General features: G+C 46.8%; 2 protein-coding genes, 1 long non-coding RNA gene and 1 pseudogene across 4 annotated transcripts; all 4 read left to right on the top strand.

Annotated features, from left to right (window-relative positions):
• The first annotated feature begins 17,498 nt into the window (after positions 1-17,498).
• LOC149336783 (astacin-like metalloprotease toxin 5) lies at positions 17,499-30,703 on the top strand. The gene is made up of 6 exons (XM_089554771.1): positions 17,499-17,731; positions 19,426-19,496; positions 22,942-23,014; positions 26,213-26,327; positions 28,344-28,519; positions 29,777-30,703. Exons 1-6 carry the CDS (start codon positions 17,623-17,625, stop codon positions 29,998-30,000), a joined length of 768 nt encoding a protein of 255 aa, XP_089410897.1. The 5' UTR covers positions 17,499-17,622; the 3' UTR covers positions 30,001-30,703.
• Positions 30,704-40,700: 9,997 nt separating this feature from the next.
• LOC149336782 (astacin-like metalloprotease toxin 5) lies at positions 40,701-60,413 on the top strand. The gene is made up of 6 exons (XM_089553141.1): positions 40,701-41,094; positions 49,991-50,064; positions 51,678-51,750; positions 54,632-54,746; positions 56,465-56,640; positions 60,108-60,413. The coding sequence occupies exons 1-6, from the start codon at positions 40,986-40,988 to the stop codon at positions 60,332-60,334; spliced, it is 774 nt and encodes a 257-aa protein (XP_089409267.1). The 5' UTR covers positions 40,701-40,985; the 3' UTR covers positions 60,335-60,413.
• Positions 60,414-84,941: 24,528 nt separating this feature from the next.
• LOC149336780 (salivary peroxidase/catechol oxidase-like) lies at positions 84,942-219,734 on the top strand (annotated as a pseudogene). Its single transcript, XR_016284322.1, has 11 exons — positions 84,942-85,072; positions 117,420-117,649; positions 151,306-151,497; positions 170,156-170,317; positions 191,255-191,505; positions 194,783-194,874; positions 197,577-197,835; positions 198,911-199,188; positions 202,349-202,518; positions 211,431-211,545; positions 219,108-219,734. The product of XR_016284322.1 is annotated as a salivary peroxidase/catechol oxidase-like (transcript).
• Positions 179,997-182,668, top strand: LOC149336781 (uncharacterized). Its single transcript, XR_016284323.1, has 2 exons — positions 179,997-180,776; positions 181,854-182,668. It is a non-coding gene; the product is annotated as an uncharacterized LOC149336781 (long non-coding RNA).
• Positions 219,735-247,191: the final 27,457 nt, after the last annotated feature.

Raw genomic sequence — 247,191 nt, 5'->3', positions numbered from 1 at the left:
TGCAGGCCTGACTTGCTATCCCTTTCCTCCCACTCCTTTTTCCCCCTTTTTTTCCGTCTCCCTATTCTGTTTTGCACGTGTGAATGCTGCATATATATTCTGTTGCGAAAGCAATGAATCTAGTTGATAGTTTGCGCTCTTTCTGACTTCTTCTCCTTCCTTTGTATGTTTGTTTGTGTGCGCAACGCCATCCCAAGCTATGCACCAACTCGCCCAGCAAGAAGTTCTTCTACATGATGGGCAGCTGTGCACTGGCTGGGCACTGTCCCGATTCTATGGTAACGGTATCGGCACGAAAAACGCAAAAGCTCATTTCCTACAGCATACCTTGCCAAAAATGCTCACAATAGAACTCATTAATAAAATTAAACTGTTAGGTATCAACGATTCAACAATCCCTAACACTAAGTTTCGGTTTCCTTGCTGATGATTATGAGTTTTTTTGGCGCTAGGGCATCTGCGGCCAAAAAGGCCATGGAACAAGATATTTTTCTTGTACTGAAGGTGGGCGTCAAAGACCCATTTCCCAAGCATTTCACCCTGAATAAGCCGAGCACTAGGCCATGGGGAACGCTTGTGCCCATTGTATCACCGGTGGGTACCCGGCGGCACTGGGGATCGAATCAGGTACCTGCCGCATGTGAGGAGGATGCTCAGACCACTAGGCCACTGCTGCGGTCCTGTTCCGGATATATCTCGTACAACACTTTGCAGCTGACAACTTGGTTGCAGAAATGCGGCACTAGTGCATAGGCCTCCGGCGTACGTTGTGTACCTTGCACTGACGATGAAAAAGTTGAAGACGCAAATAATTAATTGCTTCGTGGGTTAGTGGACACCTCAATCGCGCTTTCAAACATCGCCTTCGCCAAAAGTAACCGAGCAGCCGCAACGGCGGCGGGAGCGGATTCGGTGCCGAGCGGTGGCGCTGCAGCCACCGGCTCTGACCGCTGCTCCCCGGCTGCGAGTGTATGACGTAAGCCTTCTCCGTCGCTCACTATGACAGTGCTCCGAAGTCGCGAAATCGTGGGCCCTCACATGCTACCCGTTCACTTCCTATCATCTAAGGCAGGTGAGCGAGCCTTACGCCGGCCAGTTTACACTCGCAGCCGAGGAGCAGCGTTCAGGCCCCGTGACTGCAGCGCCGCCGCAGCTTGGTGCCGAGCCCGCTCACGCCACCGTTCCGGCTGCTCGGTTACTTTTGGTAAAGGCGTTACGTGGCGGTGGCGTCCACCTGAAAAAAACTGCGCATCCGCGCAATATTTTGTGCTTAGCAATGCTACACCTCCAGAGATTTCTTTACAATAATAGTGAGGCTGGTGTGGAACATCTTCAGATACCGCTATGGACACACTGATGGCAATGGTCTAATCTTCCGATGTGTAGCAAAATCTTGCTATTAAGTTTGTCCTGCGCCCGTACCGAGCAGTTAAAGGGCAACTCCGGCGATTTTTCAGCCATTTTAAGTTAATGGCTGTTTTCTGTTCCTAAGACCCTCCTGTAATGTGTACGATACAAGGTTTTCGAAAGCAACCGTAAAATAATTTTTAAAAAGCAAAAAACGCAGAACTCGAAACCGAAACCGCAAAACCGAAACCGAAACCGGGGAGGTGTCTTCGTGCGGTATTGACTGTGACGTCACGAGCGGGTTCGCCGCGCTGTGAAGTCCCCGAAGATATCACAACTACCCCGAGCCGCGCTGTCGACATGACTGAAAGCGCGGAGGACAGCTTTTCCGAGACCAGCGAGTCTTTAGAAGAAGACTCATTCGACGATTTTGGACTGGACGAGTCGCCTTTTAGGTATGATCCACCGCCGTGCGAGCCAGCCGAGTCACACCACAGGCCGCGTCACCTGCAGCACGGAGACGGTCTGAACTCGGAGAAGTGATTACTTGAGTCATTTCTCGTGCATGCATTTGTGACAGAGTCGTCAGAACAAAAGTTAATGAGATGCTCCCGACGACAGCTGTTCGTGTGCCCAGTGCCGGCCGAGCCAGCCTGATGAAGGAATCTGCTGCCGGAACGTTGCCGCGGTGCACAACGTCCTTACAGGGGCATGCATCAACAACAGTCCTCTCTGCGAAGCTTTATCTCGACGGCGAGCTTTTGGAAGTGAGTTCACGCCAGCTACAGTTCTACAATCCAAAATACCGCTTCTTCTTGACGGCCGCGCTTCGTTCAGCTGGCCGCTGCGATAGACGGTTGTACTAGAATAACGTTGGCACAGAATATGCCTTCAAGCGCCAGTTGAACGAAGCCTTAGCGAGTCCAAAGCTCTCTTTGAAGTACACGCAGTCTTCATAGCAATCTGGCGCGAAATGTTCCGAGCACAAGCGGGAATGCTTCCTCGGAGACCAGTTTACACGGCGGACAGCTCTCACCAACTTGTCGCGAAGGTTCTTATCGCTAGGAAACCTACGCTATATTACGCCCGTTGTCACAGATCAAGGATTTGTGCACCCCACAGCAGAACAGAAGTTGCCGTGACCCATCACTCTGGCGTACACATCACATCAGGCACGTTGAGGTGGCGCGAAATTGCACAGGTGGTCAAAATAATTCCGGAGAGCTCCACTAAGGACCTCTTTCTTCCTTTCTTCTTTCACTCCTCCCTTACGTCGCGGTTCGGGTGTCCATTACTGCGTCATTTACTTTCCTCAAAACCAATTTTCAGTTTTCCCCTGCACTGCCAGCGCCAGCGCGCGCCCAACCAGCTTGACACGCCGCCCCGCCAGTGACGTCACAGAACAGGGTGGCCTGTAGAAGTTGCTCGATCAGTGGGTGCCGCTTGCATCGAGGAGCGCTTGTCTTCAAAATTCGCTTGCGGGAAAACTACGCCGGTTTCAGGTGCGAAATTTTACATGAGGCATCAGACTATCATAAAGAATACAGACTTAAAATTTCATTTCAATCGATGCATATCGAAAAATCGCCGGAGTTGCCCTTTAAGGCTGCCACAAAAAACCAATGGGGTGCACTGTTGACAATTAGTAGCAAAAAACTAGAAGGGTCCTAGGAGGCATCTGCGGATATCTTGATTGGTATGGCGCAATCTTGTGATGTGCAAAAAAACTGCGTTCAGAAACAAGGTCACGGTGAAGAAAATGCGCATGTCCAGTATTTCAGGGCATGCAATATCCAAAAATACTTAATGAAACATATTTTCTTAACCCCTGTTCAATGATAAACACAATTATCGCCGGACCCCTTAAATAAAAGAAATAATAGAAAATCTCGAAACCTCTGAAGCACTAGTATTGATTTAAATAATCCAAAGTCCACCGAGAGTATTAAACCTAATTTCCCTATCATTTTGTCCCAAACATTTTGAGCAGTCCATCGAGACGTCTGTGCTTCGTGTGGTCTGGACGGTAACAACTGTGGTTCCGTTACACAATCCAGGTAGGTAGAATTCCTCAATTAATTGACGCCTCATATCACTGATGAGCATTAAGGGCTAAATTTTAGAGCGCATCTTAGACACTGATATAGTTAACTTTCTTCAACCCAACTCCTCCCCTGCCACTCAACACGGCTTTTGCAAATCACTTTTACGTGAAACTCATTTGTTTACCGTCACGCAGAAATTTCAAACTATTCTTAAGCGTAGTTTGTGCGTGATCTGTATCTTTCTTGACTTCTTTGCGAACTTTGAGAAACTTCTTGTTTCCTACCTTATCAACCTTATGTTATCTACCTTATGTTTTCTACCTTCACTTATATGCTTAACATGGTAACACTGTTTTGTTTGCATTCGAACACAAGTTGTTGTAGCTAATAACGCTTATTCACCGTCGACTACTGTCCATTAGGGGTACACCAAAGGTGCGTACAAGGTCCCTTTTTCTCATATGTGTTAACAACCTCCCTTCCTGCATGTATTCTAATATTCATTTATTTGAGTTTGAGTTTTAGTTTATTTCAAACGAACATATTTGCATACATGTTTGAGGTGTATGGGTGTAAAACATACATGTTTGAGGTGTAGTTGATTTCCAGTTGACTGCTTAGTAGTTCACGAAATTATCAGCGCTAATGATGGTCACGACTTGAATAAAGAGGGTGATACAATTTGTCACTGCTGTATCACGTGATCAATGAAATTAAATGTCACCAATTCTGAAGCACTACGTCTCTCGCAAGTTCTGACCCATCCCACTTCTTTACTACCTCGACAGTATCGCTCTAGAACAGACGATATCACGCCACTATCTAGGTGCTCATACCACATGGTATCTAACATGGTTCTTTCATATTAATTTGGTAATTAACAACGTCAACTGCGACCTTGATTTCCTTCGCCATAACTTTTCTTCTGCCCTATCTCTCAGAAATTTCACTATAAATAACAAGTTCGCAGTAAGTTAGAATTTGTTGAGACCGTTTGAGACCCAGCATAGATAACCTAATAAGTGCCCAAAAATTAATAAAAATAATTCGGCTCACTTCATCTTTCAAAACTATAACTGCAACGCTAATACAACTTCTATAAACACGTTACAGTTAACATACTTTGCTTCGCGCAAGTGCACGCATCTTTTATTATTTGACATTATGATGTAACTAATAAAAACCTACTGCTCAGCGATCTTGTACCCCCTCCTTCATCTCAGGTTAGTATTCCTTTCTCTAAAACAAAATGCTTCCGATTATTGCATTCCATAAACAGCAGAGGACTTGAACCACCTTTCCGGACCTACAGCTTCCATCACTGATCATCAGCGCTTTGGTTCTACTCTAACTAAAATTGTATAATTAGATTTTAACGACCCTGTACGCATGCTCTTGGTACTTAACCACGCCTTTTTTCAATGCCTACAGCTTTCTGGGTAAAATAAATGCATAAATTTAATGCTAAATTTTTCTTACAAAAGTTTCCGCTGTTCTAGGTCACCCTGTAGATAAATAGCCATAAACTCGCGTATCATCACACATGCTCAGAGCGTCAGGCGTCATTCCCAACGAAATTACAGTAAAGCTGCCTCATATGACTGAAAGTGGTGAATAACATTTTTTTTTCTTCTTAGAAGCTTCTTTATAACGAAGCAACATGCTTTTCTGTGCAAGAAATGGTATTGAGAGTGCAGATTATTCTATGTAATCAGCTGTGTCGAACTAAGAAGGTCGCAGTTGGCCGAAAGGCTAATGTCATGAAATCGGTGCATCTAGCACCGTCTCAAAAGCACTTTAAGCACAAGGAAGTTATTGGCATTAAATTTGTTCATGGGGCACAGCATAAGACACTAGATTCTACTCGAACGGGCCGTAATCCATTCTGCGCGCACTGCTTCTCTAATGTCACATGCAGGGCGTTTCCCTGCTATCTCCCGGTCCGCTCTCCTCTCCCCGATGTGCCTTTCGATGTGCCCTCTCCCTTTTGCCGCTCTCCTAGCAGAAATAAGAAGGTCGAGGCGGCGTAGTTAAGGGTTTGGGGCGTTTTTCTTTTGCCATTTATACTGAACGCTGTGAAAAAAAGCACCGCACTCTATATAGAACAAAAGACAAACTAAAGACAGAATGTTAAGTCTTCACAGGACAAGGTTTCTTTCCGCGATGTAGCCGAGCATTTTGGGCACCCCTGCAGCTCCAAGATTTCTAGGGAGGAGTGAGGACAATAGTCTTCCTCTTTTCCGAAGATTCGGAACTTCAGATGGGCTCAATTGCCAAGTTACAAAAAGTACTGTTTGGGACCCGAAGGCTTTTGGCCAAGGCTGTAGACGAATAACCCAATACAGTAACCTCCATAAAGTTTCAATGAATCATCCAAATGGATTCTGATCATTACGCATTCTGTTCCAGACCTTGTGGTGATAATCGGAGAACGTCCGTTCCACGTCAGGTCAATAACACGGATGCAAAATATTATCTGTTTGCTGAATTCGTAATAGTCTAACAAACAGTCGCTCAGGTATCGAGGTCGGCCTGAAATAGCTACGTGCATCCCGGACAGCGGGAGTGTTCAAGCTAAATGTTCTGATAAGGTGTGCGACGATTTACAATACCGGGTCTTTCAGCAAACACTTTCAAAAATTTAAAAGAAAAAAGGCTTTTTGGGATAAAAATATAGCTTTTGGGACCTAGTATTACCAGTGCTGGCGGACACCAGGAAACCGGTGAATTGTCTTGAGTAGTAAGCTATTTAGGTAATTTTAATCATTAGCGTATTAACTAGAAGAGTTAGACACCCATTTGCAATTAGAGATTTTTAGCCGGTCGTTAGTAATACCCTTATCAGCTTCTAGAATTTCGAAAACGCGATTACAATGGCCGCTGTGGCTCGACAAAATTTTGCTGCTTCGTGTCAAAATACATGCGGTTTCGGAAGCATGACGACACTGCGACGCCTTCAGAGAACGTAACTAGTCAATAAAGCCAAACTTTTTTTAGCCACAGCGCCAAGGGTAATCGTATTTTCGAAATTCTAAAAACTGATACAGTACTCACAAACGACCGAGCTACAAACCTCTAATTGCAAATAGGCGCCTAACTCTAAAAGTTAAAAAGTTAATCATTAAAAATTAGTTAGCCAGCTTACTACTTAAGATGATTCGCCGGTTTCCTGGCGTCCGCCAACACTGGTAATACTATGCCGCAAAAGCCATATTTTTACTCCAAAAAGCCTCTCTAGGTAAATTTTTGAAAGTGTTCGCTGAAACACAAGGTATATGTTATACTGTAAATGTAATGTGGGATATCTGGAGTGAAAACGTCGCCTAAGTAGCTTATTTGTCAGTTTACTTGGCAGCACAAAATTAATGCTGGTGAAAGGGCAGCCCCTCTCCACTAACCAACCTTCCAACAAGACCTGTCTTCGTATTGTTTAAGACAAATACAAGTTATCTTGCCGAAACGTTGGTTCGCGGACTGACGCTTCCCTCCCGCCCTTGCTGTCAAGAATTCCTTCTTCCCTGCCTTCTCTCTGCCGATGGCTCGTTACTTAGACGAGTTTATCCATAAGCATCTAAGAAAGGCTCTGTAGGCTCATTGTTGTGCTTTCGTGGGCTGTGGGCACGTCTGGCGACGCTATTAGTTCGCTAGTAGTATTAGTTGAAGAAGACGACGATGTTCAATGCACAGCGTGTGAGTGTGTTGCTGTTTAACACGAGTCGTGATTGGCTGCAACGATAGTCATGTGCTCTCGTGCAGTGGCCAGCGAAGCCGATCTGTTGGCCGCGCCGTGGTTTCGAATGCCAGTCGCGGCAATTTTTATTAATCGGAAGCAATTCTAGGCTATGTCGGCGGGGTGGTGTCCCCAAAACGTGTCCCTAAAACTTGTCCGCAAAATATGTCCACAAAATGTGTCCACAAAATGTGTCCGCAAAACGTGTCCGCGGCAGTTGTGACGTCCTCGGAAGAGGTAGCGTCAAACGAGTGGTTGTAATCGAAAGAGAATGCTGTTTGAAATGCTGCTGTTTGAAAAGGGTGCTGTTAGAAAAGGATGCGCTTTGAAAATAAAGTTAGAAATGAATTGAAATGTATTTGATGAGTGTTAATTAATCGAACAAAAAGTTTCATTGACATCGATTGATTAGTTGATTGATTATCAGCAAAAACTATTCGATGGAGAATGGGCTGGACGGGGATAAAGTAAGTGGACGGCAAAGCAAGCTCATCGCCATATTTGAAAAACCAAAATGATGGATTCAGATAAAAGAAGGTATAATCAGAGTAAGTAAATCGACCTTTAATTAAAGCGTAAGTAAATTACGCTAAATCAGTAGTTAAATTAACAAACAAAAAGCGAATGATACAGAGAGGCAAAGAGAAGCGACGAGTGCCGTGGGGTCCTCAGTGCTGTCGCATTCTCCCAATGCGGGTTGCCGCAGTGATATTTATCTATTTATTTATTTATTTATTTATTTACTTACTTATTGTTTGGCTTGATTACACCGATGATGGCAACACTGCTGAACCCACGAACAGGCGCTTCAGAGCTGCGCTCTAAAATCTTTTGTCAAAAAAGCCTGCCGGCTCTCATTACAAAGTATAGAATGATGTTTCAGCGCATTTCAGGACAGAAAGAATTTTCTAGGCTGACCGCCTCTCGCAGAAACACCCCCGTCGCCACGTGTCGGCGTTCGTATTGAAGATAAAAGTGGCTTGCTACGGTACACACTGCAAGCAGGGCAAAAAGGAACGGAGACCGGAACAATACCACTTGTCATAAGTGAGGAATCACTGAGTACACATACACTGTCAACAGCTGCAGGCGGAAACGAGCTTTGGCCCAGGCAGTGAACGAGACACTTTTGTTTGCTTTCTCTACATCTCTGCCTCAAATCATGCGTACTTCTTGAACCGATTGCTACAGGATATGAAACAATAGCACGACGGTTCCGACCGGCGTTGCTTTTCAAGAGAAATTTAAAATCCCAAGAAGCGCAGGGCGCCATAACCATTTGTTTTCTTGTCATAAAAGGTGTACTAAGGAGGAATCTGAACTCGTCTTTTTACCGCTGGAACTCCATCTACACGTTCCGAGCATTCTTAGGAACTTCGAATTTTTGTCATGCGCGGCCGATTTCCCTAATTTAAATAGGATTAAACGTCCCGGTTCCCGCCATTTTTTTTGAACTCACCGCTGACGGTAGGAGGAGTCAACCAACCTTTCAGCCAGTCCCGTGGCAGCTTGCCGCTCTGCCATCGGCGGAGTGATACGTAGTGATCTGCGGAGAGTCCACGCGTATTTTTATTTCCGTGGGCCTAATTTGCGGCTATGTAGTCTCTGACTGGTTCGATTTATTCACGGAAACCTAAAAAAAAATGAACGCGAAAGCGAAGCCGCCACGCGACTGCCTGAAAGGCACTCCACGCGTTAGTTGACTCATTCTACCTTCAGCGGTGAGTTCAAGAAATGCGGGAGCCGGGACGTTTAATCCGGTTTAAATTAGGGAAATAGTCCGCACACGGCAATAATTCGAAGTTTCTAAGAATTCTCGGAACGTGTACAGTTGCCGTCAGAAGTAAACGGAAGTGGCAATGTTAACGAAAAAATCTAATCATTATGCCCCCACCCCACACACACACACAAATTCATGCATCCTTGAATGCATATGCGCAGCCTAATGGTGATTGTGCGAATTGCACTGTGAACCAAAGGAAATTTGCAAAAAATCCTGACATTGCAGAAAAAAATGTTAAGAAACATTGAAAACGTCCCCAGAAGTCACCCTTCCCACCTTTTGTTCTCGAAATATTGTATAATGAAAATAGACAGCCTATACTCGCACGGCTTGTGTTCACGTTATAGGATTGAAATAAAAAACAACACTCACTGTCTATTACGGTTGGCATCTCTTTGTAAAAGGACACTAGCTTATGAATATAGAAGCACACAGCCTTGGTTAGTAAAAACGTGCAGGACAGATTATGGACGACAAATGATAAACAGAATGCTACCACACTTGTTAAATATCTGTTACAGAAACGGTATCACTCCCGAGCTAACTTCAAAAAGAGAACTGAAATTACTGTTCACAGACAACAATCCGTTCATATGATGGTGTATTTCTCGCATTCTGCATATGTACGCTGTACCCTTCCTTGAGCGACGCTTTTCTGTTCATGCGCATTGTTTTTCTTCGTCTCTTTCCTTTACTTATGTAACGTTCTTGCTTTTTCGGGCTTTTTCCGGCATGTACTTTCGCTTATCACCGTTGTCTCATACAGTTCAATTAGAATTGTTTTGTTTATTTTCCTTGTACAAGCCGATCTGAATTTGTAAACAAAACATTTCTGTATTTTGATTTGTGCTGTTCTTATGCCGCTCTGCCATTATTTTATTTTATTTTTTTTCTTCGCCTCTCTTTTTTTGTTTCCTGAATTTTTTGTACTCTGGGGAGCTGGGAACTAGTCAAGCTGAATTTTCAGCTTTTTTTCCCGCACTCCCTCACTTCATGAGTGAAATAAAGAATTTATTATTAACCAACAAACATGGACCATTATGCTTTATATTTAAGGAAATTAAATTTTTTCGACCAAGTCGCCTTCCATTTACCTTCGACGGCGAGTGTACATCGAGTTCCCACGTTAAAAAGAGGAGTTCAGATTCCTGTTTAGTGCACCTTTAACGTATTAACGGCTCAATGCCTACGTAACCCCCCCCCCCCCCCCCCCCCCCCCCACGCCATACTTATGAATGGCTACGCTACTTCCTGCCAACGCATATGTAGTTCTCCTTGTCGAGGACCCTGGAGAGTTTTTGCAGAAAGGCGTCGAGTCCGACGGATGCCTCCCAAATGCCCTCCATTGTCTCCAGCATTTAAGATTCACAAACAATTGTGTACCTAATTAAAACCTTAACCACACATCAGGGATGACACAAGCAGCAACACCGCGCTAAAGGCTCTCGCCTCACCGCACTTTAGGTCGACAAAGTGTCCACCTGAATTTTTTCCACCCATGAAACCTCAGGGGAGCATTCAAAAACTAGAAAGTGCTGCACAGAATCGTACTTGTTTTCTCATTCTTATAACTTTAGTTCTTTCCGCTCGGAGGTTCTCGCAGATCCCTTAGTAGCACTGGATAAAGAGGAATATTAGTCGGTTTCCTGACTGCCTAGGGTATGTTATACGTGTAATCACTTTACAAAATAGTAACCAGACGTATCGTCTTTTAGACACTATTTTTCCAAATAAAACGTACAGTCGAGTTTCAACATTGGATTCGCCAATGTTATTTTGGCCGAAGTATTACCAAGCATGAGAAGACGGCGCCTCATGGACTGAGCAGCCCTAACGAATAATCCTGAAAGACCATCGTCCAGAACGTCGCATACAGGTGATAAAGAGGATGGCATACGTGCAGAGCAACGCGACACGGTAACAGCATGCGTGAAGTTCCGCATATTATTTTCGGAATACAGGCGGAACGGCATTCCACATACACCTATGTGAATAACTATTCCGCATACGACAGTATTTGTCTGAAATGTTTTACTCGTATTATATTGATCAGAATCAGAATTTTTTATTAGTCACTAATATGATCAATATACATTGATATACAGAAGGAGGTCCGTCATGTGTTTTTCGAGGTCCCAAAGTCGATGACTGAAAGGGAACCTCCTGCTCATAATAACATTGGGTTAAGTAAAGAATGCGCAACATTTTAAGAATGAAAGATGATACCGAATTAAGGCACGATACATATATTTGTAGACAAAGAACACAAAATCCGAAGAAAAATAAACAAAAACAAGAAAAAATAAAAAAGAAAGAAACGAAAAGGATCTAATGGTCAACTGTCTTCTATCCAGAATTGTTTTAAGGTCAGTTTTTAATTAAATACTGAACGCTAGTTTTTAATGTTCACAGGTAAAGTGTTCCACTATGAAATCGATGAATTCTTAACTGTCTAAGTGCCATAGTTAGTACGAACATTTGGTAGGAGGAAATTGTTGTTAGAAGCAAACCGGGTAGTGTTGAAGTTGGTGAGTGTGGAAGATAAAAAGTCAACTGTTGGTAATTGGTTGTTGATTATTCTTATTATATTTAGGCGAGCGTAACACTAAATTAAATTGAACTTTTTTAAAACAGTTCATTTAAGTTTCGGTTACCGGGTGCAACCAATGTGGCACGTGGTTATGAGTGTATGGAAATGTTGGCCCGGGAATGGACGATCTTTTGAATGCTCTATCTGCTGTCGCATAATCCAATGGAGCCCAGGAATAGGCGGGCTTTTTGGATTGGAGGTGGAGAGGTGCAGGTCGCGAACGGTCGAGCTATTGTTGCTACTTTTCTCCGGGTGAAGTCAAAAAGTCTATGAGTTATTTCCTTTTCGCACAAATATTATTCCGCACTATTTTGTTGCTGCGCAATAATATCGTAGTCAAAATGAAACGATAAATTAAAGTTTAAGTAATGAGAGTATCTGAGCAAAAAAGAAAGCTTGCCAAAAGGATTTTTAGACGACTAAATCTGCACTGACCCCAGTGAAATCCTACAGAAGGTAACTATATATGCGCTTCAAATAGTGTAGAATTGGTTAATTTGACAGGCATAAGGCGAAAAGAAAGTCTAACCAATGCTGTGCGGACACTACTGCCATAGAGTGCGGCAAAGAAACCCCTTTGCACAAAAAGCACACTGCAGATGTGAATACTTCATGCTCTCGGATGCCTGAACCTTTTCAAGCGACATTTTTGACCGCTATTACCAGCTTTCTGCCTTTTACAAATAAATTGCAGTGAAAAGGCACCAGGTTGCATGCACCAGATAGCACAAGGTAGCATGCCGGGTAAAATCTAAAAACAACAAAACTAAGCTAATGCTTCAGCTCTCAAAGTGGTAGACACGTGGGCTTCTTGGTTCATGATACGAAGAAATACGTAGGGAGATCAATACAAGGGCAGACCTGATACATTCACACAGTGCTAACTTCCAATAAGGGTTGAGTGCACATAAGAAAGTGTTTTTAAGTTGAGGTATCATAGTCTGACCATTGGTGCAGGAACGGGACAAAGTAGCAAAAAATATAACCCACATGTACGAGTTCCTTTAATAAAAGTAACAAGAAGGGTTGCTTTCGCAATATCTTCCCATTCGGCCTTAGAGATTTCACGTGTCAACCAATTTGACTTAATTTTGACATAATACATTTCATTATCAGCGCTATACACCCAAAATCGCGGCAGTGCACTGAGTGACAATTAGCCCCCATACTCTGCACGTCGCAACCATGTTTTCGCAGCCTACCATTCAGATGTTTATTTCTAGAACATGGTCTCTGTGCAGAATACGTGCGGTAATGGTCTGTCAGCACGCTGCCGCGATTTTCATGTATAGCGCGGCTAAGAATTTTTTTTTGTTTGCTTTAGAATTAACTAAAACCTGTTGACACGTGAAATGATCGAGGCCGAATGGATCGCACTTCTGAGAAAATATTCTGTAAACAACGCTTCTTGGCGCATTTACGGCGCATTTACGAAAGTAACTCGCAATCTGGGAGAATGTTTTTGCTACCTGGTCTCGTTCCTACACTGATGGTCAGACTGTGATAGTTTGGCATACAAACCTTCTTCTTATATGCTCAATAAACCACTGTTGGAAGTTCACGTTGCGAGCGTGTATCCTGCGTTTCCCTGTCTTAGTCGCGCTCCGTAATTCGTTGTCATTGCTGCCTGCGGAAAATCTATACCTTTTTAAAAAGAGGTTGAAGAGGGCTTCGTCATTTTGTTCAGCTGCTTCTGCTCGTCAAACAGGGAAAGTTCCTTTCACTGCATTTATTTCCTCTCTGGGCGGATGAATGTTGCAGAGTCGACTGGTACCAAACAAAGTATGCATGTACATTGTTGCGAAAGCAACACTACGCGAGTCGCCGAGCCATTTCGCGGAGCTGAGGAAAGGCCATACTGCGCATGCGCGAGGAGCAGTGACGTCACACGGCGCACAGCTGGGGCGCCGCCGCCGTCGCTGCGCGGGTGACTGAGAGGTGCCGCCGCCGCGCTCGCCAGTTGCGCATGCGCAGTAGCGGCGCACAGCTAGCGTGCCGGGGCCACCGCCGCTGCCGCGTGCTCTCCATCGCCTCTCTCTCTCTCTCCTCGTTGCTTTCGCAATCGTCCAGCTTTAATTAGAGCTAAACCACTGCCAATTTTTTCGGCATACCTTCAATACCTTTCAGTTGGAACATTCTGCGCCCATTATCTGGAAACAAGCTGTGTGTCACTTATTCCTGAAATGTCCTGAAAAGCAGACTCGGGATATTTGCGGTATTTGGATTGGTTTCTGGTTTATGCTCAAATAAGACAAATTAAGTCAATCGAGGCTGAATGTCGCTGCTCGCAGTTCACCTGCTACGAAAGGCGGTAATGCAGCGTCACATTGACTCACCCTAATAGTAACATTTCTTATGGGTGTTAACAGCAGTGTGCGGCCACTAAATATTACGGTTGACTCTAGATCACCTAAGAATGAAGGAGTGTGGACTTTCCGTAGATGGACCGTTAAAAGCAACACAGAAGTGCACTGCTGCCGTCGTTTTTCATTCGCAACTGCAACACCCACTGCATCCGTCCCTGCTTCCTGCATTCTTACGCAGGAACATGTTTGTCTCACACGTTTGAGATCCCGAGCTTCTATTGCAGGTGAAAAACATCCGCCCGACCTCCTATTGCAAACAAAACCACGCTATCTAATCCAGCATTTGTTCTTTGTTAACGTAATCTGCTACTGAAACTGGCCGAACCTGGAAATCGCCTTTCTCATGGCACGCCTCTTTACTCAGAGGGCGTGATTAGTGTCTTGCACCAGCTTACGTGTGGCAGCTCAGTAAAAAAAAAAAATAGTTACCTCATCGCATGCCTGCTATAGTAATGATGTTATAGCACTTTTCCGTACTAACTACATATACTGTGCATTTTTAAAGCGTAAGCTCTACTTCGCCCGGCCAAAGCTGCAAACGCCGGGCCCATCGCTGAAGCCTGAGCTTAAATAAATAAACAAATACTGCCGCGACTGGAATTCGAATCCGCTGCGCCGCAAACACATCAGCTTCGCTGGCCACTACTTGACAGGACTATGGTATCGCTGAATTTCTTTTTTCCAAAATCGTATTTACAATACGAGGTTATGAGTGTACAGAAGGAGCTATATACAGATTGTTTACAAATATCTCAGCTAGAGGCTACACTCCACAAGCTTGACAGAAGACAACACAACTAAAATGGCGGCAATGATAGACACCGAATCAACACCAGTCCGTTGGAAAGTCGCGTTCATCATAACTGTCGTTGAGCTGGATCATCGGCTGAAATGACTCCTGGGGGAAAACAAGAGGTTCAACGTTGCGGTCTAGCATGCCCGTTTTCCACAGGCTATGAAGTCCAATGAGAAAAAACATGTCATAGGGTTCGTAAACAGGTCGAGTAGGCTCAAGGTAACGAACACTGTAGGAATTTAAAACGAGGGCCTTCTTTAGCGCCCTTTGCAGCACATCCCAAAACAAGATCGCATCTTTGCAGTTTATGAAGCAGTGTTGAATGGTTTGTGTTGAACACATCATGGCCCATGGTGCCTGAGTACACAGAACGATACAATGGCGGTGGAAAGAGCATCGCTATCAAATCCCTGTGCAGACTCTTACGCGAAACAGGAAATAAGTACTCGTTAGAAGATCGAACTGTCAAAAACAAACCTCAGAGATGCGCAAACTTCCTGCATGAACCCTAATGAAGAGGGGCAATCAGTAAAATTTGAAGAAAGCTCTAAGTTTGGAAACAGGGTCATGAAATTAAAATGCAAGGATGTTCTAATAATTGAATCTGAACAGTCACGAAAAAAAGAAGAAACAGGCAATTAACTGCCTGACATACAGGTGAACTAAGCCCAATCCTCATGTACAAACAAGCCTGAAAATATTATCACGTCGCATCGGCTCGAAAGTGGACGCCCAAATAAAAGTCGCAAATATTCGATGAAAACGTTTGGTGTAAAGTCTAGCGCAGTGCAAGACCTGGAGTGCATAATAAATTTCGTTGCCAAATAGGTGTTGCAGGCCTGAGAACTACCAAAAACCGAAAGGCGATGTGGGACAAAGCTATGAGCGTAACGCTCAATGGCCGGGAATCTCTCCTTCCAGTATTATGCCCTTGACTTAATTGCATGCAGTGGAACGCCAAGATGTTTGGGGGGCACACACAGCCTTTCTATTCCGGCCTAACGGAGGGGCGTTGAGCCCCAAGAACCAAATCACAGGCCCGAACTTTTAGCGCGATTCATCTGAGCGCCAGAGATGATGCGGAATTCATTTGTTGTAGATACAGTCATGTAAATGCTGCGCTTTTCGATGCGCTTGTCGCTGCAGCCGTTCACGCCTCGTGTTAAACTGCTACACGCTCTCAGGCTGTGCATTGCACAACGCCGTCTACACCAACTTTCACCTACGAAGCGAACAGATCAGATCAGCTTAACCTCGAGCAGAGCTTAACCTGAGGCTAATATCGTCGCCAGACTTGCCGACGACCGGGAAAAGCAAAACCATGAGCCAGACAGGCTAAACGCATGCTTTGCACATCTACTCGGTCTAACTACGTTGAAACCCTACCATATTTTGTAACTTCCACGATGTGGTAACTGTGACATCAACTTATTTGTTTTTTACTCATGTACTTATTTGCGTGCGTCATATGAGTCCGCAAAACACGTCGTTGGCCTAGTTCGTGCATAGCATTAAGAAATTAAGCCAGCGAAAAAGACGCACGCAGGAGAACGATCTTCCTCTTATTCTCAGTTTTCCTCTGTGCGTCTTTTCGGCTGGTTTAATTTCTTGATGTCATATTGTGACAAAGACGAAGCTGGCAGTGGCGCGGGACGGAGCGCCCGCGCTAGGCCAGCGGCCGTTAAATCATCTCATAGCCATGGTTCACCACGTCACATTCTTCGGCTGGCCGCCGCGTAACATTTGGTGTGAGGTGCTGGTCACGGAGCTTCGGCGTCCTGGGCCTGCCGTGGACGTCGGCCGTGAGTACCTGGTCAGTGCCGCACGGCCGTGCCCCAGCCCGCCCGACCTGAACCGACCTCGACACTCACCCCAGCCCCGTCCCCCGCCCGGACCACACTACACGACGACCCAAGACCCGACGGACCAAAGACCCGACGGACCAAAGACCCTACCGACCCAAGACCCCACTGACCCAAACGTGAAGACACCGTCCCCCTGCCTCTGCCGTTCGGTGCGTCCAGAGACCTCGGCCGTCAGCTCCTGGCACCCTACGGCCCGGATGCTTCGTGGACCGGGACTCATTCTCTCATCTTTCTCATCGTGGCGGCCAGCACTGCACCATCTTCTACATATTGTTCGATCCTTCACTCAAGACCATCGCCATTTCGCCGTCTGTTCGTCACCGATCGGGACGATCGCTCGGAGGCCCCGGGTAGTGTGACGAAGACGAAGCTGGCAGTGGCGCGGGACGGAGCGCCCGCGCTAGGCCAGCGGCCATTAAATCATCTCATAGCCATGGTTCACCACGTCACATTCTTCGGCTCGCCGCCGCGTAACAATATGATTACTTATTTGGTACCCTCAGCACGGCTGTGTCAACTTGCGATTAAAGAGGCGATCTGCGGATTTGTGCAAGAAAATGGAAGACCGCTTGCCAGACACTTCCTTTACCTTCAGCCTTCCTTCGAAACAACCACACTCGGGCTGTCTGAAATAAACTTTGAACTTGGCCTCTGTGCACGGCGTTTACAGAGCATTGAAAAACGAGGGTTAAAGTTACGTTTTGAAGCGTCACAGCAATACAATGACATCCGTCTTGCGCAACTTACTCTTCTATGAGGACAATCAGTTTATCGTTTCTTTGCAAACAAGCTATGATTCGTCCGACAGATAAAGCGTCCGGTTACGGATAGGGTCCAGAAGGTCATAGTACGTTTCACCACAAAAACAATAGAAGAGTGGTTGCTTTTTTGAGCATGGAAATATCCGGTAAGCGCTATAACAATAGTATCTGGTACGGCCTTAAGTAAACCACTCATTTTGTTTGCAGTGGGTATGTCACAGACAGGTGCGGATATAACGCGGCAGTCGATGCAGCCCCGTCTAGAACGGCAACGATCTCGACAGTCATTTGTCGTTATAGTGTGGTTGTGCTCAACAAAGAGAGTATAGGAAAAGCGACATGATATTTCCAGCTGGGCCCATCCTTCTGTCACTATGTCTCGCGTCATCGTTATGGGACGCTACGACCATGGCCTTACCGTTGCAGCCAGCCCTCTGGCCAAACCCTGGTAACACCATCTGCGCTGACGAACGTTTTTTTTTTTTTGCGAATTTCGCTACCGGAAAGCTATATTGAAAGCAATTGTTCCAAAATGTACTTTTTCTCCTGCTGGTGAGCAGACTTCACAGCCATTATGTCTTCAAGCGTGGTTCTTAACGACTTAAAAAATTTTCCTATAATTCGGCGATGTCAGCATCATACAGTCGCATCATACATCATACGCCGCTGATATTCTTGACCTTAATTTTCTTCCTGAAATCGCCTTAGTCCAATAACTTCTCCAAACGTGGTATCAATTCGCACGTGGAGCGCAATGCAGAATAGGGCATGCCAAAGTAGCAATTCTAGGGCTGTCCTTTCAAACTGTTTTTCATTGCTTTCTTTTTCGCTTGTTCTTAAAGTACTGTTCAAGTGATTCAGGTAAGTATACCAGAAGCGCGCTCTAGTATCTTTCATGTAATAAAGCAGCGCTTCCAGGACACTTCTGCATACAGCACGTATGCAGTGCTGTCTCGCTACAATGTCGCGGGTACTCGCACTGGGAGGACGTAAGTGTACAAATTGTTTTTCTGTGTTATTGCACCCATAAAACTCAAAATCTTACTTGTCTCGGAGAGCGATCACTGCAGTCTCCGGGCTAGAAAATTGGGCTCTTTTAGTATAACCGTGGTGCCGACGTAGGAAGCCTTGCTGTCCTTTATACTGCGGTTGGCGCACTGTGAACCCCGCGGATTGGTCAAATTGATTATGGACGCTCAAGGGACATGTCTTCAGCGCATAAAAAAGCAGGAGATAGAGAGAGGAGCAGATAATTTACAGTACGAATGCAGTACCTGTGTAGCGTGAGTTCCTGGTTGTGGTCTGCATTCATTTGATGAGAAGCATTCATTGGGTTGTAGTGTACGTTGCCCGCATTTCAATTTTTTATGCATTTTTGAACTTTTTCATCCCCTCTAGCGGACAACTGCAGAGCGACTTAGCCTTTAGAGTTTGTATGCGACTCCCTTGCAGCTCACTTTGTAGGCAGAAAAGCACTCTTTAATCGTAGAGAAGCGAATAATCTGCAGTGCAGCTAACACTTATAATCCAATCCAAAGAGTGAATTACCACGGAACAGTGTAGAAATAGTGTGTAACGGATCATCTTCCTAGTTTCTTTCATTTATATTTTTTCTGCTCTTTGTGTGCTCTGACATGTGACGTTACAAATATAAACTGTCTATCAGGTTGTAATGATTCATCCTGCTGATGCACACACGCTTAGCACTGTTGCATTTATATTGCAGACATTCACGTTATTTGTTACTTTTATTGTGCAATTTTGCCTGTGTCTATCGATATCGTTGTATTAACCCACTCCCCTCAGTAATGTTTTCACTTTGGACTTATCAATAACAAAATAAATTACAAAAAAAAGCGGAAGGGGCCTATTTTTCACCATAGGTACATATCCTGTACTTGTACATAGTCTATATTGCCGCCTCTTATCTTTCTATCACTCCCCACTTTCTTTACCTCTCCCTGTCCTTGTATTCCCGATTGCTGCAGCTCAGGTGCTTGAGGTTTCGATGGAATATGCCGCGGCTAGCAACATCTTTCCCTGCTATCGTTATTTTATTTATAAATGGCCACTCACAACAACTATTTTTCACAACACGCGGGCTAGATTTGCTAACCTATTTCGTGTTTTGTTATTACGCAGCAAACCTCGCACCAGAAGGCATGGAGTTCTTCGAAGGTGATATGCTCTTTCCGGGAAACCACTCAGAAGATGTGAGCTCCTTCTTTACAGCTTGTTATTACGCTTGTCCAGGGCCACGCTGTCGATGCTGGCTGGAGGCAGAGCATTGGCTATGCTTATTTCAAGCGAAGCGGGGGCTATAATGTGAGCAATGCGGCAGCATACAAATTTCACCCGTGAACAAAATGAACCGCGACTTCAGGCCTTTGTTAGAGTGATAAATAGGGCGACCTTCCTCCGCTAGGAAGCGGGAGTTACAGACGCTCAAGTATTGCAGCCCGACGCCGCGTTTACAGTGTATCTCACTATAACAAAACGCTTTATAACGAAATACTCATATAACGAAGGAATACTCATTCACCTAGGAACCTCCCATAGAAGCCCCATGGACTAGATATCTCGCGTTTACTAAGTAAAATTTTCCTACAACGAGACATAACGTATCTCCTGTCAACCCCGCTGTCCATTTCGCTCTGGGTGCTATGTTAATTTGCAAAGCTTAATTTGCAAACCGCCGCAGTGGCTGAGTGTGTTATGGTGTTCGGCTGCTTACCTGAAAGACACCGGTTCGATTCTGGCCGCGGCGGTAGCATTTCGATGGAGGCGAAATTCTAGAGGCCCGTGTACTGTGCGATGTCAGCGCACGTTAAAGAACCCCAGGTGGTCGAAATTTCCGTAGCCCTTCACTACGGCGTCCTTCATAGCCTGAGTCGCATTGGGACGTTAAACACCACAAACCAAACCAATTTGCAAAGGTGCCTAAAACATCCATACCAATTCAGTGATACAAATCACAGTTCTCTCATTTCCAACATTTTTACACACGGCCCACTCTGAGCGCGCTCTGCTTGTTTCTCTACTGCCATATGTACTTAGTTCAGTTTCCACTTTAGGAATATTTTCCCATGGTGAAAACCGTTTCCCTGTGCGCTTGATGTGCCTGATGATATCGACGTACTGCTGGTCTCCCTTGGCCAAGCGGTGGGAGACGAGAGCGTGAGACATTGCGCGTTGACCAGAAGATGGCCATCATCACAGCCACCTGGCGTACGCAATCCCCACGAGACACTTCTGTCATACGCAGTATTCCTGTGAGCCGTGTGTACGTGAGCTGTGCGGCAAAGCCAACAAAAACTGGTAATAGCGAGGAAATCACCGTTGCGCCCTTTTTTACAGCGGCCTGTATCGGATGCAGCACCTATGAAACGTAGCTAAATATTCTGAATAGTCCCCACCTTATACCCTCTCCGACACTATTCCTCCAGAGGCCGTTTTCTAGGCTCTGGAACATGTGCAGCTTGCGGTAAATTCGGGTGCGCGTGGGCAAGGCTGACTTTACGCTTATTCTGCCGATGGTTGATGTTTGGTGCGTGTGTTGCAGGCTCCTACAACACACATCGGTGTCGTACTAAACGTCGGCTACATTGTCCTCGGTATACACCTTGCCAGAAAATTCCGCTCATATGCGACACTTGCAACTAAGGTCTCCTAATACCAGACAAGCAACGTCTATAATGAAGAAATAACTGGGCCCCTTCAACCTCGTTATAACGAACAAAAAATTTAGTAGTAAACTTGAAGCTGCACAGATGACTATCGGAGAACTGCGCACCATCGAACATTGATCCGGCATCTACTCTGCTATCCTTCCCTCTTTTGTTGCTTTGGAACATCTGTTTCGTACATGGGATATGCGATGTCATGTTGCCTGCGAAGCCATGAGCCCAACTGGCGCAGTTTGGGTCGCTGAGGAAGCCAAATAGATGAAGTCTGTGCCGGGCAAGGAGTAGGTTGGTTTGGGTTCTTCGGGAATTCCCTATTGTTGTGCGGTGAAATGTGGACGCGGCAGAGAGAGCAAACTGCAGTCCTTTCGTATATGTTCAAAGTGTTCGTTTACCTGTTACTGGTAGAACTCTGAGTCGCTGCCAATCACCGGGCTTCGGCAGGGGATTGAGGGAGCCCGTTCATTTATGCCGTGGGCCGGGTGAAGAACCAGCTCATTTCCCTCAATCCCCTCGTGGCCCGAAGCCCAGCAAAGGGTGACTCTGACTAGAGAAATATTGTCCAGTGAATCCGTCAGAGTGATGAACAGCTCTAGGCTTATCCGGTCATTCTGGATGTCCGCGATAAAACACTGGTGCAGGTGAGGACGTCCTCTTTGACCTCTATATATGTCCGTATTGCCTGCCTTTGGTAAAGTAATGGTACTGGAGAGGTCTCTCTAGCTTCAGACCTCATCTCACATTCTGCTCCGGTATGCGCGCCTACAGTACGAGGGGGCACCCAAAAGAAACCGGACTAAATTTTTTGGTCGGCAAAGCTTCTGTGGTACCGCGTTTTGCCACTAGGAGCGCATAGAACGAACATTCCAGAGTCAGTAAGCCGAGTGCGGTCGTTGAAGGAGGTCATACTAGTTTAGGCAGAGTTTTAGAGTGACGACTGTTTTGTGTGAGCGTCGTTTTTGCAATGGCTTATTTTCGTGAACAGCGTGCGCCGGTGAAATTCTGATTTTTGCTATGAAAAAGTTGAATGGAAACTCTTGAAATATTAAGAACGACGTACAAGGACGATGCTGGGGGACAACTCAAGTGTTCCTGAATCGAATCCTGAATCAAAGCAACAATCATGCCAATGGAAAACTTCAAATTCACCTCGCCTCAAGAAAGCTCGTCAGGTGAAACCAAACCTCAAAACAATGCTGATTTGTTTTTTCGACGTGAGAGGAGTCGTCCATTGAGAATTTGTTCCGCAGGGTCAGACAGTTAGCCAGGCTTTCTACTTGGATGTTTTGAAAAGATTGGGCAACAGTGCGCGGTGGAAGCGGCCAGATTTGTGGCGGTCGGGTGACTGGTTCTTCATACATGGCAATGACCCTGCTCACACAGCCCTGTCTCTACGACAATTTTGGATCAAAAATAGCATGACCCCTATTCCTCAACCCTCATACTCTCTCGACCTTGTCCCGTGCTACTTTCTTTGTTTCCTAGAATGAAAAAATAGGTGAATGGACAGCGTTTCGCTGATGTTGCTGAGGTGAAGAGAAAACGACGGAGGCACTGTCAAGCATCGCAAAAGATGAATTTAAACAATGTTTTGAAAAATGGAATGAAAGATTCGACAAGCGTATCATTGCAAGTGGAGAATACATTGAAGGAGATTGAAGGTCTTTGCTTAAAATGTGAACAAATAAGTTCAAACAAAAATAAGTCCGGTTTCTTTTGGGTACCCCCTCGTATGTGCCCCAGATGCGGCTACCATCTTAGTTTTCAAATTTCACTGCGCTCCCCTGAATTTAATTTCAATTCTTTGTGTTCGACTCCATATGATGGCAATGAACTTTATGCTTATGCCCCTCCTATCCCCACTCATACAATATCCTTAGCAGGGCTGTAGTAAATACCTCCTTTATTACATAAGTTACTAGAAAACATCGCTGAAGCAGTTTCTGTCTTACGGGCTATACATACGCATGTGCAGCGGGCAGTGGTACCTGGCGATTACAAGCTGTGGCCCCAAGGGATCATCCCTGTCGTCATCCATCCCAATCTTGGTGAGTGAACTCAATCCCACTGACTTAGGAACACTGAAAAGCGGCTGGCAAGGTAAATCTCGGGAAGTGGCGGGAACACTGTGACTGACTGTGACAAAATGAATAGCTTAGTGCGCTGTTTTTGGCAAGAACATGTACAAGAGTTCGTAACAAACGATAAGTTATATTGATTTCACCAGTCCGAATTCCATTCAGAAGGTTCACATTTTTAGTAGATACGTGTCTGGAAAAAACTATACATTTGTTGCCCTTCGCATTGTGTTTACAGCACGAAGAAACCAAATAAACAGCAAAATAAAACGAGTTTTCATTTGGAAATTCAATTAAATTTGTGTACTGGCACGCAGTTTATTTATAAGTGGTGTGTGTGTGTGGGAGGGGGGATATATTTACGGCTTAACTTCATTGACATAACTGCTTACCTGAATGGTTCAACTGCGTTACACGTTTTAAATCGAATACAGGCCATTGAGCCTATTCTAGCTTCTACCCAATCTTTTCATCAGTAACCCTTCCGTTCTTTACTCTTATTTGCGTTGTCGATTGCTTCTTTTGTTCTAATAATCTCACATGGCTGCTCTGCCTGCTTATACGCTTGAATTTTTATGGTCTGGTGATGCAATAAACTTGCTTCCAAATAAAAAATTATGAATACCATTGGAAGCAGTACGTAGTGGGCTTCATCACAATACAGCTGTAAAAAGTACCGCGCGATCCGCATGAGCGAATGAATAACCTTCACATGCTGCACAAAGCAAGCAGGAACACCTAAGATAAACAGCGAAAGAGTAAGTGCGCAATCTGACTCTTATGTGTTTAACAACGCACAAAAACACAAAAAGTACACAAAACGAAAACAAAATGAACAAAGGTCGAGCGGTAGCCTCACTCCGCGCTAACCAATGTTAACAGAACTTGTCTTTGCATGTGCGGTCAATTTGGGTGAAGTGTGAATTGTGCCTACCTTTCGAGGAGAACGAGAGGGGGTGTAGTGGATCGCAGGAAGGCCACAAGGAAAGATGGAAAGAGGGAAAGAGGATAGAACGATGGATTTCATTTTATATGCTTCCAGAAGAAAGAAGAAGAAAAAGAGAAGGAAGGAAGTGGGCAAGCAAAACTTGCTTAGCAGAAGGCTGTGAGCCGAAGGTGAAAGTAGATAAAAATAAAAAAAAGGATCAAAGGAACGAGCAAGCGGTGATATGAAGTTCGTGCAAGGCAGGTGCAGGGTGTTTTTGTTTCGTTGTGTTAATTTTACCCTACCTCCTCTGGCGAGGTGCAGAACGGTAATAATGGATTACGTAAGCGATTAAATATACGTGAGAGATTATAAGTTTCCTTTAGAGACGTTTACCCTTGTTAATTGCGATGTTTAAATATGGGCATTTTTTTACTCGCGCATTGAAGCCTGACTGGAAAATCACGAATGCCTTTCTGTATTTTCTATCGCAGATTTAAAACCTGATTGAAAAATTATTAGTTTAAGTTCATCGCCTCGAAGTTCTGACCATGTTCACTGAATGAATGAATAAAGACTTTATTGCAAGGAAGGATGGCTCTCAGCCCATGGTGGGAAATTAGGAGGGATTGGGGTGTATGAGCAGAGGCAATTTCTAACAGGTCGCTTTCATAGCCGTCAGAGCTGCGCGTCGTAATTCAGTCGTCTTCACACTACCCGAAGCAGGCTGCCCTCACTACTGTATGCTGCGTTGACATGTTGCTCTCCGGAGCTTGATCGTATCTGGTCTACTAGGGTGACCCCGTCGTCATGTCGTACGTACTGAATTTTGTGTCTTCCTCGAGAGAAAGATGGGCAGGCACTTATCAGATGCTGTATATCTGTTCTACAGTGTTTTTGGCAGTGGGTGCATCTGTTATGCATAGGTGCGTTGTGTCTGGCAAGTGACCATTTTTGAGGTATGTACGGGGTGTACGCTGTATTTGCAATAACTTTGTTTAAGACGATATTTTGTGGCCGAGTGAGGTGACCGTGTTTAATAAACTGTTCCGAAACTGTCTTTGGTAGCTTCTGTGCTATGTCAGTACGGCGTCCATTCGTTCTCACGCTCATGGATTGTCCTCTTTCGCCTACACATTGTTTTGACAAGAGGAGCATTGTGGCCTGTAGATAACATTAGACGACGCGCAGTTAAAGCTAGTTTTTACGTAAGAGATAAAGTCGTTGTAGCTTGCCGTGCTTCTAACAGTACTATCAATCTGGAGGTCTTACATGCTGCAGGTCTTACATCTGGGTCGAGGGCATGAGCTTACTGTCGGCGGTGGTCCATTATCGCTCATACCGTCTAGCACGATATCTCTCAGGATCGTGTGGCGATTGTAAGTCACCCTTGGTGCCTAGGGGAATATTTTCTTGCGACACTCATTGCTCGTTAGGATATAGTGGTAATTCCACGAAATTTGTTAATGTTAGTAAGGGCATTGAATATCTTGTTAATTTCCCAAGACAGCAATTCACTAAAAGACTGCATCTGACAGACATCACAAGAGTAGTTAGCAAGATTAAAAGATACTGTTTCCATTAGTGACGACAATAGAGTCTACTATGTAAAAAAAATGGCAGTCGATTTGGGTAATTAGGCCAAGTGCGGATATGTGCGCTAGCATGATGTCACTTGTCGGTTAGAGCTACGACCTGCAAGGTGGTACCAGGCTGCCATCTAACCACCCCAACTTATTCTGCCGTTTAGCTACTGCACAAGCCTCATACGAACCACGTTCTCTTCCTAACCGCTGCTGCTCATTCCGCTTGGCTCGGGGCTCTTAAGGGCGGTGTCTCCTAATTAGCGCCCCGTGTTCTCGCCTTGTTGCCACCGGCTACACGTCGGCAAGTAAGCCACCCGGTGGGCAGGTGAGAAGTGGTGCAAGGTCACAAGGCAGGTGCTGTGGCAGGTGTTGCCATCGGGGGGACTTGGGTTGCTTTGGTTTGGCCTCTTCCCGAGCAGTATCTTGCTATTAAGTGGGCTGCAGCCTCACACGGTGGGCAGGTAGTCTACCACTCGGCGGGCAGGTGAGCAGCCTGTCACAAAAGGGGCTTCATACAAATAAACAAACAGACAAGTACGCAAAGCTCAAATGCAGGAAATGGTCACTGTACAAAATACAGCAGAGTTTCTTGAAGCCATGCCTTCACGACATCCCGTCTCAAAGCCATGAGAAACATACACTCGTCTTTTCTTGCAGCTTACGGGATGCCGATAATCAGGCAGGCGGCGGCTTCAATCCAGGCGGCGACCTGCCTGCGCTTCGTTAGCCGCACAACGCAGCGAGACTACGTCCACATCTTTCCGGGAAAAGGGTAAGCGCCAGCCCCGAACGCCGTAGGCCCTCGGCTCGGCGTCATACACTGCCAACGCATTCAGCACTCGGCTTGGACGCCGACTCAGCTCTAATGGCCAGAGTGTGTAGCAGAACATTACTCTGGAACTAGATCCCCCCTTCCAAAAATGTTTTAGACAGAGTGTTAGACAGAGGTAGAGTGTTTATAAACTTCTGTCTATGAAGTCTACAGGTTGTCTATAGACAAATCCTAGAAAACAGTCTATAGGCAATACAAATACCATAGACTGTCTATAGAGGTATATGACCATACACTTTTAATAGACTTTCGTCTATAGACATTCTATTGACTATGAATAGACAAAAAGCAATATCTATAGGAAGTCAATAGAGTCAATAAGAAGTCTATAGACTGTCTATAAACCTGTTTTCAATTACACATTGCGGGCCAGCAACGTATAATTGAAAATAGGTACACGCAAAGGAGTGCACATATACGTTGCTTACTCGAACTGTGGGCGTGGGAATCTCGTAAGGATCCTCGAACTGTCCTGCTCCGAACAACATTTATTCTGTCGGAATCTATGAAACGTGGAAGCCCAGTAATGTCCCTCTGTCGAAAAAGAAGACAGGACGGAGAAAGTGGGATGATGTCGTATATTTTTTAATCGCTTTTGGTACCTCAAAAAGGTCTTCGAAATGCGTGATTTCAGGCAGCCTGAAGTAGTTGCACCTGAACAAAAACTGCAGTATGGGCATCGATGGGATCCTTAAGCAGTATTCAAAAAGGAGCGTTTGCGTTCGTTGTTGAAGGTAATGGTTTCACGAATCTCCTCAGACCAGAATTTTCTTTCGAAGCGACGTTATCGGGAATCGAAGATTTACCCTTCGCCCCTTTGCACTTTTCCTTCTTTCCTCGTAACACGGTAAAAAATCAGGACCTCCAGTGTAATGAAGTGGCTTACATTTTAAGCTTTGTTTATTTTCCCCGCTTTATTTTGTCGTTATTTTGTACTGTGGCGCCGTACTTTCTGCGTTATATTCATACGACGCTTGAAGGTGACTAACAAATAGCACATTCGATACATATACACGTAAACGCGCTACACGACAAAAGCGCGAGGTTTAAAAGGTCGAATGGAAGAAGAGCAAGCGAGCGATTCAATGTTCTTATTCTTCTTTCTCGGCTATGAATAGCAGTTCAATATTCAGCATAGCTTTTCTGACAACACTAGCAAGAAGTGGGCGAGACTCTCTGTGATGTTAAAAAACTGTTGTTTTTTAAAGGTCACAGGAGGAATATTTCACACCTTTAGTCCCTTCGCGCACAGCGCGCACGACACAGGATAGCATAACGTCGAATGGTCCAGCAAAGGGTAACAATGCACACAAACCCTTTCACCTTCCATTCCAAAAATATTCTTTTATTGAAGACTACCACTGGAGCCGGAGGTGAAAGACTGGGGCAGCGACTAGAGAGTTGTGTGCATTTCCTTTTGCTGGTCATCTTTATCGTGCCGTACCAGAAAACGGACATTTATCAGGAATTCGCGATGTGTTGGCCGAGTAAATGAAAAGCGTATAAAACAAGAAATGCCTTTATCGGTAGCATACGGTCGGTATATCTGTATGTTCCAGTTGACATCCAAAAAACCTCCCGTCACCTTACCGCCTGCCCACCACTCCTCTTTTCGCCTTTTGTTTGCCATGACGAGCGAAGTTTGTACTGGCCTTTTCAAATCTTGAATAAACGCCGTACAAAATACCGACTTTCTATTGACATTTTTTGACGGAAGCTTTTCGCTTGTCGACTGTACGTGAATACTATGTGGAACTGAAACAGAAGACAAGTGCCCTTTGTTAAATTACTCAGGTCCCAGTTTGATGTTGCCGGTAAATACACCCCTTTTCACTTATTGAATTGTTCGTCTTCTCCTTTACGGCGGCGGCTTGAGCAACGATGTATTGTTATATGCAAAATGCTGCACATGTGTGCCATAGATTAGAAGCATGCTTGCTCTCAATTCACGTGCAGGTGCTACTCGGCCGTCGGTCGCCAAGGTAGCCAGCAGCTGCTCTCTCTGGGCACCGGCTGCCTGAACAAAGGAACCGTGGTGCACGAGCTCCTGCACGCGGCGGGATTCTACCACGAGCACTCGCGCTCGGACAGAGACCAGTACATTGTAGTCTTCAGGCAGAACGTGGTGCCAGGTATGGAGCCGCACATGCAGCATTACGATCCTTAAAGCATTACGATCCTAACACGGATGGGCGATGCCCACACTGTGGGGAGACCTGTGATATCTTCCACATGGTGTGGGCATGTACTCAAAATCCCCACCTCCCCCCTTCCCCTACCCCTTCCAGAGAGGCATGGGAGACTGCCCTTCTCAACTGCTCCTCGCTTGAGTCCCAAAGGGCTCTGGTGAAACGGGCTAGAGACGGGGCATTGTCATGCGGTGTCCCGGACTAGGGACGCCGACCATGTAGCGTGGCCACTCTGTGGCTGCCAAACTCTATTTCAGAAATTAAAAGTTTTCACCACCACCACCACATGCAGCAAGAGGCGGTGACGGCTGTTAGAACTGGGCGGCTTTTTTTAACGAATTTGAACATGCTTTCACTGTTTGGCGCCTTTTGTTGTCTGAGGAAAATACTTGTAAAGCCGTGTCATTTGCTACAATAACGAGCTTGACGGAGCTCTGAACCATCCGCATAGTGTAGTAAGTTTTTACATGCCCTTCCTATTGTTCTTATTGCGTACACGTCTGTACATAACATCCTCCTCTTTTATCCTCCTCTGCCGTCTCGTTCTCCGTTATATCATCGTATCATTATCTCCACTGCAGGAAGGTAAATGGAGCATTGTTTAAATGGAGCTTTGTTCTGATTAACCTGTCTGTTCCACGTTAAGGAGGACATTGTTCTGACTAACCTTTCTCCATGCGCGTGTACGCTAGTAAGGCGTAATAATGCATTCGTACGGAAATGTAACTTCTTACAAATCGCATACAGAACTACTCCTTGGGGATGCCATTTAGACCGAGTTGTAAAAGACCTAATGTCCTTTATGAATGATGGTGGTGACAATTCGAACAAAACGAGATGAGAAAAGCGTGGCAATCGTAATAACCTAAAAATACAATACAGTAAACAATACAACAGTAAAAATATCGCATAATATGGCTACAATTCATGAAAAAACCCAAGGAGTACATAGGGACGCAACACACCCTCAAAAAAAACCTTAGCGCAGAACTCGGGCGCTCTGCTTCAGAAAGAATAACATTTTTGAAGTGCATCTTGTTCCGTTCCGTTGAACTGCCTTTAGCCAAGAGTAGCGAGGATGACCAACAAAAAGCAGAAGTGCATTGAAAAAGGAAAATTCCGAATAGCTGTCAGCTCTAGCGTATATGTCAGCAGGATGTCCAGAAGGTGACTTTAGGCGGCCGTACCATTTCGATGCAGGGTACGCCTTCAACTTCGACAAGATGCAGCCGTGGCAGCACCGTCTGCTGACCCCGTTCGACAGAGACTCGATCATGCTGTACGGCTCGTACGCGGGAAGCAGGGCTCCCGGACTCTACACCATGCTGGCCAAGGACGGCAGTCGCCTCAAGGAAGTCCCGGACAAACCGGGCCTCAGTGACAGCGACGCCCGTCGCATCCGCATCCTCTACCGGTGTCCGTGACGATGCTTCACTACAGGGACATGCCGCATTCTACTCTTGTTGTTCCTATGAATTAGGAAACTGCTCGCTGATGGCTAACAGTATTCGCTTTTGTTGCGCGTGAAGTTTTTCAAGCTGATCAGCGAGATGTCTAATCCCTGCTTCAGTAATAATAGGCGGTACTCTGTCAGAATTATTTTTGCTTTCAACCTCCAGCCACTTTCTCATCTGTCGGACCTGCACGTGACATCGGGACTGGCGCAGCCTGCAAGACTTATGTTTACCTGGATTCGGTATGAAAGCCCGTGCTTACTTGCTTATAACGGTCAAATCAATAAATCGGAAAAACTGTTTACGAAGTAAAGTTCCCGACCTCTACTGAAGAAGGAGTGTAAGGATTAATGTTTTCGCATTTTAAAGTAGTTTCTTTTTTTAATAAAAAACAATATTTTATGCGGAAACGGCAGTAGCAAGTTTTCTTGCTGTATCCTCCCCAGCATCCCGTTCTGATGGCAAATAAGGCTATAATGTGGCCGAGTCGGTTTCGTGCGAGGTCCATTTCGTAACTATTATTCATGACATGGATGAAGTGACCAAATTTTACCTCTTTTTTGTCGTCATTCCTGCCACCCATACTTTATCACCGCGGAGTGCAATTCCAGAGGCATTCCGTCATGCCCATATCTCCTCTTACTTTCAATAAATGAATCTTTCTCACTTTCCATCTTTTCCGCTGCTCTCACCTTCTTTTTTCTGCTCTAGTCCTCTTCCAGTGTTGCTGTTTCGAGTGCGGTACATGCTTCCCATGGTATCTTTTACTTCACGCAGTGTCGCGGACGACACGGCTGGTCCAGCTATGTAGGACCCCAAAAAAGTCCCTTGTTCGCACGAACATATCTGAAGCATGGATAATAGGTATATGTCTATCACATTGGCTGCGTTTGTTGGCTAGCAATGCCTACCAAGGTTATCTTTGAAATTCATTACCAACGCAGCAGAACAGTGTCAAAATTTTGATTTGGTTTTAATTTCGTGCTCACGACGAAAAGGTGAACCTAAGGAAGGCTCTGGGAAACTGGCAGGACCATTTGCGGCAGCTGTCACTAAAAACTGCTCTTGAAGGTTATGTAGTCTACTTGCGAAAGGAATTTCCAATAGTTATACATTCTTCTAGGCAGAAAAGCCGGCTTCAATTAGGCATCATCAAAATTTAGTAATAAATTTGCCGCCATATTTCTTTCGCTCGAAACGTTTTCCTCAATCCTAAGAAGAATCCGAAGCGGCTTTCGGTCAGCAATTTTCTCAGTTTAAAAACTGCTGCGCACAGTAGTATCATACTGCCTCACCGTCTAATAAATATAGATTAATATGGATATCAGACCAGCAATTCCCTCAGTTTAAAAACTGCTGCGCACAGTAGTATCATACTGCCTAACCATCCTAATAAATATAGTTTATTATCGTTATCAGACTGTCTCACGAGGAAGCATCTCTCAATCCGCAAGTCGATCTGTCTATTAAATGAAAACTTTTTCATACTGTCTTATATTGGGGCCGCCAGCACAAACAGTAGGCTGTATAGTATCATGCAACGCGAAGACGTATTATGAAAGTTGCCCACTGCGCTTGCTATGAAAACCTTAAGCGTACACCAAAAAAGAGTGCTACGACAGAACTATTCAAGAAAGGCATCTTTAGATCCCTCAGTGGCGACGCACGCAACATGTGTCTAGCAACAGCAAACTCCTGCAGAGGAAGGAGGGGCGAAAGAGGACAAAACCTTACTAAACATAAAAAGGCCGGAAAGTAAGCTACAGGCCAAAGAAACAACATAAATAATAATTTAGCTATTAGCTTTTAGAGTTTTAGATTCTCCATGCAAGACACCGCAGTTAAGAGGACTCCCGCATTGAAGGTGGTGGTGGTGAAAAGCATTTATTACAAGTTACACATAGAGAGGTAGTTTGGGAGGTGGCCCCTAGTGCACCACCAACCCTCACAATACTAGGGGGGGGTGCCTATTCCGGGACCCCATTTGACTCTACCGCCGCTCGGGCACGCCGGACCATGGCCTGTTGGGCCGGAAGGTCGTGGCAGCCGAGCAGGGCCGCCTCCCAGTCCTCTCGGGTTGGGTTGGGGTGAGGGAAGGATTTTTCTGGCATGCCCACACCATATGGTAGGTGTCAGCCACCTCCGTACAGTACGGGCAGAGGCCAAAAAAGGAGGGGTCGAAGTGTTTCATGACTGCCGGGCACAGCAATGTATTTGTAAAAAGTCTTATAAAAGACGCTCACCTGCTTTTCCAAGCCCCTTGAGGGGGGTCGGGTACTTGCGTTGAGAGTCTTGGTAGTGATTGACTATATCTTCAAATTTTAAAAGGGGTTCGTTGTCCAGATCCGAATCGGTAAGGTCATCGCCAGGGGCCCGGGAAGTGAGTGCGCGGGCTGCTGCGTCTGCAGCCTCGTTACCTGGTTGGTCTTGGTGGCCCGGAGTCCAGACTAAGTAGCGGAGCGTAGGATCTCTGTCCCGTGCCGCGTTGCGAAGTATTCGATAAGCTGTGAGGGAGACCCAACCCAGCTCGGGCAGCTCCGGGATCATTTTAAGGTTAGCATGTTCTTATGAAACTTGTAGTGCATTTTGAAGCGAAAAGCTACACTAGTCAAGCCGTGAGCCGGCGTATGTCGGAGCACGAGTGACGTCACTCACGGCGCAGGCTACTCCGCATGTGCGCCGCCGCTTCTCCTCCCGCCACCGTTTGACCTGTCGCCGCAGCCGTGCGCATTTGAAACGAGCGGTATACATATAAGGCGCGCTTGCCCATAGAACAGGCGCACGTTGCCGCGCGCTATGCGTCATCGTTTGACGCTCGGCGCAAGCGCGTGTTTATCGCGGATCACCGCAGCTCTTCGCTTCGATATATTCAGGTTTACCTTAGCTAAGGCCCAGCCAATTATTTTTCTGCCGTTTCTAATTACTTCACCAAGTTTGGCAGCCATGCAACATGTCATTCCTGCGCAAATCAATCTTAAAGTTGACGGTTGCCGTGGCCTAAGTGAGATTATTTCTACCTTCTCCATGCTGGATTAACAAAATTCTGAGGCATGCATTAGGACACCTCAGGCATTTTGAAGCGAAAAGCTTCGCTACGAGGGTCAGAAGCGAGCTTCGCGTACGCCGTGAAAACGAATAGCGAGTTCTGCGCATGCGCGAAATCGAGTGACGTCACCAACCGCCGCCACGAAACCGCCGCCACGTCACTACTTAAAAAGAAACTGTGTCGAGGCTGGGAATCGAACCAGGGCCTTTGGCATTTGAAGCGGAGACGCTACCACTCCGCCACCAAGGCTCAGGGTTTGAGCATGAGTACAAAAAATATGAAAAATTCAAAAATACCTAATAAGGATAAAATAAATCAACAGAATGAAAACAAACTATAAAAATAAGCACAGAAAAATGAAAGAAATAAAATATCAGAAAAAAAATAAATAAAAGGCAGATAGTGTGCCAGGAAAAACTCATATTATTTATTTATTATTTTATTTATTACATACTGTTGGCCTCTCTTTGAGGCCGTAACAGGATTGGGTGCACATATGCATGAAAAAGTACACAATAAAAGACTGCAGAGAAGGAACATTTCACTCTCATAGAAAGAAACAAGGTAAATGACACATGGTGACAATGTTAACCGTTTTGAAAGTGGTTTGCTACCTTCGACACGAATGCTTCAGGAGTGAGCTGGCTTACAATTTCAGAAGGCAACATATTCCACTCACGGATTACATGCGGGAAGTATGAAAATTTGAATGCATCACTGTGGTATCTATATTCAGATAGATGTTTTTCATGTTTTGTTCTTGTGACACGTGTATTAGGCGTAAGCAGGTATCTAGTTTTATCAAGTTTTGTGTCGTTATTCAAGAGGAGGAACAAGAACTTAAGCCGCAACAGTCTAGCTCGTGTGTGAATTGTAGATAGGCCGGCTTTTTGTAAAAGCAGTGAGGGAGAGTCATGGCGACTGTATTTGTTATAAATGAAGCGGACAGCTTTTCGCTGAACACTTTCTAATCTATCAATATATTGTTTAGTGTAGGGCAACCAGGCAATAATACTGTATTCTACAACTGAGCGGACAAGTGAAATGTAGGCTAACTGTTTTGTTTCAGGTGAAGCAAGTCGAAGGGAACGTCTTATGGTATAAAGCGCGGAATGTGCCTTTGTGGCAATGTGTGTCACGTGCTTGTTCCACCGTAGATCGGAGCTAATAATCACACCAAGATACTTGAATTGCTCTACTTTTGTAAGGGACTTCTGTTCAATTCCATAAGTGAAGTTTAATGGTTGTTTCTTTCTTGTGACGGTCATGCAGACGGTTTTCTCCAGGTTGAGGGCCATCTGCCAGTTGTCGCACCATTCCGATATGTACAGCAGGGATTTGTTTAGCAGTATTTGGTCGGCAGAGCTATTGATTTCTTTGTACATCACACAATCATCCGCAAACATACGTACTGTTGCATCAATATTCTTGCACAGATCATTAATAAAGAGAAGGAAAAGAATTGGGGCGAGCACTGACCCTTGTGGCACGCCAGATAATACTGCTGCTAAATCAGACTGGCTGTTTTCAAAACAGACAAACTGATGTCGATCAGTTAAGTAGGCTTTTATCCAATTAGTTATTGATCCGTTTCCAAGAAAGTGAACTAGCTTGTAGTGAAGTTTAGAATGAGATACCCGGTCGAATGCTTTTGAGAAATCAAGGAATACCATATCTATTTGCCCCCCTTTGTCTATTGTCATAGCTAGGTCGTGGACAGTTTCTACTAATTGCGTTGTCGTGGACAAACCTTTTTGGAAGCCATGTTGATTGGGAATAAGTAAATTGTGGTTTTCTACAAACGTTGTAATGTGCTTCAAAATTAAATGTTCTAATATTTTACAAGCCGTACATGTAAGAGAAATAGGGCGATAGTTGGAAGCATTTGCTGGGTCTCCTGATTTATGTACCGGAATTACCTTGGCTATTTTCCACATTTCTGGGAGTTCTGCATTTTCTATTGATTTCTTGTATAAAATAAGCAAATACTTGGAAATCCATTCAGCGTAACGTTTCAGAAATGCGTTCGGTATATTGTCTGGGCCTGCTGATTTTTTCGTGTCAGAACTGAAAAGTAGGGCAAATATTCCTTCTTCAGTTAGTGTTATTTCCTCTAGTGTATTTCTGCTGTCGCTAATATGGGATTCTATCGTATGGGTGGTGCCATCATCCAGCGTAAACACAGATTTAAAGTAATTGTTAAAGGAAGTGGCTGTGATTGGTGCTACATTCGGATCAGGTATACTCTTTCTAGTCTTTGAGTTCAAGTACCGCCAGAATTTATGAGGAGCCGTCTTAATAAAGTTAGAAAGAGTGACGTTAATATACTTCTGCTTGGCCGCTTTCACAGCTTGTTTGAGTGCTCGTGAATGGATGCCGATTTTCGTAGCGTTACTTGACAAGTACAGTCTGCGTTTCAGCTTTTTTAGGCGTGCAATTTTGCGCTTCAGATGTATGATTCCTCTGGTTATCCATGGGTTTGTTCAGTGCACTGGCTTGGCTTTCTGTGGGATATACTTAGATACGCAATCTTGTATAATAGTTACGAAAGTCAGCCATAACTGGTTGACAGACATTGAGGGATCTTGGGAACTAACGCAGAAATTTGAGTATGACAGTTCCAATTGATCAAGAATGCTGACATCATCCGCGGCTGACCAGTCAAGAATCCATGTTTTCTGCCTTTAAAAAGAAGTCGATATGCTTAACGGGAGGACACATAATGTAGCCTTGTGATCTGATAGACCATCTACTACCTCGCTTGAATAGTTTGCAAATTGAACTATATCGCTAATAAACATAAGATCAAGAGTGCTAGTACTTTCCTTTGTAACGCGCGTTGGGTCGCGGATTACTTGCATGAGACCGAAGTTAAAAGAGATGTCAAGCAGTGCTTCGGTGGACACCCGAACCACGCCGTAAGGGAAGGAAAATGAAAAGCAAATTGGTTTTAAGGAAAGACCCGCCGCGGTGGCTCAGTGGTAAGGCGCTCGTCTACCGAGCCGGAGTACCCGGGTTCGAACCCGACCGCGGCGGCCGCGTTTCGATGGAGGCGAAACGCAAGAGGCGCCCGTGTGCTGTGCGATATCAGTGCACGTTAAAGATCCCCAGGTGGTCGAAATTATTCCGGAGACCTCCACTACGGCACCTCTTTCTTCTTTCACTCCCACTTTCCTCCCTTCCCTTACGGCGCGGCTCAGGTGTCCACTGAGATATGTGAGACAGTTACTGCGCCATTTCCTTTCCTCAAAAACCAATTTACAATTTACAATTTTAAGGAAAGGAAACAGAGCCTGTCTCTGTCATATCTCGGTGAATGCCCGAACCGCGCCGTAAAGGGCCTTAAGGAAAATGAAATGAAATGAAAATTGGTTTTAAGGAAAGGAAATGCCTGTCTCATATCTTCATTGGTGTACACCCGAAAGGAATGGACACCGCAGTACATGTCTCTAAATCAACCTTCTAAGACAGCACCGTATTCACTACACGCGCGTCTCCTCCTCCGCCTCGGTACAGGCAGTGTGTGGACGGCCGAACGCCTCCACCGTTATCGTGGTGGTCCCAGTGCATTGTGCGCGAAGTGCGACAGCCATGACGTCAAACCAAGCGTAACTGAACCTTTTCACTTGTATATCCAGGCTTAACCACAGCTAAGCCACTGCCAATTTTTTTATGAAATGCTTATCGCTTTCAGTCGCTACTTCAGTCATTCCACACTGGTTCTAGAGTTTCTCTGCCAATGTTTGAGACGTCAGCATTGCGTCACGCGAAACATAGTGCGTGGCCACGAACTGAGTTTCGGATTCGGTATCGTCTTCTTTCCTTTTGTAAAATGCTTCAACTCCGTATTTGGAAAATGGGGTAACTAGCAAATCAAAATGTTCGAAAACCTCCGTAAGTTGCGGTGCAAGAGCTGGAACACTTGGAAGGTCAATAAAAATGCCTCTACCTTAGAGAGTTTTTAACACGGCACGGCAGTGCTGAAACATGCAGTGCGGCAAATTACTACAGAACTTTCTCGCAGAAAATGTAAAAATTAACAGATTAATGGCTGCGTGGTAATCGTGTTCACGCTATATATTTCTATGAAATAAAATATTCACGTACACAGTTTGCATCAAGGCCAAAATAGCAGAAATTAAATTATTTCTAGATTATTAGCGGTGCTCGAAAGTGTACGGAAGGCATCTGTCGTAACCGCAGGGGTTCACTGATTTGGAAATGTCAATAATAATTGCATTTCGGAATGTTTCGAAACTGCTTTCAGGGCCGTTAAACTGGAATGTAACATCAGAACACTGAACGCTCTACAGCTGCGTGGCAAATGTCGCAGAGAGAGATTGCAACAAACTGGTACCAAAAATTAATTGTAGGCCCTGAATCATTCACAATATCATTCAAGAAGCATGATGAAAAAAGCTCACACGGCGGTTATCATTGTGCAATGCGAGGTTCAGCGACAACTACTTCCGGTTGTGAATATATATCATTATTTATTCATTATTATATGTCTTCCTCTCCGATAGAGTGTGGTTCTCGTCCCTATTATGATGTCCGTGACGGCAATGTGTGCGGACAACTCAGCATGATGAGTTTCCATGAAGTACTGCGGTGGCATCATGCTGTGGCGTCGTGCATTACGTCACTGTATGCAGACTAATCAGTGTGGCGCGGTATAACGCTGACTTTGTAGAACCGAGACACATGCACTTAAAAGGCAGCTGCGTCACTTTTTGAGGATTCCACACTATTCAAGAATTCAAACTTATATCGGCTTCAGGTAAACCATACTAAGTCCTTGCGCCAGCGTTTAATACGGTGACATAATCATGAAAAACACTAGGACAGCAGAAGACGAAAACAAACACAAAGAACAGAAATGAATACCACGGGCGCTGTTTCTGTTCTGTTTCTGTTCGTCTTCTGGTGCGCTACAGTGTTTTTCAAGGCTATGAACCAACAAGCCCACAAAGCCCCACTAGTACAGTAATCGCCAAATAAATTATACTTCTCCTCACAGCATTAGAGGGATGCAAAGAAGTTCGGTGACGTCTCGCCTTAGACGGAGAGATATCAAATTTTTGCTGCCTTCTTCCACACCTGACCGTGTGTCGTCGGACGCCACCCAACAACGCTCCGCAAGCACTGCATTCGATGGAGCTGGATTTCTTTTTTTTAGATATACTGTTGTCTCGGAGGAGAGACATACCAGGAGTAGGTACATACATTAGAAAAAACAAATAACATGGGTAGCATATAAATAGGTAACACAAAAGTATTAAAAACAGATCAACAGGTCAAATTGTCAGGCAACTGAACAACGAACTCTTCAATTGGCAATAAGCGAAGTGAGCCGTCCAATCCATTCCAAATTTCAACAGTTAGAGGGAAAAAATAAAATTTTATTCTATTTAAATTAAATTTAATTTAAGTTAATTTGTCCTTCAAAGAGAAAGTCTGAGCTGTAAACCTACCGGTAGTGTAGGTGACGTCATTATGCGGCCCCAACCCGGCGTTGTGCACAGCGAAGAAGCCTGAATGTCGCCGCTGTTTCAACCGGCGATCACGTCATCATTTCAAATGCTAGTCCAAAAGACTTCGCATGATTTACCTGCAAGTTTTACTGGTAAGACTGCTAAAACTTCCTATACAGTTGCCCAGGAACTTTTCAGGTTGCGCTTGAATAGCTGTCGCTGTAAAAATGGGAAAAGTGCGTGATATGCAGTGAAAAGATCTCCGATCAATCGTTTACTTTCAAATGCCAAAAACAAGGCCAGATAGTCAGTTCCCCAAAAGTCAAAGTTCTCGTTCGTATTAACTATGCATTGACTCCGCGCATGACTCCGCAAAAGACGCACTTGTAGCTGAGAAAACTGCATTTAAAAACTTTCCCATCACTTTACCCAAACTCGAAAAGGATTTCATTATCACAGTTTTGAAGTGAATACTGGCGTAGCCTGGCCTCATATATCCATCCGCGGGTACATTATTGGGAGCATGACTATACTAGTTCGAAAATCAGCCGCTTATAGAATGTTTGGCTATTTTGCAACTTGTAAATTAAGCAAGGCTTCTGGCTCGAGCTAGTTGGTGCATTTCTCATGACTACGGAGACAAAGTAAAACGCGCACACACCACACGAATGAACTGAAGAGCAACAAGTGTGTCTATGCCGTGTGAGTTCGGCTACTGGTTACCTTATCACTCTAGTAATGAGATAACTATTTCAGCGAGCAGAAGAAAAATATTGGATAGATTCGCGAAGGAACTGAAACTGTGTACGGTAAAGCCACTAGGGCAAGCCATTTTCATATTTCTCTTCTAGTATGCGTTCACGAGAAACGCGAACAATTCCTTGTAAGAAATCGCAATACTGATCATGCCCACTGTAGGCGCCTGTAGTTAATCATGCAGATGTGTTTAAGCCGCTGCAGCATGCAAGGACAAATTTGTCTTTAGCTATGAAGTTTCTAAGAAAGCTGCATAGCTTTCCTTTGTAGCCATATGGCTACGCTCGGGTGGATACCAATCAGTAATTACTACCTTATTACAAATTTACTCCACCTTGGAGGATTCCCCTGAACATTGACCAGCACTGTTCTCACTTCGAGTTATTGATCAGTTCGCTCTTGCCCTACCATGAGCTTCTCGTCCTGGTTAGTTCAGTTGGTAGAGCGACTTCTCCGGTCAAGTGATGGCTCCGGGTTCGAACCCCAGACCACCAGGGCAAATTTTTCTTTAACTATGAAGTTTCTGACACACCTGTATAGCCGTATGGCTGCGCTCGGGTGGATGCCAGCCGGTAGCTACTCCCTTATTCCATGCAAGGAAAGAAACTGTCTCGTTCTAACAGAAGCTCAGCACAGGTAATGTCATTAAATGCTGGCCTTTCTATTTTTCCTGGGAGGCAAAATACTCCAAATCTCGAAGTCCCTGCATGCAAGCACATTTAACCTAGATCCGAAGAGAACCTTCTGCAAACAAGAGCGTTTGGTTTGGTTTGGTTTATTGGGATTTAACGTCCCAAAGCAACTCAGTCTATGAGGGACGCCGTAATGAAGGGCTCCGGAAATTTCGACCCCCTGGGGTTCTTTAACGTGCACTGACATCCCACAGTACACGGGCCTCTAGAATTTCGCCTTCCTCGAAATTCAGCCCCCGCAGCCGGGATTGAACCCGCGTCTTTCGGGTCAGCAGCCGAGAGCCGTAACCACTGAGCCACCGCGGCGGGGCAAAACAAGAGCGTAGTTGCAATGATTGCAGCATTAGAGAACTACAGGCAGTTCTCTGGACACGAACACGATAAGGCCCATAACAAGTATTTTTGAAGTGCCATTACGTTTCACCGGATATTTTTTTTTTTTTTTACTGTTGGACCGTTGCCTCCTGTCATGAAAACCACAGAAAGCAAACTTTTCGCGCGAGTATCACTTTTATCTCACTCCGTAGTAAAAAGGAAGTATAAGGTCAACGTTCACGACACTTCATACAATTCCACCAACGCAGCATATCCCTGCCCTTGCGATACCGATTCGTGACGACAAGTCCTGGGTTTCCGCCCACATCGATAAGCTTATCTCTCGCAGCACGCGTCACCGGCTCCCATTGTAATATTGTCCCAGCCACAAAAACCTGACGGCGGAAGAGGTAGTTTCGCTCGCAAGATAAAAAAAAAACCTGGTCGTATAGACACACACTCCACTGAAGTTCATAGCAAGTGTGATGTGGCGCGTGTAGCAGAGACATCCGAGGAAGTATACGTGGACTTGCTGGCCTCGGCAAACTCGCATCTATCTAATCGCGCTGCTCGAAGTTCATTGTGCGGTGTGCAGCAACGGAACCCGACTGGAAATCTCACGCCGACGGACGACTCATATGTGACTACAGCGTTGACTGTGTGCTTGGGAGCATGCGTTCCACACCGACTCTGCGAGTTCTAGTGTTGTTGCTGTCATCCTCTCTACGGACGGCGCTGACAGCACCCGTGACACAACGAGTGGCGAAGTGGCCGCATCCGGGTATGAGCATGTATATCACGTACTAAGACCAGTGCTCTTTGATTATATCGGTTGTGAAATTCCGTTTGAAAACCCGGTTACTTACCGGGGCCCCCTAGTGGAGATTAACAAAGGGTAGCACCTTCTATCGGTGTTGCCGACATCTAGTCGTGACGCTCTGAGCCCCTGCTTCATGCAGCCCTGAGCAGTTTGTTTGAATGCCGCAGGTGGCACGACAGTCTGTTAACCTCCAAAGACCACAACATTTTGATGCGCGGGTTCGGCGGCGAGTTTCGCAAGCGTTATAGACAAGGATCTCTGACTCAGCGTAGGGTAGGAGACATCGATACCTACTCTTCTGCTCCCACGTGGCAAGAATGACTACCACTGACGCAGGGTCCTCTAGAGGCCTAGTGCTGTGTTGTTAGTATCTCATGCACACCGGCTCTCAACAGCGAGAAAGACAATGCCTTTCTCTACGAGCGATGTGCAACGCAAGTGGGTGATGGGGTTCTTTTCACCCTGTTTCTGAAGTGCATTTTGGCGCAGCTACTTGCGGCCATATTCATCGGATGATGAGGAACGCTCGCATTCTCATCGTCACTACTGCGAATTGAATACTAGCTACTTTCTCCTGACATTTAGTTAAGTTACCGCCCTTTGTCGAGGATCTAAGTGGTATTCGTCGCGCTATGCAGAATGCGTCGTTTTTGCCTAACCCGATATCTCCCCGATCGCATGTTATCATTCTCAGCGCGCCTTTTGTTTTCATGCTGTGATCACAGGCGTTTTGTTAATCTAAGTGCACAGAAGTTTTCGTTACCAGTGGTTCGCGGACGAGGACCGTCCTTGCTAGCCCTCGCACGAAAGGAAGAAAATATTTTTCTTCAACGGCAAATAATTCTGCTGTTTGCGAATTTCAGGAAAATGTTGACATTCCTACAATAATAATAACTCCAACCACTCATTTGCGGTGATCCAGCCGCGGTGGCTCAGTGGTTATGTTGTTCGGCTGCTGACCCGAACGACGCTGGATCTATCCGAGCTGCGGCGGTCGCCTTTCGATGGTGAAGGAATGCCAGAGGCCCGTGTACTGTGCGATTTCAGTGCATGTTAAAGAACCCCAGGTGGTCTAAATTGTCCGGAGCCCTTCACTACGGCGTCCATCATAGCCTGAGTCGCTTTGGGACGTCAAGCGTTATAAAGCCAATCATTTGCGGTCTTATAAAACGCTGGGAAAGAAGGAAAAAAATCAATTTGACGGAGTAACTGGCTCTTGTATTGCTGGCAGTGATATGTGTTTTCCATGTCGCTAATGAATGTGTACTCAAGGTTTACTGAGCATATGCACGTGTTGAATTTCATACAAAAGCAAAAGGGTAAACATGCCCCTTGTAGGAGAGGTGAGGGACTCGATCCCCAGTGCCACCGAGTACCCACCGTTTTTCAATAGATACAAGCTTCTTCGGGCTTGAGCTCCGCTAGGTGCATAGAAAGTGAGTCGTTGACCCCTGCCCTCTACCGGTATGTGTGGACGGAAACAGCTAGTGCCATAGATCTCTTTGGCTGAGCTGCCCTTCTGGGATTAAAGGTTATCATCACCATCAGAAAAGAAAGAAATGGAACCAAAATAAAGCGAGATAATTACGAAAACAGGGCAACGACTCAATGAGTAATATTTTGCAAATAATGGCATGTATCTATTTAAGAAGAGAAACAAAGATAGGGTCAGCGATACCTTTGTTCCACATTATCACTGCCACGCACAAACTATGGCTAAAGAGGAATTGTCAGGCTGGGTTCTCTGGGACATTCCGGTTTTTTGGAGTATTTTTTTTTTGTTTACCTGAACACCAAGCTCCATCTTTCATTTAAATGTTTTATTTTGCGGCTAATAATACTGTAATTGCTTACAGCAGACAGTTTTATACACAGCCAATCATTAGAAGGTCCCTGAAAAGCGTGAGCTTGGCTATTAAATGCTTCCATTATGTAGAGTACAGGCCACAGAGCATTAATGCCACGTACGAGACCTCAAAAGCGAGCTGAATATTTAAAATTTATTTTTAGAAATTCCCGCTTTCGCATCTCGCGGTGACTAGCGATGCCTTCCTCTCGCGCAAAACTTGGCATATGATGTGATGTCGTGTAAGTCACGTTAGCAGCCAGGGTTATCATTGGTTCGCGTGCCAACTCCTTCAGAAGTCACGCAGCTAAACTCTTTGAGAAGTCATGCAGCTACCATGGGCGCGACGACCCCGGAGGCTCAGGAAGCTCCTCTTCCTTCCCCTTAACACCCCCCCCCCCCCAATCCGGGGAATTCCCTTCGCGTCGGCGGCTGGCGGAGGGGTCGACTGGGTGGGGCCAGATGAGGAGCACCGACGTTTCAGCGTGCTAAAAAATGCCAGAAGAGAGGAAAATGTGGAAAGACGTGGAAATTCAATTTTTGACTGCATATAACTCAGCTTCCACAAAACATATTAAAAAGTTTCTTGCTGGAGGTTATTTGTAAAGCGGCGTCCTTTAACATCCTAGGCATATCCCAACTTTATCCCGAGCCCCTTTTGAGAGATCCTTTTCAAAAACTGTATTTGGGCTTTTCTTTTTCTCAGAAGGGGGGGGGGGGGGCAGATAGAGTTTAAAGACTGGAAGAGACAGAATTCAAGAAACATTAGGTTCCACATCATCTTTTATGTGGTTTCCTACGGCCTGAAGTTCGTGAGAAAGACCCTTCAGGCCTTGCGGTCGCTTTAATAGTCCGCTACCACGGCAACTGCTAAATAAGGTCAAAGCAATAAATTTTATCCCTGCTGGCAAGATTATTGGTTTATTAGGGTTTAACGTCCCTAAGCAACTCAGGCTATGAGGGACGCCGTAGTGAAGGGCTCCGGAAATTTAGACTGACATCGCACAGCACTGGCAAGATTAAAAAAATATTGCGTAGCTCTTCGCAGAATCCTTAGCGCCGTAGAATACTGCGCGCCTATCGCTAGTCATCATCATCAGCCTAAACATGCCCTGGAATGCGAAGGCCACTCACTTGTTTACTGAGGTAAACAACAACAATAACATTTCCCTCCAATTAATACTTACTGCGCCAGCTCCTGCAAACTTAACCCTGAGATGGGAACCGCCGGGACACCGTGCAGGCTTTCGTAAGCATTGCGGAGTTTTAGAATACGGGCGGTTACCGTATTGCTTTGGCGAATAGGGGAAAAGCGGAGTCCGAGTGTGCATGCGTAGAATTCAAACACGTACCCCGTCCGGATGTCTTTGGGTCAGCTGGCGAAACTAATCGAACACCGGCGAGATAAAATGGGCCCCTAACGCCAGATAGAGTCTGACACCATGACAGAGTCCTTCAAAGCAGAGGCCGTTACCCTCACCACCAATTCGCCATTGCCGGTTTCCTGTATACTACGTTCGCGGCAACTCACTGGCGTACGAAGCTTTTGATTTGTCTCAAGGCGTCCGCGCCACTATATTCTCGCGATTTTTAAGATTGCTTGAGGGTTGGCACAGCTGCTAGGCTTTGCGAGTAAACTTTGGTTGCCATGGAGATATACGTCAGAAAGCGCGTTATGTTCAAACATGTTTATAATGCCTAATATATATATATATATATATTGAGCATTATAAACATGTAATGAACAAAGGCTTCGTGAAGCAGCGTTCTTTAACATCCTAGGCATATCGCAACTTTATCCCGGGCCCCTTTCAGAGAACCTTTTCACAAACTGTATTTGGGCTTCAAAGCCTTTGTTCATTACTCACCCCCCGGATATAAGTTTTTCCACTATAGCAGCTTAACGAATCAAGATTCACCTCCCTCCCCTTCCTGACAGGCATCCCCCCTCTCACACCACTTTCCTTCCCCCACCCGGGGCCTTCCTCCTCGGAGCAAAGGCCCTATTTAATCCCTGCCAATGATGAACGCTTTGCCCAGACGAAGACAGGTCCCCCCTTCCTTGTTCATTTTGTGATCACCTGTAAGCAGAAGATCAAACAGCCGTCGCCGTAGCTCAGCGGTAAAGCACCGGACGCGTAATTCAGAGGTCGTGGGTTGGGATGCATCCGGCGGCATGTGGTTGTTTTTTCTTCTGCTTTTCTAATGAATTAACTTCAAGCGATAACATATTCAGTAATATTCTAAATTGATCAACCCACCCCAATAAATATCAACACAAAATAAATAAATTAAAAATCCCCTCTGTCCCTTGGTTTCTGTGGCTGTTGGCTTCTCTCTCTCATATATATATATTGTGAGGCAGGAGACAGAGCGCAGGATGGAGCGAGCTTTAATGGCACCCGCAAGTATGGCGACCAACCCTTCGAAGAAGAAGATGATCGATGATGATGGATATGTACAGATGAAGACGAAGGTCGCATGTTGTGCTTACACTTTCTCCCCTCGCGTACGAAAGCGACCGGCCCGGGCGCAGATTTGAGCACAGTAGGGCGACGGGCAAAGGGTTTGAGGCGGGAGACATGAACAATCTCGGCACCTCGGCAACGACGATCATTAACAGGATGAACAGGGGCAACGCGATAGTTCACCGGGGACGTTTGTTCGAGTACAGTATACGGACCAATATAACGGCTCAAAAATTTTTCACACAATCCCGGGGTACGCACTGGAGTCCACAGCAGTACCTCATCACCAGGGTGAAAAAATATGGCACGGTGGGAGAGATCATAGGTGTTTTTACGGGAGGCTTGGGAGGCGTCGGTATTCAGGCGGGCAATGGCACGGCAGTAGGTAAGACGAGAAGTAAACTGTTCGTGAGAGAGTCTGGAAGAGGTTGAGGGGGCGGAGAAGAAAGACGCTTCGAGGGTGAAGGTAGGTTGACGTCCATACACAAGGAAGAATGGGGAGAAGTTGGTGGTTCTTTGCAAGGCACTATTGTATGAAAAGGTAACGAAGGGAAGCATGGTGTCCCAGTTGGTGTGGTCGGGCTGGATGTAGGTGGCTAGCATATCGGACAGCGTGCGATGAAAGCGCTCTGTCAGCCCATTGGTCTGAGGGTGATAAGCTGAAGAGGTTTTGTGCACGGTTCTGGAGGCGTGAAGAACTTCGGCAAGGATGCTGGAGAGGAAGGACTTGCCGCGGTCACTAATAAGGACACGAGGAGCTCCATGGCGCAGAAGGATGGCGTTCAGGAAGAAGTGGGCGATCTCTGAAGCAGAGCCGGAAGGAACAGGGGCCGTTTCAGCGTATCTAGTTAAGTGGTCGATGGCTGTGACGATCCAACGGTTGCCCGTTGGTGTTAATGGTAAGGGACCGTAGAGGTCAATCCCAACGACTTCAAAAGGGGAGAAAGGACAGGGGAGAGGCTGTAGAAGGCCCGCAGGGGCAGACGTGCTCCGTTTACGACGTTGGCAAGAGATGCAAGACGCAATATATTTTCCAACAGCGGTTGAGAGGCCAGGCCAAAAGAAACGGCGCTTGATGCGGTCATAAGTTTTCTGAAAGCCTAAGTGGCCAGCCGGGAGGTCATCATGAAAGGCCTGCAAAACTTCTCGGCGAAGAGAACGGGGTACGACAGGCACCCATGAGTCACCGAAGGGGCTGTAATTGTGCCAAAGAAGGATGTTGTCGACTAGCTTGAAAGAGTTAAGTTGGCGACGTAGGCGGGCATTCGGTGGCCGCGTAGCACCGCTCAGACGGTCGATAAGAGTCCGGCAGTAAGGGTCGGCCCGCTGCGCTGAGGCGAGATCGCCAAGACTGGGAGCTGGCATCAAGTCAATGGGTGCGGCGGTCAAGGTTGAAATAGCCGTCGAAGGGGTAGTTTGGCAGTTTGAGGATGCGGAGGACACGGGTTGCGGATGCGGAGGTTGGGTTTGGGCGAGGGGACAACGAGATAGCGCATCGGCGTCCTGGTGTTTCTTGCCCGATTTATAGGTGACGGTAAAGTCATATTCCTGGAGACGGAGAATCCAGCGGCCGAGGCGGCCAGACAAGTTTTTCTGCGAGGACAACCAGCACAGGGCATGATGGTCAGTGACAACTGTGAACTGGCGGCCGTACAAATAAGGGCGAAATTTCTGAATGGCCCAGACAACAGCGAGGCACTCTTGCTCAGTTATCGTGTAGTTCTGCTCCGCTGCAGTCAGTGTACGACTGGCGTAGGCGATGACTTGCTCGCACGAAGAGTGCTGCCGCTGCAGAAGAACTGCACCAATGCCGTGTCCACTGGCGTCCGTGTGTAAAATCGTTGGAGCATTGTCGTCGAAATGTGCCAGTATCGGATCAGATGTGAGAGCCTTCTTTAAGGTAGTAAAAGCGACCTCACAGGTCTCAGACCTAACAAACGGCTGGTCAGCGCAGAGGAGCTTATGCAAAGGGGCCGCAATAGAGGCAAAGTTGCGTATGAAGCGCCGGAAGTATGACGCTAGCCCCAGAAAACTGCGCAGGTCTTTGACGCGCGATGGGCGAGGAAAATGCAAAACTGCAGCCACTTTGTCGGGATCAGGCTTTACACCCTTCTGGCTAACGACGTGACCGAGTACCTTGATAGAAGTGGAAGCAAAGCAACATTTCTTGGTGTTTAACTGTAGGCCGGCCTCAGAAAGTGCGCTTAATACTTCATCGAGACAAACAAGGTGTCCAGAAAAAGTCGAAGAAAAAATGACTATGTCGTCGAGGTAGCATAGGCACGTTTTCCACTTCAGGCCTCGGAGAACGGTGTCGATCATGCGCTCGAACGTGGCCGGAGCATTGCATAGGCCGAACGGCATAACGTTGAATTCGTATAATCCGTCGGGAGTGGCGAAAGCAGTTTTTTCCTTGTCGGCCTCATGCATTGGTATTTGCCAGTATCCGGATCTTAGGTCGAGACTAGACAAAAATTGTGCACCTTGGAGACAGTCGAGGGCGTCATCAATCCGAGGCAGCGGATAAACATCTTTTCTAGTGATCTTGTTAAGGGAGCGATAGTCAACACAAAAGCGTACTGAGCCATCCTTCTTTTGAACCAGCACAACAGGCGAAGACCAAGGACTCGAAGAAGGGCGTATGATGTGGCGCTTGAGCATGTCGGCTACGTTATCTTGAATAACCTTGCGCTCACTAGAAGACACACGATACGGGCGACGGCGAATGATGCCCGAACCATCTGTGTAGATGCGATGCTTAGCTGCGGTGGTTTGGCTCAAGGTTGTTGCCTGGGTATCGAAGGAAGCGGCATGCTTGGTCAAGACGGCAAGCAATTCATCTTTTTGAGTCGGGGTGAGACCGGGGCTGATAGCAGCTGAAATAGATGCAGAGGCAGGGGTCGAAAGAGCGAAGCTCGATGGGGCAGAGGAAAGAACGGCCACAGGTTGAGTGGTATCCACAGAAGCGATGGCTGTGCCTTGACGCAGAAGAATGGGTTCCGGCGTAGTGTTGAAGGCAGTCAGTAGTGAAGACCCATTGGTGAAGCGGAGCAGGGACGCGACGAGAAAGATGCCGCTTGAGAGAAGACGGGGGCTTGGTGTGACGAAAACGTCCCCAGCGTTGACGTGGGCAGAAGCAACAGAGAGGACATCTTCGCAGCCGGGGTAAAGTACATGATCAGCGGTGGTAACCAGATGATGAGAAGGCAGGACAGAAACGGCTGAAAGGTCGGATGCAGAAGCCTGTAGAGTAGGGGGACAGCAGGTAATTACAGCTTGCGCAGAGTGGAGGAAGTCCCAGCCGAGGATGAGGGGATAAGCACAGGAGGGAAGCACAGCAAATACTATGTAGTGCAGGATGCCGTCGATAGTGACTCGTGCCGTACACAATCCGGAAGGACGCATTGATTCATCATTGGCAGCACGGAGAGAAGGACCACAGTAAGGGGTGCGCACCTTTCGAAGACGAGAACATAAATCAGAACTAATTACAGAAATGGCGGCGCCCGTATCGATCAATGCTTCTGCTACAGTGCCTTCAATGTCAACGGTTAACATGTTCGATGGCTGTGCAGGAGGAATTGAGAGGGCGGCGTGCGGTGCAGTTTATATATATATATATATATATATGACATAATACGTTGCCTTTATTATTTGTTACCGGGTTTTATTTATGCTGTGATAATGAAAGTTTAAACAAAATTATACTTCACCTATTTTCAACTTAGCGTTTAACTTTACCGCCAAAATGACTCTGCCCCTATGCAGATGCGGTCATCGCTGCCGGCCCCCTATTCTAAGGCTCTCGCGAGCCCCGGCATCACCACCATAAGCCGCGCGAATTGGGAGAAGCTAAGTTTGAGTCCTCTATTCTAAATATCGTTATTACATCCTATTAGCTTGCGCTGTTTTTCAGCATTACCATTTGTGTAAACGACAATCAATATTTTCGCTCTGTAATAGCTTAAAACCAATAAAGAAGAAAACGTCTGAGGCGAACATGCGCGAACGGGATTAACTTACCCTGCCCTTTTATGCGGTTCTATTTCTCGGTGCATACTTCAAGTCGTTTTGTAAACCTTCTTTTTTTGTTTTTAAATTCGAGCATTTACCACAAGGCATAAGTTGTCCCTGATAATATGTTATACATAGTCGCGGAGCCTATTCCAACTTAGGAACTTCAGCAGGCTCCGCGCACCTTTACGTGAAATACGTTCAAGAAGCCACTTCCAACTACCGAAAAATGTGGTTAGTTTTGAATATTGTCGAGTGCTTTACTATTGTTGAATACCAGGTTGTAGCACTGGGCGCGTAAAGGAATGGATTCCATGAAGCTGCAAAGGCGGGAAATGATGGCAGAAGGTCGGGTGGATGGAGGCCATTAAGAAGTTTGCAGGAAAAAGTTGGCCGCAGCTGGCAACAGGTCCGGGTTGGTTTGAAGAGATATGGGAGAACTTTTGGTCCTATAGTGAACGTAGCTAGGCTGAAGAAGATTATGGCCGGTCATGTTGCCCGACTGCCTTTCTCTCTCGTGTCTGCGCAGGCAACCAGGCCTTGGAGTCAGCAGGGCTTTTCGAAGGAGACATCTTCCTGCCGCCCAGAAATGACTCCGATGACGTAAGCTGAGCTTTTTTTACCCAGCAAAACGCTTTCTTTGACCTACTTAGTCCCAGCGAGAGCTGTCGCGGTGTTGTTGGCTCTCCACTAGGCCTGTATGTCGTTATCGTTAATGGTCGTGAAGTAGCCAAACAAACGTTCGGTCTCGCGCTGCTGTGAAAGCAAGTTTGCTTTAAAAAATCCCTATGTTGTCGCTTACTTCATAGTCAAATACAAAGTACCAATTAGTAACCAACAAAGCGCCATTAAGCTGCCTGAGATGGCGGTACTTCATTTCAGTGAATTCATTTTTAAGCTCTGGTAACGACGTTATCTACAAAACAATAGCCTGATCAGGCTATACCAGGATACATAGATGCATCCTGGTATGCAGCAAAGTTGCCAAGGATGATAGAAAAATAATTTCACTTCAATACTTTCAACGCTTCTTTCAGAACACTTGAAGATAACGAAGATTGTGCAACCTTACCTGCAAGCAAATATGTATATATGGCAAGGAGGTTGCTTGCCCTTTAAAAGGCGCTTTATTAACATGTAGGAAATACCACGATATGCACAACCAAGCTGCGATGACGTCTACACCATTTTTCATGCGGGTCTCTGAGGCAAGGTTAAAGCGCCAATCTCTTCCAGAAGATGATCATGGAGTCCTTTTCGGTCTTCGTGTTTCTGGTTTGATTCGAGCAGCGTGGAAAAGCAGGTTCCTATTACAAATCCCATTTTCTTAGCAATAAAAGCATGCTGTGCTTCCCGACGAACAGTAGCTCTTTTAAGACCGCACAGACGTTAACTACCTGAACGGGGCATGCGCAATGCAAGCTGTGTTCCTTGATTATGTAATGGTAACTAAATTATTAACCCTCTTGCATCGCACGCTGATGCTTATGTACAGTAAGCCAAAGGTAAATGTGCATGCGGTGGCCTACGGGCAGCGGACCATAGACTTAACTCTAGGACATGGCGACTGAAAATAGCTCTTGATGCCTGTGCCTATAAGACTGCGAAGGCACCAAGAATACCAAAGCATGCGCGTATTCTACTTTTGCACGGCAACGAAGACAGCGTCTAGAAGTCGCATTCTACGAGGACCCATTGTCCGTTTTTCATTACGGTTTCACTGGGTCCTCTAGCCTTGGTCACCGCTTTTAGATGACTTTGGAGCGGCTTTCAAGCGTCCCGTGGGAAGCGACCAGAGCACTGTCTGGTTGGCGACCGGATCCCAACATCGGCTAAAATCGCAGTCAGTGGTGGACCGGAGCGTGCGGCGTGATAGGCCGCACGTCTGTGATTGGTCTCTGGCTGACCGCTTGCCACTTTCGTATGATGCTGCCGTCACGCTGACGTCACGCCAAATGGGAAGGAAAATGGGTGATGGATCCTTACACAATACGGCCCCAGGATTCAACGCCGGACTAGCTTACGTCCTAGGCACGCTAAAAGGCTTTAGACTGCAAGAACTATTCACATCACTGCCTGAATTGCTCAGGGCGCCAGGGGCATCGCAAGAGCCTCGTCACACGGCTTAGGCGCCGTTGTAGAGGCTTTAGCAATACGGCCTGCAAACTTTTAAGACGTACTGCATGTATTCGCGACGCTATTTTTCTTGTTCCCAGCGCACTGTTGTGACACAGAGGTTTCTGCTGTGGCCTGGTGGAATCGTACCTTTCGTCGTCGAATCCAGCCTTGGTGAGTGAAGCACTTCACGCGACTGCGCTGTGCTAAGACCGGGCAAAGTACTGGCTGTCTCACATGACGCAGTAAGACATTTATTCTAGTTCATGAGTAGCATTCACTTCTGAGACGTGATAGCCGTGCTTTGCTGTCGATGCTTTATGACCGCAACTTGGCAGTTCTCACATGAAACGGCAGAGAAAAATTGAAAAATATGATAAAAATTTTGCCTCACAGTTGCGCAGCTGCTACCATGAACACATGTGCTAGTCGATGTGCGAGGGACTAAGCTACTTTCTTTTTTTATTATTTGATGCCTTAAAGGCCCCAGTTATGGGGCATCACATGAGGCATGAGCGTGGAAGTTAAACAACAATGGTCTTAACAGCGTTCTTAAAATGGATGGCATTGATATGATGCACGGAGTACTGTGGTAGATCATTCCAGCCCCGGGATGACGTCACGACAAAAAAAAAGATCGAGAATGAGCGGTAGTTCCTGCGGTGGAGGCGTAGACTGTCTTATGTTGACTAATACAGCTGAGGAGGCGATAAGCAGCTGGCATGACTGATTATGCTGGACATCAATGGTAAAACATATGAAAAAGGCACAATCGAGAAATCTCCCGTCGCGTTTCAAGACTGGGTAAGTTCGCTTCAGATTTAAAGCAGACACACTAGCGTAGTCTGAATAATAAGAATAAATAAAGCAGAAAGTACGCTTAGTATGAACAATAAGAATAAATAAAGCGGAAAGCACGCTTTCGTATTTTTTCTAAGGTTAAAGAGAGGTTAGACTGGTGAGGATCCCATATTGCAGAAGCGTATTCTAGTTTAGGGCGGACAAAAGTTAGGTATGCCAAAGATTTGGTTCATGCAGCGGCAAATCGTAGATTTCGACGTATAAAACCGAGAATACGATTTGCCTCGTTAACGATGTTCATGATATGAGATGATGATGTTAGCTTTTGCGTTACAGTAATACCCACAGAAAGAAATGGACGACACTTCCGAACCAAAAACAACGTATTTCGAAGGTCTGTGCATCTTACGACGACGGAACGATATCAGACATGTTTTGTCAATATTAAGAAACATTAACCATTGTTTGCACCAAGTTTCGATTCAGTTAAGATCTTGTTGAAGAATATCAACGTCAGTACAGTTAGAGATTGGACGGTAAATTGCACAATCGTCAGCAAACATGCGGGTGGTAGAGGAAATATTGCACTCACTTTCACATGAGAGAGTGCAGTGCAAGACTATGGCGGAGGGATGCAGGCCTACAGCGCAATACCGTACCGTCTCATTAACGAGTGGGCAATAGCTAATCTACGAGTTCTGCCTTCGACACACCAATAAGCCTCGCGACCTTTATGTTCCAACACACCACCTCCATGGGCTCAATAGTGAAGCTCAGATTCGGCAGCTTCGATAGAGCATCTATAGCTAGCTACCTGCATTTTATCACTTAAGGGCCTTTTGAACACAGAGAAAAGGATGTCTTTCAAATCTCGTCTGAAGCAGTGCAATTAGGGCAGGAGAAATCGAAGCGACAATTGTATATGTACAGAAGCGATGGAGTGATGAAAGTGTTCATTTGATTGGCCCGAGGGCATTTACTTCTGCCGCTGTTAAGCAAGTGTTTGGTGTATTTCTTGACCTGCAGTGACCTCTGGCAAATCAAATACCAGTTCGATGTACAGTAGTGCACTGAGTTGGTCAAGCCGGTCGCCAGCAACGCCATTTTTCCAGCCTGCAACCCTGCAGTCAGGATAACATCGGCACTATGTTTGTTTGTTTTTTTTTAATGGAAGCTTTCTTACGAGAACAGGTGATATACACAAGCACTGTTTGGACCGATTGCTACAAAGCTAGTGGCCGGTCCAATACGAAAATTACTTGCAGCCACAGAAAATTAGTTCAGCCACAGAGCGCGGAAGACTAAGGAGTTAAATCATGATGTGCACAATAGTGCAGGTTACTTGAGAGCATATTCTTCAGCCAGTTAGAGGGCATATGCCTATATAGGAGGCATAACGTCTTCAGCCAGTCACTGAGAGGTGACGTGATTTGAAGAATTCAGGGGTGAACGGAGTAAGGCATAGAGGAGGTGCGTGCCGTACAAGTAAGTGGTGGCGGAGATAGCACTGGACATCAGTAATGCACACATACCACGTGACAGGAGCTTGGAGTTCATAGTGAAAGCCTCTGATCTGGACTTCTGATCTGGACGAACTGAAGGAAGCAGGGAGCAGTGCGATCCATATTAAGGCGAAAGCCTTTAATGCCTCATCGTTGTCGACAGAAGTTTGTCAGCAGAAGGTTGCCAGCAGAGGTGTCACGCTTTTTCTAGTCAGACCAGAAAAAAAAAAAGAAACATTGTGTACGATGGAATTCGAACCACCATCCTTCCATTCCGCAGCTGAGCGTGCTAATTGCTACGCTACTTCCTGCCAACGCATATACAGTTCTCCTTGTCTAGGACACTGGAGAGAGTTTGCAGAAAAGCGTCGAATCAAACGGATGCCTCCCAAACGCCCTCCAGTGTCTTCAGCATTTAAGATTCACAAACAATTGTGTGCTTAATTAACATCTTCACCACACATCAGTGGCACAAGCAGCAACACCGCGGTAAAGGCTTTTGCCTCCCCGCACTTTAGGTCAACGAAGTGCCCCCTGAATTTTTTTTAACAGCCGAAAATACTCAGCGTAAATATACCCATATAAAGAAGGACAAATAATCCCTCGGTAACTGTAACTCGGGTTAAAAAACATGCCGAAATTTTCGGGTCGTTTCGGAGACACCATTGCGGCGTATTTGTGAAATGTCGTCGCATGTAGCAACCACCTTCTACGCGAGTGGTGAATGTTCATCCAACAACACTCTTTCGCAGGCCAGTACACCGCTCTACTCCGGGAAGCAATGGCCGAGATAGAAGCCAAGAGCTGCTTGCGTTTCGTGATGCGTACCACGCAGCGGAACTACGTCACCATCTTCCGAGGATCCGGGTAAACTGCGTTGGTACTCACGGACCGGAGCCTTCAACGCTTAGCGGCTGACGTAGCCGGGGCTTGCGTGCCGTCCTCTTAAGCTTACCGAGTACTGCTTGTGACATCAATATGGCATGTGCACGTGTTCATTGTCAATCGACACTTTCGCTGCTCAGGTTTTTGGAGGGAAACGAATAAGTGCTTTGCACGCAACGTCCCTCCCATAGAAATTTTTAGACGGTCTATAGACTGTCCATAGACTTCTGTCTATAAAGGCTATAGAATCTCTATAGACAAATCCTAGAGAACAGTCAGTGTCCCTAGACTTCTGTCTATAAAGTCTATAGCCTCTCTATAGGCATATCCTAGAGAACAGTCTATAGGCAATACAAACGCTATACATAGTCTGTAGACAATCTATAGATTTATGACCATACACTTTTAATAGACTTTTTTTCTATAGAGAGTCTATAGACTATGAATAGACCAAAAGAAATATCCATAGGAGGGCAGTAGAGCCTGTAAGAAGTCCATGGACTGTCTATAGACCATTTTTATGAGGGCTGGCGCCATGATGGTGATCCAGGCACAGCTATTCACAGAGCACGTCAGACCAGGGTGCGATATTATCATTATACAAAGCCGCAATCTTTCGCCACGCTTCTAACTTTCAACATGATGGTCATTATGGTACTGATGCAAACCATCTGCGCGCAGAAGGAAGAGAAGGAAAGAGCGAAGTGATAAAGGTAGTATGGGGATTTATGCTACACCCCAGCATCACAGGTAATCGGTAATTGGAGATGTGCTGGCAATGGCTGGTCCTACGAAATGCCATAGTGAAACCATTCATTTCCAATATTGGGCAGATTACCTGTGCTAAGAGAACTTCTTGCTGGGCTAGTTGGTAATTCATTGTAAAGTTATGGCGCCAAAAACCACACACAAGACAAGAGAACGGGACATGGGCAGTAGCACCTCTTGCATGTGTCACACAGCAGAATCGTGGCATCTCAAAAGTGGACACGTGGAATGGCCCTTTTTCTAACTTTGTAATCACATACATTCCGGTAGGCACTGATAGATGCCTGCACTGAGACCAATTTCTTGAAGCGTTTTTTACAGTGTGTGCAAAAATTAAACACGTGGGTTTGGATACTGTTGTTCTTGTCGCTTATGCTAACCTACAGCAAATATTTATGCGTTTCAAAAAACTAGATGTTCTGAATGCTACGAAGCAATAGTACAGTAAAGACCGCATATTCATGCCGAACATGCTGCCTTCACATGTTGCTACCGTTACTGATGCGGATAAATTTTATAACCTATTGGATGCCACGACCTCTGCTTACATTTCTTGGGTGCATTTTTAACTTACTAGTATATTAGGTTTCTGTGTTGTATTTCTCTTATCGATTATTCTAGTTTTATTTTCATGCCGTTGTTTCTGAGACATTGCATAACTTGTGTTAACGTTACTGTCTGCTGCTCTGTTCATGTTTTTGTTCTTCCCTTTTACGCTTCAATGTTTAATTTTATGTTTTTGTATTTTTCTTGCAATGACTCATATGCTGTTTTGTAGTAGTCTCTTGAAGTTGTGGTTTATTTGTTTACTTTTGATTACATGCCTGTACCTCCCCCCCCCCTTATGTAATACCCTCGAACTGAGGGCCCTTAGGGGTATTTTGTATAAATAAATAAAGTTGAGAATGCGCTGCTGCTCACTCCGTTCGCAGATGCTACTCGGCCATCGGCCACCAGGGGGGCCCACAGCCGGTCTCCCTGGGCCACGGTTGCATCTACAAGGGGACCATGGTGCACGAACTTCTGCACGCCGTCGGCTTCTACCACGAGCACTCGCGCTCCGACAGGGACAACTACATCCAAGTATTCACTCAAAACGCCAAGGAAGGTACGGCCCGCATTTCGCTGGATGCATAAGCTACCAGGTCTTTCGCCATTATCTCAATTGCAGAAGTGACAGCGGTACTCGTCAACTTTTTCTACCCGGTCCCCACAAGTGTATCTCTTTTCTGTCCCACCCTAGCACAGGCGGCAAGACCACTTCTTGTCTCGCATCATACGCACAGCAGAACATATTTGCTTACTACGTCTGTAACCTGCAAATACTAACGAGCGAAGTCAAAGCGTACAGCATATGTGACTCTTCCAAAGAAAGGCAGCAGATCTCCTGCTAGCTCTCTCAAGAACATCATTGTCATCATCAGTCCGACTACGCCCACCGCAGGACGAAGACCTGTCCCATTGCCCTCCAGTTAACGGAGTCGTGCGCCGGCGGCACCCACGTTACCCCACTGGCTTCCCGTCCACATCGCGCACATGACTAACACCCCTCATCCCATCACCCCACCCCCCCCCCCCCTCCCCGCTGCGCTTGCCGTAGCTTGGAATTCACTCCTTCACCCTAACTGACTATCCGTTACCTCATCGCATTACATGCCATGCCGATGTCCTTTCCGCTCGTTGGTTGCGACTGGGATATCTGCGTACCTTTCAGGCACAATTTATTATTTCGGTTCAAAACATATTTTTTGCGCCTAAATAGTCATGTCCAGACCGCAAGAAAGCAAATTCGTTTGTTTTGCAAGAAAACACGTGGATGAATAAATTTTACCAGCATTTATAAAATTTCTTACCAACTGTTTAAATGGTTGAAAGCTGCATTATTAAAATACCATGATTTCTATGATTATCAAACTAGGGATTGTGGAAGCGTTTTATTTTTTAAGCACTATAAATTGAGAAAAAAAAGCTGGTATATTTCACGATAGAGTCGATTAAGAGGAAATAGGAAGCATGTCGATCCGTATGCGGCCGCCTGCTATTCGGTGCTTTAAGAATGGAAGAAAGCAGGGCAAAAGGCACAAACATACGGATGATTATTAAAGATGCAGTCAATTAAAAATCAATGAATTCCGTTTCATCACAAAACGCACTTTCTGTGTTTTGCGTGTAACGCCATTTACTTCTCATTTAATGCATCTTTCGTAGTGAAGAGTCATGCCTAAATAGACCACGATAAGTTGCTTTCTCATTATATGGTGTCTATACTCTCACGATAGAATCCAGTCAAGTTATTAGTCCAATTATAATGTCATAACAAGCGTCCTTAGTCATTCCTTTCGACTCGCACTGCGAGTCGTTCTGAAAGAACACCAGCTGGCGACAACGAAATTTCGCGAGATCGAGATGTTTGTGCGAGGGAACAAATTTACTGTAGTGATGCCTCGGTTGCAAGTCGCCTATTGTTGATACCAGCTTACGGAGCGTGCAAGTCTCCTCATACCTGCGCACACTTAAGAAGATCAAATCGCAGGACTTTGCCAGAAACAAAAAAATTTTTCTTCCGTGCACCCGCGTCCCGCAAACGCTTCTTGCGGTCTATGAAAGGCACCAAGAGGCGTTCCTAGAGCCTTGTAGCCATCCCCTTCCCGTTTAGAAGCAGATTCCTGACATGTTGATCTTATGGTGCATTTCCCGTAGGCGCTTGTTTTTATGACTTATTTCGTAGTTTATTTCATGACAAATAAATTGAAACGATTCTGCGGACAATTCCATGCAATTATTGTTCTCAGTAAAAATTGATTCCTCGGCTCTTCCTGGGTAGGTGAACGTTTCTTTGGTGGAAAAAACAAGAACAATAACATTTATGTCTGAAAAAGTTTAATTCGAAAAATTTTCCTTCCACACGGTTTAAGCTAGTGACGTCCACACTGATAAGAACCGGTTGACGCCGTTTTGAAGTGCACGGTGGTTTAACAGAGTTTCTGGAATCGCCATGAATTTCTTGGGGCCGATGCATGCAGTTTACTTGAAGAATCTGCCCATTATGGCGATACCTGTACTCTCTACTCAATTTACAGCTTCAGATTTCAATGTGGATAAAACAATGACCTTGAATGCTTCACAAGGTCAAACCGAACTTAACTGAACCGAACTGGTATGGCCCATGCTATGGCAGTATGAACATGCGATCATGGCTATGACCACTGGGTACTTGACCTTTCACCTTCAGTTTCACGTTGACGGTGACCTTTTAATTGAGACATTGAGCACCATATCGACAATGACCTTCAATGCCTCACAAGGTCAAACCGAACTTAATTGCGTGGTGGTATGGCCCAAGCAATGGTATTATGACTACGTGACCATATGACTGTGGTCATTGGGCCATTGACCTTGACCTTTGACCTTGACCCCTGAGATTTGATTTTAGATAGTGGAGACCATGCTTAACAGTGCTCTGGCTCGCATAACTAGGTTCAAGCCACGTTGAATCCCAGCCATTTTTTTAAGACGAAAGCCTCTAATGGCTCGTACTGTTGCCCGTCCATTAACAAAGCGTGTCACACGCGTTTAACTCGGGAACTGAAAGAGATACACGGAAACCAATGGCTGCTTCAGATAGAGAAGGAAACAGTGAACCTAGAAGCCAAGTGTGATGACTGTAGAGTATTTAGTTAATTAATTATAGGCAAAATGACGAAATTGCGTCGAAATAGCGCGGACGTCGATATAGCCTCGGGAACAATGTGACGTCACATCCACCGGAAGTCGTCATGGCATAGTGAAAATTGTCACAGAATGGTCGGGAAAACGTCAGATTTGTGTCAAACAAGATGAAAAAATGTGTAATTAAGCGTAATTACACTTAAGATCCCCGAAAGATGTATTATTTGTTTATTGATATAGCCACAGGAACGGTGTTACGTCACATCCACCGGAAGTCGTCACGGCATAGTGTCCTCGGCTTTTGCCTCTCAACGCTCTAGTTGCCAAAGTGTCCTCGCAATTTTTTTTTATTTTCTAGCTTTTAAGAGATCAATTTTTGGTGAGAGTGACCTCTTTGTCGTCAGAATGCCCTAGTGCAGGGGTTCTAACTTTTTTGCTTGGAGGAACCCCAAGAGCCTTCAATAAGTTCCAGGGAACCCCCCCCCCCCCCCAGCTTTCACTTACCAGCAATGTTGTCGAGTGCATTTTTGCAAAGGGAAAGTTGCAGAGGTTAAATGTTTATTGCACAGATTAATACAAAAACTAATGGGATGTGTGATGGGTGGTACTGCTTCCCTTTTAATAGCAAGTCAAAGCGTGGCTCAGTAGCACTCAGAGCCAGTCTCATATCAGCTGCCGGGTCAGGGCCGGTGAGGGTTCTTGCGGAACACAAGAAGACAGCCCGCGGAACCCCTGTGTTCCGCGGAACCCAGTTTGAGAACCCCTGCCCTAGTGTATCGGAAGCCAACTTCACTTCATCCACAGTGTGCCTCTGAGGCTCAGTAGCTGGGCCCGAAGATTTTCATTCCATTTTAACCATTTGTTTTCGCCGCCATTCATCAGACTCCAATGTTTTCTTGGGCGCAGAAAGCAGGAAGCAGTTTGACAAGCTGGAACCGTGGCAGAACCGGCTGATCTCCCCCTTCGACAAGCACTCCGTCATGCTGTACGGTTCTCACGCGTTCGCCAATGCGCCGGGCCTGGTCACCATGTTGGGCAACGACGGCAGCATGCTTACGGAGGTGTACGACAAGCCGGGACTCAGTGACAGCGACGCCCACCGGATTAACGTGCTCTACAAGTGCAAACGATGACGTCTGATACATTAGTTTCGCTTCAGCGCTCTTTATTATAAACCGCTTAATGGGTACCAATACAAGGAAACTTCCAGGAGCCATGAGTTCTTGACGGTTCTGTGATCGGTAAAACAATTGCAACTACAAAGGAACAGTGAATTTTCTGAAATAAGGCTACATTGAGCGCATTCGACTTCGTCACTTTTTCTCTGCCTTATTCTCCAGTATACCCCCCTCCACCCCCCGTCCACAAAAAAAAAAAGTTCTGAATTTTTTTTTTCCTCAGCTTTGATCTCAAATCGCTGTTGTGACATGGTTGGACAAGTGCGCCCTTACAAGTGTCCTTACAGGCAGCGGAGAAACCTGCTTAACCAAGTAACTGTGCTACTTAAGCGGGTAATGATGTTGAACAGCACTATGCAGTTAGGTGACTTTTGGCCACGAGATGGAAGCTCCCAGTCTGGAGAGGCGTGTAAGGTATAGCGGGACGATACCTGGAAGCGCTCAACCGCGCTACATCAAGCAGTACACCACCGCACCAGGCTTTCCGTGGCTTGTACACTTTGTTAACTCTCACCTCTGATTTACCACACCACACCCATCCTTATCAATCCGTGAAGCTCGCATTCTTCGCCGATTAGTTTAATCTCCCACGTACACCAGCCAAACTTTATCTGTACCGGTACACTTCCACACCTCAGTGCCCAAACTGCCCACACAAATATGCAGACATAGAACACTGCCTTACACAGTGCCACGCAGCCTTCCGGTCCCCCGCTTATCCTTCCCCCCCCCCCCCCCCCCCCCCCACCGTGGCCCATCTGGCTTGCCTCCCGGGACCTGAACCTGCAACGCGCCCTCGTCACCTTGGCCCAGGACCTATTGAACGCCTAACACAAAGGCTGTTATAATAAAACTGTAACACGACCACCACCACCACCACCTTTCAGAAAATTACTCCTACTCATTTGACGATTTTCGCGAAATAGACATAGACGCCACGTTGCGGCAGCGCCGCGCACTAGTCTAAGAAGGATCATCAGCACGCGGAAGCATTAGTTCGCTCCTCTGCGAGTGCACGCTTTCTTAACATAGTTTTCCTGCAAAAAAAGTAGCGGTTTTCGCGACAAACGTTAGACTTTGCGGCCGCGCCACGGTTCCGTCTACGGAGGACCAGCTCTAGAAATTCGCGCTGCGTAGTGGTCGTGCTGCGTCGAAGTACTTTCGGATGTGGTCCACGGAACGTCATGGCAAAAAGAAAGCTCGGCAGCAATGCTGCGCACTTTTCTGTACCTCAACATGATGGAAAACGTGGGATGCATCATTCCATTGCTTAAACATTGCTATCAGCCTGAAGAAAAGGCAGCCTTGGGTGCAGAAAGACCGGACTGGCAAGCCGCCCTTGCAAAAAAAATGTTTTAGACAGTCTATAGAGTGTCTATAGACGAATGCTGGAGAAGTATATAGGCAATAAAAATGCCTTAGGCAGTGTATAGAAAATCTATAGATTTATGGCCATACACTTTTAGTAGACTTTTGTCTATAGACAGTCTATAGAGTATGAATAGAGAAAAAGCAATATCTATAGGAAGTCAATAGAGTCAATAAGAAGTCTATAGAAATTCTATAGACCATTTTTATAAGCGGTTAAAGCGCCGATCGCCGTGTGTTCTGCCCATTTTCAGGGGGGCGACTTGCTTCCGCCAGCTAAGGACTTGGTGCCATTATAGCTTTAATAGCCATTATAGCCATTTAGATTTAATTGAAATACTATGGTTATAATCGTGACTGGTCGCCGCAACTGCTTCCTCGATTAAACCTTGATGCTCGCACAATTGCACTTCGTCGTAACTCGAGCTGCAATTAAAGTGCCGACATTTTGTTGTTTTTTTTCCTTTTTTGCATTTTATACTTTCGTATTGATGTTCGTTCACTCTAAACACTTCTGGTTCACACTCCGCAAAATAAAACCTCAAAGCGGAGAGACCGCGCCGTTGCGCCTAGATTCGATGGTATCGAGTTCAAGTCGCAACGTACAGATGTGAGCAGGCTTAATTCGGAGCGCTCTAGCGGTCCCCTGCGCAACAAACGCAGAAAGAGAGAGAGAAATAACTGTTATTCGCACCAGTCAAAAATGACGAAGGAAAAGGCTTTAGTTTAAACCCCCATTCATTCCCCTAACGTCGGCCAGAAGAAATTTCACATGGGGCTCTGCATTTCACGGCTAGTGCTCGCGCTGAAAGAAGCTGCGTAGAAATAAAAGTAAGCAACGTGCCCATTGCCCTTAACACAGCATTTGCGCTCTGCACTTTGACCCGCAGCGCAGTGCTCCCGCGCTCTAAACAAGTTCCCTTCTCAATGTGCACAGAAGGACGTTGCCCGCTCGTTTCAAGTGACGGCCACACGCTAATGCCAGTGGGATCCAGCTTGCTGAATTGAAACCCAAGTGCGCGACGTTCGAAAACAAAACCATCGCGAAATATTTTCTTACAGAGGTATGCCGTTATCAGAATCAGAATCAGTCTTTATTTGTTTATACATTTCACAAGTACAGCCTATCATGCAGAAGGTGGTCCCGAAGTCAGAGACTGTAATGGGACCTCCTGCAATGATTTCAATGTTATGCAATGATTTCGCAAAACCCTGCTTACCTAAACAACGCAGCACTAAACAAGAGACGTGCTCGCAGCTTTTTTACTCCTGCCGTGTAGGAACACTAAGAGCCTCCGATCCTGACATCGCTTAATGCATACTGAAGGCGCGCAACGATCTCCAGTTTGTCATCGGTTCTGTGTTTTACATAGAAGAATGGAAAGTGTTTGCCTAAAACTAGGTACTCACCCCTTCAATGAAAAAAAAAAAAACGTGACTCAATCATGCTGTCAAGGAAACTTCCTTATGCGCCCAGATTGATCACAGACGGAGTCCTCTTTATGATTGCCATCTTGACTCAACTGTGGTGCCGCCTATAGTTCGTGAAAATCGCCAGTAGCACGCCAGGTGCGATGTGCATGTCAAGGATACAGACATTTTTAGGTAAAAACAGAGCTTAAAAAATTAAATTCTGCTTAACTTTTATCGTTTTTCTTCTTCGGTTTAAACCGAAAAGCCCTACCCCTGCGCATAATGCGCGCCTATAGAATGAAACTTCCTAGAGCACAGGTTATGGCACTGCCGCACAAATTATATCTCTGCTGACGTCCTTAGCCCTTGCATTAACCTTCTCTTTCTCTTTCACATCTCCGTCTCCTTTCTTCCGATGGGCTCCCAACTAGAACCATTTGATGATGATGATGATGTCCTCTGGCAAACCTCACCGCATTTTACCTCCTCCTCCTCTTTCTATCTCTCCTCTCTCTCTCTGGTCGAGCACTTTTGGCTCCATTGAAGATAATAGATAAACTTCTTAGTTCAGGAGGATTTTCGTCCTCAACTTTCAAGGCAGGTGTACCAAAAGGGGTCCACTAAGTGGTGGAAAAGGTAGCCACGTAGCAAGAAGACCTGTGACCAAGGCTGTACTATCAGGGACAGAAGTGGTATACTCCACGCGGCGGGAGCCGGAGCAACGGAAAACTGCGTTGCAACGCCACCTACAGGCGGCATCTGGAATCGAGACAGCCAATGTGTGGCCTTTATTACCAGCAGGCATGTCGCTTGGCTCGTTTCAATGTTTCGTGCTTTAGCTCGCCAAAATGCCGCAGTTTTTCATTTCTCCGGCTCCCACCGCGTGGAGTATACCACTTTTGTCCCGATAGTACGTATTTTACTCTATACTCCACACGGTAATTAACCACCTGGCACCTATGCCCAAACAATATGACGCCTCACACACGATAGAGCCTTAGGTCTCCTAAATCAATAAAAGCCTGATACCAGACTAAGGTGGAACCGCGGCGAGCATCAATCGATCTCGTCAGTGGTCCTACCTCCGACGAGCTTATCTTCTCTATATATACCGCGTATTACGCATGACCGAACTGTTGCCCCTAATAAAAGTGGGGTGTCTTTTTTCGCAGGTCTTTTTTTCTCCCCATAAAACTATCTTATTTGATGCATTAATTAAAACTATCTGCGTTGTTTTTAATGATCAGGTTACTAAACGGGCATCCGAATGAACAATAAGACACGGCCTTAGTTTTTTTCTATCTGGGCCTAACTGCAAACAGCAGCCATTCACTCCAGAGAAATTAGAAATGAATACTGTCACTAAATTAACCCAAATTGAGAACAAGCTGCCCATCTCCCTCATTAGCTGGTATTAATGTCGATTGATCTAAGAAACCCGCATCCGTGCTGAGCAATTGCGCGTAGGTGCGAGGAAAGTACCAGCAACACTTTTTCAATAAAATGTGGAAAAAATAGCAAGAAATTTGAAGACCACACAAAATTACGCGAAAAAAACTATTTAAACGTACGATCTAAGTCGGGCATGCTAAGGCAGTGTCTTAGCAGTCCGAGGCTTCTGCGATAAATAAACTTGTCCAAAACTATACTGTGTCTCCTTTTTTCCTTTGTGATAAGGAAGCAATTCCTTATTTCCATCCACACAAAAGCAGCCATACGGCAAAGGAAAGCTATACAGCTTCCCCAGAAACTTAATAGTTAAAGAAAAAAGATGGCAGTGGCTTAGCTTGGCTATGCCAGGATATACGTTGCGAAAGCGAGCGCAACGACGAGGCAAGCGGTGTGACGTCATACCAAACGGCTGCGGCGGCTCCGCGGCGAGGCGCGCATTGTGACGTCATGCCAGATGGTATAGGGTTGCGCGAATAGTACGTTTTGCGCACCGAATCGAAGAAGAATAGCGTAGCTTTGCTACAGAATCGAATACGATTAGTTTAACTAAAAACCGAGTCAAATACGAATCGAATAGTGCGAGAACCGAATCGAATACGAAACGAATATATTTCTCCAATATTCGCTGGTTGTGCAAGTATTCAATCAGTAATTGTGAGAAACAGCGAAGCGCTGCTATCGCAGTTATAGCTGCATCTGTTAAAAGTCTCAACGCTCATCTCCATTTGGGGAGTCGCAACACGAAGTCAATGCATTAACTTCATTGCGGTCATGTCATATGCATAGGAAAAGTTATTTCGCTCTTGATGACGGAAGATAAGAAGCTAGCGCGAGATCAGTGCATGAGACGGGCGAGAGCAACATATGCAGCACGGCCTCCGAGGTCAGGCATAAGGGCCGGTTTTGCTGAACCTTCCTGGGCCCTGCCCGGTCCTCCAATCCCTGAGGCCCTGTATGAGGATAACGAACAACATACGCGAATGGGTCCGCAACGCGGTGCTGAACCTTCTATGCTTCGCATACCGCTCACGGCAGCATGGTGCACGGCGTATATGGTCCCTATTTTTGAAATAGTCATGGGAGAAAAATACGGCGGGCCTTATTTGAACTTCGCGCCAGTTATTCGTAAAGTACTCGAAAACTTGAAGACATATTCAATTTGTTTCGTAGCGTTTTCAGAAAGCACAATTTTATTCGTTCGAATAATCGACTAGGAGGATATTGTATTCGGTATCGAAAATTTTAAAAGATATTCACACCTCTATTAAATTATGAGGCTACAATATTTTGCGGCCTACACAGCATCGGTATCGCAGCGTCTGAAGTTTGTGGTACAAAGAGTGCCAGACGAAATAATGCGTTCTGACGTGCAAGGAGCGCTTTGCGAAGTATTTTGCGAGACTGAAAGTTGCCCTATGCTGAAATACGTTCAGCTTAAAGTATTTCACATTGGTGACAATGAGGTTTCGGAGGGAGGTTTTGTAAAAGCGTGCTCAGGTTTGCTCGATTCAATAGTTCAATCAAGTTGCATTCCACTGTGTGCCATCATCACTTTCACACATGAACATTCGCCTGTAAAAATGTCATAAGCACCTTTCCTACCCCGCGTCTCCTAGTTCGCGGTCATTCATAAACTATAACGCGTACGATGCTGTCCAAATGCGCAGTCCTCGTTCTCAGGACGCGCTGCGCCAGGCTTATTACGAAAGCATGACCGCATAAGAATAAAATCCAGTCACCCACGAGAGCCCAAACCGAGTACAAACTCTCGATGTTTGGTTTCCTATTTCACATTCTGTAATTCAGCTCTCGAGTTGAACTCTGCCGTGAGAACGGGGTGAGGGGGGAACCGTTCGCTTCTTCCCTACAAATCCTTTCCCTCTGCCCGGCGGACCCTCCCCCGCGGGATCTAGAGAACCTCAAGACCTGGGAGGACTGGGAGACCCTGCTGCGCTCGGAGGACCCGGCCGTGCAGACCATCGCTGCCAGTGCTATCGACCTTAGGAACATAAACACTTGAGTGCAGTGATGAGGGGACCCAGGGACCTGCGTGGCCCGAATTCCTTCGTTATAATAAAGTTTTCCTATCTGTCTGTGTGTGCGTGCGTGGGGAGGGCGGGGGGTGTTGACTTAGTTGCCAGCCAACAGGTTATTCAATAGCACGCAGCCCTATGGTATCGCCGTTCAAAATCACGAGTTAGCTCCATGAGGAAACATACGCAGCCACATGAAAACACAGTAGATCCCGCGCCTTACCATCACCACTTCATGGGTCAGCGAGGGACACATGAGCGTGAAAAGCATGCATTTCGTCGTGAGAAAAGTCGGAAATATGGCCTTTTACACATAACGCCAAAAAGTCAGAGCGATTAAACAGCTGATGCACCCTTCCGTTCAGCCGCCTCTTTGAGCGTCGTCATTGCATGGAGGCTTTTATGCTGCACCAGTGGTTCGGCGCTCCGCTCCAGGTGAACTGGCTTCACACCAGGTATGTCCAAGCGAACGCATTACCTGAGAGCTAGCCTGCTGTGCGCAGCAGCTCGGTGCGCCCTAACTGCTACTACACCCACAACGGCGTGCCGGGTGACGCTGTACTGGTACGGTTGCTCGCTGAAGACCTACTTTATTTTTTGTGGAACTTCCACCACATTTGACCTTTGACCATCAATACTCTTCTCATACGGCTAACTCGAAGCTCCTCTGAACTTCGTTGACCTAAAGAGTGCAAGGGAGTTTGGCCGCAGAGTTGTTACTGTGTCACGTGGCCTGCTGCGAGCTTCTCAGACGATCCGCCAGGGGCCAATTTGGCGCTGTTCATTAAGTACAAGGAAAAAAATAACATTCAAAACGCCTAAAATGTTTTCTATACTCATTCTCTCTCACAAAAGGGAATCACCTTCTTTAAAAAAAGTATGTTCGCAAAAACCACCGAGCATGTTCTGGATAGCATATGCGCTGGACACCATGGGCCCCGTTGGGCAATGCCCGTGCTATGGATTGCGATTTTGAGAGTTATCCACACTGATGGAGGCTACGTGGGCTTTGCGAATGCGTCGGAGGAATGCTACAAGGCAACACGGGCTACACGTGTCACCGAACAAAACAAACAAAAAAGACGCAGTCAAGGCAAGCCGTCAGGCACCTTGTTTGAGAGTATAGTGCAATCGCTAGAATTAAATACAGCTAATCAAGCTGGAATGTTTCATTTATGTGATAAAAGAGCTGATGAAATTACTAATGAAGAAAAATTATTGGTGTTAAAGGTTATTTACTTACTCGAAAGTAAAGCACATTGGAAACGAGAGTGCTCAACTCACCCTTCGAGGGAGATTTCGCTAGGAACTTCTTTAAACTTCCTTCCTCTGCGGACCCACATGTGACTCGACACGCATCTTCCTGCAGTTAAAGACTACCTTGGCTGAAAGGAGTTGGATAAGTTCAGCCGTGCCCAACTGACAGGGGTACAAAACTGATAATCATCGGTCAGGTCCTGCGTTTCTCATCGAAGCAGATGCAAGCAACGCTAGTAAACTCTCAGAGGGTAGTCAAAAGGTCAAGTGTTGTTTGTCACCTTCAAAATTAAGCGGATATGCTTTGCATTAGTTACGGTTGGTATCTGCACAAAGCCTCAGAATATAAACGAGTGGACAAGCAGGTCAAGTGATAGCTTTCTAAATGATTGCTTTCTTATTTAAGGGAGTCAACCGATAATTATTGATTGCGAGTGTTCATACTATTAGTAGTAAGTATTAATTGCTTATTACTACTGTTATCGCTGAAGGCACGCTCGCAACCTCTTGAAGGTACAGGTTGTGTTGCTGCGATTTATGCATCGAAACACATTTTCGAAGGTCTGCTGCGACATTCCGTGGCAAGTGCCACCACATCGCAAGCCGTTTGGCGTGCTCTACTGGCATCAGCGTCGAATGGAAATGGGAGTGACTTTCAGAAAGAGTGAAAAGCTCGCGTTGGCTACCATGTTTGCAACAGCACTATGCGATGCAATGTAAATACTGATGTTGATGCTTCTAATCTACGACCGGTAGTAATAAAATTAAGGGGGAATTTTGGCTCTCTAAAGCGCTGCGAAAGCCTTTCCTGGCGCACTGTTTTGCATTGACTGCGAGACTCTTTGTGCTGTACTAATGTTTTATTTGACTACACACTTTGACTACACATTACAACTACACACTTTGACTGCCGACTTTGACTGCTTCTTTAGCCCGACTCTCTCTCTCTGCTTCGATGAGTTCGGTTGTATCCACGGCTCTGTTCGCAGTAATGGGGTTAGTAATGTGGTTACGAACGGACGCCTTATGCCCCCTGTCGGAGCGGAAGGCAACTATTTTATTTGTTGTCCTCTGTTCTAAAAGAGGGCGTCAGGCATCTGTGGGTGACCTCATTACTGGAATCCGCACACTCTGACGTCATAACTATTTCGACCAACCGAAACGCGTGACACCTCTGCTGACAACCTTCTGTCGACAACGATGGGGCATTAAAGGCTTTCGCCTTAATAGAGGTTCGTACAATGAGAGGAGCGTAAATTGCTGGGCTAGTTGGTTCATAATGTCAGGGTGGAACCAGCAGAACACAGACGCAGGACAAGAAAAAGGAGGTACACACACCACACCGCTGGACTTGCAACTGATTTATTTCCAAGAAAACCACCACATTTAAATGTTTCCCTGCGCAACCGCACACTCTGGACGATGGGAACAACTGTATTAAGATAAAAGAAAGTTATATATATATATATATATATATATATATATATATATATATAACAAGACGAGAGCGTGAAATTCTTGACGCGTTTATAATCAGGAAAAACAAATAGAAGTGTGTCAGCAATCCCTCGGTTTTTATCACGAATAAAGAATATAACTTTCTTTTATTTTAATACAGTTGTTCCCATCGCCCACAGTGTGCGCTTGCGCAGGGAAACATTTAAATGTGGTGGTTTTCTTGGAAATAAATCAGCTGCAAGTCCAGCGGTGTGGTGTGTGTACCTCCTTTTTCTTGTCCTGCGTCTGTGTTCCGCTGGTTCCACCCGTACAATTAGAGCTATCGCCGTGTGCGTACTTTGTCTTCATGCACACTATTTACGAATACACCTATATGAGAGTGAAAAGGGAGTAAACTGACGTCTAGCGCCCACCCTGTTATTAAAGGGAGTGCGCTTCAAGCCAGTTTACTCTATTTCTACGCATTTCAGTTTATAGCGTACTCTGCAAAGACACCGGCAGAGAGATAATTCCTTTCTCATAGATTGCTTATGTTTCACCGGCGAACGTTCTGGTGAATGCAAAGTGCGAGGAAACAACCTGGCGCCTCCTGCTGTGGAAATAGTGCGGAAGGGTTCGAGAAAATTGCGAGGACACTTTGGCTACTAAAGTGTTGGAAGGCATAAGCCGAGGACACTATGCCTTGACGACTTCCGGTGGATGTGACGCCATACCGTTCCCTTGGCTATCGATACCTAAATTGTACATCTTTCGGGGATCTTAAGTGTTTATTACGCTTAATTACACATTTCTTCATCCAGTTTGACCCAAATACGACGTTTTTCCGACCATTCTGTGACAATTTTCACTGTGCCGTGAGAACTTTCGGTGGATGTAACGTCACACCGTTCCCGTGGCTATATCGACGTCCGCGCTAATTCGACGCAATTTCGACATTTTCGCCTATGATTAATTAACTAATTAATCTACACACATCAAACTTGGCTTCTGGGTTCATTTTTTCCTCCTCTATCTGAAGCAACCATTGCTTTTCTGCTAACTTTTTTAATTCCTGAGTTAAACTCGTTTGACACGATTTGCTAAGGACGGCAGTATGAGGCTTTCGCCCTATATGTTTGTTCTTTTCGTTTCTTTATACCTTCCACTAGGCTGATGTGTGCACGTGGCGCTAAACCCCTGAAGTAAACGCGTCACAGGCCACTCATCGAAGAAAAGTACGCAGGGCACGTGCCTTGTGCGCCTGACGCGTGCAGTTTGGCCCTTCATGTTAAGCGCTTCTTCGCGTGTCAAGAACGCAGAACGTGATATGCGCACTTACGCGCAGAATTCTTTTTTGCACACATAAAGACGACACAATAAGACCAGGGAGACAGGACGGAGAGCAAACTTTCAACTGTTTTAATCAGGAAAAGTACATGATATTTATACCAAAAAATGGATAATCACAGATAGCACGTGCAAGCCAAAAACCCGGAAAAAGCACGAAGGAAGGGTACAGGTGACTCACCTCATATCTAGTTTATCTAGAAAGGCAATATCTTTGTCATACAATGTCACAGATCGTGTACTAATACATGTACTACCGCCTTTCCTAATATGATAGGCCACAGCCAGTTCTCGCGCAAGCATGTCAGTGCTCCTGCACAGTATGCTAGTGCCTTGAAGCCTTGCATTACGGATAGCTTTTTTGATTTCTGTTTTTTGTCATTTTCATCTCCACACATTGATGTGTGCCGGCAGGTGTAAACCGGTACCGTTCCTCAAGGACAAATTGTGTTCCCTTAGGCGCTCACTAACACATCGGCCTGACTGCCCAATGTACACCTTCCCAAACTTCAACGAAATTTTTCACACTTCACAAACTGGTTCACATGTTTAATTTTGCAGTCTGAATTGTTGCTACTATCCTGCGAAACTAGACGACGCAGTGAGGAGAGTTTCCTTGGGTCCGAAAAAAAACCACGGGTACCTTAAACTTGTTAGCGACGCGCTTGAGGTTATGGGCCACTTTATGCTGATAGGGGATGACTACAGGTTTCACTCTCTTTTGTGGAACTGCGACCATTGAATTGTTCCTTTTCCTTTCTCGTTTAATCATCTTGAGCAGAGCTTCGGCAACTGAACTCACTACTATCAAGGGATAACCTGCCTGCTTTAGCTCCGTGACCTGATCGTGAAAACTTTCCTGCGCCATGTGACAACAAGACTTTCTTAGGGTTGACTCAAGGGTCAAGGCACACCAAAGCGATAGCCCGTTTAACCGTTTTTGATTGCTTGAAATCAAAAGGCAATAATTTCTTCTGTGCACGCGGTTGGTGTTTCTAGCAAAAGCCTTCGTCCCTAAGGGTTATTTTCAAGTCTAAAAATTGCAAATAGCTGTCATTGGCGAGTTCAAAAGTAAAATCCAATCTTTTGGCGAGTCGTCTAAAATTAGTACGAATGTCCTCCACTATTTGCGGATATATCAAAGGTGAGCGTTTCTTGTTTGGTATAAATATAATGTACTTAAAACAGTTGAAAGTTGTGCTCCGTCCTGTCTCCCTTGTCTTATTGTGTCGTCTGTGTGCACAAAAAAGAATTCTGAAAATGAACCAACCCGCCGCGGTGGCTCAGTGGTAAGGCGCTCGTCTACCGAGCCGGAGTACCCGGGTTCGAACCCGACCGCGGCGGCCGCGTTTCGATGGAGGCGAAACGCAAGAGGCGCCCGTGTGCTGTGCGATGTCAGTGCATGTTAAAGATTCCCAGGTGGTCGAAGTTATTCCGGAGACCTCCACTACGGCACCTCTTTCTCTCTTTCTTCTTTCACTCCTGCCTTCCTCCCTTCCCTTACGGCGCGGTTCAGGTGTCCACGGAGATATGTCAGACAGATGCTGCGCCATTTCCTTTCCTCAAAAACCAATTTACCAATTTTTTAAATGAACCAACTAGCCCCACAACGCATATTACTGGACTTACTCGCAGTTTCAAACATACCCCGAGTCCTCGCGGTGCGTATATCGCTTAGTCTAGCTCTTCATGTCAAGCTTGCTGCAGGCTTTCAGTATGCCGCGTAGCTTCGATCAGGAACCTACTAACATCCTTTTGAAGGTTACCTATACTAAAGGACAACTTTCGTTGCCATCCCTCGTAAAGGCCCACCAAGTCCCCAGCCTTAGTTGAATACTGTGCTCGTCTGTTTATCTGTTTATATACATGCTGTTAGGGCTTTTTTGCGAACGCCTGGAGTCTAACAAAAAAAAAAAACTTGAATAAGCTTTATTTCACTCCGCCAGGGTAGCACGGGCACTAGACTATAACATGAACCTGTATCCTCCGTAACGACACCACCAGTTTCGCCCAAAAAGCAGGGGTAACGACAACAAAGCCTGCCTTTGTGCGCTTTTCTTTGGGGACATAGGATGAGACTGCCGGTTGGATGTCTGCTGCTGTTACTTTACCGAGGCAAAGGGGCTCGTTTAAGCCAGCTGTAGGCGCCATGACATGCCTTTCTGTGGTTATTTGTGGCGCAGTATTTTTCTCTGTAAACAAAAGTTGCTTGCATTGTCTTACTTTCGCTTACATTCCCTCCACGCTTTCCAAAGCACAGCAAGCTGGCCACGCCAGCTGTTTACAAGTCCGTTACCGTTGCATGGCCGAACGTCAAGCTCACTACCTTAACCAACCATGAGGGGAGGAGGGGGGGGAGCAGCATCTCCGGTTGCCTGCAGACACGTGTAAACTTTCGGTCGCTTTTTGAGCGGGCAGAAGATTGCCGCGAACGTTTAGTAACATGGTTTTAAATCACTCCAGCCACTGCAGAACAGACACACGTGATGAAACGTGCAGCATGCTTCGGTGGCGCTCGTGTACACCGTTGCCATAGTGCCAGCTTTGCATATTTTCGCGGACACGCGTCTCGGCCGGCAGCTCAAAACAAAAAGTGGACGCGTCTGCAATCCACGCAAATAGTTGCAGGCAGTACTCCACAAGCTAAAGTCCGACCAACAAGAGGCGTAGGAATACTGTGTTGCTGCGCCAACGTCCGCATTGGTTAACCGAACGATCCACATCTTGAAACTATGGTAGGGGATGTGCAAACAACTTCGAATGCCACGTCGCTGAGTCAATGCGATCGAAGAGGACAAATTTTCTGGGCTGTCATCCTGATGAACTACTTCGTTCTGCGCATTCGCCATATTCGGTTTTCTGCCCTTCGTGCTTTGTCATGTGCTGCACGGTACCAGAGAGGTAGCTTCCTACACGTCCAGGAAAAAACGTCCAGCATAAAAACGACAGCTCGAGGAATTCCGCTCTCAGGTCTGCACTGAACTCAGAAACCCACACGAAGACCGCGCTTATACACGAATGCGTACAGTACCTTGAAGAACTCCGGGTCTTCCCTTTGTTAAAGCAAGATGGGAGCTGGGGCATGTGCGAAGTTTTGTTTTTCAGTGTTAATTTTCTGTACGCTGTCGGGTCGTATCAGGTGTGACGACAACGTTGCGGAGCTTACCCTAACGGTGAAGCAAGTGGACGACGCATACCAAGCGGCTTCTGCGGGCACGGCCCGAACTAGCGAGTACCTGAGTGAGTTGCCTTAGCGCACTTTGTGCGTACTTCACCCCTTTGTTCCGCACAAATGACAGACAACCGAAGCATCATCCTAGACCCCGCTTTCAGCTCTGTTCGTTATAACTTGTCTCAAAACCATCGCGAACTGTAAAAACTCAGAGCGAAAGATGTGAATGAAACAGTAAAAAGAGTAATTACTCGTTGGCATGCACAGAGGAAAGCTGTGGAGCTTTCTCACAAGCTTCAAAGCTCAAGACACATTCAGCCTGGTCCGGAGCTCGAACTCTGGATTTCCGAGGCAGTACTCCACATGAACAGCAAAGCATGATCACTGAGTTGGACAGGCAGAGCAGAACGGCGGGGCAAAAATTAGCATGCAGAAAACCAAAGTAATATTCAACAGTCTTGAAAGAGAACAGCAGTTCGCAATTGGTAGCCAGGTGCTGGAAGTAGTAAGAGAATATGTCTGTTTAGGGCAGGCAGTGACAGCTGATCCGGATCATGAGAGGGAAATAACTAGAAGAATAGGAATGGAGTGGAGCGCATATGGCAGGTTCTCTCAGATCATGAAGGGCAGTTTACCAATATCCCCCAAGAGAAAGGTGCACAACAGCGGTATCTTACCGGTACTCACGTATGGGGCAGAAACGTGGAGGCTAGCAAAGAGGGTTGAGCTTAAGTTAAAGAGCAACTGGAGCACTTTTTGGGAATTTCGCGATATTCACGAATTCAAATCTATATAGGCTATAAGTGAAGCATGCCAAGTGTTTTTGCACTAGCATTTAAAATAGTGACGTAATCGACGATTGAATTTTGCGCTTCTCCTCAATGCACTGGAGGAGTGCAGGAAAATTCAGCGTGACGTCACGGAAGGTATGATTTCAAATTACCGCTGTCGTCAGCCACACCCCACCTGGACTCTTTTGAAGCTGCCAAACTCTCGGCAGGGGTCGCCTTCGGTGGCGTGGGTTTTTTTTTCCTTCAAAGCAGGCGTTTGTGCGTTGGAAATGTACCGATACCTTCGATGACGTCATCATGCGCCCCCCCCCTCCCCCCACACTTGTCGTTGTGCGCTGCGGAGAAGCTTGAAGGGCGTCCGGATTTTAATCGGCGATTTCTTCACTATTTCAAGTGCTAGCCCAAAAAGACTTCGCATGCTTTACCTGCAAGTTTCACACATTCGACCCTCTTAAGCTCGTTGATTTCTAAAACCTACGCAGTTTCCCTTTAAGGACAACGTTGCGAGCTATGGAAAGAAAAATGATAGGTGTAACTTTAAGAGATCGTGGGTGAGGGAACAAACGTGGGTTAATGACATCCTAGTCGAAATCAAGGGGAAGACGTGGGCTTGGGCAGGGCATGTAATGCGAAGGCAAGATAACCGCTGGTCCTTAACGGGAAACTGCATAGGTTTTAGAAATCGACGAGCTTAAAAGGGTCGAATGTGTGGTCTTCGAAAAACGTAGCGCGAAAAAAAAGACACAGGTAAGGTGAAGACAGGACACGAGCGTCTTCACCTTACCTGTGTCTTGTTTTTCGCGCTGCGTTTTTCGAAGATGCAATTGCTCCGACTAGCCCAGTTTAGCTTACTCGAATGTGTGAAACTTGCAGGTCAAGCATGCCAAGTCTTTTGGGGCTAGCACTTGAAATAGTGAAGTAATCGCCGATTAAACTCCGGACGCCCTTCAAGCTTCTCCGCAGCGCACAACGCAAAGTGGGGGGCGCTTGATGACGTCATCGAAGGTATCGGTACATTTCCAACGCACAAACGCCTGCTTTGAAGGAAAAAAAAAACAACGCCACCAAATGTGAACCCTGCCGAAAGTTGTTTGGCAGCGTCTAACGAGTCAGGGCAGGGTGTCGCTGCCGACGGCGGTAATTTGAATTCATACCTTCCGTGACGTCACGTTGAGTTTCGCTGCACTCCTCCGGTGCATTGAGAAAAAGCAAAAAATTATATCGTGAATTACATGACTATTTTAAATGCTAGAGCAAAAACACATGGTATGCTTTACCTGCAGCCTATATAGATTTGAAACCTTGAATATCGCGAAATTCTCAAAAACGTGCTGCAGTTGCCTTTTAAGGGTAACGGAGTGCATTACAAGAGAAGGCAAGCGTAGCAGGGGGCGGCAGAAAGTAAGGTGGGCGGGTGAGATTAAGAAGGTTGCGGGGATACGGTGGCCGCAACTGGTGAAGGACAGGGTTAATTGAAGAGACATGGGAGAGGCCTTTGCCCTGCAGTGGGCGTAGTCAGGCCGATGATGATGATTATGATGACTCCACCAACTAAGCCAACAAGGACGGCGGCTGTAGGGCGATGCCGAATCAGTAAACAACTCGATGCAGGAACGATATGTCAGTTTTCATTCTTTCATAGCAATGGCTGCTGTAGAGTTGATGCGTATGAGCATAATTACTCATGTGGTTAAAACGTAGCTCACTTTGAGATAGTCCCATAAAAGACTATGATCTATTCCAGAAAGAAAACACACTCAGCAGAAGAAGCTTCTGCTATTATCTTCCAAGTATCACTCAGGTTGCCGTTATTCAATATCACCATCAGCAAAAGCCCAAGTATACCCCCACTTCAGGTGACGGGAACCTTCCGAATTCCTCCAATTTACCCTACCCTGTTCCAGCTGCAGCCAAATTATCCCTGCAAACTTTCTAATCTCATCCGTCCACCCATCTCTGCAGCCTCCTGCTACGCACGCCTTCTCATGGAGCGCACTCAGTTGCCTGCTGAGGGACCACCGGTCAACTTTATTTCGCATTACATGCCCTGCCCATGCCATTTAATCATTTTATCATCACTAAATCGCGATTTTCATTCGTAACCCACTCTGCTCATTCCGTGTCTCGTTTCATTGCACCCTCCAGAAGATACGTATACTTCTGGAAAAAGTTTCACGATGGCATCGTCTGTCGTAAGCGCAATTTTTGTGTATTCAACGAAAAACACATGAAGTGGTGGTTCAGGGAACTCCATAGAATGCGCCATTTTTAGCCAAGCAATCAAGGTGTGTGGGAACAGTTCATTGCAAAATGGGATACAAAAGTGAGGGGTGGAGGTGCGGAGGCAGTGCGTGGTTGGGCGCAAAATGGAGCCTACTCAACCTATAAAAGTTCGAGAAACAATATAAAATATAAATTTCATTGCACGTTCTACTTTGTACTACTTGCCAGCTCAGAACTGAGCTGCGGTAGTGACATCGCAGCCAGTATCTACTGTTGCTTTTACTTTGACAAGGACCTCCAAGCTGCATCGAAAGTATGGAATATCAGCGAATCGGAAAACATGGCACAGTTGGCACTTTCAGATGCAACTGTTGGCCCAGGTAGTTAGGTACAGTCATGGACAAAATTTTGCGGGATGCAGATTTGAGAAAAAGAATTATTTCTGCGTTGTCTAACTAGACAGGCAGATTGTATTTTTGTAGCAGATAGAGCACGCATGTCGCCGTATGTTCATATGCATTTCAGTTATGTACTCTGCCTGACCTCGGAGCAATAAATTTTTTCCCACGAATTTGCATCCTGCAAACTTTTGTCCATGGCTGTACAAGCGATAAATTAAAGCCACAAATGTACACCGTGGTTCTGAAACTCGTATTCTTTGTGATTGGCTTCTACCATTAATGACAGATGTAAACAGTCTCCGTAGCAATGATTTAATGTGAGACTGCATCTCCTGGGTCCTGTGGATGATATGTATTGGCAAATCGGGAATTCATTTCTCAATACAAGTTAATATTGCGACAAAACCGGAGGGCTCAGCATTGGCATCCTTGGCACAAACTGGCAGACTGTTCTGAAGCTGGCTTAGCCCGTTCCCCGTTATCTGAAGATTCTCGACACGTTCTTTTGTTATGCACATGGACGATTAGAAGAATAGCGAGGAACTTTTCATATCCGCTGATGCAAAGAAAAAAGAAAAGGAAAAAGAGAAAAAGAAAATAGAGTACCTAGTTATGGCCTGAAATGGCGGACACAAACATTGTGCAAAACCACACTCGCAAGCATCATGTTGTCGGTATGCAAGGCACTGGCTGACAGGCTTCAGGGGTGAAAATATTTGAGGCCATTGTTCTAAAATTGCCCTCTCCATAAGTGGGCGATTATCAAGCCCGTTGGGCACCGGCTCTCACCTCGGAAAAGCGCAGCATGTACGCTAATTAGATACTCGATCACCTTGTCATGATAAAATTCCCCACTAGCAAGGCAGGTGGACGTACCAATAATGAAATCAACACCGAACCACAGAAAACAGAGCAATCTTCACGCTGATTCACGTCGAGGTGGGTGAGGCGAAAGACAGGTGCTTTGTTCAGGGTCCAGCGAAGGATGTCAGGCAGAGATACACGATGTCACCAATGCTGTTCACAGCACAGCCTGTTTAAACGAGGTGATCCGAGGCCTCAATTGGGAACAGTTGGGGATAAGAGATAATGGAGGACACCTTAGTAATCTACTATTCGCTTATGACATTGCCTTGCTAAGTCACTGAAGAGATTAGCTCCAAAGTATTACCGATGAGCTAGATAGGCAGAGCAGAACAGTGGGGCTAAAAACTTACATGCAGAAAATCAAAGTAATGTTCAGCAATTGCTAGCGAGGGGCTGGTAGTGGTAAAGGAATACGTTTACTTAGTGAGTGAGTGAATGAAAAACTTTTATTGCATCAAAAGAGAGCGTAGGAGCCCAAAGGCCTTACAGACTAAGTGACATGCCTATTCCGGGACGTCATTGGACGAAACCGCTGCCGGTGCCTTTGCGAGCAATGATTTTTGGGCCTTGAGGTCGGAGCGGCCGAGCAGAACCGCCTCCCAGTCCTCTCTTGTGGGGTGGGAGTTGGGGGTAAGGGCTGATTGTAGCTGGCAGGCCCACACCATGTGGTAGATGTAAGATATTTCCCCACAGTGCTGGCACAGCCCGGTGACCGTGGGGTCAAGTGTCTAAAGACTGCCTGGCGTAATAAAGCGTTCTGTAAGCGCCTCAGCATTCGCACGACCGCCTTGCCCAGACCGTTCGCAGTGGGTGGGTAGCGGCGGTGCTTGTCGCTTCAATATTCTACAATTTCTCTAAAGCGCAGCAAGGTTGCGGATGCTCTGGTGTCTGCCATGGCAGGTAGTGACCGCAGATCCGAATCACGAGAGCGAAATTACTAGAAGAATAAGAATGGGGTGGAGAGCATATGGCAGGTTCTATCATATCATGAATGGCTGATTATGTACAAATATCCCTCAAGAGTATAGTATACAACAGCTGTATCTTACAGGGACTCACCTATGTGAATAAATGTGGAGGATAATGAAAATGGTTCAACTGAAAATGAGGACAACGTGGCGAGCTATGGAAAGGGGAAGGATGCGTGTAATGTCAAGGGACAGGACGAGGGCAGAGTGGGTCGGATGTGGCTTAATGACCTCCTAGTTGAAATCAAGAGGAAGAAATGGGCTTGGGTAGGGCATGTAATGCGAAGGCAAGATAACCGCTGGTCCTTAAGGGTAACGGAGTGGATTCCAAGAGAAGGGTAGCGTATAGCAGGGGGCGGCAGAAAGTTAGGTGGGCGGATGAGATTAAGAAGTCTGCGGGGTTAGGGTGGCCGCAGCTAGAAAGGACAGGGTTAATTGGAGAGATTTATTTTTTGCGCACCGCAAAAATTTTTGTCATCTTTGTCATGAGTGTCGGACTCATAAACGTCGCTAGTCCTATGCGGCACGTAATCGACACAAATAAAAATTAACAACGACTACCGCTTCTCCTCTACCCTCTACCCAATTAAAATTCGTGAGGAAACCCCCTATGGAATCTATTCTTGCTTTTATGCTGTAGATAAGCTTATCTACCTGCATTTTCCATATGTCGAATTATCAATATATCAGACAATTTCGCGAACGCGTTCGAGTTGAATACGAGGTCTGTTAGAAAAGTATCCGACTTTATTTTTTTTTTGTGAACACCTGATGGATATGAGACAAGCGCGCTTGCATCAGGCGACCTTGAACCTTCATGCGCATGCATGAATTTTTTCCCGCCTGCCGATAGCGTCAGTCGCTGGGAAGGAGCGTTTGAGTGAGGCAGTGTGCAGTGCTCTCGTCGGTTTTTTATTGCAAGGAAAATGGCGGAGTGAAAGGAGCAGCGCTACTGCAACAAATTTTGCCATAAACTTGGCGACAGCCGAGTGGAAACCATTCGAAATATTCAGACGGCTTTCGGTGAAGATGCTATGAGCAGCAAGATGGCCGCACATCGGTGGAGAACGAGCCACGCTCCAATCGGCCATCAACATGCCAAAATGACCAGGTCATTGCCGAACTGAACGCTATGGTGATGCGGGACTGTCGCGTGACTATCCGAGAAATTGAGGAAGAGGTGGACATGAGCAATTTCTCCGCACATTCCATTATCACCGAAGATTTGGCCATGGAGAGAGTTGCGGCGAAATTCGTGCCGAAGCTGCTCACGGTGGAGCAAAAGCAGCTTCGTGTTGAAGTCTCAAAGGACATGCTGGATTCCGCAAACAGTGACCCCGACTTCATCAACATCATAATCACTAGTGACGAGTCTTGGGTGTACAGGTACGACCCGGAAACCAGATCCCAGTCGTCAGAGTGGAAGCATTCCACGTCACCAAGACTTAAAGGGCAACTCCGGCGATTTTTCGATGTGCATCTATTGAAATGAAGTTTGAAGTCTGTATTCTTTATGATAGTCTGATGCCTCATGTAAAATTTCGCACCTGAAACCGGCGTAGTTTTTCCGCAAGCGAATTTCGAAGACAAGCGCTCCTAGACGCGAGCGGCACCCACTGATCGAGCAACTTCTACAGGCCACCCTGTTCTGTGACGTCACTGGCGGGGCGGCGTGTCAAGCTGGTTGGGCGCGCGCTGGCGCTGGCAGTGCAGGGGAAAATTGAAAATTGGTTTTGAGGAAAGTAAATGACGCAGTAATGGACACCCGAAGCGGGACGTAAGGGAGGAGTGAAAGAAGAAAGAGGTCCGTAGTGGAGCTCTCCGGAATTATTTCGACCACCTGTGCAATTTCGCGCCATCTCAACGTGCCTGATGTGATGCGTACGCCAGAGTGATGGGTCATGGCAACTTCTGTTGTGCTGTGGGGTGCACAAATTCTTGATCTGTGACAACGGGCGTGATCTAGCGTAGGTTTCCTAGCGATAAGAACCTTCGCGACAAGTTGGTGAGAGCTGTCCGCCGTGTAAACTGGCCTCCGAGGAAGCATTCCCGCTTGTGCTCAGAACATTTCGCGCCAGATTGCTATGAAGACAGCGTGTACTTCAAAGAGAGCTTTGGACTCGCTAAGGCTTCGTTCAACTGGCGCTTGAAGGCATATTCTATGCCAACGTTATTCTAGTACAACCGTCTATCGCAGCGGCCAGCTGAACGAAGCGGGGCCGTCAGCGGTATGTTGGATTGTAGAACTGGCGTGGACTCACTTCCAAAAGCTCGCCGTCGAGATAAAGCTTCGCAGAGTGATGCATGCCCTGCAAGGACGTTGTGCATCGCGGCAACGTTCCGGCAGCAGATTCTTTCATCAGGCTGGGTCGGCCGGCACTGGCCACACGAACAGCTGTCGGCGGGAGCATCTCATTAACTTTTGTTCTGACGACTCTATCACAAATGCATGCACGAGAAATGACTCAAGTAATCACTTCTCCGAGTTCAGACCGTCTCCGTGCTGCAGGTGACGCGGCCTGTGGTGTGACTCGGCTGGCTCGCGCGGCGGTGGACCATACCTAAAAGGCGGCTCGTCCAGTCCAAAATCGTCGAATCAGTCGTCTTCTAAAGACTCACTGCTCTCGGAAAAGCTGTCCTCCGCGCTTTCAGTCATGTCGACAGCGCGGCTCAGGGTAGTTGTGATATCTTCGGGGACTTCACAGCGCGGCGAACCCGCTCGTGACGTCAAAGTCAATACCGCACGAAGGTGCCTCCCCGGTTTCGGTTTTGCGGTTTCGGTTTCGAGTTTTGCATTTTTTGCTGTTTAAAAAATATTTTACGGTTGCTTTTGAAAACCTTGTATTGTACACGTTAGAGGAGGTTCTTAGGAACACAAAACAGCCATTAACTTAAAATGGCTGAAAAATCGCCGGAGTTGCCCTTTAAGAAGGCCCGCCAATTGCGCAGCAATGTGAAAGTGATGCTGACTGCTTTCTTTGACACCCTCTGTGTGGCAGACCACGAGTACGCACTCTACAGGGTCAAACAATGACCAAAGAGTACTACAGGGATGTCCTCCGTTGCCTACGTGATGCTGTGCGGCGCAAGAACCCGGAGCTGAGGTCAACAGGAAATTGGCGCACCCATCGCGCCAATGCTCCTGCACATTCCTCGCACTCGAATCAGATTTTTTGGTGAAAAACCAGACTTCTGCAGTTCAACAGACTCCTTACTGTCCTGATATGGCCCCTGCGATTTCTGGCTGGTTCCCAAAATCAAAAGGCCATTGAAAGGAGCGCGATTTCAGACAAGGAAGAACATTATGGCTGCAACGACAGCTGAGCTAAACTCCATTCCGAAAAGGGCCTTCTCGGAATACTTCCCAAAATGGCAGCACCGCTGGGAGAAGTGTGTGGAGTCCCAAGTAGACTACTTTAAAGATGACTAGGTTTGCAACGCTCCAGTTATGCAAGTTTTTTTTCAACGGCCAAAGGTCGGATACTTTTCTAACAGACCTCGTATATCCGCGTTCGACTATCCGGAAGTGAATATGCGTCAGCAGCTGTCGTTGAATACCGCGTTCCGCAGTGGCAACTATCCTATGCGTTTTCTTCTTTTTCAAAACGTCATCGAATACAAATAGAGCAGCTAAAATCCGAATCTCGAGTACGAATCGAATATTTCCGCTTCTTGTGCGAATATTCGTTGAAAAGGAAAAGTTCACACACACAACTTCGCAGGTTCAGCTGGCTGCCTTTCTCACGTTCATTTGTTTTCAGTCATTAACAGAATTAATTTTTCGTTAAGCCTTTCCGCGTCACCTAATCTCGGTGGCCACGTCTGAGCGTAAGAAACGCCGACACCCGAATAGACCGTGGCGCCAAGCTGAACCCTGCATTCCGCGCAGACCGACCGCGGCAGCCTACTGCGCGGCATCGACGTGGGCCCCGTTTATGAAACAGGCGTCGAAGGAAACTATAGCGTTGTTTACTTCGCGCCGTTTACTCGAAAACTGGTCGAGAACTTGAGAGCGTATTAGATTCGTTGTTAACGTGCACTATTAAGCATGAAATGCTTTTAGCCCCCGTTGTCGGCAGTGTGGTGACGTCACGCCGAGACCGAGAGCCATCATCCGGGCACTCAAATCCACTCATCCGGGCACTGAAATCCCGTCATCCGGGCACTGAAATCCAGTCACCCGGGCACTGAAATCCACTCATCCGGGCTCTGAAACGAGAACATCCGGGCACCGTACGAGACTTAACGAGATTTAACGAACGAGACTCTCTAAGCCCTCCTACGCGACCCGCATGCAAGCGCCGGTTGGTCTCCAAACGAGACAAAAAATAACTGCTGCCAGTGCCTTCTCAATGTTTATCAAGATATCAGTGGAGCTGTGGGTTTGATAATGCACGGAATTATAATTTCCGATTTCTAATAACGCGTGCAAAAAGCACATAAATGCCACGTTACACTTCGTTGTCATACGTGATCTCTTAGGGGCTTCGCGCATCGAAGCAAAGCCGCGCAGGCGCACAGGGGCCCGGGGGAGAAGCGCTGCGTTCAAAGGGCAAGGCATCGCGCCGAACGGGTGGTGGCGTTCCTCCCTTCCTTTACGGTGCGGTTCGGGTGTCCACCGAGATGGCAGAGAATTACTGCGCCATTTCCTTTCCTCAAAAAACCTTGCGGTCAAATGGCAAGGCATCGCGCTGAACGGGTGGTGGCGTTCCTCCCTTCCTGTACGGTGCGGTTCGGGTGTCCACCGAGATGACATTAGGCCCGTAAACATTTCATGCTTACTCTACTCTCGTTTACGGGAGAGGCAGAGATTTTTTTATTGCTTCCGCGAATCGAGTAGGAACGTATTCGGTTAGCTATTCAAAGTTTCGAGTATCCACACACCCGTACCTTTTACCATAGGCCACTTTCAGCCTTAGTTCAAAATATGTTAGTCCTAACTGTTCAAATTATTAACATATTCAAGTACGGCTTCTTCGCTAATACAATACATGAGTCGAATGATTTGCCTGAAGAGACTATCAGGGACCCCTTCATATTTATCTCAAGTTTTAAATTAGTGCTGTTTGTGTGAGTTCGACAACTGTTTTTTTGTATTCTTCAGGAGCATATCATACCAGTTCCTTGCTGCGGTGTGATTGAAAGATGCCAACATCATGTTAAACACTTGCATACGTCGTTTTTTTTATTATTCTTCGTCTTTCGCTACTGAATTCATATTGTCATCTATGCTCTCATATTGTTTCTTCCCCTCCACCCATAACAATGCCGAAACGGCGCTGTGGGCATGTAAATAAATAAGTATGAAGTTTGCTACTAAGACTAATAGTGGGGCGCTCTAGCACCCTTGGAAGACCTTAGCCTGAGAGTGGTGAGCAGCGGAGTTTCTCTCACTTTCCAGAGATGTGGAACGCTGACTATGTAAAACAAGCCACACCCACTGCAAAGCCCATAGGATCAAACACTGTGGCCTATATGCTTATTGAGAAAGGCTGCACATGGTGGAGCATATAGCAGCCAAAGTTTCAGTTTGGTCAAATGTTTAGGGGAATCCCCGAAGGTGGAGTAGATTTGTAATAAGGGAGTAATTACTCGTTGACATCCACCCAAGCGCAACCCGGACCACGGCGAATTTTTCTTTAACTGCGAAGTTTCTGAGAAAGCTGTATAGCTTTCCTTTGTAGCCGTATGGCTGCGCTTGGGTGGATGTCAATGAGTAATTACTCCCTTATTACAAAGCTTCAGTTTTTGTGATGCCACCTCCGTTTTACCCGTGTATTCACACAGCTCAAGATTGGTCAGTAAGTTAAGCTCTTCGCTGTCCTTTGCAGCGATGCCGGCGGATGCACCTCGCTACGCTCCAGCGCTTCGCCACCAGCGGAACCGGCCAGCACACCCGGACTCCGTGCTTATGGACAGGGCGCAGACCTTGGACGAGGAGGCGCTGACGCTGCTCATGAAATGGTCAGTGCGCCACGCTGCCACTCTTTTCCACCCCTTCGCCCACTTTATTACTCGCTTATTGTATGAGAGCTGGCCTCCTTCATGAAGGATTGTCGGTATTTCTGTTCACACGTGTTGTTGCTATCGGTGTCTTGCTATGAGTATGCGCGTGGAGTGTGTGCCGGCAAAGCCGGCTGCATTGCCCTGGCCTCTGAGCGCTTAATCTCGGAGGCAAAGCTAACTTAGTTTTGTACAATGTCGTAGGAGGGCGCTAGTAGACCTTTTAGTTGCGAGAATAAACACAAGAGCACGCTAGGTGCTTGATGGCGTGGAGAAGGGAGGACGGAGAGGAAGGACGGAAGAGCGTAAGGTTTACGGCGTATATTGCGTAGGGGTACAGTGCCTAGATTCCTTCCTCCATGCGTAGGGCCCACGTGCCTAAGCGTGACGGTATGTGGAGGATGTTATTGTTCCATCTCGCGTTCGTCTCCTACTCGTGAAAGACATGAGAGCGCAAAATCGCAACACGGACGAGTAAGGGAACATGACGAGCGCTGCTTTTCTGTAGCCGGTCATCCTGTTCTCTTACTCGTCCGTATTGCCGTTTTGCGCCCTCATGTATTTCAAGAATACGCACCAACAAGCCCAGCTGCAAGCACGTCGCCTACTCTTCGCGACCTGGCCTAAATCTCGCCAGGCCCTTAAAAAAGGTCAAAAAAGGAACTTATGCTACTCTATCTTTGGCTGCCACCCGAAGCTTCCTTGGACGCTTGTTGGATGCTTCCGTGACACTGTCAATCCATGTTAGCTTGTGTCTTCTCGTTGGCCCTTGCCTTCCATCACTGAGGCCTGAATGAATCCAAATTAATCCCGCTCTCTCATTATGTGGTCTAGGTATTGGAGCTGCTGCGTACAAAATGGGCAAGAGAACAGTGTTGTGATTTGTGCGTAATAGGGTGACATTTTTGAAAATACCTGCCTCTGGAATAAGGGTATCTTATTTATTATTCTACGGTTCAAATCGAAAGCTCGCATTGCCAGAAAAATGAAGTCTACTATTCACAGTACTCGATAATTTAAGCTTAAAATGTCGCAGCTCTCTATATCCAGGACGACTTCCACCACTTGCGTGAAGAAAGACCATGCCACTACAAGAAATACCCCTGTATAAAGCCGCTATAAATTTGTAAAAGCATTGCAACCGCACTCCTCACTACGGTCGCATCCTGCCCACGTTTTCGTCTTTTTGTTTATTTTTACCGGCAACGGGGATCCTTGGTGGCGCCTGCAGGGGTCTACCTGAGGCTATTTCCGTTCGTTTCTCGCAATGGTTCCACTTAGGAACGATTTTTCAGAAATGAGTTCTAATACAGCTGTATTGGGAAAATTATGTCAAATGACTGCAAATACTGTGTAAATTTTACTGTTAACTGAGCTAACCCGTAAAACTGCGTAAAAGCTTGGGAAAGCCATTAGTGACGCCCTGGCAGATTTTCCGCTATGAGCACCCGGTCAAGTCCACAACTGGTTAATCTCATTCACGTGCAACACTATTTCGGTTTAGGAGGAAGCTGACGTGACGAGTGCTGACAATGTGTGAAGATCCGAAGTGTCGTGCCCTTCGCATGACTTTCGCTCTGCCTGCGTGAGTCCCTGGGGCATAGCAAATTTAGAACCACAACGAAAGAACGAGTTCTCAGGGTCATTCGAGCGCTTTTGGAGCGATGGCGCCTCCGGACTTGAATGGACAGCTTAACATTACAATAACGTTGCAATTTGTAATGTTCTTTGTAGTTGTGAATTGAACATTAAGACAACATTTTGAGCACAATGTTCCCCATACGACGTATGAAGTTCTTGTTAATATTAAACATTATCTTAATAATCTAACATAACATGTAACATGTCTACAACTTACGTAACAATTTTTGAAAATTATTCTAATGTTCGGTGCCACCTGCGCTGCTAAGCTTACGATAGAGGCTGCAAACGAGGGAATGCCTTCACAAGATCGAATATTTCGTTTGCAGTACGCAAGAAGAATCATCGTTGGCTTTAGTGCAGGACGTTCTGGCTGCGAGCAAGTAAGCCTATAGAGCGTGTACAGTGGTCGATGGTTGCGTCTGGTCTGTAAGTAACGGCCTGTATGAAAAAAAATATATATTCCTGACAGCACTTTTTTCAGTCAGTCCTAAAAAGTTGTTACCACGGCGCGGAGCCATTTTCGAATCACAGCAGGCTAAACTGATTTTCAGCTTGATTATGCACGTTGAATCAAAGAATAACCGCGCTCTCGGCAGCATTTCGTTCGAAATCTGTCGCAAACCCACTTGGCATTGAAGCTATCTTGGATGTCCTGGGGACGTGTGGGACGTTCTGCGGACGTCCATTGAAAGCCAAGTGAAGTCTCAGTGCCCGTTGGGAAATGTCTTCTTCAATGAGATCGTACTTCGTCGTGTCGACTGAATATGTTTCCCTGCGGCTTTCTGTAAATAGGTCCCGATGAGTATTCGATATCGATCTAGTGATAAAGTCACGAACAAATAGAATACATTGTCTTTCGCCTGTATACTACGGAGGTCTTCTTGCGGTCTGCAAACTGCTTGCGTGAGCCGGACGTCCATTGTTTGCGATTATAAAACATCGTTAAAAGGTAACTGAGGGCAATTAGTAATTGGCTTCTACAGATGGATTACTGCGTTCTAACGACAAAAATACTACTTTGACTGAAAATGGAGCTTTGATGAGCTAGAAATGCCAAAGAAATAATTTTACCTGATGTTCGATGGAGGCGAAACTCTAGAGGCCCGTGTGCTGTGCGATGTCAGTGCACGTTAATGAACCCCAGGTGGTCAAAATTTCCGGATCCCTTCACTACGGCGTCCATCATAGCCTGAGTCGCTTAGGGATGTTAAACCCCCATAAACCAAATCAAACAAAAACTTAACTTAGGCTTCAGCTATGCAGGGTGCTGCGAAAGGATGACACCACTGGGAATGTTTATTAACTTTCGGTGGAGGTGCAGGATGTGTATTGCGTATATGCCACTACGCTAGAGTTAACGCCACGCGTAAGCTTTAGTCATTGCCTGTTTCTCGGAGTATTGGAGGAGTAGGGCTTAACAACAATTCGTGTGGCGTGATGGCGGGGATGTGCGCGCACGAATGAGCGGTTACCATCATGGTCAAGAACGGTCACAACGCGCTGCACTTGTCACACCAGAAGAATGCCTTATCTATAACAACATACCAAAGTGTTCCGACAAATTAGCGCGCCGCTCAGCACCCGCTGTCTCCCCTTCTTGGACTTATCTTATTTTTTAATGGGTTTTATTTTTAAAATGCTTTTTTTGCTTGCAGTGACTAGTTCTCTCGGCCATAGAAAATCAATGAGCTGCGTTAAGCAGATCAAATTCCCGCGGTAATTTCTGGATGTTCAGCGCCATGCGGAACCTGGCGGCTACCGTTTGAACTAAAAGTGTTTGTGCAGTTTATTTTGGGCTTGGTATCGATCATTCTGGGAACTGTGATATCAGGTGCGCTAATACAATACAATTATCAGCATGAAGTCCAATATAAGACTCAACGTTAAAGGATAAGTCGTCATAAACATTAAGAAATAGACAAATGTTACAGTAGCTTGATGGACACGCGTAGACAGCTTAATAGGAGACATGGGAGGAGCAGCAGTCGGTCAGCTCCTGACGGTAAGAACGACACTCGCTCACCCAAATGGACATGCAGCCATTGAAGTTTAGGCGCGATGTCTTTGATTGCAGGCGACGACAAGGAAGTGCCTAGTGGAAAGAGGGTGTGATAGGCAAATAAGGCCACAATATCTGTGGATCTCGCGAAGGATACCGAGCTGGGATTTACAAGAAAAACCTCGTCGAAAGAGAGAGATACCCAATACACTTCACTGAAGAAAACAGTTTAAGTATTTGAAATGCATGCCCAAGCCATAATTGTACGGCCAAGGCTAGTTAGGCCTCCAGCTGAGCCGAGGACAGCGAGGCACTAAAGGAAGTGTGTCGCTCAGCAACATGCTCTTCAGCCTTGATGTGAACGATGCAGATAGGATGAAAGGAGTGAATGGGTGTCAATAAGTCGCAGCCGGGTAATATACACCACGTTCTATATTTTTTAACAAGCTATCTTATCCACAGGGTCAATTGGAGAGACATGGGAGAGGCCTTTGCCCTGCATTGGGCGTAATCAGGCTGAGGACGATGATGATGATAGCGTTACCGAGTGCCTGTGGTCCTGTTTTCATATCAGTTCACAGACACGGACACTGCTAATTTATTTTGTTTTATTTTATCTTCGTAATTTTTTCATCTATTTTAAGCTTACTTAGCTGTCTTAGCTCACCACTAGACACAGAAATTACACCTTTAATAAAGTCCACCAAACGTGTCTCGATGGCCTGGGGGCAACCTGTCTGACTCGTGACCCATGCATCCCGGGTTCGATTCCCAACTCGCCCCAGCTCTTTCCAGTGGTCGAAAGTGTCTTTCCGAAGTTCACGCGCGTTTCTTTCAGCGCAGTTAATTTAGAATTACATTCTTACATATGATAACTACGTTTAAGTCATGCTGCCACCTTACAATCGGCCAATGGGAACTTCATTTTCACACTGTAAGATTTACCGCCGAACGTAATGTCGTTCTTACAACCTCGTGGTTGCCGCCGAACGTGCAATCTAAAGCTAGCGCCTTAACAGTGCCTAGAAGCCGAATAAAAAAGTGACGACGGCATGCGTTGTTTTCGGTCAGATTTACGATTCACTAACTAGCCCAATTGCAGACAGTTAGGAAGGAACTAAACGAGTATTTGGTGAACAATTTGGGATCAATGACAAAATAAAGCAGCTGTTATGTTTCTGAACCTGCTAACAGGTGTGGCCCGTTGAAGACTGTTTATGTTCTGCTGTCTTCGTTTGGCTCTTGTCGCGTAAAAAAGGGTTTTCCAGCCGGTAGGTCGCGATCGTCATCATCATCATCAGCCTGACTACGCCCACTGCAGGGCAAAGGCCTCTCCCATGTCTCTCCAATTAACCCAGTCCTTAGCCAGCTGTGGCCACCGTCTCCCCGCAAACCTCTTAACCTTATTCGCCCTCCTAAGCTTCTGCCGCCTTATGCTACGCTTGCCTTCCCTCGGAATCCATCTGTTAACTTCCTTTAACATTACATATCCTGCCCATTTCTATCTTGTTCTTTTTCTTTTATCTTAGCTAGGATACCATTAGCTGACGTGCGTTTCCTAACCAACTCTGATTGCTTCCTTTCTCTTTGTGTCGCATCTGTCATTTTACATTCAACTGCTCGCTGCGCTGTCCTCCATTTCATTACCAAGAATTGTCTTTAGCACCATGTTTCTGCCCCATTTTCGTTTTGAGGGATATATGTTAGCTGCATTACACGACCTGAGAGTAACTGCCAAAATTCACACCACCGCGTTCTTATTCTCCTAGCTCTTTCAAGCTCGTGGTCTCGGCTCTGCAGTCAAGTAGGAGTGTCCCTTTGCCGCTGCCAATGTTTCTCCGACTTTCGCGAATTGTTGTTGCGTTCGCTGTCTCTTGAATATTACTGCTCCCTTTCTGCTTTGAGTGCTTAAGTCATTGAGAGCGAGCAACAGTTCCTCCGCTTAGTTACTTGGGTCGCCATATATGTAGAGGCTCGACTTTACGGTTTTTATGTTTTCTTTAATTTAGCGTTGTGATTACTTCAGAACGCAATTCTGGCTTTTTTTTTACGACAATGGTGATTACCCATGGAATAATTACCGGTTTTAGTGGGTGATATATGTGGCACCCGTGTGCGTTCGAAACTCGCGCATAGTTTATCTTGGATTCAAGACAAGTTGACCTGCCTGCAATTAACGCATAAAAATTGCGAGGACACTTTGGCAACTAAAGTGTTGAGAGTGGAAAGCCAAGGACGCTATGCCGTGATGACTTCCGTTGGATGTGACGTCATACTGTTCCCGTGGCTATATCGATGCCCGAATTATACATCTTTCGGGGATTTTAAGTGTTGATTACGCTTAATTACACATTTTCCCATTTAATTCGACACAAATTCGACGTTTTTCCTACCATTCCATGACAATTTTCACTATATCGTGACGACTTCCGGTGGATGTGACGTCACACCGTTCCCATGGGTATATCGACGCCCGCTCTATTTCGGCACCATTTCGACATTTTTTACTATAGATACTTAACTAATTAATGTACAGTCATCAAACTTGGCTTCTAGGTTCGTCTTTTACTCCTCTTTCTGAAGCAGCCATTTGTTTTACATCCCCTTTTTAGTTCCCGAGTTAACACGAGTTAAACGCTGTCAAAGGTGTGACACCCTCTGCTAACGGACCACAGTAAGAGCCATTAGAGGCTTTCGCCTTAAAAACCGTGTCTGGAGATAAGGTTCCTATATGGAACGCTACCGCAGTGAGAAAACAGCGTAGAAGTTGAGCGATCTGACCGTATAACAAAAGCGTAAATAGAAGTCGAGAAGCTAGTTCGCGCATAAAGAAAATAATCAAGAAAAAGCAAAAGCAGCCCAACGATCCACAGACACGCACGCTTTCCTCGTTAAGGCAGTTGGAACGGTGCTTTTCTTTTTATCATCGACTTCGCGTAGGAATAACTTTTTATGTGCTTCTGAAAAATGCAACCGTATTTCTGCCTTGCGACTCGATGCTCACTCATCCATTCATGGACCGAACTGTGAAAGGAGAAAACGCTTCACAGGAAAAAAAAGATGCCCAGGCTTAGTTTGGTTAAGCCAAGAATCCGTTGCATATTGCGCGCTCTTTTTGCGCGAGGTATTGCTTGGCGGCACTCGATTTTCTCAGCAGCTTTTCCTCCGTGACGTCACGCGCCGACGCAGCGCCCCTAGCGGGAGGAGCGGGAGTCGGGTGGTGGCTGCGGCCGCGCGCGACCGCGCGAGTTGGGGCCCAGCTTTTCCTCTGGCTGTCGTGACGTCACGTCACGTGGTTTGGTGACTGCCCGGCCGCGCCCAAGGGCTGAACTGTGTGATTGCAATATGCAACGCATAAAAGACAACGGATTGAAAAGGAGGAAGAAGTCCCCACAGCGGCAATCCAGAAGCAGTCAGTGGTCATCGACGAGCGTACTTACCATGAAATGATAACTGCACATGGTAACCACCATGGTAGCGATGGAAGTCCCGTTAAGCCGTCGGGGAAGCCAGAACCCTGCACTTTTGAAGAAGCCTGTGCATGGCTTTGAGTTGGCGGATGGCATGTGCGGCTAATAACTCGGACACTCAAGCTCCGCGTTAAGGGTTAATTTCCGTATATGCAGAAGGTCATTCTCTACTTCACATTCATAGATCCCTGGTAGTCCTCATACCTATCCTGGCGCAGTGGTGCAGCGGTTAAGCGATGCGCCACTGCCCTGCGTTGGGAGGTGCTCCCAGCCGTGGGCCTTGTGCGACGCAGGTTGCTCATCCCGAGCGACCAGTAATTAATTTAACTGCCACCTGCAACGGTGGACAGTTTGCTCGCTATCCGGTGGGCAGGTTGTGATGACGTCGCGAGGTCACGTGACCTAGGTTGCCCACCTGCCTCCTAGGTTGCTCTCTGGGGACCACCTGCCAGAGCCATGCCCGTGAATTTTCGCTCACAGCGCGGGCACCAAATTTTCAGGGGAAATGGGCCGTTAGAGTTATCGCGTTAAAACGCTGTAGATGTCTTTAGATGCCGTGAAAACCCCGTCTTAAGTAACAGCCCTAATAGCATGATGACAGTCTGTGAGAGCAATGCGCTATATGCGCTATAGTGGTGGCGTGGCTCTCAGTTGCGCTGCACTTGTTGTACTGTGATATCCAGCTATTACGAATTGAGGTGAAAAGTTTTGAACGCCCTCAAGGCTGCAAATTATCGACATGCTTCTGAACGAATCAGCGCAAAAAACACAACGGACAAGAAAAAGGCGGAACACGACGGACAGGAGCGTTTTTTGCGCTGATTCGTTCAGAAGCATGCCCTACCAACTAGCCCAACAACAAGTGTTGCTCAAATTATCGACGTATGATGTAAACCTCGTGCTGGCAACGTGTATCTCCCTACGGTGCTATACGTACTTGTTCCGTAATTCCAGAGGCTTAATGCCTGTTACGGCGAATACAGGTACCGCTTGCACATTCCAGAGCGTAAGCTTACTACGGTGGGCATTTTTCCTTGACAAACGGAAAGCGGCGAAGAGAAACACAAACGCCATATCAATGCTCCTATTAGCTTTTCATTTAATTCCTTTTAGTCTCTGGTTTTCCATTAAGCGCTCATTGCAAATACAGAAATTCAGGGCATGAATTCGAAAACCGAAGAAGTTCCGCGACCGGCGTAGCCGAGACATTAAGCACCGACTACTGCGCTTTCTGAAGAATGCCGAGCTTTTCTAAGTGTTCTCAGGTGCATCAAGAAGATAACGGTATCCCTGGAGCGACAAATTCGAACGAAGAAGAGTTAAGGAAAAAATAACTCAATGGGCAAGTTGCCATGCCATACACGTATTGTGTTCAAGTTCCTGATGCTCGAAGAGAATCTGCTCGCAGTCCCCGAAAAATTCCGAGAGCCGTCAAACAAGGATTCCACTTTGAGCGACTGTCCGCAACACGCATACACAACTACCCTACTCTCACAGAAGGAAAATAAAAGGAGAAAACTATAGCGGCTACGACCTGCGATGACAGCACATGGCTTTCAGGAACCTTCGTGCAGGCGCTTGAAATCGTTAATAAACATCGCAGCGCCGGTACGCTTGATTAAGTAGGCTCTTGAGGAACAGTTCAAGGTGGCTTTGTGGGGCTGCCTTCGGGAACGTCGGGTAAGTTGCGTAGAAAAATAAAGGTGATTCTTGGTGTACAGGCTTGGTCGAAAGTCTCCGGGAAACACTGTTTTGCTTTCAGCCGCTTAGTCGGGCCCTTAAGGCGCTCCTAAAGATTAAAAGGCACGGAAATTTGAGAGCAAGGGTTCTGGCCCTTCGACCTGAAAAGATGTAGAGGTGCAGTAGTACCATAGGCCCCCCACTACGTTGCTGAAAAGCGGATCATGTGTTCCCGGTGACTTGTGACGAAGAGTGCACAACTGTTGCTGTTTGTAAAATAAATTGGTTTTTGAATAAAGTAAAATGGCGCAGTATCTGTCTCACATATCTCGGCGGACGCCTGAACCGCGCCGTAAGGGAAGGGAGGGAGGTAGGAGTGAAAGAAGAAAGAGAGAAAGAGGTGCCGTAGTGGACATCTCCGGAATAATTTAGACCACCTGGGGCTCTTTAACGTGCACTGACATCGCACAGCACACGGGCGCATCTTGCGTTTCGCCTCCATCGAAACGCGGCCGCCTCGGTCGGGTTCGAACCGGGTACTCCGGCTCGGTAGACGGGTGCCTTACCACTGAGCCACCGCGGCGGGTTTGCTGTTTGTAGAGAGGAAGCGAAGAAGTGGGAATGAACGAAGAAACAGAAAGAGGGACCGTAATGAAGAAAATTGTATTTGAGGAAAGGAAATTACGCAGCAACTGTGAATCCACGTTCAGGGACGAAGATGAAGAAGGAACGCCCAGCGAAACCGAGAGGCGCAAGACTGACTTTGCAATTCGACTGAGCGAGTTCCACTCGGCCAGCTGTAGCTATCGCGTCACTCCAGGTTTAACCGTAGCTAAACCACAGCCAATTTTTTTTTTGTTTGATGTTCACGAGGCAGTGTCAAAGACCCTCTTTTTCCAAGCATCTCAAACCCGAGGAGCCGAGCACTAGAAAACAGGAAAGCTGGCTCCAACTGGAAAACCGGTGCCTACCCGGCTTCAGTACGCGGATCTAACCCCCTACCTTCCGCATACCAGGCGGAGGCTTAATCGCAACAAAAAAATAACAAAGCCAGGAAAGCAGGAAGGGCAAACAAACAAATTCAGCTGAGGCACTTAATACTGCTACGTGTGGGAATTCGAAAGCAGTACTGTCCTCGAGTGCACTGACACCCGCCCGCACACGTACCACCTATGCACACACACGTGCCTGTGGGACCACACGGAACGCTTCCTTATAGAAATGGTCTATAGACAATTTGTAGACTTCTTATAGACTCCATTGCCGTCCTATAGATATTTCTTTTTTTGGCTGTTTATAGTCTATAGACTGTCTATAGGCAAAAGTCTACTAAAGTGTATGGCCATTAAGTCCATTGATTGTCTATGGACTTTCTATAATATTTGTATTGTCTATATACTGTTCTATAGGACTTGTCTATATAGAGTCTATAGATTTTATAGACAGAAGTCTATGGACGGTCTATAGACTTTCTAAAAATTTCTTTAAGGGCTGTACGACGAACGGTTGAATTACAATTCTGATAGAAACCATGGGAAAGCATACAATTCAAGGTGCACACGTGTCGGTTTGAATCCTTATCGCGAGCTAGCCTTCAACTGGACTAGCACGTGTAAGCTATATGCAGCGAGAAATAGTATGACACCACCTGATACGAATGTTGTCGGGAAAATGGCGCCGCATGGATATCGGCCAGGGGCTAGCATGTATATCCGAATGATGTGTATAGGACTGTGTGAAGTGGCGGTGCTTGGCTTGCTGCGTGAGTCATACGGGCGCTTGATGACGTCACGCTATCTGTCTTGCCACCGCTGGTATCTTCTTTACCATCTGCGAATACCCGCACCCAGAGGCATATTATATTCAGAGAGCAGGGTCAGAATGTGTAAGCGATACTTCAGTTCTTTTGTATACGCTGCAGAAAAGATGTTCATTTCAAAGTTTTTGCGATAAAGATGTGATGCGAGTCTTTTTTTCTATTTTTTCTTGTTTACCTTGCACGGTGTGCGCCTGCGCTGGTCTGAGCGTATTTAAGCTGTATGTGCGTCCCTAAATAAACAGTTGTCAGTCAGCGCTTTTTCGTCCTTCTTCTCTTTGTGCTTCTTTTCTTTGGCCGTGTGTCGTTGGGCTGGAGAACTATGAGTTTAAATCAAGAATACCAACTAGCCCAAGAACTAACTCTATTGAGCCACACAAACAAGGCCGCCGCGGTGGCTCAGTGGTTATGGCGCTCGGCTGCTGACCCGAAAGACGCGGGTTCGATCCCGGCTGCGGCGGCTGAATTTCTTTGGAGGAGAAGTTCTAAAGGCCCGTGTACTGTGCGATGTCAGTGCACGTTAAAGAACCCCAGGTGGTGGAAATTTCCGGAGCCATTCATTACGGCGTCTCTCATAGCCTGAGCCGCTTTGGGATGTTAAACCCCATAAACCTAAACCTAACCTTAACCACACAAACACGCTCGCGCCGCAGATTTTCTCGTAATAGGACTAGTAATTATCTCGCATTAAAATTATAGAATGAAAAGAAATAAAGGAAACAATTGATGCTCCCGTATAAAAGACATTTTATTTTTCTCTCTTGCCTAAATTGCCAGCTGTAGCCAGAACTGGGCTGAAAGGCGCCACTGATTCGTGCTATTTTGATTTCGACTCGCTAGCATGGGCGCTTGCTTTCGCTTCTCTGCCAGAGTAGACGGCGGCATCCCGTCATTATTTATTGCTACTCCGCAGCGAAAACATCACCTCATTAACTGCCGTCCGTAGTCAGCCTCGAGGGTAGGCAGCTGGTGTTTTTGACGCTCGCTGCCAAACTGGGCGTAATTTCTTTCTAACTTATAGAGCCGACTTGCTATCTCATGCATTTCTGACGAACTCGCAACAACAATTGCACGCCGAGCCTAATCGGGGGTAAAAAAAATCGTGTCACGCCCTACAAGTGGGGTCGTTTCTAAATACCATTTTTCTTCTACACTCAGTTCTCAATTGATCCATCGTTGCGCACTACGTGCAAACGTGAAAACGCCAACAGCGTTCGTACACTACATACCCAACGAAAGACGTTGGCAAGAGTCCATGATCCGTAAGGAAAACAGCTATAATAATTACCCCTCGGAAGAAATGAGCGATATTCGAAATTATGCTGGTTGCGTAATTCTTCTTCTTATCTCTCTCGTGACTTTAGACGGCAGTTCGTCGGGAAAAACAACGACGACCGAGCTTTGGTTTTTTAGCTCTTCAACAACCCCTTATCTGGGTTTTTCTTGCGCTGAATACCGAAAACACCCCTTTTTCCGTGAATCGCCAATTCGTTTGTGTCCGTCTTGTGGTGGCACGTTGTGCGTGTCAAGTGCACTCGAAGCGACAGACCCGGAGTTGTTCTCTTTTTTTTTTTTTGTCTCCATTAAAGCGACGCCGAGGGTAAGCTTCGTTTGGCTTGCTTCGGTTGTTTACCGCGTTCTAATCGCAAGGAGGTTATCTTGAATGAAAGTGTCGCTTTCGTGAGCTAGAAAGTATTTTAAAAAATGATGAACACGTAGTAGCCCCACCGGCTGTTTTCTCAAGGAAACTGCCGTCGCCTCAAGACATATCCTTCTTTTTTTTTTTTAAGGCGAAAGCCTTTAATGCCCCATCGTTGTCGACAGAAGGTTGTCAGCAGGGGCGTCACGCTTTTCGGTTGGTCGAAATGGTTATGATGTAAGAGTGCGCGGATTCGTAGTAATGTGGTCACCCACGGATGCCTGGCGCCCCCTTTTGGAGCAGACGACAAGTGATAACATAGTTGTCGTCCGCTCCGCCGGGGGGCGTAAGACGTAAGTGGGTGACCACATTACATAGCTCATTACTGCGAACAGAGCCATGGATACAACCGAACCCATCGAAGCAGAGTGAGAGTTGTGCTAAAGAAGCAGTCAAAGTGTGTAGTTGTAGTGTGTTGTCAAATAAAGCACTAGTACAGCACAAACAGTCTCGCAGTCAATGCCAAACAGTGCGCCAGGAAAGGCTTTCGTCTTGCAGCACTTTGAAGAGCCATGTGCCCCCTGGATTTTTTCTTCTTCTTCTTCTTCACCAGAAACTTCTACACCGCCATTCCATTCTAAGAGGCGAACGCAGGCGAACGCGGAGTATTATTCGGTCTTTTGTGAAGGCTGGCAGTAATTCTGCAAAAAAAATAATAATAACAACAGCAGGAGAGTTTGAATAGCACGGCGGAAAAGAGAAAAAATGTTCCATTTTTAAATTAATATTTCCAGCAATGATTGCGTCTTTTTCAGTTAACAAGCATATGTTTACTAGAAATAAATATTCAATAAATTTTTGCAGAACAACATTAAGAAATTTGGACTGGACTCACCTCAGCGTCCCATTAACTTTACTACGGCGTCCAGTGGATCAAGGGGGGGACACGGAAGGCCATGGACGCCCTCTCTGGAAGTTAATTGTATTCGTGTTTTAGTGCGAAACTCTACTCAATGCGGTCCCAACCAAGAATCTTATGTGAAGCCTCGCAATAATTCGGGTAATCTCGTCTTAGTTCGAAGGAGAGTTAAGCAAAAGAGCAGCCAATGGGAGTGTGACCTTGACCAAACCTAGCATAGCAGCAGTAGCAGCAGCAGCAGCAACAGCCCATGCAGAAATAAAATAAATACTGCCTCGACTGGGTTCCGAACCCGCGGCGACGCTAACATAGCTTCGCTGGCCACTGCACGAGGGCACTAGGCTACAGCTGCATTTTTTTACTTTCATGGTATTTATTCTACATGGTTATGTACAGAAAGGATATATATACACACATATATATGTGTGTGTGTATACACACACAAAAAAAAACTATTTACAGAGCACCTAGCTATGCGCTACGTGACACAAACTTGACAGAAACATAACAGAACTAGAAGGCCGGCAAGCATGTACAGCGCATCAGGAGAGGAAACCAATTCGGTAAAAAGTCCAATTTTTTGTAAATGTCTGTTACCTGCAGCAACATTCGGCTAAAATGAATTCTGGGCGAAGCAACAGGTTCAAAGTTGCCGTCTTGCATGCGCGTTTTCCAAAGACTATGAAATAAGCTGTCGTATAATGTAATATTTAAAATGGAATTTTAAATATAATTTACCAGCAAAAAAAAACATACGTATACACAACAGAGAACTGCACACTACACGGGCTGGTATGGGCTGTTTTTCCCTGTTTTATGTGCGTCTTTTTTTGGCTGGCAATAACCATTTTCGACATGGTCTACCAACCGGCGCACCATTCAGCCTTGTTTCTTTATGAGAGCCAGGAATCGACACACAACCTTGTATTCCAAAGACGACGCAACGACTTTGTCACGAACTTGATGAGTTCACGGATCGTTCTTCGCCTACTGGCACCATTTAACTACCGGTCAAGAACGGTTTAACCACGCCAGCGAACGGGCCCGTTAATGCAGCAGAACTTCAAAACGCATCGCTGCAGCATGCGTAAACAGGCGCCTCTCCTTCTCCATGCTCTTGAGATCTTCCTCACAGGCCACTCAGGATGACACGACCGTCCGGCATTATGATTGCCTAGTGGGAGAGCGCCGGATCTTTCGCTTCAGGTCTACAGGGTCAGTCACACTTATAGAGAGCACGGCTCCGCGTGGCCACGTACTACCTGCGGAGTGTCATTGCACCTAACCCGTTCATGAATCACTGCAGAGTGTCGCACAAGAAGAGGGACCTCGACGTGGTGCTTCGTGTCATCTGCTCCTTTGCACGGGTTTGCGACCAGCTTGGTCGCAATGGTGCTATGCGTGTGCGCAGCCGCGCGTAGCCGTGTTCCCTCTAAGTTTGATTGACCCTGTACATCGGCGGTGACGTCGTTCATGGTTCCTCCCAATGAAATCCTCAAATATAGCTGCCGACGTGCAACGGTTATCGCATGCGGTCTGACTTTGCCCCCGAGTTGCGCCGCTGACGTGGAGCCGCATGTTGTCGGTCCACTCGGAGGATGACTCACGCGCCCGTCACACCGCCCCAGCCAGCGGAGAAATGGAAATGGTCTCACTCGCGGGTACTCGCGGCCACACCGGCGGCGGTTGTGAGTCACCGCGCTCTTACCTTACGCTCTTCCCCTTCCCCCCCTTCCCGGTTTGTCTTCTTCCTCCTCACTTCACGCTCAGCGCCCCTTCTCTCGCTGCTTGCTCCCCCTTGAAACAAACGCCCGTAGCTTTACGACGAGGTCGGCTGTCCAGTCTAGCCGCGCTTATTGCAACTTGGTTGAGAAATGCGCCGTCTCCTTCTCGTGACACGCAATCGCTCGGACTGCATCGGAACATTGACTGTTGAGAAATCGTTTCCTACTGATGCAATAACAAGTGCGAGTAGCAACCGGTTTCGTTATGCCAGTAACAGGGGGAAAAAAAAAAAAGCTACAGAGCGGCGATCGTCCAAAGCCCGGTTTATTGGAGAGGTTTCCTCTTGAACATTTTCCGCTCGGGCTCTTCATCACTCTTCATCGCTTCCTTCTGGAAGAATACAATGGCGGAATGCGTTGTCGCAAGCAGCCTTCCGTTTTAATTACGAGGTTCAACATTACAGCCATAAGACCAGTTGTTACATCATAAAGCGCAACAACGCATGTCGACCTCCCGGCAGCTTATTCCCTGCTCTACACCCTCCCATCTCTCCAGCCCTACTCGATTGATTTTCGGCATTATATCCCCTTGTTACTCGAATAATGATAGCCGTGCGCAGACATCGTTTGATCGTCATTGAATCGGAATGGACAGACTATGCCTATTCGAACTTCTCAGACGTTGAAACAATGTCACTGATTTCTGCTCCTGGTTTGGTTTGGCTTGGTTTATGCGAGTTTAACGTTCCAAAGCGACTCGGTCTATGAGGGACACCGTAGTGAAGGGCTTCGGAAATTTCGACCACCTGGGCTTCTTTAACGTGCACTGACATCGCACAGTACACGGGCCTCTTGAATTTCGCCCCCATAGAAATTCAACCGCCACGGCCGGATTCCAATTCGCGTCTTTCGGGTCAGCAGCCGAGCGCCTTACCCACTGAGCCACCGTGGCGCCTGATTTCTGCTGACTGTAAATACAACAAATATGCATCCGTCGGCTCATATCGGCCGGCCGTGTTAACTTAATGAATCAGAACAAAGCTGCTGCCAGGAGCCACGGAAGCTCAGATTACGTGTAGATTGAGGTTGTACAATGGGGTTTATGAAGCACCTGAATTCTACTCTTGCCCACGACCAGTGAATGTTAAGATAGTAAGATGATGATCATCATCACGGTGAGAAAGTATAGCAGGAAGAGTAAAACATCCTTGAAGCCAGTACTAGGGCCTACTTGCACCGCTAGAATCCGCTGATGATCTGCAGAGTCAAAATGAAGCCTAGCATTTCAGCAGGAAGGCGGATAGTGTGGAAAAGCGAAAGAGAGATTGTCAGTATTACATGAGTGTATTATGTGCTCAAATTTCCCTGGTCTCCGGACCATTGTGGCAGTGAGCTCATTCACGTGACCCATTGGTGCAGAATGTTGGGGGGGGGGGGGGGGGGGGGGAATGCCCGCTGGTTTAACATGGAAAAAATGCGCCACACTAGAGCACAGCCTTTCAGCTCCTCATCTACTAACAGCACATGTCGGCGAGTATAGCTTTTGAGAGGGTGAGAGTGATGACTTAGCTCTATAAGGGAGATTGTGGAGTTGGTGTACAGCAACTCGAATTCTAAAGCAGCAGAGTAGGTCTTCCTTGGTATACAGCCGCTGCAGTGGCTCAGTGGTTATGGCACTCGGCTGCTGACCCGAAAGACGCGGGTTCGACCCCGGCCGCGGCGGTCGCATTCTGATGGAGGCGAAATTCCAGAGGCTCATGTACTGTGCGATTTTAGTGCACGTTAAAGAACCCCAGGTGGTTTAAATTTCCGGACCCCTCAACTACGGCGTTCCTCACCGCCTGAGTCGCTATTGACGTTAAATCCCCATAAACCAAACCAAGCCTTTCTTGGTAAGCAAAATGAGTGAAAAGCAGCACATAGGAGCCATGCGCTGTAGATTGCAATTCTTACAGCCTTTTAGAGTGTTTTATCCTTTCAGCAAACGCGCCGGTAAAAACGAAAGGCAAAAAACGAGTCTTGCGTTCAAGGCCAGTCTAGTACGTGAAGGTCAGCCGGTGCTGGATTCCTTGCCATTCGGAGACTGCCCACCGAAGAGCTCGAGGGCGTCGTATGATACTAGCTTTCAGAAAACGGTGGTAGAACTATCTGGAAAGCGAAATAGCTTGCGTAACGAATTAATGTCTTTCGGTACATAGCCTCCGCAAGGAGCATTTTTTCTTCGAAGCGCAAGCCGCGCACCACTGCCTCATACTAATAGGAGCTGCCTAATCGGTACTGCAGTGAGAACCGCTTCCCTATTCTGACCATTTTCTCGACCGCAAGTAATATACATGTATAACTGTTGTGTGAAGTACGTATACGCTAAATAATTGCCAGTAAATTTGGAACCTTAGCCTCAGCTACAATCCACGTCCAAAATATTAATTGTGCTCTCATTTACTTCTGAAAGCAATTACATCCAGCTACTTCTGAGAGCAGTTACATTCAAATTCTACTAAATTAATGTAGTATCCCGAGGTTCTACGGTTCACAAGTTCCTAATGAATCTACTTGAGCAGAAAGGAAAAGCCAGCTGTATTACGCTACAAATATACTCCAAAATAGAGAACGAGCTTCATTACCCACTACCCCCTTCTCGTATTCAAGGACCGCTTCGAGCCTAGGAAGATTTCAGTGTTCGTAACCAGCTTAGCCGCCGCGGTGGCGCAGTGGTTATATTGTGCGGCTACTGACCCGAAAAATGCGGATTCGATTCTTGCCGGGGCGGCCGCATTTCGACGGAGGCGAAATGCCAGAGGCCCGTGTTACTGTGCGATGTCAGTGAACGTTAAAGAACCCCATGTGGTCGAAACTATCCACAGTCCTACACTACGGCGTCCCTCATAGCCTAAGTGGCTTTGGGACGTCAAACCCCAAAATGCTAGAGGCCCGTGTTACTGTGCGATGTCAGTGCACGTTTAAAAACTCCAGGTGGTCGAAACTATCCGGAGCCCTCCACAACGGCGTCCCTTATAGCCTAAGTCGCTTTGGGACATCAAACCTCACAAACCAAAACCAAACCGATCATAACCAGCCTCGGTGTAGGCTAAAGGACTGCTCCTCGGCTCGCAATGAGTTTTTCCATTAAGGCGGAAACTTGGGCTAGTTTGAAAGCGTTTGGAATCATATTTGCTAGCGCTTAGTGAACACACGGGACCAGAACACAAATACACAGGACAGACGCTAGACTTCAACTGTCGTTTATTCGAAAAATAATCAATATAAGACATCTCAAAAATGCCGAACTCACACACGCGCAGTAGCAACGCCACACTTCAGGAACAACATTTCATTTTTTGATAGATTGACAGACGGCACGCTGACGCGCTTAAAGACGAAAAAGACGAAAAAGGGCGAGAAGGAAGACAGACACAGCGGACTATAACCGTCTGTCGCGTCTGTCGACGGCCAAGAAAGTTCAGCCACCTGCATTCCTCCCATGAAGGAACGGGAAGTGGTTGTACGAAAGGCGCTGCATCACAGCACACGTCTTTAGCGTTGTGTCTATTACATCGGACGTTCTTCAGCCGATTGTCCGCGACAGACATGATACGGCGCAGCGCTCATCACTGGCTGGGCAGCACGATTAAGGACTCCCTGGCGTCCCGTCCCAGTTATTATCGTGGCAAACCCAGGAAGCCTGGACAAACGCTGCTAATTTGTGAAGAATGCTGTCACGTGCCGTGTTACGCTGAACACTCAAAATCAGCGCGGTATATATCCGGTACGGATTTTTTATGGTCGTCGGGGATAGTTGGTGTGAACTCAGGAATGATTGTATAACTCAGATTTTGCAGCAAGGAGGAATATTTAGCCATGATAATTATCATCGTCGCGCAGAATCTATCGGGACGCTCTAGTTTTCGCAGTACTATAAATTTAAAATATCCCCATTGAGTTACGCTGTTTGCTATTGGTGGCCAACAGATGTAGCTACTTGCATGTGTTCCGGAAAGCTGGTCATGGTTGTCGAGGTGGATCTCAGTCTCCGCAGATGTGTACTCTGTTGAGAGAATCCTTTGTCCTAGGCTGACTATAGAGGAAGCATTCGGATGCGGGGTAACGGAATGCTTTTGCAGGTTTCGTTGTCCACACCCTCACGGGTTCGCTCGACCTCGAGGTGTATATGGCGTTAACCTTTTAAACGAGTCAATGACGATAGAGTTATCGAGTTGAGTTGAATGCTGGCACAAGACCAGGCTTGCTTTTGTGCTTCTGAAGATTCCGCATATTCTACTGACCCACCTTTCACGATGGCAGCGTCAGAACCGCACGTTGAACGTGATGTTGCCTTGCATTATAGGGCGCCGTCTGCACGTATCGTAATTCATGCAAAGGTTGCGGCCGGGCCAGAACCAGATATATTTATGGTTTCTCAGAAGCTGACTTGTGTCCCCTATGTTTACTCGAGAGCAAATGACGTAAGTCAACACTCACCGAAACCAAGAAGCACAGAGCATGTTTACTTTTTTTTTAATTTGTGGTGTTCACCAATGAGAGATTAATAGATGAATTATTTTTTAAAGATAATTAATTAGAAAGCAGAAGAAAAAAACAACCACATTCCGCATGGGTGGAATCCGATCGCACGACCACCGAATTACACCTCCGGTACTCCACCAACCGAGCCACGGCGATGGCTGTCCTGTCTTCTGCTTTCGGGGATATTTATGTGTAGCGTAACCATAGAGTTTCTTACTATTACCTAGAGGGAAAGCTGGCAGCCCGTCTATGGGAGTTTGCATGGCGACCCCTCGAGACCACTTCAGCCACCATGGGCGCTCAAAGCATCATGGGGCGGTGAGCTACTTGTTGCGGAACTGCAACTTTTAGCCAAAAAATAATAGAAAAATAAAGCTGTTTGATAACTACAAACGTCCTAACATTCAATATGTGGTCTAATGATTGCAACAAATGAGCAGAAAAGCATTTAAGTGCAAAGTTTGCCCAAAATAAGAGACGACTCGCTCTCCTATTGGCGAAGTAGTGAACACTACAAAAACTAATATTTCGTACTTAACAGGCGCACTTTTAAAAGTAAATATGTTTTCAAAAAAGATGTTGTTGCTTAGATACTATAAGAGGTTTTTTAATGGCATTTCGGAAAAGTGAAACCTTTTATTGGCGTCGTGTGTCGTCGCGTTTTCACTACTATGGTTTGTACACTCTGCATTCGCGCGAAAGTCGTCTGCGCACACACGAACAGCGTTTTCGGAATGAAAAATCTTAGTAGTGCCACTCCGTGTTCCCAAAAAACTACGACTGTGCCGCAACAAGTAGCTCACCGCCCCATGATGCTTTGCGCGTCCATGGTGGCTGAAGTGCAGCGCCGCCAGCTTTCCCTCTAGGTAATAGTAAGAAACTCTATGAGCGTAACAGAACCTTGAGAGTGTTCACCAGCGCCACCCTCGTCCGTAGCGGCGGACGTAGTACGTCCTGTACTACCGCGAGTGCCACGTAGGAACGTGGTCGAACGGTGAAGGTAAAAGCTGTGTGAGAACCCTCTTTGATTCAGTCTTTGGCATCAAGGCTGCCAGACTCGAGGTCCTCGTTAGCTATTAAGCAGACAAGGAAAGGGAAACGAGGGGCTCGTTACGACGTTCTTGACGGAAGCCAACAGACACCGAAGCCAAGGAGCATTGGGGCGTTTACATTTTCTTTAAAGGGCCACTGACCAGGGTCCGGACATTTTTGAAAAACAAGCCCACTGCATAGATGAGGCATCGAAGATAACCTCTGCAAAATACTAGAGCCATGCGCGCCCCGAAAAGCTGCGAAAATTCAAATCAAAGCCCGTTCGTTCTTTCCTTCCTTCAAAAACGGGCCCGGCCCACTACTCTGCACCCCGCTGACGTCAAGGGGGGCTACTTTCGCTAAAGGCACTCCATTGGTGCATCGTTCTGACTGACGGGAGAAGGTTGGGCGTAGCCTTGGCGTCGCGTCGTCTGCACAACGCTTTCCGCAGCGCCTTCTGTTCTGGCTCATGCCTACAAACCCGCATGAAGGAACAAAAAAAAAAAAAACTGCGGAGGGAGCGTGCGGCGACAGCCTTGAACCCTAGCCATAAAAAGTAAAAAAATAGTAAAACTGAGGGAGTTGGTTCGCCCCCCCCCCCCCCGCCGTGATCACGTCACGAGACGCTCTGCGTGCGCGCTCCCTTCTCAGTTTCTTTTCTTCTATGCGAGCCCCCCAAAACAAGGTTTTAATTAGTAGTGCAGCAGAGCCTTTCCCTCGCTCGCCCACATGACCGCTCCGCACACACACCCCTTATCTTTCGTGCATCTTGCGTACGCCTTGACTCAATGAATGACATATGCTTTGGAGCGGAGAAAAGACACAAACACACAGAACACAAACACGCATGGAGAAAAGCAAACGGGCGGTTGCCGGGTCCGCGCTTCGCCGTGTGTTTCGAACACAACCGACTTCCGCCCCTCCGCTCGTGAAACGGTGGGGAGGCCTAAAAGAAAATGAAAAGGTGGCTCGTTAACTGGGAATGACAAACAGATGTATGAAAGGATGCGCTCGCTAACAAGTCTAGGTGGTCGAGCCGATCGCGCCTCTCGATCGTTCAGTGTGCGGAGAAAATGCAAAAACCAAGAAAAGAATTCTATTGAAGGCGGGGCCATGACGTCGCCCTGTGACGCACTCCGCAGACACCACGCCTCCGGCTTACACCGGAGAACGAAGGGGTGATTTTGCCTTGCCGAGCCTACTCGACGAGGAGCGGGAGAGAAGAATTTCGAGGAGGGAATGGAAGGAGAGGAGGCTCGCTCAAACAGAGGTAGAGAGTGTCTGCTGCGCTGGGGTGGGCACAGGCCCTTTAATATGTGGTGTTCATCAGTGACAGATTAATAGATTAATTATTTATTAAACATAATTAGAAACCAGAAGAAAAAACAACCTTATCCCACCGGTGAGATCGTAACGAGCTCCTCTTTTTCCTTTCCTTGCTTATTCAAGAATGTTACGTCTCACTGCAGCCTGGTATGAGCGCACTGGGGCCAAATACGCGACTTCTGCAACGCATAATCTCAGCTGGAAAGTCCCCTCTCATCATTCTAGTTTAGGTATCACGATTGGCGTCACAGGGCATTTGATGCAATGGAGGAGCTTGTAGTTGTGTTTTAGTTCGTCATCAGAACTTCCAAACAGCTAAACAGAAACAATACAGCGCCAGAGAGGAAGTCTGTTGTCCTGTGCTATCTTTTGCATGCTCAGTAAAAAAAAAAAAGAAACTCAGATGAGAGATGCGTAACAAGACACTGGCAGGAGACCTCTTATATCACCAGAACTTCGTAATCTTCTTTCAGAGTCAAGTCCCGAGTTAGAAATGCCCGAGAAGGAAGCTATTTACAGTGAATAGCAAACGCGATGTGGACTGTTAGACAGGTTTATCAAATGGAGAAAGTGACTACAGGCGAAGACTTCTGCGCCACGCAGTGCGACCAATCTGCAGCGCAAGCCGTATCGCGCCTCACACCAGTGTCCACTGGTTGAGCGCCATCATACACGGGTACGAATCGTGAGTATCCATAAGTTGGTATACAATCAAATCTAAAGGAGTTTATTTATTTATTTATTTATTTATTTATTTATTTATTTATTTATTTATTTATTTATTTATTTATTCATTCATTTTCAAATACTGCAGGCAGCAGTGCTGCCCAAGCAGGAAAGGGTTGCAGTAAGCAAATTTGAAAAGAACGCTCAAAAGTATTAAATTTAGTACATTCAGCAGTCAAAGCAGGCAAGCAGTTATTGACAACAAATTAGGAAGCAACGATCACGGGGATATTGCGCACCACTTCAATGACTACTTTCACAGTGTGTTTTCAAATTCCGGTGCTTATACATCCTTGTTTACCTCTGTGATGTAAATTTTATTTCATACCCTGGCGTAGTTTCAATGCTACTGAATTTAAAAACTAAATCATGATGTGGTCCCGACAACCATCCTAACGTGTTCCTGAAGCGATATGCTGAATATGTTGCAAAGTTTCTAGTTATTATATTTCGTATTTCATTACTTCATGGACGCCTACCGAGCGACTGGAAGATAGCCAGGGTTGTGCCAATACACAAGAAAGGTGACCGTGCATTATTACAAAATTACCGTCCAATATCGCTTACGTCATCATGTTGCAAACTAATCGAACATATTATTGCCAACCAGATTAAGGAATTTTTAGATGCGCACGCAGTCCTCTCTAATTTCCAGCACGGGTTTAGAAAAGGATACTCAACAATTACACAACTAGTGACAGTTATACATTCACTCGCTTCATGTCTTGATCAGAACGGCCAGATTGATGCAATATTTCTTGACTTCAGCAAAGCTTTCAACAGAGTTCCCCATGACAAACTGATATTAAAACTCAGACGCATTGGCCTCCCGGAAATTTTGATGATATGGATATCAAATTATTTAACCAATCGCTACCAATTTGTCGCAGTTAATGAGCAACAATCAGGTTGCCTTCCAGTCGGCTCTGGCGTGCCCCAAGGAAGTGTGCTGGGGCCATTATTATCTTAATTGTATATTAATGACATTACCACTGAACTTGACCCGAATGTGCAAATCAGGTTGTTTACAGATGATTGTGTGCTCTTTCATGAAATAACTTCAATTGACGACCAAATTCATCTTAACTCCTCTCTTGCTAAGAGTTTTGAATGGTGTGAAACGTGGGACATGAAACTTAACACTGATAAGACCGTCTTTCTTCGCTTCTCTCGCAAAAAAGCTCCGCTTTCTTTTAACTACAGGCTAGGTTCGTCGCCTTTGCTGGAAGAGACTAAATATAAGTATTTGGGTGTCACACTTACTAACACTTTATCATCGAATTTACATATCGATAACATCTGCTCTTCCGCACTTCGCAAACTATGCTTCTTAAGACATAAGCTTAAAACTTCTCCCCCTAGCGTAAAATTACTTGCTTACAATTCACTAATTATACCAAAACTCGAATACGCATGCGTTGTCTGGGACCCATTTATTAAACACAATATCACCCGCCTAGAAAAGGTACAGAGAAAAGCTGTAAGGTTTATTTATTCTAAATTTTCCCCGTATGACTCACCCTCTGAAATAATGCAGGTTAATGGTATTCAATGCCTTGCAGAACGAAGAAAAAATTTACGTTTGGAGTTTCTTTACTTGCTTTGGAAACAAGAATTAGGTATTAACCCGGCCCCATATCTGTCGCTTTCAACGTCGAGGTATACACGCCACCATCATCCTAATTCTCTGACGCCGTATTTTGCACGAACAGATTTATTCAAGTTTTCATTTTTTCCTCGCACAGTAACGGACTGGAATGATTCTTTATTGTCTTTCGCCACACTTTGATGTTTACTAACTTTGTTATTATTGCTTTGTTTGCCATTTTACCCACCTTGCTTGGACCTGTATAAGGTTTGCAGTATTGAATAAAGAAAGAAAGAAAGAAAGAGAGAAAGAAAGAAAGAAAGAAAGAAAGAAAGAGAGAAAGAAAGAAATAAATAAATAAAGAAAGAAAGAAAGAAAGAAAGAAAGGAAGAAAGAAAGAAAGAAAGAAAGAAAGAAAGAAAGAAAGAAAGAAAGAAAGAAAGAAAGAAAGAAAGAAAGAAAGAAAGAAAGAAAGAAAGAAAGAAAGAAAGAAAGAAAGAAAGAAAGAAAGAAAGAAAGAAAGAAAGAAAGAAAGAAAGAAAGAAAGAAAGAAAGAAAGAAACAGAAATGGCAAAATCAAAGTACGAGAAAAAGAGAGTTATCCTGGCGCTGTTCCGGCACCCGAACTGCCTCGTACAGCGGCATTTTTAATAATTAATAAACGAGCCGCTATAGCAAGTAGTAGTAGTACAAAACTTCATTCCGCAAAATGGGACGGGGTTAGGGGTTCGGGTCTTGAGCTGCGCGTGGTGCGGAGAGATAGCCACCCTCTACCACTCCACATGGGGCTGTCGGGCGAGCCCGATAGAGCCCCAAGTTACAAACCCGTCAGTCGAGTAGTGGGAGGAGCTTCTGTCCAGCACCGACCCGCAAGATCAGCTTGCGCTGGTTGAGCGGGCCGAGGAGGCAGCAAGAACCAATGGGAATCCGCTATAAAAAAAAAAAAAAAACTTCATCGTTGCAAAATTATATGCCGAGCAATTCCTCTGCCTGCCGCATCGGGGGCAGTTGTTCAAACGTTTGAGCCCACCCTATACAGGCACGCCAAGCAGGAAATCGGTATGAGCTGATGAAAAAGGCGGGATGATTGGCCGGCAGGGCAATGGACGAGGCAGAGTTTTAAACCGTCATAAGCGTATGGGGTCAGTTTGGGCTATCCATACTGATCATTCCATACATTCTGCCGTTTTATCGGATTCTTCACTTCCTATAGTCATCTGATATGACGCCTTCCTTAGCCGCGAGGACTATGCAAGCTGGTTGCATCCGGGACATCACACAATTCGCAGCTCGTCACTCGTCTGAGAACGCGTCTTCGGCCGACAGTTGACCGGTCGTCAATAGCCGAAGCCGCCCGAGAAACGACCATGAAAGTTTCTTTTTTTGGGGCCATCCAAGATGGCGAAGTATAGACGCGCTGACCCACAAAGCGTGCACTCAGTTCTGACCGCGGCGAATACGTTTGTCGGCCCCAGTTCTTTTATAGAACCCCCCGAGTCAACACGCCGAGCTCTCCTCCGAGCGGCGGGAAGCAATTTTCGCGCCTTTCTGCAAACACGACAGGCGTGTCGAAAGGCAAAGGCGCCTTTGCTTGTTCCACAGCGCGGCTAAACCCGGAACAGATTTCGGAGGCCATCAGTTCGTTCGGCAGCGAGGCTTCCTTCCGTGTTTACCAGGCAGAACCATTTCCGTGTTATAGCTTGCCAACACACACAGTCGCGCACATCGAAGATGCGTTCCTAAAAGAGAGAACCATGGCTTCCAGCTGCCGAGTTTTCAGCGTTGTCCTGGTAAAAACAGTAAAAAAGCTCGCAGGACTGTCACTCTTTCTGCGGAGCGAAGAAGCGACAATGGCAGTTCTTCCGTACACAGCTTCTCTCCAAGCACGTACAGCTTTACATATTTGCAGTACCGCGATTGTAGTATTGCACGTCTTTTTGTGCATGTACTTTGAATGTCTGCCATTGCTTGTGTGAATATCTTCTATCTGGACCTTTCACTAGCCGAGCTGGCTATGGGTCCAATCAAGTTTTGGTGTATTGGTTTCACAAAATAAAATGATGATGGTGAAAAAAAAGTGCCCGCTAGAAGGCTCAGCTAAATTACACCACCCTACAAGCGCCCACCTCTTACAAAATTTTTTTAGACAGTCTATAGACTTCTGTCTATAAGGTCTATAGACTCTCTACAGACAAATCCTATAGAGCAGTCTATAGGCAATACAAATGCTATACACAGTCTATAGACAATCTATAGATTTATGACCACACACTTTTAGTAGGCTTTTATCTATAGACAGGCTATAGACTATGAATAGACAAAAAATAAATATGTATAGACAGGCAATACAGTCCATAAGAAGTTTATAGACTATCTATAGACCATTTTTATAATTGACTCGAAGACTAAGTTCAATTACATCAACCTACAAGGCACTTACAAAAACTCCGAAGGGGCCATCAAGTAAATACTCTGCTACCACTACAAAATACCCGAGCTCTACCGAGAGATGCTAGAACGCGTACTTGGTACGCCAAGCGGCGTCGACTTGCCCCATATCACACCGCGCGCCGAGGCCGGCATTTTTCGAAGGCCTAACAGCGGGGGGACTCGCAGGCGGCAGTCCGCGACCACCAAGGTTCGCTAGAGAGCCTGCATGTCCCGCCCTCGCTGGAGTCCGCGCGCAGGGCAAGGACTTTCCATTTCTCGCGCGCGAAACACTCGCACGCGCAGCGCGTTCCGCGGCAACGCGCCAAGTCGAGATGGCCGCCACGAAAGAAGAGAAAGCCGTAGAGCTTCTAAGTATTACCTAGAGGGAAAGCTGGCGCCGCCGTCTATGCGAGTTTCATGAAGACCACTTAGGAATAAAAACATACCAATGCCTTTGCAATTGTGGCTGTGAACGAGAATGGTGACCACATCATCTCGGCAACAATCAAAACGAAATCCTCTGAGACGGCAGAAGAGGCGGCTATAGCCCTCGCCCTAGCGCATACCCAAGAGAGCATCATCCTCAGCGATTCCAAAATGGGTATCAATAATTTCGCAAAAGGGCGAATTACAAACACCTCCCTTAGGATCCTTAACGCAACCAAATTCTCACCAAATTATTCGGAATTGATATGGGTCCCAGCCCATTCGGGGAATCCGGGGAACGAGGCAGCCCACAATAAAGCCCGAGGTTTCGTCGACCGGGCAGTGGATGAGTCTGGCTCCCTGAATTTCACGAAGGACTCACCAATCATTGTAAACTAGAGAGGAGAATTTTCCCCCCTCCAGACAAAAGCCTGACTAAAGAACTAGAGGTTACGTGGCGTCGTCTACAGACGAGATCGATACGCACCCCTTAACTCCTCGCGCACATTTATCCAGATCTTTACAACCCAAACTGTAAACACTGTGGCCAGCGAGCCACCTCTGATCACATCCTGTGGGACTGCAAAATAGAGCCACCTCCGGGTGATCTAGTTACCGCTCCTTCTCTCGAGCGGTGGGAGACCGTGCTGGCTAGCTCTGACCCCAGAACGCAAGTTTTGGCGGTGGAGTGGGCTGACAAAGTCGTCGAAGGCTATGTACTCTCGGCCACTTAACGCGACCTCTTACCAAGCTCTTTCCGGTGAATAAAATGTTTTACAATCAGTAAATCATCCACCACGGGAATGCCGGGAATACAAGGTTTCGTGTTTGGCTTGGCTAGTGTTTGGCCGAACGCGTGGATTGTACAGTAAGGTCCAGTGTTAAAGGGAACATGCGATCGCTAGGCCTCCGCGCGTGGTGGAACGCTGCCGCCGAGAGCTTGTGGGCATTATCGACCCAACGTGCATGTACAGTAAACATGGTGTAGTTATATAGTTGAGGATTCGACGAAAACCCGTCCGGCGAGGGTAATTCAGCATATTGAAGAAGAAGAAGCCACAAAGCTTTTGTGGCTTTGTACGCAACACCTTAACTTCATAAGCAACAGCCCATCTCGTTTCATTTCCGTTGTGAACAAGGCACCCGTAGCGGTGCCGAAACGTCAATGTTTTTATGTTTTGTATGTTTTTATTTTCCTCTGTGACATCGCCGAGTGCCGTTTTCTTCAATATGCAAAGTAAACATGGTGGCTGGTCTTCCCGTGCATGCTCCTGATGCCGCCCATTCTCGCCGCATCTGGGCAGCACGGCTTGATGAAATGCGAAGGCCACGCCATCGCATGTTCCCTTTAACACTGGACCGTACTGTGCGTCGAAATTGGTAGCTTCGCCGCGATGCGGTCCTCTGTGCGCAGATTAAGTTATATCGATACGGCGTTTAGCACTTCTTCAGTAGATTTAACGCAAGTGCAAGTTCGGTGTTAGGCTGGTATAAATATTTTCACGGCATTTCTTCGAGGTATGACTCGTGAAGAGTCGTATTATTACGGATAAATTCACAGTTTAAGGCGAAAGCCTTTAATGGCTCATACTGTCGTCCGTTAACAAAGTGTGTTACACGCTTTTAACTCGGGAAACAAAAAAGATAGAAGAAAACCAATGCCTGCTTCAGATAGAGGAGGAAAAAATTAACCTAGAAACCATGTTTGATGACCGTAGGTTAATTAATTAATTAATTATAGGCTAAAATGTATAAATTGCATCGAAATAACGCGGACTTCGATATAGCCGCCACGGTGTGACGTCACATCCACTCGAAATCGCCACGGCATAGTGAAAATTTTCACAGAATGGTCGGGAAAACGTCGGATTTGTGTCAAATTAGATAGAAAAATGTGTAATTTATAGTAATTAACACTTAAAGTTCCCGAAAGATGTATAATTTGGGTGTCGTTATAACCACGGAAACGGGTGTGACGTCCCACCCAACGGAAGTCGTCACGGCACAGCGTCCTCGGCTTTCGCCTCTCAACACTTTAGTTGCCAAAGTGTCCTCGCAATTTTTATGCCTAAAAATAGCGAATTCAAGTAATAAACCTCATCCTCCCGGCATACTGCGCCTCTCTATGGTGGATGAAGTTTACCGCCGCCAAAGCTTTCCCTCTCGCAATATTAAGAAACTCTATGGAGAAAGCTGCTGGGCCTATCCGTCACATACGGCGTAGTCCGCTCGCCCGGCCCCGCTGATAAGTGGGCCGGCGCCAGCACTGAGCCGAGTGAGCGTGTCTACCGCCGGCGGCGTTGGCGCAGCGGCTAAAGCATCGCTCCCTGCGTTGCAGTAATCCTGACATAACTGGTTAGCGCGGGCGTTCACCGCCCAGTTGTGTTGCGTCGAGCAAGGTCGCTGCTGAGAACGGCCTTCCCTCCTCCTTTCCTATGCCACTTTGGGAGAGGAGGACATCATCTGGTTGCCAAGACCGCGCTTGTGGTGAAGGAGTTTACCTACCCACTTCGTACGGCGATCCGGTCCCTTTGCTAGCTAGGCCACCGCTGAGGTACGGGATGGGCGATTCTTTTAGGCGGGCTTTTGTCGAGCCAGCCTTGAGCGAAGCAGTTACACCGGTTTACTCATTCCTACTGTCCTGCTCTCTTGGTTTTACGCTACTACTACTACTACTACTACTGCTACTACTGCTACTACTACTACTACTACTACTACTACTACTACTACTACTACTACTACTACTACTATTGCTTCTGCTGCTACTGTTGCCACTGCACAAGCTCCTAATACTAATACTGCTACTCAAAAGAGGTGTTTGAAATATGATAATTGGAGAAGAGCTTCTTGTTGCTTGGCACGCCGCCTATTTTGGTAGCGGGGTGGTTAGCTACTAAATCACCAGGCAGGTTTAGTTTTCCGTTGTAGTAGCGCCTGTAGTGTCTCCCCTCTTGTTCTGTGTTCTCTGTCTAAGTTTGCGCTGTTGTTCCACCATGAATTCACACCAACTAGCCCAAACGTCTGTTCTGCTTAGTTCTCCGTTGCTTCCTGGAGTAGTTTCGAGTTCGAGCCAGAAGTAATGCAGCACGTTGCGGAGTACTCACGCTTGAGGACATCGAAGTTAAGCGCTTCCAACCAGTGCTAGAAGTATTTTTTCCGGCGGCCACACTGGTGGTGGTGAAAACATTTATTAGGAAGGGACAGGAGGTATGTTTGGATCAGCCCGTAAGGGACCGATCCTTACTCGGGATCACACGACCGCGTGGGGACCTTAACCTCCGGTACAGGGCACCGTGCCGAAGCAGAATTACGCTATAATAAAGGAGTAATTACTCATTGGTATCCACCCAAGTGCAGCCATGTGGCTATAAAGGAAAGCTATACAGATTTCTCAAAAATTTCGCAGTTAAAGAAAAATTCGTCCTGGTTCGGGTTCGAACCCGGCACTACCACTTCACCGGAGCAGTCGCTCTACCGACTGAGCTAACCGGGACGACAAGCCGGGGCGAGAGAGAATTGATTAATAACTCGAAGACGGAGCTGTGTTGGTCAAATGTTTAGGGGAGCTTTCCTTTGTAGCAGCATGGGTGCGCTTGGGTGGATTCCAATGAGTAATTACTCCCTCGTAACAAATGTACTCCACCTTGTGGGATTCCCCTAAACATTGAAAAAGGTTGGGCGAGTTCGTACATATTCACCATTCACAAAAGCGCTGAAAACACGGACAAAAGGGGAGAATAGACAAAACAAGCGCTGAACTCAACTGAAATTTATTACGGGAAGGGAAGTGTATATATACATCATCGTAAAAAAAAAAAAAACACACGCGGAACGGGCATACAAGGCGTGAACAAATGCGCACGTGTCCAACAACAAAAACAACACTCTAGCCAGAGGAAGATAACACTGGACGCGTCCTAAATCGCGGCATCAGTCAAGATGGCCACTCTTGATGTAATCAAGTTCATTCTGTGACACCACTACAGAAGGCCGACTGACGCAAGTGTTTCCAGAATTATGCATGTGGGAGCCTGTCACATGCATGCCAACTTGGCGTTGTGCGCTGCTGCGGAGAAGCTTGAAGGGCGTGACGATTTTAATCTGTAATTTCGTCACCATTTCAAATGCTAGCCCAAAAAGACTTCGCATGCTTTACCTACAAGTTTGACAGATTATACTCTTTTAAGCTCGTCGATTTCTAAAACGTATACAGTTGCCCTTTCTATTAAGAGGTTCTTGAAGAAGAAGTTAAGACGTTCTCTTAAGCTTGTTGTGGTTGCCGCTTCACTTATCGTTTGCTCTTCAACCACTGAATCACGGCGTACCAGCGATAGAACTTTCCACAAACATTGACGGGAGCAGCGCGGCTGCTACACTTCCGATGGTATAACGTGAGCGCGAAAATTCTCTTGCACTTATGGAGCGCGCTGGAAAACAATTTTGTCACAGCTCGCGTGCTCTATTTCACTTTGGTGCACCTGTATTCAGGCGAAAGCCTTTAGTTGCTCATACGTACTGTCGTCTGTTAACAAAGTGTGTCACACGCGTTTAACTCGGGAACTGAAAACGATAGAAGAAAACAAATGGTTGCTTCAGACAGAGGAGAAAAAAAATGAACCTTGAAGCCAAGTTTCATCACTGTAGAATAATTAGGTAATTAATTGAAGGCAAGAATGTTAAAGTTGCATCGAAATAGCGCGGACGTCGATGTAGCTACGGGGACGGTGGGACGTCACATCCACCGGAAGTAGTCACGGCATAGTGGAAATTGTCACAGAATGGTCGGTAAAACGTCGGATTTGTGTCAAATTGTATGGAGAAATGTGTGATTAAGTGTAATTAACATTCAAAATCCCCGAAAGATGCACAGACAGAGAGACAGAGAGAGAGAGAGAGAGGGAAAGGCAGGGATGGAAAGATGTACAGTCTTTGACAAAAGTGACCAGGCTGCATGGTCTGCTTCTCATTCGTATAACAGAGCCCTCACGGCTTCCCTAAAGATGAAAAAGTTCTTTGAAGGTGAGAACAGGGGTTCTACATACCATACAGAGATTTAGAGCTTGAGGGCTGGCATAATAACTTTAATATACAACTATGAAGAAAAACGCGCAGCCTGGTTACTTTTGACAAAGGCGGTACAATTTGGGTACGGATATAGCCGCGGGAACGGTATGACGTCATATCCACCGGAAGTAGTCACGGCATAGTGTCCTCGGCTTTCGCCTCTCAACACTTTAGTTGCCAAAGTGTCCACGCAATTTTTTTGGCTTCCGAGTGAAACAATTTTTTTGTTTTTCACTTGCGATAGTGGTAAACGAGACAGCTTGAAAAGATAATCCGTGCCCTTCCTCTTCACCGACTGCAGGAACAACGCAACGCTGGTCGAGGTGCAGCGGGCAGTCTCCAAGCTGGACCTGAACGAGTTGGAGCCCATAGCGACGCGCAAGGAGCTCTGCGGCCGTCTCTACCCGTCCAAGTGCGATCCGGCCCACCCGTACCGCTCCCTGGACGGATCCTGCAACAACCTGGCCAACCCCAGCTGGGGAAAGGCGCTCAGCTGCCACTCACGCATAGCGCCGGCCGTCTACGGAGATGGTGAGGACGCCAGCCAGCGGTGCGGCCCATAGTGCGTGGCGTATAGAGAGTTTTAGCGAACCGTTGCTGTATATCGGAACCAGCTGTCGCCAAACGCGCATGCGCTATCGGTGGCTGGCGTTAGCTGTAGCCTCGTACGCTGTAAGATAGATAAAAGCGGCGTTTACATGACGGGTTTGAGTCGAGGAGTTGAGTTCAAAACCGGTTACTGGGTTCATGTAAACACGGCAGAGTTGGGTCCGTGAGTCGAGGGACCGAGTCCAGTCAACTCCGCGGCAGGGGGTAGGTTGACTCGCTCGATCCCAACAGCAGATGGCATGTAAACCGGATCGAGTCGAAGTTCGGGTTAACGAAAGGGGAGATGAAAAACGCAAACTTGTCTTTCGCTTGAGCCGTCGCGCCTCCAAGACAGCGGTGCCGTGCCGCAATCTTGGAGGCTGCCACTGCCCTCTCCCGCTGCGCTGTTCGAAGCGTCGCTGCAGTTGAACCGGTCTCAACTCGCTAAAACCGAGTTCATGCAAACATGCAGTGGTCGAGTTGGGATGACCTTACACAACTCGATCCCCTGACTCGGCTCGCCGCTGTCGGGTTCATGTAAATGAGGCTACAGAGAGGGGGGAAAGGCAGGGATGTTAACCAGAAAGGTTTCCGGTTGGCTACCCTGCACTCCGGAGGGAATGAGGGGATTAAAGATGTAAGAGAGAAGGAAGGGGAAACACAGTCATAATCTGTCTATCAAGGCAGTCTCTCGCAAGAAACAAAACAGTGCCCTGTAAGCCCTGATGGCAGCCGACTGTTGTGGCCCCCGACCGAGCATCTTGGCCTCTGTGAAAGGGCGGGACTGTACGCTGTAACGGAAGGGTACACTCTGTTACGCATGAAATTAGGGCAGCTCCATGTATAATACTTGCTCGCTACAGGTCAGGGGCGGATTCGAGGGCCCCTCTTGGATGAGCTGGTTTAGAAGGGGGGGGGGGGCTTATATGAATCATGTATTTCTCTCCTGGACTTTTTTCATTGCGCAATTGGGTTCGGAATGCTTTTCCAATGTAAAATTTCTCGCTTACGAGACTGGAGAGGGGGGGGCAGCTAAAATCCGCCCCTTCTGCTTGTTAACGACTTGGTTTTGACGCTTCTTTACACTCTGTTTGATGGTTTCCCTTCTCTGAATACTGTCGCTTTGAAACTGAACTGACAGCTGTATAGGAGAGATCACAGGGCCAACAGCAGGGCCACAGGTAGCAGATGCGCAGCAATTTCTTAACAAAAGCGAAAACAGAGCATAAAGGGAACCGCAAATGGTAGCGCGATCACTGTTTGTCGCACCAGAAAAAGCGGCCATGGAAAGAAATAAACTATGTCAAACAACAAAAGCATGCCCTTATGTGCAACTGGATTGTTCAGGTCTAGTACACACCGTCCACAAGAGGTAGCGTCGTCTAAGGATGCCAGTTAAGTGGTTCAACCTGCATTCCCGTATTAGGTAAAATCTAGTAAATTTTCACTAATGGCGCCTTGCGATAAAAAAATATCGCAGTGCAGTTGTCATGCGAAAGAAATTAGCAATATAAAATAGCGCATGCACCAAATGAAATTTGCGAGAATTTCTCCTAGCAACGCATTTTAAGTTATCAAGGACAAAGTGTTGTGAACTATTCTGAAATTAATATATATGTAAGATATAATTAATATATATGTTATATGTAACGGGCAAGATTAAAAAATCGGCGGAGAAGGCAGCAAGTTATCGCCACACAACTTCTGCGACGCAAGGTGGAGAATATTACACAACCGTCTGCCCTCGGGCTCAAGAAGCCGTGGATATAAAAATCCGCCAGCTTTCGCCACCTCCGCACAGAATGCGAGTCGTGGAAAAGCGATAAATGAATCCTGGCACAGAAAGTTTCTGAGTCTAGCCCAGAAGGTAAACTTTCGAAACGCGGAGAGTTGCTCAACCGCTGTCGCAACACCTTTAAACGCTCCTTCATCAGCTTCGGTGGGTGGTACTCGGAGGAAAGATTTAGCTCTCAAGTGTTCTGTCTCTCCGTTTCGATTATGCGCTGTCCAAGCAGCTTTTTTCCTCCTACTGAAAACATGCATTACTGGATGCGGTTACAGGGATTCCTGGACAATCTAATGACTGTGCATCCGCGGTCGCGCCGAAGCCACAGTCATTGCCATTTTCCGATCGCGAAGTAATTCTTCTTCTTCAAGGTGCGCACAACCCTTCGCACAAGGTCGCAAGGGTCGCACAACTCTTCGCGCCACGACCATTGCCATCTCGATTCCGTTCGAGACCTTGGCCGAGAGCCAAGTGGCTCAAGACCACGTTCCGCAAAGTGCACCTTCAATGTCCCGGAGAGACGGCAAAGGTTGAAAAAGATCCGTATCATTCAAACGGAGGGGGGGGGGGGAACGGTGGAGAGAGGGACACATGTCTTTGAGGAGCACGCCGTAATAGCACACAGCAGAATTCCAAACATACGCGACTCTCAAAGGAGGCGCGTGAAAGGATGATAACGGCTCAAAGAAGGACGGGCGAGGAGGAGTAAACAACCGTGGGAAGGGGGAGAGGGAAGGGGGAGAGGGAAGGGGGGATAGTGGTCCTGGCGGGCGGAGTTCAGAGAGTGGACGTGTGGCGACTCTGTGCCACTGCACTCGACCAGCGAGTGGTAGGTGGGTACGTGCCTGACAAGGTCACCCCGTGTTGCATGTTAGCTGTGTGTGGCGGCCTTGGTGTCCTGTTAGCTCTCCATTACTTCGGTTAAGAGAGGGACCTGCGCAATTAACGGTATTTAAGTTAGCGAAACTAGACTGTCCCTGGGTTTATAACCATAGCGCGACGAACGGAAGGTAGAACAAAGGAAGTCGCAGGGACAAAGCGCTGTGTTGTGTCCCTGTGTGTTGCTTTCTTGTGTGTCGCGTTCGTCGCGCTATGGTTATGTAATACCGTCAACAACTCGCTCGACAACTTGCCTTACCCTGGGTTCACTTCTGATTGCGAGCGCTGACCGTGCTTGTGTCGGGCTGATTTTATGAAGGGCAGGTGAGGAATGTCCAGCGGTTGTTTTGTCTCAGCTTCTAGAAACAACATGTTTCTATACGGCAAAGGTGTCTGGAATGGGAGGTGCCAACTGTTTGGCTTCAGTAAGAGTGTTACGGCTTTTAAATGCCATTGAAACGAACTGTGCTCTCGAACGCCCTGATAGGACGAGAGAACCCAGCGGCCACGCAGATGCTTCCTTCTACAAAGCGCGAAATATTCAAAGTTACGGTCTTGGTTTTTAATTGCAGACTTATTTTTTAGCTACTCTTGGTGAGCTGAAAGGAGACAGGGGATTAATTTCATCGACTGCCCAGCAAGAAGCATTCTAATTAGTTGCAAAGGCGCTCTCTATTCCCAATTGTTCTTATTGTTCCAGCTTGCCCGCCTTGCGTTAGTCAGCGATGCAGTAGAAAAGTTTGAAGTTGCCAACGAATGAATCCCTTTTCTTAGCTACTACCCGTATTTCTTTTATCTGTTTTCTTTTTATGCTCCCAGCTTTCACCCTACATCCGGTGTATTGTGTGCCCTCCGCAGACACCAGCCGCCATAGCTGTTAGCCGCGGGGGGTTTTTACCCTTTTTGGTCAAAAAAAAAGGCTAACGACCCTCGTTCTTGTGCACGTGCCTTTCCGTCCATTTGCCCATGCTACTGCTGTACTCTCCACCGCCCATCATAGCGTGAGAACGACCGTACAAGGCTTTAAGAACGGCAGGTCGCTGCAACGCGTGACGGGACATCAAAGAAAAAGAAAGCATGATAATAACAGTAGAGTAGGGGTTGCAGACGCCGGCAGCTCATCCTCCATCGCCGGATGCTCCTGGTCGAGAGTGCAAGGCATAGTACACGGTGGAGAGAGAGAGAGGGGGGGAAAGGAGGAGAGGAGACAAGCATCGGTCAGAGCGGGCACGCGGCCAGGTCACGCACGGCCGCGTCCTTCCGTTCTCCCCAGAGGGCGCCCGCGGCGAGAGGTGTCCCCCGGTGGCCCGGTGGCCGGTGAGAGTCGGCGGCGGCCACAGGGTCGATCGAGGCGTCCCTTCCTTCTCACTCTCTTCTGCCCCGCGTTCCTCAGGTCGCAGAGGAGGACTCCTGCACGCAAGGCTCATACGCAAAACTATTCGTCCCAGTCACGTATACACCACCCCCTGCGCGAATTTACCGTGTCCAATGCTACTGAAGTCCCTTTCTTCGGTGTTGTTGTTGTTCACCTCGTAGAATGGCGCATACTCACAAAGGGGGATCGGCCAAGAAGAGGGGTGCATAGAGAGTTTTTGTGATTGTTCCGGTGTTGTGTTCCGCTTTTTTTTTTCGACTTCCGTCGCTTCGTCTTCCGCAGCTCCCATTCTTTTCCTCTCGATCTTCGTACGTTCTCTCCTCTTTTTTTGCCGTCGTCACTGAGTCCCTTTAAATCGACATATCGCATCTTTATGAAGTGACAAACCGCATTGCTTCTTCCGTACTTATCATATCGTTTGTCTTTATCTTGCTTTTGTGCTTTTTTCCCCAGTTCTCCCAGTCCTTGTCCAAGCCTCTTTTTCTCTTCCAGCACTTTTTATTTGAGCACTCCTTCGTTATGACTACGAGATGGCTGGAAGTTGAGAAGAGTAGTCAAACTAGAAAGAAAGAAGAAAACAGAATTGACGGGAACGCGAATCTTCATGACCGTTGTTTTTTTTTTATTGTTTCCTCGTTCTCCCTCTGGAAACGCCTCCCTCTCATTATGTGATGCAACGAAGACGCAGCCGTGAGCAGAACGGCACGGCAGTGATTATCATTTAGGCGTAAGCGACTGCTACCACCATCAGCCAAAAAGAGAAATGCTGGCAAAATGTTCGTTGTACAGATACCGCGCTTAATGAATACTGAGAATACAAGAATAAGACAAAGAACGGAAGTCTTGTGTTCTTAGTATCCATCAGGTGTGGCATCTGCACAATGAACCACCAATTAGTCCTCGTTATTGCCCTGTTAGACATGGTCACTTACCACTGTGGTGTCACTTACCAATTATTTGTCTAAGCTAAAAACAGCTTTCTATTATCATTCGCGAAAGTCATTTATGAAGGCTTCAGTTTGAACGGAAAAGAATGTCGTCATATCAAGGGCATGGGCGCGATAACAACAACAAAACAAAACACCACTACTTGCTCTTTCAGGGTAATGCGCAGAACTCAGCGAAAGCTGTTTGTCGCTGCTGTTGCTGTTGTTTATATTGGTTTCCTTCGGGCAACGCAACAGACATGGGAGTGACCATTCTGCCGCCTGGCGACGCGTTATCGCCCTGCAGAAATATTCTCTCGCCAAATGAGACTTCCCGCATGTGACATTTCACGTTACATATCACGTGATTAAGCCGGATGGGCCGGTGCTGTCCGGTGCTAAAATATTCTAGAGAAACCTCTCGATTGTAAGGATCAAAAGAGCCCCATCATATAGGCATATCTCGATGTTCGAGTTTAAGGAAATCCAACCACAACGTTCTTCCGGCTAAGCGTGTTCGCTCACTCGGAGATTTCATTTCACCACATTTATTTACTCTCAGTAACGCTCGGTGTTACAAAGCGGAGTGGGTGAATAACCAAAATATATTTGTAGTAGACATTAATTAAGATGGTTATACAGAGCAGACATGAAGGTGTCGGGTGCATGGACACGACGGAGGCAGGAAGGTGGTTGCAGTCCATGCTAGTCTTTGGAACAAGTGGATCGGAATAAAGATGAGTCCTGCAGCTTGCAATGCCAACTTTGAAACAGTGGTACATGCGGGACAAAAAGCACATAGGAACGAGAAAAAGCGATTGTTTTAGGTATTCATTGGTGAAATGTATTTTCTGAAAAAGACGTAAACGAGAAATACGGCGACGTAAGAAAAGATTAGGAAGGTTCAGTGCGTTCTTCATAAGCGTTACACTGATTGGAAGTGAGTAACTAGAAAGTATAAAACGAGCAGAGCGGTTTTTGATGGATTGCGGGGGGGGGGGGGGGGGTTCTAGATAGAGTAGGCATAATACCGCTTCAGGCGGACAACAAACTAATATAGAAGTAGTTTTATGGACACATTAGCTAGGAAAAAGTCACGTCGAAGAAGACCACGCGTTCGGTTACCATTATCTATCTAATCTATCTAATACACCCTCTACCTACTGCATTAATGGCATCACTCTTGAAACTGTGTCGTCTTATAAATATCTGGGTGTTCACGTCTCTTCTAACCTGTCTTGGAAAACTCATGTTGACTACATTACAAATAACGCCAACCGCATGCTTGGATACCTTCGCAGAAATTTTTCATGTGCACCGAGTTCATTAAAACTATTACTTTACAAAACATTGGTCCGCTCTAAATTGGAATATGCTTCATCGTTGTGGAACCCTGGGGTCGAATCTCTCATTTCTGACTTAGAATCAATTCAAAACCGCGGTTGTCGTTTCATCCTTTCCAGCTATCATCGCACTAGTAGTGTAACTGCCATGAAAGCTCACCTTTCTTTACAGCTTCTTTCCCATCGCAGGTCAATAGCTTCATTATGTACTTTTCACAAAATTTATCATAATCCTCATCTTAAAGAGAAGTTATTAAAAAGACCACCCTATATTTCAACACGCATTGATCACCGCCACAAAGTTTGGATCCCTCCGTGTCGCACAAGATGTTTTCATGATTCATTCATACCCAGAACTTGTGTCAGCTGGAATCACCTTCCCCACAATATTGCTGTAATTACTGATCCTGCTGCATTTCGTAACACTGTTATTAATTTTATATAAGTATGTGTCCACAACTTTGTTAATTTATTAGCTGCTGTTTTCGTTTGTGTTTTGTTTTGTAAATGCTGCCTTTTGTTAATTCTGTTATTGATTTTATACCAGTGTTTGCTGTAACTATATTCAATATTTCTAGCTGCTGTTTTGTTTTTTGGTACTTGCATGTATTCCCACTCCCCTCTGTAACGCCTAACGGCGCTGAGGGTAAATAAATAAATAAATTAATTAATTGAAGCGAATATTTGTAGTGTTTGTTAATTCATCCTTCAAAGCTGCCGGCATGCCGCTTTATCGCTTTGTTTGTGATGCAAGACGCGGCCAGATTGAGATCGATTGTTCGCTTCCAGGCGGAGCCGTTTCTACGTTGTTCCGGAATGTTCTAGTAACTTTGCACGCTTTGCCCCGAAAGTTCGCTATCAGCTTTAAAAGGAGCACGGTCGAGAGCGGCGGGCATTCTGTTCGACGACCGCCGAGCTCACCTGTTGCTACGCCGCCGCCGAGTCATTCAGTCATTTGAGCGCGCAAGTCAGCCCATCTAAAGAGTTTTGTTTAGAAGCCATTCTCGCTGTTTTCCTGCTCGCCGGACTGCAGTCATTATTATGTGACAATATGTTAAATGTGCGTTTTCCATGCTAGGTTGGCGCTGATATATACGCTCAGATACTTACAATCGGAGACAGAAGTTAAAGGAGAGTTATTTAGGAAATACGTGCATCAAGACAGGTTAAGCATACGCGTCATTCTCGTTGTTTTGAATTTACCAGCATTTAGTTTCATAAACAGGTGTGACACTAAGTAGATATGTTATCGAGATCAGATTGAAGAGTGACTGTATCGCGAGGGTTAGGTATTTGTCTGTATAATATACAATCATCAGAGTGTAGTCTAATTTGTGGCTCAATGGACTCAGAGAGGCCGTTAATATAAATTAGAAAAAGCAGAGGACCTAGTATGGAGCCTTGAGGAACCCCGGATATTACAGGACACACAGGTGAGTCACAGTCATTAATTGTAACCTACTGGGTGCGGTCTTCCAAAGAACACTCACTCCTATTCATAAGGTTAGTATTGAGGTTTAGTTCGCTAAGCTTGAAAAGTAGTGGTTGGTGTGACACAGTGTCAAATGCCTTCGCAAAATCGATAACAGTGCTATCCACGAATGATGAATAATCCAGAATTGCAAAAAAAAAACTTTGGTAAAAGCAGGCAGTTGAGTTTCGCATGAATGGTGCATGAGAAAACTGTTCTGAATATAATTCAGCAGAGTAGTAATTTGGGCTTGTTGGTAGTTCATGATGGCATCAAGGTAGGCTCGAACGTGAGCTGTTTGGAGCCGCTAAGATCGCTCAGAACGATCTATGCATCAGCACGCCCTCAGTGCACATGACTCCCAAAGAACATCGATTTTTGTTATCATAATGTGTATAATATTAACTATTTTGAACCATGTATGCCTTCACCACCTTCTGCACACTCGCCTCAGGGTTTAATAACAGCAAGTTTGGGAGACAAGAGGTTTAGCGCATGCGCGGCCGCCCCGCTAGGTTCCCTTCCCGCACTTCAATAAAGCAGTTGTTGAAAGTTAGCGCTTGTCCCGTCCACGTCTCCACTTTGTCTTTGGTTTTTTTTTGCGCTCTAACTTCCTCATCATGTTCTTAATAGGTGTGAAGAAACAGATTCAAGATGAGACTGATAAGCTAAGCTTGCTCATCATCATCAACCTGACTACGCCCACTGCAAGGCCTCTCCCATGTCTCTCCAATTAACCTGTCTTTGGCAGCTGCGGCTACCCTATCCCAGCAAATTTCTTAATCTCATCCGGCCACCTAATTAAATTCTGCCGCCCCCTGCTACGCTTGCCTTCTCTTGGAATCCACTCCGTTACCCTTAAGGACCAGCGGTTATCCTGCCTTCGCATTGCATCCCCTGCTCAAGCCCATTTCTTCCTCTTGATTTCGTCTAGGATGTCATTAACCCGCGTTTGTTCCCTCACCCACTTTGCCCGCTTCCAGTCTCTTAAGGTTACACCTCTCATTTTTCTTGTTTCTCTGTCACCTTGCTCCCTCACTGTCCAATTTCTTGCAACGACGAAACATGCGCTTTTTCTTAACGGGAGTTTTAAGGATAGGTTAGACCACGGCGACCGTCTCTTGCCAGATATTCATCGCCGCAGAGGAATACATGTATACTTATCGATGAGCGTCGTGTATACGTGACGAGCGCGCCGTGACGAGTGTCACTTATAACATATCCCTGTCACACGGCCAGTTTCAACGGCAATCGAGTCGAGAGCCTTCGAGATTCTCAATTACTATCGAACTTGAAGGAGTTGCGTTGCAGCTACACGGTAAATCTCAATGGCCACTGAAATGGTTCTCGTGTTTTACGCCAAGCTTGTGTGGCGCCACAATCGCTACTTTATATTTTGCGCAAATGACCGAAATAGTTTTATGAACTAAGCTTTTAAATGCACTTTTTTGGGGCTATGGGAGGGTTTCAGTTATTATTTAAGGCCATTTGCGTTTGTCTTGAAAGACGCTTCCTTTTGTACGATTTTCTTTCTCTGTTTTGTAACGCTCTGGCCACACTGCTGGCGTTACCGCCTTTGCGATGGAGAGTGTAAAATTACTGCGCTTTGAACGAGACCGGTACAAATTCTAAATTATGGTGCAGACTAATAGTTTACTGCTTGCATTAAAGTTTGAGAGAATAATGCTTGTTCATGTTTATGTATCGTGCACGAAACTGCGCGTTGGCGGAGCTCGAAGCAGCGCTAGCAACCTTGGGCAACGCTCGAAGGCCCTCAAAATCTCGATATAGTTCCGCGTTGCTCCGTTTACTCGATAGACTATTGACTCGATGGCCATTCAAACTGCCCCTGTAGCAGCGCTGAATGGACTTTGAGTCGATAGACTATCGGTTCGAGGCCCTTCGAAACGCCCGTGTGACAGGGGCATTAAACTGTGCACTAGGTTAAGCTACTCTGCCTTATGACGCGGCAGCAGCTCAATTAAGGGTTAATCAAGCAGGTTAATTAAGGAGTGCGCCTCGACAAGCTGGAGGTAAACCACCTTTCCGTGGCCCTTCAGGGAACCTGTTGGTTAAGCCGAGGAGACACACTAGCCATTATCCTGCGCGTCCACTCACAGGTCGACTAAGAGAGGGCGCAGGTATAAGAGACGGCTCTTATCCTCCTCTCTGACTGGTAACAAAGTAACAAAGGGTCAGTTGCGGAAGCAATCAAACGGACATTGCTGTTTCCTAAGAAAAAAAAAATGAATGGTGGTTTAGCATTGCTAAGCAGGAAATACTGTGCGAAAGCAGAGTTTTCTGCTGGTCGACACCACCGCCACGTACCCGACAGCGCGATTGAGGTGTCCACTGACCCAGGGAGCCAGTTAGGCGCGTCTTCAGTTTTTGCATCGTCCATGCCGATTTACTGAATGTGCGCCGGAGGCCTATGTTCCAGTGCCGTGTTTCTGACACAACGTTGTCCACTGGGCCAACGCATGGAGAGCATATCTTTCTGTCACTACCGCCACATAGCTCAAAGCGCAAGTATTAGTTTACTAGTAGTACTAGTTGATGAAGAAAACAGTGTGCAATGCACAGCGCAGGAGTGTGCTGCTGTTTAACACGTGTCGTGTTCGGTTGCGGATTTAGCCTGCAGAGATGCGATGTTTTGTGTATGTACAGCCTTTGTCAAAAGTAACCAGGCTGCATGGTTTGCTTCTAGCACGTATAGTGGAGCCCTTACAGCCTCCCTGAAGCTGAAATGGTCGTTAAAGGTAACGACTGGGGGTCTTCTTACCTTCCAACACCTTTCGATCTTTAGGAAAGCCACAAGGGCTCCACTATACAAGCTAGAAGCAAACCATGCAGCCTGGTTACTTTTGACAAAGACTGTACATAAGCTATCTACAAACATTAAGAAAACAGTGGCATATCAACACACATAAGCAACGAAGCACAAGAAAAAGAATAAAATCGCAGCACATAGCTAATACGTCATTTATTACATCACTGTAACAAATACCATGCCTGAAAAAAAAAATGCGATTTTACCTGCTGCTCTCGTGCAGTGTCCAGCGAAGCTCATCCGTTCGCGCCGCCATGGGTTCTAATCCAAGTCGCGGCAATATATATTTCATTTATTTATTTATTTACGGTTTGGCAAGGTCACCCTCAAGGTCGAGCTCCACACAAACCAGTCAACTGGTTTGACCTCTTCAAGTAGTGCCTTCGCATTAAAACAGCGCCTTTATATTACACTGCGCCGAGAAGATTAATCCCCTTCCTCTCATTTCAACTCATCGACATCACCTTATGTTCCAGGAACCAAGGAGCAAGCGTTGTTTTTGCCTTTCTTATCGCAACATTCAAACTGCTGGGCTTTCATCCCGCTTGATGTATGCATTTCAGTTTTGTGTGGGAACACAATGCATGAACTCTGAGTGTTTCTATGCGGAATCTACTTCAAACCTACCGCAATGTAGCATCGAGAGCAAGAGTACAGGCGACACCACAGCCAACTCTCATCCTGTATCTAATATAGATTTGTCTGTTGACCCGAAAGACGCGGTTTCGAACCCGGCCGCGGCGGCCGAATTTCGATGGAGGCGAAATTCTAGAGGCCCGTGTACTTGGCGATGTCAGTGCACGTTAAAGAACCCCAGGTGGTTGTAATTTCCGGAGCCCTTCACTACGGCGTCCCTCATAGCCTGAGTCGCTTTGGGACGTTAAACCCCATAAACCAAACCAGACACCTGTATTGTTTATTTATTTATTTAAATACCCTTAAAGGCCCTCTTTCGAGGGTACTAAATAGGGGAGGGGGCAATAGAATGGAAACTTGCAATGTGACATGAAAAAAACACGCAATAAAACACAAATTATTATACGCAAGCATGCAAATAAAGTTCAAATTCGAACAAGAAATATACCGAGTGCAATAACAACAACTGGTGAATTACTAAATCTAAATACATAGATGATGATGAAATAACTTATTTGCACCCGTCAAGGAATCAGAGGGCGATGAAGACCTGAGTCTTGACCGCCGTCATCTTCCTCCCCTTTCAGCAGGCTGGGATCCCTTGGGATTCAGCGGTGTCCAGGGCCAGACGGATGACTTCTTTTTGTTCTTGTTTCTGGCTGGCCATTAAAGCCTCCCAGGACTCCATATTCCTGTCTGGTTCGTTGTGGCTAGGGCATGTCCACAGCATGTGAATCATGTCTGCTATTTCATTACACTGTTTACCCCTCGGGTCTTGGATCGCCGGATGCCATCTGCTTAGTGCGAGTGGGTTCGGAAAAACTCCCGCCTGTAACTTTCTCCATATGACCTCTTCCTTTTTGTTGTTGTTATGATGCGCATGTTACTCTATGTATTTACTGAGACGCTACCTGGAGCATGCAAGGGTCTCAGTAAATACATAGAGTAACAAGCGCATCCCCTTAAGAAAAAATCTAATGACTTTCTTTAGAAAGTCTAGTGACTTTTGACATTAGGATCTTATGCCTTTCTCATGACTTTCTGGTGATTTTCCTAATGAATTCCTAATGGCTTTCTAAAACGAATTGGCCACCGTGGTTCTAGTGTGTTCTTAATGTATGCTTTTCTGATGTTTTTTTCTTGACTCTCTCATGTGCTACCTGCCGTTGCAAAACCCGATCCAGTTATGGTGATCAGTTATGCAAAACAACAGACAAAACAAAAAAGTAGAGCAAAAACAAAAAAGAAAAAATAAATAAAAAAAAACTGCCGCCGCGCAGGGGTTCGAACCCCCGACCATATACACATTATCTTCCCACGCTAACCACTACACCACGCCACCAGACTTTTCTTTTCTTTATTGCATGGAAGCACTTCCGTAGAAATGAGGAAAACTTCAATCAGACTGGTTCGCGTCTCAAGTTACCGGGCTGCTTAATAGGAGCCCGCCATAGCCCTAACTCAACACTGCATCCCCATCAAAACATCAAAATTCAGGGAGGCACACACATGCATCTAGGCACGGCAGCCAGCTTGGAGGTTCTTTGCGTGCAGCATATACACTCCTCACCAAAGCATACCACGCCGCCAGACGTTAACTAGTCAACTTATGTGGCCTGATATGTGGAGCCACAGTTGTTTCCTGTTCTTTCCATTCCGTGTAGATGTAGCACCAGCATCTTACATGCACGCACGGGAAAACAACGTTGTTCAGAAGGACCTTTCAGGCCTCTTGCGGGTGCCAACGTATTCCAAGCCTTGACATACAGCGCATTGGCCGTATCAAGCCGCTTGGCAAACTACAAGTCTCGGAACGACAGCTGTCCGCTTTACTGTCTTAGCGCTCCTAATCCTTGGCACAGACCACAGCGTTGTGTAAAACTGCACTCCGGGGCACAAATTACTGGAATAATGCGCTAGGTAGTTTCAAAACTTGCGAGCATGTTAGCGACACACATCTTTCTAATCCATCCAAATGTTTGAATAATGTAAACACACATGATGAGGTGACTGAAGATCGAGAGACTGCGCTGTCTTCTTTTTTATCTTGTGCACTGGTACATCGCATGCTTGTCACGGGTTCTTTTCTTATTGCGTTCCTTTCTGCACTGTTCGGAGTTGTATTGAGAACAGCGCGCTTACGCTTGCAACGTGACGCACTATAAGGAGCCTGCGACTGAGCGAGCCTTTGATATTACGTTGTTCGTTGCTGTATCAGTGCCTTCGAGCCTATATTTTACACTTTGCAGACAAAAAGAAAAGTTCTTCCTTTCACTCCTGCTGGTAGCACGTTTTTTGGTCACTCATATTAGCGCCACCGCGCGATACGTTCATCGCATTGAATAACGATCAGAGGTAACGACGACTAATCTGGACACTAAAGAACACAAAAAAATCCAATTTTCCGTGGAATGTTTCAATAGCTAGCTGTCGAGAAGCATACTGTTTTTTTTTTTTTTCAAGAAAATCTTCACTGGTAAACAACCTCTCTCTTTTCAGGCTGTCGACACTGTCATAAAAGCGTAAATTATAGCCCCCCCCCCCCCCCCCCCCCCCCGCCTCCTCCCCCCAAGTGCCTCCGGCGCTTGTTGCATTTATTTCTTGCATGCCTTTGTGCGTACCACACAGGCAATGTCATGAGAGAAATTCGTGTGAAATAACATCTAATATGTTGTGCTATATTTCTACATGGGGGTTAACGACGAGAAAACTCACTTGAGTGGCTGATGGCCAATGACATAAGGAAATCTTCTGTATTAACGCCAAAGAGTCTCTGCTGAGTTTTCATTGTCGAAAGACATGAATACCTGCCTTCGCGGTGACTTTCTAATGTGTCACAACGAATGCATGAACATGACACCAGAAACTCAACGCTCATTTTTGTAAGGGATATGGGATGGCAAAGGATGGCACTGCTAGAACTGTCGATGTCGTTAGATGGTACCCAAAGCGGAGATCAGTTCTTGAAATTTAGATGCGTTAAATTCGGTAGCGATATTGGATGGTAAGCGGTTCCATTCGATGATCGTGAGTAGTATAAATGATTTTGTTCACACCAAATCAACTGCAGAAGCAAGCTAAGCTGTCTCGGTATCTTTCATCCGCAATCTTTCTCTCCTCCTCCTCTCCGAGCCTTATTCTTTTCTTTTCCCTGACATCAGGAATCACGTGCAAGGTGTGTCCCTTAGACCGACCCGACCTCTTCACCTGCCTATCATTATGTCTTCTGTCCGTGTCCCTCTCACCTCCGCAACACTCCCAGCCAGCTTGCATGCACTGCACTCGCTCACAAACCGGCTCGGTCAGGCCAGACCGGGCAGGCGGCTCCGGTCCCCGCCGCAGCGGGCATTCCGTGGCGTCGCCGGACGGGCTCGAAGCGCGGGGCAGTCACTGACCCAGAAACCGAGACCTTGCGTGCCCGTCGGGAACAGGTGTGGGAAGGGAAACACTGCCGGCTTGAAAGGGGTGAGCGCCGGGTCGGAATCTGAAGCTCGTGAATCTGACCTCGCGAAAGAGGCCCAAGATTTCAAGCGCCAACTTTCAGGCGGTGTCAAATTCACGCCACGCATTGCTGCCGAAAGTGGACAGCGTGTGAAAGCAGGGGTTCCGTCTCGACCACACAAGGTATCCAGTGAAGACAGTTCTACACTGTCTACTTATCCCTCAAGAGAAAAGGATACAACAGCTGTAACTTACCCGTACTCATCTAAAAGACAGAAACATGGAGGCTAACGAAGAGGGTTCAGCTTCAGTTAAGGACAACGCGGCGAGGTACGGAAAGAAAAATGATAGGTGTAACGTTAAGAGACTGCAAGCGGGCGGTGTGGGTGAGGGAACAAACGCAGGTTAATAACATCCTAGTCGAAATCAAGTAGAAAAAATGATCTTGGACAGGGCATGTAATGCGAAGGCAAGATAATCGTTGGTTCTTAAGGGTAACGGAGTGGATTCCAAGAGAAGGCAAGCGTAGCAGGGGGCGGCAGAAAGTTATGTGGGCGGATGAGATTAAGAAACTTGCGAGAATACGGTGGCCGCAGCTGGCAAAGGACAGGGTTAATTGGAGATACATGGGAGAGGCATTTTCCCTGCAGTGGGAGTAGTCAGGCTGATTATGATGATGATGATGACGACTTATTCCAAAGTTTTCAAACGGCAATAGAGACCCAGTATGCGATTGACTGGGATCAAGGAGGTTGAGGAATGATGTACTTAGCGTTCGTGCTAATTACCCAGACGCCACACTTAATTTTCCGTCGAAAAAGGAGAACCGGCGAGGTCCAAGGGGGAATCTCGAGTTGCTCGAGCTGCCCAAACAACCTCGGTCAGCAGATGACCTGTCGTCGCGAAACATTTTGGAGACGAAGAAATTCCACGAAAACAGCCCTACAATAGACGGAACAACATTTTGTTAGAGGCTGCAGCCACGTATGTGAGTTGTTCATTGCCGCATTTACGGGGTCCTCGTCCACTTCTAAGCACACTGTGCATAAAATTAAAATACCCGTCCCTATTGAAGCTTTCTGAGTATTCCTTTCCCTACTGCCGCCGCGGTGGCTCAGTGGTTATGGTGCTCGGCTGCTGACCCGAAAGACGCGGGTTCGATCCCGGCCGCGGCGGTGGAGTTTCGATGGAGGCGAAATACTAGAGGCCCATGTACTGTGCGATGTCATCGCACGTCAAGGAACCCCACAAGGCCGAAATTTCCGGAACCCTTCACTACGGCGTCCCTCATAGCCTGAGTCGCTTTGGGATGTGAAACCCTCATAAACCCATAAGCTTTCCCTTCTGCATTCTGATTCCTCCTGTTCCAACTGTTCATGCTCCCAGTGGCAAACTAAAATATCTTATCTACCTCTCATCCTATTGCGTCCTGATCTGCACTTCCCTTCAACTCCTTAGAATCGACGAAAAAAAAAGCGGCCTAGAAGGGAAGCAAAGGCAACTTAGGCCTCGAAACCCCCGTAAGTCCCTAAGTTAGCACGCGACACTCCTCTCGCCACAAAACGAAAGTTTTTTCCCCAGGACCCGTTGTCTATTCTTCGAGACAAAGCGCAAGCATTTGGAGCTTACTGATCCCGAAACACAATTTTCATTGAGCAACCATGATAGCTCGCAAGTATCAGGTAACGAGTGCGCTGAAGTCATGAACTCATATTTTACCTAACTATGTACTCATGGACCAGCATCCGACGTTCCCTTCCATCCCAGTTTTAATTTTCCTCAAATGCAGCCTGTACCAATCACACTCGAAGGCATAGCCAAATTAACAGACAACCTTAAGATTTATAGCATTCCCGACCCTGTTAATATATCCTCAAAAGAATGAAAAAACACCAAACTGATTTCAAGTTATCTTTTACAGAAAATTTTCGCCACAAACTCAACTCCTAATGACTGCAAAATTAGCACCGTTATCCCTGCACACAAAGCTAGTAGTCGTTCTGATCCTTCGAATTATGTACCTATTTCCTTGATGTGTATCTCCTGCAAACTCCTCGAGCATGTACTACACTCTCTAATTGCATCACATCTTGATAACAACTCCTTGTTTTCGAACCAGCGTGGTTTCCTTCGAGGCCTTTCATGCGAAACCCAGCTATTAGAATTCACAGCAGATCTTCACCTTAATCTTGACTCGGGCTTTCGAAGCAGATATTATTTACCTTGTCTTTTCCAAAGCGTCTGATCCCGTTCCCCACCGCTGCCTCATGGCGAAACTTTCGAGTCTTCGTCCTGACCCACTGATTTTATTTGGACCGAGTACTTTCTCTTTAGCCGCAATTCCGCGGCAGCTCCCGTAATTTCGGCTGTTCCTCAAGGCTCGATGCTTGACCCCCTTATTTTTATTCTTTTTTTCTGGGGGGGGGGGGGAGGGGGGGGGGAGGGGGGGGGAGGGGATATTTATCACCGACCTTCCTTGCAACATATCATTGTCAATTCGCTTATTTGCAGATGACTGTATTTTGTATCGACTCATATCATCTATGGCAGCGATCAAACCCACGTTGAAAATGACCCGAACAAAATAACAAACTGTTGCGTCCAATGGTTGATTGCATTAAATGTTTTCAAACGCAAATTCAGGATAGTGTTCCAATAACGTTATAACCTAAATTATCACTATTCTTTACGTTGAATCGCCTTAACACAACTAGAGTCATACCGCATGATCGGGGCATAACCTAAACGTAGTTGCTGAAAGTTTGAAATCACTCAACCGACTGAGATTGATTGATTGATCAAAAACATCTTTATTTGTTCAGTATTCTCAAAACGTGTGGGTGGGCTGCCTAGTCCGGTAGTCCATTGGCTGCTGCTGCTGCGCTGGCCCTCCCCACCAGCCAGTGCTGACGGTCAGGATCATCGCTGAGCAGAATAGCCTCCCACTGCTCCTCCGAGGGGTTGGGAATGGGGTCAGCTAAGGGATTGAATTGGCATGCCCACCCCATATGGTAGAGGTTAGCTACCTCTCTACAGTGTGGGCACTGCGGAGAGTATAGTGTAGGGTACCACTGGTGTAATTTAGCTGGTGTTGGGTATGTGTTGGTTTGTAGTCTCCTAAGGGTGTTCTCTTCTAACCGACTGAGAAGATTGCTAACCGTGTCTCCTCCTCCTATTCACAAACTCGCTTACAAAATGTTCCTTTGCACAAAACTGGAATATGGCTCACCCTTTCGGAAATTGCACCAGACTTACCTTAAGGAGCATTATAATCAGTGAAAAGTCATGCAGCCCGATTTATAACATGATGTCCGCGCTCATATCTGCGCTAGGTTCCCAATCCAAAGGCTGTGTGTTCGAATCGTGGTATTTTCATGTGTGTCTATTTCCTTTGTTGTTATTATGTATGGCATGTGCTCTCGGACTATTTCTCTCTAAATTGCTCTGGAAATCACACTTCGTTTGCATTTTGCTCTTTAAACGACTAACTGTTGCACCCTTTTCTTACGGGACTAACAGTAAACCCTTTCCGGGTAGTCCGAAGTAGACCAACTGTCAGATCCTTTGCAATTAGTCCTGAAAAACAGTAATGATTATGGCACACCTTTCCTGATTGGAATTTTATTGCGGACTTTATGGAAAACTATGTTGGCTGTGCAATCGTTATAAATATCTTCCAATATTTTCACGTAACACCCTTCTACACCCTGATTCCGCAATGGCTGCATGACTGCTGAGGTTTCTACTGAGTCGAATGCTTTCTCGTAATCAATGAACGCTATACGAGTATATAGGGGCTGGTTATATTCTGCGCATTTCTCTATCACCTGCCTCTCTCAGTAACATTCTGATTGCAATTTCTAGTGTATAGATTTGTGTAAGAGTCTTCGGCTACTTCAACTATCTTATCCATATTGCTAATGACATTGCCCTCTTTTTCTCATATCGCATACATCTGGTTTTATGCCTAGTTTTCTCTTCACTGCTTTTAGGCTACCTCACTCACTCGACCGCTCTCTTATAAATATGAAACACAGCCAGCAAACTGTTTATATGTCGGTCCGCGTGCCCACGAGATCCACCACAAGACAAAGGCCTTGCTGACTGTTTGTCCACTCGTGCCCTGTAATTGTATTACACTCGCCTCCAATCACAATTAGTGCACTAGCTCTCAGGCCCCCTGTCCTATTCGCGAAAGTGCCTATGAACCAGCCCTGCGTGCGTATAACCCCACGGCTCATGCCCATAAGGATAGCACGATGTCATTGGTCAGGATGTGAACAAGGCTGTGTTCGGGTGTGAACAAGACTGTGCTTGACAAAGCAAATACAACTGAGAATAACACGTTAATACAACAAAACATAATGCAATAAAATAAAATGACAAACGATACATCACAATACAACGTTGGTCAATGATGAATGGCGAAAGGCGGTAGCAACAACAACAGGCGGTAACAACAACAACAAGAAAAAGCATAACTGTAACTGGGTGAAGTTACAAATGGGCAGTATCTTTTATTCAGTACAGTGATTAATTAATGCCTGTCGAAATTTGGTAGCGTCGCGCTCATTAACAATGTAGTCGGGTAGCCATGCCTGCCAGGATAACACGCTGTCATTGGTCAGGATGTCAACAAGGTTGTGTTCGGGTGTGAACACAACTGTGCATGAATGGAAACAGAGTTGTGTTCAAATGTGAACCAGGCTGTGAGCGGATGTGAACAAGGCTTTGTTCTGCAAGCCTAGTGCTCCTCCTCGGCCTGCAGAACTATTGTTGTAAAAAAACGTTTTCTTTATCTAAAACGCAGCCTTGGAGGGAATGTGTCAGCCATTCTAGCAGGAGCACCGCAACGTTTCAGATCCTGGCTTTGGCTCTTAGTCTGTAAGACAATCAAGTGTTTGCATGTACTTGGGGTTCTTGCGGTCCGTGATGTTACTTAACCGGCTAAGGTCGCCCCTCTCAGTCGGCGTTTTTAATTGAGCGTTCTCGCAGAGTAAAAATGCAACGCCCCTACTTTCATGGCTCTGCAGAGTCCTCAGTGCGAATTATCAGGCAACGCCAAGCAACCGGACATGCTTGGCGGTGTCTCCAAGGTCTCAAAATTGCAACACCGGATGCAGAGACACTGGGCGTCAGGAAAATCAACTGTAGAGACATGACTGAACATTTCCGGACCAAAAGCACTGCTGGCTACAGGGAATTAGGGTTGATAAGAACGTACCAAGACCTCCCTTTTTGCTTAGTGATTGTCATTCACTACCGTTGTTACCCTTGAAATGCGACTTAGAAGACCACTATTGCGCTCGGAGATGTCTCGCATATTCACTCGGAAACCCGTTTTTCTCAGACAATTACAGGTGGCGCAACATGCTAAGTTGCTGGAAAAAGAACTTCATGTCGCTGCGAGATAGAGGCAGCAGAATGAGCACTATCGCGCAAGGTACAGAAACGCACAATGTCTGAATCCTCCTCCTCTCGCTGTTAACTCCAAAGCGGTGCTTTAGACGCGACACTGCATCGTGGGGCGCTGCTGTCACTCTCTCCTAATCACCGCTATCAAAGCCATCGCGCATCAAAGAAGAAAGTAAACACAAGGCTGACAATGGGGCTGACTTTGTAGAGAACGGGCGAGGAGGGGAGGTGATAGCCAAACTCTTGTAAAGTGAGGGGCGCGTACCACGGACAAGGCCCTCATCCCCGCCCCTCCGCTCTCGTCTCGTGCCAACTACGCGCCGAAGTGGCGGCTTTCGCGGCGAGGACACCGCGCATTAAGAAAGCACGGTGAGCCCCGGCTTGGCACAGCGCCCGCCACGACCCGGATCAGATGCGGCCGCGGCGGCGCCGCGCTGTACAACCGAGGACGTCCAGACAACGTCCAGGCGACGGCGACGACGGCACGCAGTCGTGCGAAGGAGGCACGGAGATTGAGCTGGCCACAATCAGGGAGCCCTGGGCTGTCGGGAACTTGTGGGAGTACACCTCGTGCGCGTATATGAGCGTGCAACCGACCCCGCCCTGAACATCGTCTACGCTCGCGGCCCGTTCATGGACAACGGTCAAGGGCAAGCCGCGGCCGTGCGTAAAAGTTGTCCCCCTACCCCTGAAAACTTCTCCCGCCAACTTTGCCTTAGAGCATTCCTGCTAAGTTTGAGCGGGATGTGAAAAAAAAAGCCTGCGAAGAGCGTGTTGACTTTTCGCGAACCGTTTTGCAAAGACGAGGTCCTCCTCAGGGCTGGTGCGAAGCGGCCTCAAGAAAAGTACAGGATCTTTTAAGTTCAGTGCGGTAACCAGTTGGCGTAGTCTACGAGAACTTGTTTTGTTTAGTATCAATGGAGCATCAAAAAAATGGTTTTTGGGAGCCTACAGACCAGAAAGTAAGGGATAACACATTAAACACGCAACACTTTCTTTCCACAATCCTCACAAGACACTATATTTGTTCTCATTTGTACTTTTCCCGGCTTTCTTACGCTGTGGCGCGTGCTTGAACCTTCTTTGGTGTTGTTGGCTCTTGCCTAATGCTGTCAGACTGTCAGGGTTAAGCGTATTGGTGCTTGTAGTGTGTAGTTATCTGCTTTATTCTTGCGCGCTACGGTCTGTATGTCTCGAAGAGAACCGGTGAGTTCTTTGCAGGCCTCAGACAGCATGGGAACATGGTTGCTCTGAACCCACACTAGCATACTTAACATGCACATCACACAGTTATCAATGTTCTTATTCGATGCACTTTTTCACAGGCACGTAATCAAAGGGGGCCTGACCCCCACTCTCTTTTTTTCACTTGGCAGTACAGCCAACTGCCAGCACCCGCCCTTCGCTAGATAGAAGAAATTACCTTGGGCCCCTCCCGACAAAAATTTCTGGCTATGTGCCTGGTTTTTCATATCAGCAGTTTCACTCTTCTAAAGTTTCTTTTCCCACATATCCTCAGCACCTCGCTGCCAGCCTTGATCGACATAATGCACACGCGTTCCAGAAAACTGCTTGGCCGACAGCGAAGGAAGAGAGAAAGTTTTCCAGCGATCTCAACCTACATTTACTAAGTACAACACTGACAATCCCCGCCCAACGCACACGAGTATTATCGTACATTCTTAGACACTCTTTTCGATCCACCTATTGACTCCCTATCACAAAGTAGTCCTGCGGTACGCACTTTTCGGTAGCACAAAAAGCGCAATCCCGACTCCGCGGCCTTCCGAGCGCTGCGTCTGCATTAAGAGTTACTCGCACTGTTGTACTCTGCACCACGATTGTAATGGGCGATTATTTGTTTTATCAAATGCCGCGCGCTCGCCGTCGTGCGTCATGCAACAGACGATTTAACGATATGGGCTGGTACACTTTCTCCTGAAGTCACCGTATCAACGGGTAACTGCGTCGGCAGTCAGAGCCCGATCGCGGTCTCCAACAGCTTCGTTACGCAACAAAGAATCGCGTGAGCTACCTCTGTGCTTTTGGCCACCTGATGGCGGCAAACCTGCACTTCTGCTTGCATTCAGACGGCAGTAAATACCGCTAACTTTGAAATTTTAAATTTATTTCCTTTCTTTACAACAGAAAGAGGGAGCCGGAGCAAAAGGCCAATTGGCCGGAAGAGGTTCCGGCACCTGAAGCAGGGGCCGCGGTGCGCAGCACATACCATAGATATACAAGCATTATTACATTACGGCTACAAAATACAAAGAATTGGTGACATTATGTACACAAAAAGAGATGGAGAAGCACTGTATTAGAAAGTACGCTTCGAATTTAATATACGCTTCTAATTTCGTGCATTTCGTATATTAGACGTGAGCACAGGTTGGTCAAATGTTTAGGGGAATCCCCCAAGGTGGAGTACATTTGTAATAAGGAAGTAATTACTCATTGTCATCCACCGAAGAGCTGCCATATGGGTACAAAGGAAAGGTATACAGCTCTCTCAGAAATTTCGCAGTTATAGAAAAATACGTCCTATTCCGGGGTTCAAACCCGTAACCACCGCTTCACCAGGGCAGTCATCCTACCTACTGGGCTAACCGGGACGGCAAGGTTATGGTAGGGCGAGAGCGAATTGAATTGAATTTGAATTTTCTATAACAATAATTTTCTATAATTGAATTTTTATGTGACTACGAAGTTTCTGAGAAAGCTGATAAAGCTTGTACGAAATCTTGCCTGCATCTTCAAGACCATGCCGTCTTGACTTCTGTTGTGCAATCTGGATTCTCGTTCCAGCAAACCATAATACAAACTTCAAAAATGCCTACTCTATGTGTTCATTCTCCCCTTGCTAGTTATAGTGATATTAAATTATATTAACTTTAATGGACATAACTTTGGACCAATATATTTACCAATGAGGTGTAGTTTCATCAAAAAAGCGCTTTAGCGGCCTTGAGGAAGTTGCAGAATGTTTTCATTACCTTTGCTTCTGTCCGGCTTCTTTTTCGCAGTCATATATTTGCCAAGAAAGACAAAGCTCTACCTCAGTACAATCTTTTCTCTCTCACCGCGCCCCTGCTTAGATTTTTTTTTTCCAGATATTTGACTGCATAAAATTGAAGGCTGAGCTTCTATGTTTCGTTTCTTTTTCTTTTCGTTTTAGCGCAAAGGAATAATAGGAGGTTCTCGCGGGCAATGAAGGCACAAGCAACACTTCGGTTCGCATGGACCGAAAGTTATAGTCAGAGGCAGATGTAAGGAGCAACATGGGAATATAAGTGTGATATCGAAATCAAACAAGCCAACTCACCAAACTCTGAAATTTCACTATGCGCTAGTCCACTGCAAATACACCCAAATGTGTTCGTACGCGGTTGCCACAATATGGACAACAAGCCACTGTTGAAGCAGAAGGCATTCCCAAAGTGGAAGCCACTATTAGTTTAACACGGTGGTTATCTGGAATGTAATTAAGCAGTGAGCCAAGCTCGTGAACGAAGCTCTGTGTATACCGACCGATCACATCTCCGAGATCCCGGACTCACTCGGAAGAGATTACTATTACGCGTACAGCGTGCTCCTTTATCACTGGTGTTAGCCGTGCACAAGAGAACTTCCTGAAAGAGAGTGACCATACATCATGTGTGCTTAGCCTTTCCGATAGTAGCGGTCAAAGGTCAGTGTTGTTTTTAGCAGCGGAAAATAGTATGTCTCTACCGACTCGTCGCAGGAAGTACTTTTCTTTTCTTTTTACATGATATTGATTGCCGGCCGTGAAGCGATGTAGTATGTGTATTTCTGCTCACGAACAGTGGCTGACGTTAGTCGGTACTTTAAAATAGATTCTTGAGCAAGCTTAAATAACTTGACCCTTTCTGTATCGTAACAGACCCAAGCATTTCTTGGAGTCTTGGAATAAAATTAGGTTATAAGGCAGTGAGAATCGATGTACTTTATGGCTATATGCGAATGTCTCATGATAACAGGTGGATAGCTAAGGTATTTAAATACTTGTGCAGAAAGAGCGTTGACTCACAATGGAGGAAAAGAACAAGGAAACTAACCAGTAAGTATGCCGGACACGAGGACGGAGAAAGAAAGAGCATTAAAGCACACGTTAAAAACGCGGAAGGTAAATATTGGATTAATTCAATGGAAAAGGAGCAAACTATAAAACAACATAGAAATGGGAAAAGACAAATCTGGAAGGAATCATTCTAGGATAACTCTAAAGGCTGCGCCGTACTCTTTGAAGCTAGAAAAAGAAATTTAACCAAGAAGTGACAACTGCGAAATGGGAAAAACAACTGAACATCTTATACTAGAATGTGACAGTATCCATCCGGGTGCTTATGGAGGCACTCTCTCCCTGAAGTCCTAGAGTTCAGACATAATAAAGATCACGTAAATGAATCTGTGGTAGGAGTCATTCATTCAGCGATTGGAAGATTGGTGGCTCAAAAGCGATGCGGTGATGTAAGGTTACAAGTTCAGGGTTAAAAGTTGTATTTAAAGTGAAATCGCGAATTTATAGATATACCGTTAGGTTTAACGGATCCGCTAAAGAAATATAAATAAAAAAAGAGCTGAGCATGTGGCTAGTGAAACTACCACCCAATTCAAGGCGATGCTCTAACTTCCGTCCGATCGTCCGTACATCCATCCATCAGGCAGGATTGAGCGTCATTATTTTTATGTCATTTTTTATGTCCATGAGCACGGCAGTTTTACGTTATGAGTTTCTACGACGCCAGAACGCAGTTTTATCATCATCATCACCACCACCACCATCATCATCATCCTTCCACTTACATCCACTGTAGGACCAGTCCCATCACAATGTCCTTGAATTGACCTTGTCCTGCGGCAACTGCGAAGCCATTCACTAATGAGAACTTCATTGACATATCCGCTGTTGTTAATATACAAAATGAGTTACACGCGTTCTTCGTTTCTAGAAGTTTCGGTCCCTCTTACAGCTGTCGAAATAGTGTTAATGTAGCCCACCTTCCCCGCAGATTTTGAAACCATTGGTATATGAAAACAATTCCCGCTACATCACTTAACCCACGTGATTAAAACTACTTGCCCTGCGAGCAGGCATGGACAGCCCTGCTCAGCCGCGTTTGTAGTTCCTGACCTTGAAATATCTTGGGCTGGACACCTGCAAAGAGTCCTGTCGTCCACTTAGGCTCAATCACTGGCCATCGCAAAGTCGCTTAAACGTCTTTCTTCAAACCACACAGGCTCGTCATTCTGTCTGACTCCAAGTCTGCACTAGAGCGCCTGCAGTGCGACACTCCCTACCTTAAATTTTGCCTCTGGGCTCTCACCTGTCTCAGGAAGCTACAGACGAAAGGAATTGCAGTTTTCTTCCATTGGCTACCATCTTACATTGGAGTCGCTGGTAGCACGGCGGCAAACCTTCTCGCTTAAGAAACCCGGTTTTATCAACCTTCAGTGGCTGTCCCAGGGGATGAGAACTTCGCTAGGCAGCTTCTGGTGCAGCATTTTTTTTCACTTCGACCACCTCTGCACATCATTTGCGTTACGCAAGCTTTGTCGCGTGTCAGGGCTACTCTCTTGTAACGACAGCGCCCGCACTCTGCGATGCACCAGTACGGATGCACACGATTCACCGCGCAACCTCACCTATGCCCGTACACTGTGGTGTTGTGGGTAATGCGAACCATTTCGTCTTAGCGTGCCCGCGTTTTTGTTCCGAGCGTGAACCACGCCTAGAAAACCTGAGGATAGTGAACTTTCCCTTGGACGACGTCTCTCGCATCGTGTACCGTGCGGGTTCCCGAACTGAGCGGCAGTCAACGTCACGATCACTCTTGAAGTTTTTTAGAGGACTCATGGCCTTATGGAACAATGGTATAAATGCAATCACTTAAATAAGGACTCAGACGGAGAAATTGACGACAAGGCACTGTGAGGCTAATCCCTCCAGTACATTTACAATACCACCACCACCACCAGAGCAGTAGAAGAACAATTTGCGTCGAGATTGATTCTGCGTCAAAATGGTTCCTCCAAACATGTCAATAGTGTCGAGGCCCGTTTGGCCTTGTGTAGCGCAGATAGAACCACGGCCTCTGTTGTTGTTGTTGTTGTTAGTGGCTATTCATCGTTAAGAAAAATAAAAACCAAAAATAAGTATGGAAGGAACAGATGTTACTAGCCGCGGCATCTGTCATCGAAACCCGAAGCACCTGAGCTGCGGCTTGCGGGAATAAAATGAGACGGAGAGGACAGGGAGAAGGAAAGAAAAGGGGAAGAAATAGAAAGAAAGGATAGGGGTAGGGCGGCAATATACACTATGTACAAATACAGGGAATTAAAATAGAAATAGCCGGCCTCTGCCTAGGTGCCAGCATTTGCCGCAAGCCTTTGCTCTTCGAACCAACATGCGCAAGAGTCGCCTGTTTTCACCGGGCTGATGCCAAATGACGTATTTTATAGACCTTTCCATCGGGCGAGAGATATATATGCCCAAACACGTACCGTCTGTGCTGTAGCAAACCGGTTCCGCTGCCGCTTCCACCATAGAGTTTCTTACTATTACCTAGAGGGAAAGCTGGCGGCGCTGCACTTCAGCCACCGTGGACGCCCAAAGCATCATGGGGCGGTGAGCTACTTGTTGCGGAACAGTCGTAGTTTTTCGGGAACACAGAGTGCCACTACTAAGATGTTTCATTCCGAAAACGCTGTTCGTGTGTGCGCAGACGACTTTCGCGCGAACGCAGTGTGCAAAACCCATAGTAGTGAAAACGCGACGACACACGACGCCAATAAAAGGTTTTACTTTTCTAAAATGCCATTAAAAAACATCTTATAGTGTTTAAGGAACAACATTTTTTTTAAAACATATTTACTTTTAAAAGCGCGCCTGTTAATTACTAAATATTAGTTTTATAGTGTTCTTTACTTGGCCAATAGGAGAGCGAGTCGTCTCTTATTTTGGGCAAATTTTGCACTTAATTGCTTTTCTGCTCGTTTGTTGCAATCATTAGACCAGATATTGAATGTTTGTACGTTTGTAGTTATCAAACAGCCTTATTTTTGTATTATTTTTTGGCCAAAAGTTGCAGTTCCGCAACAAGTAGCTCACCGCCCCATGATGCTTTGAGCGCCCATGGTGGCTGAAGTGGTCTCGAGGGGTCGCCATGCAAACTCCCATAGACGGGCTGCCAGCTTTCCCTCTAGGTAATAGTAAGAAACTCTATGGCTTCCACTGTGCTGACGTCACGTGCACACAAAAACCCAGTGGTGAGCAATATGGCGACGCCCACGCAGCCCATACTGGAAAGATCGAAACAAAGCACGTAGAGCATGCGTCAGTCCTTTTTCTCACGGAAGTATTAATCAAGGAGTTCCACAAGACTCAGTTATTCGGCCCCGCTTTTTTTTACATATATTAATGGCATATTGTCTTATTTAAATCAAAACACGTCAATTTTTAATTCACATACCTTGCTGTCCATCCATTATGCTTTCATACACTTCCATATGAACTATTGCGTCACGTAAGAGGATAGGACGTATAGAACTTACCGTTGTAGATGTATTTCTATGCAAAGTAATTTCTTAGAAACATCACTCTTCCTTCTTTTTATCGCCTTGTTTCCACTCACTCGCTACCCATCCCACTTAAAGAGTGCAAAATTTTCAGTTCTTGGTTTTGCTTTTTAAAGTAATCAATAAATATATGTGTTCTGATTTGTCCTTTGAAAATATTATTCCTGGCAATAATATGGAGCATTTTGCTTTGTCGAACAATTTATTATTGCCAAAAGCATGGACTAATAACGGCAAGCAAGCACTTTCTTCTTTACCATCTCGACTTGAGGTAACTTACACTCTTCATTGAAATCACCATTGCTGTTGTATGTTCAAGAAAATGTTGAAAGAGCATATGTTTGAATCCTTAGATATTGAATATAGTTTTGTCCTTATCCACTGTATACCACAACCTGCTACTGTACATTTTTGCCTTTTGTCGCTTGTTTACTCTTCTTCTGTGTTTGTTTTTTTGTTTTTTTTTCTTTGCACTTCCAATCCTCGAGCATATACATTGGCACATTATACTCTGTCCATTTAGTTCTAGGAGGCAGTGTTCGCAGTTTAGATTTTCGGGGCTCCTACTCTATACACCTTTTCCTTTTATTAGTGCTCTGAAATTAAACATAAAAAGAAACAGAACGGAAATAGAGAGGGTGCCCGGACCAGCATATGGGAGAGGAGGAATAACCGCGAACTTGACAGGACTGACGAACGAGAAGAAGACAGGACGAGCGGTCCTGTCCTCTTAAAGACAAAACATATTTTAAAGGAAAAACAGAGATGTGAAAAATCATAAAATACAGAGCAAGAAACGAGCCTGAAGTCCAAGTCGCCGAGGCGTTGTTCCATGATGCGAACAAAAATTAAAAACAAGGAAACAATGAAAAGAGTGCTGCGAAGACAGTAGACGTCAGACAAGGCGGGTGGTTAAAAAAATACGTCCGGAAGGCAGCAGCTGAAAATTCCAAAAGCGAAAAACATAACAGAGCGGCAATATAACAGATGCAGAACGAGAAGGAAAAAAAGAAAACACTCGGTACAGAATGTTTGTGCAGAGAAAGCAAAAAGGCAACTGTAGTAAGCAGTGCAGCAGAACATATAGGAAGACTGCAGTGAGAGAGTGACATAGCGCTGAAAAGGGGAAAGGGGATAGGCATGAAACAAACAAATCGTAATCAAGAGACGCATTCAGACGCCACAGGAAAGAGAGGAGATGCTGCAAGTAAGTGAGATCGAGGAGAGAGCAAAATCAATGGAGTACGTTAAAATGGCGAGAAGGGAATACAGAAGTAAACCAAAATAGTGACACAAAATGAAAATTAAATAAAAAGAAAACGGTGGAGCAGACTGTTAATGACTTAGTGTTCTTATGCAAGGATAATTGCCGCAACGAAGGAATAGTATGCCTAACACCCTGTAACCACGCAATGTACAGTGAATACGAACTAAAAATAAATTTAAACACACAAATAAATCAAGGCGAGTGCACCTACGGCGTCGCCGGTATATCGATATGTCCGCAGGCACTTCCATCGCGGTCCAAATCTCTCGCGGCGAGCCCTCTTTCTCTCTCTCTCTCTCTCTCTCTGCGTCACACCTCGAGGTCACAGTCGTCTCGCAGTGCAGATCCCCGGCTGATACTGCGACCATGTTAGCAGAGTTGCAGAGCACAGAGGCAACAGGGCTTCCGCGTCTGCCGAGCCCGTATCGTTCATCTAATCTGCGCTCATCTCAGAAATCTCGCCAGCGGTCAGGTCGCCGTCAAAACCGCCAAGACAGAAATAAGCGCCGATAAACGAACTAGTGAATGTCGGAAAAAGAACCTGCGCCAAAAAGGGAAAAGCAATGCCGTCCTCTGTGCCGTAATGCGGCGAAGGAGACCCTTACTTGAAGGCTTCCGCGAGGCAAGGTGAACGCGCCCTTAAGCGAAAAGAAGTTAAGAAAGTCAGCGGCGGCTTCTCTTTCTACTTATCTATTTTTTTTTTTTTCACTTTTTGTCCTTGTCTCCCTTTTGGATCGAATCGGGGACTCGTTGACGCCGCATTTGCGCGGTCAGGGTTGATCCATCGAGGTACGTGTACGGTTCGCGAAAGGACGTGTCGGCTCGGGGTCGATCGCGAGAACACTACTTTATGTGGGTCGCCACGCGGAGGTGAGCCAGTTACGAACTCGAGACGACCTTTGACGGGCAACGAGCTCTTTATTGCGGCATCGGCACTGTTGTCTCACTTATGAGGGGAATGCTGTCAGTGTGTGCGTGTGCAGTTCTTTCGGTGTCACGTCTATGCGGTTCCCCCTTCCACTGAAACAGCCTTCGAAGGAAGGCTAGCAATCTGACGACAAGCGAGCTTATTCATGTCCTAAGTAGAACACAGCTGGGTAGAGCTGGAGGACGCCGACCCACACAAGGCTGCTGGAAGCAGCTTGCGACTCATTCCTATCTCCGTACGATGCTACTAACATGGTGGTCGGCGATTTTATCAAAGCATTCGTGACGAGCTGCATCAATGAACAGAGGGGAACGTTGAATAACAAAAAGTTATAGGATAGCTTCAGCAGACGCAGTCGAAGATTACGGAACATTAGCGCCACCACATCAATGAAACGAAGTGAACCAGATTTTGATTACTATACCACGCGTTGAACTTGGGTCATCGCCACTGTTTCTCACTTTTGAGGGGAATGCTGTCAGTGTGTGTGTGTGCAACCCTTTCGGTGTCACGCCTTTACGAATCCCCCTTGCACTAGAACAGCCTTCGAACGAAGGCTAGCATTCTGACAACGAGCGAGCTTATTTATGTCCTATTTACAACACAACTGGGCAGAGCTGGAGGACGCCCGCACACGCAAGGCTGATGCAATCGGCTTGCGACGGTGCCCTCTCTCCGCACGATGCTGGTGACATGACATTGCCATCGGTGATTTTATCACAGCATTGGTTACGAGCGGTATCAATGAAACCAGGGAAAGCTTGAATAAAAAACAAAGAGCATTACTCCAGCAAACATTGTCTGCGATTCCGAAACGTTAGCGCTACCATATGAATGAAACGAAGTGGACCAAATTTTGATCACTTACAGGCGCCGACTGTATAATACGGTTTATACACCGCGCACCCTGTGCGCACTATCTGAACTACTAAGCACACAGCGCGGGCGGGCGTAATGGTAATTATTTGCTAACCACAACGAAGACATAAAAGACGAGCAAAGCTATGTTCGACCAAGCCTTTCTTTGTCCCACTTCACTTTGTGGCATACAGGGGCGAGTGGGGAGGGGGGGGGGGTTATTTAACGGCGTCGCCTCATAGGAGCAGACGCCCCACTCCTCATCCTACGCGAGAGCAGCTGTCGTCTCATAACAAGGTCAAATGATGTCACCACACAGTAAGGTCACATGACCCACTGTCGTCAGCCACATGGCAATTACGGGGTTAAACACATTCCCTCATCTGCATCTTCTTTAGACTCACAGTTGATGCTCAAGCTCGTGTCACATGGCGCAGACAACCCTAAGGCGCAGACATGGCGCAGACAAGCAATAAGATAACATATTTTCCAGTACCTGAAGCCGCAATGGAGGCTTGCACAAGGGCAGCTGAATCTGAAACCGCAAAACAGCCGTTCCTTCCCGTAACGACATGATTCGAGCAGGCGCTAGGCGATATATTCTCTCACCTGCGCGCATACGTGGCGCAGTACATCAGCACAATTAATACCATGCAAGAATTTCATTTTGTATGGGCTCCAACGTTACGTCAAAGACGATGCAAAGCAAAGCAGAAAGATGGCCACTGAAGGCCGAAGATGCGTGGACTTGAAGTAGAGAGTTGGGTACGCAATGCGCAGCCGCGGCAGTTCATTGCGTACTCAACTCTTTACTTCCACCGATCTTCGGCATGGCAGTTGGCAGCTTGCACTAGGTGACCAGAATTTAAACCGCAGTGCAAGGTCTGCTTTCGATGTATGAGCTAAAAACAAACATAGGAGTAACCTTGACATGCACCGTAGAAACCTGTCTTGCTACCTGCACAGACGAGGCCTCATGTGCCGCTCATTGCGTAAATTGCCACACAGGTGGATTAGGCTAATCTCCCATGAAATCATTAATTTTGCTTTATGATCGTAGTAATGCACTTAGTGAAGCAATCGTAGTAATACAGAGGTGCAGGCCAACATCACAACGGACCTTACTGGAAGGTTCAAGACTCTTCTTTTAAGTCTACACCCTAAGCAGAAAGGTGTAAAAAGGGGGTAATCTGTGCTCTGGCACACTCTTTTATGAAAGGGAGTTAGAGGACAGATTACTCCCTTTTAAATCCCACACAGGCGTATTCGTGTTTATAGTGTAGTAGGGTGGGTGAGGGAACAAACGCGGGTTACTGACATCCTAGTCGAAATCAAGAGGAAGAAGTGGGCTTGGGCAGGGCATGGAATGCGAAGGCAGGATAACCGCTGGTCCTTAAGGGTAACGGAGTGGATTCCAAGAGAAGGCAAACGTAGCAGGGGACGGCAGAAAGTTAGGTGGGCGGATGAGATCAAGAAATTAGCAGGGATACGGTGGCCGCAACTGGCAAAGGACCCTGTTAATTGGAGAGACGTGGGAGAGGCCTTTGCCCTGCAGTGGGCGTAGTCAGGCTGATGATGATGATGATACGCCATGAGACGTTGTTGCGTTCTTCTGACGGCACACAAGGTCGCATCAGAGAGCATGGAGCGCACTCATAAGGGAACAACTGTTGGACCTGAGGCTGCGATTTTTTTTTTCTTTACATTCACGGGAACACCCAGACTTAAGGAATATATTCGGATTAACGCTAAAAAACCAAGCTGTTGCTTCAGTCTGACGAGAATATGCTTCGTCTGGGGATGTCCCTTCACATATTAACGCGCGAGCTTTAAGGCGCCAGTTACGCAGAAAATCCGGCGTCGGCGTTGTGAGCGAAACATCACGGGCATGGCGCTGGCAGGTGGTCCCCATGCCACCTAGGTCATGTGACCTTGTGGCGTTACCACAACCTGCCCACCTGTGGCAGCACCTGCCATCGCAGGGCAGTGGCGCATCGCTTAACCGCTGCACCACTGAGCCAGCGGGAGTATGAGGACTCCCATTAAACTATGAATGAAAAGAAGATGGTTTGGTTTGGTTTATGTTGTTTGCCGTCTCAAAGCGACTCAGGCTATGAGAGACGCCGTAGTGGAGGGCTCCGGAAATTTCGATCACCTGGGGTTCTTTAACGTGCACTGACATCGCACGGTACACGGGCCTCTAGAGAATGCCCTTCTGCATATATGGGAATTAACCCATTACTCTATAGCGTCATACCCTTAACGCGGAGCTTAAGTTTCCCCAGTTTTCTAACTTAAAGATGCTAGATCCACATACTTTTCTGATGGTTCATGCTGCTAGACTGATTAGGCAAAACAGAAAATATATTTTTTTTACAAGATTTCTTTCCTTTTTTTTTACTTAAAGAGACCCTGAAGGCAACTATCTCTAGTTAATGTTCTAAGTAGAAATGAGTCATCTGACTCGTTCTGGTTATATTTGTACGGCAGCAATATATATATTTCATTCATAACTGAGTGGTCTGTGTCGTGAGAATGCCATTGCCCATCAATACAGGAGAACTTCACTTAATCCTCAGTGTCCCTTTAAGTGACTGGCTGGCGGATTGTCTTAGTGCCGGACAAGCCCCATACTGCTCATGAAGTGCCATTTTTAACATGCAATCCAGTACTGGGTGTATGTTTATAGCTTCACCTAATAGATGTCTAAAGCGTTTACTTCAGCCCTATTTCCTACATGCATTTTTTTTACCACTCCTTATCATTCAACGACCCTCTGCGCTGAGCCCGAGAGACGGTATTCCTGCCGCCCGTTACATTCCACTCGTATACAATGACAACGCAGGTGTGTCTTCCCCAAGGACGCTGTCTCTGTCCGGCCGCCCGCTGCCCAACGCGCGCCAGGTGTCCAACGCGCTTTGGGACCTCCGCGAACAACACCCCAGCGCCACCTACTCGCGGCAGCTCACGCATCTGGTCATGGCCTTCGGTCAGCTCATCGACCACGACTTGGCCCTGACGCCCGACGCCAGAGGGGGTGAGTATCGACGGGCGCCTGCCCCCGCTTAATGGATTGCGCGTGGCAAGACTCCAGTCATGCGCGCGTTGCTTGTCTGGTTACGTGGCTTGCCAGCGCTTCCGGTCTGGTGAGACACGTGCAAAATTGCAGCAGGTACACAACCGTACAGACGTGCCAGGCAGTGATGCCAGGCTTCGGCGTTTTGTTTATATTGGATGCGGGAGCCTGACAGGGTTTCTCGAAGGTCTGTTTTCCCATTAGAATGAGGAGGAGCCCAGAAGGAGGGCGAGAAGGGAGGTGGGTAAGGGTAGAGGGATGACAGCAGCACGCTTGGAGGGAGACCAGCCCTGAGAAAGAGAGTCGTCGGCTCGTGCTGGCAGTGAATGAAAACCGACACCGGAGAGGTATAGGGCGCGACGCATATACTTCGGGACTGCGAGCCGTTTGTTCGGCTCTGTTTTCCACTGAGCTTTGGCTCTCGGGTCTCCTGACCCTGAATATAAACGAGGAGCCGCCCCAGATCGTTCCTTTCTTCGTTGTTTTTCTTTGACCTCGGTTTCGTTCGACCTCGTGTGCAGCCCGACAGGTGTTTAGTTCCTGCATTGAGTTTGTCATGGAGAGCTTTAAGTTCGAATTGATCGATGGGCAGCATTTGTACATCTTTATTCACGTTCCGCTGGAAAGTCAGCGTTGCTGCATTTCAAATGTAAATATCATTGGCAACGCGGCAGTTGTAGCGAGGAAACGCTGGTCTGCACTAATGGCGTGTAGAACGTTAAACGGTTTACCACGGGTGGGCAGTTAGGTACAATGTATGAAATAAAAAAGAAGGAGGACCCTGAGAGCCGGATTTAGCAAAATTCAATGGCAGGAAACTGTCAAGATGATAAAAATATCGTTCCAAAGCAGAAAGAACTGAAATTCTTCGTTAAATTATTTATGTCAGTGACGTTGTCATTAACAACTATTTCGCCTGCGCATGTGCTGGAATTGGCGGATATGTAGCAACCGAACCTGACGCCAGGTAGGACTTAATCAGAATTGGAGGGCTCCTCGAACTGAGGGAGTGGGCCGACGTTGCTCCACTCTGGAACGCCTGGTGCGGAGCCTTTTGCCGAATCGTTAATTTTTTTACGGGCCGCATTTACGTTAATGCCTTATACTTTCCCCCTGGAGATCCTCCCGACGTTTGTTTAATTGCAGTAGTGTTCAGCGCATTCATGGTACCACTAACGCTTTCAATAACTCATTTCTGCCAACTGTTATATCCGAATGGAATGTACTTCCTGAGGGTATTGTCAATGAAATCAACCCAGTAAAATTTAAACACTTATTGATCGCTCATTTTTCTCCTCAATTCCTGTACAAAGCCTTTTTATTCGCTTATTTGTGGTCTTGTTAATTTCAATGCGTTTACTGTGTTTACTTGTGCTTGCCATATATATTTGTGGTCTACCTTTGTGACCCGTTATTACCATTTGTAACCCCCCCCCCTTCTTATGTAATGCCTCATTGGGTCCTTTAAGGGAAAATAAATGATGATGATGATGATGAGAACTGTTCGAGAATTCCAGTTCGGCGATCACATTTATTTAGGAAAATTGGGTTCCTGGTAAATTGAGCTCGCTGCATCGTCGTAATAGCATCAAACCTGTTTGCAAATACAGGTAAATGTTTAAAATCAAAATCGGCTTTTAAGCTGGGCCTCCATGCTAATGCACGCTGTGGTCATACCGGTACATTGAAGCAATTTTATGGAATTCATTAGAGATTTCTTGCATAACACTTCACGCCATGAAGGCCGCAGTAATGGCTGAACATGCATATAAATGCAAGTATGTTTTGCATAAACATTCAATTATGAACCGGATCAAGAAAACGCAACAACTCAAGGATGAGCACGTCGCCACGAATGCTTCAAATAACGGCAAAACGCGCTGTTTGACACCAGGCAAAAGACAGGCCGGCAGCTTATGGGGGAAGAGGAGCGAGCTGAAGGCCGTGAAGCTGTGCGGTCGCCCTCAAGAGCTGGATGCGATCCAGCATTTGGTCGTGCTTGATGAATCGATATTTGTCGCCTTAAGTGTCGGGCGTGAAATCTCCTCACGTTTCTCAGCGTACCGATATTCATGCGCCTCACAACGCCTCCTGGTTTGTTATGGATGCCGTGGCGGAGTCGCTCCGGTTCGTAAAAGATTTATTTCAAGAAAAGGAGCGGCATAAAAATTCAGCCGGTGTTCGCTGTGCTGAGACCTGCTTATGCAGATATGCAGACTGGAGAAATCTTGCGCAAAACTGTAAAACAAAAAATTAAGTACGCTCACTCTAGGCTATGCAGGCCGTGAAACCCATCGAGAACAAAAGTGAACACTGGCGGTCGTTTTTTTTTTTTTACGTACATATTGTTACGTGGCGGCCAGCCAAAGATCGAGGCACGATGAACGATGAACAAGAGCTGATCTAATGGCCGCTGACCTAGCATGTGCGCTCCGTCCCCCACCACTGCCAGCTTCGTCTTCTTCGTCACAATATCTCTGGTCCTTTTTATGTATTTTTAATCGGTTACTTCACAGGTGTGCTGTTCAGGTGACCACCCACTGTAAGCGGCAGTTCTGTAGTGCCTTTGCTGAAAACTACTGATAACCCAAGTGGTCAAATTATTCCGGAGCCCTCCACTACGACCCGCCGCGGTGGCTCAGTGGTTAAGACGCTCGTCTACTAAGCCGGAGTACTCGGATTTGAACCCGACTGCGGCGGCCGCCTTTCGATGGACGCGGAACGCCAAAGGCGCCCGTGTGCTGTGCGATGTCAGTGCACGTTAAAGATCCCCCGTGGTCGAAATTATTCCGGAGACCTCCCCTACAATACTTCTTTCTCTATTCCTTCTTTTACTCCCGCCTTTATTCTTTCCCTTACGGCGCGGTTGCGGTGTCCACCAAGATATGTGAGACAGTTACTGCGTCATTTCATTTCCACAAAAACCAATTTCCAAACCCCTACTCAGTCCATCACGGAGCGTTCGTGTTTGTTTGGAAGCGCTTGGTCCTGCCAGATGCGGTGATAAACACAAAAATCATGCGCTTTTGTAACCTCCGAGAGTATCATAACACTACTTCTCAGAATGAGTATTGGCATACCTTACACGTGTAAAACACAGCAGGCACTTCCAAAAAGGATTACTTGAGTAATTTTTTGCCCACCTGGGCCAGACAAAATCGACAGCTTATTACAAATGAACATTGTAATAAGAGAGTGATTATTTATGGACATCCACCTGGCAAAGAGTAATAACTCCTTTATTACAAATGTACTTCACCTTAAAGGATTTCCCTAAACATCGAACCAAAATGAACATAGGATGAATATGACCGCCGCGGTGGCTCAGTGGTTACGGCGCTCGGCTGCTGGCCCGAAAGACGCGGGTTCGATCCCAGCGGCGGCGGCCGAATTTCGATGAGGGCGACGTTCTAGAGGCCCGTGTGCTGTGCGATGTCAGTGCACGTTAAAGAACCCCAGGTGGTGGAAATTTCCGGAGCCCTTCACTACGGCGTCCCTCATAGCCTGAGTGTACGTTAAACCCCAATAAACCAAACCATAGGATGAATATAGGTTTTGAGCAGAGGAAATACCCACTAACTATGTCAGTTCTGTGTGGACACCCGAACCACGCCGTCGTGGAAGAGATGGAGGAGGAAATGAAGGAAGGAGAGAGAGGAAAAGGTGCTGGGGTGGAGGGGTTCGAGATAATGTCGACTGCCTGGGATCCTTAACGTGTTCTGAATTTCGCCTCCACTGAAAGCCGGACCCCGCAGTCGTGACTGAGCCCGCTTTCTCGGCGAGCCCCCCCACCCAACCTCTGAGTCACCGCCGCGGGCGAGTCATTTTGTGGCAGAAACTTAACTTGGCTGCACGTTTTTGCGGAAGTGAGCATTATCGCATAGTTGAAACACGAAGCCGTTTAATACTGCTTACAAGCATTGAAGTCTTATTTAACATCAAAGTTTAAAACTGACGGTAGCATCGGGGCATCGTAGCAGGCACAAACCAATCTGTGGAACTCAAAACTCCGGAAGCCAACACGGAAAGGGTGAGGTGGACACCAAGAACGCATTTCGGCATTTAATTCTCTCCCACTTTCATCCTTCCTACCCCACGGTGGTGGTGAAAAACATTTATCGTCTATTAAATGTACACAGCAAGGTGATTGGGGTAGGGCCCTATTGGCCCTTTCCTCTCGTAATACTAGCTGGAGCCCCTATTCCGGGACACCATTGGCAAGCAACGCCGCCCGCATCCGTCGAACCAAGGCCTTTTGGGCCTTGAGGTCCTGACAGCCGAACAGGGTCGCCTCCCAGTCCTCTCTGGTGGGGTTGGGGTTGGGGGGGGGGGGGGGGGGGGGGAGGATAGGTGGGTTTGAGTGACACGCCCAAACCATGTGGAAGGTGTCAGCCACCGAACTGGCACGCGCCATCTAAGGATGTATTGAAATGTTTAAGCACCGCCGGGCACAGTATAGTGTTAGTAAGAATTTTGATGAGGAGGCGCTCGTCAGCGCGATCCAGACCCTTACAAAGGGCCGGGTAGCGCCGGTGCTCCTCCTTGTAGCAATCGGTGCTGGGTTTGAATGTAAGGGCCAGATTGTCTGATTGGGAGTAGGCGTCCAAGGACAGGGAGATAGCCCGGGGAGAGAGCGCGCAGGCGGCCTGATCGGCCTGTTCGTTTCCCTGGAGTCCCTGGTGACCGGGGGCCCAAATCAGGTTGCTTGGAGTTGGATCTTCGCATCGACAGCTATATTCCAGTATGCACCAGGCAAGAGTGGGAGCCCAGCCTACTCGTAGTTCCGACAGGCCCCTCGCGAGTCGGTGATGATGTGTTTTGACTTGGGATTCGTGAGAGCCAGAGCAATGGCAATCTCCTCCGCGTGTGTTGCGTTGTAGGCTTTGAAAGTGAGCCCGTTAACTGTGTTTGTGTTGTGTACGACTGCGGCCGTGTACCACCCCCCGTGGTGTGGGCCGGCAACGTCCACGTAATACACGTGTTCTTGGTTACCATAGTATCGCGCCAACGCTTCCGCGCGCGTCTGGCGACGGAGCGATGACGACGGCTGCTGCGCAACACTGTACAATGACCAGATGGTGCCCGTCGTGTGAGAAATCGCCAGTTGTCTCAGAGAGCCTCTTTCGTTCATCGAGTCTCACGGTGTGACCATCGGCTGGCCAGTTTACGCCGCAAGAGGCGCTTCCGACTTCACTCCATTCAAACTGTGCACCAGATGTCGCTAAAACGCGCATTACATTGGAAATTGGTCGATAACAGGTGGCCAGCTAAGGTTTTTAAATATTTATACAGAAAGAGCGTTGACTCACAGTGGCGGAAAACAACTAGAAAACTAACCAGTAAGTATGCCGGTCATGAGGACGGAGAAAGAAAGAGCACAAAACGACAGGTTAAAAACGCAGAACTTAAAAATTGGATGAATTCAATGGAAAAGAAGCATAGTGTAGAACTGTATCGATTCTGGAAAAGGCAGATCAGGAAAGAATTTTTCTATGATAACTCAAGAGGCAGTGCCCTACTTTTCGAAGCTAGGTCAGGGTGTCCTAGAACGCGCAGCTACAAAAAGAAATTTAACGAAGAAGATGACACATGTGCAGTGTGTGGTAGATCTGTGGAAACAATTGAACACCTCATAATCAAATGTGATGGTATCCATCCGGATGTCGATGCCGGCGCAGTCACTCTTTCTGAGGCCCTAGGGTTTAAAGATAACAATGGTCATGTAAATAAATCTGCAGTGGAAGTTAGCAAAACGCGATCCAGGATTGGTGGCTGAAAAGCAGAGATGTGGCATAAGGTTAGAATTGTAGGAAACCGTAGGTAAAGATGATGGCGAATCTTAATGAGAATTGCCAACACAGTAAACAAAAAAATAATAAAGAAAGAAAAGCTGAGCATGGTGGCAATTGCCACCACCCCGTTTCAAAGGGGGCGCTCCTATCCATCCATCCATCCATCCATCCATCCATCCATCCATTGCCCTGCCTGGGGCCTTACGCTGATTTCGTGAAGCTCTGTCAACTAGCCCGATCATCTGTCATAGAAGCGTCGCATCCTTTCACGTTCGCCACATCACATCAAGTAAAGAGAGCGGTTTCACAAGTCCCTAGTGCTAGAGCTACATCATTTTTCTGCTCCCCGGCTGAAACGTGGCCGATAAGCAGCGCACGTGTAATGTTTTAGGGTTTCGACATGTTTTCCGTATAGCTTCCACACGACTCTCATACGATATGTACAACATAACACTGCCGCTTGCATACCGACTTTTTCGCGTGTGCCGTCCGTTTATACCTGTAGATCTACACTGCATATTCCATATGGCTGCCGCATGGGACATGCGCATTACGGACGCATCGTTTCATAGAACATGATGATGATTGCAATGTCCTCATGCTTAATGGCACATTACACTAAGCAACAGCTCCCCTTCTTTCTCCTTTTCTCTGCGAGCTTGAGAGTTCCTCTACGCCCCATACTCGAGTTCGTACGATTAAGCTAACGCCTACGGCGAACAAAGTGCAATTGGGGGGGGGGGGGGGGGGGGGGGGGGACTTTTGCTCATGATAGTACCTCACTGTGCCACAGTCGCCAAACCTGATCCTTCTTTAGTGCATGGGGGCGGCTCGCAGGTAAAACGAGACGCTTTCGGCTCGCAATCGAAAAATCATTTGGCACTGGCTCGAACGACCATGCACGCCCGACGCAGCAGACGTCGGCTCGCATCACACTGCCTCGCCTGTCGTCGTCCGAAAGAGCGTGCCGAAAGGGTGACGCTTCTCCTCTCTCACTTTCCTCTCTCTTTGTCTTAATGCCGCTCTTCCCGCTAAATCACGTGATGCGTTTTATGCCCCCAGGGAAGGACAGAGTTCGTCTGCTCCGTTCAAGGTTAAACGTGAGAGTTTTTCGCAATACCCCATCATCATCTTTTCTCTCTCGCTCGCTTTTTACTTTGTTTCTGCCCCTCCGGGGAGATTGTACCCGGGTTCAGTGTGTTCGTAAAGAGAGACAATACTTTGAAACTTTGAATTGAGAAGGGTCAATTCGACGTAACCGATCAATTTCTTTAACCACTTAATCCATGTTTTTTCTCCACAATATGCGAGGCTCTGTTTCTATTATCATATTCCGATAGCTGCGCAGGAACTTTCTATGCTGGTAACGCAGTTGCTGTGGTATGCGAAACATTTCATTCATTCATTCATTCATTCATTGATACCGACAGCCTATGCAGGCTAGTACAGGAGTGCTAAAATTTGAAATAAATGCGCGTTCAAAAGGGGTACGTTTCAACAACTATTAAAATCCGACAAAACACAAGCAAATACACTGGACACGAAAAAAAAAAGAAAATCAATTGATAAAAAAATGTGCGACAATTGATTCCTGAGAGACAGCTCAGATTAGTTCCCCTTTTTTTTACGTTCTCGTCGGTGCGTAGAGCAGTCATCGTAGCCGACCATGCTTGGTGTAACAAGTAGAGTTGAGTTAACGTCGTGTCTCCGGAAACGGATGGTGAACTTTCGAGCAACGAGTACCAACAAGATGTCGTCAGTAATTCTTTGACGAACATTGTTCCTACTTCGAGTTATTGATCAATTCGCTCTCACCCTATCATAAGCCTTCTGTCCCAGTTAGCTCAGTTGGTAGACCGACTGCTCCGGTGATGCGGTGGTCCCGGGTACGAACCCCGGAGCAGGATGAATTTTAAGGCGGAAGCCTTTAATGTCTCATCGTTGTAAGCAGCAGTTGTCGACAGAAAATGTCACGCTTTTCAATTGGTGGAAACGGTCGTGACGTCACAGTGCGCGAATTTCAAACGGGGCCAATTGTACTTTGGCTAGTAACCATGCGACCATTTGAAGGGATCGTATAGTGATGCTCCAAGTAAGTGGGACTGAGCTTAGTTAATTGCTTAATTACCCAATTAGCCTAATTAGCTTTACTAGTCAGGCCATATAAATAAAAAAATCTCTGCCTCTCCCGTAACCGAGAGTAGAGTAAGCATGAAATGTTTACGGGCCTAATGTCATCTCGATGGACACCCGAACCGCACCGTACAGGAAGGGAGGAACGCCACCACCCGTTCAGCGCGATGCCTTGCCATTTGGTTTTTTGAGGAAAGGAAATGGCGCAGTAATTCTCTGCCATCTCGGTGGACACCCGAACCGCACCGTAAAGCAAGGGAGGAACGCCACCACCCGTTCGGCGCGATGCCTTGCCCTTTGAACGCAGCGCTTCTCCCCCGGGCCCCTGTGCACCTGCGCAGCTTTGCTTCGATGCGCGAAGCCCCTAAGAGATCACGTACGACAACGAAGTGTACGTGGCATTTATGTGCTTTTTGCAGGCGTTATTAGAAATCGGAAATTATAATTCCGTGCATTATCAAACGCACAGCGCGACTGATATCTTGATAAACATTGAGAAGGCACTGGCAGCAGTTATTTTTTGTGACTCGTTTGGAGACCAACCGTTGCTTGCATGCCGGTCGCGTAGGAGAGCTTAGAGAGTCTCGTTAAATCTCGTTAAGTCTCGTACGGTGCCCGGATGTTCTCGTTTCAGAGCCCGGATGACTGGAATTCAGTGCCCGGATGACTCGATTTCAGTGCCCGGATGACTCGATTTCAGTGCCCGGATGACTCGATTTCAGTGCCCGGATGACTCCATTTCAGTGCCCGGATGACTCGATTTCAGTGCCCGGATGACTCGATTTCAGTGCCCAGATGAGTGGATTTCAGTGCCCGGATGAGTGGATTTCAGTGCCCGGATGATGGCTCTCGGTCTCGGCGTGACGTCACCACACTGCCGACAACGGGGGCTAAAAGCATTTCATGCTTAATAACACCGATTAAGAAATTGGTCGAACTCAGGAATCGAACCCCGGTCTTCGGCGTGAGAGACGAGCATACTATCCACTCCGCCATGCCAGCTCGATGGTTTGGAATGAACAAAGGCGCGTCTAGTGAATACGGCGTCATCACTCACTCTCATACTCCTCTATTCCCTTCCGGCGAGGTTTAGGTGTCCACCGACAAATGAGAGACAGATACATTTCCTTTCCTCAAAAACCAATTTACCGACGAGCGAGGCGTAGAACCGAATGGGCGATGGCGTTCTATGGACTCCTTGGCAGCGTTCCAAGACGCTGTCGCGTTCCACTCTTAGGGGCGAAGCTTAACATCTTAACCACACATCAGTGACCACACTTTAGGTCAAAAAAGTGCCCCCCTGAATTTTGTGAGACAGTTACTGCGTAATTTCCTTTCTTCAAATACAATTTTCATTTTCTTCATTACGGCTCCTCTTTATCTATCTTCTTTCACTCCCACTTCCTCCCTTCCTCTACGGTGCGGTTCAGGTGTCCACCGAGATGACAGAGAATTACTGCGCCATTTCCTTTCCTCAAAAGGCGTTGCGTTCAAAGGGCAAGGCATCGCGCCAAACGGGTGGTGGCGTTCCGTGGACTCCCTGGCAGCGCTACAACGCGCTGTCGCGTTCCACTCTAAAGGCGAAGCTTAAGCGTCATTAATTAGCAGTTAATTAGTATTCAGACATTAATCAGTAATTAACCATTAATTAGTGATTTGTCATCACTTAGTAATTAGTACTCAATTATATGTGACGCCACCAGTGCCACAGAAACAGCGAAGGAGGTGCGGAAAACGCTTCCGGCTCTACCCACTTTAGACAGTCAAAGTGCCCGCTGAATTTTTTTCTTTAAGTTTCTCTTCTGTTCTTTAAGTTTCTGAGAAAGAGAAAGCTCTATAGCTTTTCTTTGAAGCCGTATGGCTGCGCTTGGGTGGATACCAATAAGTAATTACACACTTATTATAACTCTTTGGTCAGTGATCCAGCTCGATGCGCTAAGCCCATAAGGGTGTCCGAAAGTAAGTGGTGTGACTATTGGCATACCTTTCTTCGTCACTGGCTCGACCACGAAATAGAGAAACGTGGAGAAAGAAAACTACAATGCATATTAAGCTAAATATGCGTGATTTCAGCACTCAGTGGCATTTAACTTTTAGGCGCCGAAAGTCGCCAAAAGAAACGGCTTTATCTGACCTCTCAAGAAAAGAAATGGTCGCATAAAACCATTCTTTTAGACCATTCTCCTAGAAAATAGTAAGCCAGAAAAAAAGTAGCCACCGGAATTTGAAATTCCCTCGCGGTAACATGATTGTTACCAGACCTGCGCGAACACGAGGTACATGCAAACAGCTTCGTACAATAAGAGTGACATCCTTTGTATCTCTAAGCAGACTCGCTTATCTGCTAGGCCTCGATGGGTCTCCACGCTAGTGAGATATAGAGAGACAACGTGCTCTAAATTGCCGGAAAGACCCTACTTAGGCAATTTTCCGAGCTTGATTCTTTAGTTCGCTCGTAAAGATAATGCAAAGAAAGAAATATGTCGACATGGCATAGTTACGCTTAGATGTACCTAACAAGCATAACGTTTCGGGCACCGCAATAAAACGCTGAGAACCGCATGTAAATGCGCTTAAGCCCTTAATCGCACTCGTCTTCACTCACACTTCCGCCTTTGTGCTGGCTGAAATTAATCGCGGTCTTACGTTGGGCAACGCTTGGTTGGCCTTGGAGAATCGGTTGGCTAGGGCAGTTAACAGGCTGGCCAAGTATCATGGATGAGTCACAACAAGAAGCTAATTAGGCGAGGTTGCGGAAACAGCGTCAGGAACCTAAATTACTCTATTCACTTTAACTAGGGAGCGAATGAAAAAAAGACGAGAAAAAAAAAGAACGAGAAAGAAGAAAGAAAGTAGCTCTGAAATGACTTCGCACCTTCGTCCGTCCGCTCCCGCGCACGACGCTCAAAGAGTCGCTGGACGCCGCCAGGACCTTCCCCACTTTCACCGCCTCCTTCAATTTGCACGCAGTTGGTGACAGAAAAAAAAAAGAAACTAAGGGAGAGCTCTCGTGCACAATTCGTGCCAAGTGGAATCCGTCCCGCGCTAACTGCTTTCGAAACGCTGCCTCCTTCACGCGGCGTCTTCTTTTGTGCGGCATCGCGGAAAGAAAAAATTAATAGATACAAATGCGCAGACGAATAAACCTCGGCCTTGGTCAAGCCTTCGTAGTAGCCGCGGGACACAAAAGCACACACAAATGCGCGTGCGAACACACACACGCGCGCGCGCGCGCACACACACACACACACACACACACACACACACACACACACACACACACACACACACACACACACACACACACACACACACACACACACACACACACACACAGACACGCACGCTCGCACTCTCACGCACACACACGCACGCACACACGCTCAAACACACACACACAAACACACATACGCGCGCACACACACGCACACACACTCATGCACGCACACGCGCGCACACACACACACACATAAACACACACGCACACACACACACGCATGCACGCACGCACGCACACGCACACACATGCACGCACGCACACAGACTTCGTGGAGAGCCAGATGTGAGCGCCATTGCTATGGCCAAGTGTTGGGCAGACGAGCTTGGCACGTAGTCAAAGGGCTTCGTGGGAATACGTTTAAGAAACGGTGTCACGTAGCGCAGATCGAAACTCTGTAGTGGCCACCTGACTGTCGCTATGCAACTAGCACAGGCGACCTCTCTGGCGTCGCGTGTCTTGCGACACCCCCTCCGGAAATTGCCGACGATCGTATCAAATTTGCCTAAGCAGGCTCGATCGAATACAGCACGCGCGGCCTTGTAGCATTACACAACGCGCGCGCCACTACTGGCGTTCGGCGATCGCCGTTAAAGATCTATGCATTCCGTTTACTCTTGAATTCCATTTTGCTTTCGGCTCCTGCGCACTGTCCGATCTAGAATTTTCTCTCCTTACACTCTCTCTGTGCAGTGTAGTATGGATCCCGCGCCTCTTTATAAAACGTTATCTCACTTTGCCTCTCCCGTTATCTCAAAAGCCGAGGAGTTGGCGAAGGTGAGATGATGGCGATAAACAGCTGCGCAGGCGTGTCTGCCAAGAAAGTCTCTGCAAAGACGTCAGAGTAGTTGAAAGCGAACTACTGTAAATACGCGCCCAATGGGATGAGCGAAAGTTACTGAGCGACGCAAGGGTTTCGGGTTTGGCGCTTTCGCTGAGGACAATGTTCCTTCGAGTGGCAGCAATTCTTAGTGACGCGGAGACACTTTCGCAGAGTTTGATGCCTGTGCGCAAAACTGAAAAGGCTATCAGAAAGAAAGTGTTTTGCCTCGACCTTTTTTGATAGGTTTAACGTTATTCCTTCCCTGGCAAAGTGACAGCGGTTGGTGTCGGAGTTATGAACCCCCATGCACGAGATCAGGCCAGTGCATGCGGTGCCTTCCTGCACCGCAAGTTAAGTCTGCAGTGAAGCTCCGCCCACATTTACGACCGCTGCACAGGATTCCTCCACGATAAAAAAGTAGCCCGTTGTTGAAACTTTTCTTGTTGCCTAAACAAGAAGCTTAGCACAACACAAAAAATATAAGCTCTAGGGTTTTGATACGTCGCTTGTTTAATATAGTCAAACATTAAAAAGCTGATATCATTTACTGTTACTATTAGCCAACGGAGTAATACAAGACGCCGTGGACCGTGGCCCATTGTTAGTAACTTCTTTTCTTTAAAGTTGTATCCTACTATAGCGACAGTGTCGTCTGTTGTGCTGGCCGACGAAATCGTGGTGAAACATTTGGAGCGAAAACACTCAAATGGCAAGGCTATGGATTACTGAGGTTTCATGCCTGGATTGTGCATACAAACACTTCACGAAGCTAAGGCCTCGTCGGCGTCTTGTTGCTGGCTGGTGCAGTTTGACCTGCTTCCCACTCACTCCAGCACACTTGCAGCAGCATGTTTCACTCTCATAAAGAAATGCAAAAACTGCCAGTTTTACCACCACGACGGGATGCGTAGTTTCCGACCGACGCTCAGATGAAAGTATTCACGTATCTGCGCAAGCTCCCATTCTTCGCCGAATACAGTTTAATCTCCTAAATACACCAGCCAAACTTTATCTGTACCGGCACACTTCCACACCTCAGTGCCCAAACTGTCCACACACATAGGCCCGTGTCCTGTGCGATGTCAGTGCACGTTAAAGAACCCCAGGTGGTCGAAATTTCCGGAGCCCTCCACTACGGCGTCTCTCATAACCTTTGTCGCTTTGGGACGTTAAACCCCATAAACCAAACCAAACCATATGCAGACATAGAACACTGCCTTACACAGCGCCACGCAACCTTCCGGTCCCCCGCCTATCCTTTCCCCCAACCCCCACCGTGGCCCATATGGCTTGCCTCCCGGGACCTGAACCTGCAACGCGCCCTCGTCACCTTGGCCCAGGACCTATTTAACGCCTAACATAAAGGCTGTTTCAATAAACGTGTCACACCACCACCGCCACCACCACGCAAGGGCTTTCATGCCATCGCTATCGTCACTGCCACTTTCTCGCGGCGGAAGACTGCAGGCACTCACCTCCATGCAGCAGCCATAACCGTTCTTACGCGGTAGCGTTGAAGGCCCCGTTCTCCAGACAACCCGGTGTCGTCGTTGTCGGCGTAGGTGTTGTGAGGGAAAAAGCACGAGCAAGGCTCTGGCAGGTGGCCTCCAGAGAGGAAACTAGGAGGCAGGTGAGGCACCTAGGTCACGTGACCTTTCGACGTCATCACAACCTGCCCACCGCATAGTGAGGAAACTGACCACCATGGTAGGTGACAGTCAAGTTAATGATTGGCCGCTTGGGAAGCGCTACCCGGGCCGCACGAGGTACACCGCTGGGTGCACCTGGAATCGCAGTGCAGAGGCGCATGGCTTAACCGCAGCACTACAGCGCCAGAAGGTGTATGAGGACTGCCAGGGATCTATGAATGTAGAGAAGGACATCCTGCATATATAGAAATTTACCCTTTACACCATCGCATCATTCCCTTAAGGCAAAGCTTAAGTCTCCCCTCCATATTTTTTCTTTTCCTGGCCGATGCGTGAGACCACTGTCGATGGCTCAGGACTTAGCGCAAAACATAGCAGGGCGTTTTTGTATTTCACCCCATCGATATGTGGGCCTCCTCTCTCGTAGTGAGCAGCAGGAGGACATATGCCACAGCCGTTGTGCCTTTGACACCGTCGAACCGGCGAGTGAAGAAACCTATTATTTCCTTTGAGGCGTTTCCAGCTCGACAAACTGCAATATCATATTAACATTCGTGGATCATAGATGTGCTCCCAGGGCCACAGAAGTCTGTAGAAAGGAGACGGGCCCGCGGATCCGTCTTCAGCAGCAGCACAAGGCCGTTGGTAGGGCAGATGCGAAAGTCACCATGCGTTCCACGTGCGGAAACGTACCGCGCTAGTTGGACTGCTAATCGGAGGTCTCCTGATTGTTGCGACACTAGCGGCAGTCAAACTGTTCAGGACTGCTCAGCATATTGAACAGCAAGATTGCAGGTGCCGCCGAGAGTTTATTAAGGCGAAAGCCTTAAATGGCTCATACTGTCGTCCGTTAATAAAGCGTGTCACACGCGTTTAACTCGGGAACTAAAAAAAGATAAAAGTGAACCAATGGTCGCTTCAGATAGAGGAGGAAAAAAATGAACCTAGAAGCCAAGTTTGATGACGTTGTATTAAGTAGCTAATTAATTATACGCAAACATGTTGAAATTGTATCGAAATTGCGACGTAGACGTCGATATAGCCACGGAAACAATGTGATGTCGCATCCACCGGAAGTCGTCACGACATAGTGAAAATTGTCGCAGAAGGGTCTGAAAAACGTCGTATATGTGTCAAATTAGATGAAAAAAATGTGCAGTCAAGCGTAATTAACACTTAAGATCCCCGAAAAATGTGTAATTTGGGTATCGATACAGCCACGGGAACGGTGTGACGTCACATCCACCGGAAGTCGTCACGGCATAGTGTTCTCGGCTTTCGCCTCTCAATACCTTAGTTGCGAATCAATCAATCAAAGAATCTTTATTTGCTCATCCAAGGAAACATTGTACAAACTATTTGGACCGATAGCCTACATGGCTAGTATCCTTGTGTCCTTGTAATTTTTAAGCCGCTCGGTAGGGGCGCCACCATCCGGAAACATCCTCATATTGACTGCGTATTATGCCTCGGTCTTGATTGGAGGTTGCTCAGCTGGTCTGACTGAACAAACTCTTGAGCCACACCAGCTCCGACATCGATGGCGCTTCGTCTGCTTGCCCCGCCGAGTGCTTCAGGCCTACACTCGACCGGGCTTGCGTTGAGAAATCCCCATTTACGAGCACCGTGGTTCTCCGGAGCGCAATAGCAACGAACTGGCACCGGGCCAGCCCCGCGGACGGCGAGCAGCGAAACAGCAGCACAGCGTGCCGTATACAAAAGCGGCGTGATCGCGGGCCGGTGTCGCCGCGGCAATTGTGTGCATCTCGAGGAAACCGGACGGCTTTCGGCGCTGTTTGTGGCGCTAAGCGGTTTCCGTTCTTTTTGTTCAGGCGCGCACGTGGAACGGTTAGCCGTTCGCACAGTGGATGTTTTTGTGCACGTGTTGTCGGCACCTGCCGCCAGCAGGTCGTAAACACACGTGCATGGCATCAAGTGCGAAAACAGCTCCGCCCCATGTTGCAAGAAGCCTCGTCTCTGAGCGTACTAGTCGCGAGAGTTGGCATGAGTTGACCAGGAGATCGCAGGTGCGCCAATTACCGGCGGTAGCCGCAAGCATAAAAAAAAAGCTGCCACTAGTATCCTGCGTAATTCAAGGGCGGGACACCTTCGCGACTTCTGGACCACATCGATAAAAGCCCCAAGCGACCTTCGCTGACCATCACCACTTTAATAACAATAATAATAATTTCCGTTACTGCACTCTGTTCCTTTCCATTTATTGCAAGTGGCCTTTTTTTTAACTCGCGCAGGAAGGGCGTCAGGCAGGTAGACACGATCGCGCCAATGCTATTCGCCGCCTGTTTACAGGAGGTACGCCTAGGTCTGAAGTGGGAACAGTTGGGGATAAGAGTTAATGGAGCATACCTAAGTAATTTGCGATTCACTAATGACATTGCCTTGCTAAGTCACTCAGGACATGAACTACAAAGCATGATCAATGAATTAGAAAGGCAGAGCACAATGGCGGGGCTAAAAATTAACCTGCAGAAGACCAAAGCAATGTTCAACAGTCTAGCGAGGGAACAGCAGTTCGCAATTGGTCGCGAGGGACTGGAAGTAGTGAGAGAATATGTCTACTTAGGGCAGGTATAGTGACGCTTATCCGGATCATGGCAGGGAAAGAACTAGAAGAATAAGAATGGGGTGGAGTGCATATGGCAGGTTCTCTAGGATCATGAAAGGCAGTTTACCAATAAGCCTCAGAGAAAAGTATACAACAGCTGTATCTTACCGGTACTCACCTACAGGGCAGAAACGTGGAGGCTAACAAAGAGGGTTCGGCTTAAGTTAAGGACAACGCAGTGAGCTATGGCAAGAAAAATGATAGGTGTAACGTTAAGGTACCGGAAGCGGGCGGAGTGGGTGAGGGAACAAACGCGGGTTAATGACATCCTAGTCGAAATCAAGAGGAAGAAGTGGGCTTGGGCAGGGCATGTAATGCGAAGGCAAGATAACCGCTGGTCCTTAGAAGTAACGGAGTGGATTCCAAGAGAAGGCAAGAGTAGCAGGGGGTGGCAGAAAGTTAGGTGGGCGGATGCGATTACGAAGTTTCCGGGAATACGGTGGCCGCAACTGGCAAAGTACAGGGTTAATTGGAGAGACACGGAAGAGACCTTTGTCCTGCAGTGGGCGTAGTTACGCTGCTGATGATGATGACTAAAAGGTTTGTCTTTCTCTTTATTGCACATGCTCGCTGGTTTCCGGTAATAAGGAACTGGGTGCGTTGCTAATTTTGAATCGAGAAGGTGCCCATTTTGTGGTGTCCTAACACTCACAGCGTTTGACTCAACCATCTAGCGACTCGTCACGAAGCGCTGGCCTCGAACTCTGAAGTGCTCGCAGCAGTAACAAATCTCTAAATGCAGTGTTTTTGGTCTTTGAGTTCGTACTTCTTTCGTTTTGGTATGACCGTTAATCATACCAGGATAATAATTTTTTTTTATTTATAACGAACGTTTGAAACTCCGGGCTCGAGTTACATCTTACGAGTGCTTGAAAGCGGCTCCATATTTTTATGTGCTCGTTGTTCTTGATTGTTGCAAAACGAAGAATACTCACTGAATAAAGCAATGGGACATAGTGCTGTCAGTCAACAATGGATCATACCAAGTGCATCGAAAAAAAAAAACAAAGTTTTTTACAGCACGTGATTAGAGTTGGGTAAATTCAGTAACGGAAGTGCTTTAACTTACCGTTTTTCAACAGCAGGGGAAACGAAATGTCTGCATCACAAAACAGCCATGCTCTTATATATAATAAAGCTAAACCCATTAGGTTGTACTCGTGCTCGCATATAAGCATTTATTTCGAACCTTCGCATAAGAGCTCTAGCGGAAACTTTGTATATGTCTGCGGAATGCGCTGTTACAGAAAGCATTATGGGATGGCAGTGGAGTAAAAAGAAGTCGAACAGCGAAGTACCACGAGGTGCGTGCTTTGCGACAGGCTTACATACATGACCGAGGTTGTGACATCGTGACCCGCAGTTACTTCCTATTAACGGAGGGACAAACACCAGCTAGCCCAAAAGGGTGTTTTAGACTGCCAAAGAAAAGGCCAGGTATTAAAAACCCATAAGCGTAGCCGATTCCAGGGCCATCTATCTCACATAATCGCATGTGGAATATTTCAGTGCATGGCCCCAGATTCCGCCCATTGCTCAGGCATACCTGCACAGCATTCTCTTTGCCTACAGCTCATGTAATCTGATGCTTTCTTTTACAACATACCACGACGACCCCGGAGAAAGTTCATATTATACACCTGTCCCCGGAACAGTTTCAGCCCATGTCGGTTCACATAGAGCTCTAGAAGAGCCGAAAACTGAGTGAGTTGGTGCATATTGAAGAAGTAAAAAACAGCGAAGCGACGACGGACAAGACAGAAGAAGAAGGTGTCCTTCTTCAGAACAGAACATAACAGAGATTGCCCGCTGAATAATATCCCGGGTTCCCTCGATAAGAAAATGTGAACTCCTCTTTTCTGTGAGGCAAAAGTCGTTTGCGGGCATAGGGATAAAATAACAAGGGAACTGTGTGAGGCGTACCACATTAACGTGAATGGTCACACGTGTGTAAGCACTGCCTCGGTGCTTCTTCATGGAGGAGGAGGAGGATGTAGAAGAGGAAAGGCAGGGAGGTCATGACTGTAAGATTAAGTATCGTGATTCCCATGATTAGAAGTGTTTGCGGAGTAGCATGCGTCCTGATTTTTTTTTTCTGGAGGATATTAATACACGTGTTTTTTCCAATAAACCTGAGTTGTTAGTCAGCGCTTGTCCTTCTTTCTTCTGTCTTGTCCGTCGTCGCTGCGCTCTTTTTTACTTCTTCTACATAGAGCTCTACGTGTAGAATAGAAACGTTTCGAATGGCTGTCCCTATGGAAACAACGATCCTCATCAAATTTTTCTATTTTGTATTATTCTTTGTCTTGCACTCCGCAGACAACGGGTCTCTGCTGCTGTGCTGCGGGAGCGATGCCGATCAGTCTCCCGCCTGCTTCTCGGTGAGCGTGGCCAGCGACGACAGATTCTACGGGCCGCTGTCCGTCACCTGCATCAACTTCGTCCGCTCATCGGCGTGCAGCGACTGCAGCGGAGTCATGCGTGCGTAACTAGCATGCTTTACTACACACTCTATTATGAAGTTGCACAATTCTGCTACAGTTGTCCGTGCAGCCAGGAGCACGGGAGAGCGGCACGGCTCAACCAATGTGCAGTCATAAAATTCATGAGCGTGAACACGGGAGCGCGTGGCAGATAGCCTCGAGCCCTACTCGTGGCGATACGCGGCAGCCGCTTTCATAAAGAAAGTGGGAAGGGAGGAGTGTTCTTCCGCTTGCCGAAAGCAGGCAAGGCGGCGAAGCCCTTTACACTGCGTTGCGGAAAGCGGCCGCCGCGTATCGCCACGAGTAGGGCTCGAGGCTATCTGCCACGCGCTCCCGTGTTCACGCTCATGAATTTTGTGACTGTACGGCAGTGCCACATTTTTTTTTTTTTTTAATTTAATGCATCGCTACGGTCTAGGTAGCGCAAGGCTAATCCCACTAGGGGTGGATTTATGGTTCCCTCTTGCGGTGGGTGATTGGGGGAAGTGTTATTTTCACCATGTTTTCTTTTTACTTTTTCGTCGTAAAAATGGCGGTCCGCGTGGTCTTGCTTGCATTAATAGAAAAAAAAATCTCGGCTGGAAAACGTTAGCTGACCGCTGATTAGCCGCAAGATTAGAACTGCGAGCCTGCTGTTTTCGCGGACTTTTCGGTATTACGTTTTCGCTCTTTTTATGTTTTCGTGCTCTGCTATGTATTTGTTGTTACCAGCTCATTTTCGGGCATATGTTTTTGTAGAATGCCCCCCCCCCCCCCCCCCTTGCGTTAATATCCTCGTGGTGCTGCAGGCACTTCAATCAAAAAAAAAATTAAACTTCGCCTGGGAAGTAGGCGAGGGGGCGAAGGGGAGGGAAGGGGGCGACCGCCCCCTTCACCAGTCCTCCTCTAAGTCCGCCCCCTGAATCCTACCTGTAGCCAACAGCAACCTCTCGCACAGCAGTAACCAAATGATGCCTGTCCTAGTAGAGTCAATAGAGTTCGCAGATAGAGAAATGATTTACGGAACATGAATACCTTCTTGCGGAAATCAGAGAACAGGAAGTGGTCGTGGAAGAGCCCCAGTGGTTAGACTAGACTTCATACTATGCACCAACCCTGACATCTTGCAGAATGTGGACGTCCTCGCAAAGGTAGCGACCACAGGATAGTAAGGTCTCGAATTATCCTAGTCTACAAAAGGGAATGGAAGAAACTAGTGAAGCGGAAGCTCATTAACGAGTTACCAGTAATAGGAAAAATAGAGGAATTCAGGATGTTGCCTAGAACAGATATTCGTCTTTATCTGAGGGCGACGACATTAATGTTCAAGCAATGAGAGATAATCCGAGAGCTATCATTACTGAGTGCGCAGTAGAAGTAGGCGGCAGGATACTTAGACAGGATACCTGCATGCTCTATCAGGTGACGAAAGATTTGATTCAGAACCGACAAAGCATGAAAGTCTCTAACTCCACAGTACAGTATATAACTAGCAGAGCTACCAAAGCTAATCAATAAGCGCAGGCAGCCGACGTAGCGATGTTTAATATCAAGAGATCAGAACATGCTCAAAAGAACAGAGGTAGCCTGAAAGCGGTGAAAAAGAAAGTAGGTTTAGGCAAAAATCAGATGTATGCGTTAAAAGACGAAGAGGGCAGTGTCATTACCAATATGAATAAGATAGTGAAAGTTGCCAAAGAGTTCAACACAAACCTATACAGTAGCCAATGCAACAGGAGGTTAATGAGACAGTAGCGGACAGCAATGGGACAACCTGCCAGTAAAGAAAGAGGAAGAAAAGAACGCTTTAGGGGCAATGAAAAGAGGGAAAGCTGCTGGTGAGTATCAGGTAAGAGCATATCGGTTGAAGGACGATGGGGAGATTATGCTGGGAAAATTAGGCACCTTGTATACGCAATGTCATGTGACCTTAAGCGTACCAGATGCTTCGAACAACGCTTGCATCATCTTAACCTATAAGAAAAGAGACGTTAAAGACTTGAAGAATTATAGATCGATCAGCTTACTGCCGTTGACTATAAGGTATTTACTAAAGTAATCGCTAATATGGTCAGGACAACCTTAGACTTCAATCAACCAAATGATCAGGCAGGCTTCCGTAAAAGATACTGCAAAAAAAAAAGATGCCAAACTAAAAATACCTTGCACCTTGGAACCCTTTGGCCGCAAACGCCCTTGCGCCATAAAAATTCACTATCATCAAGAATGTGGTGGAGCGCATTTGGCAGGTTCTCTAAGGTCATGAATGATAGTTTTGTTTGTTTGTTTTTGGTCATGAATGATAGTTTTGTTTGTTTGTTTTTGTTTGATCATTTTATTTTGACAGAACTGGTTACAATACAAGACCGAATAACACTAATATCACTAATATCCCTCGTGAGAAAAGTAAATAATAGCTGTATCTTACCGCTACTCAGATATGAGGAAGAAACGTGGAGGCTAACGAAGAGGGTTCAACTAAAGGTAAGCAGAATGCATGTAGCTATGAAAAGGAAAACGATAGGTGTAACGCTAAGAGACAGAAAGAAGGCAGAGTGGACGAGAGAACAAACGCGGGCTAATGGCATCCTAGTCGAAATCAGGAAGAGGATATGGGCTACGGCAGGGCATATAATGCGAAGGGAAGAAAACCGATGGTCCTTAAGGGTAACGGAGTGGATTCCAAGAGAAGGCAAGCGTAGCAAGGAACGGCAGAAAGTTAGGTGGGTGGATGAGATGAGAAGTTTGCGGGGACATGGTGGCTGCAGCTGGCAAAGGACAGGGTTAACTGGAGAGACATGGGAGAGGCCTTTGCCCTGCAGTGGGCGTAGTCGGGCTGATGATAATGATGACGATGAAAGATCTGTAGACTTTTATAAGGAGTGCTATAGACCTTTCCAACAAGCGCTCCTTGAGCGTCGCCATATTACTTGCTGGAGTGTGTATGCCGCTGGCACAAACATGCTGAAAGCCGCAGCACCAGCTCTCTGCACCTGTTTGCAATATTAGAAAGAACGTCTACGTCTTTTACGTCTACTTATACCCAGTGGAAAGGACTATTGTTACTCTGAAGCCATCAAGTGGCCATTTTATAAAACCGCCCTCAACCGAACCTCCTTCAACCCTGATCGCGCATGTCTGCAAAGAATGTATAATGTCTCTGATCTAGCGGGATACCATTTTTTGTTTCTTTTTCGCAAGCAGCTGAACAGTGGGTTTTTCCTTAACTGCACACAAAGCCGCTGCTACTAATCTGGAAAGTTCTCCCTGCACAGCTATTTCTTTAACAGAAGGAAAGCCATCGTCAGCTGACGTAGCAGCCGCGGCAAACGATCGGACGTGAGTGGAAAGGCTCCGATCTCCAGAAAGGACTATCAAGAGCCACGTGCCTGCACGTGTCTCGGAGGCGTGGCGCCACTCTGCTCCGTTGCGCCAGTAACAGCAGGTGCACATCACGCGACGCCAGTTGTCGTTCCGGCAGCCACCACACGAATGCAAGCCTTCTTGGCATTCATCTCGCGATGCCTGCAGCCGCTGTTCCGATGCTATCCGTCTCCTCTGCAATACATGGCGGATTGCGCAGCCCGTGTTCGCATGCGATGCGCTGAGAGCATAAGTAGTAGCGCATTTAAATGCCACTGAAGAAGTGAAATTGGTTTTGAGGGCATGAAAGGGCGTAGTAACTCTCAATTCTCGTCGGACATCTCAAATGCGCCGTGAGGTATGAGATGAAGGAAGCAGAGGAAGAGGGCGCCATAGTGGACGGCTCCGGAATGATCTCGACCGCCATGGGATCACTAATACGCAGTTACATCACACAGCGCACGGGTGCTTTTTGCCTTTCACCGGGTTCGAACCTGCGTGCTCGGGCTCAAAATCCAAGCACCCTCACCACTCAAGTATCATGACGGGCTAATACCGTTGGGAAGATTGAAGCGGCGAGTGTGTGCATGCGTGTGTGTGTGTGTGTGTGTGGTCCGTGTGTGTGTGTGCGTGTGCGCGAGTGTGCTTGTGAGTGTGTGTGTGTGCGTGTGCGCGAGTGTGCTTGTGAGTGTGTGTTTGTGTGTGTGTGCGTGTGTATGTGTGTGTGTGTGTGCATGCGTACGTGTGTGTGTGTGTGTGTGTGTGTGTGTGTGTGTGTGTGTGTGTGTGTGTGTGTGTGTGTGTGTGTGTGTGTGTGTGTGTGTGTGTGTGTGTGTGCGCGCGCGCGCGCGCGCGCGCGGTGTGTGTATAATTCACTCCGTCTCTTTAGCTTTCACAGACATTTGTGCATGAGTGCAGGTACGTATTACAGCTGACAGACGGGGAAGTTCCTCCGCTCCTCAACTCAGTATCACCAAGCACTCTAGCAAACTTCAGGCGCCGAACTGACGAGCGAAGCCGTCAGCACTTAAGAGATGTTCTTGACGCACAGGCTTCTTGTCTGCCGGATAGTCGGCCATCAACACTGGGACGACTAATGACCGACATCTTTTAGAGGCGAGGACGTTGGTGAACACAGCCGCTGATTCGCTAACATGGTCTACTGTTCCGACAGCGCTGAGTGGTTCCACTGACTTCAGGTATGTGCAGGCGTGAGCAAAACGGGAAACATCAGAAGGACAGTGACAGAAGTGCTTGTCAGCGCTATCTGCCGGCGTGTGCCCATTTGTCAACATATGCACAGTGCGCCCTCCCCAACATGTTGGCCTGCCGCCCACGCATTTCCGTCGGACGCGGCATGTATGCAGCACCTGTTAAGAATGTCGTAAACCGCTCAAAGTCATTTTCTCGCATAGGAAAAAGTGCTAGTGGTGCAATATGACCTTTCAGGCATACTTACTTCGGAGGATACGTGTGTGCGATCATGAAAAAGGACGCTTAATTAGTGCTTTATTTCTGTTATTTAGTAGTAAGAAGAAGATATTTATTCGGCCAAAATTTACAGGCCGAGCAGGTCGACCGTCAGGGCGACCAGAAGTCGCTGTTCTTCCTCCCTTCAGCGCTAAGCCAGTCGAGCCAGGTGGTGATGGATAAAGAAAGTGGGGGGTAGGAACCCAACTGCAGAGCAGCCGGGCAATAGAAGAAGCAATGGGCAAGGTCCGCATAGATACAGGGGCAGTTGGGGCTGGTACTGGTATCTGTCCTCGCTTCGGCGAGCGCGGCTTCGGCCGCTTATCTGTTTTTTCAGCAACGTCCGCTCCGGCGGACGCAGTTGTTGCTGCGACGCGCATCTTTTCTTTCCTTTTTCTCTTTCCTTTGAAATCTTAACTCTCCTCTATCTGCACGTGGCAGCGGTGGTGGCTTGGCTCGAGCCAGTAGGCAGGCCCGTGAAATTTCCTCTTCATCCTTCTCTCAGTCACAACAACAACAACAACAGGAAGGGTCCGATCGATAGCGATAGAGAAAGAGGCGGGACGAGGTGATGACTGCATTCATTTGGATGTGCCGAAGAAGGCGAGCCTTCGGCGCCGTGAGTGATGGATGAGGGGGAGGGTAAAGGCATTTGTCGAGGCGGAGATCGAGGTAAACCTCTTTTATGGTGCGGCGAAGGGTGTCTCTCCCACCGTCCTCCGAGGGTTTGGGCCAGGGTATGAATTAATCGAGGACTTCAACTAACAGAACTTTGCATTTGAAATTGATTACCTCTAGTACACATAAAATAAATAAATGGTAACAGTTGTTTTGACATAACTGTGCTAATCGGCAGGCCACTACCTGCGGAGATCCGGACGCCCATTTGTAGGAGTACACAAGGGAAAAGTTTAGATTGCGCTTAAGATGGAAAAGTTGCGAACTCGCTGTGAATATGTGGTGGCAGGTGTATCGGCACCGACTACCCGGGAAGAGGGCTCCTCGCCTACCTTCTCGGGACTTCGCGGCGGCTCTTTTTTGGTGAACTCGTAGGTCCTTCAGCCGAACGGCAGCCGGAGTTCTTCCGGTATGTCTGTCGGACGGCCGAGTCTCTCACCGCCACCCTGCCCGAGGTCGACGTCTCTCAGACGCAGGCCTCCCGCGTTTGCGAGCTCCTTGCCATCCAGGAGGCTACACCTGAACAGCTAGAGCGGAGCAGGCGGGTACGGTGGCGAGACTTGACGTCGCACTGGGTACCACCAGACGTCCGCGACTTCGGCTGGCTGCGAGGCTGGAGAGTCCTCCCAACGGGGGTCCGCATCGCCGCGTGGGGCATCGCTCCTTCTTCTCGGTGTCCCCAGTGCGGTGCGACAGAGACCCTCGAACACGCGCTTTTTGAGTGCGTCGTAGCGCGCACTTTTTGGAGGCTGATGTCGCGCATGTTTTTTGTTAGCCTCGACTCGCACACCAGGCCGCGCGACGCATTTGTGCGGCTCTTGCTGTGTGTTGGGGCCTTCGTTTTGTGGCGCCAGAGAGGCGTCGCTTCCTTGCAGGGCCGGCCTCAACGCGCCATGTTCCCCATGCTGCAGAGGGTTCGGGCGCGCCTGTTTCAACAGGCGTGTTTAGATCATGTGACCCTCCCAGAAGACGAGTTCCTGCGGCGGTGGAGCACCCGCTTCATCGCCGCCAGCGGGGGCCGCGTGACGGTGCGGCTCCTGCCGTATTGAGTGTGTGGTGCGCGGTGTCGGTGCGCGTTCATCGTATTCAGTGAGCGTGCTTCCCCGCGATGCCTGGACATTATGGACCCTTTGAACATTTTGTGCTGTGAATGATTTTGTGTGAACGGCGGCAGCAGTCGCCGTCGTGTTCTTGTTCCATAGCTTGTTTGTACCGAGCGACACTAGTCGCTGCCTTGGTGTTTTTGTCTTTGTGAGGGACTATGGTCCCTTTGTATGAATAATCAGTCCAATAAACTTCTCTTCAAGGCAGGTGTGTCGGGTGTTTTCGGTTCGTGCCGGGCCAGGCATCCGGCAACCACGTGATTATTTTGGCAAACTAGTGTTTATGTCCGCCATGTTTGTTTTGTGGCGTCGCCGCTGTCTGGCCGAAGCCCGGCGGCAACCGGCGACGGCTGTGTACCCCGCGTTGCAGAGCCTGCGTCTCCTCATCTGGCAATACCTGTCTGAAAGGCTTGCAGCGGATGGGGAGGCGCGGTTTCTGCTACGGTGGCACACACGCTTCTTTGTCGTGCATGAAGGTCGGCTGGCTATGCCGGCGCTGCGGTATTAGCCAGGCCGACTCCTCCCCCCTTTTTACCGACTATGCTGTTTTGTTCGATAATGTTGGCGTATAATTTTTTAAGGGCAAATTACCCTAAGAATGATGTGTCGAATCACCCCAGTGATTTCAACATGCAAGCAATGCAGAAATTCTGTTGAGAATGCTCAACTCTAGTACAGTGGCCACTTTTCCGTAGACTTTCAACTCGGCCTCAGTAATTCACCAACGCGAGACCATCCTGGTCCCAACACAAAATTCAACATGACATGTTGAGTCTGCTCATAAGAGGTACTACACTCTCAAGAAGAAAAGCCGGAAGAGACCGCTCTTCTTCTCAGCGGGGGCAGGCTATTTGGGCGAGCGAGTTAGCGCACGCGAGCACTTTCATCAGCCACTCTCCATCGCATCCCTCCATTGAGCCCTACATTAGTTTTTTTTTTTTCATTCGCTGCTAAATGGCCACTGATTCTGCCACGTTACATGGATGAGGCGGAAGGAACTCGAAGCGTTTTGAAATGTTAAACGGTGTCTTCTTTTCATCTAAGAATGTAACTTAAGGACCGCTCCACCGAGGAGTGTTTTGCAGTTTTCGAGGAGGAAACTTTCAAAAGGTGTCCCTACTTTGAGCCTTCAAAATAAATGATTGAAGAGCGCTTGAGGTAAAGAGGGTGGGGCGCAATTAATATGTTTCTCTAAAGATAGTCATCGTCTTATGTAAATGTGCAAGTCGCTAATTACGTTTGCTTTACCTTGAAAGGCTAACTAAGACAGGGCGATAATGCCGAATGCGCGCGTTTCGATGCCCTTCCGTCATTGGCTCTCCAACCATATTCATCTCATTCATCATCATTATTAAAAATAAGGGACCTCACCATCGTCGCTGTAATCCGTCGTAAGCGATCATTATCGTCGCCAGGTGACGACGGTGATTATGATGATATTGTGATAATTACTGTGATAATTGCACTTATGACGAACAAAAATCAACTGGCACAAGATTTTAGCGACAGAGTAGCGAAATGAAATCGATATTGCTTGCTTACTGCGTCGGCAAAACTGCCAACGTGTATGTGGGTGCGTTCGTGCGTACGTGTGCGTGGTTTTGTGCGCATGTGCGTGCATGTGTGTGTGCGTTCGAACCGGGTTCGAACTCGCGTCCTCGGACTGAGTAGCTAAGCGTCCTAACCATTTACCTGCCATGACGGGGTGTACCTTTGGAAAGTAAGAAGCGGCGAGACAATGAACAGGGTCATAAGCTCTTGCTTGCCTGTCTATTTCTATTTGTGTGTGTGAAAGGGGGAGGGGGAGGGGGGGGGGGGTCCAGAAGCCCACTGCCGTGGGCGCACATCCGGGAACCCACCGTAAAAATGCATTTCCCACCTACGAGCATTCAGCCAGCTACATTCAGTCACCTCGAACCCCCAGAAGCCTCCAGAAGCCTCCTCCCGCCCCCACCCACCCGGACCCGATTGCACAAAGTTCGTAAGCCGTCTTATTCTTATCTTCAGGCTCAACTAAATTTTGTTGAAGTCAGAAATCTTCCCTAGACGATAATTCGCTTGAGCGAATGAAAATAGAGTTTAACAAGAAAGAAAATTAAGATTTGAATGAGACTGGAACCAAGGCTGCTTCAAGCAGTCTTACCTACGCCTTAAAGCCCATCATTAACATGGTTTAATAAAAAGAAGCGGCGCGAATAGGCAAGGACGAAAACAGGACAACAGGACTGGCGCTGAACTGCCAACAGCTTATTGAAAGTAGGGAGCAACATTCATATGCAATCCACAACTCACGTCGCATTACGAGACCGAGAGTAACGTAGCAAAAATTATCAAATAAAACATCATCCATCTATTGCCCTAAAAACACGCTAAACCCTTATCTCCAAGAATCTGAAAGCGTCGCACGGCCAAACGTAACCGGAGCCAATGAACAGAAGGATGCAAGAAAACAATGGAGTAAACAACGAAAAACAAAATAAAATACTAAATCAGCAACAAGAGCAAAGCAACAGTAGCAAAAGCAGAGTCAAAAGTAAAAGTTAACAACATCAGCAACAAAGGAAAATAGCTTGGAGCAAAAGCTGAGTTAGACATGCGGACGCCGGTCGGACTCCTTGTCTATTCGCGGCTGCTTCTTTTTATTGTGCATTCTGAACAACAAGCCCAAATCAAGACCCATCTTTCAACGTTGCCCTGCATGTGCATGGTACACTTCAAGACGATCACTGAGCGCCTATTGCTCCGCGAACGTGTTTCGCGACAGAACAAATCCTCTCGACACGTTCAGAGGAGCATCGAGCAGCTCTTTGGTTTCGCCCGGGACGGCATCGCCTTTCTCATCGACATTCTTACTATCGAGCACCCGAGGCGACGGAGCGACGCTTCGAGCAGCGGTGTGCAGATCATGATCGTTCCGAAATGTTTCGCCTCCGGCTGTTATCTCATCACGGCCCGAGATGCGATCGGGACCCACTAGTCGACATCCAGTCGCACGGTACGCCGAGTTGCTCTCGCCCACTTTCGCCGCAGCAGAAATTGGATCCGGTAAGCTTATCTCCAACCTTCTAACTTTCCCTCGCTAGTTCTATTACCGCTTTCTTCTCTTGGCTGGGCGTGTTCTGGCGCCCATTTTAACTAACTGCACCGCCAGAACAACACCTTCTCGCTACAAGGAGCCGTACGATGTCTCATCAATATGCACTTGATATGCACGGAACTGCGAGAGAACAGATCGCAGGTAGCGTGAAGGTATCGCTCTCCGTGAGCGCCGTGCGTGGTTTAGTTTCGGGTTTTCGGCGAGCAAGGTTGTGTGGTGGTCAGCGTTAAGGACGGTCCTGAGGTTAGCACAACAGTGTCTCCCTTCGCACGTGCCCGTGCCAGTATGTACCTGCGCAAGCTCACACGACACCGGCCTGGGACTAAACATGACCATCGCCGTTTTATTTCCAGTCGGTCGTCACCCAACCAACTCCGAGAAGTGCACGGCGATTTCTACGCTGTCCCTGGGTTTAAGCGAATCGTGGGTGCTGTCGGCGGCGGCCATGTGAGGATCCAGGCTCATGAACGCCACGAAGAAGGGCATACGTCAATCGCCACTTCTACAGCTCTATCAACGTGCAGCCTGTGGTTAACTGTCACAGCCATATCATCGGAGTCATCGCAAGGTAGTGGGCGGCACCTACGACGCGCGAATGCTGGCTACCAGGAGTGTGGCCCAACGGTGGCCGAACGATGGCCCACGATGGCCGAACAGTGGATACCCTTGAAGACTTTGGCTTATGTCACCATTCCGAACTGTGGACATGCATCCGGCAAAAGAAGCTACAATACTGCGCACGGTACTACGAGGGTGATTGTGGAAAGGTATGTCTCGATGCTTAGGTCGAAAGCTGACAGAGGCGCATATATAATCAGTTTCTGATAGTTGCTGTACGGAGTGTCAGAGCGCCATCAACATATGAAGAGGTCGACCACAAACAGCTCTACCAAATACGCGAATGTTCTCTCATTTAGAAGAGCGAGTTGTCGGGCTAGTTTTTTGCTTTGCATGGTGAGGGAACAGCGCAGGGACGAGACACAATTAACATTGAAAGACACTCAGAGGCGCTGACTATCAACTCATAGTTGATAGTCAGCGCCCATGTGTGTCTTTAAATGTTCATTTTGTCTCGTCTCTGCACTGTTCCCTCATTGTGCTCTCATTCCTACGCGTGGGACTGTAGCCGTGGATGAATATGTGTTTAGGCGAGAGCCACTGTTCACATTTTTTTTTAGTTAAAAGTCAATTTTTTGTCTGATCAATGGTGATCAAACTTTGCTCGACAACAACAACTCATATTGCAGTTAGCGGTCTGTGCTGAGTGCTGCCTTGGGATTCTCTTCCATATTATGTGAGTCTTTCTTTCAGACTTCTGGTTCTTCAATTTATCCAACGGAGCATTGTAAACAGACTGAGTGAACCGCTCCATTAGACCTTAGACTATGGTTGCCTGCATTCTTAATGCTTGTATGGTACGATAATTCAACTAGCAATAAGTACATCAAAGCGAATGTTTATCTATTGCTCCACTTTTCTGCATTGTCCCTAGCAACACAGCTAATTGGCCCAATATTGCAAATGCATTAGCCAAGGCTGGGCCTACAAAGGACTACAGTGATACCATCCATTTTCAATATTGAGCCAATCATATGTGTTGCTTGGTGTGCTCTTAGTGCTTCGTTGAGATGTTCTGCGGAGTGAAAGCCTGCATTACTGTTTACAATACGTAACTTTGTAAATGTTAAAAATACACAGCATATATTTCACAGATAGCAGCTGGCAAGATGCATATAATATGCAAAACTTAGCTGCTTCAGGCAGCTGCATGCATCACTATCTGCACGTTACTGTTACGTTTGAATGTGACTACGTCACTTAATGGTAGCACTTTGCTTTTGCAGGGCGATAAGGCAGCTGAAGCGGGGATTCCACTGCTTGAATAAAGATGCGCACTCTTTACGAGCACCCTCCGGTAGGAGCACCGGTAAAAATTCATCTTACCTACGAGCCCCCGCCACCCATCTGCACTCTTCACCAACTTCCACCGTCCAGAAGTCTCCACCCACCACAGCCGACCGGGTCTAAAAAGCGACGGCGAAATCAAATTCAGAAGACGCAGTGAGAAAGGTATCAATGCGAAAGCGAAATGTGCAACCAGTACTGCGGACGCTGAAATGTCGCAACACATCGTATGATCGCCGGTGCATTTTTTTCTTCCTTCGTCGCAAGCCTCAGACTTGCGCAAGGAGGAACGACAATGCCACGGCAAGCTGTCCACGTGTGCCATCTTCTAACTGTCACGTCGTTCGCTCCAGCTACTGGGTTGCGACACGTAGCACTTTTCTATGACTGCGAGACGGGCCATTTCCCCACCCCGTCACTTGTTCATAAAGGCCGAGTTAATGAACGTAGCGACACCTTCTGTTTAGTTCATTGCGCCAGTCTGGACAACGTGTCAGATGCCCGTCTTAGATATATGAATAGCGAAATTGTTGTATGAAGAAGGAAGTTCTCATCCAGAAGACTGAAGGACGCGACTGATGAGATGGCGTGGATGTCGGCACTTAACCGTGGACTCCGCGACGCAGTGCTTGCTGGAGACGACCGGAATGCTTCGACTTGGCTACCTTTCCGTCAAGTGCTTGTCCTAGAACTTGAATGCCTTTTCGCTTTGATTTCAAGTTGCAGCTTCCCATAAAGAAACGTTGCAACTCGCGTCGTGGTCAATTATTTCGCGGTGCAACGTGAATTGCGCAATCGTTAGCATCCTCCTCACACTGCCCGACACGTGCATGTTTGAATATAGGTCAACACCGTGTTTAGAAACACAGGGGACTCTCGCTGATGCCAGAGCTGGCTGGGGGTAAAAGCTGCGGTTATGGCCCATAAAGATACACCTAAACAAAAGTTATTGAAGTATAGTTTTCTGATTTCACAGCGCACTTATGATGTCATCCCTTCGTGAAGAAAACCGAGTACTTCCGATAACTTGACGTGAAGGTGCGAAACGTTCACCTCAAAGGCGATATATTTTTTCTTAAATATCGCGATACTTGCGCGTGACAATCACCTCTCCTCAAGGAGTATAGGGCGAGAGTGCGACCCAAAGAAACATACGGAAGCAAAACTTTCCGAAACTTTCCGAAATATTATTTTCGTTTTACAAAGGTCGGCGAGTACTTTGAAGAAGAGTGACAAAGTATGCTATGTCATTTAAAACTCTGCTATCTTTCCGAAACGTTAATATGAATGTGTTATTGAACATACCCCCAGAGGCGCTTACCCATTGGGTGTTTCTCCGAATCGCGTAAGCTTCTCGTGGAGTCCCACATACGGCCGCATGTGCTACATTTGTCCACTAATAGAGACGTTAAAACTAGGTTTGGTTTATTGGGGTTTAACGTCCCGAAGCAACTCAGGCCATGAGGGACGCCGTAGTGGAGGGCTCCGGAAATTTCGACCACCTGGGGTTCTTTAACGTGCGCTGACATCGCACAGCACACGAGCCTCTAGAATTTCGCCTTCAACGAAATTCGGCCGCCGCATCCGGGATCGAACCCGCGTCTTTCGGGTCAAGACGTTAAAACTAGGCACCCTATATAGGAGGATGTAGAAGAGGAAAGGCAGGGAGGTTAACCGGAAGAATAATCGGTTTGCCACCCTACACGGTGGGAAGGGGTGAGGGGATAAAAAAAAAACGAAAGAGAAAAGAGAGTAGCAGAAAATAGAAGTCACCGTGAAAAGGCAGTGTTCGTTAAAGTCACAGCCTATCATACAGGCCCCAGGTTCGCGAGAAGAGGAGCAGTGCCGTGGAGGCCTTCACCGCCGACGAGCGCCGCGGCCAGTGGCCGAGAATCTTAATTTCCGTCAGTGGGCGTGGACCTAGACGCTCCAGCGCACGGCTGAGAGACTGCGTTTCGGCGCTGTAGGCAGGGCAGTCACAAAGAATGTGGGATATAGTCTCGTCATGCCCACAGATGGCGCATGCAGGGCTATCAGCCATACCGATTAAGAAAGAGTAATGGTTGGTGAAAGCTACACCAAGCCAGAGGTGACACAGCAAAGTTTCTTCACGTCGTGGTAGGCCGGATGGAAGCCAAGGATTTTAAACGTGAATTGGAAAACTGTTCTGAATTCCACGCGGCAAGCGCGATGTCCCGCGCCAGTGCGCGAAGCCTGCCCGCTGCGTCTGATCTCGAAAGGGGGATCGACACAAATCGAGCAGATCGTGCGACCTCATCCGCGGGGTGATAGCGCTGTGCCCCAGTAGCCATTGGTAGATAATGTCATCTCCTTTGTTGATGGCAGAGTGATGAAGTTGTCGGACGACCAGTTTTTCATGGGCTCCACGGCGAAGAGCAGCTTGTAAGCCTTGGAGGGCAGCTTTGGAATCGGTGAAAATAGACCACCGCTGAGGGCGCTGCTGACTGATGTGTTCAATGGCGACACGTAGAGCAGTGAGTTATGCATCCGTCGAAGAAGTGTGGTGAGCTATCCTAGATACCCTATATAAGTTTATATTTAAGGTAGCCCTTGTACGGCCCAAAAATTAGAGATCACTGCGGCGACCCGCACTGGGAGAATGCGAAAACATTGACGCCTCCTCGGCACTCGTCGCCTCTCTTTATAATTTTCTCTTTGTTTATTAATTTAACTACTGAATGAGCTTAATTATGCTTTAATTAAAGATCGATTCATTTACTCCGATTATACCTTCCTTTATCTCAATCAACCATTTTGGTTTTTCAAGTTTGGCGCCGTGGTGGCTTGCCCGTTCACTTACTATATCCCCGTCCAGCCTATTCAACCGTCCAATGGTTTTTTGCTGGTAATTTATTAACTAATTAATCTATGTCAATGAAATACTTTGTTCGATTAATTATCACTCACCAGATGCATTTCAATTGATTTAAAACTTTATTTTCACTCCGTTCCCCTTTTTTAACTTTTTTGCTGTTCACGGCTCTTTTCCCGTCCACTCACTTTATCGACGTCCGCGCTATTTCGATGTTTTTTTAGATATTTTGGCTCTAATTAATTAACTAATCATCCTATTGACATATTTCTTTTTACGTAGCATCTTCACATCATCCTCTTCCAATTACATCCACTCGTTTGGCGCTGCCTCCTCTGAGAACGACACAACTGCTGCGGACACGTTTTGGTGACACGTTTTGGCCACACGTTTTGGTCACACGACCCCGCCTACATAGCCTAGAAATGCCTTCGCATTAATAACTCGAAGTGGGAACAGCCGACCTCCTCGATTTCCCGCGCTCAGGCAGCCCGCTGGTTGCCAGGAAGTTCGCCTCTGACAGGAAAACGCATCATGGTCACATAGGTGCCGGCATTCACGGCGGCAACTGACCACGGATCACGCAGGGCAAGTGTTCTCCGTAGCTTCGCGTTCTGCTGCGTCTCGTTGCTACGCGCGCGTATGGCAGTAACAGGCTGCTTGAGATCGAAAACAAAGACCTGAAGTTATTGAGGGCTGCCGCAGACTGAAAAACAAACAGCTGATCGTGCTCGCACCGGTATACATCGGCGACGTGTGCCTTCTTAGGTGCGTAGGGTGCTGTGCAAGCTTCGAGAAATCCTCAAAAGCATGCGAGGAGCAATCGCAATCTACCGTGTTTCAGTCGACATCACATCGGAGGGAAAACTGCCCGTGCGTTGCTCATCAAACGACACGCCGTACTCTCGGATTATCGCGTGTTTGTTTACTACGCCGTAAGCATGACTGGGACGACCGCAGACTATCGACCCTGCATGCTGATTTTCTGCTGTGGTCATTGCGATTTCTACATTCGTGAACTGCTTCCTGTGGGCTGTAATCAGGAAGAAAAGGGTTACGTTCCGTTCAACTCTTGTCTGTCGGGCTCCGGCTTTTGCTGGCGGCAAAGAATGCACACATAATCTCGACAAAAGCGCATGTGAGCTTGTTGAACGTTAATCTAGAGCAAACGGGTGTAATGCTCAAATCTAGCTGCGTAACCTATCTGTAATGCTTCAGCTTTACCGCAGAGGACTGGCACTCGAAGGAAAGGCGCTACAATCCGGCCTTGAGTGTCGGCGCCTCACGTACCGCGTATGCTATGATGATCCGCGCTGGGAAATTCTTCTCTTTGTCTCTTTAATGAGCCAAACGCGAGGAGATGCATGCGTACGCTACTTCTCGGATATTTTAAGCATTTGTGGCAGGAGGTCCGAGCGTCAAGCTGTACAGCAGTCATGTCTGCTAGTTGAGAGCTGCCAGCACAAAATCGTCCTGGCAAGCCTGGCTGCTCGCTGGCAGCCCGAAACCGCCCAGCCAGAGAAAAACGAACGCGTTCTGGGCAGCCACCGGAAGTGCGCGGCGGAGCAGCCCAAGAAAATCGAGCGCCTGGCACCGGGCTCCGGCAACCCGTGGGCAGCCCGCGGGCAGCCGGAGGCGGGTAATTGAAGAGACTCAATGTTGGCCAGATATTTCGCAGAAGCACCTCACCTATTACAACCACACTGAAAGCATACCGTCACTGCAACAGAGTTTATCTTGACGAAGCCTGTCAATTCGAACTGCTGCACAACATTTGTCATCATTCTTTGCGCACTCATTTCATTATCGTTCCCAACCATCGCGCTTTGAGTGTTGATCATGCCCGCAAGGTTGGATCAGCCCACACTGCCGCACGAACACCTTCTAATTAACCTTTCATCGCCCGTGCATCTACTGACTGGAACCACCTTCCAGCAGACGTCTCTTGAAACTTTGAATGGTCTTTGTGAGCGCAGATCTTAGGCGCCCGTTCCGCGTCACAGTCGATGTTGTTGTGGGCGTAACACACCACCTGACAGGCGGTTAGTGTAGGCGTGTGACAGGGGGCATGTTGGGAGTTGTAGCGCACTGATAAACCACCTCCTATGGCCACCTGCCAGATCCCGGAGGGGAGCAGCGCAACACGGCACCTGCCAACCATGGAAGGTCATGTGAAAATGCGTGAACAGCGGCGCTCAGATATCGCATTACAGACTATCGTAACCGTCTGTCCAGTTTTAAGGCGAAAGCCCTTAACGGCTCATACTGTCGTCCGTTAGCAGAGGGTGTCACACCTTTGGCAGCGTTTAACTCGTGTTAACTCGGGAACTAAAAAGCTGAGAGAAAACGAATGCTTGCTTCAGATAGAAGAGGAAAACATGAACCTAGAAGCCAGGTTTATGGCTGTTGAGTAATTATTTAATTAAATAGAGGCGAAAATGTCGAAATTGCGTTTAAATAGTGCGGACGTCGATATAGCCACGGGAAGGGTGTGACGTCACATCCACCGGAAGTCGTCACGGCATAGCGAAAATTGTCACAGAATGGTCGGAAAACTCCCGATTTGTGTCAAATCAGATGTAAAAGTGTGTAATTAAGCGTAAATAACACTTAAGATCACAGAAAGATGTATAAATTGGGTACCGATATAGCCACGGGAACAGTGTGTGACGTCACATCCACCGGAAGTCGTCATGGCATAATGTTCTCGGCTTTCGCCTCTTCGCATTTTGTTGCCAAAGTCAGTTCTTGTTGCAATGTTTTAAAATATATTTCGTTGTTCGTTTCGAGTAGCGTCTAGTATTTTTATGCATTTTATTTGACGACATTCTAGTGCTGCTTTTTTTTTAATTATGCACTTTTACTTATACTTTCAAGCATTGTACTAGCCACTTTATTTAAAACATCTATTTGTTTTGTCTATTGTACCCACTCCCCTGTACAAAACAATAAATAAATAAAACTCTTATCCTCTCCTTTCTCCCACACTCACTCTCTCAGGAATTCCTCAAGGTCTTAAACACTTTTAAAGAATTTTTTTGGTAAACACAAAAAGACGAGCTTGCTGCTTTCGGAAGAGTGATCTCATCTCTGAGTAGCTCAAAAATTCCGAGCGCCAAATGAAAGGGTTGTGTACACGTGTAATGAACTCTTTTATGTTACCTCTACATTTTGATCATTCATTTTTTTGCGGCCCTCAATGTCTAAATATTAAAGCGTCCTCGCAGCCGTAGTGATGAAATTTCCCTTTTTTTTAATGAATGGCTGCAAAGGCCACGTTTCAAGGATGACAAAAGTCAAAAGCGCCTATTTATTGCTGTTAAAGCCGAAGTCAAAAATAAATTGGCGTGGGCAGGGCATGTAGTGTTCTGAAAACCATATAACCAACAGTCGTAAATGGTAACGGACTGGATTCAAATAGAACAAAAACTTAGCAGGGATGGCAGATAGTCATGTTGGCGTACAAATTCAGGAAGTTTGCGGGATTGCAGTGGTTTAGTTCGGTTTATTGGGGTTTAACGTCCCAAATCAACTTCAGGCTATGAGGGACGCCGTAGTGAAGGGCTCCGGAATAATTTCGACCACCTGGGGTTCTTTAACATGCACTTACATCGCACAGTGCACAGGCCTCTAGAATTTCGCCTCCAGCGAAATTTGGCCCCCACGACAGGGATCGAGCCCGTGTCTTTCGGGCCAGCAGTCAAGCGCCGTAACCACTGAGCTACCGCGGCGGGTTAGGGATTTCATTGGCTGCCGCTGGCACAGGACAGGGCTAATTGTAGAAATACGGGAGTGGCCTTTGCCAGGCTTATGATGGTGTGCGAAAAGGTTTGAAGCGGCCTAAACGAATATTCTCTTTCCCAAAGTCGTTTTCAACACCGTACAAATACGCATTTGGGAGGTGAAGACGCATAGATAAAGGCGGTCTCTGAACGAACGGCTGCCTGTCGAGCAATTGATGAAGGTCCTTTTGTAGTGGCTTCTGCGAGGCTACACATTCCCAGTCGGGAGCGCCAACACAAAACCGGGCAGGTACGGAGCGCCTTTCGGTAGAGCCGACGGCGTGTTCTCACTAAATGCTGAAATTTCCCAAGCCAGTGGTGCTCTCCACCTTATTACATGAACGTGCTCGTGCAGTTTAGCCGTACGTCAAGAGTTACGCCGTTTCATTGAAAATGCCGCAGTAGCGCCGCCCGCTGTTAAATGCGGCGAGTTGGGAGTGTTGGTACAGTCTTTGTCAAAAGTAACCAGGCTCCATGGTTTGCTTCTCATTCGTATAGTAGACCTCTCACGGCTTCCGTAAAGATAAAAAAGTTATTCGAAGGTGAGAACAGGGGTTCTCATTACGATACAGAGATTTAGAGCTTGGAGGATGGCATAATAGCTTTAATATACGATTGAGAAGAAAAACGTGCAGCCTGGTTACTTTTGACAAAGACTGTACATATTAAGGCGAAAGCCTTTTTATGGCTCATACTCGCGGTGTCCATCCAGGCTCATGGTGTCCGTCCTTGCGCTGGAATCGTGCCAACTGCGGCCTCTCCTCCGCGCAGCGGCGCAACCTCCTCCCCTCCTTAGCAACCGGCGCGCCGGTGGGGGGCGCAGCTGTGCACAGCAACCGTGACGTCACACAGCAGCGGTAGAACGAGCGCTCGCGCGTCGGCGGTGGCAGCTGTACCGCCGCTCTTTCGCCAGACGTCTCGTTGCAGTGCAGTAAGTGAGATGCATGGCTCCGAAGCGGCCCAGTGATTCCGTGCCAAGCAGTTCGGGGAAGCGGCAGCGGACGTCGGATTCCCCCAACACCAAATGCCAGAAGAACAAAGAGCGAATGTACATGCGATGACTGAGCATGTCGCCAGATGCGAAAGCAAAGGAGGCAGAACGGACGAGGCCATCGCCAAGCACATTTTAGAATTTCCAAAGTGTCTTCGATAATTTTTTTTTCAGAAAAATAATGATAACACCTCCGTAACCAGAACGAGTAAAGAACGCATCACAAGAGAAATCGTAGAATACGAACAGATATGTAGTCTGTGGGAGGGCTGTGTCAGCACCGCCTCTATCAACCTTTCCCACAAAGAGATGACCTATATGCGCATGCGTGAACGATAGCCATGGGTGTACCGAACGTTTATAAGAGTGAATACTTTCACAATAAAATCTGTTGTAAGTTCAGCGCCCGTCTTTCTCGTCTCGTCTATGTCCACGTCTTTTTTGCGCGGCTTCCAGTGTTGAATCTTGGGCTTTAATTTAAAACTTGCGAAAGGGGACTTTCAACGATGCATTTAAATAAGACAGAACTGCCACATAACTTATTTATTTGTATTGTTCAGCATGGCTGGGCGTGCGCATCCGAAGTTACATGGACACTGGACTGTGAGTGACGCTGATTAAAGTCGGTCTGCAAATAACGTAGTTAAGCTATCCTTCATTCTGAGTCAACGAAGAGCACTCTATAGAGAGATTTTAGCGCCTGCGTTCTTTCATTTCCGAGATGTTCCGAGAAGCAGGCAAACAAAAAGTACAATAGTTTGTAATTTATCTCGCGTGCGAGAAAAACAACTATGGGAAACAGTAATAATAAATACATAAACGTTAACTAACTTTTTTTTTTCAAGCTCACACCATCACCCTATTTCATTCGTGTCGCTGCTAGAGCAGCCCAAGTGTACTTCACCTTGCAATATTGAATCCACTCCAAGTGTACTTGAGTTGAAGTTTCGTTCATTGCATATTACAGGTTCTAAAAACATTTGAATACAGAAGGAGGTCTCAAACTCAGAGACTGTGGACGGGGCCTCCGGTAAAGACACTTGTAAAAGATATGTACAGTCAGCAGTTGCAAAATTATACAGACATGAGCATCAATATGAGCGGTAAGTGAAACGTGAGGAAATTCTACAAGCAGTTTTGTTTCAATAAAAATTATTACAGACCTAATAGCCGCAGCGGTGGCTCAGTGGTTGTGGCGCTCGGCTGCTGACCCGAAAGACGCGGGTTCGACCCCGGCCGTGGCGGTCGAATTTCGATGGAGGCGAAATCCTAGAGGCCCGCATACTCTGCGATGTCAGTGCACGTTAAAGAACCCCTGGTGGTCGAAATTTCCGGAGCCCTCCACTACGGCGTCCCTCATAGCCCGAGTCGGTTTAGGACGTTAAACCCGCAGAAACCACAATTTCGATGGAGGCGAAATTCTAGAGACGCGTGTACAGTGCGACGTCAATGCACGCTAAAGGACCCCAGGTATTCGAAATTTCCGGCGCCCTTCACTACGGCGTCCCTCATAGCAAGAGTCGCTTTGGGACGTTAAGCCCCCATAAAACATAAACCAAACCTAATCACATAATGAACAACACGATAAGTAAGTCATCAGATGATGTAAGCTACAATACTGCACTAATGCAGTAATGAATCAAAAGCCGAACACAGGCTCTCTCTCTCCTACATAGCTTGAATATCCGTAGTGAACGGTGCATATCGTTACGCATGTCCACGTGCACTGTGCAGACGAACACCGCATGGTGAACCAGCAGAGCGCCTTCTTGGACGCGTCGCACGTGTACGGCACTGATCCCGTGGAGCACGACACGCTCAGGGACCCCGAGCGCAAGGAGCTCCTGCTGCTGGAAGAGGGACGCCTGCTGCCCCGCAGCCTGAGGCCCGACCGGGACGGATGCAGTGACCCGGAGACGTCGCACTTCTGCTTCAGGGCAGGGGACAGCCGCGTCAACCAGCAGCCGGGCATCGCCGTCCTGCAGGTGACACAATGCGCAGCAGCCGCGGGAACTCTTGCGCGTGTCTGCGGTTTCAAGAAGAGTGATCATCATCATCAGCCTGACTACGCCCACTGCAGGGCAGAGGCCTCTCCCATGTCTCTGCAATTAACCCTGTCCTTCACCAGCTGCGACCACCGTATTCCAGAAAAATTCTTAATCTCATCCGCCCACCTAACTTTCTGCCGCCACCTGCTACGCTTGCCCTCTCTTGGAATCCACTCCGTTACCCTTAAGGACCAGCGGTTATCTTGCTTTCGCATTACATGCCCTGCCCAAGCCCATTTCTTCCTCTTGAGTTCGACTAGGGTGTCATTAACCCGCGTTTGTTGCTCGCTAGTCCACTCCGCCCGCTTCCGGTCTCTTGAGTCTACACCTATCATTTTTATTTCCATAGCTCGCTCCATTGTTCTTAACTTAAGCTGAACCCCCTTTGTTAGCCTGCACGTTTCTGCTCCGTAGGTGAGTACCGATAAGATACAACGGTTGTATACTTTTCTCTTGGGGGATATTGGTAAACTGCCATTCATGATCTGAGAAAACCTGCCATATGCGCTCCACCCATGCTTATTCTTCTAGTTATTTCCCTCTCATGATCCGGATCAGCGGTCACTACCTGCCCTTACTACTTCCAGCACTTTGCTACCAGTTGCGAACTGCTCTTCCCATTCAAACGAGGGATAGAGGAACCAATAACTTAATATGACTCAGGCACGCCATTGAGCGTCTTCTTCGCTTCTCACTCGCTCTCAGCTTCCTGTGTCATCGTCCTCATGTCTTTCACAATGAAAGGAAAAAGATCGCCTTCCGCTGCTGCCGTTCTTCTTACTCCGTACCTCCACCAAGCTTAAACATGATTTATCTGAAGGGGAAGCTCGACCGAAAAGACTGGGAAGTGCTCGAAATCAGACAGAGGAGAGAGAGGAAAAACAATGGTACTGTTTAAACGTAGTTGAACCTATAGTAGACGTGCGAAAGCCTGCGTTTATCCTGACTGGCTCATTGTTTTGCTTTGCTGGGTCGTTGGCACGTCTGGCGACGATATTAGACTCCGGTTGTGCTCGGATCGAGATTAAGCTGATCTGATATGTTTGTGTCACAGATGGATGTTGATGAAAACGGCAGTGGTCAGTGCAGAGCTCGAGAGTGCGCTGCAGTTTAACACGAGGCGTGATCGGCTGCGGTATAGCGTGGCTCGATAGGAAAAACATTTTTGAGTCTTTTGTAAACTGCCGCTTGTGCAATGTGCCTGAAACAATTAAACACTAGTTTATAGACTGCAAAGACGCGATTTTGTTCTGAGATGTGTTGCAGAGGATGCTACGGATTTTCTCCTAAATTCCTATAGTGTGCGCTACCTTGTTGTTTCCCAACCTGACTCGAAACCCTATGATATGATTCTTCTGATTGGACTTAATAGCAAGACCGCATCGTTGAACCTGTTGTTTCGCCCAGAATTCATTTTAGCCGAATGTTGCTGCAGGTAACGGACATGTACAAAGAATTGAACTTTTCACCGGATTGGGTTCCTCTCCTGATGCGCTGTATATCCTTGCCGGCCATTTAGTTCTGTTATGTTTTCTATCATGTTTGTGCAATGTAGCGCCTACCTAGGTGCTCTGTAAATAGCTTTTTTTGTGTATACACACACATATATATATGTATATATATCATTTCTGTACATAGCCATGTAAAATAAATACCGTGAAAAAAAAAGAGAAAAAAATGCAGTATAGCGCAGTGCTCTCGTGCAGTGACCAACCAAGCTGATCTGTGCGTGCCGGTGTTGGTTGGAATGCCAGGCGGGGCAATATTCATTTTATTTATTTATTTATTTATTTATTTATTTATTTATTTATTTATTTATTTATTTAGCTATTTGTTTGTTTGTTTATTTATTATTCAAGGTCAAGGTCAAGGCTTCACTGATGGCCCGGCTTTTGTAGCTTTGATCGGGAGGTAGAGCTTGCGCTCTAGAAAAATATTGATGGCTCAAGTGCGTGGTGGTGCGAGGCTGCAGCTCTGCCCAATGTTTGGGTTCAATCAATTAATCAAAGAATCTTTATTTGCTCATCCAAGGAAACTTTGCACAAACTATTTTGAACGATAGCCTACATGGCTAGTATCCGGTCCAATGCAAAACAACATATTTGGGCAACCTCATAGGAAATATGTAAATAATTTTTGAGCGCAAAACAGTGAACAAAAATAAGGAAATTGTCCGGTCTCATTTCAAATAAAAAACAAAGCATTTGGACAAACGCATGAGGAAAATTCAAACTTATATTTCAACAAAATACACACAAAGCATTCAACAAAATGCAAACATTCAATTAATGTAGCGAAATCACATCATTACTTGATTGTGCAAAAAAAACTTCGAAGAAAGTTTGAAATTTCTGGCAAGTTTTAGTTCTATTGGCAATGTATTCCAGACCTTCGTCCCAACACATTCGAATAATCTCTGACGGTATGTATTCTTATGGATTGGTAGGTTGAAATTACCGTTAGCCGCATGTCTTGTGTTGCGTACTGGGAAAGTGAACAAGCTTCACGGAAGTGGAGAGTCAGTTGTTATGATACTATTTAGTAGAACAGAGAACTCAAAACGTGGGTGATGTGGGCCACAGTGCATTACAGGGAGCGATCCAGCTTTCTCGGGATTATGTCATGGGTTGGCGTGGGAACATGTTTGGAGAGGAGTGCAGGGTGAAAAGTTTAGGGGCGACGAGCAAGGCTTCTTTAGAAATTCAAAAACCGCAACTCAGAATCCTGAAACGTTCGGCTGAAATATTAGAATTTTTTTATGCAGTGACAAAAGTGCATTGAATCGAAAAGCTCCCACTGATTACTGGTCAGTGCCACGAGTAGGCGTTACTGATTCTGACCACAATTTGCACTGAGAAACCCACATTGTGGCCAGTAACGTAGTAATCAAGACTAAACAATAACGGAGGCCGGTTTAAGTTCTGGCAAACAATTTCACAAGTCGAATCGCTATCCTCAGTTACCCACGGGGGTAGAAAAGAGCTCTGGGCCTCCGAATATTTCAATACAGATAATGGTTTTAAGTTGAAGAGAACATTCAAAAATTTTGTTTTTGTACTTTTAATACCAAACGTTTGTACGGTGTTCAAAGCTCGCAATTACGTGCGAAGAAACCGCCAGTCGTTCCCAGACAAAGGCAAAATGTTTTTAGCGGGTCCCCGAGTTATTGTGAAGCCAACTGATGATTGATATGTTAATGTCAAATTCATCGCAGATTCTTTACGCCCGTCAGCACAACCGCATCGCCCAGGAACTCAAGAACCTGTACCCGGACTGGGACGCCGAGACTGTCTTCCAGGAGTCCAGGTAGGGCACACAACCTATACCGGACTAGATAAACCTACCATTTCTCTGTGTTCGCCTGGAATGCCGGAAGTTCACTTTGGTGCTCACTGTTCATTGGCTCACTGCGCTGTAAAACACGTCCTGAGGCGTTCTTCTCATCAAGAGACATGGCATTCAAGTTGTGACGGCGGCGATAGCATTTTGGTGAAACCCGAATGTGAATGCAATCGTTCAACTAAATTCCCACCGCTGAGAACGAGGTGAATGCAAGTGTGAATTTCTAACCCGCTCTTTCTAATGACATGATTGGCATGCATGCTGCTTTCATACTTTTCGCAAACAGTGGTGCCTCTAACTCGACTCGGGTTGGTAAATTATCCTCAGAACCAAATAATCGGCTTAGCAGCGCTTCCATGTAAAACAACGGACTCGCACTCGGGGCTGAAGGCAAGAAATATCGGTAAAAATGCACGCACTCGGCTCTTAAAAACTAAAGACACCATGCCGGGTGTCCCAGCTAAGAGTAACCGATATTTTTATTGTTATTAAGTATGAAATGCTTTTTGCTTCCGTTGTCGGCAGTGTGGTGACGCCACGCCGAGACCGAGAGCCAACATCCGGGCACTGAATTCCACTCATCCGGGCACTGAATTCCACACATCCGGGAGCTGAAACGAGAGCATCCGGGAACCGAACGAGATTTAACGAGACTCTCTAAGAGAGAGGGCCGCTTAGAGCAAGAGGGAAGCTACAGGGCGAGAAGGGCATTGGGCGGGAAAACTGCTTCCGCGCCGTTCCCACGGATGGCGCCGCGGTCCCACACTCACGCATGTAAACGACCGGCCACTGGGCCTTCAGCTCATTACGTTTCCCCCTTTGGCAGGCAGATGTATACACGCTCGTGGAGTATTCGAACGCGCTGCATATACATTCTTCTCAGGCCTGTGTCTCGTCGTGTCCGCGTACGCTTCTGCATCGTCCTGCATTTCAATGCCGCCACCGTCACAGCTGCTTAAGCCGAGCAATGGAGCCTGACAGAAACCGGATACAGCTGACGAGGCAGGGCGGAAGAGATTCCCCAGACACTCACAGGAAACGATTGCGCCCACATAGACCAGTGCACAGTATGTGTGGTGTGGTGTGGTGTGGTGTTTTGTGTTGAACACTAGACCCATTTCAAGATTTTGACTAGTACCATCTACAACCAATGTGTTATGCCCGTAAACATTTCATGCTTACTCTACTCTCGGTTACGGGAGAGGCAGATATTTTTATTTATTTATTTATTTTGTCAGCGTTGTGCCAAGACAGGAGTTGCAATTACAGAATAAACGAAAATGCAGTACAACAAAATACTAATGAACTTTGCATACATTCAGCAATTCAGTACATAAGTGCGACTTGAGCGTCCCAAGAACTGTCTCAGAAAACCGTCTCAGAGAATCGTCTGTATTTCGAGGACTTTCTTTTAAGGACGATACGCAAGGCTTCGTAGATATTACCTTAGTGCAAACTTAAAAGGGTCAGGGTTCGGGCTAGTGGGTAGTCAACATGAGAATCCATAGCGCACAAAATTGAAGGCACACAATACAAGCGCTAATGTTGCGCTTGTGTTGTGTCCCTTCAATTTTGTGCGCTATGGATCCTCATCTTGGTGCAAACATTTCAGGCGGCCGATTTTCAAGACGCTCTACAACGCTCTACACCAATATCTAAAAAGTGCGCTAATTAGCGTTACTAATTAACTTCATAGAACGAGAAAAATACTGCAGACAATAGGGCACGCGACTCTCAGCAGCACTTACTTGGTTTTAGTCGGCTAGGGCGCTCCGTCTTTTTTAAAACCTTGGTTAGTTTTAGCTGGGGCATCAGGTATATGCCTAAAGCAAACAAAAAAAAGTTTTCCGATTAAGCTATAACTTGGTGCAGTTACTTCAGCGGGAAGCTATCACAGGGACCTGAGTATGCTGTCTGCTTTGCCTGTGGTCGGGCTTTTACGCTATATAAGCAATGTGTCTGCTGTTCCGGATGCTTACCTAGCGCCTTTGCAGCGTAACCGCGACGCCGATGCCCGGTTCGACCGCGAAGCCTAACGGCTGGATCTTGCGTTTTCTGATGACGAGCCGACTGATTACACTCGCAATCATCCCGTATAATGGCCGTTACACAGCTTCTCGCTGTTAAAAAAAATCACCTTACGTCGCCTAAGTCACCTTACGCCAATTAAGTCACCTTACGTGCTTTTAGGCGAAAGCCTTTCTGACATCTTTGAGCGCGCTTGGCAGCAGGAGACACAGGAACTCGCTTCGGCGCCATCGAGCGTCGACCGAGGAGAGAAGAGCGCGCGCGCAGCTGGGGAGCAGTGGCGCCACCGGTGACGTCATCAGTCGCGCCACCTGTGACGTCATCACTCGCTACACCTGCGACGTGATTTGTGACTTCACAAAAACATGTACTGATCGCGTGTTAATTTCGCGTAACGACATGCGGCGTTTTCGCTATATCCGGAATTTCATTATAAACGAAACTTAAGTCTTAACTAATTGATAATTAAGTCCTAACAAAGTGTTAGCTAATTACTAATTAAGTCTTAACTGAGTGCGATTGACAGGTTGTGCAGACACTTTCTGAGGACGGACAAATCCTGCGGACACTTTGCTAAGGCGTGAGCCCATAAAGGCTTTCGCCTTAGAAGGGTTTCTTGAGAGACCCCGTGCACGCAGGCGCGTCCTGGTGGCGCAGCACCAGCACCTCATCTACGCCGAGTACCTGCCCCTGGTGCTGGGCGGTCGGTACCTGTCCGGAGGGCGCAGCCACTACGACGCCCGCCGGGACCCGGCCGTGCTGGTGGAGTTCGCCACGGCGGCGTTCCGCTTCGGGCACGGCATGGCCGACCACTTCTCGCTCGTGGACGAACAGTATCGGGCGAGCCTCTACTCCCTGGCCGACCACTACTTCCAGGTGGACGACCTGCACGACAGAGTACGGTTTTTTTCGAAACTATAGCTCCGATATTTTGATTGTCTTTCGTCCCTCTATAGCATCGGTGGCGCGGGTTTACTCACACGCTTTATTTGATTTGTGCGAGCATCTGCTTTGGGCTGTTCTGACGTCCATGTACTATATCGATGTCGATGGCTATTTTGACGTCTAAGCGTGTTCTTTCGCGTTTAATATTATCTACCAAAATTTTCACGCGGCAACATTATATCACGCACTATCTGTCACAGTCCCACTTTCACACATTTATCTCCAGACAACGGCGTAATCGTGCGAACAAAACTGCGGACACTTTTTTGCTGTCGCTACAGAGCGATATAATGCTCTCGCAATAAAATATTCGTGCTCGACTATTTGTGAGCTGTAATCGGTGCTGGAATACAAATTAGGCGTTCCCTCTAACCGTGAAGCCTACGCTACACAGCCGCCGTAACGTCGTGTGCTCGACTACGCGTGAGCTGTAATCGATGCTGGAATACAAATTAGGCGTTCCCTCTAACCGTGAAGCCTGCTGTACACAGCTGCCGTAACGTCGTGTGCTCGACTACGCGTGAGCTGTGATGAGTGCTGGAATACAAATTAGGCGTTCCCTCTAACCGTGAAGCCTACGCTACACAGCCGCCGTAACGTCGTGTGCTCGACTACGCGAGAGCTGTAATCGATGCTGGAATACAAATTAGGCGTTCCCTCTAACCGTGAAGCCTGCTGTACACAGCTGCCGTAACGTCGTGTGCTCGACTACGCGTGAGCTGTGATGAGTGCTGGAATACAAATTAGGCGTTCCCTCTAACCGTGAAGCCTACTGTACACAGCCGCCGTAACGTCGTGTGCTCGACTACGCGTGAGCTGTAATCGGTGCTGGAATACAAATTAGGCGTTCCCTCTAACCGTGAAGCCTACTGTACACAGCCGCCGTAACGTCGTGTGCTCGACTACGCGTGAGCTGTAATCGTTGCTGGAATACAAATTAGGCGTTCCCTCTAACCGTGAAGCCTACTGTATAGTACAACCGCCGTAACGTCGTGTTCACGGCCTCGCGCCCCCTTCTTGCATGCAGGGCACGGTGGATCGCCTCATCCGGGGCCTGGTCTTCCAGCGGGCGCGCTCGCCCGGCCCGGCGCTGTCGGACGCCGTGCGCGAGCACCTGTACCGCAACTCGAGCAGCCAGGCGGGCCTGGACCTGGCCTCCCTCAACGTGCACCGCAATCGCGACCACGCGCTGCCCGGATACGGCTTCTGGCTGCGCCGCTGCCTCGGTCGCCAGGTGCACTCGTTCGCCGACCTGCACGCCTTCATGGAGCCCCGCCGGGCGCAGATGCTGGCGTCGCTTTACGAGTCAGTATATGCGCGCTGCCCCCCATCTCGGTGGGAATGGAAACAACGTAGTAGTAGTAAATGAGTGTTTCTCGCAGTGGCGAATCGGTTACAGGCTGCCACGTGTCTGAAACAGAAAAGGGGCGAATGGACAAGAAGGGACGTTTAGTTTAGTTTAGTTTTAGTTTAGTTTTAGTTTAGTTTTAGTTTAGTTTTAGTTTAGTTTTAGTTTAGTTTTAGTTTTAGTTTAGTTTTAGTTTAGTTTAGTTTTAGTTTACTTTTTAGTTTACTTTTTAGTTTACTTTTTAGTTTACTTTTTAGTTTACTTTTTAGTTTAGTTTTTAGTTTAGCTTAGTTTAGTTTTTAGTTTAGCTTAGCTTAGCTTAGCTTAGCTTAGCTTAGTTTAGTTTAGCTTAGTTTATGGGGTTTTAACTTCCCAAAGCAGCTCATGCTATGAGGGACGCCGTAGTGAAGGGCTCCGGAAATTTCGACCACCTGGGGTTCTTTAGCGTGCACTGACATCGCGCAGTACACGGGCCTCTAGAATTTCGCCTCCATCGAAATTCGACCGCCGCGGCCGGTATCGAACCCCCGTCTTTCGGGTCAGCAGACGAGCGCCATAACCACTGAGCCACCGCGGCGGCTAAGAAGGAACGTAAAGCAACAGGACATTCGCGCCTTTTCTGTTTCAAACATGGCTACGAACCAACTAGCCCAAACCAAAGTGCTTCTAACGCCAGGTGTATAATGCAAAGTATAATGCAGTCATATCTGTTATACAATAATATAATAATATAATGTTGTAATATAACGTTATTATAATGTTAATAATCTTAATGTAATGTTATACAATAATAATAACATAGTGCAAGTAATATTTGTTAAGTTTCTTGAATGATTGTAACGCTCTGTCACTGGCGACGTCGAGCGATGTGGAGCGTTTTGTAAGCGTTGTTCTCATTCTCGCTCCCCTATCCCTTTCCTGCAGTGCAGGGAAACATGCTCGAGTTGGAGCATTTACTATCACACTTACCATCAACGAATGACAGGAACATGAATTAATTTTCAGCGGTATTTTTACTCTTTGATGCTTTACTATTACAATCGCTATATCAAAGAATGACGGTTAAAATAAATTAATTTTCAGCGGTATTTTTACCCTTTCATCTAGTGGAATAATGGAAGAGAGGAGCTCTTCAAGTGGACCTGCTAAATAACCCGAAAACCTGTCAACCAAATAAATGCATCAGGGGAATTTCACATCTAGTGGCGCGTTTCAAGCTTTCTTAGTTAGGAGTGCCGAAAAGATTGCTCGTTTTAATTCGTTCGGCTGCAGAGTGGGTGACAAACAGCAGAACTCGCCGGAAGGTGCGAATCGAACCCATGACTCGATCTTATGACTTACACACCGCGACCTTGTTTTGTGTACGGCGATTTCCTAGTCACCCTCTGCCTGCTTTTATTTCTGCGTTTTTTTTTGCACATCCTTATTTTGGAAATTCTGTTCTGTAATTCATTTTCATTCATTTATTTCATTTTCTTTCTTTAAAAAATGGGCAAGGGAGGGAGGGGTCAATGAACCGCAATAAGCACTACTTGAATTCAGTGCCAGCCAGACCATCCGGTTTCGGAGAACCAAGCCCTCCCCTACCACCCTTTATTCCGCTCTCTTCGTAGCTCCCCGTATCTAGCGGTATACTGCAGGAGGAGAGCAAACAAATTGTTGTTCTTTTTTCTCGAAGTAGGCGGCGCTTTATGAAAAGCATCTGGCAGGCATGACATGCCATCAACTCGTGACTTGACGTAAGTCACCGCAGTCCACATAAGAGGCGCCACGTAGTGACCAGTAAACGAACCCAGGTGTCCAGACGGGTCTCATATAGCGAAGCGAGCAATATGGCCGCCGTTGAAATAGTGGAGGCGTTGAGAGCCCATACCCATAACGCGCGATACCTCAGTGGTGCGGGCACGGTCTTTCTTCTAAGCCTAACTCATGTTCCGTAATTTCAGGACTATAGTCCGCGGACTGTACATGTTTAAAAGCTGAAATTTTTCGTCGTGTGGTTTATCTGTGTAGCAGACTATACATCATTTTTAGCGGCGATGAGAGAAGAGCAAAACGTGCGCCGAGTGGGCACCTGCGACATGTTACCGTGCTAAATATCGTAACGAAGCCAGCTCCAATATGCAATCAACTTCGATATTTTAACTCCGAAAATTGCTTTTAACCCGAAATTCGTCCCTGCCGGATCATGAGAGTTAAATGACTTGAAGAATAAGAATGGGGTGGGGCGCATATGCCAGGTTCTCTCAGTTCGTGAACGGCAGTTTACCAATATCCCTCAAGAGAAAAGTATACGACAGCTGTATCTTACCGGTACTCACCTATGGGGCAGAAATGTGGAGGCTAACAAAGAGGGTTCAGCTCAAGTTAGGGACAACGCAGCGAGCTACGGAAAGAAAAATGATAGGTGTAACGTTGAGGGATCGGAAGCAGGCAGAGTTGGTGAGGGAACAAACGCTGCTTAATGACATGCTAGCTGAAATCAAGAGGAAAAAATGGGCTTTTGGGCAGGGCATGTAATGCGAAGGCATGATAACCGCTGGTCCTTATGGGCAACGGAGTTTATTCCAAGAGAAGGCAAGCGTAGCAGGGGTCGGCAGGAAGTTAGGTGGGCGGATGAAATTAAGAAGTTTGTGGGGATACGGTGGCCGCAGCTGGCAAAGGACAGGGTTAATTGGAGAGACATGGGCGAAGTCTTTGCCATGCAGTGGGCGTAGCCAGGCTGATGATGATGATGATGCCTCTGCGGACTGTACACCGGGTGCGGACTATAGTTCGGAAATTGTAATAAGGGAGTAATTACTCATTGACATCCACCCGATCACAGCCATACGGCTACAAAGGAATGCTATACAGCTTTCTGAGTAATTACTCAGAAAGCTATACAGCTTTCTGAGTAATTACTCCCTTATTACAAATCTACTCCACCTTGGGGGATTCCCCTAAATATTTGACCAACCCAGTCCGGAAATTACGGCATGCAACCTTCTTACGTACTCGGCACCCTGCCGTAGGACTCTCCTCCAGAATATACCTACGTTCATTCGCTCCCACTAACTATTACCCTTATAAGTTCCTAACCAGCGATGAGTTACGACCCCCAACAACAATGTTCAGGCACCCCGACGACGTGGAGCTGTGGGTGGGCGGCCTGATGGAGCGACCAGCCGGACCGGGGGCACTGGTGGGCGCCACCTTCGCCTGCATCATCAGCCGCCAGTTCCGCAGCTTCCAGCAAGGGGACCGCTTCTTCTACACCCACGCGGGACCCATGGCGCTGAGCGACGGTATGCGTGACCAGGTGGCGCTTAGGTTGGCGACTCGGAATGCATGATGAGTGCATATGTAACGCATGACACGACGGTGGGATTCAGCGGTCATGAAACTACAGCCGCTGACCTAGGATAGAAGGTGAGGTGGAAATCTTAAAGTGAATGAAACGAGATTCAAACGTCCGAAAATTTTATCAAAATGAGGAAAGGATACCCAGGAGGAAGAGTTACGCGACCGTTTCGCAGCCTGCGCTCTGAAATGAACGGGCAGAAAATAGGTCCTACGGGACGGCCACGGATGCGTTTTGTTGGCCAGGGGAGGGCTCCACACGGGGTTGATTTTGGAGTCCCGTAGCAAAAGGAAATGGAATGGCTTCAAAAGAGACGGACTTTCGAACGCCAGCAACAAGGCTTCGCGCTCCCTCCTTCGTTTCTTTTTTTTTCTTCATGTTTAAAGGGTCATTCTGTACAAATAGAAATTGGTCTGTATCGATAGGTTACTGCGTTGTTATCCCATAGAGACCACTCCCACCGAAAACCACGCCTTTATAATTTGGAAAAAAAAAAAGAAAACGAAGTGCACGTGTCGCCATCACCAGCCGATTTTGCAAGTAAAATGCATGTGTCGACACCGATTTTTGGTCTCAGATCCCGGAGGCTACGCTACACTGCTGTTCACTGAAGAGCGGTGACATGTCATGCAAGGTGCATGCACTTCTGCCTCGGTACGAATAACACGTGTCGCCCTCGCTATTTTGATGGTATGTCTCACCGTATGTGTGGTATGTCTCACCCATGATGGCTCTCCGTATGTGTCAGCCAGGCAAAAGACACAAACCCCCGCGGTTTTTAATGCGCTGACTGGAAATTAGCCTGCACACTGTTTCCAGCTGAAACCACCATGAATGCAGTTAAAAGCACCTTTTCTTCCACTTCTCATCGCATCGTTTATAAATTTGACAACACCGAAAGAAAAAGGAACTAATTCGCGTAATAACAGCGGATTGCATAGTTTCCTGACAAGCTGGCAACTATGCATTACACCATATTCACACTATCAGTCAGGTGACAGAGAAAATTGCAGATTATAACCAACCCCTATATATGAAATAAAATCAGTTGAAAGTAAGCGCTTTGTATGTCTTTCCTTTTCTGTCGCCCTTGTCCTTTTGAGCGCTTTCACTGTCAAGATGGAAAACCAACTCGCCCACTCAATTCCATTATTAAATTATATATAGCGTTTATTGATGAGAAAGCATTTGACTTAGTTGAAACCTCAGCAGTCATGCAGGCACTGCAGAATAAGGGTGTAGAGGAGTCTCATGTGAAAATACTGGGAGGCGTCTATAACGACTGCACAGCTACCATAGTCCTTTATACAGTCAGCAATAAAATTCCAGTAAGGAAGGGTGTCAGGCAGGGAGACACGATCTTGCCAACGCTATTCACCGCCTGTTTACAGCAGGTGCTCCGAGGCCTGGATTGGGAACAATTGGGGATAAGATTTAATAAAGAATACCTAAGTAATCTGCGATTCGCTGTTGACATTGCCTTGCTAAGTCACTCAGGAGACGAGCTGCAAAGCATGATCAATGAGTTAGGCAGGGAGACGGTAGGTCTTAAAATCAGCATGCAGAAAACCCAAGTAATGTTAAACAGCAGTTCACAATTGGTACCGAGGTGTTGATGATGATCTGCTGCTGTTGATGGTGATGATGATTCATAGTTACCCAGAACGCGCATACAATGTGCACTTCAACAAGAGCGGTGCATTCTCTACCGAAGCAACAATTATTACTGAAACAATTCAATGGCTTCACATCGGGCTTTAATTTTTGTTTTTCTTTCTTTCTCAGCCCCTCTGTATTTTTCTAACCGACGAAACTATAACAGTCAGAGCAAATCAAGCTTGATGAGGGTCAAACAATCTTGTACTTAACAGCACAATCTATGAGAAGGCAGTGCCACTTATTTTGGATGATCTCCCTTTATCAGGAGGAAGGAAGACGTCATTATTATGAATACTTACTTATGAATACTTATTAAGAGATTTACAACACAGTGCCGAATTTCACAACAACCGAGGACACCGGCCCTCTTAGAACAGACTAGACATATTACCGGTGTGATTCGATATAGAGATGGAAGCCCACTTTTTGCAGCTCTAGCCAGGAGAAACTTTAATTCTTCGAAAGTTGTTGACTACCAAGTGAGGATACGTCCTTGCCACCAGCGCTTCTACACCCATAAAAAATCTAGTTCATCCGAACAGGTCCATACCCTGCAAGCCTTCACGACGTCCGCATTACCGCAGCCCCATTCGCTTTAAACAAATTACGCCACTTTGCAATCAGCGCGCGGCATACAAGCGGTGTAGTCGGTGGCGCAACTAGACCGAGATGTGTGGTTGAAGCGAGCAGGCCAAGCTACATAACGACTCACTCCATGCGAGGTCAAGGATGGCACGTGCAAGAACCTCGAGCACGCGGGCAGCACGTGCTCGCAGCACCTCCTTTAATCCGCTAATTCTCTAGAACACCCAGAAAAATAAAAAGGAACTCTCGTGTCAAGCAAGGGGAAAGCAGCGAAAGACAAAACTCTTGTCTCTCGTGGTTTGGCCGTGGCCTCAAAATTCTCACAGCCGCACGAGATTCTCGCGCTAGTTCTCGGTTCTTCCGGGGGCGCGCCGTCGGGTGAGTGGATTATGGGAACGGCCTTGGAAAGTCCGTTCATGCGTGCTCGCCAACCACTAGCGCGAAAACGCCTTTTTGTTCTTGTGACAATGGGGGTGAAAGCGTGCAACCAGTTGTGTGTGCGTGTCGGTGTGATATAAGATCGGGTCAAGGAAGAAACTGTCGTCCGTGACACAAAGGAAAAGGCAGAGAAAAAAAAAAGACACTGCGCAGACAGAAAATAGAGCTCTTTTGGTGACAGTTGGGAAAATTCCTTTGTCACCCTCACCAGCGATAAGCGGCACTTAGCGTTTCGACATATATATGCCTATTTTAATGTATAAATGCGCTCTAAGGCAAGCGGGCAACATTTCACCTACTTTTGGCGTCCGTGAAGCAGGCCTCAATGCAATAACAATGCAGGTCCAAGATCACCCAGATACAAAATGGGAGCCCCCGTGTCCTTAAAAAAAATTGCGAGGACACTTTGGCAACTAGTGTGTTCAGAGGCGAAAGCCGAGGACACTATGCCGTGACGACTTCCGGTGAATGTGACATCACACCGTTCCCGTGGCTATATTGATACCCAAATTATACATCTGTCGGGGATCTTAAGTGTTTATTACGCTTAATTACATATTTTCCCATCTAATCTGACATAAATCCGACTTAATTACACATTTTTCCATCTAATCTGACACAAATCCGAGGCTTTACAGACAATTCTGTGACAATTTTCACTATGCCGTGACGACTTTCGGTGGATATGACGTCACACCGTTCCCGTGGCTATATTGACGTCCGCGCCATTTCGATGCAATTTGGACATTTTTCCCTATAATTAATTAACTAATTAATCTACAGTCATCAAACTTGGCTTCTCGGTTCATTTTTTCCTTCTCTGTCTGAAGCAGCCATTGGTTTTCTTCTATCTTTTTTAGTTCCCGAGTTAAACGCGCGTGACACGCTTTGCTATTGGACGACAGTATGAGCCATTAAAGGTCTTCGCCTTAAAACGTACCGTCTTCGCCAAAAGCGACCAGGGTACTCTTACTGGTTCTCACGCTACCGGACCAGTTAAGATCCAGCGATTACAGCGACGGCGCAGGTTCTCGTCACGCAGGTTGTCCTCGCAATCAACAAGGGCTGACGACCGCAGCGCTCCCGCTGTGCCGCGAGCCAGCTCAAGGCCAGGAACGCTTTTAGTTTACGTAGCTGCCACCACGTGCCGAGTGGCGCTGAAATCATAATCACCGCGGGAATTTCGAACGTTCGGTACCTGTCATTGATTTCCTGAGGCGTCCTACGCCTGGCGGAGGAGGCTTACTCCAAGACCTTCTCTGCGGTCACGGCGCAGGAGGACCGGCAAGGGGGAGACCCTCCCTCTGGCTGAGCCCCTGCCCCGAGGCCCATGTCGGTGTGAGTAAAGTCGTCTCTCTCTCTCTCTTTCCTGAGGCGGTCGGAAATAGTCGTTGTGAGCGCAGGAAACAAATTATAGGTCACACTTTGCAGCGAGGAGAGAGTCCGCCATGCTAATTACCATATTGGTTTGGTTTAGTTTGGTTTATTGGGGTTTAACGTCCCAAAGCGACTTAGGCTATGAGGGACGCCGTAGTGAAGGGCTCCGGAAATTTCCACCACCTGGGGTTCTTTAATATTCGCGTAGAAACTCTCGCGACTTTATTTTTCTCAGAATTAAAAGTTTAAAACATCTCTGTTCAGTTACGCGGTGTTTGATACTGGCAGCCATGAGATGGCGCTAGTTGCTCTTTTAATTCAACTGCAAGCTGGATTAATTGAATGGAAAAGAAGCAGACTAGAAATATATAGAAAATGTAAAAGGTAGATCAAAAAGCGAATTTTTCTGTGATAACTCAAGAGGTAGTGCCCTACACTTTCAAGCTAGATCAGGGTGTCTTAGGACGCCAAGCTACAAAAAATTTGACCAAGAAGATTAGAAATGTCCAGTGTGGTAAATCTGTAGAAACAACTGAACATCTTATACTAGAATGTGGATGTATCCATCCGGATGTCGATGCATGCATAGTCACTCTCCCTGAGGCCTTAGGGTTTAGAGATAACAATCGTTACGTGAATTATTCCGCGGTAGAAGTTAGCAAAAAGGTATTGGAAGACAAGTGGCTCAAAAGCAGGGAGGTGACATAAGGTTAGAAGTGCGGGATTAATAATGGTATTTAAAGAAAATTGTCAATTTATAGAGGGATTTAATACACTGATGACACCATTAAAGAAATTCAAAGGGGAGAAGAGTCTAGCATGGTGGCAACTGACACCACCCTGTTTCAGAGGAGGCGCTTCTATCTTCCATCCATGCCGCACACGAGGACGGAGAAAGAAAGAGCATTAAACGACAGGTTAAAAACGCGAAAGTTAAAAATTGGATTGATTCAATGGAAAAGAAGCATAATGTAGAACTATATCGATGCTGGAAAAGGCAGATCAGGAAGGAATTGTTCTATGATAACTCAAGAGGCAGTGCCCTACTCTTTGAAGCTTGGTCAGGGTGTCTTAGAACGCGCAGCTACAAAAAAAAATTAACGAAGATGATGACACATGTGCTCTGTGTGGTAGATCCGTAGAAACAATAGAACACATCATGCTCCGATGTGATATGGTATCCATCCGGATGTCGATGCAGGCACAGTCACTCTTCCGGAGGCCCTAGAGTTTAGAGATAACAATGGTCATGTAAATAAATCTGTGGTAGAAGTTAACAAAAAGCTATTGGAGGATTGGTGGCTGAAAAGCAGAGAGGTGACATCAGGTGACAAGTGTAGGAAACCGTAGTGAAAGAAGATGGCGAATCCTAATGAGAATTAACAACACAGATGAACAAAAATAAAGAAAAAAAGCTGGGCATGGTGGCAGTTCCGTTTAAAAGGGGGCGCTCCTCTCCATCCGTCCGTCCGTCCGTCCGTCCGTCCGTCCGTCCGTCCGTCCGTCCGTCCGTCCATCCATCCATCCATCCATCCCATACATCTAGGGAAGCTCGACACTTTTTCCGCGGTCACAGCAGCCAGGTCACTTTTGGCAAGGAAAGTACACGGTAAACATGGCCGTGTATACCGCAGGCTGCGTGGATGGCCGCGTTGGTAGGCGGGTGGGTTTTCCATATATTATGTAAGTGGTAGCATTATAGTATAAGAAGCTGGAGAAGAGAAAGATGCAGCCTGCATAAATTACAGCAGCTTCCTCTTCTTTGTTAGAGGCAACTTCGTTCAAATTGCTCCGGAAGGCCTAGCATAAGGCCTGGGAAGTGCCCGACTATTCTATGCCACGTTGACAGCACTGGCAGCGATCCAGCCACTTTCATATGGTTACACATAATATGACGGCACAGTAGAGTACTTCACTGCAAATACAGAAACATCAATCACTACCTTCTATACATTTCTGGTCTTCAGGACTCTGTCGGCCATCACTTGGGGTTGCATTTCAGTTGAAAACTGAGTTTAGCGGGCTTAAACGACTAACTTCAAGCGCTCGCTCTTAGCGGTAATTATTGCATGTCTGTAAACCATTTGTGCTGGCCGTTACGGTACGCCTCGTCATGACCAGGCTTTAATATACGGACCGGATTCAGGGCAAATCACGTGGAAATACCTAGCAGCGTCAAACTGTTTAAAACCCACCGGAACTCCAGCTTGCACCAGCACGCTCATGAAACTGAAACTCACGGACCACTAAAATCAGGATGCTCAGAAGTAAGCACATATAGTATTGCTTTGAGAGAATTTCGGTAATGGGAGCCTTAACTTCTATGCTTTTCTGTGTGGTAACAGTCTAAAAAAACTGAAAGACAATTGCGATATTTGGTACAGCGAGATTTGAGCGCAGCCCATCGCAAGCCACCTGTCACATACTATGAATAGACAAGAAGAAATGTCTATAGCAAGGCAATAAAGTCTATAACAAGTCTATAGACTGTCTATAGACTATTTTTATAAGGGACATGGCTGCCACGGGAAGATCCAGAAGGGCGGCTAGCAGCGTAACACGTCACCTGCCACCACTGGCAGGTGACGTGTTACCTCCTGGATCTTCCCGTGGCAACCATGACCCTTATAAAAATGGTCTATAGACAATCTATAGACTTCTTATAGACTTTATTGCCTTTCTATGGACATTTCTTCTTGTCTATTCATAGTATGTAGACTGTCTATAGACAAAAGTCTGCTAAAGGTGTATGGCCATAAATCTATAGATTGTCTACAGACTGTCTATAGCATTTGTATTGCTTGTAGACTGTTTTCTAGGATTTGCCTATAGAGAGTCTATGGACTTTATAGACAGAAGTCTATAGACAGTCTATGGACTGTCTAAAAAAATTTGTAAGGGCATGTACCCTCCAGGGGGCGTTTCGCTCTGCTACTTGGACAACCGGTTACGCCGACAACGCCGACGACGACGCGGACTGCTGGAACGGGCGCCTAAGAGCTGCGCTGTAAAGGAAATGTGGTGATCACTCTTTCTGAATTGCGCGCTGTCAGAAACCATGACACCACCGTGTTTGCACTGGAGAGGCTTTAATTGAACCTCTTTTCTACGCTTTACCCACGTGATTGAATCATAGATATGCAGCCATCGGAATGAAAGTTGTTTATTTTTCCTTGCCCAGTGTTGCCTCTCAAGTTTTCCGCAATTATATTCTAGGCGCTTCCCAACTTGTTGCATAAGATGCCATTGCAGGCTTGTTGGTAGTTTACACCGCAGGAACAGCCCACACAAAGTGTAAGACCAGAGAATAAGACATCGCTAGGGATGCCTGGTCCTCTTGCCATGCACGGTATCTTGGCCATGGTGCGAAGCCCTCCTTATGTCTCATTATCTGGTCTTCGTCATTATTAAACTTATAGCAGTTTCACAGTTCTCGATCTTACACTGCTCTCTAGCATGGATTATGTGTTTGACCTCACTGACCTTCTTCACGCACTAACTTGAGTGTCAACAACGCCGCTCGTGGTGGCAAGCCGATTTGGGACAGAAGGCATTATAAAGCAGAGGGGCTGTTGTTTACGGCAAGTTTTTGTCAAGAATCAGAACTCATGTAATGGCATTGACGTTGCGGGTGAGGCTACACGCCATGTCAGTTCATCATCATCAGCAGCAGCATGAATACGTCCACTGTTGGACGAAGGGCACTCCCATACCTTTCACCCAATTAATCCGGTTCTGTGCCAGCTGCCACCATCATATCCCAATGGTGTATTCATGTAGGAGGAGGTGCCCAAATACTACACCAGGGTGCCCAAATCCTGATCTGGTTAGAGGATGCTTTCTCAGCTTTGGTCTGCGGGATCACGCTGCACCCCAGGCCTTGTTATTGGTTCGTTTATGGGGTTTAACGTCCCAAAGCAACTCAGGCTATGAGGGGCGCCGTAGTGAAGGGCTCCGGAAATTTCGACCACCTGGGGTTCTTTAGCGTGAACTGGCATCGCACAGTGCACGGGCCTCTAGAACTTCGGCCCCATCGAAATTCGGACGCGGCGGCCGGGATAGAACCCGCTTCTTTGGGGTCAGCAGCCGAGGCCTGGTTATTCAGTTCCACTGACACTCGGTTTTTTTTTTTTTACCCTGCGTAGAATTGCGCGCCATTTGGATTCGAACCGAGGTCCACCTGCAAGCGAGGCCGATGCTGTAGCTCTACTCCAACGCTGAAGTGCAGTGCCGTGTCATTTACGATGCTTTATTTCCTGTCCTCCCTTTACATAACGAGAGCACAGGTAGTTCCAATATAAAAGGGAACGTACTATGACCATTGAACTAATGATCAGGCTACAACACAGAGGGAAAAGGACACTTCTTCTTGTGTTATATATATTTTCCTTTAAATGGACAATGCCTATGAGACATTTTCAACTTCACTACAGAAGTAACAACGGAATCCGCTCTTGTGGGCTTGTTCCATTTCATTTGGAGCTATCTGTCTCCGCATTTTACTTCAGTATCATGAAACTCTATGCTCTTTTAACAGCGGTAATGTTATGTCATCTGCAGGCCTAATGACTCTCCCAGATTGCTTGTACTCGATGCTGCGGATTTCAGATAAACTCTTCCTCCTTATTCTGCATCCTTATGCGGGTATCTTTGCACCAATGATTCGCCGACATCTGCAACCAGCCCGCGGCGCGCGTAAACATGCGTAGCCCTGATTTCCATCACTGGCTTGCGATATTCTTCACATGAACGTGCGACGGTCGGGGGCAAGTGTTGACGCTGTGCTTGTGTGCGCAGTGCAACTGACGGAGGTGTCGCGCTTCAGCCTGGCTAAGCTGCTGTGCGCCAACGCGGATGAACCGCACGGGATGGTCATCCAGAGGAACGTCCTGCTCAAGCCTGACCACGCCACGTACGAGCCGTTCGTCACTCCGGTCGCAGTATACACTCAGAGGCATTTTAAGGCGAAAGCCTTTAATGCCTCATCGTTGCCGACAGAAGTTGTCAGCAGAGGTGTCACGCTTTTCTAGTCAGACCAGAAAAAAAATCTTTGTGCACAATGGGATTCGAACCACCATCCTTCCGATCCGCAGCCGAGCGTGCTAATGGCTACGCTACTTCCTGGCAACGCATATGTAGTTCTCGTGGAGAGTGTTTGCAGAAAGGCGTATAATCAGACGGATGCCTCCCAAACGCCGTCCAGTGTATCCAGCACTTAAGATTCACAAGCAATTGTGTACTTAATTAACATCTTAACCATACATCAGTGACACAAGCAGCAACACTGCGCTTAAGGCTTCCGCCTCACCGCACTTAAGGTCAACTAAGTGCCCCCCTGAATTTTTGCATTAGTTCGGCCATTGTAAAACCTCAAGTGGCAGTCATTCCAAAAACACCTCAGTTCCTTTCATGCATAAACAATACCACTCAAGCACTGAAAAAGGGGAATGAAAGAAGGTGGTTAACCGGGCATACGCAGTTTGCAAGCTACTCCGGGCATGCTGAGCGTAGATAACGTTATGTAATGATAGAGGGAAGAACGAGAGTGCGTAATTCATGAGAGAATGTTTGCAAGTTCCCGTAGCACCTTGCTGCCAACTAACGATGTGATCCAGCTTCTTTATGGACTAATGAAAGCTTCAAAGTTTCAAAGTTTATTTCCCATCTAACACTACAGATGGAGGAATCGTAGAAAAAAGCTGCCCTTGGGCAGCTTGACGAGTCTACAATCCTAATTATTGAAAGGGAGGCAACACAAGAGTTTATACAATTTTAAGAAACAAGCACATCAAGGCAGCACCCGAGAATACACGAAACAGCAATATGTATACATAATGAAACTTAAACCATGTTATTCAAAAACAAATTATGTAGTTCGCGACGTGAAAAAGAAAACAAATCGAGGTTAATGCGGATATACCTATTTAGAATAGATGGAAGTGTGTACTGAAGGCATTCCCTACCAAGATTTAGTCGAGGTGTTGGTACTGTCCATTCTTCGCCACGTCTTGTTGGATAGACTGATTCTTTTTTCCTTAGTTCTGCTAATTCTTTAAGATTTGTTACATTTTTCCTGATTTCTGTTTGTCATGTGTCATGGTGTCATGTTTCCAGGATATTGCCTTTCGTGAAGAGTCGAGTGCCTAATTGACTCAAGGCCGCCAAGAGAGACGCTTCTTGGACGCCTATGCAGAGAGAGAGAGCTACCTCCAACCAACTTCACGTGTTGGAGGAGGGGGGGGGGGGGGGGGGGGGATTTTGTAATCAGAAAGGCACATGCGTTTGTCAAGGCTTCTCCCAACTTCAACCAACGCGGCAAAATTGCGCGGGCGATAATTGCATTCGCCGAGCAGGGTCAAGGCCTCATAAGCGACGACCCAAGTTTTCTGCACAGTTTCAACTGATAAGACTCCGTAATTTGAGCGTAGTGTGCATGGCGGAAGTTTTTCAAACGTGTGGAGCTAATACGCCCGCTTATCTGAGTAAAGTGTGCGCGGGCTAATTCGCAGTGGCCTTTTGTACACACGCAACATATGCTGAGCAGCTTCGCTTAAGAGTGGTCGCGATGGTGTGCCGTCTGCTGCCGAGTTAATAAACCGTAAAGCTGTCTTCTGTAATATTATGAAAGGTTAAAGATAAGTACCACATGTGAATCCCCAAGCCTCACTGCAGTAGGCGATGTGTGACTGAAATATGCAACAGTAAATTGTCCTTAAAGTTGCCAGGTCCAAATATTAAGGCGAAAGCCTTTAATGCCTCATACTGTCGTTAGCAGACGCGTCGGCAGCCGTGTCGACGGACGCGTCGGCAGCCGTGTAGACAGACGCGCCGGCAGCCGTGTAGACAGACGCGCCGGCAGCCGTGTCGAGAGACTCGTCGGCAGATTTGTCCGCCTTTCGGCGTCACTGCTTAAAAAGAAACTGCGCCGAGGGTGGAAATGGAACCAGGGCCTTCGGCATTTGAAGAGGAGACGCTACCACTCCGCCACGAATACGCCTACCCCTATCAACGCCTCACATCCTCTCAAGTAAGCAAACTGGAAGCCTCTCTGCGTCGCTTCACTCGATTAGCCATGGGAGTTCCCATCTACGCCGCAAATGCTCTGATCGCAGACGCCGCCATTTTCAACTCCCTCGAAGAACGCGCAGCAGCACACCACCGAGCCCAGATACACCGTCTCTCTACCTCCGAGCAAGGCAGAGACCTCCTCAGCCTTTTCGGACACACCATTTCCCAACTACCCCCGCTTCAACCATCTGCTCCCCCGTGGAAAAGCCTCCCGCGTCTTACTGTAAAACCCATTCCACGCCACATGTCTCCAACGATAAATCCCGGGCGGCGTGAAGCACTGGCGAACCATTTACCTGTACTGGGCCACGACACTTACTATACCGATGCCCATATCCTCGAGCACCAAGTAGTTACTGCAGTAGTCGGCCCTCGAAGCACCTCCACACATCTCCACACAGGAGTGCCCTCCTCAACCGACGCAGAAACTCTGGCCATAGCAGAGGCGATTACGCTTCACGACCACCTGTCCTCCACCATCACCATACGTGCAGACTCTCAGGCTGCCATACGCTCATTCGAATCTCAAAAACTCCCTCCCCATATCCTAGACACTTTGCTGCAATACCTAACAGCCCACCCTACGCTCCATGTCCGCCTTGAATGGATTCCTGGTCATCAAGGTATACCGGGGAATGAGCTTGCTCATGCTCTGGCCCGTGAAAAAATACCACCGGGCCCTCCGACTGCCTGGCCAGCCCATTATAATCCCAAGGCAGACCGCGCTACACACCGACAGGACCGCCGCGAACACCTTCGCAATTTGCGGCACATGCGACGAACCCTTCCGTCACCCTCCCTTTTCCTTTGCCGTGCTGACGCCACTCTAATTCGACAGGCACAGACTAACTCCCTTCCCTGCGAACTGTATTCCCACTATATCCTTCATAAACCGGGCAAACCCGCCTGTCTCGTGTGCGGAGAGCATCCCTCCAACATTCATACATATTGGTTATGCCCCCGCGCAACTAACTCTCCCACCATACCTTCCTCGCATACCTTGCCTCCCCCCTTTCACCTCACGTGGGCCCGATGGACCGCTCCACCAACCTCTCTGCAGCCCACCCTCTGGCCGCTCCTCGCCGCCCACATCCGACGCATCCAAGGGATACGTGGCCCTACTCTGCCACCGCCGATAAATAGCGCCCACCAAACGGGCAACTAAGAAGGCTCGGACTTGAGCTGAAAAATAAAAGTTATCTCTCTCTCTCTCTCTCTCCGCCACGAAGGCTCAGGGTTCGAGCATGAATAAAGGCGCATGTAGTGAACGCATGGGTTTCATAAATAAAACAAAAGGAATAAAGTCGAGAAAAGGAAGAATAAAAAATAAGAAAATAAACAAAAATAAAAACAATAAAAATAAGATATGAAAATGAAAATAAAAACAAGAAAAACAAGAAAAGGAGCAAAAAGAAAAATAAAAAATATGAAAAACAATGAATTAAATAGAACCAAACAGTGCGCCAGGAAACGCTTTCGCCTTGCAGCACTTTAGAGAGCCAAAGTGCCCCCTGAGTTTTCTTGATTTTGACAGAACAAAGCATGAATATGACAATTTTTCACGGAGGTTGTCTAAATGTGCTTTCCAGCTTAATTCACTGCCGAGTATAATGCCTAGGTCAAGAGTTGGTCATACTTGTTGCAATTCCTTCTTACCTATCTCTATATTAAAAGCTCCCACATTCCTGAGCTTATAAGCTGATCTAAAAATGGTGTATTTATTTCTGGCAACATTTACAAAGATAGTCTGGTTGACAGAAACCAGTCATTTAACTATATTGAGCTCAGCTTGTGTTTCCCTTTGTGACGTCACATAAATTATAGCAATAGCACTTGTTAAACAATCCGGCAAGTCATTTACATAAAAAGCAGAAAGTAAAGGTCCCAGAACTGAGTATTGTGGTACACCCTACTTGTCGGCGGAAGGCTGGAAGCTTCACCGTCTACAATTACGCACTCTCTATGACCACTAAAATGTCTTTTTTAAAATAAAAAAAACTATACCCCTACATCTATATTTTTCAAGCTTCTGACATAAAATATAATAGTCTACAATTACAATATCAATTGCTTTTTAATGCCTAAAAATACACCATTTGCAATGTTGTGGTTGTCAAGAGCCTCGTTAAAAGTTTCGCATAGGGATATTGTCGCAGTAGATGAAGATCTGTTTGTTACTTCGAAAACCGTGATCTCAGAAGAACAAGCGCCACAGGACAACGGACAAGATTGGAGGAGGACGACAGTGTTTCTGTCCGTGTCGTCCTACTTCATTCTTGTCCGTTGTCCTGTTGCGTCGGTTCTTCTGAGGTCATGACTTACCAACTAGCCCAAGAACAAGTGTTCGAAAACCATGCTGGTTAGGGTAAAGAAGGTTATTCTTGGGGCTAGTAATTTCTCAGAGTATTAATGTAACTGAGAATAGAAAGTTGTCTATAGTTTCCCAGTTCGTTAGGGTCGCCATCTTTAAATATTTTAACAACTTTGGCCACCCTTAAAGCATCAGGGTGGGTAGCAGAGTAAAATGATTTGCTTTTCTGATCAGTGGGGCCGGAGTTGGACTAAGAGTGTGGATGTAGGACTTAATAAGTGGTATACATATTTCATCAATGCTCGTCGCCATTCCTGACCCAATTAGTTTCACAGTATTTATGATCTCATTAGCTGTTCCATCTTCGTAAACGAAAAAAGATTCTTTGCGTGTTGGCATAGCAGCATTATTATTTACGGGCATGGAGTATTGTAGTTCATGGACTTTTGGGTAGAAATGATCATTAAAACGATCAACCACATGAGGCTTATGTTGAGAGTCATCGGGCGCGGGCAGTACACTTACTGACGGAGGGTCGAATATTGAATTTATAATATTCCAAACCTTTTTAGTATTATTACTACACTTCCTCATATCTCCGCAGTGAATATTGCTTTTTATGCAATCTCATCAGGCTAACAGGTTTATTTCTGTAGATGCGATACTCCATGCTGTAACAGTAATTGCTATTCTCTTTCATTTTATTAAGCCGATGATCACGTTCTTTCATAAGATTTAGTAGAATAGGTGTTATCCCAGGGCAAGTAGGTTTCTAATAATAATCATTATTACTGGCCTGCTACATTATTTCGTAAGCGACGTTATCTTCTCAATTAAAAGGTCACAGTACATATTAGCATCCAAGAATTCCAGCTCGATAAATTTTTTCTCTAAAACTAACCTTGAAAACATCCTGTAGTCAATTTTATTTTTTGCTTTAGATTTGAGGTCTGAATGTTTCGCTTTAGCTCGAGGACAATATAATAAAGCAATAGGCAATACATCACTAAAAGTTGTGTCTAAGGCACCAACTAGATAACTGACAGGCTCAAAATTACTTCATATATTATCAAGACAGGTTGATGTAGTACTGTCGACACTTGTGGGACATCAAAAACGTAATTCTTGAAGCTGTATGAGGACATGAGATCTGAATAATCACTATGCCTACAACCTCATCATCATCAGCCTGACTTCACCCATTGCTGGGCAAAGGCCTCTCCGATGTCTCTCCAATTAACCCTGTCCTTCGCCAATTGCGGCCACCGTATCCCCGCAAACTTCTTAATCTCATCCGCCCACCTAACTCTTTGACGCCCCCTGCTACGCTTGCCTTCTCTTGGAACACACTCCGTTACCCTCAAGGATAGCTTCATATCTCCAGTTATTGTGATGTGTTAAGAAATATGCTTTAGTAGCAGGTTTAGATGTCAGGTTCAATTAGCGACTGTGTTGAGGTAAGTTACCCAGGTATTTTCTGTACGCCGTTTGCGCGAAATACCGCGAGGCAGTATCAAAGCAGGAAGCATTGCTAAAACGCTGCGCCGTCCATCGAGGGAACCGTTGCTTCAGACGCCGCCTCCTGCTTTGGGGGCAGCGCTGGGCGCACTCGCAACAAATCACGAGTGTCGGTATCTACTTAACGGCTAAGACACACTGCACATTGAGTCCAGATAAAGGTAAATTACTTCCTCATAGTTCGGCTTCTTCACGCCCCAAAGCTAGCACCTGCAGTATAGCGATGACAAAGTACGGCTTCGAGATGAAGAAACACATCGTTGCGTAATGTTGGTCCTAACTGTTGTCCACGACGAGGTAAGTCATTCACGAGCGTCGATCATTGTTTCAGTCAAGGCGTGTGGCTAGGTCAAGCAGCTTCCAGCCACGAAAACAGGAAATCATTTAAAGCAGAATGCGTACGTGCAGAAGATCTTGCAGATACTTTGGTACCCCGTTAGTGACAAGACAGCGTATCTGTTTGCAACCACGTGCAGCTTTAACTACTGTTTTCTTGGGATAAAACGCACCCTTTATCCTTCCATTTCCTTTAGCGTTTGGGTCTCGGTGCTGTTTGCAGAGAGCGCGTGCAAGTCAAAACAGGCGCTGATCACACGTTCCTTTCGACGAGGCACGCATAGCGTTGGCTTACAGTGGCGATTAGTCAGGCGCTTCTGTGGTAGCCTAAGGACAGCTCAACGATCTATGAATAGGAAAATTATAGCTGTATGGATAAGCGACAGAAAGCATCGTAGAAAGCACCGTGGATAAGAAAGCAAGCTCGAGGTAATAATATCTTAGCTGAAATAAACAGTAGGAAATGGATTTGTGTGTGGCTTGTAGATGGAGAAAATGCAACCGGTGGTCTTTTGGACCAGCAGAGTATATAGCCAAGTAGAGAGAGAGGGCAAGTAGATGGTTTCTTGCAACACACAAAGTGAACAAGGAAGGAATAGGCCTAGCTGGGAAAAGATAGAATATAGAATAGCTGGGAAAAAGTGGCCGCTGCCACAGTACTACAGGGATGATTCGAGATCACTGGGAGGAGCCTGCTATGCAGTTCAGTTACTCTCGGGAATTAGTTAATTAATGCACCTTCGATCGCGCTTTACGAGACAGTTTATTTGGAGTCAATGCCTTGGAGCTAGGCTACCGGTGGAGTTAATTTAGTTGCTTTTAATCATACCGAACAATTCTGCACAAAAGCGTTTTTGAGCGGGGAACCCTTTATGAACGCAATTTTTTTCATATAGTGCAAGATTTTCCGATAACACTCAATATATCCGCGGATCCCCGACTGCTGCAGTGCATTTTTTTTTTCTATTAATGTTTTTGCTATCGTCACAAGCGTTCCCCATTGGTTTTCTAGGGCAGTCTTAGCTGCTTGATACAATCGATGGAAAAACTCTATAAAAAAGATTTTGCTACATATTAGAAGAATCCACAATTAGGTTTAATATTTCCGTAATATTATTTGACAATTTTCGAAATTTTGTGCCGGAATGTTGGACATGTTCGCTGACTCTGAGGTCATCCGTGCCTCTAGAACGACACGCTGAGGCACACTCGAAAGTGTTCGCATAAATCGTGACTTGCAGGAACCCGCTGATCCCATGTGACCAGCTGCCGGACACGGACCTGCGGGCGTGGACCAGGGCATCTTACATGGGCTAGGACCGCTAGCCGACGGGGCGCCTCTGCGCCCAATGCCTGCGCGGTGAAGTCACGTGCCACGGTACGCTGCGGCTCCCGTACAGACTGCATTAGAGGCATTAGTTTTTTTTGTGTGTGTGTGAGGCAGTCCGAATCAAATAAAATAAAATAACATCGTTTTATATCCCCCGGCATATGTGGTCGGAGGCCGCTGCGGTGGCTCAGTGGTTACGGCGCTCGGCTGCTGACCCGAAAGAATTCAATTCAATTCAATGTTTATTTCCAGAAAGTGCCTGGAGGGTCTTCTTGGTTAAAAGCTGCTCATGCAGCTTGACTAAGGCCAAGAAGACCGTTTTCAAAGCAGCATCAGTAACATCATAATATATTTAAAACGAACATGTTACCTGTAATTTGCAACAATAATAAAAGATTTTATACAAGACCCTGAGCACTGAAGTTATAGCAGGTAAACATCAGCGAAACATCATATGTCAGAAAACACATTTCAAGAACGTGGCAACAACATTGTACAATCAGTCAGCAGAAATGAGGTACAAGAACAGAAAGAATGAAAAAAGAAAACATAAGAAAGTGTAACAAAGCAAAATTATTACCGGAACATAGGAATTACAGAAAACAGACCTCAAACCTCTTCTACTCAATCCTAAAGTGTTACTTTTAATTATACTTTTAATTATTTAATGATAGAAGTGGGTTCGATCCCGGCCGCGGCGGCCGAATTTCGATGGAGGCGAAATTCTAGAGATCCGTGTACTGTGCGATGTCAGTGCACGTCAAAGAACTCCAGGTGGTCGAAATTATCTACAGCCCTTCACTACGGCGTCCTTCATAGCCTGAGTTGGGACGTTAAACGCCCCAGAACTACGAACCAGATATATGCTGGTAGGAACACCTGGGCTAAAAGCTGCTCGAAACAGCTTGACGAGGCTCAGAGGGCGGGGTGAAAATACAAACGCTGCAGAATAAAGAGAACAATAAAACCGATGCGCCATAGGCTGCATATTCAGGCTTATAAAGACAGGACAGAGGTTATACAATCGCTCCTTGCATAAGGCCTCGTAATTGGAATAGTTCGTTTTATAAGACTGCAGTCGCGCATCGCTGTGAAGAAAAAAAAAACAACCCGTGCATTCGGAGAAAATCTCCGATAAGTATGCATAGCAGCAGGACATGAAAGTGATTTTATAACCGTCGCACGACCCAGGCGCAGTTTTCAAGGGCTCCAGACAGTTGCGACGGCGGCCGTGTGACGTCAGAACATAATGCTGTTGAAGGTAGGGAATGATGTAACGGGGCATCCATGAGATTGGTAATATCCACTGTACCACATCATGCTGTGACGTCATAACCGTTCGCAGTCATTTTGTTTTCGTCTTACTCTTGCCACCTATGCCAGAACACATGTTTGGTCACCTATCACTGTGAAATACCTATACTTCTTGAGTGAAGTTCCTCGCAGGGATCACAGGTATCACAGGTACCAGAGGATCACAGGTTAGGGAACGTTGTGCATTGTAGCAGAGCAGAAACTCCATTATTATAAACACAAATGCACTTCATAACTGCGTGCTTACCCAGTTGAAAAACACAAAACAAATGTTTCTGTCATCACGACAGATTGTCTGTAATGTTTCTGACCAGAAACTTCTAGTAACAACAGAAATATTTGTAGTAACAATAAAATTTTCGGTGATTACTTCAGGAAGAATACTACAGCATAAACTACATTACAACGAAAAAATACTAAAAACAACAGAAATATCTGTCGTTGCGACCAAGCCACAAAATATTTTGTAGCAGTTTTGACACGGTGTTGTTGGTTATTTGGACTCGGTAAATCAGCCCAAGTCTGTCGCTTTACGGGCCATCTGTCTTACCTTTATGTCGCATTGAGATGCTACTAAATGTTACAGGTCGCACCTCCATCGTACAGGTGCTGGACTCATATATATCGAGACGCAGTTCAAAGAGTGGCTGAGGGCGGGCTTGTACTGATAAACCCTGGCCCGATAGCAGAACAGGTGGCAGGAGAATATAATGTGAGTGAATGCTCAGGTCTACTCCGCGCCCGTCATCCTGGATTTCTCGCAGTGCTATAATAGAAGATCGAAGCCAGCTATCGACACTGACAAAGTAATTTTTCCTGCATCATTGCGCCGGCAACAACGCAATGTAGGGCACATTTCCTGAGGATATTCAAGCCATTCCAGGTGCGAGTATGAGCCGAACTAGCGAATGCACGGGTCGAAAGCGCAGCGTGACAATGCAACATGCGTTCGCTGCAGGTGCAACATTCCTGGACTTCGGTCAGATGTGCACTCGAGGCCGAAACGGTCGCCTCTGCAGCCGCTGCGTAAGCCGGGCATACCTGACCGTCTGTTGAGGCCACGACTGATTGTGACGGGCACGGCGTCGGAGAGACTCCGTGTGGAACTCCTGAGGTCTCTACTTCGATTTGTTCTCCCGAGATGACGCGATGCGAGAAAATAAAGCTGACAGTCGATCACTGTATGTGGAGTACTTTTCACCGGAGCTTTGCGGAAAATTGAAATTTCTTTTTTATTTATGAAAGGAAATGGCGCAGTATCTGTCTCACATATCTCGGCGGACACCTGAACCGCGCCGTAAGGGAAAGGAGGAAGGTGGAACTGAAAGAAAAGAGGAAGAATGAGGTGCCGTAGTGGAGGTCTCCGGAATAATTTCGACCACCTGGGGTTCTTTAACGTGCACTGACATCGCACAGCACACGGGCGCCTTTTTTACGTTTCGCCTCCATCTAAACGCGGCCGCCGCGGCCGGGTTCGGACCTGGGAACTCGGCCGCGTTTAGATGGCGGCGAAACGCTTTGCGGGCCAGTGATGCTTCTCTGCAGGCGTGTGTCTGCGCTCCCGGATGTTGTGAGCACAGCACTACATGTGCTGGAATAATTAGCCCAGGCCCGGAAGCTTTTTCTGTCACCTGCCCGAGACCGGCCTGATTCGTCCAAGCACAGGCCCCGGGCCCAACCCAAGTGAACTCGGACCTACTCGGCCCGGCCCGCCAAGTCCGCGGGCCCCGTTCAGGCGCGGAGACAACGCAATAGCCAAAAGCGCAAATTAATTATAAAAATTAATTTTTATAATTAATTTAAGTGAAAAATCGTCTCGTTTTCAGAGTAGATTGCTTGAATCAGTCATGCGGACTTATGAAAATAATCGAATAAAATTGCATGAAAATAATTACATCATGGCGGCCTTAGATTCATTACAGGCCTTCCATCAGATGCACAGGAATAAAGTGAGGGCAGATGGCGCGTTTAATTGTTCCGAGAAGACAGTGCGAGAAAATGGCGATCTCATTGGTCGCTTTTTTCCTGTATACATAATGTTAGAAGTGAATACTCATTTATGTTGCACAAGGTTAATAGAACTCATCAGCCTTAAAAAACGCAAAAGGGCGCAGTCTTATCAGTTAAAAGTTAAAACCCAAGCGATAGTCACCCAGTAACTTTTCTACTTGTTTTTTTTTTTTGTGCGAAGTAGCATGGGAAATTGAAGATCGCTGGGTCTTGTTTACCTGATCGCCTCATTTCGTGGCTCGCCCACTGTGCAGAATTCTTCATCGTCGTTGTAATCGACCATAAGTTCTCTCCAAACCGAGCGTCGACCGTCTCCACCCTCACGCCAGATGTTTTCGAATGCCAGACACCGATTTCTTGGTTGCTTCTCGTTTACTACTTTTCACCATCGAGAACAAAGATTGTCAGACTCACACGAGGCTCTTTCCAACGAGCACGAGTTTACCGTGAAATTTTAAAGCAAGCGCGATTCCACACAGGCTGACACCGGGAGCAGCCTTCCGTATCGCCGCCATATTGGATCAATTAAGGCGCCCCCTCTAGGTCATGGAAATCGCTAACAGTCATTCTTAAATAAAGTACCTCTGCATACGTGTCTTTCGCAGTACCGGAGAGATGCAGTCTTGATATTCACTTCGAATTAATTACGAGTGCTCGCAACACGAATACTAAAACAGCGCTGCGACCTCGTCATGTTTGGCCGCGTCCGTGCGTAATATCTTTCGGTGCATGGAGGAAAATTTACAGCACCGGCGGGACACGGCGGTAGTTTTTCGCAGTGCGGTTGTTTGACGCAGACGTTTATCGTCGCGAACATTTATCGCGGCCAGGCTTCCCAGTTACACGAGCTCTTAGTGCCACGCTGCAACACGAATGGCGGTCGTTGTCGGTTGTTCTCCTGTTCTTTTTAACACGGTTGCGTTAAGGCTGCCGTTGTCCAGAAAATTCCGAGTCGTCGTCAATGTCGTCATGGACGTCGTCGTCTGCGTCGACGTTTTGATCGAAAAATCCCAGGATAAGCAACCTAGGTGGGTCGCCTAGGTAACGTGACCTTGTGACGTCATCACAACCTCCCCACAGGACTGTGAGCAAACTGACCACCGTGGGAGGTGGCAGTTAAATTAATGATTGGTCGCTCGAGAAGAGCAACCTGGGCCGCACAAGCCCCACAGGTGGCAGCACCTGCCATCGCAGGGCAGTGGCGCATCGCTTAACCGCTGCACCACTGCGCCAGGAGGGGTATGAGGGCTCCCAGGAATGTATGAATGTAAAGTAGAGAATTAGCTATTCCGCATGTATAGACATTAACCCATTTAGGCTATCGCGTCATACTCTTAGATCGGAGCTTGTGTGTCCCCTCCAATTCTTTTTTTTTTTTGCTTTGCTTTAGTGGCAGGTGTGGTCTCACAGTAAAACTACTATCAAACACCGTTCTCGAATTGCACCAGTACGAAAACCACATATCTACATCCGGGTTTGACGTAAAACTGCTCTCAAGCACAGTTCTCGAATTGCACCAGCACGAAAACCACATATCTAAATCCGGGTTTGACGTAAAACTACTCTCGAGCATAGTTCTCGAATTGCACCAGTACGAAAACCACATATCTAAATCCGGGTTTGACGTAAAACTACTCTCGAGCATAGTTCTCGAATTGCACCGGTACGAAAACCACATATCTAAATTCGGGTTTGACGTAAAACTACTCTCAAGCACAGTTCTCGAATTGCACCAGTACGAAAACCACATATCTGAATCCGGGTATGACGTAAAACTACTCTCCAGCACAGTTCTCGAATTGCACCAGTACGAAAACCACATATCTAAATCCGGGTTTGACGTAAAACTACTCTCGAGCACAGTTCTCGAATTGCACCAGTACGAAAACCACATATCTAAATCCGGGTTTGACGTAAAGCTACTCTCGAGCACAGTTCTCGAATTGCACCAGTACGAAAACCACTTATCTAAATCCGGGTTTGACGTAAAACTACTGTCAAGCACAGTTCTCGAATTGCACCAGTACGAAAACCCCATATCTAAATCCGGGTTTGACGTAAAGCTACTCTCGAGCACAGTTCTCGAATTGCACCAGTACGAAAACCACTTATCTAAATCCGGGTTTGACGTAAAACTACTGTCAAGCACAGTTCTCGAATTGCACCAGTACGAAAACCCCATATCTAAATCCGGGTTTGACGTAAAACTACTCTCGAGCACAGTTCTCGAATTGCACCAGTACGAAAACCACATATCTAAATCCGGGTTTGACGTAAAGCTACTCTCGAGCACAGTTCTCGAATTGCACCAGTACGAAAACCACTTATCTAAATCCGGGTTTGACGTAAAACTACTCTTGAGCATATTTCTCGAATTGCACCAGTACGAAAACCACATATCTAAATCCGAGTTTGACGTAAAACTACTGTCAAGCACACTTCTCGAATTGCACCAGTACGAAAACCACATATCTAAATCCGGGTTTGACGTAAAACTACTCTCGAGCACAGTTCTCGAATTGCACCAGTACGAAAACCACATATCTAAATCCGGGTTTGACGTAAAACTACTCTCGAGCACAGTTCTCGAATTGCACCAGTACGAAAACCACATATCTAAATCCGGGTTTGACGTAAAACTACTCTCGAGCACAGTTCTCGAATTGCACCAGTACGAAAACCACTTATCTAAATCCGGGTTTGACGTAAAACTAATCTCGAGCATAGTTCTCGAATTGCACCAGTACGAAAACCACATATCTGAATCCGAGTTTGACGTAAAACTACTCTCAAGCACAGTTCTCGAATTGCACCAGTGCGAAAACCACATATCTAAATCCGGGTTTGACGTAAAACTACTCTTGAGCATAGTTCTCGAATTGCACCAGTACGAAAACCACATATCTAAATCCGAGTTTGACGTAAAACTACTGTCAAGCACAGTTCTCGAATTGCACCAGTACGAAAACCACATATCTAAATCCGGGTTTGACGTAAAACTACTCTCGAGCACAGTTCTCGAATTGCACCAGTACGAAAACCACTTATCTAAATCCGGGTTTGACGTAAAACTAATCTCGAGCATAGTTCTCGAATTGCACCAGTACGAAAACCACATATCTAAATCCGGGTTTGACGTAAAACTACTCTTGAGCATATTTCTCGAATTGCACCAGTACGAAAACCACATATCTAAATCCGAGTTTGACGTAAAACTACTGTCAAGCACAGTTCTCGAATTGCACCAGTACGAAAACCACATATCTAAATCCGGGTTTGACGTAAAACTACTCTCGAGCACAGTTCTCGAATTGCACCAGTACGAAAACCACTTATCTAAATCCGGGTTTGACGTAAAACTACTCTCGAGCACAGTTCTCGAATTGCACCAGTACGAAAACCACTTATCTAAATCCGGGTTTGACGTAAAACTACTCTCGAGCACAGTTCTCGAATTGCACCAGTACGAAAACCACATATCTAAATCCGGGTTTGACGTAAAACTACTCTTGAGCATATTTCTCGAATTGCACCAGTACGAAAACCACATATCTAAATCCGAGTTTGACGTAAAACTACTGTCAAGCACAGTTCTCGAATTGCACCAGTACGAAAACCACATATCTAAATCCGGGTTTGACGTAAAACTACTCTCGAGCACAGTTCTCGAATTGCACCAGTACGAAAACCACTTATCTAAATCCGGGTTTGACGTAAAACTAATCTCGAGCATAGTTCTCGAATTGCACCAGTACGAAAACCACATATCTAAATCCGGGTTTGACGTAAAACTACTCTTGAGCATAGTTCTCGAATTGCACCAGTACGAAAACCACATATCTAAATCCGAGTTTGACGTAAAACTACTGTCAAGCACAGTTCTCGAATTGCACCAGTACGAAAACCACATATCTAAATCCGGGTTTGACGTAAAACTACTCTCGAGCACAGTTCTCGAATTGCACCAGTACGAAAACCACTTATCTAAATCCGGGTTTGACGTAAAACTAATCTCGAGCATAGTTCTCGAATTGCACCAGTACGAAAACAACATATCTAAATCCGGGTTTGACGTAAAACTACTCTTGAGCATAGTTCTCGAATTGCACCAGTACGAAAACCACATATCTAAATCCGGGTTTGACGTAAAACTACTCTCGAGCACAGTTCTCGAATTGCACCAGTACGAAAACCACATATCTAAATCCGGGTTTGACGTAAAACTACTCTCGAGCACAGTTCTCGAATTGCACCAGTACGAAAACCACTTATCTAAATCCGGGTTTGACGTAAAACTAATCTCGAGCATAGTTCTCGAATTGCACCAGTACGAAAACCACATATCTGAATCCGAGTTTGACGTAAAACTACTCTCAAGCACAGTTCTCGAATTGCACCAGTGCGAAAACCACATATCTAAATCTGGGTTTGACGTAAAACTACTCTTGAGCATAGTTCTCGAATTGCACCAGTACGAAAACCACATATCTAAATCCGAGTTTGACGTAAAACTACTGTCAAGCACAGTTCTCGAATTGCACCAGTACGAAAACCACATATCTAAATCCGGGTTTGACGTAAAACTACTCTCGAGCACAGTTCTCGAATTGCACCAGTACGAAAACCACTTATCTAAATCCGGGTTTGACGTAAAACTAATCTCGAGCATAGTTCTCGAATTGCACCAGTACGAAAACCACATATCTAAATCCGGGTTTGACGTAAAACTACTCTTGAGCATATTTCTCGAATTGCACCAGTACGAAAACCACATATCTAAATCCGAGTTTGACGTAAAACTACTGTCAAGCACAGTTCTCGAATTGCACCAGTACGAAATCCACATATCTAAATCCGGGTTTGACGTAAAACTACTCTCGAGCACAGTTCTCGAATTGCACCAGTACGAAAACCACTTATCTAAATCCGGGTTTGACGTAAAACTACTCTCGAGCACAGTTCTCGAATTGCACCAGTACGAAAACCACATATCTAAATCCGGGTTTGACGTAAAACTACTCTCGAGCACAGTTCTCGAATTGCACCAGTACGAAAACCACATATCTAAATCCGGGTTTGACGTAAAACTACTCTTGAGCATATTTCTCGAATTGCACCAGTACGAAAACCACATATCTAAATCCGAGTTTGACGTAAAACTACTGTCAAGCACAGTTCTCGAATTGCACCAGTACGAAAACCACATATCTAAATCCGGGTTTGACGTAAAACTACTCTCGAGCACAGTTCTCGAATTGCACCAGTACGAAAACCACTTATCTAAATCCGGGTTTGACGTAAAACTAATCTCGAGCATAGTTCTCGAATTGCACCAGTACGAAAACCACATATCTAAATCCGGGTTTGACGTAAAACTACTCTTGAGCATAGTTCTCGAATTGCACCAGTACGAAAACCACATATCTAAATCCGAGTTTGACGTAAAACTACTGTCAAGCACAGTTCTCGAATTGCACCAGTACGAAAACCACATATCTAAATCCGGGTTTGACGTAAAACTACTCTCGAGCACAGTTCTCGAATTGCACCAGTACGAAAACCACTTATCTAAATCCGGGTTTGACGTAAAACTAATCTCGAGCATAGTTCTCGAATTGCACCAGTACGAAAACAACATATCTAAATCCGGGTTTGACGTAAAACTACTCTTGAGCATAGTTCTCGAATTGCACCAGTACGAAAACCACATATCTAAATCCGGGTTTGACGTAAAACTACTCTCGAGCACAGTTCTCGAATTGCACCAGTACGAAAACCACATATCTAAATTCGGGTTTGACGTAAAACTACTCTCGAGCATAATTCCCGAATTGCACCAGTACGACAACCACATATCTAAATCCGGGTTTGACGTAAAACTACTCTCCAGCACAGTTCCCGAATTGCACCAGTACGAAAACCACATATCTAAATCCGGGTTTGACGTAAAACTACTCTCAAGCACAGTTCTCGAATTGCACCAGTACGAAAACCACATATCTAAATCCGGGTTTGACGTAAAACTACTCTCGAGCATAGTTCTCGAATCGCACCAGTACGAAAACCACATATCTAAATCGGGGTTTGACGTAAAGCTATTCTCAAGCACAGTTCTCGAATTGCACCAGTACGAAAACCACATATCTAAATCCGGGTTTGGCGTAAAACTACTCTCGAGCATAGTTCTCGAATTGAACCAGTACGAAAACCACATATCTACGAGGGGGTACCCAAAAGAAACCGGACTTATTTTTGTTTGAACTTATTTGTTCACATTTTAAGCACAGACCTTCAATCTCCTTCAAAGTATTCCCCACTTGCAATGATACGCTTGTCGAATCTTTCATTCCATTTTTCAAAACATTGTTTAAATTCATCTTTTGTGATGCTTGACAGTGCCTCCGTCGTTTTTTTCTTCACCTCAGCAACATCAGCGAAACGCTTTCCATTCACTTATTTTTTCATTCTAGGAAACGAAGAAAGTAGCACGGGGCAAGGTCGGGAGAGTATGAGGGTTGAGGAATAGGGGTCATGCCATTTTTGGTCCAAAATTGTCGTAGAGACAGGGCTGTGTGAGCAGGGGCATTGTCATGGTGGACAAACCAGTCACCCGACCGCCACAAATCTGGCCGCTTCCACCGCACGCTGTTGCCCAATCTTTTCAAAACATCCAAGTAGAAAGCCTGGCTAACTGTCTGACCCTGCGGAACAAATTCTCAATGGACGACTCCTCCCACGTCGAAAAAACAAATCAGCATTGTTTTGAAGTTTGGTTTCACCTGAAGAGCTTTCTTGAGGCGAGGGGAATTTGAAGTTTTCCATTTGCATGATGGTTTTCTTTGATTCAGGATTCGATTCAGGAACACTTGAGTTGTCCCCATAGCATCGTCCTTGTACGTCTTTCTTAATATTTCAAGAGTTTCCATTCAACTTTTTCCGAGCAAAAATCAGAATTTCACCGGCGCACGCTGTTCACGAAAATCAGCCATTGCAAAAACGACATTCACACAAAACAGTCGTCACTCTAAAACTCTGCCTGAACTAGTCTGACCTTAAACGACGGCACTCGGCTTACTGACTCTGGAATGTTCGTTCTATGCGCTCCTAGTGGCAAAACGCGGTACCACAGAAGCTTTGCCGACCAAAAAATTTAGTCCGGTTTCTTTTGGGTACCCCCTCGTACATCCGGGTTTGACGTAAAACTGCTCTCAAGCACAGTTCTCGAATTGCACCAGTACGAAAACCACATATCTAAATTTGGATTTGACGTGAAACTACTCTCAAGCACAGTTCTCGAATTGCACCAGTACGAAAACCACATATCTAAATCCGCGTTTGACGTGAGGCCGGTTTGTGGCAGTGAGAAGACAGGGTCGCCAGCAGTGAGCCGAATATAATCAGGCACTTTAAAACTCACTTTCTCTACCATAACCATTTATGTAGCACTGTTAGTATTGATACGCAATTCATGGGAGTGCCGAAAGTGTCGTGACACTCACATCTACCCAGAAAGTCTTGACAACCGCATTTTTTAGACTGTAAATTGTTCACCAACGCAATTTTTTCGCATATGGTAAGACTGTACCGTAATAATGAATATATGCACAGATCCCTCTCGGGGACGCTTGTAGTCTGGTGCTATTTGTTGTCCAGAACGCCCCTATCGGTTTTCTACGTCAGTCTTCACTAGTCGGCGCGTGCACAGGTCGAACTATAAAAGCAAGATTTTCCTACGAATAACTACGCATTTGCTACGCAGAGAATTCCTTTTCCATGAAATCGGCGGCATGGAAATTTCTCGAGAAACCATAATCTGGAAGCGGTGCTGTGTTGACTTCTGTGTAAGATTTCGTTCTGTAAACACAGTTAGCGGCCGATCGAGTCACATTTCGACGACACGCAAAACTTGCACACGAGACTGAGGCCTGACGTACAAACTGCGTCGTGTTGCTGTGGCAAGAGTTGCCCACAGCTGGCGGCGGACACGTTTAATTGCAGGTCGATGAGAGAGGCTATGCATCGGAGGTAGATGGAAAGATGATAGTGATGCTGGGGTGCCGACGGCCCAACTCTTTCAAGGAGAAAGCCATTCATACAGCTAACGGTATGCAGTCGCATCACGGACTTGCATCAACGTCACAGGAGTCGCCAAGTTGGAAAACCATGAGCACAGAAGCGGCGTGTACGTTTCTCTAATCCGCTCATCGCTACGTTCTCCTGCGTGCGCACTAGAGGCTACGTGTGGTTCACCATCATGACGACTGTGACGTCACCGCAACAGCCGTCTGTAAGACGACAGATGATGACTCCGATAGCAGCGTGAGGAATTTTCGCCGGAGTAAGCGGCTTCGACGCAGTTGTCGTGGGATGCCGCAACCAAATACGGCGCTTCTATTGACGAAAAGATTGCGCCCCTGTGTCGGCTTACTATATCTTGGAGATTACGAATAATATAGCTTCACTAGCGAACCAAATACGAATACCGTAGCTACGAAACCGAATTGAATAGTGATAGAACGTAATCGAATACGATTTGAATATCTTTATGAATATTCGCGACCAGTGCGAATATTCGTACGAAACAAAGTGGTGGTTTGGTTTATGGGGTTTAACGTCCCAAAGCGACTCAGGCTATGAGAGACGCAAACAGTGAGAAACAGCAAACCGCAAGCGGTGGCGCTCTTGTACGGCGCTATAACTTACGGAGTTTAACTCTGTAAGTCACAAGATGCAACGTTATCTCCACTAGTTGATCGCAACACAAAGTCAGTATAATTTTTGTGATTATCTTGTTATACTTACGGAACAATTACCGTTTCCTACTGATAACGGTAGTGAACAAACTAGTGCGCCACACCTCAGTATACAAAAGAAGAGCGAATGTATGAGATATGGCTGCCTGATAAACGTATACCTGAGCACCGCCCCATCGCTCAATATTTAAGGCCATATGTATGAGCATTACGAACGCCACCACGCGAATAGACCCTCCATACCGTGAAGACCGATCGTGGCAGCATGCCAAGCATAGTCGGAGTGGGCCCTGTTATTGAAACAATCGTCAAAAAAAAAACTGCGGCGAGCTATATTCGAAGTATCTAATTTCGAAATGCATCGTACGTCACTGCTCATCGGGAGACTGGAGCTCAGTGAAGCAGCAATGAAGTGGCTTTATTCTATTCACCCTTTTTGTACTTCGTATGCAAAAAATGATCGATCGATTGATCAATTGATTGATTGATTGATTGATTGATTGATTGATTGATTGATTGATTGATTGATTGATTGATTGATTGATTGATTGATTTGAATTATTCTAAAACTATTCCTGAACAGGAACGCATAATCGATTCGTTTCCAATAATTTTGAACCAGCACTAAATTTGTTCGAAAATTTAGAATAGTCGTACACCGTTAAATTTAACGATGTCATTTAGATTATTCTGGTGCTTTTTTCTCTTGAGATTAGCTAAAGCGACACTAGGCCTAAAGTTCCTTGTTCGTCAGTAGGCTCATGGCAAGCGTTGGCAGTGGCGATGACATTCCTTTAGCCAATCACAAAAAAAAAGGCGAATAGAATCGTAATGGAATCGTGATATTGGACCTGGTGGCCTTGCAATGTACTCTAGTACATGTGGTTTGGTCAGTAGGCGGATTTAGAGTTGAATGAGGCCCGCTTAGGATCCAACTATCCCTCTCATATCTTCGTGCGGTGCGAAGGTGAAATACGAGGATACTGTTTTGTTTTTGGCTCCTGCAAACTTGTTCTGAAGCTGTTGCAAGCATCATTTATCTTTTCCTCTTCGTGAGCGGTTTAATACACTTATTTTCTTTCTCTATTTGCCCAGGGGCCAGCTATTTCGATCGCGTAATTATCCCGGCTTGGCTACAGTGGAAAGCAATCATTCGCCTCACTTAATGGCCGTCGACGGTGGCTAATGAATCCGTTATACCTCCTTCTATTTGTTTCTTCTCCAACACTGAGGCGTCCACGCCTTGTAAGGCGAGATGGGATTCCGTACAAAGGGTGTGCGGGGTAAACACTTCTCGATAGTACACTGATTGCAAAGCAATGTGAGTGAACAGGAAAGCATACCAGCGGCAAGTCCTACCGAAGTAAACACGGGTTACGAATAATAATCAAGAGTGAGCACAGTTGAACAACGGTGGGGTTCTTTTGTTTTTTGTTGTTTCTTTGAATCGCCATCGACGCCTCGTCGAATCGCGTGGAAAATCAGCTGTGATTTTTCGCTAACACAAGAGGAAGAGGACCAGTATACGTAATTACTGTGTGTCGGTTTTCCCGGTGCCATTGACCACAGATGGGTGTTCCTTAATTTCCATCCATCGACGCGCTCTCACGAGGTGCACTGGAAGGGTTAGAACAAAGTTAGGAAAGATGGCTAAGAAATAAATTAAGGTTCACGAACGCGCGGTGACCATGTGCGTTACGATATATGTCACAATACCTCTATAGGGCACCTTATTTGATGTAATCGTGACGTAATTGGTGCCGAGACTGTAGCATGCCTTCGCAGAAAATTCTACCGTTCAGCGGCTGGCCAGTTGGAAGGATGCAGGTCTAGCTGGTCAGTAAAGGTCATGTGTTACGGGTATTTAGGTTAGTAGTAAGGTTCACTTTATTTCGGAAAAATGGAAATGCTCTTAAGAATAAGCCAGAAGTCAAAAGCTAAAGAAAATAGCTTGAAGATGCCCGTGGCTCATCTAAAAGCCATTACAAAAAATAAATAAAATAACCACATACATACAACGGTGGAAGGTCGCATATGAGCACAGTATAGCAAACGAATTATAATATTTACGATTGAAGAGATTGTTATACAGAGTAGTTGTGAAGCTAGCAAAAACATTACAACCAAACAAAATGCATTTGAAAGTGACACACTAGTGGGTCGATGACAAACGGGAAAAGGACACCGACACATACACAAACTACAGTATATAGCAAGAAGTTATGGAATATTATTTACAAAGTACGCTTTTAAATCATGTGGTCGGAGGTTATACCTGTTATACCTGCTAAGCTGGTTAGATTCGTAGCTGTTTAGAACATGAGGTATAAGGAAATTAAGTGCTTGTTTTCCATTTTGTTCTAGCGCGTGGAAGTGTCCATTTGTCAGTGGATCCTGTTTGAACATACTTTTCCATGAGCTTGAACATTGCGATATTAAGCAAAAAATTACATATCGATGGTGAAGAAAATTTGAGGTAGCATAATAGGCGGTACTCGAGAAAAACATCTCCACGAATTACTTCATACTGAGTGAAAAATTCAGCCGTATAGACAGTAAAACTGGCACCTGCGATAATCCTGATAGCTTTCTTTTGAAGAATTACAATTGTCTGCAGATCCGTTCTGGATGTGGTAGCCCAAACTATGTGGCAATAGTTAATGTGCGATTGGAATAAGGCATGATAAATCATTCGTTTTATACAGGGAGGAAATTCAGTGCGGTACCTAGCAAGAAAACCAACGGAAGGACGATGATGGCGATTTTGAGTAGCCGTAGCTGCCTGGACATACGATGTGGTCACCTGGTCACGTGAATGAATGCTTCGTGGTCGCGTTCGATTAGGTGTCAAGGGACGCGTTAACCTTGGGAGTGGGGCACTCGTGACGGTGCAGCCGCAACTGTTATTTCTTGCCCTGGTTAATGGTAAAAACTCTCTGGGAGTTTGTTTATATCGAAACTCCTATTCTAACGTCACATTAGAGCTACTGTTCTTTCGGCTGCATATATACGAGGTCTGTTAGAAAAGTATCCGACCTTTGGCCGAAGATAAAAAACTGGCATAACTGGAGCGTTGGAAACCTAATCACCTTCAAAGTAGTCTACTTGGGACTCCACACACTTCTCCCAGCGGTGCTGCCATTTTGGGAAGTATTCCGAAAAGGCCCCTTTCGGAATGGAGTTTAGCTCAGCTGTCGTTGCAGCCATAATGTTCTTCCTTGTCTGAAATCGCGCTCCTTTCAATGTCCTCTTGACTTTGGGAAACAGCCAGAAGTCGCAGGGGGCCATATCAGGAGAGTAAGGAGTCTGTTGAACTACAGTAGTCTGTTTTTCACCAAAAAAGTCTGAATCAAGTGCGAGGAATGTGCAGGAGCATTCTCGTGATGGATGCGCCAATTTCCTGTTGACCTCAACTCCGGTCTCTTGCGCCGCACAGCACCACGTAGGCGACGGAGGACATCCGTGTAGTATTCTTTTGGTCAATGTTTAACCTGTGGAGTGCGTACGCGTGGTGTGCCACACAGAGGGAGTCAAAGAAAGCTGTCAGCATCACTTTGACATTGCTGCGCACTTGGCGGGCCTTCTTTTGTCTCGGTGGCATGAAATGCTTCCACTGTGACGACTGGGATTTGGTTTCCGGGTCGTATACGTACACTCAAGACTCGTCACCAGTGATTATGGTGTTTATGAAGTCGGGGTTACTGTTTGTGGAATCTAGCATGTCCTGCGAGACTTCAACACGCAGCTGCTTTTGCTCCGCCGTGAGCAGCTTCGGCACGAATTTCGCCGCAACTCTCTCCATGGCCAAATCTTCGGGAATAATGGAATGTGCAGGAAAATTGCTGATGTCCACCTCTTCCACAGTTTCTCGGATAGTCACACGACGGTCCCGCATCACCACAGCGTTCACTTCGGCAATGACCTCGTCATTTCGGCATGTTGATGGCCGACTGGAGCGTGGCTCGCTCTCCGCCGATGTGCGGCCACCTTTAAATCAATTGAACCACTGTTTAATTTGTGTGCTGCTCATAGCACCTTCACCGAAAGCCGCTCTAAATATTCCGAACAGTTTCCACTCGGTTATCATCCGGTTTCTGGCAAAATTTGATGCAGTAGCGCTGCTCCTGTCGCTCCGCCATTTTCCTTGTAATAGAAAACCGACGAGAGCACTGCGCACTGCCTCACTCAAACGCTGCGTCCCAGCGACTGACGCTATCGGCAGGCCGGAAAATATTCGTACATGCGCACGAAGGTTCAACGTCGGCTGGTGCAAGCGCGCTTGTTTCATATCCATCAGGTGTTCGCAAAAAAAAAATAAAGTCGGATACTTTTCTAACAGACCTCGTATGCTTTGCCTGCATGCCATATATCGCCTTTTGTTGGGCGCATATATCACCTACGTGGAGGATCGCGGCGACTGAACTTTGTTCAGAATTTCACAGCATTCTAAAATAAGGGAGGGATTATATTCTTTAGCTTCACCATAGCGCAGCTGCTTGGCTACATAAAAAAGCTCTGCAATTTGTTTGTATATGTGTGTTTTCACGTTTTCATTCTGCGTTAGAAGAACTTCTTTTCTTAACGCATTTTTGTCTTTTAACTCAAGCAGCTGGAGGAGACATTTATGTTCCGCCTTAAAGGTGCACTAAAAATGGTTCTGAGCTCATTTTTTAGCGCGGGAACTTACCTGCACGCTCCCAGAATTCTTAGAAACTTTAAATACGGTCCTGTGCGCGGTCGATTTCCCTATTAAATCGAATTAAACATCCCAGCTCCCGCCATATTTTTTTTGGAACACACCTCCGAAAAGAGGAGGAGTCAGCCAGCATGTGGAGTGCCTTTCAGCCAGTCCCGTGGCGGCTTGCCGCACTGCGATCGGTGGAGTGGTACGTAGCGACAGGCTTAAGCGACGAGTCGACGCGTATTTTTATTTCCGTGGGCCTAATTTGCTGCTGTGTTATATACGAGTGAAAGTATTTATTCACGGACTCCTTGTGAAGAGGCCGAAGACATGACGACATCGGCCCACCGCTAAAACCTGATTTTTGGAGCAATAAATGTTTTTCACTCACTCACGGACTCCTAAAAAAACATATTAAAAGCAAAAGCGAAACCGCCACGTGACTGGCTGAAAGGAACTCCACGCGTTGGTTGATTCCTCCTACTCTCGGAGGTCAGGTCAGAGCAAACCAAAAGGCAGGAGCCGGCATGTTTAATCCGATTTGATGGGGAAATCTGCCGCACAGGATATTGATTCGAAGTTTCTCAGAATTCTCGGAGCGTGTAGATCGAGGTCCCGCGGTGAAAATACGTTTTCGGAATTCCTCTTTAGTGCACCTCAAAGGGCATGACGTAATAGTGTTAATTGATTGATGCCTATATATGCGGAATTCCGAGAGCCCGGTCGTGCAGACCATCGCTACCCACTGGGCTGCAACCGTTGTGGACCAGTGTAACATAAACGCCTGAGCGCAGTGGAGCCGTGCGGGGGCCCGGGAGCCTGCGAGCTCCATACTCAGTTTGATAATAAAGTTTTATGATGATGGTGGTCATTATCTACTTAACATCCATAGAACCCTGGGAGTCCTCATACCACTCCTGGCAACCGCAACTGGCAACCTGGCAACTTACAACCGCTAATCATCGAAGGCCACTACTGCTGCAACGGCGAGTTGTGCAGTGAGATGTCCACCTGAGCAGAGCCCTCAGCAGTCCGCACACGCACACAGCTCGGGAGCGAGGCATCGTGTCAGCAACGCAGGCTGAATGCAGGCAAAGCGTTGCCCACCACACGTACCCCTCCCCTCTTCCCCTCGCCCGGTCTCTTTTCAGCAGTGACTGCAGTTTCCCTGTCCTGTTTACTTCACATAGTCAAGAGGCCTCGCAAACGTTTAGGCGCCGGTGGAAAGGTGTCCCGCTCTGGCGTCAACATTGGATAGAGTGTCTCCGAGAAGTCCTACTTGCAACGGTACTCGGAAGTCGAAACGCTTTGGAATTCTTTCTTTTAGGCTATTTTTTTTGTTCTTTGCGGCTAGAAGCAATTATATCAGAAAAGAGAGCGGGAACCGAAGAATAAATTATGTGCTTGTCACTCGAATTTCTGGATGTGTTCTAATCAACACTGGCGCCACGTATTGGTTCGACGGTAAGCATACATACCTGGTTGGACACCACCCGAGCATATTCGACTTGCTGGAAATATTTCAAGGTAACTTCTTGAAATAAGCTGGCTGTCGTCTTAGTTCATTTTTTTTTTCCTTTTTCAATCAGAAATCTCGACGACAACTCTATAACAGCACTCACTGCCTACATGCAGAAATGTTGGGAGGCGGGTGAGATTCCTAAGCAGTGGAAGTCGGCTAAGGTGGTACTTATTCCTAAACCGGGGAAACCTTTGTCGATTGAGAATCTAAGGCCTATATCCCTAACCTCCTGTGCAGGGAAATTGATGGAGCATGTAGTGCAGACACGTCTCAACAACTACATGGAAGACCACCATCTTTATCCTATCTCCATGGTGGGATTCCGGTCTCATCTCTCAACGCAGGACGTGATGCTGCAACTAAAACATGAAATTCTGGACTCACAAACGCGGGACGTGAAGGTCATTCTGAGTCTTGACCTGGCGAAGGCTTTCGATAACGTCACGCACAAGGCGATCCTGGATAATCTCAGCCTCCTGGGAGTAGGCCCGAAAACCTACAACTATGTTAAAAATTTCCTTTCCGACAGAGTGGCCCAAATTAACTTCGGGGAAAGTAAATCAGACTACATAGAGCTAGGTAGCAAGGGGACCCCGCAGGGATCTGTACTGTCCCCGCTTCTTTTCAACGTGGCCATGATCGGGCTTCCTAGCAAACTAGCAGCGATTGAAGGTCTCAGTCATTGCATGTATGCGGATGACATTACTATGTGGATTGGCAAAGGAACTGACGGTCAAATAGAGGAGACTCTCCAAATGGCCATAGGAGAAGTTGAAAAGTATGTAAATGATAGGGGGCTTAGGTGCTCCCCGCAAAAATCGAAAATGCTTTTTTACCAACCAAAGAGGAAATCACGGTCGGATCCCCCGCGGATATCTCTTAAGGCTCAGGGACTCGATATCCCGACGGTGGACAGGATTAGAGTCTTAGGGCTGTACATTCAAAACAACGGTTTCAATGGAGAAGCAATAAAGAAGTTGGAGATATGCGCGCAACAGACTATGCGGCTCATCCGCAGAATCGCAAATAGGCGCTATGGCATGAAAGAAACGAATCTAATCAGATTAGTTGAAGCCTTTGCAATAAGTAAGATTGCTTACGTAGCTCCTTTCCTTAATCTCAAGGCAGCGGAGAAGTCCAAGCTGGAAGGGATCATTCGCAGAAGTGTCAAGCAGGCGCTGGGTTTACCAATTCGGACCCCCACCGCAAAACTTTTAGAACTAGGTCTTCACAACACATTGGATGAAATTGTGGAAGGCGTGACAGTCTCGCAGTACGAAAGGCTGTCGGGAAGCGTTACAGGCAGGCAAATCCTCGCGAAACTAGGAATAAATTACGAGAGTCAGCGAGGTCCGAAAGTGGACATGCTTAAGAGCGTGCGCGATAGGCTGATGATCCCACCACTACCGAAAAACATGCATCCCGTCCACCACAAGGATCGCAGAGAGAAACGGGCTGAAGCCCTCGGCAAATGTTTCAAAAACTATCCGATAGAAGACGTGGCCTACGTGGACGCAGCTAATTGCGGGAGGGGGAGAATGGTGATAGCGGTAGCTAGCGCCGAGACATATCTCCGAGCCGGCGCTTCGATCACGACGGACAGTCCCGAAATTGCAGAAGAAGCCGCCATCGCACTTGCAATAGTGGGCACGGATGCGTCAATGATAGTCAGTGACTCAAAGGTAGCAGTGATGAACTTTGCCAAGGGGAGGGTCTCCCCTCTGACGAACGGAATCCTGCGGACTGCAAGGGACGACCGCAAAATTCGCATAGTCTGGACACCTGCACACGCATCCCTGGCTGGAAATGAAGCAGCTCACGAACTGGCTCGAGGTCTTGCTTTCCGAGCCAGTGGCCATACCGAGGGCTTCGCAGACAGGGATCGTCTTGTAGGTTACAGAGAAATCACACAACATTATAGGCTCAATCGAACAAAGTACCCCGCTGCTGATAAATCATTGACAAAGAGTCAGGCCACCTCTTGGCGCCGTCTCCAAACTTATACGTTTCCGAACCCGGTTATGTGTAGTCGTTATTATCCGGGACAATATTCAAACGAGTGTAAGCAATGTAAGGCCAAAGCGGATCTCAACCATATTCTCTGGAAATGCCCTTTTGCCCCCCTGGAGGGACAAAAAATAAAGTCACTTGAACAATGGGAGGCTCTCCTACTCAGCTCCGATCCGGAGACTCAAACAAAAGTCGTCCAACTGGCCGAAGACGCCGCCAGGAGCCAAGACCTTCTGGCCGTCGTTTAGGCGGGGGGCCTATATGCCCTTCAGACTGTTGGCAATAAACGTTTTACAATCCAAAAATCCAATCCTTTTTCAATGTTGTACAGATTTGAAATGTGTTTTTTTAGACACGAACCGTCCTTTTGCACTCCCCGCATGCTTAATGCATAAATCAAGGTATGCAGTGTATACCCTGAGCTGTAAGCATACAGTATCCGTAAAATTTAGAATGGTAATTGAAGGCGCAGGGTGTCACGAAACTGTTCGAAAAAGACACAGGTGGTCGACGCTTTAAAGGGCGAAGGAAAGCATGTCCCCCCCCCCCCCCCCCCCCGAAAACGACACTCATCGTTTAGCCAGCCTCGATGGTGCTGAATGACCCCGAGCCCAGGTCGAACCGGCACGCTCATTATGTGGTCTTAACCCTTTCAGGCGCCATTTTTATTGTTTTATTTTTATTGCTTTATTGAAATCGGTTATTTTTTTCACCTAAGTAGTATATCCAGGCCTCAAGAAAGGGAATTTGTTAGTTTTTGAGCGTGAAAGACCGGCGGGTAAGTTTTTACAACGATGTGCAGAATTCCGTACAAAGTGTCAGATTTGTTAGAAATAGTAACATCTAAATGTTCTCATATGTCAGGTAAGCACCCTAGGAATCGTGGAATCACTTTGCATTTCAAACATGCACATTATGCCCGAAACTGAACAAAAACGATCAATGTTTTCACCTGCGACAAAATCCATCTGCACAAAAATGGTGGATAAAGGATTACCTACCTCACTGTTGAGTGAAATATTGTTTACTACGTTCGCTACCTCGCACAAAAAACCAACTTATTTGCTACAAGAAGGCTGCTCAATTCGACTGAAACAATGAAATCACTGCTAGGTGCACCAGCCTCTCAGAAAAAGCTGTGATTTTGCTGTATACACAATTGTGTACGAAGCGCCTGAAAGGGTTAATCAAACTGAACTAAACACTTATTCTGACTGAATGAGAAAAAGCTACAACAGCGTGTTAACGCCCGCAGAATATCGAAACACAGAGCACAAAGTCATGTGCCAAAACATGCCTCCCTTTGTATGCCTTGAAAACACGCCTCTCCACTGACACCGCGTGTTTTCACGCGCGGATTCTTGGAACGAATTCATTGACCCCAGCTCAGCCCCGCCTCGAGCGGCTTCGAGCAGTGACAAGGTACACGACAAACCGAGAGAGAAGACTAATGTGAGAAACAAAAAAAAAGAACACGAAGTGCAAACGGCCTTTCACTCACGCCAACGCGGCGACTACGGAGGTTTTCAACGGCGTTCCAAGGCCAGCACTCCGTCACGTTCACGTGCCGTGCGCAACTGCCGGACTTGCGCAATCGAACGACAGGCCATAACAAGACCACGCAGCTCGCGAGAGCTGTTGACAGCTTGAGCGCGCGACCTTCGGTCATACCTCGAACACGGTGTACGGGTGGGAGTCATTAACACCGGGAAAAGTGAAAGGGAGTCTTTTATAAGGAAAATATTGGCAGATATCTTCACCCGGAACGGAGCGGTTCTCAGAAAAAGTTGAAGTAGAAACAAAAAGGAACCTATCTGCCGCAAGCGTACGGACTTTTGCTTTTTATACAAAGCGAGGTTCAAACATGTCAGCCGATAAAATTATGCCTGCTTTGTCCGCGGCAACAAAATAACACTTAATGATAAGTGTCATTCTTTCCGTCACCTTGAAGGCAACGAACTGGTGCTCAATTGAAGTTACTTAGAGATGTTTATGGTACCTGTTTAATTGGCTCGCCTTACATGCTTATTGTCATGTGTTCTTGTAAATGTCACTGTATCTGGTAACCTTGGCATGTGTACATATGTAAATAAATTTTTTTCTAAACAGCTGGAGTCACTTGCCATTTTTCCTTCTCGCTTTGAACACGCAACAAAGATAAACAGAAAGCTTGCTGACACAATTGCTTTTTTCTGAGCCGCATATATGCATGGGAACGAAATAACGAGCGGCTGATGCTTTGATGGTAGCGACAATGGAATCCGTAATTGACACAGGGGCAAGTGAAATAAGTTTGATTTCGTTTATGGGCTTTAACATCTCAAAGCGAATCAGGCTATGAGAGACGCCGTAGTGAAGGGCTCCGGAAATTTCGACCACCTGGGGTTCTTTAACTTGCACTGACATCGCACAGCACACGGGCCACTTGAATTGCGCCTTCATCGAAATTCGACCGCCGCGGCCGGGGTCGAACCCGCGTCTTTCGGATCAGCAGCCGAACACCATAACCCCTGAGCCACCGCGGCAACCTGAAAGTGAAAGACAGTTGTTTATAGGATGAAATAAGTAGGGCGATGTTGAATACACCGCGCTTTCTAAGAACATACGCGTTTAACTGGATTTCATAGCGAAAATCATTCGTGAAGTCATTCGAATGGTAATCATGATCCCCATCGGTAACACCCCGTAACTTGTCCAGTATAAAGGACGAAGGGCCGCTTCCCTTTCCCTCCTTCTGAGCCCCCTTCACCTCATTCTTATTCAATCCTCGCTCCCGGATATTATAGCGTTAACCTTGCAGACAGAATGTGAAGCTCAGATACCATAAAAAAAAGAGATTCAGGCAATAAAAGAAGTACTATCTCAGCTGTTAATTACAGTACCACGCCACTTCTGTGGGCTGTTTAATGTCCAGGGAATAACAATTTCAGGCCAAAAGCGACCGAGTGCAATTGAAACATCTGTTCGGTCTACTGCATTTCCGTGAGTGACGTACACCTTCAAGGCTGAGAAAAAATCCCCATTCGAACGTCCGTATAAAGCTTGTGGATTCCGAGCAGTAGAGGTTGTTGTAATGCGTTCCGAGCGCCTGCCCTGAAGCATCACGTGTGGCAGGGCCAACGCGGAGCTAAGCGATAATGCGTTTTCATTTTAACGGGTATACGGACGGGACCAGTTTGTTCACCGTTTGGCAGCGTAAACAACCATGTAATATATAACAAGATTAACGCGATAAGAAGATAAGATCCGTGCAAACGGCGCCGACTGTAATTCTATTCTTTACAGGATGGATAACGTACCATGCAACAAATAAAAAACAGCGAGAAAACATCAGTAAACGAGAACGTAAAGCGGACCTGAAAGGAGGACGCCATTGAGATAGAGATCATGACATGTTTATCAGCTTTGTATCATGTATCAAAATGCTATTCCTGTCCCTTTACGTGCGACAGTGGCTCTGACAGTAAAGAAACAAGCAAGGAGATAACACGCAAAGGATAGCGCGGACATTGTTTCTTGCGCTTTCGTAAGTAATTTTTGCTGAAATGACGTGGATGCGCTCACACATTCGACGATCGATGAGATGTAGAGTGCGTTAGCGCGGGCTACACGAAGTGTTAGGCCTATCTCGTGTCAATCTCCAGACAGCCTGCGGCGCTGCTTTATCTTCGCTCTCATCTTCTTTTTGAGTGATAATCCGACCACTTAATATTGAAGAAAAAAAAATAATGATACTGTATTAGTAGAAGCGATTATTTCACGTGAGTATGAACATGACGTCATAGCTGACCGGTTGTATGTCGTAAAAAGTGAGCGTCGCATTCTAACGAGACCGTAAATAGAACGTTAAGGTCGATCACAGCAACGATAACGACGGCGTTATGAAGTGCTTGGCATATAAGGGACTCTGTAAAGGTAAGATTTATAGCAGACGATAACATCCCGGTTTCTGGGGGTCAGTATACGCAGTCACTGGGTTATTCCTGTTAACGCTCTCCGGAAGCTCATTTCCGCTCTTTATGCTTACCATGTGATAGTAACTGATGCACTGTATGCGATATCTTTGTAGCGCTCCACCCTACCTACGTTCTTCCGCTGCAACGTGCAAATCGGTTTCTTAAGGACGGAGATAACTATGCGTAATACAAAGTTGAGTAAGTCCACGTTTTCTAGGACAGTTTGCAATGGATTCTGAAGCAGATCGCCATCACCAACCCAACTACGCCCGTACAACAGCCTCTTCTACTGAACGCTAATTAACCCTGTATTAAGAAAACTGCGTCCACCTTATCTTCCTTAGCGGACTTCCTTATGTCATCCCCGAGACTGATTCTTTACGGCACTCAGCTGCGTTTATCTTATCTTGGAATCCATTCCGGCCGTTACCTTAAGAGACCATGTACGTTATTTCCCTCCGCGTTCCCTCTGTGTACGTTATTTCCCGTTCAATGGGCATAAGGGAGTGGCCGCAAATATTGTCCCCTATTGTTCCCTGCCACCTAAAGGCCATGAGCGGGCTCTACCATGAACTACCTAACTTTGACCTGGAAGGCTATCCATGTACCGCTAAATACGGTACTTAGCCCCCCCCCCCCCCCCCCCCCCCCCCGGCTATACATGTTTCAAGGTTAAAAAGTTGGGCTTTGAGGACTATCTTTCGGTGCGGACTAAACAGCAGTTGTTTTTCAATATTTCCCAGTATAACGTCTTGTACGATGCGGATTTAATTACAGTGTGCGGACAATCTAATAAAAAAAAATGCTTTTTCCGGGCAAAATTGAGATGCATAGGGTGCGGAGTGTATACCGGAAATTGCGGTAAACTGTGACAGTGCGGACGCAAAAGAGGGTAGAAATCTGGCGTACAAGTCCGGGAATGCTTTTATGAATAAAAAAGAAAAAGAACCTGTACGTAAGAGACGCAAGTCGTTTTACGCAATGGAATTGCCTTCAGTACAATGCACATGAAGTGAGAGAGTTGGCGTTGGGCCGATTTTAAAGGTAGCTAGAACTCAAGCTAAAAGTAGACAAAAGTAGCCACGCCATCTAATCTTAGCGCCAGATTTGTAGCCAAGCACAAGAGAAGCGATACTGTGAATACAATTTTTGTCTTCCTCCCAATCGGACAATCTACCCGACCGAGTCGGCCCTACGTACTCAGACATTCTCAACTACTATAAGGGGGTACGGATCCGCTATCCGCCGCCTCATCCAGATCTAAATCAACTAGAGGCAGTGTATTGGCGAAGATTGCAGACAGGAACATTCCCAAACCTGCATATCCTTAGCAAGATTTACCCGACGCAATATCGGGACACTTGCCTGTGGTGTGGCAGCAAACCATGGTTGTACCACATCACGTGGGAATGCAGTAAGAACGACAGCTTTCGCAAAGAACCGAGTGCAGAACAGTAGTATGGTGGCTAGCCATAACAGTGGGATTGTTGGCAACCCAGATCGCCGCTGGAGAGCCGGTTCTGCACTCGGTTCTTTGCGAACCGAGTGCAGAACCGGCTCTCCAGCGGCGATCTGGGTTGCCAACAAGGTCTGATCCAGCACGCCCAACGAGCAGCGAAGCTCAGCGGAGCCCTGGAATAGGGGCACCGACCATGTGAGAAGAAGGAAGATGGACCTCTTCTTTCTCGTCTGCTACTAGCCCCTTTCTAGAGCAGTAAAAGTCTTTCCTACCTACCTACCTAATGAACAATAACAAAGAGAAAAACAATTTTCCTTTGTGCTTCGCCTACAGTCCAAAGGTACTTTGCAAATAAATGAATAAATTATTAAAAGTTCAGCATACGTGCACAAAGGTTATCTACAATAGGCACTGTTCTTAGTCCATATCTCGGAGGTGCGAGGAAGCGAAAACAACAGCCCCGCGTCCGCTGTTCCGCGGCGACGAAAGGCGAGTGGCATGCGGCGTCTACATATTCCGCACCGCCACACGCGCGCGCCTGCCTACGTGATCGGCCTCAGGCTGCCCACTATGCACACGGCGAGTGGCAATCGCTGCATACCTGCCTCTCCTGTTCCTGCCCGCGGCCACATCGCTGTGCAACGCTGCACGCAATGCCGCTGCGCTGCTGTGTTGTGCCAATAAACCAGCGCCACACTGGGTCACGCTGAGTGTTTTCAAAGTGAGAGTTGCGTTAGAAACACACCCTCTGAGTTTGTGATGGCGACGGCGGCTTATGTCCTCTCTGAAAACCTCCGCGTTTTGTGCCGGGCAGTGCAAATGTTATTTAGGTAATCTTGATCCAAGTCGACCTTGAAGTATGTGACCAAGAAAGTGGGCTAGGTACAAAGTTGGTTTGGTTTGTTTTGTAGGGGTTTAACGTCCCGAAGCAACTCAGTCTATGAGGGACGCCGTAGTGAAGGGCTCCGGAAATTTCGACCACCTGGGGTTCTTTAACGTGCACTGACATCGCACAGTGAACGGGCCTCTAGAATTTCGCCTCCATCGAAATTCGGCCGCCGCGGCCGGGATCGAACCCGCGTCTTACGGGTCGGCAGCCGAGCGGCTAGGTACAAAGTGATCGGATGAGAACCGGCATATTCAGCGAGGTATGGCCGATTGCAGGTAGAAAGTAATCATTGCAGTTCTTTTTTTTTACGCGCCAATGCCAAGCGAGGGGCTATCGATGCGTTCTAGGTTGCAAGGCTGTCGATTAATCTCGGCTACCAGGTGTAGGTGAATTTCGGTTGTGAGTGCGAATTAACGGTACAATGCCATCTCACTTTTACAGAGAAAGCTGTTTTAACTTTGGCTTAGTCATTTAGAGCAGCATTTCGCTATGGAATCGACCGTCATCCCTGGTCGTGCCGACAAATCTACACCGTAGCCCTAAGACCAACTGAGGCTGGTGCAGGGGTGGGGGGGGGGGGGGGGGGGGGGAGGGGGGGAGAAGGTCGCCGTCAGACACGGGCTTCCGGCCCCCACCCATGACCAGGAGCCAGCCCGCCTATGAAATTGTGAACTATGAGGGCTCAGCTAATAATAAAGTTTTTCACAACCGCCACCGCCGAGTGGGAGAAGAGGAAAGCCTCATTAGTGCAGTTGGCCGCCGCAAGGAGCGCTAGTATCTCCTGTAGCGGAGGAGGGGAGCCGCGCTAACACCACCGATTGGCTGCACAGAAGATAGAGGGGGAATAAGGAATGAAAAGTGGCTTTTGAGGAAAGGAAACGGAGCAGTGATTGTCTCACATGTCGGCGGACACCTGAACCGCGCCGTAAGGGAAGGAAGGAAAGTGGGAGGGAAAGACGAAAGAAAGAAAATGGTGCCGTAGTGGAGGGCTCCGGAATAATTTCGACCACCTGGGTAACATGCACTGACATCGCACAGCGCACGGGCGCCTTTAGCTTTTCGCCTCCACGTAAACGCGGCCGCCGTGGTCGGGTTCGAACCCGGGTACTCCGGCTCGGTAGACGAGTGCCTTTTTTATATACACGGATAACGAATGCAAGGTAACAGTCTCCCGCGCATTGGTTGATACGTTAGTGCTCTGTGTTGGGGGAGGGGGGTGTATATATTGGAACTTCTTAATAAACCCTTCAGTTGCGAGTAAGCGCTGTGGTCACTTTTGTGTCTGTGTTTGTAGCGCTTGTGTTATTCACAATGAGAGCGTTAACCACTGAGCCACCGCGGCGCATGGTCTTTATGGTTATGTCAATGACCTTGACAACCCTCAAGTTCGGATGCAAAATA

Source organism: Amblyomma mixtum, chromosome 7 (genome assembly GCF_055824585.1).
Source record: "Amblyomma mixtum isolate Tamu chromosome 7, ASM5582458v1, whole genome shotgun sequence".
NCBI classification, from domain to species: domain Eukaryota; kingdom Metazoa; phylum Arthropoda; class Arachnida; order Ixodida; family Ixodidae; genus Amblyomma; species Amblyomma mixtum.
The sequence above is the reverse complement of the archived record's forward strand: the minus strand, read 5'-3'. Positions and strand labels throughout refer to the sequence as shown.

Bases quoted from the DNA above. Each gene is read 5' to 3' on its own strand.
- LOC149336782 (XM_089553141.1), top strand. From the start codon at position 40,986: ATGCGTTCCACACCGACTCTGCGAGTTCTAGTGTTGTTGCTGTCATCC. The intron at 51,751-54,631 runs GTGAGTGAAGCA...ACTCTTTCGCAG, and splicing joins CGTCGTCGAATCCAGCCTTG to GCCAGTACACCGCTCTACTC. The intron at 54,747-56,464 runs GTAAACTGCGTT...CTCCGTTCGCAG, and splicing joins ACCATCTTCCGAGGATCCGG to ATGCTACTCGGCCATCGGCC.
- LOC149336783 (XM_089554771.1), top strand. From the start codon at position 17,623: ATGATATTTCCAGCTGGGCCCATCCTTCTGTCACTATGTCTCGCGTCA. The intron at 19,497-22,941 runs GTGAGCTCCTTC...ACGCATGTGCAG, and splicing joins CGGGAAACCACTCAGAAGAT to CGGGCAGTGGTACCTGGCGA. The intron at 28,520-29,776 runs GTATGGAGCCGC...ATTTCGATGCAG, and splicing joins CAGGCAGAACGTGGTGCCAG to GGTACGCCTTCAACTTCGAC.